This window comes from Salvia hispanica, chromosome 1 (genome assembly GCF_029641045.1).
Source record: "Salvia hispanica isolate PSC_SH4W2 chromosome 1, Shi_PSC_v1, whole genome shotgun sequence".
In the NCBI taxonomy this organism is placed as follows: domain Eukaryota; kingdom Viridiplantae; phylum Streptophyta; class Magnoliopsida; order Lamiales; family Lamiaceae; genus Salvia; species Salvia hispanica.
In genome coordinates, this window is record NC_142692.1 from 32,916,084 (window position 1) to 33,191,192 (window position 275,109).

The 275,109-nt window shown below is 36.1% G+C and overlaps 20 protein-coding genes, 2 long non-coding RNA genes, 2 other non-coding genes and 4 pseudogenes across 37 annotated transcripts in view; 15 read left to right on the top strand and 13 right to left on the bottom strand.

Moving 5' to 3' along the window:
• The window catches only part of LOC125221768 (putative receptor protein kinase ZmPK1), a 2,558-nt gene extending 980 nt beyond the window's left edge, over positions 1-1,578 (bottom strand). Inside the window, exon 1 of the mRNA XM_048124010.2 lies at positions 1-1,578. This exon is cut by the window's left edge and continues 980 nt beyond it. Within this exon, the coding sequence (XP_047979967.2) occupies positions 1-1,545 (1,545 nt within the window). The 5' untranslated portion in view covers positions 1,546-1,578.
• Positions 1,579-61,876: 60,298 nt separating this feature from the next.
• Positions 61,877-63,776, top strand: LOC125219809 (uncharacterized). Of its 2 annotated transcripts, XR_007176213.2 has the most exons (4): positions 61,877-61,989; positions 62,261-62,381; positions 62,486-62,836; positions 62,956-63,776. It is a non-coding gene; the product is annotated as an uncharacterized LOC125219809 (long non-coding RNA). The 2 variants fall into 2 exon arrangements; XR_007176212.2 differs by lacking the exon at positions 61,877-61,989 and having other exon boundaries at positions 61,996-62,381.
• Positions 63,777-66,201: 2,425 nt separating this feature from the next.
• Positions 66,202-70,606, bottom strand: LOC125222437 (uncharacterized). Of its 10 annotated transcripts, none has more exons than XM_048125054.2 (5): positions 68,740-68,982; positions 68,543-68,586; positions 67,659-68,230; positions 66,863-67,571; positions 66,202-66,768 (listed from the first exon to the last, which is right to left on the bottom strand). In XM_048125054.2, the coding sequence occupies exons 3-4, from the start codon at positions 68,187-68,189 to the stop codon at positions 67,299-67,301; spliced, it is 804 nt and encodes a 267-aa protein (XP_047981011.1). In that variant the 5' UTR covers positions 68,190-68,230; positions 68,543-68,586; positions 68,740-68,982; the 3' UTR covers positions 66,202-66,768; positions 66,863-67,298. The 10 variants fall into 10 exon arrangements, with proteins under 10 accessions (XP_047981011.1, XP_047981012.1, XP_088918938.1 ...); XM_048125055.2 differs by having other exon boundaries at positions 67,659-68,257; XM_089062812.1 differs by having other exon boundaries at positions 68,718-68,982.
• A 552-nt stretch (positions 70,607-71,158) lies between these two features.
• On the top strand, positions 71,159-73,844 carry LOC125220859 (putative late blight resistance protein homolog R1A-3; annotated as a pseudogene).
• A 729-nt stretch (positions 73,845-74,573) lies between these two features.
• Positions 74,574-76,341, top strand: LOC125220858 (putative late blight resistance protein homolog R1B-14; annotated as a pseudogene).
• Positions 76,342-80,058: 3,717 nt separating this feature from the next.
• Positions 80,059-82,442, top strand: LOC125220857 (putative late blight resistance protein homolog R1A-10; annotated as a pseudogene).
• A 2,072-nt stretch (positions 82,443-84,514) lies between these two features.
• On the top strand, positions 84,515-86,990 carry LOC125223388 (putative pentatricopeptide repeat-containing protein At5g52630). Its single transcript, XM_048126516.2, has 2 exons — positions 84,515-84,707; positions 84,790-86,990. Exons 1-2 carry the CDS (start codon positions 84,615-84,617, stop codon positions 86,944-86,946), a joined length of 2,250 nt encoding a protein of 749 aa, XP_047982473.1. The 5' UTR covers positions 84,515-84,614; the 3' UTR covers positions 86,947-86,990.
• Positions 86,991-87,562: 572 nt separating this feature from the next.
• On the top strand, positions 87,563-92,749 carry LOC125185695 (uncharacterized). The gene is made up of 11 exons (XM_048082275.2): positions 87,563-87,794; positions 87,920-88,144; positions 88,907-89,002; positions 89,427-89,515; positions 89,612-89,740; positions 89,910-90,030; positions 90,490-90,574; positions 90,664-90,773; positions 91,155-91,303; positions 91,924-92,020; positions 92,359-92,749. The coding sequence occupies exons 1-11, from the start codon at positions 87,714-87,716 to the stop codon at positions 92,644-92,646; spliced, it is 1,470 nt and encodes a 489-aa protein (XP_047938232.1). The 5' UTR covers positions 87,563-87,713; the 3' UTR covers positions 92,647-92,749.
• A 510-nt stretch (positions 92,750-93,259) lies between these two features.
• LOC125185392 (phosphoglycerate mutase-like protein 1) lies at positions 93,260-98,173 on the bottom strand. Its single transcript, XM_048081916.2, has 10 exons — positions 97,924-98,173; positions 96,457-96,518; positions 96,253-96,360; positions 95,910-95,989; positions 95,425-95,587; positions 94,709-94,783; positions 94,506-94,594; positions 94,281-94,400; positions 93,703-93,747; positions 93,260-93,611 (listed from the first exon to the last, which is right to left on the bottom strand). Exons 1-10 carry the CDS (start codon positions 98,132-98,134, stop codon positions 93,518-93,520), a joined length of 1,047 nt encoding a protein of 348 aa, XP_047937873.2. The 5' UTR covers positions 98,135-98,173; the 3' UTR covers positions 93,260-93,517.
• Positions 98,174-103,465: 5,292 nt separating this feature from the next.
• Positions 103,466-105,581, top strand: LOC125222235 (protein DETOXIFICATION 48-like). Its single transcript, XM_048124742.2, has 2 exons — positions 103,466-103,884; positions 103,958-105,581. The coding sequence occupies exons 1-2, from the start codon at positions 103,765-103,767 to the stop codon at positions 105,386-105,388; spliced, it is 1,551 nt and encodes a 516-aa protein (XP_047980699.1). The 5' UTR covers positions 103,466-103,764; the 3' UTR covers positions 105,389-105,581.
• A 509-nt stretch (positions 105,582-106,090) lies between these two features.
• Positions 106,091-106,162, bottom strand: TRNAC-GCA (transfer RNA cysteine (anticodon GCA)). Its single transcript has one exon. It is a non-coding gene; the product is annotated as a tRNA-Cys (tRNA).
• Positions 106,163-108,870: 2,708 nt separating this feature from the next.
• On the top strand, positions 108,871-113,809 carry LOC125222237 (putative beta-1,4-xylosyltransferase IRX9H). Its single transcript, XM_048124745.2, has 4 exons — positions 108,871-109,938; positions 112,071-112,320; positions 112,420-112,637; positions 113,320-113,809. Exons 1-3 carry the CDS (start codon positions 109,121-109,123, stop codon positions 112,588-112,590), a joined length of 1,239 nt encoding a protein of 412 aa, XP_047980702.2. The 5' UTR covers positions 108,871-109,120; the 3' UTR covers positions 112,591-112,637; positions 113,320-113,809.
• An 867-nt stretch (positions 113,810-114,676) lies between these two features.
• On the top strand, positions 114,677-116,734 carry LOC125222239 (ubiquitin-fold modifier-conjugating enzyme 1). Its single transcript, XM_048124747.2, has 3 exons — positions 114,677-115,089; positions 115,189-115,250; positions 116,376-116,734. The coding sequence occupies exons 1-3, from the start codon at positions 114,757-114,759 to the stop codon at positions 116,521-116,523; spliced, it is 543 nt and encodes a 180-aa protein (XP_047980704.2). The 5' UTR covers positions 114,677-114,756; the 3' UTR covers positions 116,524-116,734.
• Positions 116,735-116,999: 265 nt separating this feature from the next.
• Positions 117,000-121,694, bottom strand: LOC125222233 (phosphoenolpyruvate carboxykinase (ATP) 1-like). The gene is made up of 12 exons (XM_048124740.2): positions 121,387-121,694; positions 120,828-121,030; positions 120,094-120,247; positions 119,907-119,991; positions 119,314-119,414; positions 118,936-119,234; positions 118,379-118,552; positions 118,234-118,299; positions 117,983-118,161; positions 117,740-117,909; positions 117,419-117,587; positions 117,000-117,350 (listed from the first exon to the last, which is right to left on the bottom strand). The coding sequence occupies exons 1-12, from the start codon at positions 121,620-121,622 to the stop codon at positions 117,207-117,209; spliced, it is 1,980 nt and encodes a 659-aa protein (XP_047980697.2). The 5' UTR covers positions 121,623-121,694; the 3' UTR covers positions 117,000-117,206.
• A 5,068-nt stretch (positions 121,695-126,762) lies between these two features.
• LOC125222238 (inositol-tetrakisphosphate 1-kinase 3-like) lies at positions 126,763-131,408 on the bottom strand. The gene is made up of 10 exons (XM_048124746.2): positions 130,705-131,408; positions 129,490-129,571; positions 129,353-129,385; positions 128,641-128,761; positions 128,392-128,484; positions 128,029-128,136; positions 127,747-127,923; positions 127,544-127,599; positions 127,345-127,429; positions 126,763-127,224 (listed from the first exon to the last, which is right to left on the bottom strand). Exons 1-10 carry the CDS (start codon positions 130,929-130,931, stop codon positions 127,154-127,156), a joined length of 1,053 nt encoding a protein of 350 aa, XP_047980703.1. The 5' UTR covers positions 130,932-131,408; the 3' UTR covers positions 126,763-127,153.
• A 9,143-nt stretch (positions 131,409-140,551) lies between these two features.
• LOC125222234 (RNA-binding KH domain-containing protein RCF3-like) lies at positions 140,552-143,703 on the top strand. Its single transcript, XM_048124741.2, has 6 exons — positions 140,552-141,247; positions 141,391-141,714; positions 141,838-142,092; positions 142,181-142,444; positions 143,052-143,208; positions 143,294-143,703. Exons 1-5 carry the CDS (start codon positions 140,552-140,554, stop codon positions 143,199-143,201), a joined length of 1,689 nt encoding a protein of 562 aa, XP_047980698.2. The 3' UTR covers positions 143,202-143,208; positions 143,294-143,703.
• Positions 143,704-144,095: 392 nt separating this feature from the next.
• LOC125222236 (amino acid permease 6-like) lies at positions 144,096-147,862 on the bottom strand. Its single transcript, XM_089064798.1, has 7 exons — positions 147,592-147,862; positions 147,283-147,504; positions 146,822-146,915; positions 146,510-146,724; positions 145,851-145,996; positions 144,889-145,116; positions 144,096-144,670 (listed from the first exon to the last, which is right to left on the bottom strand). Exons 1-7 carry the CDS (start codon positions 147,701-147,703, stop codon positions 144,239-144,241), a joined length of 1,449 nt encoding a protein of 482 aa, XP_088920924.1. The 5' UTR covers positions 147,704-147,862; the 3' UTR covers positions 144,096-144,238.
• Positions 147,863-148,405: 543 nt separating this feature from the next.
• Positions 148,406-152,781, bottom strand: LOC125222232 (cell division cycle 5-like protein). Its single transcript, XM_048124739.2, has 4 exons — positions 152,304-152,781; positions 150,244-151,953; positions 149,399-149,680; positions 148,406-149,139 (listed from the first exon to the last, which is right to left on the bottom strand). The coding sequence occupies exons 1-4, from the start codon at positions 152,478-152,480 to the stop codon at positions 148,699-148,701; spliced, it is 2,610 nt and encodes an 869-aa protein (XP_047980696.2). The 5' UTR covers positions 152,481-152,781; the 3' UTR covers positions 148,406-148,698.
• Positions 152,782-163,963: 11,182 nt separating this feature from the next.
• On the top strand, positions 163,964-164,051 carry TRNAM-CAU (transfer RNA methionine (anticodon CAU)). Its single transcript is given in 2 exon segments — positions 163,964-164,001; positions 164,016-164,051. It is a non-coding gene; the product is annotated as a tRNA-Met (tRNA).
• Positions 164,052-164,440: 389 nt separating this feature from the next.
• Positions 164,441-169,504, bottom strand: LOC125222231 (cell division cycle 5-like protein). Its single transcript, XM_048124738.2, has 5 exons — positions 169,256-169,504; positions 168,527-168,834; positions 166,338-168,062; positions 165,601-165,882; positions 164,441-165,276 (listed from the first exon to the last, which is right to left on the bottom strand). Exons 2-5 carry the CDS (start codon positions 168,701-168,703, stop codon positions 164,617-164,619), a joined length of 2,844 nt encoding a protein of 947 aa, XP_047980695.2. The 5' UTR covers positions 168,704-168,834; positions 169,256-169,504; the 3' UTR covers positions 164,441-164,616.
• A 303-nt stretch (positions 169,505-169,807) lies between these two features.
• On the top strand, positions 169,808-175,227 carry LOC125223171 (signal peptide peptidase-like 5). Of its 3 annotated transcripts, none has more exons than XM_048126184.2 (14): positions 169,808-170,022; positions 170,594-170,752; positions 171,150-171,261; positions 171,386-171,502; positions 172,383-172,540; positions 172,664-172,828; positions 173,291-173,325; positions 173,410-173,566; positions 173,839-173,892; positions 173,973-174,065; positions 174,145-174,287; positions 174,546-174,616; positions 174,739-174,829; positions 174,899-175,227. In XM_048126184.2, exons 1-14 carry the CDS (start codon positions 169,894-169,896, stop codon positions 174,999-175,001), a joined length of 1,587 nt encoding a protein of 528 aa, XP_047982141.2. In that variant the 5' UTR covers positions 169,808-169,893; the 3' UTR covers positions 175,002-175,227. The 3 variants fall into 3 exon arrangements, with proteins under 3 accessions (XP_047982141.2, XP_047982140.2, XP_047982144.2); XM_048126183.2 differs by having other exon boundaries at positions 174,746-174,829; XM_048126187.2 differs by lacking the exons at positions 173,291-173,325; positions 173,410-173,566 and having other exon boundaries at positions 169,809-170,022; positions 174,746-174,829.
• A 4,051-nt stretch (positions 175,228-179,278) lies between these two features.
• Positions 179,279-182,496, bottom strand: LOC125222900 (receptor protein-tyrosine kinase CEPR1-like). Its single transcript, XM_048125781.2, has 2 exons — positions 179,990-182,496; positions 179,279-179,903 (listed from the first exon to the last, which is right to left on the bottom strand). Exons 1-2 carry the CDS (start codon positions 182,421-182,423, stop codon positions 179,518-179,520), a joined length of 2,820 nt encoding a protein of 939 aa, XP_047981738.2. The 5' UTR covers positions 182,424-182,496; the 3' UTR covers positions 179,279-179,517.
• A 3,875-nt stretch (positions 182,497-186,371) lies between these two features.
• LOC148933649 (uncharacterized) lies at positions 186,372-222,533 on the bottom strand. Its single transcript, XM_089060970.1, has 9 exons — positions 222,434-222,533; positions 220,618-221,363; positions 219,854-220,444; positions 219,298-219,778; positions 219,029-219,216; positions 218,713-218,898; positions 218,419-218,532; positions 187,382-187,624; positions 186,372-186,599 (listed from the first exon to the last, which is right to left on the bottom strand). The coding sequence occupies exons 1-9, from the start codon at positions 222,531-222,533 to the stop codon at positions 186,372-186,374; spliced, it is 2,877 nt and encodes a 958-aa protein (XP_088917096.1).
• A 5,077-nt stretch (positions 222,534-227,610) lies between these two features.
• Positions 227,611-228,324, top strand: LOC148933650 (uncharacterized). Its single transcript, XM_089060981.1, has 3 exons — positions 227,611-227,703; positions 227,819-228,202; positions 228,310-228,324. The coding sequence occupies exons 1-3, from the start codon at positions 227,611-227,613 to the stop codon at positions 228,322-228,324; spliced, it is 492 nt and encodes a 163-aa protein (XP_088917107.1).
• Positions 228,325-233,931: 5,607 nt separating this feature from the next.
• Positions 233,932-235,900, top strand: LOC148933651 (uncharacterized). Its single transcript, XM_089060988.1, has 3 exons — positions 233,932-234,024; positions 234,140-234,523; positions 235,799-235,900. Exons 1-3 carry the CDS (start codon positions 233,932-233,934, stop codon positions 235,898-235,900), a joined length of 579 nt encoding a protein of 192 aa, XP_088917114.1.
• Positions 235,901-250,424: 14,524 nt separating this feature from the next.
• LOC125219579 (transcription factor bHLH93-like) lies at positions 250,425-252,989 on the bottom strand. 2 transcript variants are annotated; one of them, XM_048121596.2, is made up of 4 exons: positions 252,323-252,989; positions 251,915-252,082; positions 251,664-251,837; positions 250,425-250,757 (listed from the first exon to the last, which is right to left on the bottom strand). In XM_048121596.2, the coding sequence occupies exons 1-4, from the start codon at positions 252,866-252,868 to the stop codon at positions 250,671-250,673; spliced, it is 975 nt and encodes a 324-aa protein (XP_047977553.1). In that variant the 5' UTR covers positions 252,869-252,989; the 3' UTR covers positions 250,425-250,670. The 2 variants fall into 2 exon arrangements, with proteins under 2 accessions (XP_047977553.1, XP_047977554.1); XM_048121597.2 differs by having other exon boundaries at positions 251,670-251,837; positions 252,323-252,986.
• Positions 252,990-261,094: 8,105 nt separating this feature from the next.
• On the top strand, positions 261,095-262,601 carry LOC148933652 (uncharacterized). Its single transcript, XR_016128942.1, has 2 exons — positions 261,095-261,231; positions 262,326-262,601. It is a non-coding gene; the product is annotated as an uncharacterized LOC148933652 (long non-coding RNA).
• Positions 262,602-265,904: 3,303 nt separating this feature from the next.
• Positions 265,905-266,449, bottom strand: LOC125198501 (glutaredoxin-C9 pseudogene; annotated as a pseudogene).
• Positions 266,450-275,109: the final 8,660 nt, after the last annotated feature.

Genomic DNA, 275,109 nt, shown 5'->3' on the forward strand with positions numbered 1-275,109 from the left:
TGTGAAATTCTTGGTTGCCTTCTTCAGCTCCGAGTAGGTGTACTGCCGGAACTGGCTCGAGATCATGTTGTACCCTGCCTCCACTGAGGCTGGGATCCCGTGTTTTCGAAACAGAAACCACCACCCTAGGAGTATGAACATCAGCTCTATAGCCCCCAGCGCCGCTGCAAATGAATACATATACACCCACTTAAACCTCCTGCTATCGAAATCATACATTGAAGATGAACCTATGAGTTCTTCTCTTTCTTCCGAGCCACACGTCTGGCTCGAGGCATGGAATATTTTAGGCTGGGATGGCACCAAAGTTTCCGGCAATTTGATGTATATACTAGCTGGAAAATCGGGCGTTGCGTAGCCGTTAAGCATTGCGCTTTTGATGTAACAGACCCCCTTTCCTACCAAACGGTAGTTGAAGGCGACACACCGCAAATTCTCCAAACACATGCGCCTGCACGTCTCCAACGTGACAGGCTCCATGGAGTTGAGATCGAATCCGTAGAAATCCGCGTGAGGAATTTCCAGAAAGTACACTTGTGTCGACTGCAGTAGTGTTATATTGAATGCCGGTTTGCATCCGGTGTTCCAGTTGGTGTCGTCTTCCACTACGTACCCGGGCGGGCACGTGCACTTGGGCAGGAGGGGCGCGTACACGCAGAATGCGTTCCTCCCGCACACGCCCAGCACATCACAGGGCTGGGACAGCGCCTGCCACGTGATGGACCATGAGCCCGTGGAGGCGTTCAAACTGTAGATCCGAAGGTTGCCGTCGTAGTCCAGCGTGAGCCGCCGCATAATGCCTGGGCCCACGTCCGAGGCATTGAACTGCAGCTTATCGCTCGAGAGGAAGCGGCCGAGGTCGTCCAACACCGCGATCCTGCTGCTGTTGTAGTTGGTTCTGCCGTTTGAGTACAAGTTCTGATTCGGATTAGGCCAGTAGGAGGTGGAGGTGTCCGGGGAGTCGGAGATCAGTCTCAACACGTGGTTGCTTCCGAAGTAGAGATTGAAAATGCCGGGGGCGAAGCTTGCTTTGCTTAAGCTGGATGTGAGCCTAGTGTTTTTGGTGAATGGCTGAGAAGGTAGGAGAGTGTTCATGGGAGAGTCGAAGCTCTGCCATAGAATATCTCCCTTTTGACTCCTCAGCACGAGGTTTCCCGTGTTGAGGAGATGAGCTGAGGCGACGTCGAAGGAGGTGGTGTTGGTTTGCCAGGCGACGGCACCGTCGACATCGGTTAACACCAGGGCGCCGTCGCGGCGGAGGGTGGCTTTGGAGCCCTTGTGGTTGACGGGCCGGTTGCGGTCGGCGGTCCAGACGACGGTCTTGTCGGCGGAGTTGGTGAACCATATGGCGAGCCAGTGGGCGTTGGTGCCGAGGCTGTAGAAGCCGAAGGTGAAGGTGGCGTCGGGGGAGGTCAGGAACTGTGATTCTTTGCCGACGGTTATGGAATCGCCGCGGTTTAGAATGTGTCGGGATTTGGAGGCTGCTGTTGTGAATGCGAATAGGTAGAGGAAGATTGTGATTGTGATTGTGATTAGGCTTCTCATCTTTTGAGTTGTGCCCAATGGAAATCGGTTGTTAGATTTTATAAGTCGTTAGTCAACTTTGATTTCTGGAATTTCCAATATGTAGACTTGATTGAAAGGGACAAGGCGACTCAAGAGTCTTTGCACTGGATAAATTTTATCATTTTCGTCCTATCTTTGTTAAAAGTCTCATTTTACTTTTATTATTGTTGGCAAGTGTATTTCACATTTCTCTAAGTCACGATACTCACAATTTATTATAAAATCAATATATAAAAGTAAAACTCATATTTCATTAACTTTTTCAACATACTTTTTTTATATTTTTTTAAAATCCGTGTCAGACTACAGTTAATGAAAAACGGAAGGAATATATTATTATACTTATTCTTTTTTTCATTCAACTCACGGACCAAAACTGCATAAAATTTTGGTGCTAAAAAATGTTCCATTTGAAATGGGACAAAAAGGAGAAAATGCTAGGAAGACGGCTTTACAACCTAATAATGATTTACTCATTTCATATTTTATAAATTTAGGTAGTACATCCCTCCCCCAAATCAGGACAAAAAATTTGGTTACAATTGTAATTTTTAATTGCTAAATTATCATTTCGTTTTTCGGAGTCCAGATACGAATTTTCGCAATAGTTTCACTTACAACTACTTTTCTTGGTTCAACATTTAGTATTTTGAATCAATTTAGTATTAATAAAATTTCAATTGAATTTTACGAATAAAAAAAATACTAAAATTACATTAAACAAAGAAGATTGCAAAACATAAAATTACATAATTTCCCTAGGACGTCAACTTTAATTTAGAGATATTATTCGGCCGCCTAATTACGGTTGCCCTGTATGACAAGTGTACCGTGGACTTTAATCTTGAGATATAAGTGGAATTTGATCTCGACAATTTGAATTTGGACTTGGAAATGGACATTGGTCTATGTTATTTGGAAATGGACATTGGTCTTAATTTAGGACGAACTTAATTAGACTAATCTCAAGGTTGATAACACACTTTATTTTTATTTGTCCGGTAAAAAATGTCACATTTTCTTTTTTGAAAAAAAGTTCTCTCACATCAATCAATATTTAAAAATATGTATCTTCTTTTTTCACTTTAACACACAAATCCAAGTGTGACGTCTACCTTAGGACATAAGGGCATCCGCATCGCTGCGCGATGCTGTCTCGGTTTCGTCTCGACGAGACGAGACAACATCGAGACGGCGATGCGGGATGCATCTCGTCTCGACGAGACGAGTCGTCTCGATACGTGACGCGTCCCGGAGAGGCCGGCCTCGAGCTGGTGAGACACGCGCGCGGCGTCACGTGTCGCGCGCTGGCGGATGGCGCGAGTGGGCGTCGGAATTATGACGTCATAATTCATTTAAAAAAAAAATCAATTTTTTGAAATTTGTTTTTTTAAAAAAATGATTTAAATTTTTTTATTTTTATTTTTTATTTTTATTCTATAAATACTCTTCTCATTCTCCATTTTACACACAAACACACATCTATTATTCTCTCATATCTCTTTCTTTCCTCTCCAATCACTTCTATAAAATCATTCATTTATTTTTTTCTTGTCCCAAATTTAATCCATTATAGATCCATTTGAGCAAATGCGTCGAATAATGGAGGAATCGCTAGAAGAAGATCGACGTAGGGAGGAGGATGTCACACCCTCAACCCCTTTTGACGTATATGCATACAATAAATAAACACAAATTTAAATAATGAAATAAAATACCAATTTCATCACCATCCAAATATTATAATTACAAAATCCACCATTCGATGTATATAAATTTATGCCTTTAATTTTACATTACACAAACATCAATCACAGTCTTTTAATCAACACATATCATCCAAATCAATACACAAAATATAAATAATCAATTTCATATTCATATGTACGTGCTCTATGTTCCTTTTTATTATTCTGTGACAGATCCAGCCTGTTATCTGCTCGGGATTCCTCTATGACTCGAAGGTCCCTCTGTAATTGGACTCATAGGTCTCTCTATATTTAACCCGAAGGTCCCTCTATTTTTGACCCGTAGGTCCCTCTATATTTTCAGATCCATGACAAGACCATCACAGATCCTCTTTAATCATATGACTCATATAATTTCAATATCACACACACACACACACACATATATATATATGTGCGTTAAAATGACAACACTCTTAAAATGACACTGTGACACCACGCTAGACTGCAATATCCAATACACTAGACTGCAATCTATAGATTGCAGTCCGGCGTATTGGATATTGCAGTCGGAAAAAATTGCAGTCTAGTGTATTGGATATTGCAGTCCGCGAAAATTTACCCTTGAGCAATTTTTATGATTGCCACATGGCAGCTTATTATTTGTCCACGTGTACAAATGATTGGTTAGGAATGGTGGTAGGGTTTTGATCTATGAAGACCAGATTTAAATACAGAAATGCAGAACACGGTCATACGTAAGGCATTTTTAGGTCATAGTTAGTTTATTTTTAGGTCATGCTAACAAAGCATGACCTAAAATGATCTTAACATGACATAAACCCAAATCTTATAATATGACCTAAAACTACTTAATTATGACCTTCCGTGTTTTGGGTTAATTATTGACCATTAGATCATCTAATCCTAGGGCCAAGATTTGGGCTGCATTTCTGGATTTAAACACATACTTGTTTTGATCATCTCCCTATATATATATATATATATATATATATATATATATATATATGGTCTTGTTAGGTTGAGATTATTTAGCTAAATTGAGAAATGAGATGCAATATGGGCCACTAATCCACAAACTAAACAAAATGTCAACAAATACTACATTATGTCAACAAGGGGGTAAAATCGTAATTTCATTAATAAGAAAAATCGTAAAACACACAACTGATTTCAAATCAGCTTCTAAAAGTTTCTCTAAAATCTCTCTTCAAAAATCTCAAATCTCGTTGATCTTCATACAATTCGAATCCCTTCAAATTCTGCAAAATCTCGCTGATATTCAAAATCTCGCTGCTCTAAATGACGAATGAAGAGGAAAATCAGAAAGAATCGGTTGAAGAATCAATTGAAGCCGAGGAACAGAAGTCAAAATCGGCGATGCATGAAGCCACTTCTTCAGGTTAAGAAATTGATTCAAATTTTAAGTATATTGCTTTGATTTTGGTGTTTTAATAAACATCTCGATTTCGTTTTTTCTGAATTCGATACTTGCTGAATTTTTTTGTTGATTTGCGATTGTAGAATCGGAAAAGATGGCAACGAAAAATGCTGCTGTAAAAAAAGGAAGAGAAGAAGCTTCACCTTCCAGTTAAGGATTTGTTCAAATTTTTAAGATTATTGACATTCTATATACTAGCTATTGACATAACTATAATAATATACTGTTGACAGTAATGACAGTAGTGTATGCTTGTTTGAATAGGTATTGACATAATAATATTGACATATTGTATGCTTGTTAGAGTGACCGTAGACATAGGGTATGCTTGTTTCAATGGTTGTTAGGATGGCTGTAGAAAACATATGTATAGTTGTAGTAGTATGTCAATAGCTATTGACATATTCTAAGCTTGTTTAAATAATAGTTGACATAGTCATATTTATATAAACAGAGTATACTTGCCATAAACTTTATAAGATAATCAACAGGTTATATCAACTTTAACTGTTGACATAATAGTAATAATATAATTGTTCTAACTATATATGGAAAATACCTTTTAATGACAGAGCATACTTAATGCCTGAAATTATGTTAATTGTGATTGGTATATCTAATGAAATAATTTTAGTAATATACACACACTTGATGTCAACAGAGTACACTTGTTATTGTCATGATACTTTGTATAATTGATATAGATTTATTATGTTTGATTTTAAATCATAAAACAGAAGAACATCCAAGCGAAAAAGGAGTACCTCAGTATCTCAGAAAGAGTTAATTATTGTTAACAAAAAGCAAAAGAAAAGTGTAGAGGATGGAAAACAGATTGTTATTGCTGAAAATCTATCTCAAAGACTTCTAGTGAAAAGGAAGCCGATGTATTTTGTTGATGCAATAAGCAGACTGAATAAGGAACAGAATAATTCTGTGAAGGAGTTGGGTTTCGAAAGTGTCCTACATTTCAAGATTGATTACATTCCTAGCAGATTAACATTAGTATTATTAAAAATTTTTGAAGAGAATAAGTGCAAGATAAAGCTTAACAATGGTAAAAAAATTCATATCACTGAAGAGGATGTGGAGCTTGTATATGGATTCCCAAGAGGTGACATTACTTATTCTAGAGATAAGTGTAAAAGTAATGCAGCTTTCATGAGGAAGATAACAAAGAAATGTGGTACGAAAACGGAAAGTGTGAACCATAACGATGTTTTAAAGGTTATGTTGAATGATCTTCAAGGAGAAAGGTAGTTTAAGACAATGTTTTTGTTATTGCTAGAATCAACAATGATTGAGCAATCAACATGTGAAATGGTAAAATCTAAGATTGGAGAGATAATTGATGATCTGGATAACGTGAGAAATGTAAATTGGTGTTCGTATGTAATATCTGTTCTCAAATTTGCAAAACAAAATTGGTCAATCACAGAGAAGAATGCATTTGCTGGACCACTTCCCTTCCTTATGGTATGTTTTACATTTTGCATTGTTGATTATTAACATTATTACATTAGGTTGTGTGTGTAGTTGATATAGCTCGTACTATAGTTGACATAAGCTGTATTAGTTATTTTAAGTGGCTTTTGTATTTAGTTGACACGACACAATAGTAATTGACATGCATTTTTTAACATATGCAGCTCTGCTACTTAGACAGAGTTATACAAGACAAGCGTCATGTTCCTCGGACATTTCCATTAATGAAAGGATGGAAAAGTGAGCATCTTCAGGCTAGAGAAGATAGAGAGATTAGTGCAGGAGTTTTTGGTTTTGGAAATGTAAAGAAGAGATACATTCGAAATGAAGAGCAGCAGCAAGAGAATGAAGAACAAAGAGTTGATGTAGATGACAATGGAGTGGGGTCTTCTTCTCAGAACATACTCCCATCAGATATGGTGAAAAATGTTTTAAAATACATCAATCAGATAAATGATGGCAGGACCAATCTTGTTACAGTCCTCAAAGAAGCTTCTTCACAGATCAAGAATAATGATTTATTCGGATTTGTTTGTGACATTGCTAGAAGCGCAATTGGAAGCCAAAAATCTCCGGTTGTATCTGTGAGTGACACTTTCCTGCATTTGTCCCAGTCATTTCATATAGACGACAATGTTGCTGTTCATAACTGGAAAGCGGTATTTGACTCAATACGGAATGCTGAAAAAGAAAACGAAACACTTGAAGATTTGAATGAATTTCCAACTTTCAGATTGAGAGATTTCTTCGATAAAGTAAGCACATAATCAACCTATATTTAGATTAATACATCATTTTGTTGATACATTGTTGAACTAATTTTTGAACAGGCTGTAGAAGAAAGAAATAGAGAAAATTTGCCTACATCACCAATTGATAATCCTGAAGAGGTCAGACAAACTGTTGAAGAAGATGAACAAAGCAAGGAGAACATGATGTGTGATGGTGATAATGAATCAAACTCTCCTATCTTGACAGCCGTATTAGGATCTCCACACACAGCATCCCCATCTCTCCAACAACAAGAAGCCAATGCTTCAGAGCATGTCAACAATCAAGCATCAGTTTTAGGATCTGAGAACAGAGGAAGTGAGATGGAAATTCAAGTACAAGTTCAAGCTGATAGGGCATCACCAATTACTGAATATGCTGGACATGTCAATACTCAAGAATCAATTATGGAATCTGAGAACAGTGGAACTGAGTTGGAAATGCAAGAAGAAGTTGAAGCTGATAGGGCATCACCAACAACTGAATCTCCTGGACAAGTCAATAATCAATCATCACTTATAGAATTTGAAAACAGGAGTAGTGAGTTGGAAATTCAAGCAGAAGATGAAGCTGATAGGACATCACCAACAAATGAATCTCCTGCACATGTCAATATTGAAGCATCAATTATAGGATTTGAGAACAGGAAAAGTGAGTTTGAAATTCAAGCAGAAGATGAAGCTGATATAGACTTAAGAACACAAAATGCCTTGCATCTATTATCAAAAGCATGTACTGACTTTGAAATCAGCAACAATGAAGAAGCAATCAAGGCAACAAATGTTATTGTTGATATCGTAAATGAACAGGTACAGTTTATAATGATTATATTAAACTCTTGAATATTTTTGTATAATTTTATATTAGTTATTGACATTGTAGATATCATAGTTGACATAGATAAAAATATAATTGACATGGTATAACATGGAGTTTCAGGAAGACATGGAGGATGCAGCTGCATGCTCAATTGTTGAGTATATGATGAGAGAGGGTATTGAAACACTGGATGACACTCCTCCTGAATCCAACATACAAATACAAGAACATAAAGGGAAATAGAAGATGCATGAGGAAAAAGAAAAAACTCCTGAAAACACGGAAAGAAGAATGATTGTTTACAAGGTAAAAAATGAATGAATTATTGTTTACATTGCTTGTAATAGTTGTTAAAATGTAATTGACACGGTTATTGACACGATATGTAGTGCAGTTGACATGATATGTACTGTAGTTGACATAATCATATTAGTTATTGAAACAGTTAGTGTAATATAGTTGACATGATTTGTAATTGCAACTAACATTAAATTCACTGACAATAGGCTTCATATAAAATTTCAGATAACTCAATATTTTGAACATATTGATGAATTATGGTCATACAATACATTTCAGTATAAAGCAAATTAAACGTGAAAAACAAAAAAGAAAATATAAATAAACTCTATGTAATGCCAATAACTAAATAATTGTCATGTCAACTGCCTTTTTTTCAAATATTAACAATGTCAACTGCCTTTTTTTCTAATAAAATGGATGAAAAAAAATATAATTCAAAACCATCTACTCTACAAACTATTCCGCTAAGTCATAAAAAAGCAGAATAATAAATATTTCTCTACCACCTACTCTCTCACACATAGATTACCGCTCAAAGAAATTTCTGCTACTCTCTCATATTCAAACCCTTCGTCTAACCGATTTCATCTCTTTTCTAGGTTTCTAAATCAATTTAGAGTATTAGGAATGTCAACAGAAGAAAGAAACACAAGTGATTCAGTATCGTCGACCGTTCCTGGAAAAACGACGTCAGAAATGGAGGTCAACAGCAAATCAACAAATGGTACTGAAACGACTCATTCAGGTTAAAGATTTCTTTCGTTTATTAATTGTATGACTTCAATTTCAATTTTGAAAAACACAGTTTGATTATTCAAAAGATTTTATTTTTAGGTTTCATTATTTAATTATCTGATGAGTTCGACTTTTGCTTTTTTAAAACAACAATAGAATATTTCTGAGGTTAAGTAGTATGTATTTAAATTTTTATGATTATTGACATTAAAAGATGTCTGTTGACAAAGTAGTATTGACATTTTATAAAATAAATGTTAACATAATGTATGCTTGTTTGAATTGCTGTTGACATAGTCATATGGTTTCTATAAAATACATATGTTCTATACAAACAAACGTGAATTCATATGTGAATTGTCAGAGGATTACAAAGTATATCAACAAGGTATGATGGCAATTGTCATATGTATGATTGTAGTTGCTATAAATTTTGAAATGATAATACTGTATTGTTGACATTTTGTTGAAATAGTGATATTGACATTTTATACAATAATTATTGACATAATGTGAGTTTGTTTGAATGGTTGTCAAGATAGTTATATGGTTAACATTATATTACTGTATTTTTAACATTTTTATTTTACTTGCTTTTAAACCAGAAAAAAAGAACACAACAAAAAAAAAAAGAAGTACATCAATTGATGGGGATGAGTTGATTACATCTGAGATTAGAAGTAAAAGAAAAAATGACAAGAGACCATTAATTGCTTCTGAGATTAGAAGCAAAAAACAGAATGAAATGTATACAGAGGCTAAGGAACAGAAAAAGAAAAGTAATTTCTTTTCTAAAAGGCTTCTAGTAAAAAGGAAGACGTGGTATTTTATTGAAACACTAAGAAAATTGAATGAGGCCCAGATTAATGCTGTCAAGGACATGGGTTTTGGGAATGTTTTTCATTTCAACATCGATTACATTCCTACCTATTTGGCATTTGAATTGGTGAAATGTTTTGATGAAAAAGAGTGCAAGATAACTAAATAATAGGAGGAGTGTTAGTATAACAGAGGACGATGTGGAGCTGGTATATGGATTTCCGAGAGGTAGGATAAATTACTCCAGAGATAACTGTAAAAGTAATGCGTCTTTCATGAGAGATATAGCCAAACATTGTAAAATAAAAGGAGGAAATGTTAGCCATAAAGCTGTGGAAGAGCTTATGTTAGAAGATAGTGAAGGAGGGCCATGGTTCAAAAGATTGTTCTTGTTACTATTAGAATCAGGATTGATTGAGCCATCAACATGTGGAACAATAAAGTCTAAGATTGGGGAAATAGTTGACGATCTGGACAATATTCGAAATGTCAACTGGTGTTCGTATACATTGTCTCTTCTGAAGTTTGCAAAGGAAAATTGGTCAAAGAAAAAGATGAATGCTTTTGCAGGACCACTTCCTTTGCTCATGGTATGTTTTACGTTTCACATTAAAGATTATTAATAGTGAAAATAATGTTGTATATGTAGTTGATATAGCTTATAATTGTTATTGATATGTATTTTATATGTAGCTCTGCTATATGGATAGAGTTTTACAAGCCAAACGTTCAGTTCCTCGCACATTCCCATTAATGAAAGGCTGGACTAACACACATCTCCAGGATAGGGAAGATAGGGAGATAGATGTGGGAATATTTGGTAATGGACTTATCTTCAGAAGATATGTCCGTAATCTGGAGCAGGAGCCTCAACAACAGATTCCACACGTAGTTGACAGTGGGGTTGGATCTTCCTAAAGCGTTGTCCCAAAAGATATCATGCAGAATGTAATGAAATACATTCTACTCATAAATTATGGAAAGACCAATCTAGTAAAAACCCTTGAAGAAGTTACTACACATGTCAAAACTAATCATCTATTTGGATTAGTGTGTGATATTGCTAGATCTGCAATTGGAAGCCCAACAACTTCTGTTCAATCTGTGGAAGACAAGTGTGTAAAATTGGCAGAGTCATTTCTTCAAGACAAAAATGAGGCATTTGACAACTGTAAAACAATCTGTGAAGCACTAGTTACTGTTGAAAAGAAAAAGGAAGCACTTGAAGATTTGACTAAATTTCCAACTTTCAAATGGAGAGATTGCTATAACAAAGTAAGTACATCATTTTGTTTACATACCTTTTCTCTATGTTGAAATTAATTTAATATTAATTATAAATAACCCTTTGAATAGACTGCTGAAGAAGAAGTACGTGAAAAACAACAAAGTGAAGGACAAGAAGAACAAAAAGGATCAAAAGAGGACAACACATGTGGCATCAATAATGAATCAGCGTCTCCTATATCACCACCTGTACTAGAATCTGATAACAAGGGGAGTGAGACATAAAACCAGAAAGATCTTGAACAGGTACAATTTACAATAACTATCTTAAACTATAAAGAAATTCTGCATATTATAGAAAAAAATATAATTAACATAACATAATGTGTTTCAATTGAAATAACAGGAAGATAAGGAGAACCAAGATGACACACATGGTGAACCGGACAGAGAAAATCCACTGGATAAAGAAGATAATATTGTTGAGGTAACTAAAACTAAGATTAAACAGTATATTATTTTTATAAAATGAGTGAAGTGTTGTTGACATGACTTAATAGTGTAGTTGATATAAGTTATAATAATTATTGACATGGCTTGTACGTGTAGTTGACATGGACCATTTTGTTTACATACATTTCTCAAAGTTGAAATTAATTGAATATTAATTATAAATTACTATTTCAATAGACTGCTGATGAAGAAGTACATGAAGAACAAGAAGAAGGAGAAGCATCAAAAGAGGAAACAACATGTGGCGTCAATAATGAATCAGTGTCTCCTTTATCAACACCTGTACTAGAATATGATAACAAGGGGAGTGAGATAGAAAATCAGAAAAATCTTGTACAGGTACAATTTACAATAATTATCTTAAACTCTAAAGATATTCTGCATATTATAGATAAAAATATAATTGACATAACGTAATATATTTCAGTTGAAACAACTTGAAGATAAGGAGAATGAAGATGACACACATGTTGAAACGGACAGAGAAAATCCACTGGATAAAGAAGACAATATTGTTGACGTAAGTATAACTAAAATCCATTATATTATTTTTATAAAATGAAAGAAATGTTGTTGACATGACTTGATAGTGTAGTTGATATGATTTATAATAATTATTGACATGGCTTTAACGTGTTGTTGACATAGCCTCTATGAGTAGTTAACATATTATGTACCATAGTTGACAAGAGAAAGAAACATAATACATATCCTTACATCGCCAGTTTCTGATCCTAAAGGGATGAGCCAAATCTCGTCTTTTGTTATTTAGAATTAATTCAAATTAATTTAATATTAATTATAAATTACTAATTTAATAGGCTGTTGAAGAAAAAGAAGAAGAAGGAACAAAAGAAGACACAATGGGTGATAACAATAGTGAATCAGCCTCTACTATTTCACCACCAGCTGCAAATTCAATGGATGACGCACATGTTGAAATGAACAAAGCAAAGCAACAGGAGAAAAGAAAAGAGAAAGAAGAGAATATTGTTAAAGTAAAGTAACTGAAACTAAAATTAAATATTGTATTGTTTTTATGAAATGGCTTGAAAGTGTGGTTGACAGTTGGTTATAATTGTTATTGACATGATTTGTACGTGTAGTTGACATGTCTTATAATTGTTGTTGACATGATTTATGTGTGTAGTTGACATGTCTTATAATTGTTGTTGACATGATTTGTATGTGTAGTTGACATGTCTTATAATTGTTGTTGACATGAATTTTATTTGCTGTTAACATGTATCTGTGTGTAGCAGACATAGTACGTACTGTAATTTATATAACTCGTATGTGCGGTTGACACGATATGCACCATACTTGACATAATTATACTAGTTGTTGACATGGCTAGTATATATAGTTGACATGATTTTTAATTGAAACTAACATGAATTTTATTTGCACTGACAGTATTACTGTTGTTCCATTCTCTGAGATTCCTCTGACAGAAGCTAGTGTGAAAGAGTCTGATGATAAAACGCATTCCGACCCATTCCTAGGCTCTCCAGTTGACATTAGAGCTGTAGATACAAAAACATACCTGGAATCTTATGAAAGAATTGTCTACTACTACATTCTAGAAACAGAAGGAACATATGAGTATGCATTATTTAATTATTTCATTGATCTAAAAAGTATTTTTAGTTTTCTATGTAGTAAACATAATTTATGAATATTGTTCATATGTCATTTGTATAACTTCATTTCAGAAATGCATGTGTTTATGAAGATGATTTTACTTGGGCAACCAAGGAATTGTTTTTATCACTGAAGTCCCATGTTGAAATTAATGTGGGTGTAATTAACGCGTGAGCTTCACACCTGAACAACAGAGAAAATGAAAGGCCAACAACATCACTTTCACGCTTTTTTACGAGTACATCTCCATGTGTAAGTAATCTTAAATTATATGTAAACTGTTTGAGTCAGATGTCTCCCTAACCAAAAATGTTAATTGCAGAACTTCAATGTAACAAATCGGCAGGAAAATTGGGATGCTTCGACAACCAAGAGAAATTTTATTTCTCAGATAGATAATGAGATTGAAAGAAGACCAGATTTCAATTGGAGAAAAATTGATTTGGTAATAAGATCTAAAAATGATATCTATGTTAGAATATGAACAAGTATTCTATGGATATAATTATATATTTCATGTTATACAGGTCTTCTTCTCAGTTTGTGCAGATAACCATTACTACCTTGTAGTATATTGGATGAAGAAAAACATCATTGACATCATAGATAATATAAAGCCACATAAAGATACAGATCCGTTGAAGAATTATGACATTGATATTGCTTTACTGGTATGCTTTTATCTATGTTATAAACATATTCTCTATATTGTGTTGAAATACTTTGTATGTGTAGTTTAATTTAGTTATTTATATATTTTGCAGAAAGATATGTACGAAGCATACTTCATAGAGAAGAAATTGGTAGATCTTTCAGAAAATATAAACAAGTCTTCATTCAATTTTCTGAATTTAGAATGGGCCACAACCACAAACATAAAGGACTGTGGTGTCTATTTGATGAGGCACATGGAGACCTATGCTGGGAAAAATGGCAATGATTGGGATATCGGCTTTTATGCTCGTAGTCTGAAGATTATCCAAATACTCAGGGGAAGATATTGCTGCACGATGATTGCATCAATTTACAATAACCAGAGATCGGCAATGTTACAACTAGCACATGATTGGATGGAAGCAAATATGGACAAATTGTATAAGCTAAACAACAAATACAAGAAGTTGTTTACTTGTAGAAAGAGGAAGTGAACAAAAACTGATTTTAATGTTTGATGTTGTCACACCCCAACCCTTATGGCTTATGCACTTATTATAACTAAATTCAAAATTTTAAAAGAAATAATCCATACGTCAAATACAAAAACACATATATTTTATAATTTCAAAAACCAACATTTATCAAGTACATATTTAAAAACACTCTAAACAGTAGTGAGACCCTCTCACCACTCTTTATACTATATAGTGTATATGCAAAAATGACGAGGAGGAGAAGGTTGCCAAAAATGCGTCAGCCGCCAAACCTGATAACATGTGCAGTTCCTACGACGTATGTCAATGAATAATTTCACTGATATCTTATTCCTGAAAAATATTAGTGGTTTATATGAGTCACAACTCAGTGTATATAAATCTTACATTTAATTCCATAGCCCAAACATCAAACATATTCTTTAACTAATATATATAACAATATTTAAAAAAAACAATTCCATATACATATGCACATGCCACTTTGTTCAGTTTATTATTTTGTGACAGTTCAAGCCTGGTATCTGCCCGGGATTTTCAATATGCCAGTATGATTTGACCCGAAGGTCCCATTATGATTTGACCCGTAGGTCCCACTGTGAATTGACCCGTAGGTCCCAATATGATTTGACCCGAAGGTCCCAGTATGATTGACCCGAAGGTCACAATATGATTGACCCGAAGGTCCCAATATGTCCACTGTGATTTCAGATCCAGGATAAGACTATTACAGATCCTCTTTAATCCAATGATTCAGTCAATTCCAATACCATATGCAAAATATCTCTATTGCATCAATTACATATCCATGTATTCGATCAATTAACTCCAATACTATAGATAAACATATCTACTACACAAATCACATATCCACATCATAGTCCACCATCAATATCAAATAACACGTAACCATTTCAAGCTCACATCATATAATTCAAATATTCACTCAATTTTAACACATAGCAATCAATCACATAAAATATGAAAAATTAAAAGTGTGATTTATACACACCTGATTGAAACATGTAATCTAACCGAGTTTTTGATTCTATCCCCTGTGCCATAGCCCATCAATCCCGAAACCGAAAATATACGTGAATTTCTTCTCAATTCCAACCCTCTCGCTTTTCTTTTTCTTCCAAAACTTCCTTTGGTTTTTTTTTTACTCTCTGACTCCCTCCTCGCTAAACTCATCCCCCTCCCTATGATTATTATTTATATTATTTCCTATCCTCCATAAACCGACTCCCATTTATATTATATAAAGAAGTGTATTCCTATCTTTTTTCCACCACGTAACTCTATTCCATTTATAATTATAAATTTACACGTGTGGCTCCATAGTGAGTCCTTATCCTAATATTCATATTCATGTATGCATATATATATATATATAAATATTATATAGTACATAATTACGTGCATATATAAAAACAATATTACATGCACACAATTACTTTATTTCATGCACATATTCACACGTTCACATGTACACTTAATTATCTATTTATTAAAAATATTCAACATTATAAATCATAAATAATTAATTATGGATGAATTTCAGTTTATTAATCTCTATAATATCTAATTAATATATTTATAATGCAAATAACAATATAATACATCAAATATAAAACGATGCATATTTTGATCAAGGATGTTACAGATGTTAACTTATTTTTTGGATTGGTTTTAAAACGATTATTATGTATTCTGACTTTTATTGACATGGCTAGTATGTGTAGTTGACATGACTTAAAATTGTTATCAACATGTTTTCTATGTATTGTTGACATGGATACGTAAAACAATTATCAAATGTGGCTTTTAAACTATGCAATCTTTAATAATATGTCAACTATGAAATCAGTACAGCAACTTAAATAGAAATGTCAACAACTTGAATTGAATGTCAACAGCTCAAAAACAATTCTTGTAACTAAAAAAAATTTACACCCTTTTTTCTTAATTTTTAAATTTTAAATATGTACTGGCAAGATTATCATAAAAAACAAGTTAATAGTTTCCATATAAAAACTCAACATTTTGTCCATACCTTAATTATCAAATGTGAATAACTTATAGGAAAAATTTGAACATCTTGTCAATAGGCTTCATATAAAATTTCAGATAACTCAAGATTTGGAACAAATTCATGAATTATGGTCATACAATACATATCAATATAAAGCAAATTAAATGTCAAAAACAAAAAAGAAAATATAAATAAACTATATGTAATGTGAATAACTAAATAAATGTCATGTCAACTGCCTTTTTTTCAAAGGTTAACGATGTCAACTGTCTTTTTTTCTAATAAAATGGCGGAAAAAAAATTTAATTCAAAACCCTCTATTCTACAAACTATTTCACTAACTAACAAAAAAGCATAGCAATAAATGCCAACAAGAGAGAGATGAGCTAACCTCTATCCATCTTCTACTCTCTCACAAATAGGTTACCGCTCAAAAAATTTCTATTACTCTCTCATATACAAACCCTTCATCTACTCGACTTCATCTCTTTTCTAGATTTCTAAATCGATTAAGAGTATTAGGAATGTCAACCGGACAAAAAAACACAAGTGATTCAGTTGGATCGTCGGCCGTTCCTGGAAAAACATAAAAAATGGAGGTCAACAGCAAATCAATAAATAGTACTGAAACGACTCATTCAGGTTAAAGATTTCTTTCGTTTATTAATTGTATGACTTCAATTTCAGTTTTTTAAAACACAGTTTGATTATTTAAAAGATTTTATTTTTAGATTTCATTATTTAATAATCTGATGAGTTCGACTTTTGCTTTTTTAAAATAGCAGAAGAATAATTTTGAGGTTAAGTAGTATGTATTTAAATTTTTTATGATTATTGATATTAGAAGATGTCTGTTGACATAGTAGTATTGATATTTTATAAAATAAATGTTAACATAATGTATGCTTGTTTGAATTGTTGTTGACATAGTCATATGGTTCCTATAAAATAGATATGTTCTGTACAAACAAACGTGAATTCATATGTGAAGTGTCAGAGGATTACAAAGTATATCAACAGGGTATGATTGCAATTGTCATATGTATGATTGTAGTTGCTATAAATTTTGAAATGATAATACTCTATTGTTGACATTTTATACAATAATTATTCACATAATGTGAGTTTGTTTAAATGGCTGTCAAGATAGTTATATGGTTGATATAAACTAGATATGTTCTATTTAGAAAGGATTGTTTATGTTAAACAACATATGACTGCACTTGTCATATATAGGGTTGTAGTTGCTATTAATTTTGATATTATATTACTGTATTGTTGACATTTTTATTGTACTTGCTTTTAAACCAGAAAAAAAGAACACAACAAAAAATAAAAGAAGTACATCAATTGATGAGGATGAGTTGATTACATCTGAGATTAGAAGTAAAAGAAAAAATGATAAGAGACCATTAATTGCTTCTGAGATTAGAAGCAAAAAACAGAATGAAATGTATAAAGAGGCCAAGGAACAGAAAAAGAAAATTAATTTCTTTTCTAAAAGGCTTCTAGTCAAAAGGAAGATGTGGTATTTTATTGAAACACTGAGAAAATTGAATGAGACCCAGATTCATGCTATCAAGGACATGGGTTTTGGGAATGTTTTTCATTTCAACGTCGATTACATTCCTACCTATTTGGCATTTGAATTGGTGAAATGTTTTGATGAAAAAGAGTGCAAGATAAAGTTAAATAATAGGAGGAGTGTTAGTATAACAGAGGACGATGTGGAGCTGGTATACAGATTTCCGAGAGGTAGGATAAATTACTCCAGAGATAACTGTAAAAGTAATGCGTCTTTCATGAGAGATATAGCCAGACATTGTAAAATAAAAAAAAGGAGGAAATGTTAGCCATAAAGCTGTGGAAGAGCTTATGTTAGAAGATTATGAAGGAGGGCAATGAGTCAAAAGATTGTTCTTGTTACTATTAGAATCAGCATTGATTGAGCCATCAACATGTGGAACAATAAAGTCTAAGATTGGGGAAATAGTTGACGATCTGGACAATATTCGAAATGTCAATTGGTGTTCGTACACATTGTCTGTTCTGAAGTTTGCAAAGGAAAATTGGTCAAAGAAAAAGATGAATGCTTTTGCAGGACCACTTCCTTTGCTCATGGTATGTTTTACGTTTCACATTAAAGATTATTAATAGTGAACATAATGTTGACATAATGTTGTATATGTAGTTGATATAGCTTATAATTGTTATTGATATGTATTTTATATGCAGCTCTGCTACATAGATAGAGTTTTACAAGCCAAACGTTCAGTTCCTCGCACATTCCCATTAATGAAAGGCTGGACAAGCACACATCTCCAGGCTAGAGAAGATAGGGAGATAGATGTGGGAATATTTGGTAATGGACTTATCTTCAGAAGTAGGAGCAGGAGCCTCAACAACAGATTCCCCACGTAGTTGACAGTGGGGTTGGGACATCCCAAAGCGTTGTTCCAAAAGATATCATGTAGGATGTAATGATATACATTCAAATGATGCACTATGGGAAGACCAATCTAGTAAAAATCCTTGAAGAAGTTCCTACACACGTCAAAACTAATCATCTATTTGGATTAGTGTGTGATATTGCTAGATCTGCAATTGGAAGCCCAACAACTTCTGTTCAATCTGTGGAAGACAAGTGTGTAAAATTGGCAGAGTCATTTCTTCAAGATAAAGATGAGGCATTCGACAACTGTAAAACAATATGTAAATCACTAGTTACTGTTGAAAAGAAAAAGGAAGCACTTGAAGATTTGACTGAATTTCCAACTTTCAAATGGAGAGATTGTTATAACAAAGTAAGTACATCATTTTGTTTACATACATTTTCTCTAAGTTGAAATTAATTTAATATTAATTATAAATTACTATTTCAATAGACTACTGAAGAAGAAGAACATGAAGAACAACAAAGTGAAGAATAAGAAAATAAAGAACGAGAAGGATCAAAAGAGGACAACACATATGGCGTCAATAATGAATCAGCGCCTCCTATATCACCACCTGTACCAAAATCTGATAACAAGGGAAGTGCGATAGAAAATCAGAAAGATCTTGAACAGGTAGAATTTACAATAACTATATTAAACTATAAAGATATTCTGCATATTGTAGGTAAAAATATAATTGACATAACGTAATATGTTTCAATTGAAAAAACAGGAAGATAAGGAGAATAAAGATGACACACACGTTGAAACAGAGAGAGAAAAACCACTGGATAAAGAAGATAATATTGTTGAGGTAACTAAAAATAAAATTAAACAGTATATTATTTTTATAAAATGAGTGAAGTGTTGTTGACATGACTTGATAGTGTAGTTGATATGAGTTATAATAATTTTTGATATGGCTTCTACGTGTAGTTGACATAACTTATAAGTGTTGTTGACATGACCTCTATGAGTAGTTGACATATTATGTACTGTAGTTGACATTAATTTTATAACAAGATATGAACCGTAGTTGACATGGCAAGAATTTGTAGTTGACATGAATTTTATGTTCACTGAAAACAGAATATTGCTTCATTATCTGAGATTGCACTTCCAGAAGATAAAAACAAATCAGAACTCTACACAACAGAATTAAATGATGTTGATATACTGCCATACCTCGAAGTTCATGAAAGAGATCTCTACTACTACATAGTAGAAATAGGGAGGACAGATGAGTATGTATAATTTAATTATATTCATGATATAAAAAAAAAATTAGTTTTCTAAACAATTGACAAGATTTATGATTGTTGTTCATATGTCATTTTTATAACTTCATTTCAGGAATACATGTGTGTATGATGATGATTTTACTTGGGCAATCAAGGAATTATTCAACTCACTGAAGCCCCATGAAGAAATCAAATCTGGTGTTATTGACTCATGGGATTCACATTTGATCAACATTGAAAAAGAAAAGCCAACAACATCACCTGCACGCTTTTTCATGACAACATCTCCAACCGTAAGTAATCTAAAAATTTATATAAAATATTTGAATTACAGGTCTCCTTAACCAAATATGTTAATTGCAGAATTTCAATGTTACAAATCGGTCAGAAAGTTAGAATACTATGATGGCAACGAACAAATTCATTGATGAAATAGAGAATGAGATTCAAAAAAGACTAGAATTTGATTGGAGAAACATTGATTTGGTAATTAGATCTAACAATTAAATTTTTGAGAAAATATTAGGATGTGTTCTTTGAAGGTAATTTTATCTTCCATGTCATATATGTCTTCTTTCCAATCTGTGAACACCGACATTACTACCTGATAGTATTTTGGCTGAAACAAAGTAAGATTGACATCATAGACAACAGAAAATTTAATGGCATGGATGCATTAGAGAAGTATGGACATGAAATTGGTTTACTGGTATGATTTTTTTATCTTATTGAAATAGTCTCTATATTTTGTTGATATAATTTATGCACAATGTTAAAATGTTTTTTATGTGTAGTTTTATTTATTTATTAATATATTTGCAGAAAGATATGTTGGAGGCATACTACAAAAAGAAGAACTTGTTAGAGATATTCGAAAATATTAACAAGTCTTACATCGATATTCTTTCCTTGAAGTGGGCCACAAGCACCAACACAAAGGATTGTGGTGTCTATTTAATGAGACACATGGAAACTTATGTTGGAAAAAAAGATAGTGAATGGAATGTTGGCTTCTCTACACGCAGCATAAAGATACTCCAGGTACTGCGTGGAAGATATTGCTACAACTTGATTGCATTAAGTTACAACAACCAGAGAGTGCCCATTTTAGAAGTAGCTGATGCATGGATGGAAGAAAACAAGCACAAATTGAATAGTTTAAACAACAAATACAAAAAGTGGTTTGTTAATAGAAAGAAGTGAAACAAAATTTGGAATGTATTTAACGTTTAATGTTGTTAGCTTTCTTGTTTTGGGATGGATTTCAAAACAGCTACTATTGTGGTTTCTATTTGAACTTATGAAAATGTATATTTTCTGTTAATTTTGTTATGATTCACATGACTTATTTTTATTGTTGACATGGCTTAAAATTATTGTTGACATAGTTTCTGTGCATAATTAACATAGTATGTAACGTAGTTGACATGGGTCTATACGTAGTTGACATGACTTATAATTTTTATTGACATGATTCTATGAGTAGTTAAAATACAATGTAATATAGTTGACACGACTCTAACGTGTAGTTAATATAATTGTAATACTGATATTAACATGTTCTCTATGTATAGTTGACATGGCTTGTACGTATAGTTGACATGACTTGTAGTTGACATGACTAGTATATGCCGTTGACACGATGTACACCATAGTTGACATAATTATATTAGTTATTGACATGGCTTGTAAAATAATTGACATGACTTGTACGTGTAGTTGACACGATATGTAGCGTAGTTAACATGACTGATATGTGCCGTTGACACGATGTGCACCATAGTTGACATAATTATATTACTTGTTGACATGGCCAGTATATATAGTTGAATTAATTTTTAAGTTGTTGACATGTGCCCATTAAAAACATAAAGGAGCATGTAAGCAAGGCATGTCTAACTTGTATTGAAATGTAAACAACTTATAAACAAATGTCAACACTTTGTATAAAGGTGTACAACTGATAAGGCTAATTTCATGCATCGGTAATGTGCGAAAAATGTTATAATTTGCTGGGTGTAACACGCTTCCTAAGCCAGGTGTGTGAAGAAAATCGCTAGATAAAGGAAGTAATGAAGGAGATGGTATAGCGAGAGAAAGGAACGAAATGAGCAGGATTTACAAGGAAAATTGGCGTGACAGAGGAGTCTACAGCTGAGGGCAACAAAGTCATTATCTATACCTCGCTGGGCCCACTCAAACGCCTATATATAGAGAAGAGCATGCAACGCAAAAGGGAGTCTTCTTCATAGTTTTTTTTACTCTTCTTAGCTCACACACTTTACACACACTTGGGAATGGATCTGGGGTAGTCGTGATCGGAGGGGTACTTTCTAGCAAATTTCGTGTTTGGCAACACCGTCCTAGTGAGGGCGAAGATACAATCACCTTTAATTTCAGTTGTTTTGCTTGTTTTCACCGTCGAACTTCACTTTTGGGAGTCGACCTTTATGTTGATGATGTTTAATTGTTTTATCGTTCGTGGATCTGCGTTTAGCTGTTTAATTTCAAGTCAATTTGCATAGATCTCTCTGCTGTTAGCTTATTTTTTCAATTGTTATGTCGATCTCTGTTTATTTTGATGTTGAGGTGTTTGTTGTGGAAGTTGGTGACAGATCTGTGGTTGTTTGAGTATTCGGAGTTTTTTTTTTCTTTAAAAATCTGACGTGATGGAGAGTTTCTGCTGTTTGGAGTTCATGTCAGACGCTTGGATCCGGAGTGGATTTAGCGTCTGAGGTTGGATTTGGCGTGTGGAAAGACAGTAGTTCGATAGATTTGTTTTATTTCTTCTTGGTTTCTATTTTACTTCGTCTAGGGTATGCAGATCTGTTAAGTTCTTCATTTGTTATGCATTAATTTGATTTCAAGTCAGTTAATCTGTTTTAATTTTTCTTATGTTTTCTTTTTCTTAAGAAGTTTTACGCAATTTTGGTTGTAGAAGACGATGTCACTGTCAGTTAGTACGAGAGTTAGTTATTCTGCCAACTTTTCAGTCGTACCTTACTTTCTTTTAGACATGGTCCCCACAGTAGGTTTATTTCCTAGATCTAGCTGTTAGTTTAAGAATTTTTTAAAGGTTCCCAAGTCAAGTTAATTTTGATTTTCCTCAAGCCAAGAAAATGCGTGGCAGCAACCAACACAAAAAAAAAAAAACACTCCCAAATCCTTGAACATGAGTATTACGCATCCTTCTCTGTGGGATCGATCCCTACTTCCCTATACTAGGTTTAGTAAAGTGGTTGAGGGTTTTTGAAAGAAAAAGTGCTCTGTGTGTCCGACGACCGGTATTCCTCGCGACCCACGAGTTCCTAGACCGAGTGATCTGGTGGACTTGCTGGATCTAGGGAACCTGCTATTTCCTATTTGAACACGCAGAGACAAAACTAAACCTTTCAAGTGGCGCCGTTGCCGGGGATGGATGGCGTTTGTTGTTATTTCATTTAAGGATTTGGAAATAAAATTTTGATTTTTGTTATTTTCTTTCTCCCTGGCAGTTTATGAAAGCAGGCTTCCAATCTGGAAGTTGGGCAAGCTCATCTGGATCAGGGAGTGGCCAATACAAGTGGCGAGTCAAGGAATCTACATCTACCATCACCACCAGATCAGGATTGAGGACGGAAGATCCATTTCCGTTTGAGTCAGAAAGTGAAAAGGAGTGGAATTTATCGACAGAGGAGAACCCAGGGACATCAACCGAACCAGAGCATTCCGAGACCGAGGAGGAGAAGGACCCAGATATGGCTCATCTACTAGACCCCGATCCGGAAATAGGATCGCTCACCGCACATCTTGATGGTGAACCCGCTCATGCTATAGTCTCGAACCCACGACGGAGGTCGATCGACATCAAGACGAATGTACTTGGAGTTCTACCTACTTTCTCTGGGCGTATGAATTTTTGAACGAGTTCAGTAAACTATGCAGCATTCAGAAGCGACCCAACGAGGAAACAGAAGAGGACTACCGTCTTCGAGCAATTCCGTTTGCTCTCAAAGGGGAGGCGAACACTTGGCTGCTGAGGCTTCCACCGGACTCGATCAACACGTGGACTGGAATTTCTGGATTATTTTTTTCCATCCAACAAGACGAATGCCTTGAAGAAGGAGATTCAGGAGTGCAAACAAGAATACAATGAGTCTCTGAGTTCTTATTGGTCCCGTTTCAAGGGGCTGCTGGATGCTTGTCCAAACCACAGGATGATAGAAGCGGAGACGTACTATCTATTCTACGAAGGTGCAAACCCTGAATCGAAGGACTTGATGAACTCCTCGAGCGGGGGAAATTTTACCAAGAATAAGGCAAGCTAAGCTCGAGAAACCTTGGGGAGGCTGATCGAGGCAAAGAAGGCCTATGATAACCCGCGAAGCATATTGAGGAGAGGATCAGCTAATGCAGTAATGGATCAAGAAGACAAGAAGGTGGAAGATAGGATCGATAAACTGGAAAAGGCCTTGCTGAATGCAATCGAGAAATACAATCCGCATACTCCAGTGGAAATTGAGAAATCCCCTGGTCAAGAGGAAAGGCAACTGCAACCATACTACAGTCAGCCCTGCGAAGGGGAGTGCCAAGCTCAAGCAAATTCGATGGGTAGTTGGAATCCCGATGGAAGTTGGAATCAAGGAAGACAGAGGGACGCTCCATGGAGGACTCACCCAAACTTTAGATGGACTGACCATGACCAAAGCCAGCCACCTCCTTTGCAGCTCACGAATTTTGCACACCCTCCGGAGAGGCAGTCCAACTGGTCAGGGAAAGGTCAAGAAGGACAATTACAGCTGGGGTATAGGAATCAGGACCAAGCTAATTGGGGAAACAAAAATCAGAACAACCCAGGAAGCTCCTATGTGCCACCTCATCAGAGAAACAATCAAGGAAACTACCAGAACTCCCAACCGAATCATCAAGGGAATCAAAGGTCGGGTGACCAGTACAATAACCATCAGGGAAATCAGGGGTCGAATAACCAATACAACAATCATCAAGGAAACTATCGACAGAACCAAGGTCAAGGACAAAATTTTGGTCAATTTCACTTCAGACCACAGCGGAGTTTGGATGACATGGTCCATGATCTGGTAAATTCACAGCAGTTCATGCAAGGTAACCTACACTCCAACAATGACATGGTGCACAAGTTACAAGATGCTCAGTCTGAACATAAAGCCGCCATGGACGTGATGGCAAAATAACTTTCCCAGATCGCAGTTTCCTTGAATGAGATGCGAGGGAATGAAGGCAAACTTCTGATACCGTCAAACCGCCAGACCGAGCAAACATTAGTCAAATCACCTTGAGATCTGGGCGGGGTTACGAAGGGCCGACGTTGGAAACTGATGAGGAAGTGCCTATGCAAGCTAAAGAAGGGAAACAGAGTCAGAAACAGCAAGAGGAAGGCGCTGAACCGAGGGAGATCATTGTTCAGAGAGACCTCCAGAAGGAAGATTTAGGGGGATCTCTACCTCGATCAAGGGACCCGTTCTTCCTAGACCCCGAACCTGAGGAAGTAAGTAAGGAAGGAAACAAGGGAGCTGATGAAACCCAGGCTGGGACTTCCACAAATGCAGTAAAGCGAGCAAAACCATTTCCATATCGAGGGGAGGCGAAGAAGAAAAAGGATGATACAGAGGATCTCATGGAGATTTTCAGCAAGTTGGAAATCAACTTGCCATTCTTGCAAGCCTTGAAAATGCCCACCTTCAGTAAGTTCATCAAGGAGTTTATTGCAGGGAAAACCAAGCTAGACGGGAAGATTGTGATTGGAGAAACTGTGTCTGCTGTGATACAGAAAAGAAGGATGCCCTCGAAATGCACCGACCCAGGTATGTTCACATTACCCATCTCTTTAGGGGATATCAAAGTTGAGCATGCCATGTGTGATCTAGGGGCGTCAATAAATGTTTTGCCACTTTCGATCTATAAGAAGTTAACTGGGGTAAGAATGGTTGCTACCAAGGTAGTGATCCAGCTAGCAGATAGAACTTTCATTTGCGTGAATTTCTATATCATGCTGATTTTTACGTGATCAAGATGAATGATAATGAGTCTGCTGAGTCTAGTGGGGTACTTTTGGGGAGGCCATTTTTGCGTACGGCTAAGACCATTATCGATGTGTTTGATGGAACAATTTGCTTTGACTATAATGGGGAAAAATATACCTTTAGCATAGATGAGGGGATGAAAAGTCCTTTAGATGTTGAGAATCTCTACGCTATTGATGTTATTAACCCTTTAGTCCAAGAATATCTTAAGACAGAATTGATACAGGAACAAATCGACAACTCGGAGTTGAGCCATTCGATTGACAAAGAAGTTGTGGGATGGTGTGCAGCAGTGAACACAGAAGAATTGACAGATGAAGAGCTCACAGAGGCCATTATGGAATTCTGCAGAAGCCCGGAATCAGCTAGGTCCAAGGGATCAGCTTATGTGGCCAGCTTGGAAAAATCTCCTGGGTCGGGGAAAGAGACTTTACCAGAAATTTCAGAAAAAAATCCCTTGCCCCAGGAGACGAATGGAACGAAAAAAGAGCTGAAAACATTTCCACCAGGCCTTAAGTACGCTTACTTGGAGGAGGACGAGACATTTCCAGTAATAGTCAACAGCAACTTGACCAAGGAACAAGAGAAGGAGTTGTTGGAGGTCATCAAAAGGAACAAAAAGGCAATAGGCTGGACTCTCTCAGATTTGGTGGGAATAAGTCCGGATCTTTGCATGCACCACATCCGTTTAGAGGAAAGTGCAAAGGCTCATCGAGATGCACAACGGAAGCTGAACCCAAATATGCGAGAGGAGGTCCTGAAGGAAGTATTGAAGTTGCTTGCTCTAGGAATCATTTACTCCATTCCTGACAGTGAGTGGGTCAGCCCTGTCCATATGGTGCCAAAGAAGTCTGGGATACAAGTTGTCAAAAATGAGAAGAATGAATTGGTACCCACCAGATTAGTGACAGGATGGAGGATGTGCATCGACTACAGGAAGTTGAACGAAGCCACAAAGAAGGATCATTTTCCTTTACCTTTCATTGATCAGATGCTGGAGAGATTGGCAGGCAAACAGTATTTTTGTTTCCTTGACGGATACAACGGCTATTTCCAAATCTACGTTAATCCAGAGGATCAAGAGAAGACCACATTCACGTGCCCTTTTGGTACATATGCATACCGAAGAATGCCATTTGGATTGTGTAATGCACCGGGGACTTTTCAACGATGTATGATGAGCATTTTTTCGGATCTGTTGGAAGTATGCATTGAGATATTCATGGACGATTTCACCGTTTATGGGAACTCATTTGATACTTGTTTAGCCAGCCTTGATCTAGTGTTGCAGCGATGCCAAGAAAAGCATTTAGTGTTGAACTTCGAGAAGTGCCACTTCATGGTGACTGAAGGCATTGTCCTGGGTCACGTGGTTTCTGAGAGGGGTATCCAGGTAGACAAGGCAAAGGTGGATGTGATATCAAATTACCATACCCCACGAACCAAAAAGAGGTAAGAGGATTCCTAGGCCATGCAGGATTCTATAGGAGGTTCATAAAGGATTTTGCGAAAATCGCTCAACCACTCACTCGGTTGTTACAAAATGATGTTGAATTCGTCTTTGACGAAGGATGCGAGAGGGCGTTCCAGCTGCTTAAGGACAGGTTAGTATCAGCACCAATAATCAGGGCACCAGACTGGAACCATCCTTTCGAGATAATGTGTGATGCAAGCGATTTCGCTGTGGGAGCCGTCTTAGGACAAAAAATTGATGGAAAAAGCTATGTGATTTTCTATGCTTCCAAAACACTAAATCAAGCTCAGAAGAATTATGACACCACGGAGAAGGAAATGTTAGCCATCTTGTATTCCTTTGAAAAATTCCGACCCTACCTTCTTGGGTCAAGGGTTATAGTCTTCACAGATCACGCAGCAATAAAGTACTTACTAGCTAAGAAGGAGTCGAAGCCAAGGTTAATCCGTTGGGTGTTACTTTTACAAGAGTCTGATTGGGAAGTACGAGATAAAAGAGGAACGGAGAATAGGGTGGCAGATCATTTGAGCAGAATCTTCCAAGGAGAAACAGAAGAGGCCATACTCGATGCCTTTCCCGAGGAACATTTGTACCTTTTGGAGAAATTTCCTAGACCACCTGACTGGGAAGCAGTTTTGGCCTTGACCGGTCTAGGGGAATCGGATAAGGGGAAGCGCACGCTGAATGCAGAACCGTGGTTTGCTGATCTAGCCAACTACTTGGTCACGAGAGAGATGCCAATTTCAGAAGAAGTTTCCCGGGCCCAGAGGATGAAGATTAGAAGCGAATCCAAATTTTATTTTTGGGATGATCCTTACCTGTGGAAAATGTGCTCAGATCAAGTGATTAGGCGCTGCATTCCCGAATGGGAACAAAGAGATGTGTTAAATCATTGCCACACGTTAGCATGTGGAGGCCACTTTGGGCCATGGAAAACAGCGAGGAAGGTTCTCGACAGCGGATTTTATTGGCCAACATTGAATAAGGATGCTTTCGAGTTCTGCCAGTGTTGTGAGATATGCCAGCAGACAGGGGGGATTTCAAGGAGAGATGAGATGCCTCTGATCCCAGTGATCGTGTGCGAAATTTTTGATGTGTGAGGAATGGACTTTATGGGACCGTTTCCGTCATCCTGTGGGAATACTTACATATTGGTTGCAGTGGATTATGTATCTAAGTGGATAGAAGCTAAGGCCACCACAACTTGCGAATCGAAGGAGGTGGCGAAATTTCTCAAGGATAATATTTTCAATAGATACGGAGTTCCTAGAGCCATCATCTCAGACCAAGGAACACATTTCTGTAATCGCACCATCGAGGCTTTGATAAAAAAATATGATGTACACCATCGAGTGTCAACTCCTTACCATCCTCAGTCTAATGGCCAGACAGAGATTTCTAATCGCGAGATCAAGGCGATATTGGAGAAAACAGTTAATCCGTCAAGGAAGGACTGGAGCAAAAGACTCGGGGACGCATTGTGGGCCTACAGAACTGCTTTTAAATCACCTATTGGAATGTCACCTTACAGACTTGTGTTTGGTAAGATGTGTCACTTACCTGTGGGTATTGAACACAAGGCGTACTGAGCAGTGAAAGAAATGAACATGAAGCCGATAGCTTGCGAAGAAGAGAGGAAGTTACAATTGCAAGAGTTGGAGGAACTTCGGCTGGAGTCGTTTGAGTCTGCCATGTGGTACAAAGAAAGAACGAAGTTATGGCATGATAAAAACCTTCGGGTCAAGGAACTTCATGTGGGACAGAAGGTGCTCCTTTTTCAGTCTCGGCTTAAGCTAATGCCAGGGAAACTGAAGTCTAAATGGATCGGCCCATACACCATTGTTGGCATCCGAGCAAAAGGAGCAGTGGAGATCCAGGGAAGTGCTCCAAACTCTGTTCCTTTCCTTGTAAACGGTCATAGAATGAAAGTCTATAGGGATAGTTCTGAGTTGTGTGTTGTGGACGAGATTCCACTACACACACTCCCTATTATTGCCTAAAGGGACGGGGGTAATTTCCGATGAATTCCTGGGTCAAGGAGTAAGTTAATGATTTTGAAAATTCAAAACTGAACCAGGGAATCTCGTAAATAGTTTAATTATTTTCCTTTAAAATATATATATATATATATATATATTTTCGAAGCACCAGACTCCAAGGGGAACCGATATTTTATGCCCTAACCTCGACCCAGGGGTCTGGAACCTTCATTTTCCTTATTTTGTAGGGCATGGTCGAGGGAATTAGCCGGGAGGAGAATCTGAAGGAAGGAGTCAAGGAGGGAAAAGATATTTCGAATTTCAAATTCTGGCCGATAATTATGGGAGACGTACGGTTGCTTACATCACGCCTGCAACCGCACCATCTTTTCACCAGAAAAAGCAACCGTCGTCCTTCTCTCTCCATTCATTCCTAATTAGACAAAAAATTTTGTTCGCTCTTCCTTCCCTCTTAATTCGTTTTCTCTCTCTAAAAACAGACGAAACCCTAACCAAAAATCGCCAAGTTCTTTTCATTTCTTTTTTTCAGATCTACACCGATGGATTCTACCAAGGGCACTGAGTATGACCCAACCTTGTATGCCCTATTCGCCGCCAATCTAATGCCGTCTGCGCCGACTGCACCGTCACTGACAATTCCGGCAGATTCGGCTGCGAAATCGGCGAGTCTCTCTGAAGAAGGATCGCGAGTCGCTGCACCACCTCATGCAGAAACCGTTTCGCAAGAGGCGGAGGAAGAGGAGGCATTACACAAACAGTCGGAGGATGGTGAACCGACACATGACGAGACCTTGGTGGAGACAGAAGGGAAAGAAACTGAGAGCCCTAATCTTGAGGGTAGGGAAATGTGTGAGGGGGAAACCCCTATTTCTGTTGAAGTTCGTGAGGGGGAAACCCCTATTTCTGTTGAAATTGCTGAGGGGAAAACCCCCTGTGTTTGAGAAGACTGCTGAGGGGGAAACCCCTATGTTTGAAAAGACTATTGAGGGGGAAACCCCTACTTTGGAGAGAATCGCTGAGGGGGAAACCCCTATTCTGGAGACGGGGGATGGTACCCCGGTTGATTTTAGGGGTACAACCCCTGAGTTCATGGAGTAGGGGGCAACCCCAGGAGATGTCAGGGGAGAGAACCCCATTTATATCGAGGGGGCAACCCCAATGTTGGTTGGAGAGGGGAAAACCCCAGAAAAGCTTTTGGCGGAGTCAGATCTACATTCAACGGAAGTACCGGAGCCCGAGCAAGGGCTGAAACTGATCGTGGACCTGGTCGATGATCAGGAAGAAAGTGAGCCCAAGGTTGATGAGAGGGCAGAAAGGAGGCGCACTAGGAGAAGCCTCCTTGATGAAGTCGATGACTTTATACCTGACGCAACAAAGGCAGAGGCGCGCTTGGCCAAGGAAAAGGCAAGAAAAGGGAAGGCGCCGACGACTACATCTACCCGGTCCAGGAAAGCTCCCTCCTTCCAGGAGGTCGAGGAGACCCTTTCCCCTGTGACCGAGGAAACCTCTGTCGAGGAGCACGACGAGCCCATCCCTGAGCCCAGCTATAACTCTGAGGAAATGGAAGAAGAGCCTGTTCCCGGACGACCGGTAGTTTGGCTAACTAAAGACTTGTTGGAGGAGATGAGGCAGTTTGACGACCAGAAGAGGATCGCGGTATACAAGGAGAGGTGTAGCGCCGGGAAGATGGCTAAGTCAGGAAAGCAGTACAGCTCAAGGGAGCTCAAAATGATCGCATGTGACAAAGAATTCCGCGCCTGTATCCGAGCGATAGGGTTCGAGTGGCTGTTGCAGCACAACCAGGAGAAGGTACCTGTGGATTTAGCAAGGGAGTTCTTCTCCACCTTTCGGTTGAAGAATACCACTGACCTGGACGCGGATTCTATCACATTCAGACTTTTTAATCAGGAGTACGAGTTGAGCATTAGGGAGTGGTCTTTGCGGATGGGGTTGTTCACCCAGGCAGAAGATGAAGAGGGGGCGTGGAATGACAGGATGGTCGGGATGCCAAAGAACACGCCTGGTTTCAAAGTACAGACAGCATGGGAACTGGTCACGCACTCTAAATCAGGGGCGTTTAAATCCAGCTACTCCAAAGCCTCCCACATCGAAGACCGGGTCCTCCGTTTTGCTCAAACATTTGTCAGCTATAATTTGATGGGCAGTGCAAATTCAGCTCTCACTACTACCGATCTCTACTTCACATGGTGCATGGCGAAGGGTGTTAAGGTACACCTCGGATACTGGTTGGCGCAGGCGTGCCACCAAATGACGAGCAACCCGGGGCGTCATATGTACACCTGCCACCTCATTGGCGCCTACCTCCAGAGAAATATAGACATGAGAATTGCCAAGGCCGCTCCGCTAGTAGTCATGTGCGAATCCCCAGAGGTGTTTAGTGTTGATTATTTCTTCAACAAGGGGTTGCTGCAGACTCAAGGCACCAAAACTCTCTTCTATTCGTTGGGAGACAAGGTGAAGGCAGAGCCGGAGGAAGCCGAGGAAGCCATGCCGAGTGAAGAGGTTGAAGAGCTACGCAAGGAAGTCCAGGACGTGAAAAAGGAGATGCAGATGATTAGGAGAGAAATGATAAAGGAGCTCGGTGGGATAAGGAAGGAATTGATGGGAAATCGGGAGGAAGTACAGACCCTGAGGGGAAATATTGCTGATTTGGCGGAGAAGTGTGCCAAACAGAATGATAGGATGACGGAAGCGGTGGAGCTTTCAATGAAAATGTTGAAGTGGATGCAGCAGACGCTCTCCTTGACCCAGTCAAGGACAACTCCTGGGTCCAGCAGTGAAGTCAGGCAGCCCACTCAGAGCAGTCCCTCCGTCAAGCGACCACAGCAGTCGCTCCAGTTGATCTCCCCGACCATTTCCGTGCAAGTTCCAGCCCCACCAAAATCAAAGTCTATCGTGAGAAAGCCAGTACCTGAACAAACAACACAGGAGGAAGGAGAGCTGGAGCAGCCAACTAAGAAGAAAGTGAAAGTGACCCGACCCGGAATCCCACCACAGTCTGGCTCTCGAGGGAGCCAGCCCCAGAAGTGATCAATCATCTCTTGACCAAGTAACTTTTATTTGTCGTTCTTTTCGTTTTTTTTTATTTACCTATTATATATGTGTTTAACATTTGTTATATCTTCTCCCACTTAGCCCACTGCATGGTCTAAGTGTGAGAAGTTTGTGTTTTCTGATATTGTGTTTGTTTTACTATGTTTTCTGTGTTTCTTCTCCCACTTAGCCCATTGCTTGGTCTAAGTGTGAGAAGTTTTAGTATTTTGTTTTATTATTTTGCATTGATCTCTCTGTTCCCCCCTTCACGACGATGGCTTAGGGACAAGCTTGAGTGAAGTGGGAGGGGGAGAGGAGTCAATGCATTACCCGTGTTGCATATTAAGAGTCTGTTAATCTTAAGTGTTGTCACATGAGCTAGTGGATATAATACGGCATGATCCCCTTAGTGAAAGTAATTGAAGATAGGATGCATTTCAACTTAGAAGCTTTTTCCTTAAATAAGCCTAGTTAATTTGAGTGAAGCAAGAACGACGCAGAATGCCTCTACTTACTTAGTTGTGAAGCCCTACTATATAGTGAGTTATAAGCCTCAGATAACTTTGAGCTAACACATGTTTAAGGGCCACCACTGAATGCTTAGGGAGAAGAGCTATGAAGGAGAAAAATTAGGAATTGGGTTATGAAGGTATAAGCTGGACGAAGTCCAGGGGAAGGCGTTATAAGCTGGACGAAGTCCAGAAGAAAGGAGAAATGGAGGAATAAGCTGGACAAAGTCCAGAGGAAAATTTATAAAAAAAAAAAAAAGAAGAAGAAAAAAAAAGAGGAGGAATAAGCTGGACGAAGTCCGGGGGGGGGGGGAGAAATGGTCTAAAAACAGGAATGATAATAGCCTGACCCAGGAAGGAGAAACTCTCATAACCCAACGCTTCAGTGGTGTAGTATTAACTTAAGAGAGAATCGATCCTAACATCCCTGGTGAGTAATGAGTGATCGAGTGAACCCAACAATTGGGTAAGTAGAAAGCTATCTTGACAAGCTGACAGATTGGCTAGGTAAAGGAAGGGAAAGGGCCTATTTGGAGGAGTGCAAACTATTGGATTGACCTTAATCTTGTGGGGACAGATGCCTAAAATTGAAACTAGCCTAAAATTGAAACTAGCTCATGTATATGTGTTTTACGTGTTTGTATGATTTTCTTATATTTTCTTAGTTTTTCTTGTGTCTAGGTCTAGGAGTCGGTCAAGAGATAACCTCACCTGAAATTTGCCTTATTCTTTTTCTTTTCTTGTCTTTATACTTGAGGGCAAGTATGGTTTAAGTATGACCAGTTTGATAAGGCTAATTTCATGCATCGGTAATGTGCGAAAAATGTTATAATTTGCTGGGTCTAACACGCTTCCTAAGCCAGGTGTGTGAAGAAAATCGCTAGATCAAGGAAGTAATGAAGAAGATGGTCTAGCGAGAGAAAGGAACGAAATGAGCAGGATTTACAAGGAAAATTGGCGTGACAGAGGAGTCTACAGCTGAGGGCAACAAAGTCATTATCTATACCTCGCTGGGCCCACTCAAACGCCTATATATAGAGAAGAGCATGCAACGCAAAAGGGAGTCTTCTTCGCAGTTTTTTTTACTCTTCTTAGCTCACACACTTTACACACACTTGGGAATGGATCTGGGATAGTCGTGATCGGAGGGGTACTTTCTAGCAAATTTCGTGTTTGGCAACACCGTCCTAGTGAGGGCGAAGATACAATCACCTTTAATTTCAGTTGTTTTGCTTGTTTTCACCGTCGAACTTCACTTTTGGGAGTCGACCTTTATGTTGATGATGTTTAATTGTTTTATCGTTCGTGGATCTGCGTTTAGCTGTTTAATTTCAAGTCAATTTGCATAGATCTCTCTGCTGTTAGCTTATTTCTTCAATTGTTATGTCGATCTCTGTTTATTTTGATGTTGAGGTGTTTGTTGTGGAAGTTGGTGACAGATCTGTGGTTGTTTGAGTATTCGGAGTTTTTTTTAATTCTTTAAAAATCTGACGTGATGGAGAGTTTCTGCTGTTTGGAGTTCATGTCAGACGCTTGGATCCGGAGTGGATTTAGCGTCTGAGGTTGGATTTGGCGTGTGGAAAGACAGTAGTTCGATAGATTTGTTTTATTTCTTCTTGGTTTCTATTTTACTTCGTCTAGGGTATGCAGATCTGTTAAGTTCTTCATTTGTTATGCATTAATTTGATTTCAAGTCAGTTGCTCTGTTTTAATTTTGCTTATGTTTTCTTTTTCTTAAGAAGTTTTATGCAATTTTGGTTGTAGAAGACGGTGTCACTGTCAGTTAGTACGAGAGTTAGTTATTCTGCCAACTTTTCAGTCATACCTTACTTTCTTTTAGACATGGTCCCCACAGTAGGTTTATTTCCTAGATCTAGCTGTTAGTTTAAGAATTTTTTAAAGTTTCCCAAGTCAAGTTAATTTTGATTTTCCTCAACCCAAGAAAATGCGTGGCAGTAGCCAACACCAAAAAAAAAAACACTCCCAAATCCTTGAACATGAGTATTACGCATCCTTCTCTGTGGGATCGATCCCTACTTCCCTATACTAGGTTTAGTAAAGTGGTTGAGGGTTTTTGAAAGAAAAAGTGCTCTGTGTGTCCGACAACCGGTATTCCTCGCGACCCACGAGTTCCTAGACCGAGTGATCTGGTGGACTTGCTGGATCTAGGGAACCTGCTATTTCCTATTTGAACACGCAGAGACAAAACCAAACCTTTCAACAACTCAGAAAACAAATCTTAAAATTAAAAAAACAGAATCATGAATAGATGTTAATAAAGATTAAAATCAGATATAAACAACAAACGAGAAAATGTCAATAATTTATAGTTTATGTCAACAAATACAAAAAACAACTCTGACTATTAAAAAAAAACAATTATGTCTAATTTCTGCCACAACTTCTAGCATTATGATCAGTAACTTTGTGACACTTTCCACAACGCCTATGAGGTTTATTTGTTTTTTCAATTGTTTTCTCTATGCTTGACTTAATCCTGCTTTTCTTGTCACTTGCACCTCCTTTTGTACTAACCACATCTGGAGCATGGACAGTTATTTCTTCAGGAACAGCAATACCGTATATGTTCATGACTGAATCATTTTTATCAAGAGAAGACGATCCAGCACAGTCGTCTTTAAAGATTTGAGAACCAATACCCGCAAGCAAATTATCCAAAGCAATCAAATGATCTTTATTCCTAAAAGCACGCTGATATAGACCAAAGTAACGTCCATGACACCTATTAGCAATCTGTAGTTTGTCATCTTTGTTAGAACCTGCAGACATATAAAATGTCAACAGCCTATATAAGATGTCAACAGCCAATATAAGATATGTCAACAGCTAATACAACACATGCTAAAACTTAAGCTAAAATATCTCTAGAAAACAGTTTGCATACCTCAGTCAGACGTACTTTCATCAATCGTGAGACCATGAACTGCCTTTATTAATTCACTTTTAAGCCAACGGTTACCAACATATTTTTCTGGAATATTGTTGACATCTTTGTTTCTGATAATGAAAAAAAGGTGGCTGCATAGATAACCACACCTTAAAAATAGTTTACACTCACATTCATATGACTCAGTCTCTATCTCATGTCTAACTGTAAAGTTCTTCTTTCTAGCATCAGAAACTTTGAAGACCTCGATGTTCTCCAATGTGGACATGCTAATCATCCGACAACTCTTATCAGCCTCAACAATCAAATCTTGTACCACTCTAAACATCCTATCTGTGTAAACAGATCCCAATTGCTTCTCAAATGCTAAATCAGTGACATATTTTGGGGTGATTACAGAATCATAATAGTCAAGCCTTTCAGTTTGATTCCTTTGAGCATCAATGGCATTGTTATAATTGAACAACGGTTTCGAGTACCTCTTAAAAAAACTGTTTTCAGATTCTGAAAAAAGATGTTGGTCTCTTTAAAGAACCCATAGGAACATCTCTAAAGAAGGCTGGGATCCACATCTGTCTGATAAAAAACATATCCTTAAACCACTTATGATCTTCTACACTATATTTTTCAACAATACTAGTCCATAATATATCAAACTCATCCGGTTCTAACAACTCTGACCAAACACAAGACTTAAACTCCTTACTAAACTTTCTCTATCAGAAATTGATTTAGGTATCTTCTCAAATAACTTGCTCATAATATGCCACATACACAAACGATGCCTTGTACCAGGTAATACCTTCTCAATGGCAAGCCTCATTCCCCAATCTTGGTCAGTGATTATGATTCTTGGAGCAACACCCATGCATTCAACAAATACAGTGAAAAGCCATGAAAATGCATCACAATTCTCACCGGATACGAAACCAGCTCCAAACGCAATAGGACACCCATGATTGTCTTTACCGGTAAATGGACCAAACACCATACGATACCTATTGAACAAATACATCAACACAAAACATCAATAATGTCAATTATAGGTATATGCTATGTCAACTATTAAATCAGAAATGATGCAAAGTACAAATGTATCCTATGTCAACTACCATATCAACTACTATCTATGTCAATTACTAAGTATAATAAATAAACTACCTGTTTGTTGAATATGTTATATCAAATGCTACAACATCTCCAAACATGTGGTAATGCTTCCGAGACTCAGCATCAGACCAGAATAAGCTCACTAACTTATTATCTTCAGGTGATAATTGATATTTGTAAAAAAACCTTCACAAATTCTCTTCTTCTCTTGCATCTGATTTAGGATCATTTGCACATCCACTTCTTTTAATTTCTCTTTAATATCACGTGAACAATTCCTAACATCAGTCAACGTACACCCAACAACATCATAACCACCGAAAAACTCCTTTAATAAGTTAAAAGTAGAGGTAGGACCGATGTTAGCTTTGGTGCAATCTTCAACAAACTTGTGATAAACATCATTCAAACTCCAATTACCTTTCATAAATCTCTTATGATCTTTGTCAACCATAGTATGATTGTGTTCCTCAACAAGCTGATGCACAAGGTAATACTTATCACCAAAATCAGAAAAAAAAATTAAAACTAATTCTCGCTCCACATCCACACCTTTTGGTGCCACGTCTACGTCTCTTCTTTGAAGATACTTCATCATCATCAGACACATTACCATCCTCAGATACACTAACATCAACATCCAACGAATCTACTGTATGAAATCCTTGTCTATTGCAAACAACATACTGAAAAATAATAACACCACCACTAGACCTATTTCCAAATCTTCGACAATCAAAACAACACTCCTGAGCATACTTTTCATAAAATGAAATTCCTTCCTCAAGAGAAGAAAATTTTTGACCTTCATAAGGCCTCAACTCAGACTTGCAAATTGGAATAATAGACGATACAACATAGAATATTTACCAAGGAACATAAATCATGTCAACAGATTTTCAAGTCATGTCAACAGAGCATAAATCAACAACATAAAACCTTTAGTTATCTCTAAAGGTGGCTGCACTCTTGTAAAATTCTTAGACAATCGTTATAAGTTATGTAAGCCAAAATATCAGAACAAGCTTCAAATTACCAGAATCAAAATGTCCAGTTTAATTAGAATACACCGATTGAAACACACGATGTCAACAGAATAATTAACAAGTACACATAAATCATGTCAACAGAGCATAAATCACCAACATAACACAACAAAATAATGTTAATGAAACAGAATGTCCACAAAGAGCATAACAACAACACAAAATATTTACCAACTAACATAAATCATGTCAACAGAATTTCAAGTCATGTCAACAGAGCATAAATCAACAACATAACACCTTTAGTTATCTCTAAAGAGGTGGCTGCACTCTTGTAAAATTCTTAGACAATTGGTATAAGTTATGTAAGCCAAAATATCAGAACAAGCTTCAAATTACCAGGATCAAAATGTCTAGTTTAATTAGAATACACCGATTGAAACACACGATGTCAACAGAATAATTAACAAGTACACATAAATCATGTCAACAGAGCATAAATCACCAACATAACACAACAAAATAATGTTAATGAAACAGAATGTCCACAAAGGGCATAACAACAACACAAAATATTTACCAACCAACATAAATCATATCAACAGATTTTCAAGTCATGTCAACAGAGCATAAATCACCAACATAACACAAAAAAATCATATTAATGAAAATCAAACCAAACTACCTCCACCATTCATAAATCATGTCATCAAATTTTCAAGTCACGTCAACGCAAATCAAAAGACTTACGTAAATTACCACTATAGTTATCTCTAAAGAGGTGGCTGCACTCTTGTAAAATTCTTAGACAATTGTTATAAATTATGTAAGCCAAAATATCAGAACAAGCTTCAAATTACAAGGATCAAAATGTCCAGTTTAATTAGAATACACCGATTGAAACACACGATGTCAACAGAATAATTAACAAGTACACATAAATCATGTCAACAGAGCATAAATCACCAACATAACACAACAAAATAATGTTAATGAAACAGAAAGTGAACAAAGAGCATGGCAACAACACATAATATTTAATAAGGAACATAAATCATGTCAACAGAGCATAAATCAACAACATAACACAACAAAATAATGTTAGTGAAACAGAATGTCAACAAAGAGCTCATAACCCATACTTTTCCCTTGAAAGCTCACAACTGATTAAGAAAAAAGGGTTAAACAGTCTACACCTAAAGTATCCATAGATTCCAAAACTCAACCATGTTTCTCAACCTTCTAAGTATTTATGGTCTTTTGCTTAGCCAATAACTAACTGATTTCTTTAAGTCAAGTTAAGGACTCTGATTATGGTTATATCATATGGACTTTTACATTCAAGAAAATTCAACCAAACATTGATCCACTAAGACTAACATTTATTTCCTCGGTCAAGAATTATTGAGCTAATTTCTCAAATAGCTTCACATAAATCAGAAAATTACCCCTATAGTTATATCTAAAGAGGTGGCTGCACTCTTGTAAAATTCTTAGACAATTGATATAAGTTATGTAAACCAAAATATCAGAACATGCTTCAAATTACCAGGATCAAAATGTCCAATTTAATTAGAATACACCAATTCAAACACACTATGTCAACAAAATATTTAACAAGTACACATAAATCATGTCAACAGAGCATAAATCACCAACATAACACAACAAAATAATGTTAATGAAACATAATGTCCACAAAGAGCATAACAACAACACAAAATATTTACCAAATAACATAAATTATGTCAACAGATTTTCAAATCATGTCAACAGAGCATAAATCACCAACATAACACAAAAAATTCATGTTAATTAAAATCAAACCAAACTACCTCCACCATTCGTCGACGTAGACTCGGAATAAGATGATGAATCCATCAAATAACACTTAGTTGTTGATTATGAACTGAAATCGAACCTGAAGATGAGAAAATAAAAAAAAACTAATTAGGAACAAATTTAACTGAGCATCAACAAATAAAGGATAAAAACAGAATAAAAGTGGGTATAATCGACCGAAAAACGTCAAAATCAACAGAGAAATCCGTCGAACAGGTCATCTATTTTTCGAAAATTGAATCGCAAATCAGGTATCGTTGAAACCGTCTGAGTCTAATTTTGCAAATCAATTGAATCATAAATCGTTAAAATAGATTCAATGAGAGATATGATTCAAACGTTAAATCTCACCAGAATCGCCGACGAGAGATGAAATCTGATAAAGAACCCTAAATTAAAACGTGAAAAGACAGTTTTACCCTTTCATATTAAATTAATCTAATAATATTTATTGTTGAGCATAATTGAGAGAAATGAGATGCAATCTCAGCCACTAATTCACAAGATTAACTTAATGTCAACAGCTATCACATTTTGTCAACACAGGGGTATAATTGTCTTTTCATTAAATTGTACTCCCTCCATCCCAAGATAAGTGACTTGTATTCCTTTTTGGGGTGTCCCACTATAAGTGACCTATTTCCATTTTTAGCAAAAAGTCATCTCTCTTACTTTATTCTCCACCTACTTTATTCTCTCTTATCTCCTCTACTTTTCCCTCTCTCATACTTTACTCTCTCCACTTTAACTTATTTAAATACCATTCCTTAAATCCTGTGCCCAAAAGAAGTAGGTCACTTATCTTGGGATGGAGGGAGTATTTGAAATCATTTTCTAAAACTCTCTCTAAAACTCTAGCTAAAGTCTTCAAATCTTCAAATCTTCAACATTCAAATCTTCAAATCATCAAATCTTCATCATTCAAATCTTCAAATCTTCAACATTCAAATCTTCATCATTCAAATCTTCAAATCTTCAACATTCAAATTTTCAAATCTTCAAATCTTCAAATATTCAACATTCAAATCTTCAAATCATCAAATCTTCAACATTCAAATCTTCAAATCATCAAATCTTCAACATTCAAATCTTCAAATCTTCAACATTCGACAAATAACACTTATTAAAATGTCAACAACTAAAAAATAACACTTATAATTCACATATCAATACCGAAAATATCGAATGTCAACAACTCGTATTAAAATATCAACAACTAACAAATAACACTTATAATTCATATATCAATACCGAGAATATCGAATGTCAACAACTCGTATTAAAATGTCAACAACTAACAAATAACACTTATAATTCATATATCAATACTGAAAATATCGAATGTCAACAACTCGTATTAAAATGTCAACAACTAACAAATAACACTTACTATTCACATATCAATATCGAGAATATCGAATGTCAACAACTCGTATTAAAATGTCAACAACTAAAAAATAACACTTATAATTCATATATCAATACCGAGAATATCGAATGTCAACAATTCGTATTAAAATGTCAACAACTAACAAATAACACTTATAATTCATATATCAATACCGAGAATATCGAATGTCAACAACTCGTATTAAAATGTCAACAACTAACAAATAACACTTACTATTCACATATCAATACCGAAAATATCGAATGTCAACAACTCGTATTAAAATGTCAACAACTAACAAATAACACTTATAATTTACATATCAATATTGAGAATATCGAATGTCAATAACTCGTATTAAAATGTCAACAACTAAAAAATAACACTTATAATTCACATATCAATAACGAGTATGGAATGTGTAGTTGACATGGATTGTACACATAATTGACATTATATGTGTGTAGTTGACACGAATTGTATATGTAGTTGACATTATATGTGTGTAGTTGACATGAATTGTATATGTAGTTGACATAGATTATATATGTAGTTGATATTATATGTGCGCAGTTGACATTAAAAAGGGATGAAAACCTACAACCTTGACACGAAAAACTACATTTCAACATAGAAAAACAAGTACCCTTTTTAGCAACAAAATATTATCACATTCCTAATCAATACAAAAAGATTCAGCAAAATTCAAATCCATAAACCGTCCACCATCGGAGAAAATGTAAGCCCTATTGATTTGCAGCGTGAGATCAGTAAGAACTTGCACCACCTCCAACAGACTTCCCCTCTTATTAGCAATGACAACCTACAAATTTTCCTCCAAAAATCACACCCTAATAAATCTAATTCCTTTTCAATCAAACAATGACAGAATATTCCAAAATCAACATCGCCAAATTCAACCAAAACAGCATAATTCTGATACCTTAATCAGCGTTGCCTTCTCATCAAATGCTTTGTCAATAGTTACCCTACAAAATCCCCAAATCAATAGAAAGATTGAATCGAATTTTCATATAACAAAAACAGAGAATGCATTTTCCAGCATGCATAATTGCGAATTTAGAAAACAAACAAAAATTCAGGGAAAATTGAAGAAGAGTAGGAGAAATGAATTGTTACCTCGGTGGGTTCATTCTAGAAACAAGCTTCTCGAACTCGTCATCGACACTGATTGACTGGTAAAAAACAAAAATTTAACTGTTAAGATTATATTCCGCTCAGAAGCGGAGCTCCACAATTCTCCCCCAAACTACCTCCGACGAAAGCGCTGGCGCCAGCTCCCGCGGCCGCCACCTCCCGAAGGGACGGCACGGGGATAAAATATTCAGCAACATTAGAAAAACAATCCTCAGCGGTCTGCGGATTCGTCACCATTCTCGTCCTCTGTGGCACAATCGGCCTCAGCAACTGAGTCGTTGAATTGGAGTGTGGAATTGGAGTGTATCCAACTGATCAGGAAGAGATTCCCGACACAGCTGAGTCGTTGATACGACGACCGAGACCTGACTTCAAACAAATTTCCTCAACCCACTTCTACTGATTAGTATAGCGGAGGTAAGGGTCGAATCCCACGAGGATGGACACGTTTAGATAACTGTGTTGACTTCCCTGGGTGTTTGGTTAGCTACCACGCTTGGGTTGAGATTTTACCTAGACAGGAAATAAGGTAGTACTCTACTGACTAGTAGGCGGGAAAATAACAGACATGAGGGAGTGTTCGTGAAGATAGGGGACAAGGTGTATCAGAGACATATGGAAAGTAGACAGTTACTAAAAGAGGAAAGTTTGACAACAAGGTGTATCTGATGGCTGGGAGCTTTCTAACAAGTCTGGATAGTACCTCTGAAAAGTAGGGAACAAAAGTAAAAAGTAACTTAAAAGTAAAAGTGGACCAAATAAAGTTGATTTCGACGTTTTCTTCTTCACCAAGTATTGACAAAAATCACATGAACACAGACACCATAACTAAACTTCAGATTCATGAATTCAAACTTAAGATCCATCGATTAAAATGCTTAAACTTAATTTAAACGGTAAACTGAAACTTTACTTCTACTGACTGACATGCAAGGTGGTAATCACGGCGCAGAAAAGAAACTCATGCACGAAAACTTGACTAACTTAGCTACAACTTCAAATCAACAGCTCTCGACAAGAAATAAAACTTAGAAATTGAAAGCAATGACTAAATCTAACTTTCCGAGGCAGAATGAAGCAAACTCGAACCAAAGTGACATGCGAAATAGAAACTTCATAACGTAAAGCTAGAAATTAACAAGGTACTTCAAAAGAGCAACAGCGATGAGTGTTTGCGAAATAACTAACGATGAAAACAAGTAAACTTTAACTAAGAAAGCGATTAAGATTGTTTTTGCCACTCCGGGCGATGATACTACTATACTACTGCGATAACTGGCTGGAAAGGCGAACTGATGACTTCTCCGGCAGACTCTTTGACGTCAAGTGACCATGGCTGTGGCGAGGAACGAGAGGTAGGATAATGCTGAAGGATTGATTTTCTAGAGAGAATTCTACTAAGTATGACTGTCGAGCTTGGCTTTTCCGCGCCCTCCGTTTCTCTCTCTCCAAATGGCTTCTTTTATAGGGAGGCTTGCCCTTGCTTTTAGGGTAGACTTCTCCCGCATTTTGACCTTTTTACCCTTGTAAAATAATCATCCCAACTATCCTCCTTCTCCATCTCGAGCCTTTTCTCTTGCATGCATTCTGGTCAGTATCGCACCCTTCTAGTGCCCTTTTCACTTGCATCACACGAATCGTCACCTACTGACTTGGATCCTTCAATCCTGCACACTTAAGCAACTGTTTTGCAGATAATACATGTATTTCACGACATACTGACCAGTAACCAAGGCTTAGAATACGACTTATCAAACTGCTCATACTTACCACATGCTTGTCCTCAAGCGTGAAGACAAACAAAAAGAAATAAGTCGAATTCGAGCCTAGTTACTCCCCCTGACCAACTCTACCTAGCTAGACTCAAGACTCTGACGCAAAAGAAAAGAAAACACTAACGACACAAACACATACACATATAGTTAACTTAAACACATAGAACATGCTATATTTTCAACCACCCTTCCTCTCGAGATTAGGTGCAATCCGGCCTTAGGCAGCCTTGAACTTCCGCCGCCCCCCTTTTCTTCCCCTAGTCAGTATATCTGCTTGTCATGATCACCCAATCCTAGGCTAAACACTGGGTTCACTCAGTCACTCATTCCTCACAGGGGATGTTAGGACTGTTTTCTCTCAATGCTAAACCACAGATGTTTCGGACTCAGATCTCACATGCAGCTCCCGAAGGTCTTTAAGGCTTGTAATGGGGCTAGTGGCTTGTAGCGTTTGGGGTAGTTGTCCCTAAGGCTCTAAGTTCAAAAAATAACTATTTATTTTGATGAGGGAGAACTTTGTGCATTCGGGCTTCTGGCTAGGGCTTCTTCTTCGGCCGGACAATTTCTGACATTGGCCTCCAACTGGTCAGTAGCTTCCTTGTGGCTTCGCCACCCTTATTCCTTCTTCCTCCTTCGTCTTTTTGTGGTCAAGTATCTGCGACCATTTTCTTCAATTTTCTTCTTTGTGGCTTTGCCACCCTTATTCCTTCTTTATTTTTTTTGGACCTGGAAATTCCAGATCGATTTTCTCCTTCTTTCTTTGCTTTTCTTTTCTTCAGCTGGTTCCTTTTGTATGTCCTCCTGGGCAGTTGCCTCCTTGCCTTATGCCTTGCACGCACACAGTTCCAGTGGCTGATGGGTTATTTCGGGGTATAAGTCAGGCTAGAAAATGGGATTCTAAGGGTCAGTTTTTTTTTTTTTTTTTTTTTTTTTTTTTTTTTTTTTGCGAGGGGGGTTTCCTACTGCCTTCAGGGTTTGCTACACGCGGTCACCTTGCCCTAGACATCATGTGGTGGCCTCTCTTCTTTTTTTTTCAGTATTTAGTGGAAAGTGGTTCCACCTTAGGCCTTTAACTCACCTTTTAAAAGGGCTTTCGTGTCTGACCTAAGGGTTGGGTTTTTCCTTCATACTCGCATCATCTATACTGACTAGGGGTTACTAGAGGGGGTGATTTCCGTTTTCCGGCATGTCTTATCTCCCTCAATTCTCCTCACCGTCAGTTCGAGGCAGTTGAGTTTTAAGCCCATTCATAAAACATAACACATAATTCCTAGACCTAACAAACCCTAAAAAAAAACTAACATGTACTGACTCAAATAACACATATATACATGTCATACTGGCCATTTGCTCCCCCCTCTCACTTCACAAGTGTCTGCCCCAGATACGGGCTGTGAAGTGAAAAGTGGGAATGGCTAGTATGACGGACACACACTTATAACAAACACATATTATATCTAAAAACTTCTCACACTTAGACTATGCAATAGGCTAAGTGGGAGAGTTTCAGATATAAACATAGATGTACAAAACAGAACAAAATATTTACAAACATGAAGTAAAAACATATAACTCCTCACACTTAGACTACGCAGTAGGCTAAGTGTGAGGTAACATGCTCACGACTAAACACAAAGAAAAATATAATAACATACGCACCAAAGAAAAACATAATAACATAATAAAAGAAACACTAAAAAAATTAAAAAGAAAAACTAACTGGTCAGTTGGGGTGGTTTGATCAGATGTTCCTCCTACTCCTTCGTGGTGCAGGGGTCTGTGCAGGTGGGTCCATTGGTTCTTCCTCCGCAGGTCCGGGTTGGTTGTCATCGTCCTCCTCTTGCTCATCACCTTCTTCTTCCTCAGGTCCGGTGGTTCCAGCTTCTTGTCCTCCATGTCCGCTTGGTCCAGCTTCATTGCTTGCTTTTCCTCTTGCCAACTCCTTTAGTACGCTCTCCATTAAGGCTGTCAATTTCGCCATCTCTGCCCGCGATTGTCTATTCTCCTCAGGCAGCTCAGTCACTGCCCGCTCCAGATTCTCTTGCCTCAGCCTCTGCGCTTGGTCGATCGGGGCAGCTTGCACCTCCTGGCCTTGTTGTGCCCTTCCCCCAGGGGCTTCTCCCATTGGGTAGAACTGGGGTACTCCTTCTCTGTAGTATACCAAGTTGGTGCGGACAAAGAAGGGTACATCAAATAGGCCAGGAGCGTCGACCATGTACATTGGAGACAGGTCCTCTGCCTTTGTTATGATTATGTTGTTGCGCACGAAAGCTCCTAGGATGTTGCAGAGGGACAAGTTTCTGGCTGGGTAGGTGGCTATTAGATGGCATTGGTAGGCTGTCCAAAATCCCAAGTGTAGTTTTCTTCCACGCTTAGCACACCACACTAGGTATAATTCTGTCATGGACGTTCTGGCGGCTGAGTTACTCTGCCCCAGCAGGTTGTAGCCTAAGTAAAGCTGCACCAATCGTAGCATGGAATTGTTGAAGTGGGTGGATCTGGATTTTGTGGAGGCGAACTGGCCAGCGTTGGGGTGGGTTAGCTCCTCCCAGGCTTCCTGGGGCTCAAATTCTATATGTCGCCTTGGTACCCCCCTCTCACAGCTTCTCCAGTCCGGACCTATAGCCTCCTCCAGGCTACACATTCCCAATCTGACAGTCCACTCTATCAAACTCATCGACAGTTCACCACCGAATATCCTAAAGAAGATTGACACCTCGTCTAGGTCTGTGGTTACTTGGAACCTAAACGTGGTGAAAAACTCCTTCGCTAATCTTACAGATATCTCCGGGTCCCTATTATCTAACAGCCACTCAAAGCCCAATGCCTCTATACTAGCCAGGAAAGAATCACGTACAGACAACTCATCCAAAGAGGGTATATGGAGTACCTTTCCGCACTTGACTTGCTTGCTATTGTCATCCTTGTCGCCAAATGCATCTTGAAGCTTTTGGGTGTCGAAGTGCTTCATGTCCTCCATAAGCTCATCGGTGAGCGTTACCCTCCACTGCCGGTACACGATCCTTTCTACCGGAGGGTGGACTAGTTCAAAGTGGTTGTCTGGGAGCTGCTGCTCGTGATAGTCTTCTCCTTCCAGAGAGATATCACTCTCTGAGTCAGAATCCTCGCTGGAAGTGTAATCTGTGTCGCTTGATCTCTCTTTCTCTTCCGGCTCTCTGATCACTATGCTTGCATTGGCAGTGCGCTGCTTCTTCATAACTTGTTTTGTCTTGACAGGGGCTTTCCCCTTCCTCTTCCTTTCCTGAATGCTCTTGGTTCCTTCGATATCCATTGCCTCTGCTTCCTCGTTGGCTTGTGTTGAAGTGTCCTACTGGGCGGTAGGCTCGGCCACCATGCGGGCACTAGTATTACTTCTTGCTCCCTCCTCCCGACCTACTGACTCTGATGCGAGGTCCAGACCCTCAGCCACCTTGTCAGTATTCTCCTCCTGGTCAGTCGGCGTTGCTGATACTGTCCCTGTTGCCAATTGGGTGTCCTCCTGGCTAGCATTCGAGGGCTCCTCCCCAGGTTTTGTAGGAGTAGTCTTCTCGTCATCACTCGAAACCTCCACTGCATCTGCTGCGGTGTTTGCTCCTGCCTTGTTGGACGTCCACTTTCCTAAACATCTCTGTGACACTCTTTGGGGTTTCTGCCTTTCCGCCTTGGGGTCGTTTTTCAACACTAGCCTCCTCTTTACTGGCTTGGGTTTAGTCACCACTGAGGCTTCCTCTTGATGTGTTTCTGGCTCTTGGCCTTCCTCCTTAGGTTGTTCTGCCTTTTCCCGTTGTTCGTCTGTCCTCTCCTCCACTGATTTGTGGACTACCTCTTCCGACTTTTCCGTTTCCCTTGTTACTTCCTCTTTCCCTACTGCCTGGGATGCGAGGTCTAGTACCTCAGCCACCCCTTCAGGGTTCACCACGATACGATCCCCTTTACCCAAAACCGTTTGAAATTCTTCCTCTGTCATTATCCCTTGCTTCCTGGCCGACTCGTTCAGATCTATCTCCTCCTCCGCTACATCAATTTTTTTCTCAGTGGCCCTAATCTCCTCTGCTTCACCTTTCTCGCTCTCGCTTGCTCCCCCTCCACTCTCTTTGTCTTCTGTTTCTCCCCAGTTGGGATCTTGATAGGCGGAAAGAGGGTTGGCGTCTAGCGGCTTTGTTTGGTGTAAGAGAGAAGGGTGGGAGGGTTCTGCTTGTGCAGCAATTGTCGGGGAAATATTTTTGGACGTTGGAATTGAGGTATTTGGGGTGGTGGTGGGTGGATTTTCTGTGGTTGTGGTTGGGGTAGGGTTTGATGTCGCCGGCATTCCTCCGGTTAAACCAAATCCGGCTAAGGTTGCTGTCCAGTCTCTATTGGGGTCCTGTTGGCTTAGAAACGCCGCCAGTGCATCTAAAGGAACCATCGCCGGAATTTGTGTCGTCGGCGGTGGTTGTGATCGTTGTGGGCTTGGCGGCCTCAATTCGGCTGCTGGCTAGGGTTCAGACGAGGCCCCGCCGGCGGTAGATGCTCGGTTGATGGTTGCCTTCTTCTTTGCCATGGCTGTACCGGCGGTGGTTTGCGGCGGTTTCTTTAGTGTGTGGTAGTTTTTCGGAGTGGGGGTTGCGGTTGTGGGAGAGAGAGTGCAGGTGAGGGTTTGTAAAGTGAAGGGGAGTAGGCGGTGGGGTGTTTTATAGGGTGGTAGGCAGTTGAGGGTTTTGACCGGTTGCAGGCGGTCGTTCGGTTGAGACGCTTCGTGTGGGAGGTGGTTGTGCTTGCTGGCAGCCGATTGGACGTTGCTTGTCACGTCCCTGCCTCACGCGCCTCCCAGTCTCTGCACTCGCCTGTAAAGCTGCAACACACCCAAAATTCAAACTATACTCAACTCCCTCTTCTCAATTAGCTAGAAATAGAAAAAGTAAATAAAAGGCTCTTTAATATAATTCAGAGTTTCACCTAAGTGGCATCCTCGTGGTCAGTACGAACTCCGAATTAATATTTAAGATCCGAAAAAAATATTTTTGTTGTTTTTCTTTCTTGACTTAAATTAAATTACCAAATATTTACAATATTTACATCATTACTAAGGGTATTTGAAGTTTTACCTGGTCAGTAAGTACATTACATATGACGTTAACCAGGTGGAACTTCAAATCCCTTTCCTACTGGTCATTTAGATGCTCTTAAAGTGTAGTGGAATTTTTTCCACTACACACACTTCTTCCTTTTCCCTATATATTTTTAATCTATGTCCATTAACGACAAAAGGTTCAGAGTTAGGGATACTCCCTGAAATCTCGACCGCTCCATTAGCACGTAATGCTGTGATAATATAAGGTCCTGCCCATTTGGATTTGAGCTTCCCAGGCATCAGCTTCAGTCTTGACTGGAAGAGTAGTACTTTCTGACCAACCTGAAGATCCTTGGTTCTCAGATTTTTGTCGTGCCACATCTTTGTTTTCTCCTTGTACCACATGGCTGAGTCGAATGACTCCAATCTGAGCTCTTCCAGCTCTTGCAGTTGCAGCTTCCTTTCCTCTTCACAGGCCTTAGCATCCACATTAACCTGTTGTACTGCCCAGTATGCTCGGTGCTCAATTCCCACTGGCAAGTGACACATTTTCCCAAAGACGATGCGATAGGGGGACATCCCTATAGGAGTTTTGTATGCTGTCCGATATGCCCACAGAGCATCTTCCAACCTTATGCTCCAATCTTTTCTGGATGGGTTGACTGTCTTCTCTAAAATGCTCTTTATTTCCCTGTTTGAGATCTCCGCCTGCCCGTTGGCTTGGGGGTGGTAAGGACTGGATAGGCGGTGATGAACTCCGTACTTCTTCATCAATGCTTCGACCGTTCGGTTGCAGAAGTGATTCCCTTGATCAGAGATGATTGCTCTTGGTATCCCAAACCGGCTGAATATATGACTCTTGAGGAACTTGGTGACTTCTTTGGATTCACAAGTGCTTGTGGCCTTGGCTTCTATCCATTTCGACACGTAGTCAACTGCTACTAAGATGTAGGAGTTCCCATAAGATGAGGGAAAAGGACCCATGAAGTCCATACCCCAGATGTCAAACACCTCACAAACTATTACTGGAACTTGCGGCATTTCATCTCTTGCGGAGATTCCACCGGTCAGTTGGCAACGGTCACAACCCTTGCAGAACTCGTATGCATCTCTATTCAGGGTTGGCCAGTAGAATCCGCTATCTAGCACTTTTCTGGCAGTCTTCCTAGGTCCGAAATGCCCTCCACATGCCAAGGAGTGGCAGTGCGTCAGTACATCCCGTTGCTTCCAATCAGGAACACATCTTCTAATGCCCTGGTCTGCTCCTGCCTTCCACAAGTATGGGTCGTCCCAGAAATAATACCTGGCTTCGCTCTTGATCTTCATCCTCTGGATCCCAGTAGGTACTGCCTGAACTTCTCGAATGAATAGACAACCGCCAACATCTCCTTCTCGGTGGTGTCATAATTTCGTTGGGCTTGATTCAGGGTTTTTGATGCATAGAATATCACATACCTTTTTCCGTCTATCTTCTGACCCAGCATGGCCCCCACTGCATAGTCACTGGCATCGCACATCACCTCGAAGGGGTGATCCCAGTCAGGAGCCTGAATGATCGGTGCAGAAATCAATTTTTCCTTAAGGAGGTTAAAAGCAGCCTTGCAATGCTCATCGAAGACGAATTCCACTTTGTTCTGGAGAAGCCTGGTGAGTGGTTGGGCAATCTTGGCGAAATCCTTGATAAATCTTCGATAAAATCCCGCATGGCCAAGGAAACCTCTTATTCCTTTCTGATCAGTAGGGAAGGGTAGTTTGGATATGACATCCACCTTAGCTTGATCCACCTGGATTCCTTTTTCCGACACCACGTGTCCTAGGACAATTCCTTCTGTAACCATAAAGTGGCATTTCTCAAAGTTCAAGACCAGACTCTTTGCTTGACACCTTCCTAGCACCATATCCAAATGTTGCAAGCACGAGTCGAAAGAGTCTCCATAGACAGTGAAATCATCCATAAAGATTTCTATACAATCTTCAATCAAGTCCGAGAATATGCTTATCATACACCGTTGGAAAGTACCGGGGGCGTTGTGTTAGGTTTGGTATACTGAAAAGCATGTTTCGAGCAAGTTTCGCTCGAATAGAATCTTGCTTGTATACGTAAAACTCTATAATCCACTTTTAACCCAATTCAGTATTATTCGAGCAGTCTCGCACGAATAGAATCACTATTATTATTACATTGTGTTTGCTTGTGCATTTATAAGATGTTTTACAAACATTTAAATGTATAACAAGTAAACAAAGTCTAAGTCTTTTGCTTAGTAGACCGGTTGTGGGCGTCGTCCACTTTAAGGTAACACGGTCAGATCTATGCAATGCTTTGCAAAAGAAAAAGAAGAATTTCACAACCTAGATAGGCTTTGGCTACCTATCGTGAAAGGTTGCAATGTCAGTCCGCATATTTCTAAGCCTTACTGAAATAAGATGACATTGGTGTGGTATAGCATTGAACGGATCTAACAGCAAGACGTGTCTTTATGCTATCTACTGAAAGACTAGGTCTTGATAAAATATTATTTCTTAATCTACATATGTTAGTATTGAGCATACGGTATTGATTATGCACTACTTTGACTTATCAAATGGTGCGGGTTTTTCGCAACCCAATAATCCTGATATATTGGGTAGTGCTATTATGTTGAAACGTGCGCGAGGTGAGTCTCGTTTGATAATGTCCTCAAGAGGAGCTCGAACAAGGTTTTATTATTCAGAAAACTGGTCAGTTGGAGTTTTGTTACTCTATGAATAATAAATAAATGTTTCTTGCTAAGTCCACTCTTGGAATTAATAAGATATTAATTAATTAAGTTCATAGCAGACATTAATTAATTAATGGACATTTATATCTTAAGCGCGAGAAATAAGTAATAAATAACGGAAACCCGGATTACTTGTAATTTCGGATTTGGATGGGGAGAGTTCAATATTACTTCTGTAGTGGCTGCTCGTAATATTCGAATATAAGCTTGTATTAAATTGTGGGTTCAATTTAATTAGTAAAAAGCTAATTGGGGGAGCTCATATCCAAAACCTTCCATAGATCCCTGTCTGGGCCCAAAAGGAACTTAATATAAATAGGAGAATAAAGGAGACAGAATAAACACAATTTCATTATTTGTAATTTTCGAAAATTTCAGCTTCCCCAGCTGTAGGAATTTTCGAATTCCACTCCTTTTCCCAAAAGGATTTCTTCTGTCTTCTTTATTCGAGTCCTAGTATTTTGATAAGATCAGCCCACCCTGATATCGAGATACAGTTCGGGAACCAGAGAGAAGATCCGTGGTCTAGTATTGAAGATCATCACGTGGAGAAGGCGCGAGCAATCGACGATTCTTTGGAGAATCAAATCGGTAACTCTAAACCGTAGTATTCATGTTTAGGATTTACTTTCTATGAGCATGAATTATTTGCGTTCTAGCATGCAATTATCTGTTTAACATGTGAATTGATTAATCGCATAATCGGTCAAATAGATCCTACGTCTGATTTATTTGTTTTGTACAAGTCTTCCGCTGTGCAAGGGGCACCAAACCCCAACACGTTGCATAGGCCAAATGGCATACGCCTATACGCATAGGTTCCAAACGGGCACGTGAACATGGTCTTATCCTGGTCCTCCGGGTTCACATAGATTTGAAAGTATCCACTGTACCCATCCAAAAAGCAGAAGTACTTCCTCCCAGCCAGTCGCTCCAGCATTTGATCGATGAATGGCAGGGGGAAGTGGTCCTTCCTGGTTGCAGCGTTCAGCTTTCGGTAATCTATACACATTCGCCAACCAGTAACTAGTCTGGTGGGCACTAGTTCATTCCTCTCATTCTTAATCACCTGGATCCCTGACTTCTTGGGGACCATATGGATTGGGCTAACCCATTCACTGTCTGGCACCGAGTATATAATGCCCAGTGAGAGAGCAACTTCAAGATTTCCTTCAGTATCTCTTCTCGCATGTTTGGGTTCACCTTTCTTTGAGAGTCCCTATGCGCCTTGGCTCCATCCTCTAGCCTAATGTGGTGCATTCAGACGTCCGGGCTTATACCTACCAGGTCCGTAAGGCTCCATCCAATAGCCTTCTTGTTTTTGCTCAGCACGGTCAGTAGTCTTGCCTCTTGTTCTTCAGTCAACCCGCTGTTGATGATTACGGGGAATGAGTCTTCCTCCCCTAGGTAGGCATACTTAAGGTTTGCTGGCAATTTTTTCAACTCCACTTGCGGGGGTAGTGTGTCTGTTGGTAAAGGGTTCTTCTTTGAATCCTCCTCTTGTTCCTGTTCAGCATCTGATTTTTCCTCCATACTGGCCGGTACCACGGCCCCTACGGATCCTGCTAGTTCTGACTTCTGACAGAATTCCATAATTGCTTCCTCGATCTCTTTGTCAGTCAACCCTCGGCTACTGATCATATCACACCATGCGGCTGCTTCCACATCAGCTTGGGCATACACATCCAAGGCTTGGAGCTTTTCCTACAATAATTCGGTCTCAAGAAATTCTTGGACTAGGGGGTCAATTACATCAACATAACATAGATTTTCAGAATCTATTGGTCTCTTCATTGCTTCGTTGATGTCAAAGACAAATTTCTCACCATTAAAGTCAATGCATATTGTCCCTTCGGCCATATCCACAATTGTCTTAGCCGTTCTTAAAAATGGTCTTCCTAACAATATCCCGCTAGACTCCCTAGCTTCTGGTTCACTCATTTTAATGACATAAAAATCCGCGGGATAAGTAAAGTTCTGTATCCTGACCAACACATTTTCTAACACACCCTCAGGATTGATACACGACCTATCAGCCAGTTGGATTAACACCCTAGTATTTGACAATTTTACCCCTTTTAACCGATTATAAATGGATAACGGCATAACATTGATAGATGCTCCTAAATCACACATTGCATGCTCGATTTTCACATCTCCAATCGTTATGGGTAGGGTGAACATACCTGGGTTGGCTCTCTTGGGTGGTAGCTTCTCCTGTACAATGGCTGAGGCTATTCCTTCCACCATGATCTTTCCATCCTACTGGGCTTTCCCAGCTATGAACTCTTTTATAAACTTCCCCAGGGGGGGCAGTCTCATGGCTTGGAGAAATGGTATGGTGACATCCAGCTTCCCAAAGATTGACATGAAATCCACAGGGTTTTCCTTCTTCCTTTTCCTCACAAACCGGTATGGAAACGGTTTTTCTCCCTTAGCCTCTCCAGTCAATCCTTGTGGATTTCCCGTTTGTGCATCCCGGGTTCGCGGGTCTGATGTGGGTATTACCCCTCCCGGTTGCTCATTCCCAGGTTGTGTTTCTCCCTCCTTTTCTTCCACGGTAGGCTCCTTGTTTAGAAAAAACGGATCCTCCATCTGAGGCAGAGGCCTCTTGAGCTCTTCCGCTGGGATGACGTCGCTCAGCACCCCTTCTCTACTAGACTCCCCGACAGGGTTCTTGAGCTGAGGTCCGTTGTAAGCTGTTCCGGACCGCAGTGTAATCTTGCTCACATTTGCCTTTTCCGGTACATGGACTGTAGATGGGAGTTTCCCTGAGTTTCCCTTCATTTCGCCCACTGAGTTAGCGAGCTGGGCCAACTGCCTGTTCATCATATTCATATTTGCCCTATGCTCCTTCTGGGCACTTTGCATTCCCTGCATTGTTTCATTACTGGACTGCAAGTCATTTTTAATGCTTTGCTGCGAGGCAAGCATTTCTCCCATCATGTCCTCCACATACTTTCTCGACCTGTTTGGGTGATGGAATTGGCTCGAGCTCTGATGCTGGTTATACTGAGGTGGTGGGTTTGACTGGTAGCCTGAGAAATTTTGTTGGTTTTGGTTCGGTGGGTACTGGTTATACTGGGCAGGAGGGTTATACTGATCGTGGTTGTGCTGGTACTGACCTTGGTTTTGGTGGTGGGTGTTATGTTGAGGCCCTGGGTTAAATTGGTGCTGGTTCTGGTTTTGATTGTGGTTTTGGTTTTGGTAGTTTCGCTGATGGGGTGGCACATAGGTAGGGTTCGGGTTCTGGTTTTGAGAGTTTTGGTTCTGAGGATGCTGGTTTCTTCCTACCCAGTTAGACTGGTAGTCAAGGTTTGTTGGTCCGCGGTTGGGATATTGGTTCGGTTGGGGGTTGGGTTGATTTGGAGCCTGATTTTGGTTCTGATTCTGATTCCCATCTCCCCATCGGAAATTTTGGTGGTCCCTCCACGGTGCATCTCTTTGTTTCCCCGGAATCCAATTGCCGTTGGAATTGTAGTAACCTGCGGCATTCGCTTGCTCCACATCCGGCGAGTTGTCCGGCTGATCATACGGTAGTGCTGGGGCTTCTTGGCCTCCAGTTGGAGAAGGTGGTGGAGTGTTCTGTTTGATTGCAGTCAGCAGTTCCTTCTTTAATTCCTCCATCTTCAAGTCCATCCGTTCCTCCTGGTCAGCAGCCGAAGCACTCGCTACCCTTTTTCTGCTGTACCCATCTCTCGCGTTGTCGTACGTCTTCTTCGCATTCAACAGCTTGCGTAGCACCTTTTTGGCTTCACTCACTCTCAACTGGGTGAAATCACCTCCAGACGATGAATTTGCCAGATCCTTGGTTTCTTGTTCATCCCCTCATAGAAGGTGTGGTGCACCTCTATCTCCTTCATGCGATGGTTGGGGCATGACTCCAGAAGGCTCATGTACTTCTCCCAGTACTCGCTCAGGGTTTCATCATATTCTTGCCTTATGCACGATATTTTCCTCTTCAATGCACTTGTCTTCGAAGATGGGAAAAATTCGGCAAGGAAAACTGACTTGAAATCAGCCCATGTATTGATAGAGTCGGCTGGCAGGCGCATGAACCAAGTGTTGGCCTCTCCCTTCAGGACAAAAGGCAGGGCCTTCAGTCTGTAATCGTCCTCGCTCGCTCCTGCTGGCCGCCTCTGTGCCTTACAGATTTTGCAGAACTCATTTAAGAATTCGTATGGTCCCTCGTAGCTCTTCCCACAGTACGTCGGTAAGATTGCGATAACGTGGGGTTTCACATCACAGGCGGTCTGGCCTGGGGTGACCACTATGGCTTGTGGGGGATCTCCGTCGGCATGTGCGGTAAGTGTCGCGAGCTCGGGATCGTCCTCACCATGGTCAGCCATCCTCACTAGTGTCCTTACTGGTTGGGGTGGAAGCTCCGGGAGCTGGTACTCTAGCTCCTCTTTTTCTTCGTCGCTACTCGTGCCTAGGTCGGACAGTGCTGTCGACAGGCTAGAACGAGTGGTAACGAGTATTGTTCCTCTGGGAAGTATCCTTGGTCTCCACTGCCCAGGAGCCGAGCCACTTCTCATAAACTGAAAACAAAAAGAAAAGAAAAATTATAATCAGTATGTACACCAAAAAGATCACACACAATAACAGGTATGAACGCCATCCATCCCCGGCAACGGCGCCATTTTGAAGTGTCAGGCCTAGGTTCCCTGTCCTCGATGGTTTCGCATGTGGAATTGGAGTGTATCCAACTGATCAGGAAGAGATTCCTGACACAGCTGAGTCGTTGATACGACGACCGAGACCTGACTTCAAACAAATTTCCTCAACCCACTTCTACTGATTAGTATAGCGGAGGTAAGGGTCGAATCCCACGAGGATGGACATGTTTAGATAACTGTGGTGACTTCCCTGGGTGTTTGGTTAGCTACCACGCTTGGGTTGAGATTTTACCTAGACAGGAAATAAGGTAGTACTCTACTGACTAGTAGGCGGGAAAATAACAGACATGTGGGAGTGTTCGTGAAAATAGGGGACAAGGTGTATCAGAGACATATGGAAAGTAGACAGTTACTAAAAGAGGAAAGTTAGACAACAAGGTGTATCTGATGGCTGGGAGCTTTCTGACAAGTCTGGATAGTACCTCTGAAAAGTAGGGAACAAAAGTAAAAAGTAACTTAAAAGTAAAAGTGGACCAAATAAAGTTGATTTCGACGTTTTCTTCTTCACCAAGTATTGACAAAAATCATATGAACACAGACACCATAAGTAAACTTCAGATTCATGAATTCAAACTCAAGATCCATCGATTAAAATGCTTAAACTTAATTTAAACGGTAAACTGAAACTGAAACTTTTACTTCTACTGACTGACATGCAAGGTGGTAATCACGGCGCAGAAAAGAAACTCATGCACGAAAACTTGACTAACTTAGCTACAACTTCAAATCAACAGCTCTCGACAAGAAATAAAACTTAGAAATTGAAAGCAATGACTAAATCTAACTTTCCTAGGCAGAATGAAGCAAACTCGAACCAAAGTGACATGCGAAATAGAAACTTCATAACGTAAAGCTGGAAATTAACAAGGTACTTCAAAAGAGCAACAACAATGAGTGTTTGCAAAATAACTAACGATGAAAACAAGTAAACTTTAACTAAGAAAGCGATTAAGATTGTTTTTGCCACTGCGGGCGATGATACTACTATACTACTGCGATAACTGGATGGAAAGGCGAACTGATGACTTCTCCGGCAGACTCTTTGACGTCAAGTGACCATGGTTGTGGCAAGGAACGAGAGGTAGGATAATGCTGAAGGATTGATTTTCTAGAGAGAATTCTACTAAGTATGACTGTCGAGCTTGGCTTTTCCGCGCCCTCCGTTTCTTTCTCTCCAAATGGCTTTTTTTATAGGGAGGCTTGCCCTTGCTTTTAGGGTAGACTTCTCCCGCATTTTGACCTTTTTACCCTTGTAAAATAATCATCCCAGCTATCCTCCTTCTCCATCTCGAGCCTTTTCTCTGGCATGCATTCTGGTCAGTATCGCACCCTTCTAGTGCCCTTTTCACTTGCGTCACACGAATCGTCACCTACTGACTTGGATCCTTCAATCCTGCACACTTAAGCAACTGTTTTGCAGATAATACATGTATTTGACAACATACTGACCAGTAACCAAGGCTTAGAATACGACTTATCAATTATTAGTCTATAATGTTGCATTATTAGCCGTTGTGCATTATTAGAATGAAAATGTGCATTATTAGTCTATAATGTTGCATTATTAGCCGCTGTGCATTATTAGAATGAAAATGTGCATTATTAAATGACACGTGGCATTAATCTAACCGTTAGATGACAAAATCGTGGGGCTAGGATTTAGAAGGAAAAAGGACAAAAGATATGAAAAGGATTTGAATACATCCCTATATATATATATAACATATTACACCAGTCACATACCCATATAATATTCCACCATATATATCAGACAACACATAATCATATCATCTAAGCATCATATAATCTGATATTCACTCTTTCCATTCATATGCGTATGCCTCTTTATTCCATTTATTATTCTGTGACAAATCAAGCCTGATATCTGCCCGGGATTCCCCTATGACCCGAAGGTCCCTCTGTAATTGGACACATAGGTCCCTCTGTATATGGACTCATAGGTCCCTCTATATTTCAGATCCAGGGCAAGACCGTCACAGATCCTCTTTAATCATATGATTCATGTACTTTCAATACCATATATGAACATCTCAATTCTATCAACTGCATATCCATATTAAATTCTGTCAAATAATTTCAATACGATATATAAACATATTCCTTACACAAATTACGTATTCATGTCATATTCCACCACCATATAAACCAAATATTCATTGCACTTTATCACATTAAAAATCAACCACACACCACTTGTAAAATTAAAAGTGTGAGCTCTCACTAGATTACAATTGATATCTAGTTGGATTCTTGATTATGTCTCTGGTTTTATAGCTCACAGTCTAAAAGGTAAAAATATGGGTGAAAATTCTCTCCTAAATCTCAACCTTATCGTATTTATCTCTAAAAGTTCCTCTCGGCTTTTCACCATTTGACTCTCCCTCTCCTAATTTACAGCTCTGATTCCTAATCTAATCTATTTTCTCTTTTCTTTTATTTTCTTTTATTTTGCTGCTCTTCCTCCCCTCTTCCCTCTGAAACCACCTTATATCCAACATATATCCCATTTTAATAGTTGCGATGTACTTTTAATAATTTAAATGAAATATGTACATTGTGTACACGTAGTAATTTTGTAGTGTGCACGAATAGATATATTACAAAACATACAAGCAAATTGGGTGACTAACCTATTCCATGCAATTACACGTGAGTAGACTGATCTACATTGAGCATATAACATTTTTTTGTTATATTAAATTAATTCTATGCTACTACATATTTGCATGCCCAAAATAATATATCCATGCACACTATCTCGATTATTACACATGCACATATGACTACTATAATATTTAAGATAGCACATGTACATATAATATATACTAGTAGTATTTATTTGTAAATACTTTGAAGTGTAAATCTCGAATAATTAACTATATCGACTATTCTAAGATTATCAGATACTCTGTATTACTTTTATAATACTCATATACTATAAGTTTCAGATTAGGGTAGGGATGTTACAGAGGAAGCCGCCGCGCCTCCTCAAAGGGGACCCCGGACTTACATCCATCGTAACCGGGAGGATGCCGCCGCAAGGTTAGAACGTGATTACCTCATTCCGAACTCGGTATGGGGAGATATCTACTTCCGTCGCCGTTTCTGAATGTCACGCGCGCTATTTTTGCATATCGCGAGTACATTGGCGGCATGGGAAAAGTACTTCAGAGAAGGGTCCGACGCTGTTGGTCGTCCTAGCCATACGACGCTCCAGAAATGTACTGCAGCGATCCGTCAGCTTGCTACTGGACAAATGACGGATTCGTTCGACGAATACCTGCACGTCGGAGAATCCACTGGGAGGCTTTGTTTGTTGAACTTCTGCAAAGGCGTCCGGGCAGCCTTCACCGACGAATTTATGAAGAAGCCAACCACCGTAGATTTTCAGTCTCTGCTCCAACTTCACGAACAAGTGCACGGATTCCCCGGGATGCTCGGGAGTGTCGATTGCATGCATTAGCAATGGAAGAATTGCCCTGTGGCGTTGAGGGGGTCATACACGAGCGGCCACAAAGGCACCCACCCCACCGTTATACTCAAGGCCGTCGCCGACTACCGGCTATGGATTTGGCAATGCGTATTTCGGGGTCCCCGGCTCGAACAACTACGTCAACGTGCTCAACAATTCCGACCTCTTCGATGAAATTCTGAATGGTAAAGCGCCGGCCATCAACTTCATCGCTAACAATCACCAGTATAAAATAGGGTACTATCTTGCCGACGGCATCTATCCGAAGTGGCCAACCTTCATGAAGACGTTCAACAGACATGCGAATGGAAAAACAGTCTCTTTTTGCGCAGAAGCAAGAGGCTGCTCCCAAGGATGTGGAGAGAGCGTTCGGGGTTCTCCAAGCTCGATTCAACATTATCAAAGCCCCGGCTCGACAGTGGTTTATGGAGAATATGGTCGACATCATGTATACGTGCATAATCTTGCACAACATGATTGTCGCCGACGAAGGACCTGAGGCGGGAAATTGGTTCGACCCTGAAATCCCGGGAAGCTCAACCGCAAGTAGTCCGCCTCGAACGGGAGTGCATCCGTCTTTGCAAGAGCGATTGTCTATTCGGGCAAGGACACGTGATTCTACCGCCCACGCCCAACTCCAGGAGGATCTAATGGAGCACATTTGGGCAAAATTTGGCAACCGTTAGATGATCGTCACTAGAGAACTCCTTCTTCTGCTTCTTTGCCTCCATTTTTTTTTATTTGAGTTTAAGTGTGCAATTTGTAATTTCTAGTTTTTTAAATTATGTCTTTTTTATTTTTTTAGGTATTTAAATTGTAATTTTATTTTATTTAATGAAATGTATTTTTATTAATTGAATTTGTTGAAAATAAAAATAAAAAATGAAATTGAATGAATAGTTAAGGGATGAGATGGTTAAGAGATGGAGGGATGCAGGTGTTGTCTCTTAGATAAGAGATGAGTTGAAAAGTACAGTGGGGCCCATAAATAGTGAAGAGATGAGACGGTTAAGAGACAGATAAGAGACAGGGATGCGGATGGCCTAATGAGTACTACTATTAACTAAGTTAGGATTGTTGTAATCTAGTTTGGCTATTATAATTTGTCTCGGTAGTACACGTGACAAATGATTTAAATTTGTGAAATTAAATATACAAAATCGAGCTTTTCCAAGTAAAATGTTATGGTATATTCATTTTTTCTAATACTCCCATCGTTCCAATTTAAGAGTCACATTTTGTCATTTAAGTCTGTCCCAGTTTAAGAGTCACATTTAGAATCTACCATATTTGGACATAAAATTTAACCTCATTGTTGATGAAAGTTACACTCAAATGCCATTACTTTCATAAAAATAAAACAAAATAAAATCCTAAACAGACAAAAAGTCAAAAGGGTCTTACTTTTCACTACCTCACTTCAATTATTACACATTTCAACAACTACTATCTCACTTCATTAATTACACATTGAACCAATTTTTTAAAACACTGTAACTAAATTTTATTCTTAGGGCGCGTTCAGGTTGCTTCGTAAGAAATGCAAAGAAATAATTCTTGTGGTAAATCAGGCATGTAGGGCCCACATATTTGAAGACTATTTCTTTTGTTCAGGTTTTTAGAAACGAAACGAGAATTGCATTTATGTCCCAATTTTGATTTATTTTATAAAATCTATTAGTGGATGTGTAGACTAAAATACCCTCATCCAAAATGAAAAGATCACTCTCGGCGCGCAAGTGAAATTTGGGCGCCTAATTTGATTTTTTCACAAAAGCTCCGCCTACAAAAGGGTGTCGGCGCTGATAATAGATTTCAACATTCTCCACACAAAGCGGCGACTTGGAGCTACGAATTCTTCAAGGTATGCACTACACCACTCGATAATTATGTGAAATTTCGTTAGAAGTCGGGTATGTGTTTCATGCGTGCGGCGTTTTTTTTTGTGCAATCAATTTGGGTCTTTATCAATTTTTGGAGATTTTTGGTATCGAAGTTGTTCGATAGAGATCCAGCTATGCATATGCGGGCGGTAGGATGTACTGACTCTGGAATCTATATCAAATGTGTGAATATTTCTTTGAATGGAATCATATAGTAGCTGTTGTAACCCTGATTATGATTTGGTCTTGTAGTTGCATTCATCTTATGAATTGAATTTTGTGTGGTTTATTCGACGTTATGCTCACGGTTTGAAGGCAATGTCAAACTCCCAACGAGTTGGGATGCATCATGGTATTGGTAGTAGCATCGAAGGTGTGTACTTAACTGCCGTTGTGTATATAAAGTATGCACTTGTGACCAACAAACCTTTATTGCTTGTATGAAGCTTGTTTTGTTGTTCGATTCTATTTATCCAGGGAACTATGTATCGCCACCGCGGAAGTATCGTAAGGGGATAGGTCTCGAAGGATGTGGGTTGTACGCGAGGAGGAGATCCTAGCAGCTACGTTACTAGACCTAGTGGCCCATGGTTGGAAATCCGATAATGGTTTTCATGCAGGTTATCAACAGAAGATCGAGGATGCTATACAAGCGGAGTTCCCAAAGACAAATATCAAGGGTACTCCTCATGTGACATCGAAGATTTCAGCGTGGAAGGGACACTGCAACAGCCTCAATCGAATCTTAAGTCGGAGTGGAGTGGGTTCAATAACGATGGCGAATACAAGATAGACTGCAGCGACGAACAATGGGCACAAATTGTTCAGGTTTCATAAATGAAATCCTTCTTACAAATAATGCATTTATTTTGAAGACTACAGTGTGTTGTAACTGTGACCTTAGTAATTTGACCTTAGTAATCCACTGAAAACTTTTTTTGGTACAGGCTGATAAACATGCAAAGTTTATGCGGACGAAGTCTTGGCCACTTTGGGAGACTTGGAAGGCAATATTTGGCAAAGATCGTGCCAGTGGTGGTGGGGCTGAGGACCTGCAAGCGGCTGCTAAGCGGCAGCGAGATAAAGTCGCTGCTGCTGCAAGCCAAACACGCTAGGCTGATGAGCTCCCGTTGTCTGAAGAATTCCCAAATCACGAAACTGATCCGGTGGCAGAGCAAGTGGAACAGAACGACATAAGTTCAGGAAACAATGAGAGGCACACGTCTACCACCAAATCTGGTGGAAGCAAACGCAAGAGCACCTCCTCTAATGATGCACTGTTGGACTTCTTAGCTAATCTACATGCCGACACTAACGCTCGGTTGGAGGTTATTGCTGCAAGAATCAGGTACGAGTTTGATTTGGGAAAGGCTAGGCAAGAGGTTTTTGACAAGCTTGGTACCGTTGACGGCCTAACTCTTGAAGAGAGGTACGACCTCTGCGACATCCTCAGCAAAAATTCGGAGTGGATGGAGGTTTTCATAGGGATGCCACCGAATGCTAGGCCGGGGTATCTGAAAAGGTTTGTCAAACCAAATAACCTGCCCAAGTGAACGCAGTTGCTGGTATCTCTTCATCCCATGGTATTATAATTGGCTAATGATAATTTATCCCAACTTGTCTCTCCTGATGCATAAGTTAAGTAGAAGTAAATGCTTTTTTTGTAAACTTTGCCTATAGTACGCAAAACGTTTTGTAAACCTATTCAAGGTGGGACAGTATATGGGACTTTTGATGATGATAATGTAAATTATATTATGTTTGCTGATTTGGTTGGTGTGTACATTGTTTGAGTACTGAAAGTCGGTTGAGGTTGTGTTGTTTTCCACACCTCATGAGATGAAAATGCGGCTGCAATAGCTGCAACCACAACTCCAAAATGGCCAAAATTATGTTGGGTTTAGCATAATGAAAATGGTCAAAATACACTTTATTTGGCCTTACATCTGATCGTTGTATTAATCTGATATATCCACCAATCCTTACAAAATCACATTGAATCATATAATTGCACTTTATATCCACTGCAGCTCGATGAATCAGCCAAGGAACTTGAGAAATAATCTACATATTTGTTTCAAGCCATGCCTTATCCCATGAATCATTTTCCTAACCGACTTAAAATGGAATTGACTTGCAGCAATAAACAAGCAAAAACACCTAATGGCCTCACCAGAAAATGACTACAGCGATTACATTGAGCAAGGAACCAACACCTAATGGAACCAATTACTCTATCTACAACAAAACTATTTTGCCTGCTTTATTCACACATTTTTAAAAATTCGGACGAGTTTGTAAGAAATGCAAACAACAAGAGGCTTCACCTTTTTGTAATTTTATTCATTCTCCATAGAAGCCTTTTTTCTCTACAACATACTATCTGTTATATATAATTAGATGATTCCAGGCAACATGTAGTACATAAATGCGTAATTGTTGAAGCCGAAGTTACAAAAAATGTTGCCATATATCCATTGGCACCAGTGTCATATAATTTGTTACTGCTAAAAGGAGATAGATCTTATCATACGTAGGCATCTAACAACAGGGAATACAGAAGGGGGAAATACAAAACATCCATATCGTACTAAGCAAGAGCGTCCAAAAACAAAATCGCATAGTCCACAATCCCGTTATTTAAATGAGGAACTAGCAATGCTCTAAACTGTCCACACACTGAATCACTTACCCAAGTTAGTGATGGAACCGGCAGCGGAAGCGGGTGTTTTTGCATGGATTATCATAATTAACAATTATCAATCACACCAATAAATCACATAATAATCGGATCTATTTAGAAGATTATTTAGACAAAATCTATTCGCGTAATACTCACATGTATCATGCTCATAACTTGAATTAATCATGCTTTTAGAATATTGAAACCTAAAACATGCTTTTCTACGGAGCAGAAAAATACCTAATTAATTCCCCAAAGAGTTGAAGATGGCTAGCTTCTTCTCCACGTGATGCTTTGAATACTAGACCACAAATCTTCTCTCTGGTTCCCAAACTGTACTCCAATATCAGTGTGGGCTGATCTCACTAGAATACTAGGACTTAAATAAAGAAGACAGAATAAATCCTTTTGAGAAAAGGAGTAGAATTCGAAATCTCCTTCAGCTGGGGAGTTTTGAAATTTTCAAAAATTTTGAGAAATAAAATTGTGTTATTTCTGTCTCCTTTATTCTCCTATTTATATTAAGTTCCTTTTGGGCCCAGACAGGGATCTATGGAAGGTTTTGGATTTGGGCTCATCCAATTTACTTTTTACTAATTAAATTGAACCCACAATTTAATATAAGTTATATACTTACAAGTAAACCAGATATAAAAATGGCGACTAGGGTTGCTGTTTCCATTATGATTATATAATTTCAAGACCCCAACGAAATTCGAATATTATGAGCAGCCACTACAGAAGTAATATTGAACTCTCCCCATCCAAATCCGAAATTACAAGTAATCCGGGTTTCCGTTTATATTTCATTTCCCGCGCTTAAGATAAAAATGTCCATTAATTAATTAATATCTGCTATAGACTTAATTAATTAACTTCTTATTAATTCCAAGAGTGGACTTAGCATGAAACGCTTATTTATTATTCATAGAGTAATCAAACTCCAACTAGCTAGGTTCCGAATAATAAAACCTTGTTTCACGCTCCACTTGAGGACATTATCAAACGAGACTCAGCTCGCGCACGATTCAATATAATAGCAATCCTAGCACCGCTAGATATTGATCACCACTACCCAATATATCAGGATCATTGGGTTACGAAAAATCCGCACCATTTGATAAGTCAAAGTAATGCATAATCAATACCGTACGCTCAATGCTAACCTACATTGATTAAGAAACAAATATTTATCAAAACCTCGCCTTTCAGTAGATAGCATAAGGGCAAGTCTTGCTGTTAGATCCGTTCAGTGCTATACCACACCAATGTCATTTTATTTCAGTAAGGCTTAGAAATATGCGGACTGACATTGCAACCTTTCTCGATGGATAGTCAAATTCCAACTAGGTTGTGAAATTTATCTTTTTCTTTGTTTAGGACTGACCGTGTTACCTTAAAGTGGACGACGCCCACAACCGGTCTACTAAAACAAAGACTTAGACTTTGTTAAGTTAACTTATACATTTAAACATGCATCAACATCCATTAAATGTAAAACATAACAACATTATGACAAAAATCATCTGTTTTATTCATTGGAAAATAAAATAAGAGTTTTACAGTATTCAATCACTCGAAACGTGATTTCTAATATACAAACTCTAACAGTTAGGCCACCAGCCAATTGGTGAATTGGATCCACATGAACTAGCGTGCGGTGAGATGGTCGATGGACCAACATTTCCTTCCATCTGAGCATCTACTGGTTTGGGTGGGGTGGTGGAAGCTCACGCCCTTTTTCGAACCTAGTGCGCAGCTTTCCATCGGGTGCAAGATCTATGAAGTAGATTCCAATATCCGTTGTTGATTCTCTGTCCGTCGGAGGTGTATCTTCGGGGAAAAGCTGGCGCCGTTCGGTCGGTGGAGGGAAGATTGCAGGGGAGTTGACCTTGTCATTCAACTCTCCACTATCACCGCCATGTAACTCCTCGGTTGGTACAACCTCAGTACTATCTAAGATTAGAATCACCTCTTTAGCTCCCTCGACCTTGACGTTGGACATACCGAAAACGCATGCTAGCTTTGTCTGTTCCGGCTCGGCACGATGATAGTATGCCCCGGCAAACCAATCATGCTACCAAAACAGAGTTCGATTAAAACACAAGGATCCACTGTGAAGACAAGTTTAAACAAAAACAACGAAGAGTAAACGTAATAGCAGGCTGCACCTTCAGTATTCTAGCCCATAGGTCGTCCGCGGCTACAATGACCGAGTTCGTCTGGTCCCATGGCGCGCGGAAATGGACCACAACATCTCTGAAGGTGTTGTACCTGCGTTTCAGAAATCCAAGGCGTTTCGTCACATCTTCCTCAGTTTCAGTCCAACGTGTCTCCTTCTTCAACGCGATGATCGTATCCAATATGATGGTGTCGGTTTCGGGCGTCCAGCAATCATATTAAAAGAACGAGGCTTGGGAAGGGATATTCATAGTATGAGTAGTGGCATGAATTATGAGCAAAAGTGAAGAGGTGATTGAGTTTAGTCTTCTCAAGGGACTTATTTAAACCAGTCTGTAATTAATTGTGATTGATAGATATCTAACCCAAACTGAGATAACCTGACGCACCGTAGCAAGTTGCAAAGCTTATCAACCAAGTAATGACTCAAACTGAGATCCACCACCGCCAAAAGTGGAGTGAATTGAGTGGAACTTTGTTGCCAAACTGAGATCCACCACCCTGATTTGCATCTCTCAGTACACGAGAATCACCGGCTGACCCCTCCCATCCCGGTAGTAGATACACGAACTGCATATGTCTGTCACACACAGCCAAAGTGTTCGTAGCGATTTGCCCCTTTCGTGTTCGATACCTAGGCTTATCAGCGCCACTAACAAGGACATTGATGTGTGTTCCATCGAGTGCTCCCAAGCAGCCCTGCATAAAAAAGATGTCAAAATGTTAGGCAGCATGTTGTTAATTTTTTCACAAAGTAGAAGGTTATTGAGGAAGTGAATTTCTTACCTTAAACCACCGCCACCGATGGTCTGTACAATCTTCAGGGACAGGCGTGGGCTTACTGAGAAGAATGGAGTGAAGACTGAGTACAGCACCCAAGACCTTGTTCACATAATAAGAGACAGTCCCACCCGACCTCCAGAATTCAAAACCAACAGCCCTATTTTTTTTATGATGCACAAGCGTCCCAACAAATATGGCAACGTGCTCTTCAATCCCCAAACACTTACCCACGGTCAAACCTCCACGCTCTTTAAGAATTCGACATAACTTTCCAAAAGTGTGACAATCCATTCTAAGTTTCGCAATGCAGTCTGCGTTGGTGAGATTAATCAAGTGTTCCATCCATTTCAATTGTTCTGGTACTTTTCTAATAACACTAAACCGTCGAGCATGGTCAAGGATTTGTCGTTTCTTGCGTTGCGTACGGGCACACCTATATCTACGGATGAGAACAGTGGCCTCTACACGACACATGACCATTAGGTCTTCAAGCATCGTGGACAGTTGGGCATAATTTGATGTATCAAGAGTCATCCTGTTTATGACGATAGACGGTCGTGACAGATTTTGGGAACCTTACACGGCAAGCATATCAGCAACGGCTAGTGAAATTGAACACTCAGCAACGGGATATTTTATAGGGGGGGCAAACAAAAGAAGTGACATTTAACACACAAAAGGGTAACCCAAAACATAACCATGATACAGTAGAGGGTTTATGGGGAACCTATATAGGTTTTGCTTCAAATATCACCAATAAATACAAAAAATTGCATATCATTTCTATCTCCAGTGATTAAAATCTACAGATGTATATCTTGATGTTTTGCCAAAATTAAATTTCAAATTAATAAATGAAATATAATATTCTAGGGAAGCCGTATTACCTCCGGTTGGCACAGTATTTGTAAGATTCCAGAACTACACAAACCTGTGCGACCCAATGAAACCAAGCTTGAATGAGTGGTACGATTTAGCAATACAAAAGCTTAGGAGTTAAAGAAGAATGAATGGAAAGCTATCATATTGGAATGAGATCGACAATCTCGTACAAATACCGACAGTCGACGGAAGAAACCCTGACCAAATGGTAAACACTTCTGCACCTCTTCTGGAACGCCGTCAACGATGATTGAACACACCAGGGATTGTAACCTTCGAACCAACCTTTCGTCGCTTTCTTCGAGTTCCACCCACTCAGCTCTTGAGACCTCCCCTCAGCTCGAAGGGGAGCTTTTCCACGAGAAGCCCTAATTTGATTTGGGAAATGAGAGACGAAAGGGGGATTGAAAATTGAGAGGGGTAAAAGGGAAATTTGCCCCTCAAATCTTACTTTCAGACCCGCATCCAGTTTCAAATACCAGCCCCAAACCAATATTTTATTATGTCCATTTGAGAGGTGAACAGTACGGGCCTTGGTGATTTCTAGGGCTTTGCTAGAAATGAAACAATAAAGTTGAACACCAGAAAAGCATAAGAAATGGGCCGAAATCTGCCTATATCTTACATCCTGAACGCGCCCTTAAACTGGGACAGAGAGAGTATATAAGTGAATGAGAAATTGTGAATTAAAATTGATGACTAAATATAGTGGAGTTAAGTCGGGCTTCATGCCTTGTACGACGGGTGCACCATGGGCTTTGATCTTGACACGTCCAATGGACTTTGATCTTGACATTAGATATTAGAATGTTCTTTGAAAATTAGGGGTGTCAATCGGGTCGGCCCGTCGGGTTTCGGGCCAACCCTATTCGGGTTACGGGTTAATCGGGTGCGGGCTAGTCGGGTTGTGATTTCTTTCGGGTTATAAAAGTTCAACCCTAACCCTAAAAGCTCGGATTTCGGGCTAGCCCATCGGGTTAATCGGGTTGCTATCGATAGGATTAACATGCGATCAATCCCATAAATAATGATGAAAATTAGTTATATTCATTAAATGTAAAATATTTAATAATGATAAATTTGAGATATATGCTTAAACTCAATTATAAACATAATCAAATACTAATATTTGAGATATTTCGTAAAATTTTAATGCATATTTTAGAAATTTAAATAATTTTTTAGTGAATTTAAAGTTTTTAGTTTATATATCAATTATTATATTAATAAAAATTCAATATATAATTTATATATTTAATATAAAATTGAAAGTTACTTTTTTTAGTTATCTATAATTACAAAATCAATCAATGAAGTGTCGAATTAGGAGTAAAAATTAGAATAATAAAAATTTTATCGGGTTTTCGGGCCAACCCATCGGGTTTTCGGGTCTGGCCCTAACGGGTTGCGGGTTAAGCGGGTGCGGGCTAGTCGGGTTGTGATTTCTTTCGGGTTATAAAAGTTCAAGCCTAACCCTATAAATTTGGCGGGCTATTCGGGCCAGCCCACGGGTTGCGGGCTACATTGACATCCCTATTGAAAATATATATTGATCTTAATTTAGGACCAACTTAACTAGACCAATCCCAAGAGCTTTTCACATGCATCTCCACGGGTCTTCTCCAGTGGAACATGAGTGATGTAAACCATGACTCCATGAGACATTCCTTAACATGATGTCGAGATTCATCTTGTAGACGATGATAAAATGATTTTGTTTTTTATTCATTGATTCTTATAAAAGAGTACTCCTCCTATTTTTATAACATGTGTAAGATATAAAAAAAATACTTATAGTACTAAAAATAATTCAAATTCAATCATCTTACCAACCATTCTATTTGAACAAAAAAATAGAAAAGTGAAAAACACCAATCACCATAGTAACCAAACAAACCCTAGATTCGACAACTCTCAAATCTGACACTTTCTTACCTTCTAGCTAGGTTAGGCGATTTCTGGAATCAAGCTAGTTACCATCACAAGCAAATCACACATAGCAACAGAGAGAAGATGAAGGAGGAAGAAGATGATATAAAAAATCGCAGAGAAGGGAGGGCGAAATGAGAGATGAAGAATGAATCGTCCATTGGCCAAAATATGGGCCACAATATATCCTCTCAATAGATTTCGCAAATAAACTTAAGGCAGCAATTAAAAAACTTTTTGCGTCTGGGTGCTATACATCAATACAAGTGATCAATATCCAATTTTAACAAAAAAAATTCGTATGCTGTTTTTTCTTATTATGTCTCCAGGTTTACTCTAGTATTGTATCTCTCTATTACTCTTTAATTCTCTATCTATTTATCTCAATAAATATAAATTTATCAAATTCATCCTTTATACTTCCTCCGTCCATAAAAAATAGGACAATTATTGTATGATACGAGTTTTAATGTAGAATTAGTAAAGTAAGAGAGAAGGAGAAAAAAAGAAGTGAAAAACAGTGTCAGCAGAATGACGTGTATAACTATTATTTGTTGAAAATTTTCCATAAATGAATGTGTTCTCTTTTTGTACTCTATTTTTTTTTTTTTTTTTTTTAACAGAGGGAGTATACGCTTATCTACGCTGCCAGGTTTAGTTTGACAAATTATTTGCATACACATAATAATAATATGGCTTATGAAGCTCTGAATTCCCTGCAACAAACTTTACTCCAAATCCTTCAAAGCAACGATCATCTCACCACTCATCATATAAAATCACGAATTATATCCATCCACGACAAAGCCGTTGTCTTGCAATTGAATCTCAACCATTTTCCAGATAAAGAAACAATAAGGGAGGTTGCAAATACATCAGAAGAGATTATTCAATATCTTTTTTCCTCAGAATATCTATCAAACTGTAAATCAATAGATACAGGTCTCAGACTTTCAGATCAGTTGGGGGAATTGGCTGAGGAGCTCGACTCAACTGTCGGAGATGTGGTTGACTACTGCAAGAGCAACAAAGAAGTGAGTGATTCTCCTCCTGTTAGTGAAATTGAAGATCAAACGGTTGCACAGGAGCTGTCTGTCATAAGTTCAAATCGGTTTAGAAATATAGCGGATAAAATAAAGTCAACTGTTGGTTCCGACAGTAACGATTCAGTTGACTTTGATGAAGATCCGAATGATTCACCATTATTGTTGTTATCTCCACCCATAAGCAAATATGTGGTGGTTGGTTCCGATGAAGATATATTACAGATGAAGAACAGGCTGACTAGCATTTCAGCCAGCCGAGAAATCCTCCCTATTGTCGGAATGGGAGGCATTGGTAAGTCCACACTTGCTAGACATATTTATGATGATCCAATGGTGATGAAGCGTTTTGATATTCGAGCATGGGTCACAGTATCACAAGATTATAGTGTTGAAAGTATTCTCTCACAATTACTAGCTTCGGTCAAAGGAAAAGTGGATCGAGAAGGAAGGGATTCGTTGAAAGTAATCGAAGGAAGGGGGAATCAAATTTACAATATCTTTTTGGATGGGAGGTATCTCATAGTGATGGACGACATATGGAGTGCCAAAGCTTGGCATAGCGTAAGCTGGCTATTTCCTAAAAATCATAATGGAAGTTGTATCATATTAACCACAAGGCTAATGGATGTGACAACTTATTGTACCTCTTTGCCTGTTCATATGATGTGTTTCTTGGATGACGAACAAAGTTGGCGTTTGTTCCACCACAAGGTTTTCGGAGATCAAGATTGTCCTCTTGAGCTACGTAGTGTTGGGGAAATAATTGTAAAAGGATGTGGAGGACTGCCTCTGTCAATTGTAACTGTGGCAGGACTTTTATCGAGGATTCCAAGAACTCCAAAGTTGTGGCAGCAAATTGAAGTAAATGATGGGCACTTGGGATCAATATTATCTTTGAGTTACAATCACTTGTCTCAAGATTTGAGGGAGTGTTTCTTGTATATGGCAGGCTTCCCTCAGGATTACGAGATTCATGTCTCTGAACTCACCAAACTTTGGGTAGCTGAGGGCTTTTTGGAACCACGAACTAAACCTGGAACCTTTATGGAACTAGTAAATAAACTTAAAATCGTAGAAGAGTCAGCAGAGCAGTGCTTGGAAGATCTGATCAGACAAAGTCTAGTTTTAGTCACTAGCAGGAAAATTGATGGCAAAATCAAAAGTTGCAAGCTACATAGTATGGTGCGTGACTTTTGTGTGAGACAAGCTGGACAAGAGAAGTTCCTTCTTCATGTTAACGACTACTTCCCTAATCCTATCTTGAGAAGGCATTTTCTTCCAAAAGTCCTCCAAAATCATCATCGCTTAAGAGTTAGCTGGCATGATCTACACCTTAAAGATTCTTTGCATAGCTCCACCACTTCTATTATATGCATCCCACAAAGGGGGTATAAGCCTAAAGGATCTGTAGAGAACTTTAGTTCATTGAGGGTCCTTCACGTTTTACGGAGAAATGATCATTCATATTGGGAGCTAGGTCAAGTGTTTAACTTGATTAGTCTCACTTACCTTGCTTCCAACATTCCTGATAGTATTGTCCCTCCAGCTATAGCAAAGCTTCAGAACCTGCAGACTTTAATTATTTATAGATCTGATGTTCGTTTGCCAGTGGAGATTTGGAGCCTGAGGCAATTGAGGCATCTTATCGCCTTCTCATTTTATCCTTTACCCCTCCCCGAAGGAGCAACTCTTTCTCTTAAAAACTTACAAACACTTACTATGGCAGCAAACTTTGTATGTAGTGAAACGATGGTCAAAATGATCCTAAACATAAAAAAGTTGGGAATATGCTACTCTGAAGAGAAGTTTGGAGCAGGCTGTCATCTGTACAATCTTATACATTTGCGTCGACTTGAGAAATTGAAATTGAAGATGCAGAGTTCATCTATGCCGCATTTTGAAAATCTTGCTCATTCCTCTATCGCTGAAAAAGTTAGAATTAAGTGGCGGGTGGATTTCTACGAGAGCTATGGTGATTGTTGGTTCATTGCCGATTCTTCAAGTGTTGAAACTAAAGAACTATGCTTTCCAAGAGGAAAAATGGGAAACCATGAGCATGGGATTTCATCGTTTGATAGTTCTGCTTATTGAAGAGTCAAATCTGAAGTGTTGGAGAGCTAACAGGAGACACTTTCCGAGGCTCCAATGCCTAATGCTTCATTGTTGTCCATTCTTGGATGAGATTCCACATGACATTGGAAATATTCCAACACTCAAGTTGATTGAGATCGATGATCATAACCAATCTCTTTTGAACTCGGCAGAATTTATACTAGAAGAGCAATCGAATTTAGGGAATGATGACCTAAAAGTCGTAGTAAAGCATTCATGATCCTATTCCGGACTTGATTGTGCTTCATATCTGGTAAGGAATTTATAAAAGTTGCAAGGTATGACATCATTTCTCAGTTAGTAGAATATCTATTGATTCCTCTCATGTTTTTCAGATGCAGAGCTTTGTTGAGGTAGCTAATCAGATATTCTACGGATGAAAGAGGCAGAGATTGAATGGTTGGTGATGTTTGTTTAAGCTAGTTTCAAATGATGAATATTGTGTTATTATGCAATTCTCAAAGTTAAATGTTTGTTTGTATTGGCATTGTTGTTTACATTGTACTACTCTACACAGGGAAGAAATCGGCTTCAAAGAATAGGAATTGGTTGAACATCAATCATGAAACCGCAAAAACAAATCTTTAGATTACAGCTACTGCTGGAAACTAGTACTGAGAAGTTATTGATTATGGAAAAGTAACCCTTCTCATCATTTGATTATATGCTTTTCTGTTTAGTGAAAGGTGATCTTCTAGATCATTCTCAGAGCTAGTATATAGTTTCTAGTCTTACATCTGTATCAATTAATTAATGAATACATCTTCTCTTTGATGAAATACAGACAATAGTCTTTTCAGTTCATTAATGGAATCACATGCTTTTGTTCTGGGGGCCCTATGAAGATATTTCTTGAATAATGATCATTTCTGCACCTCACACTCAACTTTTTCATTTTAGCTGTTTTGTATCCAAATAAGCATTTTCCCTGACAATTTGTTTGGCTGTTATGGCTTATGAAGCTTTGGAATCCTTGCAACAAACCTTACTCCTAGTCCTTCAGCGCGATGATCATCTCATCACTCCTCCTGTTAAACGACGAATTATATCCATCCACGACAAAGCTGTTGTCTTGCAGTTTAATCTCAAATGGTTTCCAGATAAGGAGACAATGAGGGAGGTCGCAAATACAACTGAAGAGATTATTCAATACCTTTTTCTCCCCAGAATAACTATCAAATTGTAAATTGATTGATCCAAGTGTCAGACTTTCAGATCAGCTGGGGAAATTGGCTAAGGAGCTCGAATCAACTGTTGGATATGTCGCTGACTACTGCAACAGTGATTCTCTCTCTGTTAGTTCATCATCAAGATCTGCACTCAAGAATGAAGTTGAAGATCTGACAGTTGCAACGGAGCTGATGGTCAGATTATCAATCCGGTTGAGGAGATTTACGGAGAAAATAAAGTTAAGTTCTAGAGCATTAGTAGATGACGATCTTGTGGTGGGTTTTAAAAACGATGTGTTGCAGATAAAGCACCGGCTTAATTGCAATGACAGACTACGAATTCTCCCTATAGTCGGAATGGGAGGAATTGGGAAGTCCGTACTTGCTAAATATATCTATGATGATCCATTGATTATATGCCATTTTGATATTCAAATTTGAGTCACAATATCACAAGATTATAGTTTAGCAAGTATTCTCTCACAAGTACTAGCTTCGATCAAAGATGATGTAGATCGAGGTGGGAGGGATTCGTTCAAAGGACTTGAAGTGGCGAAGGTTGAAATTCACAAAATGTTATCCGGGAGGAGGTATCTCATAGTAATGGACGACATGTGGAGTGCGGAAGCTTGGGATCACGTACGAAGGCTATTTCCTAACAATGATAATGGAAGCTGGATCATATTAACCACAAGGCGAATGGATGTGGCCACTTATTGTACCTCTTTGCCTGTTCATATGATGCGTTTCTTGGATGACGAACAAAGTTGGCGTTTGTTCAATCACAAGGTCTTCAGAGATCAAGATTGCCCTCTTGAGCTACAAAATGTTGGGGAAAAAATAGTAAAAGGATGTGGAGGTCTGCCCCTCTCAATTGTTAATGTAGCAGGACTTCTATCGAGGATTCCTAGAACTCCCAAGTTGTGACAGCATATTGAAGTAAATGATGGACAGTTGGGATCAATATTATCTTTGAGTTACAACCACTTGTCTCCACATTTGAGGAAGCGTTTCTTGTATATAGCAGGCTTCCCTCAAGATTATGAGATTCATGTCTCTGAACTCACCAAACTTTGGGTAGCTGAGGGCTTTTTGGAACGGCGAAATGAATCTGAAAGTGAAGAAATGGTGGCAGAGGAGTGCTTAGAGGATCAGATCAAGCAAAGTCTAGTTTTGGTCACTAGCTGGAAAAGTGATGGGAAAACCAAAACTTGCAGGCTGCATAATATGGTGCGGGACTTTTGTGTGAGACAGGCCGGGCAAGAGAAGTTCCTTCTTCCTGTGATGGACTACTTCCCTAACTTGATAGGGACTCCGACATTTCATCAAAGCAAGACGACAGGAACGACGCTGCAGAGCTCCGACCAAACCGAGAGCCATCAGTCGAAGATCCAGGCCCAACGCGAGTCACGGAAACCGAAAGCAAGCCCAAGAGAAAGAGATCCAAACCAGCCCACTTCAAAGATTACACGTCCCACTAAATTTCCATTCCTTATGTTATTTCCTTTTATTTGTTTTTGGTTTATTTCCTTTTAGTATGAACAATAATATTTACTTAATTAGAGTCAAATCTTCTTGGGTTTTCTTCTTGATTCTTTCCCAAGTCGTAAGTCCGAATCAAGTAGGGGGAATTCTATAAATTGTAGAATTCCCACTAGATCGAGTCATTGAGAAATAAAGTTAATTCTTTTCCTCATTCTCCGTCTTCTTAACCCTAGCACTTCAACTAGGGATTGCTTTTCTTTCATAAACTCACGTAAACTTGCATCATAAACCTACGAGTGCTCGAATCTAATCGATATCTGGTGCTTTCATTGATCACTCTCCTCCTCCCCAACCATGCCTTCCACAGAAGAAACAACGGAGGATTCTAAGACCCATGAATACACACAGCAGGAGATTGGCCAGATGATTTTTGATATGCATCCCGCCTATACCCTGGACCGCCAATACGGACACCTGGCCGTCCTTTGCGCCTAGCGTTGTGAATGATTGGTCTTGTAGTGTCAATCGCTGATCGCTGGGTAGGCACAAAATCAAGACGTTCAGTCTCCCCACATACTGTCATACAAGTCGACACCATGTTTAGAGCACGTTGGATGTCCTGATGATATGCCGTCTCAGATCCGCTAAGGCAGTGATACACATTGACCAACGTCTCCAACTGCACAGAAAAAAGACATTATTCTACTGATAATGCACTATAAAAACGACAAAAAAAAAATAAATATTACCATCATCGTATGTGTAGAGGCAGTCTCATGGATGCCTGGCTGGCCATGGATGCCGGGTCTAGTAATGTAAGTCAAAGTGATTTTCCGAAACCAATTCATGTAGTCAGTATTCGAGGCATCTGGATACACCTGTTGTTCTATTTCTCCCCGGTTCCTCCAATACTGAACGTAGTAAGCATGATGAGTTAGCCAGTTTACGGATGACTTACCTCGCCTTGTACTTTCTCATCTCTCATAATTGTGGAATTGAGTCTCATTAAGAAAAATATGTTGGGGGTTTCCAAACTGTCGTGCAACTCGATGACCCAAATACGGCTCCACAATATGATAGCAAATGAGGTAGTTAGTGCACGCCCAAACATCCATCCCACGCGTGCACTCCTCTGGTAGAGGACGACGATCCAAATACGGCTCCCAAATAAACTGAAAAAAAAGGTTAAAGGGTTAAAAAAAGAAAAATATTCAACAAAGAAGATTACGAAATATTTTAAAAGTGACACCTGATTGTCGTGCAAATGTGCCAATTGTTCCCTATAATAACTTTGAACATGTTGCGGGGCTCTACCCACATTCAATCGCTCCCTCCACCTAATAATTCCAAAAAATTTAAAAATATTATAAACACGTGATATAGATAACTTAATGACATAGAATAAAGATGTAACTTACATTATTCCACATGGTGTCGTACCATCATACTCAACCCTATCAACTATCTCGGGTCGAATATTGGGTATCCTCTCCCAAGCCCACATCTGTAGAAGGGCCAATGGACCACCGATATTTTTCTGCTTTTGACACTTAGCTTCACAAAAGTAGTGATATAAAGTGGCAAGCGCTGCTGCACCCCAACTAAGTTGTGAACACTGATTCTCGTCATCTAGTAATAGAATGTGGTGGAAGGGAATTTTTCTCCCCGAAGTGTCTGGGAGGATCAAACAACCTAGTAGGAGTAGCACAAATATACGTGCATGCTGCATGTAATAATACTCGGGTAGATCGTCGTCAAGACGGTGTCTAACAACATCCTTCAGTGTAGTGGCATTAAATCCCCCCAACTTCAATTCAGCTTGACTAGGTTCTATACCTAAAAGCGACAAACACGTATCCACCCAGTACTCTCTCGTGTGGTTCACTTGTGTAAGGATAACTGGTTCACCATCAACCCTTAAACCCCAAAGCATCTCGACATCTTGAAGGGTCACTGTAGCTTCACCAACTGGAAGGTGAAACGTGTGTGTCTCGGGACGCCACCTCTCAATTAATGCCCCAATAAGTGAAGCGTCCAACATTTTTGGCTTTCCACAACGGTACACGCCACCAAAACCCATCCGCTCTATATGCCCCAACACTCGGTCATACATTGGAGCTTGAAAAATGTTATTATCCAATTTGCGTCGTTGAAAGGTGTCGGTCTCATTCCCAGAGATTATACTTTCAGTTATATGATGCGGTTGCAAGTAAAGTACGCTCGGGTCTTCGGGACCACAATACAAAGGGGACGGTCCAGTTGATGATGATGCCATTGCTAAAAAAATTGAACATGCACAAATACATACTACTCAGTAACATATTTGTTTAGCTTAAAAAACCAACACAAAATTTTAATACCTATAATTTTATGAAATGGAATTTTTCCTCCTCAACTCAAACAATGAAACCCAAAGATTGTTTTTTTTACTCTTTCCAATTCCACCATTAATTTCATGTATGAAGTGAGTTAGCTTGTTCTATTTGCCATTCAAATCTCAATTAAAGAATCAATTCAAATATACTAAAAACGAAGCTTCATCATCAACTAACAATGCACAATAAAGACAATTACAAACTTAATCTCACAATGCACACATTCTTGTTTCAATTCTTCCAAAAAAATAAACCAATTACAAACCAATTACAAAAGATTGCACAAACCCTAACCAAAGGGGAAACAAGGATAGAGGCTGAGGTAATACATACCGTGGGGGAGAGAGCGGCGGCGGCGGCGGCAGGTCGACGAGAGCGGCGGCAGCGGCGGCGACGAAGCAGCAGAATCGAAGAAACGCCTTCTGCCCGATTCTGTTATGGAATGCCTTCTGCCCAATTTAATTCAAGTTAGAAACGCATTCTTAGAATGCGTATTTCAAATACGCATTCTTAGAATGCGTATTTCATAATTTTGACTTTTCTGGGTTGACTGCCGATTTAGCTTTGTTGCGCATTCTAAGAATGCGTATTTGAAATACGCATTCTTAGAATGCGCAACACCTATTTACAGAAATAAAAAAAAACTAGCCTATTGGTGGAACCATTTTTGTAGAAGACCCCATTTATAGAATTTAGCCATTACATGATATCAGTGTTTAGTGTGCCACTGTGTAGCCCTTTTTTCGCGAGCATTAGAATTTTGTATCAAATTTTTTCTACGTATGAATTTATATGGAAATTCAAATAATGTGAGAAATTCTAAATCTGAAATTTTTAAAAAATTTATAACTAAATCTGAACCGACCCAATTCGATTATCAACACAATCTTTGAGCACAAAAACCTTGATCACTATACAATATTAACCTATACTATTATTTATTCTCATGCGATTGGCCCACGAATAGCATGCAATCACCGGGTGTTCAAGACACTTCAGAGTCCTGTGAGCACAATAGTGCGTGCTTGCTCAATTCTTCCCGAGCATAGCCGCCCTCTGATGCTCTCTAATTCACTTTTTTCACAAGCTGGTGTGATGTAGTGAAGAGAGCCCGAGCTAGATAGAATCATTTGCCCCTCTGTTATAGGATATATACCCTCCTGGCCTGTATATGTTTTTATTATATGCTTAGGTTTAGTTTAGTGAAAGGTGATCTTCCAGATCATTCTGTACAATAATAGTCTTACATCTGTATCATTTAATTAATGAATATATGACATACAATCAATAGTTTTTTTTTTTGACTTTTTTCAGCTCATTAATGGAATCGCTTACTTTTCACACTCAACCTTTTCATTTTGACGTTTTTGAATCCAAATAGATAAGCATTTTGGTTGAGAAATTGTTGGGCTGGTATGGCTTATGAAGCTGTGGATTCCCTGCAACAAACCTTACTCCTAATCCTTCAACGCCACGATGATCATGTCATCACTCCTACTGTTAAGCAACAGATTGTATCTATCCACGACAAAGCTGTTGTGTTGCAGTTTAATCTCAAACGATTTCCAGAAAAAGAAACAATAAGGGAGGTAGCAAATGCAACTGAAGAGATTATTGAATATCTTTTCTCCCCACAAAATCTATCAGATAATGGATCCATAGACCCAACTGTCAAACTTTCATATCAGTTGGGGAAATTGGCTGAGAAGCTTGAGTCAACTGTTGGATATGTCATTGACCACTGCAAGATGAAGGATGAGCAAATTGCTAGAGCATTAGTAGATGAAAATCCGAGTGATTCACCATCAATACATCCAACCACAATTGCTACAGACAGAGATTTTCTGGTTGGTTTTGATGAAGATATAATACAGCTGAGGTCCCGGCTCATTGGTCATGATGGACGAAAAGTCCTCCCAATTGTTGGAATGGCAGGAATTGGTAAGTCCACACTTGCTAAATATATTTATGATGATCCATTTATCACATTCCATTTTGATATTCAAGCTTGGGTCACAATATCACAAGATTATAGTACAGCAAGTATTCTCTCACAATTACGAGCTTCGGTCAAAGCTAAAGCAGATGGAGTTGGAAGGGAATTGTTGAAAGAAATCGAAGCAGAGGACGTTGAGATTTTGCAAATCCTATGGGGGAGGAGGTATCTCATAGTAATAGATGACATGTGGTGTGTGGAAGCTTGGGATCACATACGGTGGTTATTTCCTGAGACTACCAGCGGAAGTAATATCATAATAACCACAAGGCTAATCGATGTGGCTACTTATGCTGCCACTTCGCGCTACATTCATATGATGCATTGCTTGGATGAGGAACAAAGTTGGCGTTTGTTCCAGCACAAGCTTTTCGGAGATCAGGATTGCCCTCTTGAGTTACAAACTGTTGGGAAAAAAGTTGTAAAAGGATGTGGAGGACTGCCCCTCTCAATTGTTATTGTGGCAGGAATTTTGTCTGGGATTCCTAGAACTCCAAACTTGTGGCAGCAAATTGAGGGAAATGATGGGAAGTTGGGAACAATATTATCTTTGAGTTACAACCACTTGCCTCCACATTTGAAGGAGTGTTTCTTGTATATGGCTGGCTTCCCTAAAGATTATGAGATTCATGCCTCTGAACTCGTCAAACTTTGGGTAGCTGAGGGTTTTTTGGAATGTCAAAAATTCAAATGCGTAGAAGAGGTGGCAGAAGAGTGCTTGGAGGATCTGATTAAGCAAAGTCTAGTTTTGGTCACCAGCCGAAAAAGCGACGGCAAACCTAAAAGTTGTAGGCTGCATTGTATGGTGCGGGACTTTTGTGTGAGACATGCCGGGCAAGAGAATATCCTTCTTTCTGTTATGGACTATTTCCCTACTCATATCTTGAGAAGACATTTTCTTCCACAAGTCCTCCAAAATCATCACTGCATAAGCGTTAGTTGGCATGATCTACAACTTAGAGACTCTACGCATAGCTCATGCACCACTTCTATTATATGCATCCCACACAGAGGGTATAGGCCCAAAGGCTCTGTAGAAAACTTTACCTCACTCAGGGTTCTTCACGTTTTACGCAGAAATGATCATTCATATTGGGAGCTAGGTCAAGTGTTTGAATTGATTAATCTCACTTACCTTGCTTCCTCCATTTCTGATAGTATTGTTCCTCCAGCTATATCAAAGCTTAAGAATCTTCAAACTTTAATTATTTATAGATTTGGGGTTCAGTTGCCTGTGGATATTTGGAGGTTGAGGCAATTGAGACATCTTATTGCCTTCTCATTTCATCCTTTACCCCTTCCCAAAGGAGCAACTCCTTCTCTAGAAAACTTACAGACATTGTCTATGGCAACAAACTTTGTATGTAGTGAAAGGATGATGGATATGATCTCAAACATAAAAAAGTTGGGAATATGCTACTCTGAAGAGAAGTTTGGTGCAGGTTACCATATTGACAACCTTATACATTTGCTTAAACTTGAGAAGCTAAAATTGGAGATGCATAGTTCGTTTGTGCCACGTCTGAAACCAGTTTTTCCTCCGTCGTTGAAGAAGTTGGAATTGAGTGGCGAGTGGATTTCATGGAGAGATATGACGATTGTTGGTTCATTGCCCAATCTTCAAGTGTTGAAATTAAAAAACTATGCTTGCTCTGGGGAACACTGGGAAACCATTGAGGGGGAATTTCGTATGTTGATACATCTGCTTATTGATGAATCAAATCTGAAGTGGTGGACAACTGAATATAACCACTTTCCAAGGCTCCAATGCCTAATGCTTCATCGTTGTCCATACATGGATGAGATTCCACATGATATTGCAGATATTCGAACACTTGAACTGATTGAGATCGATGATGGTAACCAATCTCTTTTGCACTCGGCAAAAAGAATACAAAAGGAACAGCGGGAGATCTGGGGAAATGATGAACTAAAAGTGATGGTAAAGCGTTCTTGATCCTGTTTCAAACTTGACTATGTACTTCATATCTATCAGGTAAGGAATTCATAAAAGTTGCAAGGTTTCACATCATTTTTTGCAACAGCTAAGCACCTTCCTCTCTTTTCAACATTTCTCAGTTGGTAGAATGTTGGTTGATTCCTCACATTTATTTTCTTCTCGTTTTCCAGATGCAGAGCTTTGATGAGGTTGCTTTATCAGATAATCTAATGACGAAAGGGACAAACAATTAAAGGTGCAATGGTTAGAAATGTTTGTTCTAGTATAGTACTTTTTGTATCAAATGGGAGAACAAATATTGTTCAAAATTTTATAACTAATATAAACTCAAGTATCCAAAAAGTTTCAAAAAATTTTAAATAATCACTTTTTTTAATATTATACATTTGGTTAAGTAAAACAATCTTGAGAAAATAACTGAAATATTATTTATGAAAAATGAGACTCATCTCACTAGGATGAGAAATTTATCATGAAGAGTTAGAAATGAATTTTAGTGAATAGATCAAATGGAAAACATGACTACTTTACATGAATGGAATTTTTTTTTTTTGTTGTTGATTTTGAGAGTTGCGAGATTAAACTTTATTAGTATTATTTTGAATAATTTACAATTACAATAAATAATGTTAAAAAAAAAAATCGGGTGACTAGGAGTCTTGGACCGCCACATCTAGGCCTGAAAATTTATTCCGCGGGTTTCGGATATTTCCGACCCAGTCCCAATACCCGACGGGTTTTGGGTACCCGAAACCCGAAATTATGGGTTCGGGTACGGGTTTGGGTAGTTAATGTTAGGATTTTTCGGGTTTAGGGTACCCGAAACCCGTATTAGGGTACCCGACTAATACCCAATTAAACCCGATTAATTATGTATTTAAGATAAATATTTTTATTTAGTATAGGGCCTATGGCCTGTAGGTAAATCTAGGGTAACTTTATTTTTAAATTAAGTAGTGTCTATTTGTCTAATGTCTATTTTATACAATATAGAATTGGGGAGTGATCAATTGCTAACTCATCATTTAATTGCTAACTAGAACTAATTTAAGGCCACATGATTTTTAAAAACGTGTGGTCTACAATTTGCCACGTGTAATTTTCGTTTTTATTAATTAAATTAAAAAAAACGCCAAATTAGGGTTTTGGATGAAAATGTCAATATAGTGTTTCGAAAATATCAACACAATGCTTTAACAATGTCAACACAAATTTAGGATTGACATTGTAAATGCTTTATATTGACATATTATCTTAACTGTATTGACATTAGCCTGTGTACGAAAAATATGAAAATTCTAGATTTTTTTTTTCAAATTTTGACGTCAGAACATATGCATGTAATATATCGTTGGAATCCTTATAAAATTATATTTAATTTGATATATGTTATATGAATTTAAAGTTTTGGGATTTCTTTTAAAAGTTAGTTATAACTAACTTGACATTAATACCCCTATTGATTTTTATTGGAATTAATCTTATAGCCTTATTGACTTTTTTGTTGATCGTATTGACATTTTGTGGTTAATGATCTAGGCCTTTAATTTGAATATCTAATGGCTATTATTGAGTTGTAGTTAGCAATTAAGCATTGAGTTAGCAATATAACACTCCCCATATAGAATTATAGTCAATATATAATAAGTATTGTGTTACTTTTAATAAATTCTATTCTCATCACAATTTAATTTATATAAAAGAATAAATTTTAAATATATAATTCCGGGTTTATGGGTACCCGATTAGTTGGGTTCGGGTACCCACATCGGATATTAGGGTACCTGAATTTACATACGGGTCGGATATTGGGTATGATATTTTTGAAATTTCGGGTTCGGGTACCCGAATTTTCAGGTTTGGGTACCCGGGGAGTATTACCGACTTGATTCCGAAAAACGATCTACAGCTAAATTTCATCCAAACACAGTAGATAACGAATTCAACCCCCATACATTCGATCACGCTATCAACATGTAGAATTCCTGCTTTCACTTCATATTCCATGGCCTCTCTCCCTCCCGTTGTCGTCGCCAACACTCTCAAGCTCGACTCCGAATTCAGGAAACTCCCCGCTCCTCCTCTTCCTCTCGAAAAGGTATCCAATTTCACTATTCACCTCAATTTTGATAAAATCATGGATATATTCCTTTTACTTCTCAATCTCTTGAATTTCTCAGCTGCAGAGAAGTTACACCCCCAAAGAGGCAATCTCGCTGAGTTTGGATTTGAAAGAATTAGAAGTTAACAGAAAACTTGAATCGTCTCATTACTTTCCGATTTTGCAAGAATGTATGCTGCAGAATTCAGTTTCAGGAGTTGAATCGGTTCATTGCCAAATCATCAAAAGCGGATTTGGTGAGGAGCTCTTCCTTATGACGTTTCTGGTCAATGTTTATGCGAAATGTTGGGAAATGGGGAGTGCGCGGAAGGTGTTTGATAATTTGCCGAAGAGAAACGCGGTGGCGTGGACTTCGTTGATGTCCGGTTACATTTACAATTCACGGCCTGAATTAGCTGTTGGTATTTTCAACGAGATGTTGGAAGCAGGGGTGTGTCCCACGAATTACACGCTGGGAGTTGTCTTGAATGCTTGCACATCGTTGGGTGATTTCAGTCTTGCGAAACAGATTCATGGTTATATTGCGAAGCATGGTCTTGCGCGTGATTCGAGCATTGGGAATGCGCTGTGTAGCTTGTATTCGAAATGTCGTAATTTGGCTCTGGCGATCAGGGTGTTTGAGAGCATTGAGGAGAAGGATGTGATATCATGGACTGCTGTGGTATCTGCCTGTGGGGATAATGGGAATTCCGCGAAGGGATTGGCTATGTTTGTGAAGATGCTCGTTGGGGGTGTTGAGCCGAATGAGATCACTCTGACTAGTGTACTGAGCTTGTGCTGCACAATGCAAGCTCTGGATGCAGGAGCTCAGGTTCACTCGTTTATTATAAAACTCGGATATGGCTCGGATCTGCGCTTGACGAATTCAATCATGTATTTGTATTTGAAAAGCGGGTGTATCACTGAGGCGAAGAAGTTGTTTGTTGGCATGAGTTCTATCAGCTTAGTTACATGGAATGCTATGATTGCAGGCTATGCAGAGATGATAAGTCTTGCGGAGGATGCCCTCTCGGCTTACTTATGTGGAATGGAGGCGCTTCAAATATTCCAGCAAATGAACAGATTGGGGCTGAGACCCGATTTGTATACCTTCTCGAGTTTATTCAGTGTGTGCAGTAGTTTAGTGGCTTTGGAGCAGGGGGAACAATTTCATGCACAGACGATAAAAACTGGGTTTTTGTCTGATGTGATTGTGGCGACTGCCCTCGTTAACATGTACAACAAATGTGGAAGCATCAATCAAGCCAGCAAAGCTTTTCTTGAAATGTCTACGAGGACCCTAATTTCGTGGACTTCCATGATCACCGCGTTTGCACAGCATGGGCGCTCAGAGCAGGCTTTGCAGTTGTTCGAGGATATGAGACGTGTAGGGGTTAAACCAAACAAGATAACCTTCGTTGGCGTGCTATCAGCCTGTAGTCAAGCAGGAATGGTCGACCAAGCATTTGCATACTACGAAATGATGAAACATGAGTACAGAATCAACCCTGTGATGGACCACTACGCGTGCTTAATAGATATGTTTGTCAGATTAGATAGGATAGATGAGGCTTTCGACTTCATCAAGAAGGAGAATCTGATTCCAAACGAATTCATATGGTCGATTCTGATTGCTGGCTGTAGAAGTCAAGGGAAACTAGAGCTAGCCTTTCACGCTGCAGAACAACTGCTTGAACTCGAGCCTAAAGACTCTGAGACCTATATCTTACTGCTGAATATGTATGTGTCTGCCGGGAGATGGAAGGATGTGTCGAGGGTGAGAAAGATGATGAGAGATGCAAAGGTCGATAAAATAGTGGACTGGAGTTGGATTAGCATCCGAAACAAGGTCTATTCGTTCAAGTTCAGCAGCAAGAAACACCATCAAGACGAGGTTACTGAGCTCTTGGATGTCTTGATTGAGAGAGCGAAGCCTCTCGGATATAAGGCTGAGACGGAATTGGAGATAGACGGGGAGGAAAAGGAGGAAGCTGCTACCACCTCAGCTGCTGCTCATCACAGTGAAAAGATGGCAGTTGCCTTTGGATTGCTCAACACATCAGGTAAGGTAGAGATCAGAGTCACCAAGAGCACTGGTATGTGTAGGGATTGCCATAGTTTCATTAAAATCGTGTCGTTATTGACTTCGACAACTGTAATTATTCGAGATAGTAAGAGGCTGCACAAATTTCACAAGGGGGAGTGTTCTTGTAAAGATTTTGGGGGTCTTGTTTGATGACTTTTCCACATATTTTTGATATAAAGGTGGTTTGTTGTTCATGCCATTGCTAGGATTTATGTTGCTGCAAGTTTCTTTGATTGTTTAGCACTCCTTCCAGATATCCACAATCCAAGGTCATTAATTTGGGTCTTTTGTTCGCGATCAAGTTATAGTTGATATGTTTCTATCCGATTAATAAATTGAGGGTTCGAATCACCGGGAGTAAATGACAGATCTTCTTTAACCACAAATTTTGAAACGGTTGGTGTTACCTTCTTTTAATTTACTTTGATTAGCACTCCCAACCTTTTCAATTGTCCAAGAGTTCGTACGTCGAACACAGTGTTTTCGAATCAAAATCATCGAGATCATGCAACCACAATTCAAATCCAATTAAATATACAAAAAGTTATACTCGTTCGTCTCATCATAAGATATTCGAATTTCTTTTGAAGCATCCCAGAGTTATTTACTTTTCTTTTTAAGAAAATATAATATAATTACTCTTTCTTGCATTATTTTTCCAGTAGTAATCTTATTTTTCTTTTTAATTCTTTAAACATTATTTTCTTAAAATATGCAACGAAAAAGAAAAAAGTTCAAACTCAATTAAAAATAGAAAAATTAAAAAAAAAAAAAAAAAGAAATGAGAGAGAGAGAGACAGGGGAAGAGAGAAAATCAGGTAGTACGGCTCACTCTCACCTCTGACTGCGAAGAGGAAGCGTTTCGACTCAAATCTGACCAAGCTTCCCTTCACGCTGAAGGTTTTAGCTGACAAATCATGGTGAAATCCGTTATCGGAGATGAAAATCAACTCAAATTGGTCGAAGATCGCCTCGCTCGCTCCGCCGTCCCGTCCCAGGTCCCCAATCTCTTGATTTTTATCAACCAGATCATGAATATACAATTTACTTCTATTGACTTGAAGCTCGATCTCAATTCCTTTATAATTTCGATACACATTCACGCTTCCATTCAATTCTCCAGATTGGGCTTGTGATTGGGAAACTAAATCCGAAGCTGGACAGAGGATTCGTGTACGATTTGGTTCCCACGCCGCCTAATGATGCTGGAGAGCAGCCGTGTTCGGTTATTGACGGCGCTGGAGATGGTAGCAAAACTAAGAAGAAGGGTTCGTCCAAAGCCAAGCCTCAGTCTGAGTCATCATCGCTCTTTATTGATCACGATTGGGTTTTTGAGCACGCGCGCCAGGTCCCATTTTGTGATTTGAAATCGCATAGTTGATTTATCCTTCTGCTGCTCAAGTTTGTCTGTCTCAGTACTATTCATGAAGTTAGTATTGGTGAATTTTGAGTTAGAATTGATTATACATCATAATGGGATATTATCTGTTGGTATGTGATGAAATGGATTATCTCAAATTGCTAGTAGGGACAGGAATCAGGGCAGTTGGATTATATTCTGTTGTAGTGCAAATTTGCAATTTGAAAGCCAGAATTCCCTCCCCTATAGGCACGTCCTATGTTTTTTTCATACACAGCTCGAGATTTTCTTGAGTGCTGAACAATGACCCTGACAACTAATTGGCTGATACTCTCTGATTGGACTCTAGATACAAGTAAGGTTGACTTTGTAAATTGTAAGGCGAAGGTTCAATTTTGGCTTGTAGTAGACTAGATGGTGGTTCAGCAACCTTGAAATTAAATCCATCAGGGTGTTATTCTTACCAATTGAAGCACCCATACCACACTGATAACCTCGTAATACTTGTTTCTGAGGGAAAAATACCTCGCTTTCTTTTCCTTTTAAAGAATTGCTATAGCTATCAGAAGCTTTGCTTGGTTCTACTTCTATGTTTTATAGCTTTTACAGATAATTGAAACACAGAGTAATGAACTTGTAGAAGTTATGAATTACTGTATTATAATGATTCAAGACTCTTTTGATTTGTATTAGGAATATTACTTTACTTTGACATCCTTTGTTTCCTCATGCAGTTTTGTTTTTTTTTAGGTCTCAAGAATGCTATTGGGTGGCATGAAGGTGGTAGGCATATACATATGGGTCAGTGAAAGCCTGTTCAAGAACTCAACAATCACACTATGCCAGGTTTCCTCATATTTTTCTTTGGCATTTATTAGCATAGAGATTAGAGAGTCTCCAATTGTGTTAATGTTCTATATGAGTTTTGTTTCACATGTGTTTTCACTAATAATGATCTTACTTTCATTTTCTGATTAGGGAATATAACTATGTTTCATAGTGTGACGGTTTGCACCTTTTTTGGTCAAACAATTTTCAAAATTTTAACTAGTAGCCTTTCCTTTCATTTTGATGGGGTGGAAAGGAGGGAGCACACACCATGATATATGTGAATAGTATAGACCATGTCTAGCAGGACTTGGGTGAGGTGGTACTATTAATCTGGAGGCACTTTAGGGAAAGTCGAGTTTTCTTTAGACAATGGTGTCATTATTCATCTTCTAGCTATATAAAGTTGTGTACGTCTTTAATTCATCAATGTTTTCTACAGACTGTAGTAGGAGTTGCCCAAGCAGCCTCTACAATGATGGATGATTCAAATGAAAGACTGCTACTTCATATTAGTTACAGCCCTCTGAGGTACTCCTATGAGCACTTTCTTCTATCTCTTTCTCTCTCATGTATAGCTCTGAATTCTCAATACAGTATTAAATATCTTACACTTTAAAATTTCAGGTGGACATGCCGAAATTGCTCACTGGCAGCAAATATTACCTCTAGCAGTCTTTGGCCTTGTGATTTCAAATTAGGAAAAATATTAGGTTCTCTCCAAACATTCAGATGCGTGTACAATTTTGATTTAAGGTGATCTTGTTTGCTTCACCTTTTTCTAAACCTGTTCTTCTCTAGAAGATTTTAGTGAGTTTACCTATTGGCTGAAGTTTTGAACTGCTACAGTGCTACCATGCATAATATATTTTGGATTTATGTAGTACTATTATTTATTTACCCATCTTCAGCTTGTTCCTCTTAGGTTGCCAATTCCTTGTGATGATGGATCAGATATTAAAATGTTTTCTGATGCGCTTCGTAATGAAATAATGGTCTGCGCTAAGGAACTTAAAGGTGCGAAGTCTTTGATTGATGGAAAATTGGTAAGGCCACTGAAACTTTTCAATTTACACAGTGATGATACAGATAGCGGAAAATGTTGAACTTGGTACTGTCACATTCAATGTCTTTGTTGGACCAAGTGTAGAGGTTAGAGACAGACAACTGTCAAGTGTTGTGGCACAAGTTGTAGCCAGTGTCTTGATTTGTAGGATGTAGAATCTGTTAAATTCAAATGCCATCACTGAGAAGTTTCCTTGAGAATGAGATTAGGTTAATATCTTCTCTCTCTCTCACTTTGGGGTTTCGTTGAACACCTATTTTTTTATGGGATAGGCAGTCATACTGTTATATATATAGCTTTATTATCCTTTGGGTGGTTCAATATTTTTTATTTGCACTAAAATGTGTCTGTTTTTGCTGTTCCTTTGATGTTTGGAAATGAGACTCTATCCAAAAAATAAATATTAAAATTCTTTATTCCTACCTTTGTTATTACCTAGGTGGCCGGTGATGATCTAAGTTTAACAGATGATTTACATGAAGTTGAATTTCTTCTCCCATTCATGCAAGATAAATACTTAGAAGGTGTGATTTAGCTCTATACCTATGCGTTAAAATTTGCATTTGTCTTCATAATGAGTTTCCTTGTCAGTAAATCTTCTTTTTCTGTGAAGCTTGTAGCCAAAAAGAGGTTCTCGGTGTTCTTCTACTTAGAGGCTCTGTGTGTTCTCTATCATACTTGAATCCGAAGGAGCCTGTTTCACAAGCTTTGGTTGATATAAAGGTGACTTTCTTCTCTTTTTACTTCAGGACTGATATGTGCAACCCCACCAACATTAACCATGGATTATGCATGTTTTCTTTAGGATTCCATAAGTTTTCAACCATACTTATCTGCTTTCCATAAGTTTCATTGCCGACTATCAATGTTATTGCAATGATGAATTTTTTTTCTAGTAAATAGTAATGATGCCAATGATTTAAAAGTGTCCTTTGAACAAAAAAAGTGAAACTTGAGATAGTTTCTTATGTTCAATTTTAGAGGACTAATTATGCAAATTTCTGTAGCTAATTCACAGAAAGGGTTTGTGTCTAGCTGCTTTTTGAATAACATATTCTTTTCAAGTCTCATCTGTCTTATCATCTTCAATCTTCTTATGATTAGGAAGACATCATAAGGAGCTTGCAAAGTAGACTTGATATAATGTGTGATGAGGCTGAAAGAGAAATTGAATCAGTGAATGGTGGGGATCAAGGAACAAACAGCCTGTCATCTAAGGAACCCATCGCAAACCTTGACCTTCAAGCTCAAAGGTATATGAATTCAACCTCATTGCAGAGGTTTTCTCTTTTTTTAGCTACATGAATGAAGCTTTTACATTGCTGATTGCACAAGTTTCCATCGTATTAGTTTTTCTTTTTTTTTTACAATTTAGCCATCATATATTCTTTAGGAGCTTCTTTTGATGATTATTCACACTTTCCTTAGATCAACTCACTGCAAAGTAATTAAACTTGAAAAGACACTTTCATATTGTATTTGTTTTGGGTCGTTGGTTTTATACTGAGTAATTGAATAAGCCAAAACAAACAAGTGTCCTGCTGCATGTCACGATACTGAAATTTCACACTGGTGCGGAGTCAACTTTCCCTTGAGCCAAAGTCATGATTCTTCAACAAGTGTCTATTTTTTGAAATAAAATAAATGAGGAACTATTTGGATGCCAGACACCTTTTAAAAATAAAACTATCAAAGATGCTATTGTTGTAGAGATAAAAGTATTTGCCCACAATGTCAGTTTATGGAGATGCTTTTATTTATGGGTATAGTATCAGCCTAACTTATGGACTGATGATTGCCTAGTATCTGTGCTGGCAAACAACATTTGGATTCCTTCCGACTAACTTGAATGTTTGGACTATCTGTCTGGCAGAAAACAATGCAACCTATCGTTACCTCGGAGAGTATTTGTTCCATGGCTGGAAGGTGCATACATATGTGATTATATTCAGTCAAAGGAGACATTGGAGGTATGCTACTCGTCTCATGCATATATAATCAGAAAGGGTGCTTGACTTACATGAGCAGATGACATTGAGCTGTGAGGAGAAATGTGAATGATAAAACCAATTTTAGAAGAAACAGACGATAAAAGAGACGAAAATTGAAAAAATGAAGTAAAATCAAATCAACTAATATGAAAACCATGTGCACGTTCCAGACTTCCAGTCTGCAGTAAAAACGGCTCTCAAGAAATTTCTAGGGAAGGTGCATGACTTATAGAATACTGTAAAAGCTTCTAAATTAAGAACATTGACCAGCATGGAATTTTTGCAACATATTTTATTTTCAATCTTGTATATTCCAGGTTCTCAAAGACCATTGTACCGAGTTGATGTCGTTAGAGTTTCCAACAGACTCTTCTGAAATTCTGGAGCCTGAATTGGAAGCCCCCGCTCTAATAGCTTCAACTGCCAAAACCTTCTGGAACATTGCAACTGACCATACGTCAATAGCCAACCCAGATACTTCAGCCTCAAAGACGAGGAAAACTGGGAATGGGAGACCTGCCAAGACAGCTGATTTCATTGTATTGTTTGCTATCTTTTTTATGATAATCGCTGTAATAGTTTTTAATTTCATGGGGAAGTTGTAGTTCAGTAGTCACAGGTCAATCTCTGGGCAGTAAAATGTGAAAGGAGACTAATATTATATGTTTTGTAACTTGCTTTTATATACTATCCTTTTGGCAGATTAAATATTTTCGCGAATTCCAGGGAAAATGCTTTTTCATACCTCAACAATTTATCGTCTCTGTATTTCATAATCTATTTAGGCTTAATTAGTAAATTTGCTTCGACTTGTAGTGATTTTATCACACTTAATTGTATCAATTCCATCCCAACTTTTTTAACTTATCAATTTATACTACTAATCTTTTCAACTTGATCAATTTTATCTTGGAATATGACTACATAAGTTGAATTGAGATGTCACGCGTAAGAGAATAACCAATTTTTTTGCTAAAAGAATTGTACTCCAATAATACAAATAGTTCACTCTAATTTTTAGTACTACAGTACTTTTCATGAACAATTATCTATAAACTGATTGATAAAAGTCATATACGAAAGAACAGGAAAATTGATAAGTTAAAAAACGTGGGATATAATTGACAGGTTTCAAGATAAAATCTCAAAAGTTCAGGATAAATTCAATCATTAACCCATCTATTTATAGAAACTTTGATCTGGACTATCATAACAATGTACTACAAAAAACTCTTCAATATTAATGTCATAAAATGATAACAAAATAGAGATTTTCTGCTAACGCCTGTCTTTAACAATAAAAAGTATGTCATGATACGAGTTTAAGTAACTTAAGCTACTTCAAAATGAACCAGAATAATACTTCCCCTGATGTAAAAGGGGATGATGAATCTACCTCACTGAATAACTTAGCTATGTTCAGGAAAAATCAGAGTCAATTTTCCTTTCAATCCTAAACAATTATGTGGACAACCATCAGTTTTTCGCGACAGCCTCTTCGCTAGGAGCGTCCATTCCATCTGGAATTTTGCCTGGGAAATTAGTTTTTGAGGAACTTGTAGCGGCCATGCTGCAACAAGAAATTAAATAAGAATAAGAACACTAAACCATAAGGGAGAAATCCATGTTCCAGATATAGTAGTAGTACTAATCTTGTGTACCTTCTATCCACAAACACCATCGATCGAAGTTCGCAATTGTTGAATCTGCACATGTAAATCAGTTTTGCCTTCTTTAGTCAGTGTTGTGCAATCTCTAATCACTATAGTTAAAAACTCCAGTTTCTTTCCTTATAAACAATATCATGCTCTGAAGGAAATTCTCTGTGTCCCGGATATATAGGTCATGAACGTTCTCATGTAGATATAAGAATCATTATGGAAAAGATATAATGCAACTGAACTTCCTATGTTACCTTTACATGAAAATGATATAGTTGTAGACACCAAAATTGAACACTAGACCATAAATTTGGGACATATCATATACAGATATTTTTGTTTTCATCGAGGGAACTTAGATAAAATCATATGTATACACTAGACCACACCGAAGAAATTATTTTGTTGTTTTGAGAACACAGCAACAGATCTATATCACATTTCCCCTCCCCAAGGGAAAAAAACCCCACAGAAACGGTTGGGAAATATAGTTGGAAGACCTTTTTGCAATAACCAATCAGTTATGTATTATTGAACTAGAAATGGTGGCTTAAAAGAGTGAAGAAAAAAAGACTTACGGTTTACAGATCTCTTCCTTCACGGGAGGCTGGCAGTCATTTCCAAATGCAGAAAGGGTATGAATCAAGAATCCACTGTGTGTTACAACAGCTATCTCAGACTCCTCTCGCATCCACAACCTGTTGCACAATATTAGAGGATTAAGAATATAGTCGTACACCTTTCTCATTCATTTAGAAACATGAATTAGTCCTGGAAATTTGGTTGAGAATCAAAAAGTTTACCAGTTCAAGAACTTTTGGCCCCTCTCAGCTAGGTCTTCATCAGCTTCTCTAACATCCAGAGTCCAGAGAGTGTCCTCATCAGTTTCTATCTGAGGATAAGCAGAAGGTATAAATGATGAGTGACATGATATAAAAGAAAACATGGGATAATCATTTGTTTTAGCTCTATTCACGACGAAACAAAACAAGGAACGTTTACTTGCCAATGAAAAATCAATAGCAGGAAAAAGAGGCTTGTACTCAGTTATGCTCCTTCTCTTATCACACCAGTGAACTCCCTGCATTGTTTACCATACAAGATGAGAAGATTAATGTGGCATGTTCTGCATTGTTTTACTCTCAAAATCTTGGCCAGATATCTTGGAATACTCAGAAAAGAAGTATTTTTTAAATGAAATTAGTTTTTCAAATGTTCAGTGCATTTCAAACTACAATTATAAGCGAGGAAGACAGTGGCTGCGCTAAATAGTGCACTAGATTAGTTAGGAGATAGTAAATCTTTGACCCATTGATATAAGATTATATGTTGGGAGATCTATTCATTTTTCTCAAGAAATCTTGACATGCAGCTCAATATTTTTCATTATATTTGAGACAATAAAAATGAAATTATGTAACTATTTTCTTTTTCTAGAATATAAAATGGTTTGAGCCCCAGCGGTTGCTAGAGCCCCCTTACAGCCATTATCAAGTCCATTGCAAAAATGGGTATTTTTCTAAATCGAAGTATCCTGTACTTACATTCTGCAATAGAATAATATTCAAGAGATGACAAACAAACTTAAAAAACAAAATAATGTGTACTGGCAGGAGTTGCAGTGGCCAATATCACACTGGATAGCAAGAAAAAAGAAGAATAAGACTAGGGTATCATTTTATATCTCTGAGACATCGAATAGTGTAGTGAGTCATTGCATACCAAATGCTCTCGACAAAGTTCCATTGCCACGAACGGCGGGGCATTTAGACTTGAAATTGCTGGACGATTACTCTTCCCAGCATTTTCTGTCATTAGAGGAGCTGCATTGATGCCATCATCAAAGCCGGCTCCGCCAAAAACCCCAACAGCTGTTTGCATAGTCCTGCAATCAACTTCAGTATCAGTGACTAAATAAAACAGCCAACAGCTAGAATTGTTTAAATTTGTCTGTCAGTGTCAGCTACCATGACTCAATAAAGATCAACACTTCCTACTGTACTGGTTCTTAACCAATAACCACTCAAAGGTCTTATTTTCATCATTGATCAAAAGAAACGAGAAAAAACGCCTTCCAGAATATGAAAAGTTACTCACTAGATCATACAATTCTGGGACCCCTATTCAGAAACAAGACTATGACGAGAGTTTCACATTAGTATAAAGTATAAGAGGCCGGAGAAGAAACAGAACTTCAGCACACTCACCTTAATAAAGGGGAAACAACTACTAATTCAATCTTCTTTGAAAGACCTGTGGAATGAACATGCTTCCGAAGATTGTCTACCTGTACAGTGTTTGTGAAAATTCATTTTTGGTTACTTTTCTCTTGTTAAGAAAAGAAAACGTAACAATGAATATGGCCAAGACCTTCCCACTTAATAAGTATGAAAGTTTCCTCAGATGGTTAAAAAACTTAAACACAAAAGTAAACAGTTTCTCATTACTAGCACATTCATTCCAATTTGCGTACTAGCACAAAACCTGGATGAAATTCCAAATTCAGATAACACACAGTAGCATGATATGGCATCAATGATCAATTATTACCTGTTGCCAGCCAAGTGGGGTTAGTGCTGCATCAAAAAGCTCTGGGGACATGTATGCACTGTGGTCCTTTTCTCCAGCCACATTATGGAAACCTTGGGCATGTCTCACCTACATGTAAGAATATGAAGTTAATAAAATAAGATTAGTCTCTCTAAAGTCCAAGATATATCTTAATGGGAACAACAAGAGAAGGGGATCACCAACCAAGTGGATAGTCTTGCAACGGTGCAAAGGATACATGCCTTGGCCTCTTACAGCATCCATATCTATGATTATTAGGAAACCATATGAATAAAGATAAAAAATAGAGTATCTTTTCCAGAACCTTTTTATAGTGAGAACAGAGTGAGCATTCCAGAGATGTTATTTGACAATGGTGATACGCGAAACTGAAGAGTAGATAAGATACAATGACAGCTCCAAACAGACTTGATCCTGATTTCGCTACTAGATAAATTTTCTCACGTTATCAAATAAATAAGGAGTGAGGATGAGGCAAAAAGGTGATGAAAGCATATTTACACTTTGAAATAGTAGTAATTGATTATAAGTGAACCTACAGAATGTGGAGAGATTCTTCTCAAACACAAGCAGAAATCTACCAAAAACAGAGAGGAAAGAAAGCAGGAAGATGCCCGTATACCTGGGAGATATGGAATTTGCGTTGCAGAAATAGGGAAGGAAAAAAAATAATGCACGAAAATCTTAAAAGATCTCACTTTTTAAAATTAATCTATGTCCTCTTGTGTCTTTGAAATGTTTAATATCAAAATGGTATGGCTTAAGCCTCCATGACTATTTCAAGTATTAGACATTAACATTTTCTTACTTGGGAGCTAAAATATTGAGCTGTTCATTATGCAGTGGGATTTTAATGCAGCCTTAATTAAGAGTCAAGGTAAAAGGATGATGACTAATTTCTATATCAAGATTGAAGTCATAATAATTACTATATATTTATTACAAGATGAAAAAACAGTTGTCTGAAAGAGTGCAATGCAATCAAGATCGTTGAGGCACCTTATAGTGCCTGCTTAAGAGATAATCACATAAACAACAAAGGCAACGGAAATCAAAGTAACCCCTCATATGAGCAAATATTCATTCATCATATAAGAAAATAAAATTAGGAATAACCAAATTTGAAGAGAAGTGATTCCATCAAAGTCATGTTTGGCAGACCATCTCTAGAGAGTTTATGAAGAGATAACACAAATCCTTCGTACTTGGACTCACAGCATAACAGAACAACGAATACAAAAGATGCCGCGTTTCCAAGTTGCATCCAATTGCAATAATCAAAAGCAAACTGAGATATCTCAAATATTAAATGAGATTCGGGATATGGAGAATCCATTAAGAATACCGTCTTATTGCTTAATAATTCAAGGTTTATCCCCCCTCATGATCTTATTCCATATAACTCTGTAATATAGTAGTATTCCTTATCCTAATGTTCTTATCTACGAGCATCGGAGACAGAAGAATCACATAAGATTAACCAATCAACTCAATTTCAAATAAGCTAATCACTACCATGCTTCTTCCACCTCTAGCCTCACAACAATCGGAGCATTTATACATCAGATTGGCCGTGTTCTCAAATCTGAGAAGCACTTGGAAATGACAATTGAATCACAAAAGTCAAAAACAATAGAGTGAGAGAGGTACCGGAGAGAGAGGATGAAGCGAGAATTGGAGGTGAGGAGGAGGAGGAGCAAGGGCGGTGTTTGTTTTGGATTGTGTTTGTGAAGTGAGAAGGGAAAAGAGGAATGGTGAAAAAACAGTGGGAAAATGTATGATTTATAAATGTGGGAGAAGAAGGGGGGATGTATCTAATTGTATCTATAATTCCTCCTCCTATTGCCAAGGTGGTACTCATTAATGTCTGCTTTGTTTTGATTTCTTTTTTCAGTTATTTCCTCTCTCTCGCTGTTTGGCAGATGATAAAAAACTACTTTCATTGTTTACGTAGCCACCCACGTGTTAGCGCTCCACCCGTGATTTCACAACAATGAATACGACGCATCATACAAATCTTAATTTACACTCTCATCAACAGTAGAAATAAATTTAAAACTATTACCTCCACCGTCCCAAATATAATTAACATATTTCTTTACATATAAAAATTCAGAAATTGAGGTGTTAAAAATTAAACACAAGAAAATAAATCAATAAAGTAATTGAGAAGATAGAATTTTTGTAAAAAATACAAACGACTCCAAAATCTACGAAAGTAAAATGATTCTTACCAACAATGGGGAAACATATCAAATCCTAACAACTACCAAAAATAAATCAAATCCTAACAACTAGTATAACTATAAATCATAAAATAAGCTAAATATAGAAATTATAAATTATCAACTCACTCCCAAAATAAACTAAAAGTCTAGGTTCTTATCATCTTATTTATTAAATGTATGTGATATTGTTATTTTAATTGGCTTGAATTGGATCTTATTTATTAAATGTATGTGATATTGTTATTTTAATTGGCTTGAATTGGAATTGTCCAGCTTATATTTTGTTTCATCTATTCAAAAAGGCCTTGATATTGTTTTCATTGAAAACTTTAGCGTGAAATAACTTCTCAAGAAAAAACGTAACAAATAGAAGAGGGAAAATATTATGGTCGTCGTCTCGTCTCCCAATTTTATAAATTAACCAAAATAATGGTGAGTTTTTGTTTTTGTTTTTTTTTCACAACCACCTACTATAAAAATATTAGTACATGAAATTGTACCACATATATCAACCGAGAAATATTAGAGTAACTGTAAAAAAAATCGAATTTAATAGTAATTCATCAAAATGGATTTTGATATATTGAGGAACGAATAAAAATATAACCCAACTATTTATAGTTGGAAGAATAGGTTAAAGTATAAATGCCCAGTTAAGCCCAAAGATGCAGAAATATTCGTTGCACGATTCCATCCATCCAAATTAGTTGCAAATTCCAAAGAAGATATTATTTTGTACGATTTTAGGTACAGAAGAATATTCAACTGCCAAATCCGAATCTAGCTATTGCATAAATAATTGGGCTATATGTACTTGATTTGATGCAATCACGAGTAATTAAAAATTGATAAAGTTCTCCATGCTTCCACTTGAGAGCATCCCCATCGGTGCTCTTAACTAAGAGCACGGAAGTGGGCTCGGACCCACATTTACTACTTGTCCTTAGCTAAGAGCACAACACACACATCCGTGCTCTTAGCTAAGGACAAGCTCAAGGGTCCCACCATTCTATTATTCAATTTAAATAAAAACATTTCCACAATATTAAAATGCATTAAAAATATCCCAAATACTATTACAAATTACAAAATAATTAAAAATTACATAATTAAAATCCTAAAAATTAAAAATTACACTACTTGTTGCCGAATTTCGCCCAAATGTGATTGATTAGATCTTTTTGTAGCTCAGTGTGGGCTCTTGTATCGCGCATTGTGTGTCTTCTTTCCATCCTCTCGTTCACCGTCGTATGCACACCTCGGCGTGGGGGAGACCTCGCGGTTGAGCTCCCGGCTTCATCCTCGTCGTAAAAGTTAGCCGCCATCGGTCTTTCGTCAGCTATAATCATGTTGTGCAAGATAATACACGTGTACATGATGTCGGCGATATTCTTAATGTACCAAAGCCGAGAAGGGGACTTCACAATGTTGAATCGGCCTTGAAGGACACCAAAAGCTCTTTCGACGTCTTTCCGAGCAGACTTTTGACGCTGCGCAAAAAGAATCCGTCTTTGCTCTTGTGGATTGCTGAACGACTTCACAAAAGTCGACCACCTTGGGTAGATACCATCGACGAGATAGTAACCCATGTGGTATGCATTTCCGTTGACGGTGAAGTCGATCGCTGGTGCTACACCATTCAAAACATCATCGAAGAGTGGTGAAGAATATAACACGTTCAAGTCGTTGTTGGATCCGGCAACACCGAAATATGCATGCCAAATCCATAGGCGGTAGTCGGCGACCGCTTCAAGGATAAGCATTGGGCCGCCACCTTTGTGGCCGCTTAAGTGTTGCCCCCTCCAAGCAGTCGGACAATTCTTCCACTTCCAATGCATGCAGTCAATGCTGCCTAGCATACCGGAAAAACTGTGGACTGTTTCGTGAAGACGAAGCAACCGTTGACAATCGTCGGTGGTGGGTGCTCGAAGGAATTCTTCGCCGAAAGCAGAACGAACGTCGTCGCAAAAATTCTTGAGGCATAGGATTCCAGTTGACTCACCGACATGCAAATACTCGTCGAAGAGGTCAGCCGTTTGCCCAGTAGCAAGTTGTCGGATGGCACAAGTACACTTTTGCAACGCCGTGAGACTTTGCCGACCGGTTGCGTCTGCACCTTCTTGAAAATATTCAACGCGGGTGGACAATGTGTTGACAATACGCATAAACAATCGTTTTGACATGTGAAAACGGCGCCGAAAGTAATCTTGTGGATACCGCGGCTGGTCGGAAAAATAGTCGGCAAAGAGCCTTTCATGGGCTCCCTCTCGATCACGAGGGATGTAGCGACGTTTTGCTCTAGTTGGTTGAGGAGGAGGGGCGTTGGCGGCGACATAGGCGGCACGATATTGTTCATAATATTCTTGTTCTTCGCGCTCCGCTTACGCAATGAGATTGGTGATATCCATTTTTGAATTTTTTAGAGAGTTTGGGTGAGAGAGGAAGATGTAGATGATTTAGTATGAAAAAGTATGAATGAGAGATAATTTGATGTGAAAAGTGGATGATGAATGTGTATTTATAGATGATTTTGGGATTAACAAAAATTCACAAAAATCCAAAAAAAACGTCTATAAACGGCTCTATTTTTTTGGGAATCCAATTTTTTTTTTTATTTTTTGGTATTATTTTAAATTATTTATGAATTTTTTTTAAAAAATAATTAAAAGTCGAATTTGCCAACGGCTATGCCGTTGGCCAATAAGAAGACGCCACGTATGGCTGCTCAGCGGCACGGACGTGCTCTTAGCTAAGAGCAGCGCCGTGCCGCTGGCACGAACGGACAGCTCGCAGCGGCGGACGGACGAGCTCGTGCTCAGCGGCACGGACGGACGGACAACAAAACTCCACCGCTGCGGATGCTCTAATGTCCCAAAAAGCAATTTTATACACAGCCCACATTTTATTTACTTGAGAAAGTTTGACGCATCAATGACGAATCAAGGAGTTAAATATTGTGGAGTAGGAAAAAATGATAAATAGGAGTACTAGTATAATACCAAAAAATATTTTTTTCAAAATACATTACAATTTACATAATACAACTATCGTTTTATATTTTGCACGGACTTTTCAAAAGAAGAACATATTACAACAAAAAGCATATAAAAACTTATTTTTAGAAGTTTCGAACAAAATTATGAAATATATAACTCAATAAATTCCAGAAAATATAAATAGATAACCGCTAGAAATTTTTATTAAATTAATATTTAATATACATAAGATAAATAAACTCCAATGCTAAACCAAATTTTTTTATCTACCTCTCTACTAAATTATAACTGTCTCAATAAATTAGGTTCCAAAACTAAAAATTAACACTAGTATTATTAATCTAGCCATATGTACCAAAATACAAAAAAAACATGAATAAAAGAGTATGACTTAAAAAGTGGACTGGACTGCAGAATGATTGAAAAATATAGTCCGGTTTGATTTCAATAATAAAAAAATAACTACATATAATATAAGCCCAACAATATAAAAGTCCTGGTGGCCCATTAGAACTGATCTGCAGCAATTGTAAGGCAATATGGAGAAACAAAATAACGCTTGGGGTGGAGGTTGAGGCGCGACACTGAAGAGGTCGGAAGCCGTATTACAACGCTGGAGCCAACAGTATGGTCGGCCGACCCCCTCGACTCCTCCTAGATTCGACACTGGTTGAACAGAGTTTATTAATTATCCTTATGTAATGGCTTGTCTACTGTTTTAGTTAATGTTTTTTAACAAAAAAAAAAAAAAAAGCAGCTCTAAGCCTTCTTGAAAACATGAGTCAAAACACATAACTACATAGAAGCTATTTTACTTGTTGATAAGAACACTTTGTGCAATGTGTAGAATAAATTGAGGGTTTAATTAGTAGTCTGTGTTATGAAAGGTAACTGAAAAATTATACTACGTACCATGTTTATACTATCATTCTTGTCTTTCTAAATTTGTAGCCCACCACAAATTATACTACTACCATATTTATACTATGATTCTTATCTTTCTATATTTGTACTCCACCACATTCATAGATAGAGCCTCACTCTAAGAAATGTGAAGGAACTAGGTTGAAAAAAAAAAGTAGTGAAATGTAAGTCTTATTTTTATATTTTTATAGTAATAAAGTATAGGTGGGACTTATCTTACGTAGTCAAAATGAAATGAAATATGTAATGATAGACAACTCAAAATGACAAATTGAGATATTTAATGACACACAAAAGGAGTGTCAATCATGAAAAACTTCGTCACGCGGTATCTTATCCCATGCTAACAAAATCAAGAATAAAACTGGGGCTCCTCAAAAACGATTTGAGAATGCTGTGCCTCTCAAGTTGAGTAAATAGCCAAAAGTTGTTTGGCTCTCAAAATGCAGTTGCAGACAAGGTGAGTAGTGGTCGCATCACAATGAAATATAACATGCTGTTTTAGGACAAACACAGCCTTTTCCATGGCCACAAATATTAATGTCCCAAAATTACATGCTTGTTCCCAATAATTCCTTTTTTTCAAGAGATTGTTTCATTTTCTGAAATGAATTTTGCCTGCTACAAATTTCTTCTCATTTTTGTATATTTGGATAGATTTGATTGTATGCCTCACAATGGAGATAATCCTTTGGACCTTCATATCTATACTTTGTGAAATGTGTGTTCCCCTCTATCATGATTATTACACTATAAGTTGAAAGACAAAACTCAATAATATAGTAGTGTCACTTCATGACAACTAGGGGGAATTGAATCTAGTATTTCTTATCAATCAATTCATGCCTCCCAATTAATCATTGAAGACTTATTCGTACAACAATCCAATTGGAATTTCATAAAATTTTATATTTTTAATACAATAACTTTATACATTCAGTGCGTCCTCTCATTTATTTAGTTTAATCCAAAAACAAAGAAGTCATGACAGGCTGAATCAGAAAAGGGAAAATATTGCTCCCATATAGATATTTTTTCATGTGTATGATACAACTTTTTTTAATAAAATTCTTGCATGATTTCTAATAAATGTATGTTAGTACTTTGCACAAGCAAGAAATGTGGGGCCCAACCCCTCACTTCTCCCATGTATATATACACACCTTGAGTGATAGATTTCTCCTCATATATGTTATTTTTCCCATATTCTTCTCCCTATTGCCTTTTCACTTAACAATACAAAATCATAACTACCTCACTTGATCACTAGCTTTCCTCCCCAATTTCTTCCATCATTCTCTCCAAATCCAATTTCAATATATATGTACATACTAGAGTAAGCTATGTGCAACCTCAAACCAACTCCTCTTCCCTCCTACACGAATATCTCGAACCTTACCACAAGCACGATGGATCTTCACGAAGACGATCAAGAACTCCACAGATGGCCAACAGCATCAGAGGTTAGTTTCTTGACTTAGTATGCTACAATTGAACAACAAACAACATTGTTTGATCAATTTTTTTTGAAATTAGGTGATTGAAGAAATGAAAGCCATGGGGAAAATAGCGGGACCCACAATGGTGACAGGGCTGATTTTATACTTCAGAAGCATGATCTCAATGCTCTTCCTCGGCTACCTCGGCGACCTTGAGCTCGCCGGCGGTGCTCTCGCCGTCGCCATCGCCAACATCACCGGATACGCAGTCGTATCCGGATTGGCTATGGGGATGGAGCCTATTTGTGCCCAAGCATACGGCGCCGATCAAATGAAGCTCCTCGGCCTCACTCTCCACCGCACCGTGGCTCTCCTCCTCGCCGCCTCCGTCCCCATCGCCGCCGTGTGGCTCAACGTGAAGTACATCCTCCTCTGGTGCAACCAGGACGAGGAGATCTCCGCCGTCGCCGGGAATTTTGTGGCGTTCGCGATTCCCGATCTCTTCTTCCTAAGCTTCCTCCATCCTCTCCGGATTTTCATGAGATCGCAGGGGGTGACGGTGCCGGTGATGGCGCTGTCATTCCTCGCGATTCTCCTGCACATTCCGGCGAATTTTGTGCTGGTTAATTTTTTGAATCTCGGCGTCGCCGGAGTGGCGCTGGCGACGGCGATCACCGATTTTAACCTAGTTTTGTTCCTGTGCCTATTTCTGCGAATTTCGGGGGAATTCGATAGATCGTGGGTTAATCCGACGGCGGAGTGCCTGCGTGGCTGGTCGGCGCTGATCGGGCTGGCGGTGCCGGCGTGCGTGTCCGTGTGCTTGGAGTGGTGGTGGTACGAGCTCATGATCGTGCTCTGCGGGATGCTGCCGAACCCTAGGGCGACGCTCTCGTCGATGGGGATTCTGATGCAGACGACGTCGTTCATGTACGTCTTCCCCTCGGCTTTAAGCCTCGGCGTGGCGACGCGCGTTGGAAACGAGCTCGGCGCGGGGCGGCCGGCGCGTGCGCGCGTGGCGACGATCGCGGCGCTGATCTGCGCGGCGGCGATGGGGGCGGCGGCGGTGGTGTTCGCGACGGCGGTGAGGGAGAGGTGGGGGAGGCTGTTCACGGAGGACGGGGAGATATTGGAGCTGACGGCGGCGGCGCTGCCGATAGCGGGGCTGTGCGAGCTGGGGAACTGCCCGCAGACGGCGGCGGGAGGGGTTCTGCGGGGGAGCGCGCGGCCCGGGGTGGGGGCGAGGGTGAATCTGGGGTCGTTCTACCTGGTGGGGATGCCGGCGGCGTTTGTGATGGGGTTTGGGATGGGGATGGGGTTCAGGGGGCTGTGGATGGGGCTGCTGGCGGCGCAGGTCAGCTGCGCGGCGGCGATGGTGGCGGTGCTGTGGAGGACGGATTGGAGGGAGGAGATGGAGAGAGGGAGAGAAGTCCGAAAAAGGGATAATGTTTGTGATGATGGAGGTATTTATAGGATAGAGAATGAGACGTTGAAGCTTCAAAATCACCCTCTCATTCTTCTTGTGTGCTGATCATAAAATCATAATCATTGCTTTTCAATGATTCAATCTTCCAATTCGTCACCTTATTTATGGACATGTCACTATAAAACACAAACTTTAATAGGAGTATTATTTTTGTAATACACAATAATATAGTAGAATTTTTATTTATCATGTCATGACATGATCCATTGTATTGATGCAAAATCGGGTTACCTTTCAATGTTTATGTTTCTATTTGTATAATGTATTAGCATAATAATATCAGGATTATTATTATATTGACATGCCATTTGTACAAAAGATCAACCCATTTTAAGATGGAAATGTATAGTGTAAACGAATCAAACACTGTAATTTTTCTTCTTCTTATAATTATCACTTACTATGCTAGATAAAGAGTACAAATTGCTTAAAAATAACTGTCACTTTTATTTGTTCAATAGAAGATATACTTCAACACAAAATTGACGTCATTTTCCAATGAAAATAGCATAAAGAAAAAGGTTGTAACTAAAAATGTCCTTAGTATCTGATTTATTTTGACGTATTTATTTGTAAAGCAAAATTAAATCTATTTGCTAATTATTATAGAGTAAATCAGTAAACGTAATTTATAGTATCAAATTCAAAGCGAGACAAAAAAAAAAAATGGGAAAACGATACAACTACAAGGCTCCCAAAAGAGAATGTAAAATTAAAAAACCTTAAGAAATAAAATTTAAAAATTATAGGGCCCAACCGGGTTCGAACCGGTGACCTATTGATCTGCAGTCAATTGCTCTACCACTGAGCTATGGACCCATGATGTTCAATATGTGAATAATTAGTTATTATTAGTAAAATATTGGAAAAGAGTCGAATTTCCAAATTCATTCCTCTTTCGAATTTTGCTTTTACTAAGGCTAATTTCACTTCATATATATGGGTTGAATGATAGAGATTTGGGAAAAATGGATACGTATGCAATCATATATTGCTGCTGACTATATAGTTATGTAATCAAATATTTGAGGAGTAAGCAATTAAACTATGTGATAAGACTAATTCAAAGCATAAGGTTCATGGTCAAATATGCCAAAATATATGTTGCCCAATTATCATGGGCGCAGTGCCGTATTGCTTTTTAATAGGAGAAGATAATGATTATTTAGAATAGATAAAAAAAAAGGTCCCCTCTTTAGGGTTTTACTTCTAGAAATATATATTGGACCATTTTTTATTGGACGAGGATGGATTTGTGCTTGAGAATTGAGATATTTCTTAACTATGATTACGGTTGTTTGTATGAATTTACTTTCAAACTCCCAATAGCAGATTTAAAAAACATTACTTATGAAGTTTGATATAACGAAGAAGGTCAAAAAAGTGTGGTAGCTGGAGCTAATAATAAATGGCGGATGAAGAATGAAATTGAACCCCAACTCTTTAGCGTTAGGGCAGAGTTGCATGCTACATGGGGTTTTCGGCAGCTCCAATGCTGAATTTAATGAAGTTTTCCAACCTTATAGACCGACTTTAGAATTGATCAACTCCCGACTCTACCTAAATCCGCCATTGTGAGCTCAATATACTCCTAAGCTACTTTTAAGTGTCATGACCATGACGTACCAAAAAGTAAAATAAAATGGCGATATAAATGAAACGGATGATCCCAATAGTTATAGAAAAAAATAGATACGCCTAATACATCGAGAATTATAATTCAGGGCAAAATTGGTAGGAAAAAAATTAGAGCAAAATCAGAATTGCTCGGATTCTTCATTGCGTCCAAACCCCACCATTTTCTAGATCCGTCATTGTGTAGAACCAACTATTTGCTAGCACAGTTAAAGCAACAAGTAGTTATTCAACACAGTTTAGATCCGTCACAGGGTACGCCCCAACTATTCCTAGCACAGTTAGAGCAAGAAGTAGCTATTCAACACATAAACTGTGTTGTTGAGATGCGTAAAGAAGTGATTATCTCAAGAAAAAAAAATCTATAGTAAGACTTTATGTGCCTTAATTAGTGGCTTAGTCACTTCTACTTGCCTTTGAAGCAAGAAAGGAAGACAATAAATACTCATTTCTATAAAAAGTGTTTTTGACTTATCTCCAATTCATAACAGAAACACCAAACAATTCCAAACTAAGACAAAAGAAGAGTCAAGAGAGTTACCAACACAAAATAGTTGTTCTAGGAAGCCATAAACATCATGGAAGTTTGCTTCATTCAAAATGGGATGAGCTGATGATGATTGATCAGTCCACCTCCACTATAAGTACATGCCAAAGTCACACAGTAGGCAAGATTATGTTGAGACACAAGCAAGCTAGGAGAGAAGACTTTCTTGAAAGTAGAAAAAACTCAAAATGACTTCCACCTTTCATGTTTGAACACATTACCAAGTTCCTAACTATCATATCTAAAGCTATAGTAGCATTTGGCTGGAGTGAGACGACGCTAATTAAGTACAATGCTCTAGTTTGGAGGGATCGAGTTGTGAATTTCGTGAAAGAGATAGTCAAAAAACACAAGTATTAATAATGTTACTATATATGTGTATGTTGTAGTTGTAGTTGTAGTAGTAGAGTAGTAGTTTTACTTGAACGGCCAGAGAATGAATTTTGAAAGACGTCGTGCAAAGAATATATGCTGAAAACAACTGAAAGAACTCTTGGATTCCGCTCCTTCGATTTTCAACTTCTGAATCTGCCAGTGTAGAAAGGTGGAGCAGTTATCCAAATTCTAGAAGGTTTAATTTAGCCTCATATCCTGATTAAATTCATACATACCTGCTACAAAAAATTATAAATTTGGACAATTAAAAGAGTTTTTGGCACAAAAGATTTTTCAAGTCTACAAGGACAAATGGACAATAGTGGTACACAAATAAATCAATGGGCTTTGCATGGGCTTATGTAAGTCAGCAGTTAACTACCATGGACAATATCTATGGACTTTCGAAAACAAATGGGCTTATATAAGTCAAGTGTTAATTGCCATTACTAAAACAACTTGCTATTTTATTTTATTTACTCCATAGATATTTCATATATTCATAATTAAAAAATTTATTTAATTGTTTATTTTATTAAATAATTAAACTTTGCAATTCACTAAATCATTACTTTCACATTTCGTTATAAAAGTAATATATAAAGTGACAATTTTTTCTACAATTTTCTTTCACATTCTTAAAATCCACTAAATTTGACAATTAAGTATAAAATTTACAATTTTATTATCCTTTAAAATATTTGAAAGTGAAAGTTATTAATACTATGATACTGACGCGACACTATTATAAAGAAGCAACATAAAGGGTGCTCTAACTTAAATTAAATTTTATTATTTTAAATACAGGGAGTAATTCAATTTATGAGAGAATTACATTAAATTTTTATGGTAGGAAACCAAATTATTTTAAATGAAAAAATAATTGTTGGGGACATGACAGCGCACATTAGCTAAAGCGGTGCATGTTTTTTAAAGCAGAAACTGTAGCAGCATTCATTTATCATATTTTTCGTCTCCCTCCATTCCTCTGTTGCCTACACGCAAAATATTTTCCTCTGAAAATCAAGTTTCTCTCTCTAACTTCAATTAAAGCTGTTACTTTCCCTCTATTTTTCTTTCCATTTCAGCTCGGTTGCGTCTTAGGGTTTCCAATTCCGGCTAAGGAAGTGTTATTAAGCTGCATTTGATCCACCACTACTTTCTCATTGCATCGCAACTCCTATTCCTGCGCTGTTCTGGATGCGATTTGGACGGGATAAATGGCTTCGATTCGGAGAACTTTATCGCCGTATAACGATCGATCGCACCAGAACGGAGCCAATACTCCATTTTCGCCGCAATCGCCGTCGCAGAAGCAGTTTCCGCAAGGAAAAACGACTTTCTCTCCGGTTCGTAGATTCGTTGCCGGAGTCTTCTTCCGGAAGCACCAGACTCGGAAGAATTTTCAGTTTTCCTGGAATAAATCGCTTCTTCGGTGCTTCATGTGTTTCTTCTTAGGGTTTTTGCTCGGCATGGCGCCGTTCAATAGCGATTTTAGTGAATTACGGCAAGGGGATTTGAGGAAGAGCGATTTCTCGATCGAATGGAAGCCGGAGGTGGTGAGTGTTCAGAAGAGTGCGGGCGATTTAGCTTCTATTGAGAAGTTAAAGGAGAATGATCTGTTGGTCGGTGCTGTTGAATTAGGAGTGGTTGATAAAACGGATATGAAGAAGGTTTTGGATTTTGTGGCAGGCAAACAATTGATTGTGGTGAGTCCAACTTATAGCAGGGCTATTCAGGCATACTATTTGAATAGGTTAGGGCAGGTCTTGAGACTGGTCAAACCGCCAGTTTTGTGGATTGTGGTAGAGATGAACGAAGCATCCGTGGAGACTGCTGAGATGTTGAGGAATATGGGCATTATGTATAGACATTTGGTTTGTAAGAAAAATAATACAGATGTAAAGGATAGGGGTGTGCACCAGCGGAATACTGCACTTGAACATATAGAGAGGCATAGGCTCGACGGGTTGGTGTATTTTGCTGATGATGATAATATTTACTCGCTTGAGCTATTTGAGAGCATGAGAGAAATCAGGTTGGATATTATTACAAGCTGCATTTTTACCTGCTTTTCACAATTATATGGTCTTACCTGAAAATATCTGTTCTTTCCACTATAGGTAATCATAGTATAGGAATATGCTTATGAGGTTAATATCCACACACTCTTATACTGTATAAAAACGTACAAGAAGAGTCTGAACTCTAAAGTTTGATTTAGAGTTCAGCTATCTGAGAACATTTTTTTTGTTACAAAACAATGGCGCTTTAGGACGATTAAGCTATTACATAATGCAGTCTTCTTTACTATGCAACTTACTCATTGTTCTGACCTTTGTTTTGCATTCTCATAGTATTCTATGCTTTCTAGGCATATTATATAAATATATAAGGGGCTGTATTCTGTTTGTTATGATCCTTGACTCTGTTAATGTGAGTTTGAATGTGTAGGATCTAGTTGTGAACTGCAACTAAATATGTCGGTTGAAGTTCCTTTTATGCTGTTCCATGACCGATGTGTTTGGGCTGATCACTTTCTGATTATAAGTTTTAGTTAAATGAATGTGGTTCATTTCTTGAATTTGTGTAATTTTAGTTAAAATGTATAAAATCTAATCAATGATAGAACTGTACCTTTGCTTTGGAACAGTTAGGTTAGATGGTTTTCAACCAATTTTCATTTTCTTTTTGATAACTTATGGATCTCAGAAAACTTTGGATTGTGGCATAAGCAGTCACTTTAAATATTAATTTAGTTTTTATGCTGAAATTTGGAATGGGGAAACCAGTTACTTATCATCTCTTTCATCTTCATAGTCATGTCTTTCCCTGACTTTGCAGTTATTGGCTTAATGAGCAATATCTAAGACTATGTCACTCTCCTCGTGTATAAGCAATGAGGTTAAGTTTAGGACTGGGATAAACTGAATTGGAGTATATAGTTACTAGTACTACAGAAGCTCCTCTATTTAAGAGTGACCAAATCTATGTTTTGGTACCCAAATATTTTGTTGTAGTTTACCTATAATTATTTGGCAGATGAATATATTCATCCTAAGGTGATTGATTTCTCTTCTGCAATCACTTACTATTACGTTAGTTATTATATACGTATTGACAGTCTAATTCGCTTGCCTGGAAATGGTTATGCATGTTTTTATTTGCTAAGTAATTGAGAATTGGTTAACTCGAGCTATCAATACTGCCACTTCATGGTGTATCATAGCTTAGATAGTCTTGTCCCATTCCATTTGGAAGCAGATAAGCTTGAAGCAATAGTGGGTTAGGCTCAAATGTGAAAACAAGCCCTTCCAAAGTATGTGAAATATGAACGTGTACTTCCATACTTTGCTTCCTAGCTGTTAGTCCCTTTTCCTTTGTATTGTTTTAAAAGAAAAGTTCTGATATGTTTAAAAAACAATAAGTGTTTGTTTTAAGATAGTTTCCCCAAGGCTGAAGTGCGTTTAAAAGAAAAGTTCTGATATGTTTAAAAAACAATAAGTACTTGTTTTATGATATTTTCCCAGCAAGTAATGGGGTTGTTTTGACATCTTATAATGAGTTTGGTATCCACATGAAAAGATGTACTCCCTCCGTCCCGGATAATTCGTCTCAGTTTTCCATTTCGGTCCGTCCCACATAATTTGTCCCATTTCACTTTTACCATTTTTGGTAGTGGACCCCATATTCCACTAATACATTCCTACTCACATTTTATTATAAAACTAATATATAAAGGTAGGACCCACATTCCACTAACTTTCTCAACCCACTTGTCATTACAATTCTTAAAAACCGTGCCCGGTCAAAGTGACCCGAATTATCCGAGACGGAGGGAGTATCTGTTTCTTGATTGTTTGGAAATGTAAAATGATTGTTAAACAAAACTTACAAATAGATAACTTGAGCTAAGAAACAGAAAGTTTCCCTTTGGAATTAAAGACATATTGCCTATTGTTTTATTTTGTATTGTGTGTGCGTGTGGGTGTGTGGATTTCTGATTCTTTTTGTCTGACCATGGAAAACATGATAGCTGGTGTTAGATCTTATTGTCTGACCATGACCAAGCTTTGAATCTCACTATATATCAATCGATCTCTCTGCTATAGCATGAGAATGCTTTCTCTTCATTTCTTATAAACCATCTGTTGTCTTGGTTCTATTCAGTCGTTTTGGTACTTGGCCCGTTGGCATGCTGGCCCAAAGCAAAAATAAAGCAATACTGGAAGGCCCTGTCTGTAATGGAAGTCAAGTAATAGGATGGCACACAAATGAGAAGAGTAAAAGACTCCGGAGATTCCATGTGGATATGGCTGGTTTTGCCTTCAATAGTAGTATATTGTGGGATCCCAAGAGATGGCATCGACCAACTTCAGGTCCTATCAGGCAGTTAGACACAGTAAAAGAGGGTTTCCAAGTGAGTATCATTTCATTCATATGTGCTGTCATTTTTTAAATCATATCCTACTCAAACATAATTCAAATTCTATTTGGAAAATTTGTTACTTCTTTCCAGGAGACAACTTTCATAGAACAGATTGTGGAAGATGAGAGTCAGATGGAAGGTATTCCTCTAGGTTGTAACAGGATAATGAATTGGCACCTTCATCTAGAAGCGCATGAACTTGCTTATCCTAAGGGCTGGGTACTGCCGAAGAATCTTGATGTAGTTATTCCTTCCAAGTGATATAATTTGTTCCAATGGGATTACACGTCTCATGTTTGATCTTTGAGGTATGCTTTATGTCCTAAGATTATTTTGTTTTGGTCCATGACCATGAGATGTACTTTGATTCCCAAGCTTGTTTACATTTTTATCCATATGAGTTAATCTATAAATCCTAAGAAATGGTAAATGTACTTGATCTTTGCCAAAAAAGTCTGGTCATGCATGCATATGCCTAAGCTGCTAACTGATACTACTACTCTGTGCTGTTCAAATTGATTATTAATATTTGTATGCAATCGCTGTTTCCCACCTTCAAGAACCTAGGAAAAGTTTCCCTAGGATAAGTGGGTGGTTTTGGCTCGGGGAAAACTAATACTAACATGAACCAATCTCTCAGATATTTTATGGATACTAGCTAAAGGTACTGCATCTCTAGATTTTTAATGTGTAGTTTATGAGTATTTATTTGTAATGAAAAATCATAATTGTACAGCACTACTAGGATAATATTGGGACTATGTAACTACCAACAAATTTTTGAAACCTTGATGAATATGAAGAACACTATTGTTTTGGTTATAAAGTGTGTACGCTTTATTAGAACAAAGTATGCCAATGTTCTCACCGGTAGCTCGTTTCTTTCTTTTATAGTAACATAATTATTGAGTTATGGAAATCCTTCTGAACCACTAACATTAGTCTATCCTATAGTCTTCTGCTTGCTAACACTAGTTTATACTGTTGCAGGTGCATTATCTGTTGGAGGTGATTGCTGACTTGATGAAGCCAAATCAATTCGGCACGTCCCCATTTTAAAGCAGGAGACTTGCCCTCCAAAGGAGACTCGTAACGGGAACTGCAACAGCGCCTACTTCCATTTATAATTTTTTCTTACCTTTGAGAACTCTCTGCTGAAACAACACTCATTTTTGTGGTATAGCTTCTATACGTATTAAGAGGGCCTGTCGGGGGAGGATGCACGGTGTTGTGGGTGTGTGAAATAGGAGTTGGTGATTGCAGTAATATAGGAATAGCCTCACATGAGGTGACAGTTTCTTTGTCCATATTGTCTGTAGCCCTTTTTATGGTGTTTTAATACCAGTCATAGAGGAATTTTCGTTTTATTTATAGGAGAAGACTCAGTTTACCTTCAAGATAATAGATGAAAGCCATTTACCATATGATGAAATTACTTGTTACTCTCCATACCATCAATAAAATTGAGTCATTTCTTTTATTTTATTTTTTGTCTGTTACATATTTTATTACTTTTCATACTTTATACTTAATTTACTTATCTACTTGGTTTTTATCTTACTTTTTTCTTTTTTTATTTACATCACTAAATAGTTGTTCTTAATATTGGTGCTCAATTGATACACTTTAATTCACTAAATAGTTGTTCTTAATATTGGTGCTCAATTGATACACTTTAATTATACTGGGGCAAAGGAAGTGGCCACTTTTGCAGTTACACGAGTTTTAATATATAACTGATAAAATATAAGAAAAAAATAAACAAGAGAAAGTGAGTTTTAATATATAACTGATAAAATATAAGAAAAAAATAAACAAGAGAAAGTGAATAAAGAATTGTTAATGGAAAATAAGATTTATCTAAATTAAAAATTAAATTTATCTATTGACTAAAGTCTAGTTTTGATCCCTTACATTTTGTCCTAAAATTCCTTTTGATCTCATACATTAACCTTTTGGGTCCTAGCATATTATTTTGGTATATTTTTGGTCCCAAACAAGGTCACAAACTTAATATATGGGATCCGAAAAGAATTTTGTGGAAAATATGCCAGACCAAAATTAGACTTTAGTCCTAGATTATAATTAAGTTATTAAATTGATCAAACATTTTAACTATTAACTTTAACAGAAAATGGTTATTTTGAACCAAAATAATATGTTTGTGACCAAAATTTACCAAAATAATATGTTAGGAACCAAAAAGTCACGGAATGTATGAGATAAAAAAATAAATTTAGAATAAATATAAGGGAACAAATTGGACTTTAGTTATTTATCCATTTTATGAAAAGTACTAATATTAAATTAAGGTTAATTTTGTATAAAAGAAAAATAGAATAATTAATTGGTGAGGTGGAGAGTTCGTAAAATTGACGCAGAGTTAACCAACTCCCAACACTAGAATCAATTGAATCGTCGGAAATCATGGAGACTTGGGATCCGACAACGAAATCGACGCTGACGCAGATCCCACTGCTGTCGGTGAAGGCCGGGCCGCGCGACGGCGCCGCGTGGACGCAGCGGCTGAAGGAGGAGTACAAGGCGCTGATCGCGTACACCGCCATGAACAAATCCAAGGACAACGACTGGTTCAGGATCTCCGCCGCCAACCCGGAGGGCACCCGCTGGACCGGCAAGTGCTGGTACATCCACAATTTGCTCAAATACGAGTTCGATTTGCAATTCGATATTCCCGTTACTTATCCCGCCACCGCCCCTGAACTCGAATTGCCCCAACTCGACGGCAAAACCCAAAAGGTTTCATTTTTACTTATGCCTTTGTTTAGTGTGTGTTTGGGTGCGTGTTTCTCTCTCTTCCTATTTTTTGTTGATTTTGTTGCTTTGTGCGTTGTGTAGATGTATAGAGGAGGGAAGATATGCCTGACAGTGCATTTCAAGCCGCTGTGGGCTAAAAATTGGTAAATTTTCTATTTTGTTTTAATTCAATTTCTTGTTTTATTCTGAGTTTCTTGTGAATGGTGATGACTGATGAGTGAGATAACTGTTATGCTGTTTGCATGGTCTTGTTTGGTCTACAAAACATGTTCTTATGAAATGGAAATTATGGAAAACTTGATTGGGAGTGCTTCAAATGTGGTTTAGTTTGAGTTTTCTTGCGAATTGTAATGAGTCAGATAACTTTTTAATGGAAATTATGGAAAACTTGATTAGGAGTGATTTAAATGTGTTCTAACCTGTGAATGAGATAACTATTGATACTGTTTGTAAGGTCTTGTTTGGTCTATGAAACGTGTTTTTTTATGGAAATTATGTGAAACTTGATTGGGAGTGCATCAAATGTGGATGTGTATTATCATCATAGATTTCTGATTATAAACGAACTGTGAAATTTCCAGTTTGATACTTATTGTAAAGCTTTTTCCCGTTGATACTGTGATGCCTCATATGTTAAGGCTCCTAACGATGGTTATAACTTTCTGAGAGGACTGAAGCATATTAGATGGCTTAAGGGGAGAGGATTAAAGGTGTTACTAAGATGATTATGGGAATAGATACGGATTTAGTTGTTGGATATCCATTCAGCTCTGGTATTATGGCGGTATGCTAGTGAAAAGGTTTACAAAGTTCCAACTCTATTGATGTATCATATATGGAAAGCCAATTAGCCAAGTCATTAGCAATGATGTCATTGCAATTTTTTATCCACAATGTTATACGTATGTTTCACAATTTAATCACCAACTAGCTTTTATGTCAGTCTCTTTTACGCAGAGGAATATCCAATGCTCAATCCAACCCCCAATCTCAATTCTGATAACTATTGTTCATTGAACATTGGTTTCTGTCTAGTGAATGCTCTTATACTGACCCACAAGCTCAACCATCGATGAAAATTGGTTTCTGCTGAAAATATTTTTGAACCACTAGACTGAAACTTTTGCTGGTAGTTTCTTTTTAGTTATTTCTTTGTTTTTCGCTTTCCAACGAAGACATACTTCAATGTTTGTCTTGATCAGTTCAATTTGTACACAGACTGTGAGTGGCTATTCTGACTCCACTTTGTTTTTGTTCGAATTTCCCAGTCCTAGGTTTGGCATAGCACATGCGCTTTGCTTGGGCCTTGCACCATGGCTTGCTGCAGAGATTCCTATTCTTGTTGATTCTGGAATGGTCAAGCACAAAGATGATACGGCCGCATCCAGTGAGTCCTCTGATGTGAAGGCTGTTTGAGTGCTAACTAATCAATCGTTAACGAATTATACAGCCTAGTAGGAACATAACTTTATGAGAATTCAAATCGTAGAGTGTCTGGTTTTTGTCCGGGATATTTAAACCTCTTGAAATGGATGTTTTTGACTTATTTCGTTGTTGCTTATTCCATGCTGAGTTTAAACTCTACACAGAATCTAATAATTTGTAATACATGTTACTGAGTCTTCAATCCATTTTTCTGGTATTTATTGCTCTGTTGAGAGTCGTGTGATTGCATGATTATGGATCTAATTATTGGAAATGACCCTAAAACTGCTAATTTGTAGCACATGTTCCTGATTTATTGGTCTCTGACTAATGTTTAAGGTATGGAGCAATCCATAATTTGACCAAATTTCATGTTTTTATAGTAATTTTCCCATTTTAAAGGTTTGTATTCATTGCATCATTTGTTACGTTATCAGCAAATTAAAATCATATAAATGGATACATATTCTAAATAACTGTGCTATAGTTTTTGTAAACATCTCCATCATTTTGGGAGCTTTTTGTAAGAAGGAAAAATACACTAATCAATCCCAACTTGCATAAAAGAAAGAAAAGTCTAATAAAATGGATGAATTTTATTAAAAGCTTCCTAGTACTACAAAAAATGGTGCTTGTGCAAATCTTGTAGTGAGTAAACACAAGAATGAATCTTGTTAGAAATTAGGCCCAGCTGCCAAAATCTCCTCAGTCAGTTTGTTGTCTGCTCCAATCTTGTAATTCACAAACCCTTCAAAATTCTTCTTGAACAGACCTCCCAACTTGAGCAATGTCTCCTTGTATGCCTTCTTATCACTCCACTGCAAAACCACACATACATTAATCTCATCACAACTTACCTCCCTCTCTATCTCTCTCAACGACGTACCGTGTTAACCGGATCAAGGATTTCCGAAGGCACTCCCTCAACCTGAGTTGGGATTTCAAACCCGAACACATCTGTCTTCGTGAAGTTTGCTCTTAGGAGGGCACCCGAGTGTATGCTGTTAATCATCTTCCTCGTGTAAGCCAGCTTGAGCCGGCTTCCTGACCCGTAGCTGCACGTGCAGTTCTAACGTTATGCATCATTATCAACGATAAGCAGAAAAATATAATTTCTTATAGTCGAAAAATAACTTCATCTAGCAATTAGTCTTCATTCGCGTAGATTTACTAAGGGCTAAAGATAATTTCAAAAAAAGCCTCGTACCTTCCGCCCGACCACCCAGTGTTGACAAGCCAGCCAGTCGCCCCGTGCTTCTTCATCTTCTCGGCCAACATTGCCGCGTACTTGGTCGGGTGAAGCATGATGAACGCTGCCCCGAAGCATGCTGAGAATGTGGCTGTAGGCTCCTTTATACCATCCTCTGTTCCAGCCACCTGCATTATTCTCCCCAAATTCATACTACCACCCTTTTACACATCGATCCGAAAAATGTAATGCCAAACTCACCAGAGCCGTATAACCACTGATGAAGTGATACATCGTCTGCGACATGCTCAGCTTGCTCACCGGTGGGAGCACACCAAATGCGTCACACGCCAAAAGAATCACGTTCTTGGGGTGAGGCCCCACGCACGGGATCATGGCATTAGGTATGTATTCTATGGGGTATGCTGCTCTAGTGTTTTCTGCAAAGCAATAAAATTTAATAGTTATGGTTTGAATACATCCATGTATATCATATTCACATGATTATTTACCTGTAACAGATTTATCTGAATAGTCAACCTCTCTAGTGTGCTCCTCAAACACAACATTCTCCAGCACTGCATAACACCATCAAGGAATCTACTTCAACATCTCAAAAATGTAAAATAAAACTTTAAAACAACCAACTTTTCTGACCAGTTCCAAACTTGATTGCATTCCAAATATCAGGCTCTTTCTCTCTGGACAAGTCAATGCACTTTGCATAGCAACCACCCTCTATGTTCGACACACCATCCTCGCTCCAGCAATGCTCGTCGTCTCCTATCAAGAACCTGTTGTGGTCCGTTGAAAGAGTCGTCTTCCCAGTCCCTAAAACATGAAAACATACACACAATCAGCTTATTGGTAGATATACACATGGCTAATTGCATGTAAAATCACGAAGTTTCAGAATTCGCAATCGTCCCATGATTTTTTTTTCTCTAGATAAATGCGCGCATACATGTAAATTTTGGTAACGTTGATGAATAGTGACAAAAACATATATTAATGTGATATCATAGATTACTAAATGACATCGTTTCGAGGCTAAGAAACTAAAAAAATAGTATAAAATAAAATAAAGGATTAATTGCTTGTAAATAAAAAAGTATGGTCAAGCCTGATATAAATTTGCTCAGACGGACAATTGAAATTTGATAAAACTTGGTGATTTGTCATTCAATTTGAACCCAATAATGCACGTACTATACCTGATAACCCGAAGAACAGGGCTACGTCTCCGTCTTTCCCCATATTACAGCCCGAATGCAGGGAGAGGATATGGCGCTTCGGCATCAGATAATGCATGAGACTAAAGAGGCCTTTCTTCATCTCCCCAGCATACTGAGTGCCAAGAATCACCATCTCCTTCCTAGACAGATTGATGTCGATGCTGGTCGATGAAGTCATGTAGTGCGTGTAGCGGTTGCATGGGAACTGGCCCGCGTTGTAGATGGTGAAGTCGGGGGTCCCGAAGGTGTCTAGCTCATCGGGAGTCGGCCGGATGCACCTGAGTTTTTTTATCACAAGGTAAGTGAGTGAATTTTGTTGGTTTGGTAAAAGTTTGAATTGAGTTATGATTTGGTTACATGTTGTGCATGAAGAGTGAGTGATAGGCTCTTGCTGAGACGATTCGGACTTTGATGCGATTTTTTGGATCCCAGTTCAGGAATTGATCGTTCACGAACACCTCAACAAATATTCAAATTTACTTCAACAAATCCATATCAATTTCTTATAAGGTATAAACATCAGATCAAAAAATTTGATAAGTATAAGAGGTAATTACGGGTTTTAATCTATGCAAAACTAGATTTAAATAGAGAAACTCAAAACAATATCATGCGTAGGACATTTTTAGGTCATTGTTGGTCTATATTTAGGTCATTCTTACAAAGGATGACCTAAAATGATACATTAAACCCAAATCTTATAATATGACATAAAACTGCTTATTTATGATCTTCCGTGTTTTTGGTTAATTATTGACTATTAGATCATCTAATCCTAAGCCCAAGATTTGGGCTGCATGCATTCTTATTTTGATAATCTCCTTTGTAATTACTACTAGTATATTAATTCTATCTCAATTTTTTTACTTATAAATCCATTTGTATCAATCTAATCAATTATTTTACTTTGTTGGTTACAAAACACTAATATAAAAATGAGTTTGTTGTACCTTTTCCAAAGAGCATAAGTAATCCACAGCTCTTTCTCTATTAACCAAGAAACTGTGCTCATCCATCTCAATATTGGGTGAACCCCTATAACATAAAAATGATTTGCCAATAATATATATAAATCAAACCTAAAAAAATCATTTATTTCCAAATAAAAGATAGCAAATAAATAAATAGAAGACTTACTTTCCCCACCAAAGATCTTGAACCGTAGTTTCATCTTTCACAATACGTTTATCTCTTGGTGAACGCCCAGTCTTGGCTCCCGACAAAGTCGCTAAAGCTCCACTTGATGTGATGAAAGATCCCTTTTCAAACTTTATAGCTTGCTCATAAAGTTCTAATTAATCATGTATATCTTGGTTAGTTTTGAGCTAATTGTCAAATAATTGCTAAAATGGATCGATTGATTCTCTCTCAATTGGTTGGATCGTAGATACGATGATTTACTATGCATATTGCATACCAAGTCTTTGGTACAACTCAATAATGAAGTTTTTCTCGCTTCTAACATAGTGGGCCGGGCAATTAGCTCAGTAGAAGAGCGTGCCGAGTCCATTTGTATGCAATAAATATACTGTAGCAAGTATGGCTTTGTGATAAATATCTTATTCTGATGTAAATCAAGGTTTAGGTTTAGTCTTCATCGTCGACCGGTCCTTCCGTGCAATTTAGTGATAAAAAATAATTTAAGTCAATTCACTATTTAGTGAGTCTTCTTTTGTCAATTTATTTTATCAAGATTTAGTCTTCGGATCAATTTCGAAGAGCTGTGCTTGCCAATTCTCATCTGTGTTATATAATATGGATTAATAAAAATAATCTAAGCTAATTCAGTATGATTAATTTTGAATTTATTTGATCATCTCCAAATTTAATTATAAGTTTTGTTAATTTAGAGGAATATTTATTTAAATTACCGGCAGGGGAGAGATTGTATAGGATGTGAGTGGACTTGAGAGCGCTGTCGCTAATATTCAAGTTTGTGGGGACCACGTGGTGGTGGCTGTGGTGCTTCGGATGCGCCACCGCCGCCTGCGGTGTCTCTACCTTTTTCGTCGCCGATGGGTCTCCCTTCACCACCTTCGGCCCCGTCTCCCGCGTCAGCGACGCCAACGACGCGCTTCAATTCATAAATCACCCCAAAATAAATCACATTATAATAAACTGATCATAAACCCACTAAAAAACTACTTTATTGGTATATATCAGCCACTCACTCTTTTAAAAGAGTGGTTATTCACAAATATTTGGATGAGACATAATCATTAGTAAGTCGACGTCGGATAAGAATGAGATTTTCAACACTTTGATATATCATCCCCAAATAAATAACATCATAATAAACATATCACAAAAATAAAACTACTTTTTGTAGAAATGGATACCGGAGATGTTATCCTAGATAAGACCGAATATTATCAAGTCGATATGGGATAAGATTTGGATTTTCAAGAATGTTAAAATTGGATCGCGCACCTGATCGACTGCAGCTGCTGTTTTTGGCGGTCGTCGTCAGAGAAAGCGGCGGCGGCAGAGGCCTTGGGGGTGGTCGGGACGGACGACTTCTTCTTCTGAAGCGAATGCAATTCATCGAGCGTACAAGCCTTCACTGGTGGCCCGCTGTCGTCGTGGCAGATCTCGTCGCTCTTCTTCGTCTGGATCTTCGGCAAGGTGTTGCCGTTGCCGTTGCCTTTGCCGCCATTTGTCGCCATTGATTCGAAGGAATTTGAAGGTAGAAGAGTGGTTTTTGAGTGAAAGCATGCAAATAATTTTTGAGATGTAAAGCCAGAATTTTATAAATAAAAAAACAAATGAGTCAAAGTTAGTTAGTATGTGAGATTTTCACTCTTTATAGTTTTGCAAATGCTGTTTGAGCATATGACCGCGTCCAATTTGTTATCAAAATTAATGATAGATCAAAATTATGTAAGAATAAATCAACCCCGTCCATAAACTATCAACTAAAAATGGAAAACTAAAAAAATTAGTGTGTGCGCTGTGCCAGTGTGCCCTATTTCGTATAACTGGTCCTAATAACAATTATAAAATGGAAGGAAATTTGTCGGAATTATCACAAGTTATGGTCAAATTATGATTATGGTTCATATACGTTGACTTACATTTTTTTTGACATAACATATTGAGGGTTATAGTGATTCATATGGTTGATATTAATTTTGATTTCAAATATATGAAATGACTAATTTAATTTAAATATAAATTCAAAGCATCAATTCAATTTTAATTTAAGTGATTTTAAACTTAAAATAAAAACTAGTAATTTATTTTACTACTATAATTTTTAATATTAGATGTTTTACCAATATAAAAAAGTGATAGGAATTTTATTTTATTAGATAATAGTAGAAAAAAAAGCTTTGTATATCTTAATATAGAATCAATGGAGTTTATTTTATTTGTAGCCATATTAATTAATATGTAACATATATAAAATGATGTTAAGGAAGTATTTCTTCGAATTTTGTCTTTGTGAAATTTTAGATTCAAGTTACAAACAAGAGAGTAAATATCTTTCTCCATACTTAAATATTTTTTGTGAAATTTTAGATCCAGCGACGGTTTCGATGATGACACTAGCAGCATAATTGATGGTAGTGATTGTAGCGGCGGTGTTGGTAGCGGAGTCTGCAGCGGCGAGGGTGGGAGTGGCGGGGGGAGCGGAGGTGAGAGCGAGGTGGGATCGACGGTGGGAGTGGAGGTGGGAATGACGGAGGTGGGAGTGGCGGGGGAGCTGTAAAGGGAGTCGGGGGCAGCGGCGGAATCCATGATCTTTCACTTGAATTTTTTACTATTTGAATTCTTTATTATACTATTTTTAATTTACAAATTAAAAAAATATGGATTGTGAACTCTTTTACTTGTCTACCCCTATGATCATTTGGACCGACCAATTTAGAATGTTTGTAATCCCTTCGTCCCAAGATATTAGACTCGTATACCATTTTAGAGTGTCCCAATATACTTGAGCCATTTCTTTTTATGGTAAAAATCTTCTTTATTACCAACTCCACTTATACCACTAAACAACACTTCCTAAATTCTTGTGCCAAAAAAAATGAATCTAATATATGGAGTATTTACTTTCTTCTCAATTATAAAATATTATAACACACACATATATAGACTACTAAATCTAGAATTTTCTATTCTATTTTAATATATTTTTCTCTATATAAATCTAGATAATTCTGCTATAATATATCGAAATATTTCATCTTCACTATTTTCATAACAAAAGATAAAGTTTATTTTTTTCCAACAAGACGATGTAGATATATATACTATATGTGATCAATTACTAACTAATTAACAATCACAAATTAAGACTAATTCTTAGCCATTAGATTATGAGATCTAGTTGTTAAAATAATTCCACGTGAATTAGATTTTAAATTAAAAAAATTATTAAATAAACTTAAAGGGTATTAATGTTAATTCTTTCTCATCAAAATCATCTCAAAACTTTAAATTAACGTAACTCTCTTAATTTAAATTATTTTTTTGCAAAAAATATATCAAATTAAAGATAATTTTATAAGGATTCCAACGAGATCTCAATTGCATATGTTCCGACGATGTTCGTATAATGAAATTTGATAAATTATAGTATTTTAATTTTCGTACATGTTGATAAGCAGATTTTATCAATAAATGTAAAAAAAATCTCAATATAGTGTATGCAAAATTTAAATATATTGTAAGTACAATATCAACACAAAATGTGTTGATATTTTCTTGTCCTTGTGTTGATATTCTCATATTATATTGTTGATATTTGTAATATACTATGTTGATATAAAAAAATATCCACGAAAATTATCATATGATAACATAATGACAATATTACCCATTTGTTGATATTTTGTCAACTATTTATTGAAATTTGTGAGCTATAATCTCATCCACTCATTTCAAAATCCAAGGGTGTAGATTTAGTCTTATTTTTGGATTATGGTGTTATAAGCATTAGAATAGGACCATGCGTTGGGGGGAGTGTTATATTGCTAACTCAATACTTAATTGCTAACTATAACTAAATAATAGCCATAAGATACTCAAATTAAAGGCCTAGATATCAGCCCCGAAATGTCAATACGATAAAAAAAACGTCAATAAGGGTATTAAGGTCAATTTACAACAAATTAGTTGTAACTAACTTTTGAAAAATATCTCATAACTTTAAAACGCATATAACTTTTTCGATTTAAATTATTTTTTCACGCAACATATATCAAATTAAGTATAACTTCATAAAGATTCTAACGAGATCTCACTTGTATATGTCCGACGTCGAAATTTGAAAATAAATTCGAAAATTTTTAATTTTTTCGTACAACACAAATGTCAATATAGTATATAAAATATGTCAATATAATACATGTAGAATGTCAATATAAGTAATGCGTTAACATTTTTAAAGCATTGTGTTGATATTTTCGAAACACTATATTGACATTTCATCCAAAACCCTAATTTGGTAGTTTTTTTTATCTTTTTCGATTTAATTAATAAAAATAAAAATTACACGTGGCAAATTGTAGACCACAAGTTTTCTAAAATCCTATGGTCTTAAATTAGTTGTAGTTAGCAATTAAATGATGAGTTAACAATTGATCACTCCCCTACGTTGGGGAATGTAATCAAATGCAAACTCTAAATATTGTACAAATTCTAAACTATGATCTGGACCGTTAAAAAATGTCAACAGACAAAATAATAGCAACATAAAATATCAGCACAGTGTCAACTGTTGACACCGTGTTGACATTGTGTTGACATTGCATTGACATTGACATCAAAATCTTAAAATTTTACACTATGTTGACATTGTGTTGAAAAGTATGTAGTTTATACAATATATGAGTTTGCATTATATCATTACCTTGTGTGTTGGTTTAATAATATATTTGAATATTATACTAATATTTGTTTAACATTATATTAACATACATTTGAGGTGGAGTTATACTATGCAAAAACTTGTTCTATTGTTTATGAGAATATAATGATATTTCGATTAATTTTATGCTACTATTGATTTGTTGAATTTATCTTTGCACACAAGTGCGTACATAATTACCAAGATAATTACAAAAATTATTAATCATATAAATACTAATATCTCATGCAGTGTTAGTTGTATATGCTCTATATAATACTTGAGAGTAGATATATCTATGACCATGTTTGGTTGCCAGGATTCTGTCTGTGAAAGTAATCTGATTCCTTAAATTTTAAATTCTTGTGTTTGTTTTGGTTTTTAATCAAACTGGGAAAGTAATCAAAATCCGAGAACAAAGAAAGTTAGTACAACTTTCCAGGATTCTGAATCCTAACTTTTCTTAGGTATTCTTTTTCCCAGTTTTAGGATTCTTACATATTTAAGCAATATAGTATAGTTTTATTATTATTATTATTATTATTATTAATTACAAATTTTTAAAAATAATTTAAAATTATAAATCATACTTAATGTCACTATAATAAATAACTATAACTAAAATTATCATAATTATAACTATATTTTGTAATAATTCATAATAGTAATTAATAATTTATTAATAATTGAAATATTTTATATAATATAAATTGTATAATAAATAATAATTATTATATTTTATAAATTAATAATTAAAATTATCATAATTATAACTATATTTTATAATAATTCATAATAGTAATTAATAATTTATTAATAATTAAAATATAATTATGTAATATAAATTGTATAATAAATAATAGTTATTGTATTTTATAAATTAATAATTAATGAATAAAGTCATAGTGCAATTTGAATTTATAAACTTATTCAATTATAATATCCGTAAATATTATATTTATAATATAATAATTATTTATTATTATAATAAATGAGTATAATACTCCAATGTAACTATAATTATAATATTATTATATATTATGATGGATAATCCATATTTAAACTATCTATAGTAATAATAAATATAATTATATAATAATTAATATTATTTATAATTAATAATTTATTAAAATTTTTATAATATTATTCTTTTTAATAAATAAAAAATAATAAGTATATTTTTATTTTGGCGTTTAAATTAAATATAAATTTAAAATCTTGATATTTTTCAAACACAAGAAAGTAATGTTACTAGGAATCATATTCCCGGGATTCATTTTCCCAAGAATCATTTTCCTTGCCAACTTTACTTTCCCGCCAACCAAACATGGCGTATATGCTAAATAACGAAGATAATTACTACAATTTACAAAGTGGTAGACAAATTTTTCATGAAACGAAATTAAATAGATCACCACACATAGGAAGAGAATATATCCATTTCTCAATTTCCAAAAATTAGTACTAATAAATAACATAAATTCCTAATAATTCGCTCAATAACCAAATGATCAAGCTAGTACTCTCTCCGTCCTTAAAAATTGATAAATTTGCAAATGACACGAGTTTTAATATGCAATTGATAAAGTAGTTTACAGATGGAAAAAATTAAGAGAGGGAGCGAAAGTAAGATTATTATTTATTAAAGAAAGGAGTGTCAGTGGACTGTAAGGTCCATATTATAAAAGAAATGTAAGATTATTATTTATTAAAACTTTCTATATGTATACTTGTTTTAATTTTGAGTGACTGACTTCGGTAAAACTAGTCTAAATTTTAAGGACAAATGAAGTCCAAAATGGATGTAGTGGTCGGAGATTATTTTATCCTCGCCTCTTCAAATTAAAGATTAAATAGGACACTAAAGTCTTAATTGCGTGCATAAACAATTCACTTTTACATTGAAATTTTGATTGTGAAGCATAGTTTCAGCTCAAGAGTACTAAAAGAAATGAGACGATGAAAAGCTAAATTAACAATAAAGAGACTTTACATGATGCTTCTTTAAAAGAAGGATTTACAAAGGAGATGGGATTGGCTACTTGATTTAAGCATCAAGACTCACAATCACCACCTACCACCCCATCACAAAACATACAATGTGGTGAAAGTATGAAAAACACATGAAAAAATGAACAGAAACTGGGCAAGGCTTCCGTCAAGCAACGAGACGATTTCCCTTGAAGCGACAACCTTCGCCTAGGATCAGTCAGGAAGGGAACAGATTTTCAGTATCCTTTGCACTTCAAATGACACCATTAATATGGTTTTGCTTTGGGTCTTGTGCAGCACGAGCATCGTTTATACATCTTTCAGAAGTCTCTTCTCGTGTTTTAAGACATTTTATTTGCTTTGAACCAGGCTCAAAAGGAAATCTGTAAAAATATGCTCATATTCGGGCATCTTCCCGTATCCTGCCAGATGCAACAAGCATTTAGAAATCGTGTTAGTGTGTGTATTTTACGTTTCTGGAGGCAGAGAACTTCTTATCTAATCCAGTGGAAAGAAGATAAATTGACTGGGGTGTTATATACCTGGAAAATAGTTAATGTCTATTATGTAGTAACGGTCTCGAGTTCCATGCTCACGAATCATATCCAAATTAAACAACCGGAGACCCTGTTTCGGGGGCACAAGGATTAGAACTCAAGAAAGTAGCAAGCAAGAGTGAAGAAGAAAAATCGAAAGATACTTGCGTAACGGATTCAAGAACAAAATGGGCAAGAAGACTACCAGCCGGTGTCGTAGTTCTTTAGCCAGTCTCTCAAGTAACGGTCTTGGAGGGAGCTCTGCAGAAATAAAGTGCTTTTAGTCCAATTGGTATATATATTGTCATAAATTTATCAAAGGCAGAAGATAGTAACAAAAAACATCAAATATTCGAAGATGGAAACAGAAGACAAATGGATTGTTTCACAGATTGCAAGTCCACCTACCGGCAACATGAGGATCCAAGTCTGCTTCATCAGCAGATGCAGCAGCACAAGATACTCGAGGGAAACGATAAACACCTGCACTCGATTTCAGCTCACGCTTACTGACATCTGGCAACGAGAAACGTCTGAGTACCTTTATTGCTTCTCCAACAATATAAACTTTGAAGAGTACGCCCCCTGAATTACAAAAGGAAAACATTTAGAGGAAGTTAACACATTCCTCCATGCTAGCCACTGAATAGGTAACAGAAACCAGAAACCAGATGAACTATGATTTCATACCATGATTAATAAATTCTTGCAGAACAAGTGGGGGCTCAAGCTTTTGGAGGGACAACTCATCATACGCCAGAGACAGCTCATGTGACTTTGCAAATAACGGCTTTGCCACTAAAATATATATACAATTTGATTACTACATTATCCAAGTAATAGCCAAAGCACAAATATCTTTCATTATCACAACATAGTAGTATATAGAAAGAAGTAGTGCTGGTCAGAGCATCCATAACCAGTTCAAAATTTTCTTATGTATCGGATGTGTGTTGGTACTTGGTACGTTAGCTGTAATAGTCCCAAAAGATAACAGCTACCCCTAGAACTGCTGATTGATAGGGAACTTTAAGCATGTCAAAAGGGACATACCCAGCGGTAGCCGCAATCCAGCCATATTCACAGAATCCGGAATAGATGATGAATCTTTCTTGATAACCAACTGTTCGGGTACACCCACTTTTCCTGTAAGACAAAATGACATGGGAGATCAGTTATTTTGCAAAAGCTGAACTATTCCTCTGTTTGTGACATCCTTAATAATTCTTCAACCAAGGAAGGAAAAGAGCTCAAAATGAAAGCATAGCCTTATGTATACATAGCATGCCAATAAAAGATTACCATACGGGTCTGTCAGATTAAGCTCGGCAACAACTTGGAGCATAGACTGGCGGCTGTACACATGCTGTATGGCATCAGGAGGATCAAGAACTGTGACGTTAGGATGTGTTATACGATAATCCTGCAAAAAGTGAAAAGGAAGAATCATAATTGACCCTGAAAAATTGTCTTCAGAATTTAAATCCACAGGTATGAACCCCTCAGTTAAATATACACACCCTCGGGGTGTAAAGTGATAGCTACTTATCGAATAATCATACATAAACAAAAGTACACAGCTCATGCTGTAATATAGAAGTCCAAACGATATTGATATTTTTTAGTAATAACATATGCATGGAAAAGCATGCAGCAATCTGGCATTTTGTAACAAGGAAGCCTATGAGTTCATTACAGTCCACCACTTTAAGCGATGATAACTTCTAATAACTTCTATTACCAACCACTCAGAGAGGTGTATCCTCGCTCCAAAGCCTAAACTACAAAATTAAATGACTATAGCTTACAAAGCCTAGTATTGTAGTAGGATGATGGGGTTGAGTGGAGGACTGATGGATGCCCACCAGTCAAAGAAAATGCACGTCCATCCATGTCACCAACATGATTAGTGCATTTCCCCAAGTAGCCTAATTGGTCTTTCTAATCTTTAAATCTTGCAAGTAATTTTATACATTATCTTAACATGACTGAGACTTCGAATAATGAGACAAACCTCAAGTATGCATTGCCATTCTTTTCCAGATAACTGCATGACAAGAAAAGAAGAAAAACATAAAGATTAACTACAAATCTTGCTTTCCAAGATCAAGACATTTTGAGTAAGGTCGAGAAGGCACACAGAAACCTCACCTTATGTAACACAATGTCAAAGGGACCCTGGTCTGAAAGTGGTTTACTGAGGTCAATAGCCACAAATAGAATTCCTTTGTTCCTGCATTTTCAACAACCATATTTAGTTAGCTAATAGTGGTTTAAGTACTGCGTAATTATTAGAGATTCATTTCATGAAAGGGTCCATTATCATTTAAATAATCGGTTCTCTAGTAAAAGTATAAAAGTGTTAATCGTGGTTTCTTTCTCATATGCTTAGAAAATAGAGGACAGATACTCCATATTGTGAATCTCAAATCATAAACTATTTCGGGGTTCAGAAAGGTACGATTGCTAAATACTTCAAATTTTCTTTCAAGAAAATAAATGAGATAGGAGCAGAAAGATACTCATCAATTTCATAGAAAGCTTGGGATTTAGCATAGACCGAGAATAGTTTAAGTGTTAAGAAAGAACAGATCATGACAGCTGATATTAACATTAGATTGTAAATGGAGCTTGCCAACAAAATTTAAACATCCACTTACATTACTAGGCACAGAAGGACAAAATTAACACATTTTAAGACATCGAGGGGATAAGAAAGTGAAAATATCTGTCACTGAAAGCTAAATAAATTCATTCATATTAAATCAAACGTCCATTCCCTCCAAGACAGGCAAAAAAGGACAACTCAGCAAGAGAGTACTAGAAAATGGAAGAGTACGAAAACAGGTGAAAGTGACAAAGCACCATATAATTGCTTCAATAATATCCTAGATGTAAGCACCAATTGAACACACACCACAAAAAATCTCATTGAAGATTTGACTTCATGAAGAATATCTTCACAAATAATATTCCTTTTATCCATAACCAGATTCGATTCCATCGTAAATTTCACATAAACACAATTTTCCCCCAAAAATAGTTTCCATAGAAAATATCAGCAAAACACAGAGTAGAAAAGAAAACAAACAGTTATGAACAGATACAATAGATGATATACAAATTTCTCCATGATCAAATCTTACGATTTTAAAATTCAAATTGGCTGCGTTTTAATTAGAATCAATTCAACACAAGCAGTTTCAGCATTCCAATAGCTAATGCATAAGAAAAAAAAAAATCAAAAAACAGAGTTATACCAAAATGATTCCCCTGAACAGAAATTACAAACAAATATCCTCATTTTCTGGAGATGAACGTTAAAATCATAATTCAACATACATATAAATAGGAACGTGAAATTACCTCGCTAATCCTTCGAGCTTGGGCTGAAGAAAGCTCTTCGTCTTCTTCGAAGTTAGGGCGTAGCCGACGACGACAGCCTTGGGCGGAGAAAAGCCTCCACCGATCGCAGCCGCGGAATACCTCATCTTCGCCACCATTTTCTCGTCCTCCACCTCCCTTCCTTCTACAATCTCTTCCTTGTCGTTTTCTTCTTTACAGTAGGCTTCAATTTCACCACCCATCCTCATCTCCAACGCCGATTACCTAAATATAGATATATACAGGTAGATACGTATACTATTCAAACACACACGCCGAGATTCAATCCCCTTCTTCCAACGAAGCCAGTAATTAAAAAAATAAATCCGATTGGTTAAATTCGCCTCGTGCACGTTGATTTATTTGTTAATGAGGGTCTCTCCGAATGCAGCAAGTGTCAGATTTTGTGAAGGGTGGAAATATGGGGCTGGAATTGGAGCGAGAGAGCGGAGATTTAGGCAGGAAACGGGTAGGGTAGAGAGAGAGGGGGAGAGACGGCGTGGTTGTGGAGAGTGAGAGAGAGAAAGCTATGTAGTGTAGAAGCTGAAATGCAACGTGTGGAGCGATGAAGACGAACACCTACAGTCCTACATATATTATACTCATATAAATAATATGCGGAATCATGTGTGTGTATCTATACGTATATTGTATCTATATACATGTGTGTTGTTTGATTGTTTCTGTTAGGGAAGAGAGAGAGAACGGAGGAGGTGGCTGCTTAACGTGGCTACTATAAATTAAATTAAATATTTATTCATTATTTTAATTTTGTAGCTTTCGTTGTGCTTTAATATTACTGAAAATCAATAAACATTAATCAAATTTTAGTTATCCAGCAATTTTTAAAATGGGCTAAAATATTAAGAAATTTATACTATATTTGACTATTTTTTTTGCTTAATTTGTATTTAGTCCGAGAAATTATGCTTGTGCACTTCATCAATGGTAGATCAAAGAATGCAGTCTATTCTTAAAAACAACATCGTTGTTTGTTTGAAAAACATCGATAATATATGATACGTAGAAGATTGAATTTTTTTATGATGTCCTGATTCCAAATAAATCCTAATTTTATGATCTTCAACTGATTTTTAAAGTTACGGATATATTAGTCTACTACCATTTAATCATAGCATGAAAGTTGTGTTATCTCTCCGTCCCAATCTATTTGCTTCGCATTCCCGTTTGAGTTGTCTACTTGTCTCAAACTACTTGCTTCATTTTCCGTTTCTTTTGGAAAAAAATTTAATTTTTTCTCTTCTTTTTACTCTCTTTATTTATTTCTATTCTACTCTATTCCCTCTTTATTTAATTTTTAAACATCAATTTTTTAAATCTTACACCAAAAAGAAATGCATCACTAACTTGGGACTAAGGGAGTATAAATACATGTCTAATATTGGTTCCATAACAGATCACCAAGATGTAAATGTATGATAAGATATCTTAATTTTAGATAATTTATGAAAATCTATAATTAATAATCTATCTCTGTCTTCTGCCTAATTTTTTATAGTACTACTACTATTAGGTAATTTTGACCTAATTTGATAATGTGGAAAGAATTGCAATTGATTAATCTCAAATTAGTTGGAAGTACTAATAAGCAGTTAAGAGCATCCACAGTGCCGGCTAGCCGATTCGTGTCGCTAGCCGGTCGGCTAGCCGAACCATTGTAAGCGGCCAGCCCGAAATCGGCGAGAAAATCGGCGTGGGCTGGCCAATTGGCTGGCGCTGGCCGCCATTGTGGCGTGCCGATTGGCCAGCGCCTTTTTTCGTTTTTTTTTTAATTTTTGAAAACCTATATAAACGCGATTTTAATTTCATTTTCATTTGCACCACTTGTTTTAACGAGTTTTCTCTCTCTCTAACTTTCTGTACAAGAGCATCATCGAGTGATGGATCACAACAACGAGTCCAGTCCAGCGACGAGTGGATCCCAGACTCCCACGGTACCCGTGGGATCTGGATGGGGCGGCCAGATGGGCCCAGGGTTTAACGTCCCTTGGAATCAGTTGATGGGGATGATGGTTGGAGCGCAGGGGGGGATGCCGGGCGGCAGGCAGGGGTGGGGAGGTATGCCCCCGATGCAGCAGTAGATGATGCATCAGATGATGGGGATGATGCCTGTCTGGCAGGGAGGGATGCATCCCGGGATGCAGGGGTCACCGGGGGGGGACACGGTCTATCGTCCTTCTCTGGATTTTTTTACGGCTTCGTCTCACACGTCGACCCAAGTGGAGACGCAGTTCACTGGCGATGACCTTTTGTCATTGCATGACATGGGGATCGATCTCGGGGATCCGGACACTCCCGTTCCAGCGGGGCGGACCGCGGCGAAGAAGAAGAAGACGAAGGGGAAGGCCAAGGCGGTCGGCGAGTCGTCGTAGCCCGCTGTTGACGACACCCCCGCCCGGAGAAAGTGGACGGAGGATGAGTACGGCGGGGTGTCCAAGGCATGGTTGACGGTGTGCGACGATCCGCTGGTTGCAAACAACCAGCGGGTCGTCAACATGTGGGCGAAGATTAGAGCTGCCTACAGGAGGAACTGCCCGCACGGGAATGACTTCAGCGGGGAGGAGTGCCGGAAGGGGTGGGAGCGCATCAGGGCCGCGGTCGGCCGTTTTTCGGGGTTGTACGCCAACGCCCTCCGTTAGCTCACTAGTGGGCAGAATGAGGAGGACGCCCGGAGGATAGCGGAGAGTCAGTTCCCCTTGCCGGGGAAGTATAAGGAGTTCCACTTCTGGGAATGCTATGTGTTGCTGAAGGACTCCGAGAAGTTCCGGGCGGGGTGCAACGCTGGGTGGCCGAAGAAACAGAGGCTGAACTATTCCGGCGACTACAGCGGCAGCAGCGGCGGATCCCACGACCTCCCCCGGATGCTGAGGAGTTTCAGTCCCCTCCATCCTTTGCTCATCGCCCTCACCCGGTTGGACAAAAGCGGGCGCAACGGGCAGTGAGGGGAGGATCCCCCCTATCGCCCCAGGAGGCCATCTCGGCACCCCCCCCCCCCCACGCGAGTACACCTTATTCTCGCGTCAAAAAACGGAGGCACGGATGTACAAGGTCTTCCAAGAGTGGAGGGCCGCAACTGACCCCACAGAGAAGATGTTTCTCCACTCGATGCTCGAGAACATGCGGGTGGATTTGAATGCCTCGAGGGCACTGGTGGGTGGTTCCGACGTGGGCTCAGATACCCCGGGTGGCGGCGGCGGCGGCGGCGAGGACGGCGGCGACAGCGACGAGGAGTAGAGAGTGGCGGGGCTCGTGTGTGGAAGCCCTTTTTTTAAAAAAAAAATCATGTATTTTTTTTTTAATCTTTGTACTTTTTTTTAATGAAATGAATTAATTTTCCCGTATATGTGTCGTAAATTTAATTCCGTAATTTAATCGTAATTTTAATTCCGTAAATGTAGTATTTTTTGAATTATTTTTATTGCGGCTGACCTATGGCTGGCCTAAATCTGATGTGACAGATGGATTTTTAGTGTTGCTGACATGGCAGGGAGAGAGAGTGACTGGCCTATGGCTGGCCTAAAGTCTCCGTGGATGCTCTAATGACTCTTTTTTCTATGGGTACTTGTACAACCATTGCTTGACATGAACCTTTCACCTAGACAATATATTTTGAAAACATAATTTTGAGTGGGTATAAACCGTATAACGATTTATGGAGAATTAATGATTTTCAAATACTTACCAATAGGGTCAAGAATTTGAGTGTTAACTCAAAAAAGTTATCAAATTAACTTGTGAGCCAGAACACAGATCAATTTCATTTTGTTTTCAATCACAATTTAATTCATTAATTTTATCATTTTTGTTTTTATTTTGTACTAGTATTTTAAATTTTAGAATTCTAAAAATTCAAAAAACTAAATAAATAAAATTGCAACTACAATGAATATATTATAGATCAAAAACAATACAATGATTATTCATACACTAAATTAGCTTCAATTGTTACTCATCCAACAAATTCCTTCGATCAAATCTTGATGGAATTGGAGGTAAATTCGTTCCTTCATTTTTTAATATAGTGCGTACCGATTACCAAGTATTATAAGCTTCTATTTTATGCCCACCGTTGCTTGACATGAACCTTGAACCTAACCTACATTATCACATATAACAATTCAAAACTACCAAAATAATTCCAATATTCAATTTTCTATACATCAAAATTAATCTTCAAGTCGTAGTGATCTAGTATTAGCTACATCGCCGTTTTTAAAGATTGATGATAAAATCGAAATCAAATCAAGCAAATAAAAACTTGTCTAGCCTTATCCTATTAATATTCTTAATTTCTTAAACAAATCAATTTAAGTAAGTAATTAGGACGGATGATGCTTGGCATATTGGCATGTAATGACAAATGGGTTGGAATGATAATATTTAATTTGATTAATTGGGACATTTCTAATGAAATACAAAAATTTCATACAATAAAATTAAGAAAACGTAACACTTCCAAACAAGCCAATTCCATCCTCCGATAGCAATCAACTCCCCGTCGATGAAAATGATAGTGAGAAATTGGAACACCAACTACATTCCATGAATGAAATTAAAGGATACATGACATTAATTTTTCACACTCCAAATCTCAACTTAATTCAAATTCTTGAAAAATTACTTAATTCCGAATTTTTAAAATTGGCCATATATAAGATAACATAAAATAGAGAGTTATCCGTCAAACTTGAAAAATTGAGGTGTATTAAATTTCAGAGTTAATGTAGTAGCTTTATAATATAGTCCAATATTATGGTGTTATCACAAATAATATATGTGTGTGAGAGAGAGAGAAAGTGACAATGCAAATTAAATATGATGAGTCATATTAAAATAATATTTGATGGATTATGAATAAGTATTCACATGGTTCTCGTGTTGTACCTTATCTTTTTAGCATCATATGTATTTTTATATTCGCTTTAAACGAATCGATGGATATCATTATAGTTTTTGAGATATGGTTGTGTTTGTTTACTAAGCCTACAATATGGAGCTTTCTCTAGTCTTCCATTTTTCTTTGTATATGGGACATGGAATATCTTTCTTGATGTCTACTTATATCTAGCTACCACTCCCACAATGTCTACTTATATTCTCATGCACGCTACCAACATTTGCTCATTTTCTAGGATTCTTTATGTTTAGTTCATTTTCATTTTTATGGATTTTTTATTCTACTACTACCTCACAATTATTAGTAGCTAGTGTTATCGGGGTTATGCTCTCCGGTTTCGGTTTCAGTTTCGCAGAAAGTAGAACGGTTATCAGTCCAACTAATTGGGAAATGGGTAGTTCTGATTTTTGTTCAAAATCGGCAATTTTCCATAGTTTTTTTTCTAGGTTTTCAAGTAAATTTTTGTTTTCCCCTAGTGGTATGCAGTTCGAAACGGTTTCGATTAAGGTTTAGAGCGGAATCAACTATTCTAGTTTAATCATGTATTAGCATATTTTATGCAAATTTCATAAAATCAAAGTTTAATTTATTTATTTCTCCTTTTAACTTCGAATGATAAAATTTATGGATGCTCATAGATTAGCCAAATATGTAGATAGGTATCGCATATATAATTATCGATAAATTGATGCGTGTTTGAATGTATGATTATAAGTTGATGTCGTTGTAGTGGGCACGATGCATAATAATATCTGAATAAAATGCTGGTCCATATCCAAGGGAACTTAATTACTCCACTTATTTGTGACAATTTTGGACCTACACCCCACTTCCACAGTATAATAGTACCATCGTCCATGTAAATAAATAAAAACTGCCAACTTGATCAAATAATGCACATTTTGTCACGTACAGTTGACTAATATTGGAACATTTGTCATATTATCCGAGTCTTTATTTATTCGATGGAATTTCCAAATTAAAGTGTAAGACTGTAAGTGGGACTTATTTGATCTGGATTCTAAGTTTTAAGCCTGTGGCTGGAATTATATATCAATATAATAAATGTTACAAAAAATATTTATAATAAATGTTACAAAAAATATTTAAAATCTTTAAATACTCAGGCTGACACTATCGATAATCTTGATAGTATAGACACGAATATTCATGAAAAAATGATCAAGTGAGAGATACATTAATAAAATGTTGCATGTAGCCTACAAATTAAAATTTTATAGTTTTTGTAATTGATTTATAAAATCATGGAACGAAACAGAATTTCACCAAATTTAAATAATATTTTGGCAATGTAGCAAAATATAAGAATCTAAAAAAGCATCGAAAGGGATCAGTGGATGCAGTAATTCATTTTTCCTAGAAAGAAAAAAGACTTTTTGGAAGAGAGCTCAACAAGAATCTACAATATATAGATAATTATTAACAATTCTTGTCTAATTATTTATTCCTCATTACCTTTTCTTGACAATTAAACGCCTTTAATACACTATAAATCTTTGTAAAGTAAATATTACTATACTAAACAATAAATATAATTTTTTTTTCCTATAGTTTGGTAGATCTACCATGTTATTATGATGTATTCCTCCACGATTTAAATGTGCAATTATTTAATTGAACAAATCTTAAAAATGATTTGGAACTCAACTCTACTACAAACAAACATACAGTGATATGCCGCCGGCATGACTCTATGATATTGTAACGTGCTTAAGGTCTAAGCATACACATCAAATTATACATTTTCCGACAATATTCTGAAAATTTAGTAATTAAATAATCTTGTTAAGTAAATACTACTCCCATGCACTTTAAAGTTGTTCATAAGCTCGGTTGAGATTAATCATGCTAGTTAATAAAGTTTTAGTTTTGTGTGGATAAACTGATAATTATTTATAATTATTTTCTAATAAACTGATATGAGTGAGTGTTTTGGTAAGATGTACTATATATTTATAATTATTTTCTAATGAACTGATATGAGTTCGTGTTTGGTAAGATTGTACTATATATTTATACTCCCTCCGTCCGGCATTATGAGTCCCGGTTGACAATTTCCATCCGTCCGGCATTAGGAGTCTCGGTTAGTCATTTCCATAGAAAGTTAAATAAAAATATTATAAAATACAACACTAAAAAACACAAGTAAAAACACATCCAAAGAATAAAACAAATAATAATGCAAATGGATCCCACATTCCATTATCACACACTCTAATTTTTACACACTCAATCATTTCTTAAAACCCGCATTCAACTCAACCGGGACTCTTAATGCCGGACGGAGGGAGTAATTATTTTTTAAAACGAATGCAGGAAATGAAATGATTTGAGCGTGAAACGGGGGAGTATTAAAGTTTATCATGCTTTCATAATTAGTTGTCGTTGGGTCTTGCCAAATTAAGCCAGTCCATAACAAACATTCATTAAATTTCAAATACTGTAACTAATAAAACAAATTTTGTAAATAATGTATTTGTCCAGTAGCGTTGACAAAAATACACCGGGCCCTATGGTGGGCTGGGCTAGCCCACTCTAAAATGCTCAAAGGTTTGATGGGCTTAATTTGGGTCAGGCCACCCAGACTCAAAAAATTTGCTCTATAAACAACAATTATCATCGCCAGAGCAATTCCAATAAGATGAGCGGTGAATTGAAAATGTATATTGCTCGACTCATAAGGTATATTATCCATTTATCTTCTTAAATACTTTATTCATTTTGTGGAGATATTTTTCCTCAGAATCTGATTTAAGAAAAAATGTATTAAGTGAATTAAGTAAATAAAAAATACAGTAGGAAATAAAAAAGATAAAAAGAGATTATAAGAGAATAGAGAAAAAAAGAGTAAAGTAAGTGAGAAAAAATGTGACTTTTACTAAAATGAAAAATTTGTCTCCACTATTATGTAACGTATCAAAATGACAAAATGATCTCACTATTATGAAATAGAGGGAGTAATAAATATATTTTTTTTAAATTACAAAACCTTGAATTTGATCATTAAGAGTCTAATTAAAAACGTAAAATCTAATTACACAATCTGATTTTATGAACAACAACATAAATAGATTCATAGGAACAAAATTCAACAAAATCCAACCAAAAGAATATAATTTTTAAAATACTTAAAACAATAATATTATAATATTACTTCTTAACGGGTAACACGAATCCGACGCGAACACGACATGAAATTTTCGTGTTCTTAACAGGTCGACCTGATAAGGACACGAACCCAATAAGCTTTGACCCAAACCCATTAATTTCGTGCGGGTTATCATATGGTGCCAAAAATTAATAACCCCTATATTTACTAAAATAAAAACATCACTTCAATTTTTTTTTATTACTTTATTCGATCTCAATAAAAATGTGATGTTAAATAAAAAATATTCAATTTAAAATAGAACAGAATAAACATACTCAACTTTTTCCATTCAAAATCTGAGTTGCCAACTATCGTTGGAGGCAAAGAGTAATAAATGCCTTGCAAAAACACACTATATATATCTCTGTATCACTTACGTCTAATGCTAGCTCCTTCACTGCTGTCGTCGCGCCGCATCATCCCTCCGCTCTCCACCACCGCCTGCACCAAACAGCCCCTCTCCAGCTTCATCGCAGCCGTCTTCACAAAGCCAGCTCATTCGCAGTCGCGTTGCCTCACCATTCGCCGTAACTAATCGTCGACTTCCACCACCCGTCGTCAAGGTCAAATCCGAATCTTCCCCAATTTATAAAGCCCTAATTTTTAGACCAAATTTGCATCTATGCTCAAAGCAAGATCAGTGATCACTCAACATAACGTCAAAGCTTTAAAACATGAAAAATGAGAATGTGTTTTGGAAATCGGAACTGCATGCGTTTCTACTTAATTTATAGGGTTTATTAGAAACTTAAAACAAAAAAAACTAAATTTCGTTTGCCTTTGCTTGTTCAGTTGGAGCAGATCTTTGCCTGCAAAACGCAGATCTTTGCATTTTTGTTTATTGAATTGGAAAGCGAGTTTTTTATGCACGTTCATCAACCTATGGCCATTGATGTATTTGATGCTGCTGGACTCATGTTTTCAGTTGAATTGTGCGTTTCCGTGGGAATTCAAGATAAATTATGGAGTATATTTTATTGGTGAATGAAGTATGAAATGATTTTAAGAGATGGAAGAATCCATATTGTGTAGAAAGCTGCATGCAAGTTGTTTGATTAATTTTCCTTTTATAAGAAAATTTCAGTTTGGTCTTTCATGTTTGGATTTAGAACCCTCTTCTTTTTTTTTCCCTTTTGTGTTTAGATTTGCAGTTGATTTAAATGTTTATGGTAGGGCTAGAATCTTGGCCATTACGCTCGATTAGTCCCACATTATCATGCAATGTGTTTATCGGGTATCGTTGAAAATAGCGGAAGCATGTTTCGTTTGACACGTGTTGGAGGATCATTAAGCTGTTAAGAATGGTAAATGATTGATTTATATGGAATACTGGATATCAATCTGCTGGATATCATGGCAATTGTGATCAAATCCCTAAATTGTGCCTATATGTTGTATGTTGTGAGATCGTAATAATGTTTCCCGTATATCCTGGAACTTTATTGAATTTTTCGAACAATAGGGCTAGTTGACATTGTTATCATTCTTTTGTCGCGTAGCGATATCATCAATGTCTAACCGTTGCAAAGATATTCTTTGTCGTTTAGCGTTTTACTAAGATATTTGGTGAAACAACTTAGCAGATGCATTCAATCATAAACTGATTTGTTTAACTTGGATCTTACCTTAATATGCAATGAACCATCAAATTTCATTTACTCTACATTTCATTGTTGTCTTTGCAATATTTATCTCTTGTGATATTCATGTAATTAACATTCTTGACAGAATCTAGAGGGATGTCATCTCAAATTACACCTGCTAAGAGGCCACTCGACCAAAGTCTTACAGATGTAAGAAGTGGAAGGAAGTTCCAGAAATCAGAAGCTTTAGGTTCCGTCATTGCACCATTTAATGCATCATCTAGACAGGTTATAAGAGTACTTTGGCCAGCTTCCAGAATTCGCGTCATTACTGGAAAAGATGGCAGCATCATATCTCAAATAGGCGAAGCGACTGGAGCAAAAGTCTGTGTTGAGGAAAAAGTCCCTGAGTGTAATGAAAGAGTCATAACCATAGCAGTTCTAGATAAAGGTAAGGAAATGGTGAGCGGGCAGGTTAAGGATGAAGACAGGGAGACTAAAATCCCTGACTCCAGTGAGAACCCTGAAGAATATGGGGACGGCAACAAAGAGCATGGTGTTCGAGTCGATCACTCTAAATCAGATAAGGAAAAAGAAAATTCAGCTATTCAGAAAGCTTTGTTAGCTGTATTTAATAGAATGGTCGCGGCTGGGACAAAGAAAGGTGAAGAAGAAAGAAAAAGACCGTTTTCACATGTTAGGCTACTTGTCTTCCCTGGTCAAGTAGGCCGTTTGTTAGGAAGATCTGGCAGTGTGATGAAACAAATGACATCTGAAACTGGAGCGGTTATACAAATTCTTCCAAAGAATAAGGTGCCTTCTTGTGCATCTTCTTCTGATGACCTGGTTCAGGTACTTGTATTTAGCGCATCCATTCCCTTGTGTGCATATATGTGCGAAATGTACTTGAATATATTGTCAGCTACAGCATGATGCGATGAATGCCATTTAGGCTTGATGAATTGAGTGTATTTTGACATCACATTCTTTTGCAGATCTCTGGTACTCATGATGCCATCAGGAAAGCTCTTCTATCTGTTTCCCAGAAACTTCTTGAGTGTATTCCCAAGTATTGGGATCCTTTCCCAGTCAACAAGCCTGTTGGCCCGTCATCTCATTCCTTTGGTGCTCCTCGACGGGATAGGTTTCCTGTGGTTATAACTTACCGGGTGCTGTGTAATGCGGAAAAGGTGGGCGGTGTAATTGGAAAGGGAGGTTCTATTATTAGAGCTCTTCAACATGAATCTGGCTGTGATATCAAGGTCGTAGCTAGTACAGGCGAAACAGAAGATCGCATCATTACCATATCTGGTCCTGCTGTATGGTTTTAATTCTTTATTTCTTTTTTTACATCTCTCACATTTAACATTCTCCTTCCTTCCTTGTACTTTCGTGTAATAAATGTAAGGCGAAAAATCATGTTTGATTTCCATTTGATGTAGCACCCAGATGATGCAGTATCTCCCGCACAAGATGGCGTTCTTCGCGTGCAAACAAGAATATTTAGGTGTGCACCAGTAAGCAGGGATAAAAGTTTGGTCGCAAAACTCCTTGTCTCCTCTCATCAAATTGGATGTCTTCTTGGTAAAAGAGGTTCAGTGATTTCTGAAATGAGAAAGTCAAGTGGAGCTTACATCTGTATTCTCAGTAAAAACCAGGTTCCGAAGAATGCTTCGGAAAATGAGGAAGTTGTTCAGGTATGCATGACATCCCTCTTATCTTCAGTTCCATCTACTTTTATGTAAATGTAACCTTTATTTTTGCTTCTGTCGTATGCAATTCTAGGTTAGTGGAGACCTTGGAGCAGTTCAAGAGGCTCTTATGCAGATAACATCAAGGTTGAAGAAGCATTTCTTCAGGGGTGCATTTCCCCCATCCAACAATTTTGATGGTCCTGTGGGCCTTCCTCCAGTAGGCGGCTTCCGTCCACATGAACGTGATGATCAGCAACCTGCTACCACAAGCACTACTGTAGAGGTTGTTGTTCCAAGCTTCACTGTTCCTGCTATTTACGGAGATGAAGGTGGATGCCTGAGTCAAATTCGCGAGGTATGCATTGATTTATGCTCAACAAAGCATAAAATACTATAATTCCGTTGAATGATCAAATAAGATCATCCAACGATCAAGATCTATGGGCTACACTGGTTTCGGTTAGCTTCCGTTTGGTACACAGAATTGGAATCTATGAAATTGAGTAGGAAGGAAATGAATTGAATTTAAAAAAATTGAATGTTTGCAGTGTTTGTGTGAATGTGTGCAGTGCATGTGTAAGGGTGTGCAGCGCATGTGTAAGAATGTGCAGTGTGTGTGTGTAAGAATGTGCGCGTGTGTGTCTGTGAATGTGTGCAGTGTGTGTGTAAGAATGCGTGTGTAATTTAAGTAAATATTTGGAATTCCACTATTTTTTATATGGAATTCAAATTGTGGAATTGGAGGATTTGGAAACATTGGATTTGGAATTGAAAGCTCCAATTCCACACTACCAATTCCGTGTACCATCATTACTAAAATTAGGATGGTTTTATTTGATCATTCTCCTATTATCCTATATATACACCTACATGTATATTTGGATAGATAAATTGGTTCATCGGACGAAGTTAGAGCTCACACCTACTGAATTTTTCTTGTGCTTCGTGTTTTCTCTTGTCAGATTTCAGATGCAGAAGTTACCATCACCGACCCTAAAGACGGAGCATCAGAAACCATGATCATAATCTCCGGGACTCCCGAGCAGACTGAGGCTGCACAAAGTCTGATTCAGGCATTTGTAATTTGCGAAATGGAAGCCCGGAATCGTTGATATCATGGTATTCCTTTTGTTCTTCACAGACAGTTCAATGCTTTTACTATATTATTATGACCTGTCACTAATATGTACTAGTTGTTTTTCAGAATCTACTCCATGGATGGTGGTGCAAAGAGAGTGTTGTGATACTGTTAGGAACACAACCAACGAAACAGAGGATATTGATGAAGGAAGCACAAGCGAGGGTATAGACCACGAGCCGGAGGCAGAGCAGGGCGATGCGAGTGATCAGAGAGAGAATAGCAAAAAGGCGACAAGGGAGCTGAGGCCACGGAAGAATATTAAGCCACCCGGAAAGTATAAAGACTTCGTTGCAAAGTAGACGCAACAGCTATGCATTTTCATTTCCTAGTTTAATTATCTTAATATTTGTAAAACTCTATTTTGTAATCTTCGTTGAGTCGGGCGTTTATATAAGCCCCGTTCGGGTTTTCTTCGTTGGTTCTTTCCCGAATGTCTAGGTACGTCGAACCAACCCTAGGGTCCTTAGGCTATAAATAGGGTTGTTTCATTAAGTTATTTGAGTAATGAAATATTTTGCCCAAGTGAACGTGCAATCATCAGTTATTAATCTCTCTGTCGACGGGAATAACCTCCCTCGCCAGTTTTCTCAATCCGCCGCCGAGCTCCGAGAGCCGCCGGCAACTCAGAATCACCACCAGAGATAGATGCCGGACTTGTTACGGAGGACGTCCGTAACAGATACATACAAATTTACTGAAGTCAAACCATCAACCCAACCTCTGTTGTTGTATCAATGCAAATTATCCGAACCGAGCTTCCTATCTGCTCATGCTTGTTTATTATATGTACTATATGTACATGCTTGTTTATCATGTCTATTTATCGCTGTATATTCAACAGACAACGCGTTGATACATATCTTGATTGATTTCCGATCCTCGTATCATAGGCTTTATTATAGCTCTCATATGTTTGATGATTGATCTTTACAGAGACTAAATGGTGAAATGTAGGTAAATAAGTAGTGTTTGGATGTTGAACTCATTGATTGATATTCTACATGTTTTTTATTCATGAGCTTGACTCTGGAAAGGCTTGTATGTCTTGACGTCGGCAGCCAGCCCCCGTACGGATCCGGCTGCCGCGACGAGGGACACAATCAGGCAAGCCCAGCTGAGGATCTTCAGCCACACCCATCGGCAGGAGTACTTGGGCACGTTGGCCTGCGCAATGTGCATCTCTGTGGGGAAGTACACGGTCAGCGGGTAGAACGAGGCTGCCCCGATGAGGCCGAGGAAGTTGTTGAAGAAGGGGAAGATCATTGCAATCAGTGATGTTATTATCACGTACACTGATCTCCACACTAATCTGAATACGTTGAAGTTGTAGACCCCGCACAGGGGAACGCGGACGGCATGTTCTTCCGTGATGGCCTTGCTTTCCGGCCACTTCTGCCTGCACCGGTTTTCCACGAAGCCGAACAGAGGCTGTGCGAACACCTGTTTCGCAAATGATACGACGGGCATTAATAAAATGAAATCCGAGATAGATAGGCTTATACTCCATCCATCATTTAAAAATAGCAACTTTTGAAACGCCACGAATTTTAATGCACAATTAGCTAGAAAAATGTTTCCTAAAATAAACTAATTTTGAAGGATGGACGAAAATGGAAATAGTTGTTATTTTTAAAGGACGATGGTTTCTTTTGTGCTACCTGATAGGCTCCGATGAGATGGACAGCGATGCACACGTTGGCAAAGTCGATCAACCAGAAGGGCTCGTAGAAGCCGAACCCAGTAAGGAAGTTACCGGGAGCGTCATTTCCGAAGGCGGCGTAGCCGAGGCAGCCGCAGAGGACGTAGAAAAGGGTGGTGGTTGACACACCTACAAGAGAAGCCTTCTTCATCGCCACATTTTCTGGGGGTGGAGATTTCAGTGTGTCCTGTTCAAACATAATAAAGCTCATTTAATGGAATGAATGACAATTATTGAAAATGTGATGAGTAATTAAGATTGAGATAAATTATCCCTTGTTGACTCGTCTCCCTAAAATTGGCCTCTAGGATTAACCTAGTATTTCAAATGATTATTGAATAAAATATTCATATTGCAACACCTACAAAACCAATTAAAAAAAAGAAATTTTAAAAAATTGGATCTAAATTAAAGACTATTGTATAGGCTGTAAAGTATGTGGTACATATTTATTTATTTTAGGTAAAAACACATGACCGTGAATGTGGATATATCTTTAAATTTGTATATTTGCCATTATTGGAAGTATATAAAACATATGATAGCTACAGGTGACATGTGTCACTTATTTTGTATGTTTCACTTTATAATATTCTTGAACTCTTCCATATTAAATTTTATTTTTACAAAATAATGTCCCTTAACAAATGTACCATTCACAACCAAAAGAAAAAAGATAAAGAAACATGAGTCGCACAAAATTCAACCATGAAGCCGAATGTGTTGAATATTTTTGTCTTATTAACCTCTAGAAATCAATCAAATACATGTGGACAGCACATGAAAATATATAGGTTTGGTAGGTACTATAATGTAATCAAATATCTTGATATTTAGGAGCAAAATTAGCGTGAAGAAATGGAATATTTAGTTACGTAATTAAGTTGGATTGAAATAATAGGGAATGAAAAAGAAACTTGCCTGGATTTCAATTAGGATGGTTGAAAAGGCATAGGCAAAAGCAATGTCTCCAATGGCTTGAAAGCTTTTCCACAACTTTTCTGAGCCGCTTGTGTCCACTCCTACTCTCGTTCCTGTTAGGCCTGTCTCCACATGCCCTCCACCACCTATTTTCCAAAAAAATAATAATAATTAAATTAATCAATTTTGTATAATAAATTTTGAAATATAGAGTTTTTGTTAAAACAAATGGTGTCAAGGGATATCGATGAAATTCAAACTTATAATCTCTCAGTTATAGCCGGTCACATTTCGTTAGGATAGAAGAATGATTTTGACCATGCTAATGTTCTATTATTAGGATGTTTCTAATAGGCTAGTGACGGATTCAGAATATGATTTCGGGGGACATATAATAATGGTTTCATTTGTATGAAGTCTTCTTCTTTAATTTTTTCTACAAATCAAGGCAGCCATAACGTTTTCAGCCGACTCTAAAGGAAAACTGCGTCATCTTGGCTGCTTCTTAAATAATTAGTCATGGCCGATTCAGATTTATAACCGCGAATTAGCCATCACTCGAGGTACATTTTTCTTTGATGTCGTACCAACGCTTGAGCCATGCAACAGAGTAGTAATACATAAGCAGTTTTTCGTCTATTGCTTTTATAGAGAGATACCTGCAAGCTTAGCAACGGAGAGGGCGAAGCCAATGGAGGAGTAAGCGAAAGACATGACCGCGGCAACGATAGAGAGCCATGAAAGCTCATGGAAATTAGGTATTTGGCTCAAAACAAGCTGAATCCCTCCAAATATAGCCATGAATGGATAGGTTGATATTGAGCATGCTGCCTCATGCCCCTCCTTATGGAAACAATTCGACCTCTTCACAGCCCTAATTAATTACAAATTACATTTCAATTATCATAAATTCATAATCAAACATAAGTAGTATTTTATCATTAACTACGTATATGTATATAGATACTCACACCATACTAATGGAAGCAGTAATTGTGTATCCAATAGTGACCCCAACAAGATTCCCATACTGAGCCACCCCACATAGCTGAACTTTGTAACCACCTACACACATACATAATCCAATTATAAAACAAAACAAATTAAATCACATTTATTGCTAATTCATTTCACAAAGATTCATTGGTAATGTAACATCACTTCTTTGGAAAATAGCGAAATTAATGAATGAATGAATGAAAAAGAGATAGTAATATGTATTTAATGGTCGTCAATTTAATAAAGTTTGCAAATGAAATATTAGTCGCAAAGTTTAAATTTTTTTCAATTATTTTATTATATAACTATTTTTTGTTTCCTATTTCCTATTTCCCATTTAATTAAGTAATGTTGTTTTGATAGTATTATTTTGTAGATGCATGAGACTAATCAGAATTTGACAAAAATTCGTGATAGTGAATGACTAACATACCTAAGTGGGAACGGACGACGTCCATGTAAGTGTAGTTGCGACGGCCTTGGTGGCGGTAGGAGTCGGCGAGGAAGGTGGAGGTGAGGTAGGTGATGAGGGAGAAGGCCACGAGCACGGCGGGACCGGCCACCCATCCTAGCTGCGCTATGGCCCATGCTAACGACAGCACCCCCGACCCTATCACCGCCGTTATGATGTGTGCGCTTGCCGTCAACACCGTCCCTAGTTCATCTCCAAATTAACTCCCTTACTTAATTGACTAACTAAACTAGACTAAACTAACTAATTGTGTGTTGTGTGTGGAAGTACCGGTTCTTGGGGAACGGCCGTCGTCGTCGAAATCCTTGCTTGCTTCGCCGTTTTCAAGTGCAACTGTTGACGCCTCTATGTGAAGAGAGTTCTTTTCCATCTCCTTTGCCATTTTTAATGTGTGTGTGTGTGTGTGTTATTGAGAGATGGTTTGTAATTTGGAGAAGATCTTGAAATTTGATTGAGAGGGAGAAATGGACTACCTATATTTATAATAATAAATGGGATGAAAAGGTTATGCAAAAAGGAAACTAGGAGGGTGGAGTGGATTGACAAATGCAAAATTCGAGAGACGATACAACAAATAGAATAAAATCAACCCCGACCCGAATCCGAATTTGACCCGAGCCTGCGGTGGAGGAGGATGCGCGCATACAAGTGTTTGTTAAACAATAAATCCTTACATTACATATGTATTCAAGCCGGGGAAATTTTAGTCACTAAATATAAATACGAGTGGTAAGTATAGTAAAATAAAGATACTAGTTCAAAACTACAAGTGCCTTCGTGTATTATTTTTCCACGGAATTGGGTTTTATTCTTTTATCTGGCATTGTTGTTTTCCTTCATTTTTCAACCCAAACAGCCCCACAACATGTGGCATTTTGTTAGGTACCTTGAAGTCGATATATACATAAAAAAATCAATAATTTTGTAATGATTCATTGAGATTAAGTTGATTAGAGCTATTTTGTTCCCTAATCATTACAATTAACTATAAGAATAAATTCCAATATACAAGCTATATAGCAAAAGATTATATGACAATTATTTAAAAAGAACTTTGAGATGTGAACTAAAAGTGAAACACCCCTTTAGAAACCGAACATCCTTTTTTTTCAGTAAGATTTACTTTGAAGATTCAAATCCGATTATATAGTCAAAATTTTCTTTACAATGCTAATCAATTTCTTATCCAGAATTAACACTAGTTTGTCACGCATATATCTGTTGATTACACTACAAAAAAAAACCTTGATTTTTTCCAGATTTCAAAGATCGAAACTTCAGCTATCTTCTTTTGACGGCAGTGTCCCATCCAAGGCTCATTTTCTCTGGGATTTAATTACAAAGGTTTACCAGTGGATAATGCTGCATTCTCCTCTGCTACTTGCAACTCACCACTGGTTGATGCTGCATTCTCTTCTGCAACATCATTTCATCCTTGGATCTCGATTCCACCTCGACTGTGTCCTTGGTGACAGCTGCTTCAGCTGCATCGGACTCTTGCAATGCTACGTCAATGGCATCCATGGTAGTGTCGCTGTCTTTTGCAGCGTTTTCAATATCCCTTTCTGCTTGCAGTCTATGTGCATTTACCAAATGCTGAACTCTTTCTAGTTCAGCCATCCGATCACCGTACCGTTTCTGTAAAGTGCGCTCGAGATCCTTCTGCTTCTGAACCTCTTCCCTGAGGTTGCTGATCCTGTATGTTGCCGCTAGAGTTTCTTGCTTACTCAAAGCTCGGAAGCATTCTAGCTCGATTCCCGCAGCGTCCATCTGCTTGAAGGTTGTCTCCACTTGTGCCCAAAGTTTGTTACACCTCATCTGATAAGTCAGAAACAAACTAAGTTAGAAATCAGATATCTAACACAATTCATATACTATCATACAAACAAACCAAGAATCTAATATTGATTGAAACAAATATGTCAAATAAGAAAAAGATTCTGAAATCTGAACACCAATGCACACAAGCTATAGATAGTGATTTCCATTCACGTATCATGCGACTGAAACTGTCCGATCAACAAATATCATAAACCCTCTCATGACTGTCGGCTACTAGAGTTTCTGTATATCATACCTGATAACCATTAGTTAGAACTTTAATCTTCTGCTCATGCCGTTGTGCTTTTTTAGTCTCATCTTCCATCTTCTTCTTCACATGTTCAAATTCATTCTGCAGGGAGGAAAGTTTCTCTGCATGGGTGGCAACACTTGCTAGACCGAAGCCATCACGTGTAGGGAAGTACATCATATCATCTAAGCATGCTTTATGTGCTTCCACATAGCTTTCAAAAGATTCATTCTCATGGCCCATAGCAACACGTAGATATTGGACCTCATCTTCTATTAGTTTATCTGCCTGCATAATCAAATAATCTTATGTGAGTGCAATTCAATTTGTTTTGAGTTATACACAACACGGTAGGACTTGAGAGTGACAAAGATATGAATGAAAGACCCAGAAGAAAACCACCTCTATACAAAAATAATTTCAAGTTGCTTACAAGAAAATTAAGACATACTAGTAAGAAGCATATGAAACAATTTTTCATCTCCAGAAAGCCATCAAGTCATCAACATAGTATAGCATAATTCTGCAAACTTACTTAAATATATCAATCAAACACTTAAAAATTGCCGTAGGAGCATAATAGCAAACTTATCACAAGGATCATTAAGTATCTAAGCATTAAAACAGAATCGTGAGACCAATTTGTGCCACACAAAAGGTGTTATTTCAAAGATTTAATTAACTTATTAGATAACACAAAGCAACATGTTCACAACAGTAAGCTTAACAAATGTTCTTGCATAGCATTAGTCGTGAAAGCAAAAAAATCTTTAAAGTCAATATGAAACCCCAGCAAAATTCAAAGTGCACAGGAAAATATATCAAATATACGATTTGAACTGCATACATACCTCTTTCAGCTCATCTTCTTCAAACTCGTCAATTGTTGGCACATCTACAGAATTCTCTTTTGCAGCACGTTTTCCTTTCTTCTTCTCCTTTGTTGCTTTCTCGTCCAGGGGATATTTAATATTATCATGCTCTAACAAAGACAAAAGCTCCTTCCTTATTAATTCATCAGCCTGCTCAACTAAAGTTAATGGAACAACAGAACTCTTGTCTTCATCAGCTCTCATCAAAGTGTTTCTAATGAGGTCCAACGAAACCACAGGAGGTCTTGGCAGCTCCCTCTGCAGTACTTTTGACCTTTTCTTGAGTAATGCTTGTTGCCTTGCTTCTTCCTCAGCCTTCTCTCTAGCAATTCTATCCGACATGTCTTCCTCGATCTTCTCTTCAGGTTCTTCATCCTCTTCAGCCAATGGCTGAATAACTATCTGGTAGTCATTCTTGGGTTGTGGGAGATTTTTCAGACTAAAAATGAGTTCCTTTTTTGAATCAGACTGTCTCAGTTTGGAACTGTCAAGCATATCAATATCTTCATTTATGCGCAGCTCATCCCTCATTGAAGTTCCCTTTGGAGTCAAACCAACAGCATATACATCACGTGTGGGTGTCATCCCGATTCTGGGAGTGAGACCAGGGCCTCCAGGAGTAGCAGACGGAGTCATTAGAGGATTTGGTGTTGCAATATGCTTTCTCTTGGGAGTCACCCCAGAAAAGTCTGAAGGGTGCAGCATCGGATTATCCCCACCAAGCAACGGAGTCTGAGACAAAGTCAACCTCCGCTGGTTCTCTGCTTCCATCATAATGGCATCCTGTTTGCCTGCAGGAGTCCTTTGAGGGGTTCTCCCTGGAGTGAAGCCATGTCTCGGAGTCTGGGCATAACTTGCAAGAAGAGAAAGTGTTGCAGCGTTTCCTTCTGTAAGTTCTTCATTCCCAAGAATATCACTAGCACTTCCCATCTTAGCAATTGCCTCCAACTCATGGTCAGGAATCTGTGGGGCTGGGAGATTTAACCTGGACCTTTTGCGAACTGGCTCAGGATCATTGAGTTTATTTGCTTGCAAAACTGCAGACGGAGCATCCTGCCTCTCTGCTATTTTATTTCTTGCGATGTCCTGCTTCCTCAATCGAGCCTCTTTGTCAACTCTTCTTTCACCTTCCAACTCCTCAATCGTTGTTGGAAACTTGACTAATTCAGCAGGTCGATCTTCATCAGCAATATCATAAAAGCCAGGTGGAGGTCTCTTTTCAAAAGGTATTTCAGCATTGTAATCAATTCCTCCTCTCTTTCTCTTCTTATGGCGAAGGTTAATTCCAGCAGCTTTAAGCTCTCTTCTTTTCTGCAATGAAGCAAGCCTGCGAGCCTCTTCAAGCTGTTTCTCTCGGGCTTTCCTTTTTGCCTTCTTACCCCTAGTGTTGGCTAACCGAGCCCGAGCTTCAGACAGCATCTCCTTTTCATCTTCATCCATATCTACAGGATCAGGCCGAGCAGGCTTCGATTCCGGATTAGGATCAATCTCTCCAGGACGCAATTTTCTCGGGTCATCACCAGGTTCGTAGTTCTCATCCTTGGCACAGGCTGCATCCAAAAGCCTTTCATATCTCTCCAAGCACTGTGATGGAGTACGCCCGACAATAGGGGCAATCGTCCTCCACTGGGTAGGCATCAGTTTCGCCAAATGCAATAACTTCTCATCTTCTTCTCGGGTCCACTCAGTCTGCAATGCCATGGAAGGAAGTGGTTCAGTTCCGAATCACAAATGATGAAAGCTATCAACATAATAAAGATGGAAACTATAACATTCAAGAACAATTCTTATGCACAAATTGCCTACTACAAGATTCCTAAATTGGTTTTCCACATGAAATACTTCTATTTAATGTGCAACATCTGAAACAGATAATATAACAAACCAACAGCAATATAGAATTAACAATCAATCAAATATAAAAAATTAAAACTAGGAAACCCTCTAGTAACATAAAAACAATCAATCAGATTATGAGGGATCAATGAACCCTAAATTCACATCAAAAATTAAATAAAAAAATGAAAATATCAACATACCTTTTTGATTGAGGGATCCAGCCACTCATACCAGCGTGTCTTGCACTGTTTGGCCGATTTCCTGACCAACAAAGAAGAAATTCTTGCCCATTGGTTTTTCCCATATTTCATAACCGAAGCCTTGAGAATTTCATCTTCTGTGTTCTTCCACACACCTCCCTTTATCGTAATCCTCATTTTTCCGGTGAAATTTTACAACTACAGTGGACTAATACGACTAATCGAAGGGTTTGTTTAATACTACTCTCTCAATTCTCTCAATCTAAGACTCAAGTCAGATTATTTCGTTAAGTTTCTGCGAAAATCAAACGCTCTCAATCCAATTTTATAAGCTAATTTCATATATTTATAAGTAAAACAGAGCCTAATTCCATATTATGGAAACTTATTTTAAAAAGGAAATAAATCATATACATGGGAGAACATAATTTAGGAAAGGGGGATATAAACCCTAAACCCTATGCATGGTGCTGTGCTAAACGACGACGCATTTGGAAACATTTTTAAAAAGGGAAGAAATCATACACTGCATTGCATTATTTCCTTGGATGTTTATATTTATGTTTTTAATAATACTTCCGTGCAAAATAGTTGTTTTTGTAAAGAAAAATATAGCAACATAACCATGAATTTAATTAGCCAATTAATATTTTACTCAAATAAATACAAAATATTTTTTTTGAGCATTTAATTTTTTTTTCAATACTTTGGCCAATAATCAAGTTCGTCAAATAATACTAAATGTTTATAGGTTAAAACAGTGAATTTAAAAAATAGTTTTCTTATGTTGTTCTTTTAAGTTATTAATTTTTTAATTCAACATATACTTTTATGGATTTTTCTCAAATAAAAGTCTATATAAGAGATTGTGAATTCTTTTACGCACAAGAGTTTGTGGGATTTTCAAATTTCAGGTTATTGTTTTAGTATAATTTAAAAAATCACACAAAATTATTATCAATAATTTTATTTTTATTTTGCACACATTATTACGCTTCAATTTCCATGTTACAAAAAGTATTAGTATAATGAACAATTAATCATAACAATAAGAATCACCCATTAATTAAAGTTCCTCCACTGCAGATGATTTCTTCCCGTTAATTAATTTAGGCTCCATTATTAACAGCTTCTTTTTTAATCTTGTAAAATTACTGAGTCTTTTCCTTCCTTCCTTTCCTTTCTTTCTTATGCATAAAAGATTGATATAAAACTTAAAGATCTATCCAAAATTACTAAAAAACAATGAACTAACAAAAAAAATGGAAGAAATGAGCATTACATGTTCACAAACTAAAGAGAAATAATTTACAATAGCTCTTAGCTAATGATAAGTTTGAAATAAGGAATGGTATCATGTTGCGATACTAGAATTTCATAAATGAATTTGAAATATAGTAGTAAGATTAAATAATCTTAGGTGTGCCATATGAATATAACTAATGGAATTCTGTCAGATTTATTTAATTCATTTTAATACACAAAACGATCACCAATAAAGTAAATTAAAGAACATCTAAATTCCTGGACCACCCTTGTATGTTTGTTTCTTCATTTAGAAACTTAAGATTTGATCCTTTTTCTTTTTCCTCTCTATATCTTTTTATAGTTTTATCCAAGGTTCAATTTGTTCAAGTTTTTTAAAAGACAATTTTAAGATAGGTAAATGCACCTCTGGATCCTTTTTTTTTCTTTTTTCCTTTAAATATTTCATTTTCTTTGGGAGGAAAAATTGTACAGTACTGCATTTAAATCAAACATCCTCTTCCACTCTGCCAGTAAGGCAGTAAAGATATTATACTCTTTTTTTTTCTTCTATTTTTTCCCTCTAAAGACTTCTTGCTAAATTAGCAATATTTTAGATGTTTATGTTGATGGCCTTCAAACCTATTTCACCAAATATGATGTTTAAATTTGATTTCTTGAAGCCTTGCTTTTCTTGTGAAATTTTTGGAGGAATTGGGAATCTAGAGAAAAGAAAGGGAGAAAATGAATAGGACAAACAAATGATTGAAAATGGTGAATTATGTGTTCAAATGTATTTATTTAATGTTCAAGAAAATACTTATCAACAATCCTAAAAAAGGAAATACACAAACAATTAATTCCACAGCAGCAAAAAGTGGATATTGGACATTTACCTGTAGTCTATGTAGCTGTAAAAATTCCATAGAATAATAAACTGGAGATAACAGAAGAATCAATACAGTCCTTTTTTTGGCAGAGCTTCTGAATTCTTACTTCAAATTACAGCAAAAAAAATAAATATGAGTGATCAAGACACCTAAAATGTGACAGAATTGCAGCAAACAATAAAAAACTAGTATGACATAAATTTTCTGTGCTTTTAATACCAAATGCAGGTGCATTGCATTGCATATATCAACCATACTGAAATTTTAGTTGGAGACCTAAAACTTACTTACTTTCATAACACTCCTTAATGAGACATTATGTGCAAGAAGATGCATACATAGACACACACATGTATACTTTTTGTGTGTGTGTTTTTGGGTAGCAGAGTCATAACTGTTCACAGTAGGTTTGGCTAACCTTTAGCAATGAATGCCTGGAACCATACCGATGAATATGAAGTTCAAGAACCAAAATCAAAGCATTAGCTCGACACCTCAAAATGTACTAAATACTTTATGCGAAAAGGGAAGATTCGAGGAGGGCAAGAAACATGTTCTTGGATCTTGTTTGCAGCAAAATTTCCACATAACAAAGGATCATCTGATATTGAATTGGAAGAAACTGGGCTAAACGAGCTAAGCAAGGCGTTTCTCACCTTAGACATTAAGACGTCTATACAACAAGGAATTCAAATGCAAGCTGAGGAGCATAATATTTAACATGAATCATCATATGATCAAAGATATATGCAAGATTGGTGATCTGATCAAACTTAATATGGCTGGCAGATGAATTGCACTTAATATGTGAAATTCGAATAAACCTACTGTGACTTCATCGACAATAAAAACTGCACAAGGCATCAAAATACACCAGGGGCAACTGACCACGTTTGTTGTTCCATCAGCAAAAGACAGACGATGTTAACCAGCTGCGTGCTCCTCTGTGATCCGTCAAACCACAGAGAAAAATGAAACGAGGTGAATACATGCCTTCATAAGCCTTTAATCAAGAATCCTTCTGTTTGAAACTATAACACCAAATACCAAAAAAACCCAACAAACTTGCTCATTGACATAACACCAATAAAGGGGGAAAAGGAGGAATCTTTGTTAATTCACTATTGTTTCAAATACTATCAAACTGGAGATAAAGCTCAAGCCTTTATATGAATCATCTCACAACAAATGACACCTAAATGAAAACATTTACAAACTAAGATTAGATTTACATTTGTTGGAAAGCAGCAAGCACCTTTCTTTACTCAAAAAGGTAAAGAAACTAAAAGAAAACTTCACTAATCAAAGCCCAAAACATCATTATTAAAAAGGATATAGCTAAAATATCCAACCAACCAAAAGAATTTAGGAAAAGGGAAATGGAAAAAAGAAAGCATAAACTAGATACCATCATCATCAATTAGTCATTATCATAATTTCAATTCAAGTACAGTACAATTATCTTTTTTTCTTGACTTACAAAAGATAAATACACAAAATCTATGTATACCACCAAATTCCAAAATGCTCCATTTCCAATATCTTCCACTCTGCATTGGCAAAACCTCTATCTCCTCATCAGCTCTCTCCAGGAAAAATGCTAAAATTTCCAAATGAACTCTTTTCTCATATTAGGTTAGCCAAAAAACTTTAAAATAAGTAAAATAAATATAAAAAATACAGAAGAAAGAGGTCTAATGATTATAAAGAGTCTCCTTTTTTCCTTTTCCAATATTTTAGAGAACAAAAACACTGTAAAAAATATGCCTGGCTCCAACCTGTCTGCCTTCAACCAACAAAAAGCAAAAAAAGGGCAACATTTCTTTCTCCCTTTTTCTCTGATGGAGAAGAACAAACCACATTGCTCTCCCCCTCACCAATGAAAACCCCATAACCACCTCAGATTCACAGTGTTACAGTCTTCCTCCAAAAGGGCAACCTCGTCATTCCACCCCACCACCCCCCTCCACCCAAGAACCACCATCCCACCACCTTCCATTCTTATTCGGCAAATGGGCTTCAAGATTTTCCTTCTCTCTCACTCCACAAACTGTAAAAATCTAGTCTTTTTCTTTTCCTCTATCTTTGAAATGCTAGAGAGAGAAAGATTGGATTTTGATTGGTTTCCCAGAGCTAAGTGTAAATGTCAAAACTGTGTGTGTGTGTGTGTTGGGATTGGAGAATCAAGAATGGGGGGATTGAGTAGTTTAAAAGGAGAAATGGGGGTAGGCCGGTGAAAGGCCATTTTCAACTTTCTCTTTGTTCCCTTTTTCCTAACTCTCTCCATTTTGTCTCTCTCATTTGATATTTAGTTTGTTACAAAGCAATATACTCCTATATTGTGAAAATTTATTCCTCCCATTATTAATGACCTTTAATTCGTACACCCACTTAATTTTATTTTACTTTCTAACTTTTTCAATTACTCTCTTCCACAATTATTTGAGGATCAAGTATAACTCATGTTTCCCTCTAAAAAAAAGTACTAACTCATGTATCAATGCTTCAACCTAAATTTAAGACTTTTGTAGTTAAACACTTATTATACTTTTATCACTAGTAAAGGTAACTCCTAGAGTTCAAAATTAATTACAATAGGAAATTAGTTGGTAGGTTAATAAACTCAATATTGTGGATATGGACAGTAATGTAATTCATTTTGTAACTTTTCTCTTCCTACTTTATTCTGCTAATGAGAGATATAAATAAGAAGAAATTACTGATGTCTCTCGTTAGTAAAATAAAATAAGTAAAAAAAGTACTCTAAAAAATGAATCGTATTATTGGAATAATACTATATAAGAATTTAAACATGTTGTGTTATATTTAACTCGTACAAAAAATTCATAAATCAACTAATGTATGTGTGAGTGTGTATCAATGCATGATAAATTATTTAGAGGGAACTTCTTTTTTGGTCCACGAACTTTGCCAAAGTATCATTTTAGGTCCGTGAATTTTGAAAATATCATTTGAGGTCCATCAACTATGAGATAATATCATTTGAAGTACTCTTTTACTATTTCCAAGTTTTTCTAGACGAAAATACCCTCAATACCTTAAAGGGTATATATTTTTAATAAACTTATCATATACTCATATTTTTTATAAATATCTTTACAATATATTTTTGACGATTTTTCTAAATATAATTTTATCATATTGTGACATGCAAGTTAAATTGCTTCTTCAATTATTTATATTAAAGAATTTTAAAATTGAATATAGAACTTCTCTAATAATAAAAAAATTGAATAAGGATTATTTCTTGCATGTCACAAAATTAAGTGATAATATTGAAGGTCAAATTATATTTAAAAAATTCATCAAAAATATATAGTAAAGATATTTATAAAAAATATGAGTATATCAAAAGTTTATTAAAAATATATACCCTTAAATTTATTGAGGGTATTTTCGTCCAAAAAAACTTGGAAATAGTAAAAAAGTACTTCAAATGATATTACTCCATAGTTGATGGACCTCAAATAATATTTTCAAAGTTCACGGACCTAAAATGATACTTTGGCAAAGTTCGTGGACCAAAAATGATGTTCCCCCAATTATTTATTACTATTACTAGTATACTTATTATGACATCTTGAATATCCAAAATAGATTAAATTTTTAAAATTTAATACTCCATCCGTACTATAAAATTATGTGCACTTTTTATTTCCGTATGTCCCATAAATATGGGGATTTCCATTTATGAAAGTTATTCCAATTTATTACTCCTATTAACCAAATTATTTACAATGTATACCACTATAAAAAAAAACTAACAATAATAGGATTCCACTATCCACTAACACTACTTTAACTACTATTCTCCACATCTCTTTAACTTACCAATTTTGTCTTAATTCTCGTGTCATATCATATGGCCATACTTTTATGAGACGGAGGGAGAATGATATTTTTATAGATTATTAATATAATTTCTACATTATTTGATTTTTTTATATATATAGTATTTTATTTTATTTTTGAATTTTATATAAAATCGAATATTATATGTTCTTCAACGTAAATTGCGTGTAGGGAACCTGAAGTCATTCCACAATTAAGGATAGTTTAACATATTACTCAGAAAATATTTCTCATTTCATAGGAAATAGTTGAACTGAGGCCTATGGAAAAACAAATAAGTCAAATTTAGGTTGTAAAAGTAAAATCTTGCAGTCGTTTATTACCCCTAGACAAATTTCAGAACTACATTGATTTCAACTTATTGGACATTAATGTAGTACACAATTATAGTTTCAAATTTGTAACAAGTTTGACTTACAATTACTGGTGAGATTTGAACTTTTAATATTTTTCATCACTAAGTCGTCATAAAAAAAGAAAAAGAAAATGGCAGTGGCAAATCAAACTTTGTTTATGTAAATTCATGATAATAATTCTATATAAAACTTATGCATTTTCATTACCTTTAATACCCAATAATCATTTGTAAATTCAATATGCATTGTGGCATGAGTCATGACTATGCCAAATTATGATAAGTCAATGGTAATTAGTAGTACTACTATTAAGTTTTACCTACCATAAAAATTTGATATGTTTTAATTTTTAAAGACACCAGCAACAACACACACTAAAACTAAATTTCACTTTATTTATAGATCATTCACTTATTATTTTCCTCATATTCATAGCATTCAAATCGCATTTCATTTCACATACTTTAGCATTTATTATTAGTTTATATATATATATTATATTATATTAATTGCAATTTTATATATATTCGTCGCAGTAACATAGTAATTTTTTTTTGTAGAAATTAGTTTTGGTGAAATAATGCATAAACGAATTATTAAGATATAATGGATGGAATAAAGGCCAGTGTGACAGTGCCGGTGAGACAACGGCGAGTGAGGGCGAAATCCGTAATATCATATTCTGCTACCGCAAAAGTCGAAGACAGTATAATTAATTTAATAAATGTTTGACTAATCTCAGAGTAATTAATTTAATAAATGTTGGGCCTTTAATTTAGCAAGTTTGTCCATGCATTGTCGTCTCATTCATTCATCATTACCAAATTCAATAATGTTTTAACAAATTCAAAATTAATTCTTTTTTCAATTCAATTATATCATGTCATGTCTCTTCTCTATTGGAACTTTCTCTTATCCTTTCAATTTTTATGATTAATTAAAGGCGCCGATAATTTTGTCACCTAACCATCATATATATGTCTCCATTTTATTCCTTTTCACCTCTCATTTTTTTAATAGACGCTTTTTTAGGTAAAGATAAAAAAAAATTCTTGGTATTAAATACTACTACTACTCATGTATACGTATAGGGATCATTCTATTTTATATATTTAAAGCGTTGTATATAGAGTTAATTACTTTATAGTACTAGAATTAAATTTATTAGTTGAAAAATAAAATTGTTGCTCGTTGTGAATTTTATAAAAATATCATTAATTAGATTAGAAATTAGTAGAGGTGCTGTCGCGTCAATTTATTCAGTTTGGCTCTGTTTCTAAGGTGAAAATGAAATGAAATTATCGATATTATCATTTTCTGAGATTCGATTGGAAAAGGAAAGCGTAGCAAATCTTTGTTCACAATTAATGTCCCTCACTCGATTTGACTCTTGATCACCATCTCATCGATATGTCCATTTCAATAAATTCACTATTAAATGGGTAAATTATTATTTTTATATATTGTCTTTTAAGTGTATTTTTTTCTAAATACTCCAATTTTATAAAGAGGAATAGTAACCATTATTCGTTATTCCCTTTTTTCACTATGACCGACAGATAATTGGAAAAAAAATTTGTCATTGTTAAGTCAAACATAGTGAAGAAAATATCTTAGCGTTCAAAGCTATAGATATAGCATAACGATCAAATGTTAGGCAATAGATGACGGAGGAAAAATAAAAATGAACATAGAAAGAATCGCACTCCGGCAACATTCCAAAAATCAAATCTAATAGTAGAGTTTTCTAAAATTCGTGGGCAAAGAATGGGACACACTAAAAGATTGTATCAAATTTGGTGCTAATAGTATTTTTTTTCAATCTATTAGAAATGGGTCACTCACCCCTTAAAGGCCTCATAAGGGGAGGGTTATCCACACTTATATAGATTAGATTGGATCATCATCAAGTCGATGTGGGACAGAATTGAGAGAATTTAACACGCCCCCTCACGTGTGGGCCGGAAAGGACATCGGTCTTCCATCACGTGGGTAGGCAATGCTAGAGAACCATCATCGATGTGGGCCGGAAAGGACATCGGTCTTCCACTCGTGAGGTAGATAAGAGATAAAGAGAAAACCATTATCGACTTGGGCCCGCTCTGATACCATATTAGAAATGGGTCACTCACCCCTTAAAATGCCTCATAAGGGGGAGGGTTATCCACACTTATATAGATTAGATTGGATCATCACCAAGTCGATGTGGGACAGAATTGAGAGAATTTAACACAATCATAGTGCTAAGACTAAAACATCTTATCTTATGAAAGGCAGTACCCATTGTTAACTGGTGGCTGAAGTTTTTCTTCTAATAAATAATTTTGTTTCAGGTCACAATTTATTGTAACTTATAATAAGAATATTAAATCTTTCTTCACACTATAATGTGAACTTTTTAAATTACTATTTTCTCGTTCCCATAAGAATATACACTTTTTTTTAATCCGTTCAAAAAAATATGTGCTTTCTAATTTTAAAAACTATTGTCTCTCTAATGAGGTGGAACTCATTTCCTACTAATAATACTTTAATTACTTTTTTCTCTTTTACTTTTCTCTTATTTTACTAATTTTATATTAAAACTCGTACGCAACTCAAAATGCATATTCTTTTGGTATGGAGGAAGTACTAATTATAGGTCTGGGGATAATGATAAATCAAAATTGGTGAGGCTAACTAAAACGAAGTTTGTAAAAGCTCAACTAAGAAATTGTTGAGGCTATATAATTAGATTTAGCATTTCTAAATCCAAAAAATAGTAAAATTTGTGTATTTTAAATTTTTTTAAAGAGATACAAAAAATGAATGCCTTTCAATGCCACAGTTTAATCGTTAAGGCTATAGACCTCATCAACTTCAACTACTTATCTAAGATGCATAGAATTTAATAGCCGCAAATGTGATCCATCTCAATTCTCAAGTGACAAAGTTAAGACATCCAAAAGTATATTATGTTTTAATTTTCTTAATTTAAGTAGTACTTTTAGTCTAGTCTATAGTAGCTTGGCTATCGTGCATATTGAAATTCTAAGTAATACTCCCTTTGTTCGTGAATAAGAGTCTCGTTTTTTCATTTTGGTCTGTTCGTGAATAGGAGTTTCAGTTCATAATTATCATAAATGATAAAAAGGCCCCACATTCCACCAACTCATTCCACTCACATATCATTTAAAACTAATACTCCCTCCGTTCCCTCATAGTTGAGGCGAAACTTTTCGGCACGGAGTTTAAGAAATGAATGTTGAGTGTGTTAAATAAATGGATTAAAAAGTAAGAAAGAGAAAAAGGTAGAGAGAATAAAGTAAAAAGTGAATAAAGTAGAGAGAATAAAGTAAGAAAGAGTAAAGTAAGAAAGAGAAAAAAGTTACTATATATAGAAATGACTCAACTATGAGGGAACTTCCCAAAATGGAAAAATGACTCAACTATGAAGGAACGGAGGGAGTATATATATAAGTGTGACTCATGTACCACTCACTTTTCTTAACATTTATTAAAATTCATGCCGGAAAGAAATGAGACTCCTATTCGCGGACGGAGAGAGTAATATATATTTGATAATGATAAATGGCTCATCTCACTGTGACCTTATCTTGAACTCTCAAAACTTCAGTTGCCCCATCCCCTAGGCGCAAATAACCTATCATTGTCTCGGTTGATGTAAGCTTTGGGGAAGTTGAAATAGTAGAGCACTCATCTTATTGCTTGGATGCTTTCAGTTTCAGCAGTTATCTGCTCAGCACTTGACTAAATACTCCCTTCGTTGTGCCATAGTTGAGATGAAACTTTTCGGCACGGAGGTTTAGAAATGAATATTGGGTGTGTTAAATAAATAGATAAAAAAGTAAGAGAGATGAAAAAGTAGAGAGAATAGAGTATAAAGTGAATAAAGTAGAGAGAATAAAGTAAGAGAGAGTAAAATAAGAAAGAGAAAAAAGTTATCATATAAGGAAATGACTCAACTATGAAAAAACTTTCCGAAATGGTAAAATGACTCAACTATAGTAAAACGGAGGGAGTAACATTTATTATGAGCACGATATATCTTGTATCTAAATAAAGTATTAGGCACCCTCCCCTTGCATCAATTCCTTCATTTCTCGATTAAAAATAAATATAATTTTGATTTTATAATAATTTTGAAACAATTAAACAAATTAATGATGAATTAATTCGAAAACTAGCTAGGTTAGGCAAAAGAAAATATTAGGCACCCCCTCCTTGATAGCTCGACCGAAAGAACCTAACCTAATTTACCAAGCCTATCCTAGGACACATAATGTGCAACATCTATGGCAGTAATAATTTCTATTAACCAAATTAATGAGGCAAAAAAGACTAAGAAATAAAGCAGTCATCAAATTAATACTACTATATAGTATGCTAATCTATATATAGGCCCTACGCATGAAGATCAACGGTGTACTATTTTATGGTTATTAGCATCATATTTAATTGAATTATGGATCATATTTTGATTGAGTTTTGTCAATTAGATTAAACGTCACCGCATTATATGGAATTTGTGGGATCAAACACATTGAAGAAGATTGTTGTTAGCTTCAGAGAGTAAATGTGATACGATAGTAGTCACTGACAATAAATGGCACACGAAGAACATAAATATTAAAATTTGACACTGAAAGATCAGGACATTGCTGCCGCAAAATTAGATCGGTGTTAGCTCCAAAAGACATATTTAGCGATTAAATATAAGTTCACATTAAATGAAAATTCTTAGTAACAAAATTAAAATGCATTGATGGAATCCGACTTAATTTTTGCTAATTCTATGATGAAATGGGAATATTAGGTTTTCAACAAAGACAGATATACTCCTATAAAATAACATAATCAGCTTTATTAGAAAGAAGTAAAAATACATACTACTTAGTTCACGACATTCGTATTTTTTTAACAAAACTGAAAATAACTATTTAACCTATATATTTAAAATAACTACTCGAGTTTTCATACTTGTGTCACAGTAATGAATGGGACCTTTAGTATGATTGGCCATTATTTTCAAAATATATTTTTATATCTTCCAATCAATTTGTAATAATGGCAATTACGGTTTTCGGTTGGTCGCGGCCCTTTCATTATAAAAAGAGTTGTACAGTTGGATAAAAAAGTACTTAGTGGCTAATCACGAACCAATTAATTTATCTAGTTTTGATTTATAAATTCAAATCGAAGCTTATTTGTAATAATCGGAGGGAGTATTCTTTTATTTTTCTCTAATTTTCCATAAACATCTTCATATGTATTAATATTGAGACAATTGCGACATGGGGTGGTGGCGCAGTTGGCTAGCGCGTAGGTCTCATAGCTAGAGTTGAGTTATCCTGAGGTCGAGAGTTCGAGCCTCTCTCACCCCATTTTTTGTCATTTTAGTCCACACCCCAATTCTTGTGATTTTATTTTTGGCTTATCTTCTTTCTCATTAGTATTGAATATACCTTGAATAATATGTCTATAATTAATAAAAATAATTATCAATGGGTATTATATAAGGGTTGATCATTTGTTTTCATACAATAAAAAAGTTCAATTTTATTGGACTTTGAGGAGTACAAGTGTAAAACGTGAGATAGTACTTAATTAAAAATGTTCTCCTGCACAATGGATTTAGCCATGAAACCAAGTGAGATTTATTACACTAGTATATAGTGGTTGGTAATTAGGAGTATTATTTAATAATCCCCTTTCACAAAATTTTTGCCACATTAGCCAAATAGAGCTTCCACGTAGAGAGAGATACACATAATGACTACAAAAAGGAAAGTCTTTATCAATTTCCGAATTATCTGATGAAGTACAAAATTAAAGTAAAAATAAAAATCACGTTTTGGATTGAACAGCATACAAGTTCTCTTTCACCCTCACAAAATGAAATAGAACATCACATACATTCTCCGATTTCAAGTATGGGAAGAAAACTATCTATGCTTCGCCAGCACTCTTCTCTGCATTCTCTTCCGCAGCATCATTTTCATCCTTGGATCTCGATTCCATCTCCACCTCCACGCCCTTCGTCTCATCAGTATCTTGCACTTCAGGCTCAGCAGTAGGTGCAATTACCTCATCTCCAGCTGCAACACCAGCCTTGACCGTGTCCTTGGTGACAGCAGCTTTCTCTTCAGCTGCATCCGTCTCTTGCGTTGCTGTTGCATCAGCCTCAGCCTCAGCCACGGCTGTGTCCTTGGCGACAGCTTCTTCAGCTGCATCGGGCTCTTGCATTGCTTCGTCCTTGGGAGCTTCAAGATCAGGTGCAACAGATTGATCTTGAGTTGTGTCAATGGCATCCATGGCAGTGTCGTTGTCTTTTGCAGCATTTTCAAGATCCCTTTCTGCTTGCAGTCTATATGCATTTACCAAATGCTGAACTCTTTCTAGTTCAGCCATCCGATCGCCATACCGTTTCTGTAAAGTGCGCTCGAGGTCCTTCTGCTTCTGAACCTCTTCCCAGAGGTTGCTGATCCTGTATGTTGCCGCTAGAGTTTCTTGCTTACTCAAAGCTTGGAAGCATTCTAGCTCGGTTCCTGCAGTGTCCATCTGCTTGAAGGTTGCCTCCACTTGTGCCCAAAGTTTATTACACCTCATCTGATCAGTCAGAAACAATCTAATTCAGCAATTGGATTTCTAACACAATTCATATATCGTACAACCAAAATCAAGAATCTAATCTTGATTGAAACAAACTATGTCAAATAAGTAAAAGATTCTCAGATTTAAATACAAATTAACACAAACTATAGATAGCGATTTCCATTCATGTAACATGCGACCAAAAATGTCAGATCATGGAGCTTCTTGTAGAGTTTCTGTATATTTAGGTAGCGATCATTTTTAATAAAAGTTCAACGGCCAAAGGGAAATTACACAACACAAATGCTTTCAAAAAGAAAATCATGAAGAAGATCATACCTGATAACCATTGGTTAAAACTTTAATCTTCTGCTCAATCCGCTGTGCTTTTTTAGTCTCATCATCCATCTTCTTCTTCACATGTTCAAATTCATTCTGCAGGGAGGCAAGTTTCTCCGCATGGGTGGCAACACTTGCTAGACCGAAGCCATCACGTGTAGGGAAGTACATCATATCATCTAAGCATGTTTTATGTGCTTCCACATAGCCTTCAAAAGATTCATTCTCATGGCCCATAGCAACACGTAGATATTGGACCTCATCTTCTATAAGTTTATCTGCCTGCATATTCAGATAATCTTACTTGAGAAAAATCCAATTTGAAGGTGGGACTCTAGAGTGACAAAAATATGAATGAAAGAACCAGAGGAAACCACCTCTACGCATAAATAATTTCATATTGCTTACAAGAAAATCAAGAGAAACTTAGTAAGAAGCACATGCAACGATTTTTCATCTCAAGAAAGCAATCATCAAGTCATCAACATATAACATAATTCTTCCCACTTATATAAATAAAACAATCAAACACTTAAATGTTGCCGTGGTACCATAATAGCAAATACTATATTACAAGGATCTTTAAGTAATTCAAACATCAGGAAAGATGGCCAGGAATCTAAGTATTAAAACAGAAACGTGGTCTCAGTTTGTGCCTCACAAAAGTTATCTTGGAACTCCAAAAAATTTAAAAGTGCCCTGGAAAATATATCAAATATACAGTTTGAGTTACATACCTCTTTCAGCTCATCTTCTTCAAACTCGTCAATTGTTGGCACATCTACAGAATTCTCTTTTGCAGCATGTTTTCCTTTCTTCTTCTCCTTGGTTGCTTTCTCATCCAGGGGATATTTTATATTATCATGCTCTAACAAAGACAAAAGCTCCTTTCTTATTAATTCATCAGCCTGCTCAACTAAAGTTGACGGGACAACGGAACTCTTGTCTTCATCAGATCTTATCAAAGTGTTTCTAATGAGGTCCAACGAAGCCACAGGAGGTCTTGGCAGCTCCCTCTGCAGTACTTTTGACCTTTTCTTGAGTAATGCTTGTTGCCTTGCTTCTTCCTCGGCCTTCTCTCGAGCAATTCTATCTGACATGTCTTCCTCGATCTTCTCTTCAAGTTCTTCATCTTCTTCAGCCAACGGTTGAATAACTATCTGGTAGTCATTCTTGGGTTGTGGGAGATTTTTCAGACCAAAAATGAGTTCCTTTTTTGAATCAGACTGCCTCACTTTGGAAATGTCATGCATATCAATATCTTCATTTATGCGCAGCTCATCCCTCATTGAAGTTCCTTTTGGAGTCAAACCAACAGCATATACATCACGTGTGGGTGTCATCCCGATTCTCGGAGTCAGACCAGGGCCTCCAGGAGTTGCACCTCCAGGAGTAGCAGACGGAGTCATTAGAGGATTTGGTGTTGCAATATCCTTTTTCTTTGGAGTCACCCCAGAAAAGTCTGAAGGGTGCAGCATCGGATTATCCCCACCAAGCAATGGAGTCTGAGACAAAGTCAACCTCCGCTGGTTCTCTGCTTCCATCATAATAGCATCCTGCTTTCCTGCAGGAGTTCTTTGAGGGGTTCTCCCTGGAGTCATTCCATATCTCGGAGTCTGGGCATAATTTGCAAGAAGAGCACGTGTTGCAGCATTTCCTTCTGTAAGTTCTTCATTTCCAAGAAGATCACTAGCAATTCCCATCTTAGCAATTGCCTCCAACTCATGGTCAGGAATCTGTGGGGCTGGGAGATTTAACCTGGACCTTTTTCGGACTGCTTCAGGATCATTGAGTTTATTTGCTTGCAAAATTGCAGATGGAGCATCCTGCCTCTCTGCTATTTTATTTTTTGCAATGTCCTGCTTTCTCAATCGAGCTTCTTTGTCAACTCTTCTTTCACCTTCCAACTCCTCGATTGTTGTTGGAAACTTGACTAATTCAGCAGGCCGATCTTCATCAGCAATATCATAAAAGCCAGGTGGAGGTCTCTTTTCAAAAGGAATTTCAGCATTGTAATCAATTCCTTTTCTCTTTCTCTTCTTATGGCGAAGGTTAATTCCAGCAGCTTTAAGCTCTCTTCTTTTCTGCAATGAAGCAAGCCTGCGAGCCTCTTCAAGCTGTTTCTCTCGGGCTTTCCTTTTTGCCTTCTTACCCCTAGTGTTGGCTAACCGAGCCCGAGCTTCAGAAAGCATCTCCTTTTCATCTTCATCCATATCTACAGGATCAGGACGAGCAGGCTTCGATTCCGGATTAGGATCAATCTCTCCAGGGCGCAATTTCCTCGGGTCATCACCAGGTTCATAGTTCTCATCCTTGGCACAGGCTGCATCCAAAAGCTTTTCATATCTCTCCAAGCACTGTGATGGAGTACGTCCAACAATAGGGGCAATCGTCCTCCACTGGGTGGGCATGAGTTTAGCCAAATGTAATAACTTCTCATCTTCTTCTCGGGTCCACTCAGTCTGCAATGTTACGTTGGGCAGGGTATCATTTACAGATCACAAATGATGAAAGTTATCAGCATAAGAAAGTTAGAAGCTATAGCATTCATGAATAACTTTTATGCTAAATTGTCTACTAAAAGATTGTCCCATGGTATAATCATCCCACACCTACTCCAATGTGTCAATTTCTTAATTCCTAGGTAGGTTTTTCACATGAAGTATTTCTATTAAATGTGCAACATCTGAAACAGTTAACAAAATATAACCAGCAACAAAATAGAATTAGCAATCAATCAAATAAAAAAAATACAAACTAGGCAACCCTCTAGTAACATAGAACAATCAATCAGATATAAAAAAAACAAATAAATAAATAGTTCAAATCTTGCATCATCAAAGAACAGAGCGATCAACGAACCCTTCATATCAAATCCAAAATAAATAAAAAACTGAACATTTCAAAATCTTGCAAGATGGAGTACCTTTTTGATTGAGGGATCCAGCCACTCATACCAGCGGGCCTTGCACTGTTTGGCTGACTTCCGGACCAACAGAGAAGAAATTCTGGCCCATTGATTCTTCCCATATTTCATAACAGCAGCCTTGAGAATTTCATCTTCTGTGTTCTTCCACACACCTCCCTTTATCATAATCCTCATTTTGCCGGTGAAACTTTACAACTACAATGGACTAATACAACAAATCGAAGGGTTTCTTCTGAGGGTTTAATATTTAGCTACTCTCTCAATCCTCTCAATCCAGGAATCAAGTCAGATTATTTCCTCAAATTCTGCAAAAACAATATAATTTGGGCATCAGTATTCTAATAACAGCTAATCAAAACAACTTCTGCAACACCAAACACTTATGTAATTTCTCAATCCAAGTTTATAAGCTGATTTCATTATCGAAATTCGATCTTGCCATACTAAAACAAGCTCTACAACTGCAAAATACGTAGCTACTGATTTAAAAACGCCTTAAAATAGACACGGAAAGCCTACAATTACAGCAACTAGTTTCGTTGTCAATCTTCGTGAATCGTTACAAGCCAACAATTTTCACTTCATTCGCACGATACCGACAACAATTTCCTACACATTGTTTCATACTACTATTTGACTCCGTAGGCTTCAAAAATTTAACCTAACTAGAAATAAATAAAAAAGAAACACGTGATAATCGGTTTGCTAATTGGAGTATTTCCTTACCAAATCAGCTGAGTCTCGAAAGCGATTCTGGAATGAATCAGGTGTTTAATCTCGGACGATTCAGCGATGCGCGGGACGGTTGAGTTGGAGATGTGCCTGTGCCCGTCCTTCTTGTTGTGCGTAATGGCGTAGAACGGAGGATATTGTCCGCGGAGAGAGGAATCCGGCGGTGATGAGGGCGCCGGGATTTTGAGGAAGAAGGGGGAAGGGAAGTATGGGGTTTGGGGATTTCAATGATGCGAGGGAATGACAATAGAGAGAGAAGGGGGTGAGAAGCATTGGGCTTTTTGTTGGGCTGGGCTTAAGGTGTAAAATAATCCGAAATTTGAAATTTTACTAATTTTTAAAGTTAGTACTACTACTTAATTAACCAAATTTTGACAAAATGATCTTTTCGACAATTTATCCAAAGTCCAATAAACTAAAAAATACTATTTTCATTTCCAGAATTATTACGTCACTCTAATTGTGGCTCAAATTTTATGATTTTTTTTTTGGATTTTAGAAAATCATTCTGAAACAAAATTGAAAGTCAAAATACTATACGATTCATAAAGCGAAAAGGTTATCCTACAAATCTTCATGCTTGTCGGTTATATCATTTAGATTTAATTAGCATTAATAAAAGTAGAAAAACGATGAAATTGTTAGTTATGGCTCCTGATTCGTCGTATCGATTAATGACATTTGGATTTTTCTTGTTGTTACTGTCACCGATCGCCGCCGGTGATGGTTCTTCCACCGCTTGCAGAAATGATTTCCCAATGGTATAAACAAAAACCTCAATTAAAAATTTTTGTCAATATTATTTTTTTCTGATCATCAATTCATAATTTCGGTGTCATACACCAATTTTTTTTGTGTCGATATCTCTGTAGCCATTACAAGGGTTGAAAGAAATGAAATTGTTTAACTGTGTTGATTTTTCTTAGCCAGTTTTCCTTTTCTTTGATTGTGTTGAACGTAATGAGGTTCTGTTTAAGGTGCAATAAGCAAGAGGGATATGCATGAAATTATTTGATCAATGGTGCATTTATGGTCTGTGAGGGATTTAGGCTGTATTGGATTTGATAGAGAAACTTGAGGAGAAAATATTAACTTAGTACACATTTGGTGGATTCCAACTCCAATGAGATTGAGAATGACACAAACATAGGGCTAATCATTTAAGATTTTTTATAATTACCCTATACAAGCTTCAAGTGTCTGTTACTCTTTTCTTTGGATACAACCCCAATTTGATCTAATTTTTTTGCTGAGGTACTACCTAAATAACCAGAGTGATATGCTTGTTTTGGAATAATGCAAGTTTTATTTCATCTCTTTTCCTTTTTCCAGGTTAAGGTTAAGAAGTGGGTAAATGGTGATGAAAAGGAGCCACTTTTTGGGCTTAACGCGGCTTTTGGCCCTATCTTACCTGAGGAACTCAAACAAGCACAAAGATTGCCAGCCAACTTTCTAGAACCTGCTACTGGTTGTTCACCCTCATCCTCGAAGGTACTGTCTGTGCATCTTCTGTTACTTTCGTCATATGTGTATAGATGACCACTGGTGACGTGGTCGGGTATGTTGGCCTATAAGTACTAGTAATTTTTATAGATAGAACAGTGATGCACTTGGCTTATGTTGCATTCTCATTTGAGAGACCAACACAAGCTGAAAGGTGTTATGCTTTAGAGGTAAAACTGAATGCTGAGTATACAAATTGAGAAAGTTGAAAGAAACAACGTGATGTGATATATACAGATTCTATCTTATGAAGACGCCGGGTGAAAATTTGGATGAAGTAAATAACTCTATTAACGCACTGAAGTTCACTACACCATGCTATTGTTATTATGATTTAATTACTTTGTAAAGACAATGCAAGTGTGTATTGACTATCATCTTGTAGTTGCCAGGCTCTATTGCTTTGGTGCTTCGTGGTGATTGTGACTATACAACTAAGGCTAGAGTTGCTCAAGAGGGAGGATCAGCAGCACTGGTGATGATAAATACTGAAGATGGTAGCTTCATTAATGACATATTTTCTCATTTTTTTGGCCTTTCGTTATTCTATATTTCTCACATTACGTTGACGAATTTCAGTTTGTTCTTAAAATTGATTCTCCTTCTGTGGAGCTTTTATAGGTCTTCCGAAGATGGGTTGTGCTAATATTACCATGTTGAGTATCAAAATTCATGTTATTACAATTTCAAAGTCAGCAGGACTGGATTTAAAGAAATCCATAACTGATGGGATACAAGGTCAGGCACTTCTGGATGTTTGGTCAAAGAAATTTTATGCATGTTTGGAGGAGACATGGTATCTTAGTCAACGAGAAAGATGATATGATTCTCTCTTATATTATATATTCGTTTACTTGTGGCTATTGTTCGATATCAAAGTGTTTGGACCTTATTCCCTCTTTCATGTTTCGTGGTGATCTATGCAATATGTGTGTACTATTCTCCTATTTAATTGCCCTATATTTGTTTATGAATGTAGTTATTTCTGATGCTTTCAAATCGGATTTAGCCATTTGTAGACTTTAGTACCATGTCCTCCTCCTCTACTGGTTCATCTACGCATCTGACATTTTGTGATAATTGTATCATTAGGAAGGGAAATGTATTAATTGAATATAACTATGCATGCCTGAAAGGAAACCTTTTGACTGACTCCGACCATCTCTACTTGAATGAAGCATTTATAATTTAAATTCGACTGATCAGCTATAATGGTTTTTTATGATCTCTGACACACACGGTGGTTATAATGTTAGTTCAGTACTTCTTTTCTTATGGTTCCTAAAGTGGCTCACCTGATCTCTCCGTCAAAATACCTCGAGGTGCTCTATCACATTTACTGAAAAAAAGACAATTAGGTAATAAAAGACAATCAAAGTTTACAATGTCACCTCTAGGGGTTCATGTGGATCAATAAGAGGATATATTGGGTGATAAAAGACAGTCAAAGTTAACAGATCTATTTCCTCTTCTATTTTCACAGTTCCTCAGTTTTGCACATCTGACAGCCTATTCAATATTTTTCTAATCTTTCCCTGATGTCTATGCATGTCATTTAATAGTTTTGTTGATAAATATAGATGCTAACCTATTTTTCTCTCTCTCTTTTTCCATTCAGTGGAGCTTTTGATATATTCACCAAATCGCCCGATTGTAGATTACTCGGTGGTATTCTTGTGGATGATGTCTGTTGGAACGGTAGTTTCTGCTACACTTTGGTCAGATATAGTTGGATCAGAGGAATATTATGAACCCAGCAATCAGCTTTCTCCAAAGGTTTCATCCAAAAAAACATCTTAGTCTTTACATAAGTATTCATTCAAACTATTCTCATTCTACTTTTATATTTGCAGAAGCTGATAACTAATTTAACTACTCCTTTGTAAATCTCCATATCAGGAATCTGATTCTGGTGCAAATGATGATGGAATCCTCCATATAACCATGGCAAGTGCAGTAATTTTTGTTGTATCAGCATCTACTTTCCTGCTGCTACTTTACTTCTTTATGTCAGCATCGTTCGTTTGGGTGCTAATTGTACTTTTCTGCGTTGGAGGTGTTGAGGTGAGTATTCCAATTTTACTGGGCTTTAGAATTGTTGCTGTTTTCGATAGGTCCAAGAATACTAAATTGACACGTTGAGAATTGTTATTGACAGTGTGATATCCCACTTATCTATGCTTCTGTAACATTGCTTTGAGTTTTAGAGATGTAAGAATGTCACAAATTTTTATGAGTTACATTAGTCGCTCTGCAATCACATTGCCTAACTCCTACATCTTTTCTGTTGTTATGTTTTACAAGCTCATAAAGAATCAAACCCTATAGCATATCAAGCTTGATTTGCTTCTTTGCCACACAATAACTTGCAGTGTATGTTGGTAAGATTTGTGACATGTGGAAAAATTATATTGGCTTAATGTTTAAAAACATACCTTCAGTGTCGCTGCAATATATCAATGTATTTGTCACGTTGGTGCATATAATTGGACAGATCTACACTAATTCAATCTTTATGGTTATCAGGGAATGCATAGCTGTATATTATCATTCATATTGAGGTACAGTTAAGTTGTGTTTTTCAAACATTTGCTGCTCTACTTTAGCTCTGTAGCATACACTGCTTTCTCTCTTGTTTTAAACAGCAAATCTAAGGATTTTGGACAAACAACAGTGAAACTGCCAATAGTGGGAAAGATAACCATTCTCTCACTAGTTGTTTTGATAATCTGTTTGGTATTTGCCATTGTCTGGGCTGCAACTCGGAAGAAATCATTCTCTTGGATTGGCCAAGATATTCTTGTAAGCTACATATCACCACAAACCAAGCAGTCCTTTACGTTTTTTCTTGTAATCTGGCCTATCTTGATCATAGAACTCTTTTCATCAGAAACTAATGACCAATAATCCCTTGACACTTCTTGTATTCTTCTATCTAAAATGTGAAGTTAATAACTGATTGTTATCTAAAATAAACCTTACATTTTATTCACTTTCAGGTTATAAAGCCAACACCATTGTGAAGGTACACAGAAAAGATGGAATTTTGATTTTAACAATTTTCTTGATATCAGGGTATATTCATGATGATAAGTGTGTTGCAATTGGCTCGATTACCAAATATAAAGGTATCTGATAAACCATGTTCGAATAGCCAATAGCAAATATTTTGTATTTTAGTAGAATTCTTAATGTTGCTTTCTTCTAGGTTGCCACAGCGCTTCTGTGTTGCGCATTCGTATATGACATATTTTGGGTTTTCCTATCTCCATATATATTCCATGACAGTGTTATGGTCGCGGTAGGTTTTGGACAATTTCTGAACCATTCTGCTTCACTTGCATCAGTTTGTCAACCTGCTCTATTCTCTCCTTTTTAAGGTTGCACGAGGCAATAACAGCGGTGGAGAATCAATCCCCATGCTTCTGAGATTTCCTAAACTCTCTGATCCGTATTATGGTTATAACATGATAGGCTACGGCGACATTCTATTCCCTGGTTTGTTAGTTACCTTCTCCCACAGGTACATTAACATTGTTCTGTTCACAACACAAAATCATATTCACAGTGTACTGTTATCGCTATTGCAAGTTTGGATTAACTTGTACATGTATCTTGAAGCCATTTGTTGGAACATACTAGTATTTTGTGCTTGTTCAATGACCCTGAGAAACACTTATCGAAAGACTTCATATCGAGAAGGATATCGATACACCAAGTACTTATGCTATGATGTGGCTTTAAACTGTTGCGTTTGACGTAGGAATCCTTTTGTTTTCAGATTTGACAAAGCTCATGGGAAGAGTGGAGCAAATGGATATTTTCTTTGGTTGATAATTGGTTATGGATCTGGTGAGGAGTTATTTTTTGACATTTTTGTCAATGAATTTATTTGTTCGCTTTTTTTTGAAATGGACTTTATTAGCAAAATTAGGCTGCATTTATCTTAATTGAAGTGATTTGTATCACTGGAGATTGCAGGCCTATTCTTCACTTACTTGAGCTTGTATCTGATGGCTGGTCGCGGTCAGCCCGCTCTCCTCTACCTCGTGCCTTGCACGTTGGGTAAGAGATGATGTGTTCATATAGTATCTGTTACCTTCTCTAATACTAATTGCGAGTTGTCGACTTTAGGAACTTGCGTGTTGTTGGGTCTGAAAAGGGAGGAGCTGGATCTGCTTTGGGACCACGGAGACGACTCGGGTCAACAACGTGCTCCTTCTCCCTCGACCAGTGATTGCACATAACTACTTTGCAGAAAAGACTAGGAGCGTCTGATACATTGGTTGGATGAGAAACGTCTTAACAATTATTGAGCTGTACTCAATAGTGTGAGGATTCTCGTACCCTTATAGAATATCATAAAATAAATTACTATTGAACTACAATAGAGTGACGAAAAAAATAATTAATATGAGTGATATATGCATGAAATTGCAATCTTCATCACAGTTGATACAAAATCTTTCTATATTTTTTATTAAATTCATGGGATGAGTCCTAGCCTCTGGGACTGACCAATGTCTTGGAAAAGGGGGAAAAGGTTGAGGTAAAATATAGGAGTCATTTTCAAAATAAAAGAAAAAGGTTTTCTTTCTTGCTGGCTTCCAAGATATATACATAACTGATGAGATTGATATTATAAAGTTTACTTTATTTTCCATTATAAAGAAGACTAAAAATGGAAAAATGTGAAAAAAAAATGGAAACAGTTTTGGACGTTTACATAGGGAGAAATATTAGGCTGATATTGTCTTCCAAAATCACATTTTGTTAATTGTTTTATACATCTATTACAATTAATTAGCAGTTAGATATAGGTGTATGTTTGAGTTAGACAAGCCCAATGAATTTGGGGTGTATTTGATAATTCGAGGATCAATTTTTTAGTCCATCTAGGTTTATCACAAAATACCAACACCTAGTTTACAATTCTTTCGAGTAGAAAGTACCCCCTATATCTAGTACTAATATGTACTAATATAATATACAAACATTGAAGGTGGTTATATCTATAATTCCTATCTACTCAATATAGCATCAATTAAATAAAATACTTAAAAATTAGTAGGAAAGCGTTACACCAATTTTTAAAGCGATGACTATAATGAATGGAATGACGACCACCTTTTTTTAATAGAAAAAATGTTTTAAGATGACTATAACGAATAAAATGAGGGTCACTTTTTTGTACCAAAAATGTTTTAAGATGACATAATGAATAAAACGAGGCCGCTTTTTTTTATACAAAAAATGTTTAAAGCTAGCACATAAAAAAATAAAAAAAGAAACAATAACACAAAATAGTAAAATCAATATATCAATATAAACAAATATTTTATCCTAAATCTTAATAGAAGAAAATCAGTGTATGAACACATACAAAAGAAGCAAAAGAGCTTTATGACGTTATTCATCACATTCATTTAATGGTCTCACAACAGCTTTAAGTCGGAGAACTTCCAACCAATAATCACAAAACACTAAAATCATTCATCAGTCAAGCAAAGTAAAAAAGAAGAAAAGGAAAAAGAGACACCACACATTCCAACATTATTAGTAAAAATGCGTGTAACCATCTAATGGTCTCACAATAGCTCAAAATCGGAAGAGAACTTCCAAACAACAATAGCAAAAATGCACATAATCATCTATCATGATTAAGCAAACTAAAAAAAAGAAAAAAATCACAAAAGCAAAAACACAAAACAACAAAACTACATTGACACGTTTGGACATATATTTATTATACGAGTCCATTCCATATAGTGCTTAAGTAATAAGTATATATGTAATTCTTATTAATACTACCTCCAACATATAGAATCATAAAAATCACTAATATTTGATTCAAAGTTGTCTTTCCCAAGTGGTGAAAATGGCATCTAGAATTTTACAATTAGGTGGATTCATGACTAAGAAATGGTGGATAAACTAAAACTTTTTTTTCTAAGCTAGTGGAGTTATTATTACTCACTTTTGTCCCCATTACAAAATATGTAGTGTTGATTTAAAGAAGAAAAACAATGATGGAGGGTTTCACCTTTCTTGGTCATGGACATTTGTTTCTTGAAAATAAATTTAAAAGCTTCATAGCTACTAAGCTATTATGTCAATTCTTGCTGCAGAACAATTCCATTGAATCATTTTTATGAATGGGGTTCTTCCTTTTTATTTATGGGTTGTCCACCATGCCAAAATAATTATATAATTTATTTCCCTTAATGAATCACATTCTTGGAGCCCACCACTAGACAAACTTCATATTTACAACCCCAAAAATAAAACAAAAAGATTAATCATAGAATCTTACACTCGTGTGCATCATTTCATTTCTGTATGTCCAACTATTTGTTATCTATTTTGGGACAATCAATGTATATATATCTCAATGAAGGAAATTCATATGCAATAATTGCTAAACAAAATTTTATTATCAAGCACTTTACTTAATGTTCTTTTTAAACAAAGTGAGATAATATTAGACATTCTTATGGACTAATGCAATAATATCATCATCTTTCAGTTTCAGGCTAAAACCAATAAATCCAAACTCTTCTAATATGGCACTAATTTTTTGTCAATTATACTACTATCGATCCTAATTAATTAAGCCAAAATCTTGCTTTAGGGGTTTGTTAATTAAATAAAAAAATTGTCTCCTCATGCTAGGGAACAAGTTAACGAGGAGAAGCAGCCATGATAGATATCATTGCAAAATCGCCACAAAAAAAAAAGCAAAAAAATCGCACATGAAAAGGGTTAGTGCACAAACTCTTAAGATGATGATTTCATCATTTCATAGATATCATTGCATCACGAGATTTCTGATAGTTTTGTCTGATCAATATATACTACTCCAATATGATTTACATTTTAGTTTACTCTACTTTTTATTGCATTCTCAAATTTTCTTTATGAATATCTTCAAAAATAAAACCTCTCGATAAAGCAAATGCCATGCATGTATGATGTATATAACTTCAATTGTAAAAAATAGTACTCCCTCCATTCATGAAATATTGTCCAAGTTTAACTTGGCATGGGTTTTAAGAAACGTGAAGAAAAGTAAGTTAAAAAAGTTAGTGAAATGAGGGTCTCACATTTATATATTAGTTTTATAGGAATAGAATTTTGAATGTAAAGACTAATAAAGAGTTGGTGGAAAGTGGGGTTCATTTACCAAAAAAAGTAAAGTGGACAATTTTTTACGGACAAATCAAAATAGCAAAACTGGACAACATTTCACGGACGGAGGGAGTAAAATGATTTTATGCTAGGTGCCTAAATAGAAGCTGGTTGTTTTATGGAGTATTAAACTATTACTCATTCAGTCCACAAAATAATACTCCCTCCGTCCATAAAAAATAGGACAATTGGTATATGACATGAGTTTTAATGTAAAATTGGTAAAGTAAGAGAGAAGGAAAAAAAGTAAGAGAGAAGTAGTGTTAGTGGAATGACGTGTATGGTTATTATTTGTTGAAAACTTTCTATAAAAGAATGTGCTCTATTTTTTGTGGACTGCCAAAAATGATAAATGTGCCCTATTTTTTATGGACGGAGGGAGTACTACTTATTTTATTTACTTTCGAATTTCGATAGGATTTATAAAAAAAATAATATAAAAATAAATCTATAAATAAAGTACATATATATAGATCAATAAACTAAACTCAATGCTCAAAAATGAAAAATAGTTTGAGTATGAATATCAACCAATCTCCCAAATTGAAAATTAAAAGATATTTTCGATCGTTTGTTCTCTATCGTTTCCTTTGTATAAATTATTAATTCTTTTCTCTATCCGATTCGACATACATTATTATGATCAATCCAACTCGGAAAAGAACAAATCAAAGAGTATAAAAGTGAAGAAGATTTAAAGAAGAGAAAGATATTAAAGAAAAAAGAAATAGGTAGCTATAATATGCTTTAGCTTGTGCTCCAACTCTAAAGTTATTAAATAAAGATGCTTCAATGAATAAACTGTCTCATTTTGCTTTACTATGCATATATTTTTCCCTTTGCATGGAAGATTAGGCTTCAATCATACCCCTCTCCACAAATTGTTTCATCGGAGAATCTGAAACCCCACTTTCATGCAATCATCACACAATTAGCATCATCATCTATTCAACACAACAATGGCGTATCCATAATTTTTTATTAATTTAAAGTGCGACAAATAATTACATAAAATGTCAATTGGAGCAGTCATCATATAGCGTCACAACAATTTTCTTTTTTTTTTCCCCTTCTTTTCACCCCTCTCGTAAATTGACCTCCCGTTTTGTTGTAGATATTGAACAACGAGCTATGGATTAATAAGCGATGAAGATTGGATAATGAGTAGTGAATAAAAGGCTTTTAAATTAAAATTGCGTGTGAAGAATTTGATTTATAATACTGCAATATTATAAAAAAAAAGGTGTACATGTATATTTGTAAATAAAATTAGTTCCTTTTGGGATCAATGTGTGCATACATTACAATTAAAGATTCTAATAAGCGTTGCCATAAAGCAATTTTATACATATCATAATGCTGAAATATTTACAATAGGCCAAGACAGAAAAAGTGCAGAAAATCAAGAAAAGTATGAGATTCTTCCCACTACTAACTACTGAGAAAAAATAAAAGGTGCAAAACTCTGGTGTTGGTCTCTTGGAATAGTTAGTTACTAGCACTGATCATGCATGTATGTATAATATTTATGATTAATATATGTAATAGTTATAATTAAGTAATGACTAATCGAACTGGTCCTTTGCGTTGGTGGTAGTTGGTGTGGCCTTATTTGAAATGGTGCAACACCGGAATCTGCAAGGGTCCGCCTCCATGAGCAGCTGCACCACCTCGTTCATCGTGGGGCGCAGCGCTGCGCTTCCGCACGTGCAGCGTATGGCGATCCTTAGCACTTTGATCATCTCGTCTTTGTACGAGTCCGAGATTCTCTCGTCCAACACCTCCATCGCCCCTTCCTTGGTCTCCACCTTGGTCGACACCCAATATATGATGTTCTTGCTCTCCCCGAACTCTGCCTCCACCGGCTTCTTCCCTGTTATTAGCTCCATCAGCACCACTCCGAAGCTGTACACGTCGCACTTGGTCGTCGCCTTGGACGAAAATGCATATTCTGGAATAGTCAAACAAAAAAGTTGACTCAAATATTAATAATTATGATATGCACAATCAGAATTAATGTGGTTAGAATCCAGTTACCTGGCGCTATGTAGCCGTAAGTCCCTGCAACAACGGTGGTGGTGGCCTCCATGGATCCCCTGGCCTGCAGGACTTTAGCGATGCCAAAGTCCGCGACCTTAGGCTGGTAGTCAACATCCAAGAGGATATTGGTTGACTTGATGTCCCTGTGAATAATAGGCGGCATCAGGTCGTGGTGGAGGTAGGCCAGTCCCTGAGCCACTCCTAGGGCGACCTGATGCCGTATCGGCCAATCGAGGACGACCTTCTCCTTATGCAGGGCGTCCCAGAGGTTCCCGTTCGGCATGTATTCGTACACAAGAAGGCTGCAATCAGCACTCGAGAAATAGCAGTACAACTTCACTATATTCTTGTGGCGGATACTCCCCAGCGTCTCCACTTCCGTTTTAAGCTCCTTGTCCAGAACAACACCGTCCTCGTCCCAGTGTTTGTTCTTCCGGCTCCATAGCTTCTTCACGGCGACCTCCTCCCCGTTGTTGAGCTCGATCCGGTAGACGGTCCCGGACCCTCCGTACCCTACGATGTTCTTGTCGACCATCGCCTCCACGATTTCGCGCTGGTCGAAGGTTATGCGATGGAAGCTCTTGATCTCGTAGGAGAAGAAGGAAGCAGAGACAGAGTCCTCGTGCTCCATCCCGACTCTGTCTCTGCTAAACCATCTCCGCAGGTAGAGAGCCGTCCCTACCATCACTACGGCCAGGGAGATCAGGATCAGCCAGAGGCTGTTGATCTTCCTCCGGCCGTACGAATGAGGGCATGCGGGGAACCCCGGCCCAGACCCTTCCAGCACGCAGAGGCCAGGGTTCCCCGCGAAGCTCTCCAGGAGGCCCTGGTTCATAAAAGGGAGGGGGATGGGGCCGGAGAGGCGGTTGTTGGAGAAGTTAAGCGAGTTTGGGAGGAGCGCGGAGAGATTCTCCGGTATCTCACCGGAGAGGCGGTTGTTGGAGAGGTCGACGAGGTTGAGAGAGGTGAGGCGGGAGAGAGTCTCAGGGATGGAAGATGTCAGCATGTTGCCTTGCAAGAGAAGGACGTTCAGCTGCTTCAGATCTCCCATCTCGGAAGGAATTGGCCCTGACAATTGATTGTAGCTCAGATCGATTTTCACCAGGCTTCTCGCGAAGGAGATCTCCGGCGGAATCGCGCCGGAGATTCTGTTTCCTTGAAGGAAGAGCTCCGATAGATTAAAAGCAAATCGGATTGATTTGTGGATGGCGGCGGTGAGATTGTTGTATGCGAGATCGATGATGGAGACGTGAGGGAGGGAGAGGAGACCTTCTGGAATGGTCCCTTGGAGGTTGTTATTGCTGACGCGGAAACGGACGAGGGATTTGCAGTCGGAATAACTCGCCGGAATCTCGCCGGAGAGATCATTTTTCAGAAGGAGGAGGTAATTGAGCCTCCCGCCGCTGCACATGCCGCCGGGGAGCGTTCCGGTGAGATTATTCTCGGAAAGCTCCACCGCGGCGAGTGGGGACCACCGGCCGAGGTCCCTGGGGACCTCGCCGGTGAGGAAGTTTCCGTAGAGGGAGAGCATTTTTAAAGTGGTTGAATTTCCGATCGCCGCGGGGATTTCGCCGGTGAGACAGCTGTTGTAGAGCTGGAAGAATTCGAGCTTGGGGAGGCGGCAGATGGATTCCGGTATGCCGCCGTTAAATTTGTTAACGGACATGTCCAGGTCAACTAACTCCGTTAGGTTTCCAATTTCCGCGGGCAGCTCTCCGGTCAGGAGGTTGTAGTAGAGCTCGAGCTGGCGGAGGTTGCGGAGGCGGCCGAGCTCGGGCGGGACGCTGCCCGAGTAGGCGTTGCCGGTCAGCTCGAGGTCGACGAGGGAGGTCATGTTGCCGAGCCATGGCGGGAGGGCGCCGTAGAGCTGGCAGGTGGAGAGAATCAACGTCGTTAATTTGGTTAACGACGTTAGATTCTCGGGCAGCTTCCAGGGATTGAAGGCGGCGTTCTCGTTGAAGTTGATGATTTCGATTTGGGAGATGTTGGTGATGGAGATGGGGAAGTCGCCGGAGAACATGTTGTAGGAGAGGTCGAGGATTTTGAGATTTTGGAGAGGGGAGAAGTCGGGCAGGGGTCCGGTGAGGTGCATGGAGCTCATGTTGAGCTCTTCGAGGAGGGAGCAGTTGGTGAGTCCGGCGGGGAAGTGGCCGTGGAAGGTGTTGGGGCCGAGGCGGAGGCTGCGGAGGTGGGGGAGGTACGTGCATATTTGGTCGGGTAATCTTCCAGCGAGGGACCAGCCGGAGAGGTCGAGCTCCACGACGTTTTGGAGATCGTCGCATGAGACTCCGGTTAAGTTGCAGTAGCTCTGTGGTTTTCCGGCGAGGGAGAAGAATTCGGAGGCGGAGGATTGAGTGGCGGCGGCGGCTGCATGGCAGATGAGGAGGATAGCGACGGCGACGGCGATGAGGAAATGATTGGAAGCGGCCATGATCAGAGAGGGAAGAGAGGGGAAATGGTTATCCACATGGTGGTAAAGAAGGATGGGAGAAAGGGTGAAATATATATAAGTGAGATGATTTTAGCGAGTGAGAGATAAAGGGTGAAAATTTTGGAAAGGTTAGGTTCCAAAATTGCAAAAATAAAGAAGCTTTATGTTTATACTTCCACTAAGTAATTCTCAAAGAATAACATGATCAATAAGAGCACCATTTCACCTCACATTATGCAACAAAACATTATACTCCCTCCGTCCCATATTTATAGTCACATTTAGTTATGGCACGAGTTTTAAAGAATTGGTGGAATGTGTAATTAATGAAGTGAGAGGTGAAGTGTCTAATAAATGAAGTGAGATGGTGGAGTGTGTAATAAATGAAGTGAGATGGTTGAAGGTGGGTCCCTTTTGACTTTTTGGTTTTTTTATTTTTGTTTTGGTTTATTTTAATGTAGATAATGGCATTTGGGTGTGATTTTTGTGAATAATGGGGTAAAATTTTATGTCCAAATATGGAAAATTCTAAATGTCTCTAAATGTGGGACGGACTTTTATAGCAAAATGTGACTATAAAACTGGGACAGAGGGAGTAATCGTTTATGCTAAATTAAATAATTATATATATATATATATAGAGAGAGAGAGAGAGAGAGTTGTGATCAATGTCGAATCCTTCTTAAAGACCGAACTAGAGACCAAATTTGGACCACTCATTTTTCTTTATCTTATGGTTATGATTAATTTAGAATTAATTTAATATTTTATTAAATAAAAACGTTTTTAATTTATTTTTTTTTATTTTTTTATTTTTTTAATTTTTTTTTATATTTTTTTTATTCGATAAAAACTTGCTGGAGTAAATAATGAACTATATTCACTACACAATGAACTAAATGAATGTATGTTATGAAGTAATTTTTCGCATTCATTATATACTGAATTTACTTCAACTGAAAGATAATTATGTCATAACACATTATGAAGTAATAAACTAATAAAATGAAGTAATAAACTAATGAAATGAAGTGTAAACTAATGAAATGAAGTAATAACATAACTGAATGAAGTAATAAACTAACGGAATGAAGTAATAGCATGACTGAATGAAGTAAATAAACTAACGGAATGAAGTACTAAACTAATAGAATGAAGTAATAACATGACTGAATGAAGTGATAAACTAACGGAATGAAGTAATAACCCTAAACTCAACTGAAAGATAATTATGTCATAACACATTATGAAGTAATAAACTAATAGAATGAAGTAATAACATGACTGAATGAAGTAATAAACTAACGGAATGAAGTAATAAACTAACAGAATGAAGTAATATCATGAATAAATGAAGTAATAAACTAACGGAATGAAGTAATAGCACGACTGAATGAAGTAATAAGCTCATAACAATAACATGATAGAATGAAGTAATAAACTAACGGAATGAAGTAATAAACTAATGGAATGAAGTAATAGCATGACTGAATGAAGTAATAAACTAATAAAATGAAGTAATAGAATGAATAAATGAAGTAATAAACTAACGAAATGAAGTAATAGCACGACTGAATGAAGTAATAAGTTCATAACATACATTCATTTAGTTCATTATGTAGTGAATATAGTTCATTATTTACTCCAGCAAGTTTTTATCGAATAAAAAAAAATAAAAAAAAATTTAAATTTTTTTTTAAAAACATTAAAAAAATTTAAAAAAATTTAAAAAAAATTTAAAAATTTAAAAAGTTAAAATAATAAAAATAAAACATTTTTATTTAATAAAATATTAAATTAATTGTAAATTAATCATAACCATAAGATTAAGAAAAATGAGTGGCCCTAATTTGGTCTCTAGTTCGGTCTTTAAAGGTGTATTTGTGGTTAATAGGACTCTATATATATATATATATATATATATATATATATATATACCTATATATATATATACCTATATAGGGGCATGTTAGGGTGTCACCACCCCTTAAAATAACACCATACCACGAATAATAAGCTGCCACGTGGCAAAAAAAAAGAACCCCCAAAAAAGACAACCAATAATTTGCTGGTCTTTATACAACAATTTTTCTTGTCCAGCAATATCCGACACACTACACAACAATCTATAATATTGTTGTGTAGTGTTTGTAATATTGCTGTGTAGCGTTTATAATATTGTTGTATAAGTGGTGTCACTGTGTCACTTTAAGAGGGGTTGTCATTTTAACACAAACCTCCCTATTGCCCCCTTAGAGTCTATTTTCTTCTTAATATCAACCATTAGATTAGTATGATGGACGGATTAGATGAAGCCTCACAAAATCATCCCGTGTTGCATTATTAGATTGTTTCTGTGCATTATATGGGTAAAATTGTAAAACAACCATGAATTAAAACGGAAGAAGCGAGATTTCAGTGGGATTTTCATAGACCTTCCATCTACTCACTCTCTCTCTCTCTCATTCCAACCGTCTCACTCCTCAAACCCACGACTCAATCTCGTCTCCCCCAATTCCCACCCATTTCCAAACCCTTGCCGCCACTTCCTCCCACCAAAATCAATCCAGAAGACGATTTTCACCATTTATTCAACCCTCCGACGCCGTTTCACTGTCGAAAATGCACTCACCGTCGATTTTCGTTGTGAAGAGCACCGTGGATCGACGATTCACAACTACAAAGTTTCGGTTTTGTTTTGAGCGTGCCGCCGGTCGTCGATTAAAGAGGAACTAACGAAAACGGTGTGCTTCAAAAATCCCTTTCTTGAGTTAGAAACACTCCTAATCGTCGATTGTCTACTTTTAGGAGACAATGTAGTAGGCGATTCACAGTTTTTAGCGTCCATTGAACTTCGATTTCGAATAATGCACAAAAGTTGTGGTTGTTTTCTTTTGGAAAATAGGAGATTGTGAGCATTTGATTTAGGGTTCTTCTCATTATTGAAGTGTGTAGTTGATTTTTGAGTTATTTTTTTTGCTTCGTCGATTTTAGGGTTCAAACCTTTACTGATTTGGTCATTTTTGTTTTCGATTCTGTAAAATTGCGTCGTTTTCGGTAGCTTTCTGGGTTTGTAGTGGATTTGGATTTAAGAATGAAACTGATGTCGATTTTGTGTCTTACAGAGAACAAATGACGAAGAGAGACAGAACATACACAAGCCAACCAACAGATGATGAAGGTTACATACTTGGTGCCCCTGTTTTGAAGCATTATTTGTTGATTTTGTGAATTACACATTGGACATTACTGCATTAGTAGTCTGATTTATTGCATTATAAAATGAGAAGCATGACTTACTGTTAGTTACATTATATGTCTGATTCATTGCATTATATTAGCATCGGCTGTGCATCGTGTGATTTGTAGAGTCTATGGGTTGGTTTGCATAACTGGAGAAGCTTAATGCTCCTGAGTTCATTCTTTGATTAATTTTGAGAATCAATAAGCAATCGATATTTGGTTCAGTGAATGTTATATGATTGCATGAATTATTTGAAGGTTACATACTTGGTGCCCCTGTTTTGATGCATTATTTGTTGGGTTTGTGAATTATGTAGGCTAATCTGTGCATTATGATTGGTATTAATTTCAATTAGGCATTATTAGGTTGGTATGTTGCATTACACATTGGACATTACTGCATTAGTAGTCTGATTTATTGCATTATAAAATGAAAAGCATGACTTACTGTTAGTTACATTATATGTCTGATTCATTGCATTATATTAGCATCGACTGTGCATCGTGTGATTTGTAGATTCTATGGGTTGGTTTGCATAACTGGTGTTTGGTGTAGTGAATGTCATTTAATTTCGTGCATTATGTGCTGGAATGTGAGCATTACTCTATTAGGTTTTTGGCATTATGTTTTCACTGACCATTGGTTTATGCATTACACAAAACACAAACTTATACATCTCCGTTTGCTATTCTGTACTACAGCATCTAAGCAATGACGAACTGCTTTTGACCAAGCGATTGACGATTTGATTCCAATCGCCTTAGCCCAGAAGGTGCTAAGGCGACTTGGAAATGTTCAGAATTAAGGTTGCTACTGCGCTGCTGACTTCCGCACATAACTCCAAAGGTGCAAACAACCATAGATATGCCACCGAGTTTTGGAAGGAGAGGCCGCCTAAGTTCGTCTTCGAGAAGTGGATCGAAGAGTACGGGCTGAATTGATTGGAGTAGCAGTCATTGAAACGCTATTTACATTATTTTGAACAATGTAGTTTTTTTTGGATAATGCATTTTAGAAGGTAGAAAAGACGACTTATTTGTTGGCCAGTTTTGAACAATACATAGCTCTTGATAACTAAAGCATACATAATGTATGTAATGATCCAAGTAATGCCAATGTACTGATTAATAATGTGAAAAAGGCTAACAAGTTAACTAGATTTTGATGACACTTGCTAGGCTTGTTAAGGATTAATTGGAGAAATAAATCAAATAATGGACATAATGTGCTTATTGATGACCTGATCCAGAAATGGAATCTACAACAAGTTTATTCGTTGCTTGCAATAATGTACATATTCGTGAATGATAATGTACGGTAAAAGGTTAATAATGCAAGGCTAATACAATTTTTTGTAATATAAAGTTAAACGCTACAACTAAATAATGAAAACATCTATAATTGTAATGCACATTAACGGTCATAAAATGCAAATTTACTATGCATAAAACGTTTAAAGTGATAAGTTAACAGCTAGAAAAAAATAATGAACAATTTCTTCACTTATAATGCACATTAACGTCCAAAAAATGCAGATTTATTATGCATAAACTGTTGGTTTTAATAAGACTAGACCGAAAATGAAAACTAACAATGTTAGTAGGTACAAAAAACATCAAGATTTCCTCTTTCCCTTGCAAAGCTCTTTCTCCTTCTCCATCTCTTTAAGCATTGGACAGTTTCTAGAGTCGTGATGGCCTATCTCATAGCACGCCTTACACTGTCTAAGAGGTCTTTTCGCCTTCTTTATAGCCTTTTCTCTCTTTGAAATCAGGCGGCTCGCAGAGCTGCTAGCATGACCCTCGCTCGACTTCTTGCTGGCCTCCCTATTGCATACGACAGAGTACCAAGTAGTAACACCGTCTGTCTTCCTCATGCCTTGTTTGCGCGTATCAAAACCAACAGCGCGGGCATATACATCGTAGAACGCGAAACCAAAATCAAGCGATTGGAACTTCTGACCAACCACATGCTTCAAATCTGGAGAACATTTAGGTACAACCAACACTGTATAAAACAAGAGAAAAAAAACGACTCAACAAACATATGCATTTCGTATCATAAATCGTTCATTACAGAGTCTAATATACGCATTATATAATGCTACATGTCCAGTATGTGTATATGTTAAAAGAACTCCCTAACCCAACCGAATTGAAAACCCTAGAGGATCCACTGAAACTCATTCACTTTGAAGATAAGACGGGGTACTTACTACATACTACACCCTAGCCCCCAAGGATTGCTAAACCCTTGGGGAATAAATGAAACTTGCGCCAAACATACAACACTATATAAAACGAGAGAAAAAACGCCTCAGCAAACATATGCATTACATATCATAAATCGTTCATTACAGAGTCTATTATAGGCATTATATAATGCTACATGTCCATTACGTGTATAGGTAAAAAGAACTACCTAACCCAGCGGAGTTGTAAACCCTAGAGGATTAACTGAAACTCGTTCACTTTGAAGAGAAGACGTGGTAATTACTACGTACTACACCCTAGCCCCCAAGCATTGCTAAACCCTTGGGGAATAAATGAAACTTGCGCCAAATATACAAACACGTACAGACTACGGAAACGATCACAAAAACTTATTGTATCGATCACAAGAAATTATTTGCAATGAACCATTACTCCAACTAATCGGTATTCAAGTGAGCCAATCGGTTTTATAATCGTACAATGGAGAAATTTAATTACCTTCTTCCATTTTGTAGAAAACGAAATCAATCAACGATTGCTCCCAAAAACGATTTTCGACGACAAACCAAAAATAATAGTTTAAGGATAATGTTTCAACAACGCTTGTCTTCAACGTTGGAATGTCTTCAACAGAGAAAAAGGGAGAAAGATTCGAGAAAGAAAAAGAGTGTATCGATTCTGTAAAATAAACCGCTGGGATCATGATATGGAGAAAATCAAGGAGTTACCATAACCAACTCCATTATGTATTACTAATCAGCCCTTGTCGTGAATTTTAAGGATTAAAAGTAAATAAATCAGCCTTTATTTTGGGCCATTAGATCTCTAAAATGGAAGACCAAGATTAAAAAGAACAATAGAGCATAATATTAGAAAATGATTTGAATACATCCATATATATATATATATATAAATATATATATAGGATCATGATCAATTGAGATTATTTAGGCTAATTGAGAAATGAGATGCAATATCAGCCACTCATTTTTATTAAATGAGTGGTCCAGATTTTGCCACACAATAAATATTATTAGATTAGTTTAATATGAAAGGGTATAATGGTCTTTTCGCGTTTTAATTTAGGGTTCTTCATCATATTCATGTTGCATCGGCGATTCTGCTGAGAATTTAACAATTCAATACTATCACTGATTGAATCTATTCTAAGGATTTATGATTCTATTGATTCACGAAATTAGACTCAGACGATTTCAACGATTTCAACGATATCTGATTTGTGCTTCAATTTTCGAAAAACAGACGAACAGTTCGACGGATTTTCGACGGATTTCTCTGTTGATTTTGACGTTTTTCGGTCGATTATACCCACTTTTATTCTGTTTTTATCCTTTATTTGTTGATGCCCAGTTAAATTTGTTCCTAATTAGTTTTTTTTTTTTTTCTCATCTTCAGGTCCGATTTCAGTTCATAATCAACAGCTAAGTGTTATTTGATGGATTCTTCATCTTATTCTGAGTCTACGTCGACGAATGGTGGAGGTAGTTTTGTTTGATTTTCATTAACATGAATTTTTTGTGTTATGTTGGTGATTTATGCTCTGTTGACATGATTTGAAAATCTGTTGACATGATTTATGTTACTTGTTAAATATTCTGTGTTGTTGTTATGCTCTTTGTGGACATTTTGTTTCATTAACATTATTTTGTTGTGTTATGTTGGTGATTTATGCTCTGTTGACATGACTTGAAAATTTGTTGACATGATTTATGTTCCTTGGTAAATATTCTGTGTTGTTGCTATGCTCTTTGTTCACTTTCTGTTTCATTAACATTATTTTGTTTTGTTATGTTGGTGATTTATGCTCTGTTGACATGATTTATGTGTATTTGTTAATTATTCTGTTGACATCGTGTGTTTCCATCAGTGTATTCTAATTAAACTGTACATTTTGATCCTTGTAATTTGAAGCTTGTTCTGATATTTTGGCTTACATAACTTATAACAATTGTCTAAGAATTTATAATAGTGCAGCCACCTCTTTAGAGATAACTATAGGGGTAATTTACGTAAGTCTTTTGATTTGCATTGATGTAACTTGAAAATCTGATGACATGATTTATGAATAGTGAAGGTAGTTTGGTTTGATTTTCATTAAGATGATTTTTTTGTGTTATGTTGCTGATTTATGCTCTGTTGACATGACTTGAAAATCTGTTGACATGATTTATGTTCCTTGGTAAATATTCTGTGTTGTTGTCATGCTCTTTGTTCACTTTCTGTTTCATTAATCTGGACATTTTGATCCTTGTAATCTGAAGTCTATTATGATATTTTGGCTTACATAACTTATAATAATTGTCTAAGAATTTTACAAGAGTGCAGCCACCTCTTTAGAGATAACTAAAGCTGTTATGTTGTTGATTTATTCTCTGTTGACATGACTTGAAAATCTGTTGACATGATTTATGTTCTTGGGTAAATATTCTATGTTGTAGGGTCTGTTCTTCCAATTTGCAAGCCTGAGTTGAGGCCTTTTGAAGGTCAAAAATTTTCTTCTCTTGAGGAAGGAATTTCATTTTATGAAATGTATGCTCAGGAGTGTCGTTTTGATTGTCGAAGATTTGGGAATAGGTCTAGTGGTGGTGTTATTATTTTTCAGTATATTGTTTGCAATAGACAAGGATTTCATACGGTAGATTCATTGGATGTTGATGTTAATGTATCTGAGGATGGTAATGTGTCTGATGATGAAGAAGTATCTTCAAAGAAGAGACGTAGACGTGGAACGAAAAGATGTGGATGTGGATCGAGAATTAGTTTTAAGTTTTTTTCTGATTTTGGTGATAAGTATTACCTAGTGCATCAGTTTGTTGAGGAACATAATCATACTATGGTTGATAAAGATCATAAGAGATTTTTGAAAGGTAATTGGAGTTTGAATGATGTTCATCACAAGTTTGTTGAAGATTGCACCAAAGCTAACATCGGTCCTACCTCTACTTTTAACTTATTAAAAGAGTTTTTCGGTGGTTATGATGTTGTTGGGTGTACGTTGACTGATGTTAGGAATTGTTCACGTGATATTAAAGAGAAATTAAAAGAAGTGGATGTGCAAATGATTCTAAATCAGATGCAAGAGAAGAAGAGAATTTGTGAAGGCTTTTTTTACAAATATCAATTATCATCTGAAGATAATAAGTTAGTGAGCTTATTCTGATCTGATGCTGAGTCTCGGAAGCATTACCACATGTTTGGAGATGTTGTAGCATTTGATACAACATATTCAACAAACAGGTAGTTTATTTATTATACTTATTAGTTGACATAGATGGTAGTTGACATGGTAGTTGACATATGATACATTTGTACTTTGCATCATTTCTGATTTAATAGTTGACATAGCATATATCTATAATTGACATTATTGATGTTTTGTGTTAATGTATTTGTTCAATAGGTATCGTATGGTGTTTGGTCCATTTACTGGGAAAGACAATCATGGGTGTCCTATTGCGTTTGGAGCTGGTTTTGTATCCGGTGAGAATTGTGATGCATTTTCATGGCTTTTCACTGTATTTGTTGAATGCATGGGTGTTGCTCCAAGAATCATAATTACTGACCAAGATTGGGGAATGAGGCTTGCTATTGAGAATGTATTACCTGGTACAAGGCATCGTTTGTGTATGTGGCATATTATGAGCAAGTTATTTGAGAAGATACCTAAATCAATTTCTGATAGAGAAAAGTTTAGTAAGGAGTTTAAGTCTTGTGTTTGGTTAGAGTTGTTAGATCCAGATGAGTTTGATATATTATGGACTAGTATTGTTGAAAAATATAGTGTAGAAGATCATAAGTGGTTTAAGGATATGTTTTTGATCAGACAGATGTGGATCCCAGCCTTCTTTAGAGATGTTCCTATGGGTTCTTTAATGAGAACAACATCTTTTTCAGAATCTGAAAACAGTTTTTTTAAGAGGTACTCGAAACCGTTGTTTAATTTTGCTGACTTCACTCTTCAGTATAACAATGCCATTGATGCTCAAAGGAATCAAACTGAAAGGCTTGACTATTATGATTCTGTAATCACTCCAAAATATGTCACTGATTTAGCATTTGAGAAGCAATTGGGATCTGTTTACACAGATAGGATGTTTAGAGTGGTACAAGATTTGATTGTTGAGGCTGATAAGAGTTGTCGGATGATTAGCATGTCCACATTGGAGAACATCGAGGTCTTCAAAGTTTCTGATGCTAGAAAGAAGATCTTTACAGTTAGATATGAGATAGAGAATGAGTCATATGAATGTGAGTGTAAACTATTTTTAAGGTGTGGTTATCTATGCAGCCATCTTTTTTTCATTCTTAGAAACAAAGATGTCAACAATATTCCAGAGAAATATGTTGGTAACCGTTGGCTTAAAAGTGAATTACTAAAGGCAGTTCATGGTCTTACAAGTGCATCTGACAGAGGTATGCAAACTGTTTTCTATACATATTTCAGTTTAAGTTTTAGCATGTGTTGTTTAAGCTGTTGACATATCTTATATAGACAGTTGACATCTTATATATTCTGTTGACATTTTATATGTGCGCAGGTTCTAACAAAGATGACAAACTAAAGATTGCTAACAGATGTCATGGTCGTTACTTTGGTCTATATCAGCGTACTTTTAGAAATAAAGATCATTTGATTGCTTTGGATAATTTGCTTGCGGGTATTGGTCCTCAAATCTTTAAAGATGACTGTGCTGTATCATCTTCTCTTGATAAAAATGATTCAATCATGAACATATATGGTATTGCTGTTCCTGAAGAAATAACTGCCCATGCTCCAGATGTGGTTAGTACAAAAGGAGGTGCAAGTGACAAGAAGAGCAGGATTAAGTCAAGCATAGAGAAAGCAATTGAAAAAGCAAATAAACCTCATAGACGTTGTGGAAAGTGTCATAAAATTACTGATCATAATGCTAGAAGCTGTGGCAGAAAGGACATATGATTGTTTTTTAGTTGTTGACATAGAACTACAAATTATTGACATTTTCTTGTTAGTTGTTAATATCTGATTTTACTCTTTGTTGGCATCTATTTTATGATTCTGTTTTTTAATTTTAAGTTTTGTTTTCTGACTTGTACACCTTTATAAAAGGTGTTGACATTTGGTTATAAGTAGTTGACTTTTTAGTACAACTTGGACTCTGCCTTTCCTTCGTGCTCTATCATGTTTTTAAGTTGCACATGTCAACAATTAAAAATCATGTCAATTATATATACTGGCCATGTCAACAACTAATATAATTATGTCAATTATGGTTCACATCGTGTCAAGGGTACATACCAGTCATGTCAACTACGGTACATATCTTGTCAACTACACGTACAAGTTATGTTAATTATGTTATAAACCATGTTAACTATACGTACTAGCCATATCAACAACTAATATAATTATGTCAACTATGGTGAACTTCGTGTTAACGACATATACTATTCATGTCAACTATGTTTTAAGCCATTTCAACTACATGTACAATCCATGTCAACTATATTAGTTTTACAATTATATTAACTTTTGTGCATATCGTTTCAACAGTCCATAAAATTCATGTCAACTACACATTAGAGCCGTGTCAACTGCACATATAAGTATATTACATAGTATTTTAACTACAAATTGAATCATGTCAGTCATGTCAACTACGTATAGACCCATTTCAATTACGTTAAATACTATGTCAATTACGCACAGAATCATTTTAACAACAAATATAAATCATGTCAACTATGCACAGAACTGTATCAATAATAATTATAAGCCATGTCAACACTAATTATAAGTCATGTTAATAACAATTATATCAACTATGGTGCATATAGTGTCAAAGATACATAAATGTTATGTCAATTACACGTTAAAGCTGTGTCAACTATATTATTTACTATCTTAAGTATCTATAGAATTATGTCACCAACAATTATGAGTCATGTCAATAAGAATTATAAGCCATATCAACAATAATAATAAGTCATGTGAATCATAACAAAATTAACAGAAAATATACATTTTCATAAGTTCAAAAGTTAAAATCACAGTAGCTGTTTTTAAATCCATCCAAAAACAAGTAAGCTAATAACATTAAATGTTAAATACATCCCAAATTTTGTTTCACTACTTTCTATTAACAAACCACTTTTTGTATTTGTTGTTTAAACTATTCAATCTGTGCTTGTTTTCTTCCATCCATGCATTAGCTACTTCTAAAATGGGCACTCTCTGGTTGTTGTAACTTGATGCAATCAAGTTGTAGCAATATCTTCCACGCAGTACCTGGAGTATCTTTATGTTATGTGCAGAGAAGCCAACATTCCATTCACTATCTTTTTTTCCAACATAAGTTTCCATGTGTCTCATTAAATAGACACCACAGTCCTTTATGTTACTGCTTCTGGCCCACTTCAAGGAAAGAATATCGATGTAAGACTTGTTAATATTTTCGAATATGTCTAACAAGTTCTTCTTTTTGTAGTATGCCTCCAACATATCTTTCTGCAAATATATTAATAAATAAATAAAACTACAAATAAAATACATTTTAACATTGTGCATAAATTATATCAACAGAATGTAGAGACTGTTTCAATAATATAAAAAAAAATCATACCAGTAAACCAATTTCATGTCCATACTCCTCTAATGCTTCCATGCCATTAACTTTTTTGTTGTCTATGATCTCAATCTTACTTTCTTTCAGCCAAAATACTACCAGGTAGTAACGTCGGTGTTCCCAGATTGGAAAGAAGACCTATATGACATTGAAGATAAAATTACATTCAAAGAACACATCCTAATATTTTCTCAAAAATTTAATTGTTAGATCTAATTACCAAATCAATGTTTCTCCAATCAAATTCCAGTCTTTTTTGAATCTCATTCTCTATTTCATCAATGAATTTGTTCGTAGCAATCATAGTATTCCAACTTTCTGGCCGATTTGTAACATTGAAATTCTGCAATTAACATATTTGGTTAAGAAGATTTGTAATTCAAATATTTTATATAAATTTTTAGATTACTCACTGTTGGAGATGTTGTCATGAAAAAGCGTGCAGGTGAAGTTGTTGGCTTTTCTTTTTCAATGTTGTTCAAATGTGAAGCCCATGAGTCAATAACACCAGATTTAATTTCTTCATGGGGCTTCAGTGAGTTGAACAATTCCTTGGATGCCCAAGTAAAATCATCATCATATACACATGTATTCCTGAAATGAAGTTATAAAAATTATATATGAACAACAATCATAAATCTTGTCAACTGTTTAGAAAACTAAATTATACATACTTATCTATTCTTCCAGTTTCTACTATGTAGTAGTAGAGATCTCTTTCATGAACTTCAAGGTATGGCAGTATATCAACATCATTTACTTCTGCTTTGTTGAGTTCTGATCTGTTTTTATCTTCTGGAAGTGCACTCTCAGATAATGAAGCAATATTCTGTTTTCGGTGAACATAAAATTCATGTCAACTATAAATTCTTGCCATGTCAACTACGGTTCATATCTTGTCATAAAAGTAATGTCAACTACGGTACATAATATGTCAACTTCTAATAAAGGCCATGTTAACTACACTTATAAGTTATGTCAACTACGGTACATAATATGTCAACTACTCATAGAGGCCATGTCAACTACACTTATAAGTTATGTCAACTACATGTAGAAGCCATATCAATAATTATTTTAACTCATATCAACTACACTATCAAGTCATGTCAACAACACTTCACTCATTTTATAAAAATAACATACTGTTTAATTTTAGTTTTAGTTACCTCAGCAGTATTATCTTCTTTATCCAGTGGGATTTCTCTCTCTATTTCAACGTTTGTGCCATCTTGATTCTCCTTATCTTCCTATTGTTTCAATTAAAACATATTACGTTATGTCAATTATATTTTTTCCTACAATATGCAGAATATCTTTATAGTTTAATATAGTTATTGTAAATTGTACCTGTTTAAGATCTTTCTGATTTTCTGTCTCACTCCCTTTGTTATCAGATTCTATTACAGGTGGTGATATAGGAGACGCTGATTCATTGTTGACGCCACATGTGTTGTACTCTTTTGATCCTTGTCGTTCTTCATTTTCTTGTTCTTCACTTTGTTGTTCTTCATGTACTTCTTCAGTAGTCTATTGAAATAGTAATTTATAATTAATATTAAATTAATTTCAACTTAGAGAAAATATATGTAAACAAAATAATGTACTTACTTTGTTATAGCAATCTCTCCATTTGAAAGTTGGAAATTCTGTCAAATCTTCAAGTGCTTCCTTTTTCTTTTCGACAGCAACTAGTGATTCACATATCGTTTTACAGTTGTCGAATGCCTCATCTTTTTCTTGAACAAATGACTTTGCCAATTTTACAAACTTGTCTTCCACAGATTGAACAGAAGTTGTTGGGCTTCCAATTGCAGATCTAGCAATATCACATACTAATCCAAATAGATGATTAGTTTTGACATGTGTAGGAACTTCTTCAAGGGTTTTTACTAGATTGGTCTTCCCATAGTTCATCATTTGAATGTATTTCATTACATTCTGCATGATATCTTTTGGGACAACACTTTGGGAAGACCCAACCTCACTGTCAACTACATGGGGAATCTGTTGTTGAGGCTCCTGCTCCGGCTCCTGCTCCTATTCATGGATATATCTTCTGAACATTACTCCATTACCAAATATTCCCACATCTATCTCCTGATCTTCCCTAGCCTGGAGATGTGTGCTTGTCCAGCCTTTCATTAATGGGAATGTGCGAGGAACTGAACGTTTGGCTTGTAAAACTCTATCCATGTAACAGAGCTGCATATAAAATACATACAATTATAAGCTATATCAGCTACATATACAACATTATGTGCTTACTTTGTAAACTGTGTGAGTAATCCAGTGTCAATTAAGAGAAAAATATATCAACAAATGCTAAATCAGTGACATATGTCACGACATATGTTGGATATATGTTTACATTATATTCACTATTAATAATTTTTAATGTGAAACATAAAACATACCATGAGCAAAGGAAGTGGTCCTGCAAAAGCTTTCATCTTTTTCTTTGACCAATTTTCCTTTGCAAACTTCAGAACAGACAATGTATATGAACACCAGTGACATTTCGAATATTGTCCAGATCGTCAACTATTTCCCCAATCTTAGACTTTATTGTTCCACATGTTGATGGCTCAATCAATCCTGATTCTAATAGTAACAAGAACAATCTTTTGAACCATGGCCCTCCTTCACTATCTTCTAACATAAGATCTTCCACAGCTTTATGGCTAACATTTCCTCCTTTTATTTCACAATGTTTGGCTATCTTTCTCATGAAAGATGCATTACTTTTACAGTTATCTCTGGAGTAATTTATCCTACCTCTCGGAAATCCATACACCAGCTCCACATCGTCCTCTGTTATACTAACACTCCTGCTATTATTTAGCTTTATCTTGCACTCTTTTTCATCAAAACATTTAACCAATTCAAATGCCAAATAGGTAGGAATGTAATCGATGTTGAAATGAAAAACATTCCCAAAACCCATATCCTTGACAGCATTAATCTGGGCCTCATTCAATTTTCTCAGTGTTTCAATAAAATACCACGTCTTCCTTTTGGCTAGAAGCGTTTTAGAAAAGAAATTACTTTTCTTTTTCTGTTCCTTAGCTTCTGTATACATTTCTTTCTGTTTTTTGCTTCTAGTCTCAAAAGCAATTAATTTTCTCTTGTCATTTTTTCTTTTACTTCTAATCTCTGATGTAATCAACTCATCCTCATCAATTGATGTACTTATTTTTCTTTTTGTTGTGTTCTTTTTTTCTGGTTTTAAAAGCAATTAAAATAATGATGTCAACAATACAGTAATATAATATCAAAATTAATAGAAACTACAACCCTATATATGACAAGTGCAGTCATATGTTGTTTAACATAAACAATTCTTTATAAATACAACAAATCTAGTTTATATCAACCACATAACTATCTTCACAGCCATTTAAACAAGCTCACATTATGTCAATAATTATTGTATAAAATGTCAACAATACAGTATTATCATTTCAAAATTTGTAGCAACTACAATCATACAATAATTATTGACACTTCACATATAAATTCACGTTTGTTTCTACAGAACATATCTATTTGAAGAGATATACATTATGTTAAGATTCATTTTATAAAATGCCAATACTACTATGTCAACAGACATCTTCTAATGTCAATAATCATAAAAATTTAAATACATAATACTTAACCTCAAAATTATTCTTCTGGTGTTTCAAAAAGCAAAAGTCGAACTCATCAGATTATTAAATAATGAAACCTAAAAATAAAATCTTTTAGATAATAAAACTTTGTTTTAAAAAACTGAAATTGAAGTCATACAATTAATAAACGAAAGAAATCTTTAACCTGAATGAGTCGTTTCAGTACTATTTGTTGATTTGGTGTTGACCTCCGTTTCTGATGTCGTTTCTACAGGAAACCCCGACGATCTAGTTGAATCACTTGTGTTTTTTTGTCCGGTTGACATTCCTAGTACTCTTAATCGATTTAGAAATCTAGAAAAGAGATGAAGTCGAGTAGATGTAGGGTTTGTATATGAGATAGTAGTCGAAATTTTCTGAGCGGTAATGTATTTTTGAGAGAGAAGAAGATAGAATAGAGTGTAGCTCATCTTTCTCTTGTTGGCATTTATTACTATAAATTAAATTTTTTTCCGGCAGTTTATTAGAAAATAAGACAATGGCATCGTCAACTTTTGAATTAAAAAAAGGCAGTTTACATGATTTATATTTTCTTTTTTGTTTTTGACATTTAATTTGCTTTATATTGACATGTGTTATATTACCATAATTTATAAATTTATTCCAAATATTGAGTTTTCTGAAATTTTATATGAAGCCTATTGATAAGATGTTCAAATTTTTCCTATAAGTTATTGAGATTTGATAATTAAGGTATGGACAAAATGTTGAATTTTTATATTGAAACTATTAACATGTTTTTTATGATAATCTTACCAGTACATATTTAAAATTTAAAAATTAAGAAAAATAGGTGTAAATATTTTTTAGTTACATGAATTGTTTTTGAGCTATTGACATTAAATTCAAGTTGTTGACATTTCTATATAAGTTGTTGTACTGATTTCATAGATGACATATTATTAAAGATTGCATAGGTTTTTTTTCAATGTTGTTCAAATGTTGAAGTTGTTGGCTTTTCTTTTTTAATGGACATAAAATTTATGTCAACTACAAATTCTTGCCATGTCAACTACGGTTCATTTGTTGTCATAAAAGTAATGTCAACTACGGTACTAATATGTCAACTACTCATAGAGGCCATGTCAACTACACTTATAAATTATGTCAACTACTCATAGAGGCCATGTCAACTACACTTATAACTTATGTCAACTACACGTAGAAGCCATATTGATAAGGCTAATTTCATGCATTGGTTATGTAGTGAAAAACATCACATTTCTGCTGGATCTAACAAGTTTTGTTAAGCCAGGTGTGTGTGTAGCGCTAGATCCAGGAGATGCTGGAGGAGGATATCTAGCGAGGAGCAGGAACGGAATCACGAGGAAAAGCTAGAGGAAGGAAGCCAAAAGCTGAGGGCAATCAAGTCAATCAATACCTCGCTGGGCCCCACCTCGAAGCTTATAAATAAAGGAGTGCGCAACAAGAATGGTAGATCGGTTACACTCCACACACAGTCACGCTCTTAGCACACACACTAGGGATATGGGAAATTGGGGGTGGTTTTCGTTTTCAGGAGTCTCGTATCAGTGCATCACCGTCCCTTGAGGGCGAAGAAACAATTGTTCTTTTAAAATTTCTGTTTGGTACTCAGTTCAGTCTCGAACTTCACGTTTGGAAGTCGAGCTTGTTGTTTTGTTGCTGAATCAGTTTATCCGTTCTGTTTACATTTGATTTGCTTTGATGAAGTTAGATTTCGTGTTGATTATTATGACGCTTGCTATTTTGGTTTGTTTATTTGAGATGTTCTCTTGAATTTGTTGCTGAATATTTTAGGAGATTCGAGAATCGTGGTATTGAAGTTGTGTTCGGTTGGATTTTTGTTCGGATGCTTGGATCCGGAGTGGATTTAGCATCCGAAGTGTGGATCTGAACAGGGGAGGTGAAATTTGTGCATGAGATTATGGGGAATTTGTTCTGCTTGGTTTGCTTCGTCTAGTAGTTTAATTTCCGTCGTTGTTTAGTTTTCTGTTAAGATTATGCCTCCGATCTACATCTGAGTTTGTTTTTCTTGATCTCTGCATTTATTTGTGTTCGTTGAAGAAGATGAAGTCATTTTCAGTTGATGCTTTAGTTAGTTAGGCTGCAGATTCGATTCTGTCCGTACTTACCTTTTTCAGAGTTTGGTCCCCACTTGTTTTAATCTCCTTGGTCTAGAGATGTTCGTAGAAGTCCCAGATCTAGTAGTTGATTTGATTTAGTTCTTATACATAATTCATTTTTTGCCTAGATCTAGCAGTTAGCATAGCATACTTTATTTCCAAATTCACTTAGTTAAATTCCTCAACCCAAAATATGCGTGGCAGCAGCCAACCCAAAAATAGTTTCCAATTCTCTACGCATGTATTTTACGAGTCCATCTCTGTGGGATCGATCCCTACTTCCCTGTGCTAGTTTAGTATCTGTGGTTGAGGGTTTTGAAGGTTTGCTTGCGTACCAACGACCAGACTTCCAGTCTTGTGAGTCTCTAGACCTTGTGATCTAGTTGATTTACTGGATCTAGGAAGTGTGTAATTAGAAATTGATAGGATACAGCAAGCAGAAAATCAACTCTTCAAATGGCGCCGTTGCCGGGGATGGATGGCGTAGTTTGTTTATGTGTTTAGAGATTTGGTGTAAATAGTTTTAATCTTTTGAATTTCGCTTTTGGCAGTTTATGAGCAAGGGCTCAAGGTCAGGAATCTGGAGCAACCCATCTTGGTCAAGGAACGTGCAGTTGAAGTGGCAAGTTAAGGAATCAACATCCGCCATAACTACCAGATCGGGGTTGTCAACTGTAGATCCATTTCCGTTTGAATCAGGGAGTGAAGAAGAGTGGAATTCATCGGGGAAAGAGGATTCACGGTCGTCGTCAGAAACTGAGCATTCGGAAAGGGAGGAAGAGGAGTCTGTAATGGCAAACTTAGTGGACCTAGACCCAGAGATTGGTTCGCTAACTGCACATCTCGACGGAGAGCCAGCTCATGCCATAGTGTCAAATCAACGTCAGCGGTCTATTGAGATCAAGACGAATGTGCTGGGCGTTTTACCTACATTCTCTGGACGGAGGAATGAGTGTCCTTATGAGTTTTTGAACGAGTTTAGTAAGCTATGTAGCATCCAGAAAAGGCCTAACGAAACTACCGAGGAGGACTATCGCCTGCGAGCGATTCCATTTGCATTGAAAGGAGAGGCAAACACTTGGTTGCTGAGGCTTCCACCTGACTCGATCACCACATGGAGGGATTTCAAATTGGAGTTCCTGGACTATTTCTTTCCGTCCAATAAGACAAACGCTTTGAAAAAAGAAATTCAAGAGTGTAAGCAGGACTACGATGAATCTTTAAGCCAATATTGGTCTCGGTTTAAAGGCCTGCTTGACGCTTGCCCAAATCACAGGATGACGGAGGCTGAAACATTTTATCTATTCTACGAAGGGGCAAATCCTGAGTCCAAGGACTTAATGAATTCCTCGAGCGGGGGGAATTTCACCAAGAATAAGGCAAGCGAGGCACGCGAGATTCTGGGAAGATTAATCGACGCGAAGAAGGCGTATGACTGCCCGCGTGCTATCATGAGGAGAAGCTCCGCGAACACAGTTAAGGAACGAGAAGGAGAAGAGGTTAGAGACAGAATAGATCGACTGGAGAAGGCACTGCTAAATGCCATTGAAAAGAAAAATACCCCTGGGTCGACTGATAAGGAAAAAAACCCAGGTCAAGAGGAACATCAGCTTCAATTTTACAATAATCCCTCACTCGATGGAGATTTCCAAGCTCAAGTGAATGCAATGGGGAATTGGAATCAAAGTAATCAAAATACCAACTGGAACCAGTGGAAGATTAAGGAGGCACCATGGAGGGACAATCCTTGTTTCAGATGGGCTGAAGGGAACCAACAACCACAGTCACAACACCCAGGTCCAGCGGAGAACCAGCAGACATGGCCCAGCCGGAATCAGGAAGGACCACAACATAATTCTAACTGGGCAGGGAAGCAGCAAGAGGGGCTGAACAACTGGAATTTCCGTAACCAAGGGGATCAGCATAACTGGAACAACAGGAACCAGAGCAACCAAGGGAATTCTTATGTGCCACCGCATCAGAGGAACAATTCAGGAAACAATCAAAATTTCCAACAGAGTCACCCAGGTCCAGCAACCCAGTACAACAATAATCAAGGAGGTCAGGGAAATTTTCGCCAGAACCAGGTGGTTGGAACCAATCAAAATCAAGGATTTAATCCCAGTTCAATTCAAGGTTTCCGACCACAGCGGAATCTTGATGACATGGTGCATGACCTGGTAAATTTCCAACAACACATGCAGAATAACATGCAGGCTAATAATGACGTGGTGCACAAAATTCAAGATGCCCAGCAGGAGCAGAAGTCTGCCATGGACATGCTGGCAAAGCAGATGTCCCAGTTGGCCACGTCGCTGAACGAAATGCGGGGAAATGAAGGGAAATTGCCTGCCACTGTCAAACCACCAGACCGAGCAAATATTAGTCAAATTACCTTGAGATCGGGGAAAGGCTATGAAGGACCGAAGCAAGTGATAAACGAGGAGACACCCTCACAGATGAACGGAGAAAAGGGGAATCAGAAGTCTCGAGGAGATGATCCTGGACTCAGAGAAATTCCTATACAGGATGACCTCCAGGAGGGAGATTTAAGGGGATCTATGCCTCGACTAAGTGACCCATTTTTCCTTGATCCAGAACCTGAGTTGGAACTTAAAGAGGGAAGCAGGGAGACAGGTGCAGCCCCAGCAGGGAGTTCCACGAATGCAGTAAAGCGACCCAAACCATTCCCATATCGAGGAGAAGCCAAGAAAAAGAAAGATGATACTGAGGACCTTGTGGAAATATTTAGTAAGCTGGAGATTAACCTACCCTTTTTGCAGGCTCTGAAAATACCCACCTTCAGCAAGTTCATCAAGGAATTCATAGCAGGAAAAACCAAACCTGATGGGAAGATTGTTATAGGAGAAAATGTATCCGCCGTGATACAAAAGAGGAGGATGCCGTCAAAGTGTACAGATCCAGGTATGTTCACTCTTCCTATTTCTATAGGTGATATTAAAATTGAGCATGCCATGTGTGATCTAGGTGCTTCGATAAATGTCCTACCGCTGTCAATATATAAAAAATTGGTGGGAGTCAGTTTGGTCGATACTAAAGTAGTGATTCAGTTGGCCGATAGAACATGCATATCGCCTGAGGGAGTATTGGAAAATGTCATAGTCAGAGTGCATGATTTCCTATACCCAGCTGATTTTCATGTGATAAAAATGAGGGGTAATGAATCTGCTGAGTCTAGTGGGGTGTTACTGGGGAGACCCTTCCTTCGCACCGCGAAGACTGTTATTGATGTGTTTGATGGAACCATATGCCTGGACTATCATGGGGAGAAATACACCTTCAACATTGAAGAAGCTATGAAAAAACCGCTTGATGTTGAAAACTTGCATGTTGTAGATGTAATTAACCCCCTAGTCCAAGAATATCTTGAGACTGAACTAATGCAGGAACAGTTTGACAATTCGGAGCTGAGCCAGACTGTAGAAAAGGAGGTGACAGGATGGTGTGAAACTTTTTTCACACAGGACTTGACAGATGATCAGATCAATGAAGCGATCATGGCATTCTGCCACCAGCCACTATCATTCCAATCAGCCAGATCTGTTCAGGAGAAGAGCCCAGACGAGGGAGCGAATCTAGAGGAAATGGCGCCAAGAAGTAAGGCGGAGAACCCTTTACCTCAGGAAGCCATCACACCGAAGAAGGAGTTGAAAACTTTGCCTGAAAATTTAAAGTATGCATACCTGGAGGAAGGAGAAACTTGTCCAGTGATAATTAACAGCCGCTTGACTGAAGACCAAGAGAGTGCGCTGCTGGAAGTAATAAGGAGGAACAAGAAGGCCATAGGGTGGACACTTTCTGACCTAGTTGGAATTAGCCCTGATCTTTGCATGCACCACATCAGACTAGAGGAAGGGGCAAAGGCTCGGCGTGATCCACAAAGGAAACTGAATCCAAACATGAGGGAGGAAGTGCTCAAGGAAGTTCTGAAACTACTGTCCCTTGGAATCATATACTCTATTCCAGATAGCGAGTGGGTCAGTCCGGTTCACATGGTACCTAAGAAGTCTGGAATACAAGTGGTGAAGAATGACAAGAACGAGTTGGTGCCTACTCGACTGGTCACTGGATGGAGGATGTGCATTGACTATAGGAAACTAAATGAAGCCACCAAAAAGGATCATTTTCCTTTACCATTCATTGACCAGATGCTAGAGAGGCTGGCTGGTAAACAGTATTTCTGTTTCCTCGACGGATATAGCGGTTATTTCCAGATTTTCGTGGACCCAGAGGACCAGGAAAAGACCACATTTACATGCCCTTTTGGAACTTATGCCTACCGAAGGATGCCATTTGGTCTATGTAATGCACCAGGGACATTCCAACGTTGTATGATGAGTATTTTTTCGGATCTACTAGAGGTGTGCATCGAGATATTCATGGATGATTTCACTGTATATGGAGGCTCATTTGACACTTGTTTAGCCAGCCTTGACCTAGTGCTGCAAAGATGTCAAGAGAAACATCTAGTTCTGAATTTTGAAAAATGTCACTTCATGGTAACTGAGGGGATTGTTTTAGGTCATGTGGTCTCTGAAAGAGGAATACAAGTGGACAAGGCAAAGGTGGAAGTGATTGCAAAGCTACCTTACCCTACAAATCAAAAGGAAGTTAGAGGATTCCTCGGTCACGCAGGGTTTTATCGAAGGTTTATCAAGGACTTTGCAAAAATTGCGCAACCACTCACTCATTTGCTGCACAACGATGTGGAGTTCGAGTTTGATGAGGGATGCAAGAGGGCATTTCAATTGCTCAAGGAGAGACTAGTGTCCGCACCAATTATCAGGGCACCGGACTGGAATCACCCTTTTGAGATAATGTGCGACGCGAGCGATTTCGCTGTGGGAGCCGTCCTAGGGCAGAAGATAGATGGGAAAAACTACGTAATTTTCTATGCGTCCAAGACACTAAATCAAGCTCAGAAGAATTACGATACTACGGAGAAGGAAATGTTGGCTGTCGTCTACTCGTTCGAAAAATTCCGCCCTTATCTTCTTGGGTCAAGGGTTATTGTTTTCACTGATCATGCAGCAATAAAGTACTTGCTAGCTAAGAAAGAATCAAAGCCAAGGCTAATTCGATGGGTCCTACTTCTACAGGAGTTTGATTGGGAAGTAAGGGACAAAAGAGGAACAGAGAATCGAGTGGCTGACCACTTGAGTAGAATTCATCAAGGAGATACGGACGAGGCTATTCCCGATGTTTTTCCCGAAGAGCATTTGTACTATATGGACGAACCACCTAGACCGATAAGCTGGGAATCTGTCTTAGTTTTAACCGGTCCAGGAGAATCTGATCGAGGAAAGCGCGTACGTAACGCAGAACCATGGTACGCAGACCTGGCAAATTACTTGGTCACGGGAGAGGTGCCAAGTTCAGAGGAAGCCTCCCGGGCCCAGAAGATGAAGCTTAAAAGCGAAGCCAAATATTACTTCTGGGATGATCCTTATCTTTGGAAGATGTGTGCAGATCAGATAATTCGACGTTGCATTCCTGAATGGGAACAAAGAGATGTACTCCATCATTGTCACTCCTTGGCGTGTGGAGGGCATTTCGGACCAAGGAGAACCGCAAGGAAAGTTCTAGACAGTGGATTCTACTGGCCTACATTGAACAAGGATGCCTTTGAATACTGTCAATGCTGCGAAAGGTGTCAACAGACAGGGGGAATCTCGAGACGAGATGAGATGCCCCAAGTGCCCATAGTGATCTGCGAAATTTTCGATGTTTGGGGGATGGATTTTATGGGCCCATTTCCGTCGTCGTACGGAAATGCTTACATATTGGTCGCTGTAGACTACGTTTCCAAATGGATAGAGGCGAAGGCTACGCCCACTTGTGAGTCTAAAGAGGTGGCCAAGTTTCTGAAGTCAAACATTTTCAGCAGATATGGAGTTCCTAGAGCGATTATCTCAGATCAAGGAACACACTTCTGCAACCGCACTATAGAAGCGCTCATGAGGAAATACGGCGTGCATCATAGATTGTCTACACCATATCACCCCCAATCGAATGGGCAAGCTGAAGTCTCTAATAGGGAGATAAAGAGTATTTTGGAAAAATCAGTTAACACCACAAGGAAGGATTGGAGTAAACGCCTTGACGATGCTTTGTGGGCGTATAGAACTGCTTACAAGACACCAATCGGGATGTCACCTTATAGGTTGGTGTTTGGGAAAATGTGTCACTTACCCGTGGAAGTGGAGCACAAGGCATACTGGGCCATTAAGGAAATGAATATGAAGTCTGTGGCATGTGAAGAAGAAAGGAAGCTGCAATTACAGGAGCTGGAGGAACTACGGCTAGAGGCATTCGATTCAGCAATGTGGTACAAGGAAAGAACGAAGCTCTGGCATGACAAGAACCTCCGGGTCAAGGAACTTCAGGTGGGGCAGAAAGTACTTCTATTTCAGTCCAGACTCAAGCTAATGCCAGGGAAGTTGAAGTCAAAGTGGGTAGGTCCATATACCATCGTTGGCCTCCGCGCACACGGAGCAGTGGAAATCCAGGGAAGTGCTCCTAACTCGGTCCCTTTTCTTGTTAATGGCCATAGATTGAAAGTCTATAGGGATAATTCTGAGCTATGCGTAGTGGAGGAAATACCACTACGTGCGCTCTCAGTTATCACTTAGCCAGACAAAGGAATATTCTCGATGAACTCCTGGGTCAAGGGAAATGTTATGTTTTTACACACTGATCCAGGGGATTCGAGAATATTCAAAGGTAATTGTACATAGTTTAATTGCTTTAGAAGACAAAGAAAATCCAAACAAAATAAAAATTCAAAAATTTCCAAAAATATTTTCGAAGACCCAAACTCAAAGGGGATTTATGTCTCGTACTTTAACCTTGACCCAGGAGTCTGGGGTCTTCATATTTTTTTTAGGTCGCGGTCAAGGGAATCAATTAGAGGAAGAGTGCATGAAGGAGCAGTTGAGGAGGGAAGTTATAATTTGAAATTCAAAATGCCGACAATTATGGAGGAGTACGGTCGCTGATGTCATGCCTGCAACGAAACATTGAGGTGAAGATCGCCGAGCTTGCTCCCGAGGTCGTGATGTGCGACCGCCCAGAGGTTTTCAGCGTAGACTACTTCTTCAACAAGGGCTTGTTGCAAACTCAAGGCAACAAGACTTACTTCTATTCGCTGGGAGATAAAGCGAAGGCGGAGCCGGAGGAAGCTGAGGAGGCCATGCCAAGTGAAGAGGTGGAAGAGCTTAGGAAGGAGGTGCAGGACATGAAAAAGGAAATGCAACTGATGAAAAAGGAGATGATGAAGGAACTCAATGGGAGTCGGGAAGAAGTAAAAGTTCTGAGCAGCAACGTAGCAGATTTGGCCACGAAATGTGCCAAACAAAGTGAAAGAGTGGCGGAAGCTGTGGAGATATCTACGCGGATGTTGAAATGGCTGCATCAGACGCTTCCCTTGACCCAGTCGAAGTCGACTCCTGGGTCAAGTGGCGAGGCACAGAAGATCATCCACAGCAGTCCCTCGACCAAGCCATTCCAGCAGTTGACCACCCCGACTATTCCCGAGAAAGTTCCAAATCCACCGAGGACGAAAATGCTAATGAGGAAACCAGGACTCGATCAAGCTGCAGAAGGAAAGGAAGAGCTGGAGCAACCAGCGAAGAAGAAAGTGAAAACAAACCGCCCCAGTGTTCCACCACCGTCTGGCTCTCGCGGGAGCCAGCCCCAGAAATGAGCAATTTCCCCAGACCAAGTAAATTTTAGTTTTTGTGTTTCTTTTTCTGTGTTTTATTTCCATGCGTTGCTGTGTTTTATGCTATCTTCTCCCACTTAGCCCAATGCTTGGTCTAAGTGTGAGAAGTTCTATGTTTTCTGTTGGTTTATTCTTCTCCCACTTAGCCCGTTGCTCGGTCTAAGTGTGAGAAGTGAAATTGTTGTTTAATTCTGCATTGAATTCTCTGTTTTCCCCCCTTCACGACGATGGCTTGAGGACAAGCTTGAGTGAAGTGGGAGGGGGAGAGGAATCAATGCAGTGTTATTATGCTTTGAGGAGTTGTAGGTCTAGGGGTGTGTCGCATGAACTAGTGGATATAATACGGCAGATTCCCTTAGGGAGAGCAATTGAAAATAGGAGGTATTCCAACTTAGAAGCCTGATTCTTTAGTAAGCCGAACCAATCTGAATGAAGCGAGAACGATAGTAAATGCCTTTACTTGCTCAGTTGTGAAGCCCTACTCTAGAGGTGAGTTATAAGCCTGTGATAACACTTAGAGCTAACATATGTCAAAAGTCTGCCACTGAATGCTGAAGGAAAAGAGAAGAAAAAAAAAAAAAAATATAAATAAAAAAGGGGGAAAGGAGAAAATATATAATCATAAAATCTGGAGGTATAAGCTGGACGAAGTCCAGAGGAGGAAATAAAAAGAGAGAAAAAAATCAAGGAGGTATAAGCTGGACGAAGTCCAGGAAATCAAGGAGGTATAAGCTGGACGAAGTCCAGGAAATCAAGGAGGTATAAGCTGGACGAAGTCCAGAAAGAAAAAAAAAAAAAAAAGAAAAAAAGGGGGATAGTGACGGAGGATAGAAGGAGGAATTCTCATAACCCGAGGCTTCAGTGGTTTGGCAATAACTTAAGAGAGAATCGGTCCTAACATCCCTGGTGAGGAATGAGTGATCGAGTGAATCTAACAATTGGGGAAGTAAAAGGCTATCTTGACGAGCTGACAGGTTGGCTAGGTAGAGGGGAGAAAAAGGCCTATTTGGAGGAGTGCAGCCTGTTGGATTGACCTTAATCTTGTGGGGACGGTTGTCTAAAAGTTGAAACCAGTTCATGCATATGTGTTTATGTGTTTTCATCTTATGTGATTATGTATTCTTTGTTTTAGTGTCTAAGTGTAGTAGTTTTGTCTAGAGTCTGTAGAGTCGGTCAAGGGGATAACCATGCCTGAAATTCGCCTTATTCTTCTTTTCTTCTTGTCTTTATACTTGAGGACAAGTATGGTTTAAGTGTGAGCAGTTTGATAAGGCTAATTTCATGCATTGGTTATGTAGTGAAAAACATCACATTTCTGCTGGATCTAACAAGTTTTGTTAAGCCAGGTGTGTGTGTAGCGCTAGATCCAGGAGATGCTGGAGGAGGATATCTAGCGAGGAGCAGGAACGGAATCACGAGGAAAAGCTAGAGGAAGGAAGCCAAAAGCTGAGGGCAATCAAGTCAATCAATACCTCGCTGGGCCCCACCTCGAAGCTTATAAATAAAGGAGTGCGCAACAAGAATGGTAGATCGGTTACACTCCACACACAGTCACGCTCTTAGCACACACACTAGGGATATGGGAAATTGGGGGTGGTTTTCGTTTTCAGGAGTCTCGTATCAGTGCATCACCGTCCCTTGAGGGCGAAGAAACAATTGTTCTTTTAAAATTTCTGTTTGGTACTCAGTTCAGTCTCGAACTTCACGTTTGGAAGTCGAGCTTGTTGTTTTGTTGCTGAATCAGTTTATCCGTTCTGTTTACATTTGATTTGCTTTGATGAAGTTAGATTTCGTGTTGATTATTATGACGCTTGCTATTTTGGTTTGTTTATTTGAGATGTTCTCTTGAATTTGTTGCTGAATATTTTAGGAGATTCGAGAATCGTGGTATTGAAGTTGTGTTCGGTTGGATTTTTGTTCGGATGCTTGGATCCGGAGTGGATTTAGCATCCGAAGTGTGGATCTGAACAGGGGAGGTGAAATTTGTGCATGAGATTATGGGGAATTTGTTCTGCTTGGTTTGCTTCGTCTAGTAGTTTAATTTCCGTCGTTGTTTAGTTTTCTGTTAAGATTATGCCTCCGATCTACATCTGAGTTTGTTTTTCTTGATCTCTGCATTTATTTGTGTTCGTTGAAGAAGATGAAGTCATTTTCAGTTGATGCTTTAGTTAGTTAGGCTGCAGATTCGATTCTGTCCGTACTTACCTTTTTCAGAGTTTGGTCCCCACTTGTTTTAATCTCCTTGGTCTAGAGATGTTCGTAGAAGTCCCAGATCTAGTAGTTGATTTGATTTAGTTCTTATACATAATTCATTTTTTGCCTAGATCTAGCAGTTAGCATAGCATACTTTATTTCCAAATTCACTTAGTTAAATTCCTCAACCCAAAATATGCGTGGCAGCAGCCAACCCAAAAATAGTTTCCAATTCTCTACGCATGTATTTTACGAGTCCATCTCTGTGGGATCGATCCCTACTTCCCTGTGCTAGTTTAGTATCTGTGGTTGAGGGTTTTGAAGGTTTGCTTGCGTACCAACGACCAGACTTCCAGTCTTGTGAGTCTCTAGACCTTGTGATCTAGTTGATTTACTGGATCTAGGAAGTGTGTAATTAGAAATTGATAGGATACAGCAAGCAGAAAATCAACTCTTCACATATCAATAATTATTATAACTCATATCATAACTTATGTCAACTACACGTAGAAGCCATATCAATAATTATTATAACTCATATCAACTACACTATAAAGTCATGTCAACAACACTTCACTCATTTTATAAAAATAATATATTGTGATAACTGTTTTACTTATCCATGTGAATAATACATAGAAAACATCTTGATAACAACTTTAAGTCATGTCAACTACACATACTAGCCATGTCAACAAAAGTCAGAATGCATAATAATCATTTTAAAACTAATCCAAAAAATAAGTTAACATCAAACATTAAAATCAGTTTTTGTTCACTTCCTCTTTCTACAACTAAACAACTTCTTGTATTTGTTGTTTAGCTTATACAATTTGTCCATATTTTCTTCCATCCAATCATGAGCTAGTTGTAACATTGGCGATCTCTGGTTATTGTAAATTGATGCAATCATCGTGCAGCAATATCTTCCCCTGAGTATTTGGATAATCTTTAGACTACGCGCAGAGAAGCCGATATCCCAATCACTGCCCTTTTTCCCAACATAGGTCTCCATGTGCCTCATCAAATAGACACCGCAGTCCTTTATGTTTGTGGTTGTGGCCCATTCTAAATTCACAAAGTTGAATGAAGACTTGTTTATATTTTCTGAAAGATCTAGCAATTTCTTCTCTATGAAGTATCGTTCAAACATATCTTTCTGCAAAATATATAAATAATTATTTTAAACTACATGTATAAAGCATTTCAACACAATGTAGAGAATATGTCTATAACATATATAAAAGCATACCAGTAAGCCAATATCAATGTCATAATTCTTCAACGGATCTTTATCTTTAACTGGCTTTATATTATCTATGATGTCAATGATGTTTTTCTTCATCCAATATACTACAAGGTAGTAATGATTATCTGCACAAACTGGGAAGAAGACCTGTATGACATGAAATATATAATTATATACATAGAATACTTGTTCATATTATAACATAGATATCATTTTTAGATGTTATTACCAAATCAATTTTTCTCCAGTTGAAATTTGGTCTTCTTTCAACCTCATTATTTATCTGAGAAATAAAATTTGTCTTTGCTGTCAAAGCATCCCAATTTTCCTGCCGATTTGTTACATTGAAATTCTGCAATTAACATATTTGGTTAGGAAGACATCTGACTCAAATAGTTTACATATAATTTAAGATTACTTACACATGGAGATGTACTCATAAAAAAGCGTGAAAGTGATGTTGTTGGCCTTTCATTTTCTCTGTTGTTCAGGTGTGAAGCCCAAGCATTTATTACACCCACATTAATTTCAACATGGGGCTTCAGTGATAAAAACAATTCCTTGGTCGCCCAAGTAAAATCATCTTCATAAATGCATGCATTTCTGAAATGAAGTTATACAAATGACATATGAACAATATTTATAAATTATGTTTACTTCATAGAAAACTAAAAAAAATTTTAGCTCAATGAAATAATTAAATAATGCATACTCATCTGTTCCTTCTGTTTCTAGTATGTAGTAGTACACAGTTCTTTCATAAGATTCCAGATATGTTTTTGTATCTACAGCTCTGATGTCAACTAGAGAGCCTAGGAATGGGACGGAATGCATTTTATCATCAGACTCTTTCACACTACATTCTGTCAGTGGAATCTCAGAGCATGGAACAACATTCTTCTGTCAGTTCAAATAAAATTCATGTTAGTTTCAATTAAAAATCATGTCAACAACTATTATAATTATGTCAAGTATGGTGCATATTATGTCAACGGCACATACGAGTTATATAAATTACAGTACATACCATCTCTGCTACACACAGATACATATTAACAGCAAATAAAATTCACATCAACAACAATTATAAGACATGTCAACTACACATACAAATAATGTCAATAACAATTATACCCAACTGTCAACCACACTTTCAAGCCATTTTATAAAAACAATACAATATCTAATTTTAGTTTCAGTTACTTCACTTTAACAATATTCTCTTCTTTCTCTTTTCCTTTCTCCTGTTGCTTTGCTTTGTTCATTTCAACATGTGCGTCATCCATTGAACTTGCAGCTGGAGGTGAAATAGTAGAGGCTGATTCACTATTGTTATCACCTACTATGTCTTCTTTTGTTCCTTCTTCTTCTTTTTCTTCAACAGCCTATTAAATTAGTAATTTATAATTAATTCTAAATAACAAAAGACGAGATTTGGCTCTTCCCTTTAGGATCAGAAAATGACAATGTAGAGATATGGATTCTGTTTCTTTCTCTTGTCAACTACAGTACATAATATGTTAACTACTCATAGAGGCTATGTCAACAACACTTATAAGTTATGTCAACTACAAGTAAAAGCCATGTCAATAATTTTTATAAATCATATGAACTACACTATCAAGTCATGTCAACAACATTTCTTTCATTTTATAAAAATAATATAATGGATTTTAGTTATACTTACCTCAACAATATTATTTTCTTTATCCATTTTAACTGAAATATATTACGTTATGTCAATTATATTTTTATCTATAATATGCAGAATATATTTAGAGTTTAAGATAATTATTGTAAATTGCACCTGTACAAGATCTTTCTGATTTTCTATTTCTCTCCTCTTATTACCAGATTCTAGAACAAGTGTTGACATAGGAGACACTGATTCATTATTGACACCACATGTTGTTTTCTCTTTTGATGCTTCTCCTTCTTCTTGTTCTTCATTATCTTGTTCTTCATGTACTTCTTCATTAGCAGTCTATTGAAATAGTCATTTATAATTAATATTAAATTAATTTTAACTTTGAGAAATATATGTAAACAAAATGGTCCATGTCAACTACACGTAGAAGTCATGTCAATAATTATTATATCCTATATCAACTACACTATCAACTCATGTCAATAATTATTATATCTTATATCAACTACACTATCAACTCATGTCAACAACACTTCACTTATTTTATAAAAATTATATACAGTTTAATCTTAGTTTTAGTTACCTCAACAATATTATTTTCTTTATACAGTGGATTTTCTCTGTCCGGTTCACCATGTGTGTCATCTTGGTTCTTCTTATCTTCCTGTTATTTCAATTGAAACACATTATGTTATGTTAATTATATTTTTTTCTATAAAATGCAGAATATCTTTATAGTTTAAGATAGTAATTGTAAATTGTACCTGTTCAAGATCTTTCTGGTTTTCTTTCTCACTCTCCTTGTTATCAGACTCTAGTACAGGAGGTGATATAGGAGACGTTGATTCATTATTGGTGCCACATATGTTGTCCTCTTTTAATCCTTCTTGTTCTTCTTGTCCTTCACTTTGTTGTTTTTCACATACTTCTTCTTCAGCAGTCTATTGAAAAGGTTATTTATAATTAATATTAAATTAATTTCAACTTAGAGAAAAGGTATGTAAACAAAATAATGTACTTACTTTGTTATAGCAATCTCTCCATTTGAAAGTTGGAAATTTAGTCAAATCTTCAAGTTCTTCCTTTTTCTTTTCAACAGTAACTAGTGCTTCACAGATTGTTTTACAGTTGTCAAATGCCTCATTTTTGTCTTGAAGAAATGACTCTGCCAATTTTACACACTTGTCTTCCACAGATTGAACAGAAGTTGTTGGGCTTCCAATTGCAGATCTAGCAATATCACATACTAATCCAAATAGATGATTAGTTTGGACTTGTGTAGGAACTTCTTCAAGGGTTTTTACTAGATTTGTCTTCCCATAATTTATGAGTTGAATGTATTTCATTACATTCTGCATCATATCTTTTGGGACAACGTTTTGGGAAGACCCAACCCCACTGTCAACTACGTGTGGAATCTGTTGTTGAGGCTCCTGCTCCTGCTCCTGCTCCAGATTACGGACATATCTTCTGAAGATAAGTCCATTACCAAATATTCCCACATCTATCTCCTTATCTTCCCTAGCCTGGAGATGTGTGCTTGTCCAGCCTTTCATTAATGGGAATGTGCGAGGAACTGAACGTTTGGCTTGTAAAACTCTATCCATATAGCAGAGCTGCATATAAAATACATATCAATAACAATTATAAGCTATATCAACTACTTATAAAACATTATGTCAGCATTATATTCACTATTAATACTTTAATGTGAAACGTAAAACATACCATGAGCAGAGGAAGTGGTCCTGCAAAAGCTTTCATCTTTTTCCTTGACCAATTTTCCTTTGCAAACTTCAGAACAGACAACGTATACGAACACCAGTTGACATTTCCAATATTGTCCAGATCGTCAACTATTTCCCCAATCTTAGACTTTATTGTTCCACATGTTGATGGCTCAATCAATCCTGATTCTAAAAGTAACAAGAACAATCTTTTGAACCATGACCCTCCTTCACTATCTTCTAACATAAGCTCTTCCACAGCTTTATGGCTAACATTTCCTCCTTCTTTTATTTCACAATGTTTGGCTATATCTCTCATGAAAGACGCATTACTTTTACAGTTATCTCTGGAGTAATTTATCCTACCTCTCGGAAATCCGTATACCAGCTCCACATCGTCCTCTGTTATACTAACACTCCTGCTATTATTTAGCTTTATCTTGCACTCTTTTTCATCAAAACATTTCACCAATTCAAAAGCCAAATAGGTAGGAATGTAATCGATTTTGAAATGAAAAACATTCCCAAAACCCATGTCCTTGACAGCATTAATCTGGGCCTCATTCAATTTTCTCAGTGTTTCAATAAAATACCACGTCTTCCTTTTGACTAGAAGCCTTTTAGAAAAGAAATTACTTTTCTTTTTCTGTTCCTTATTCTCTGTATACATTTCATTCTGTTTTTTACTTCTAATCTCAGAAGCAATTAATGGTCTCTTGTCATTTTTTCTTTTACTTCTAATCTCAGATCTAGTCAACTCATCCCCATCAATTGATGTACTTCTTTTTCTTTTTGTTGTGTTCTTTTTTTCTGGTTTAAAAGCAAGTACAATAAAAATGTTAAAAATATAGTAATATAATGTTAACCATATAACTATCTTGACAACCATTCAAACAAGCTCACATTATGTCAATAATTATTGTATAAAATGCCAATATCACTATTTCATAAAAATGTCAATAATACAGTATTATCATTTCAAAATTTATAGCAACTACAATCATACATATGACAATTGCCATCATACCCTATTGATATACTTTGTAATCCTCTGACCCTTCACATATGAATTCACGTTTGTTTTTCATATCTATTTTATGGAACCATATGACTATGTCAACAACAATTCAAACAAGCATACATTATGTTAATGTTTATTTTATAAAATGTCAATACTACTATGTCTACAGACATCTTTTAATGTCAATAATCATAAAAATTTAAATACATACTACTTAACCTCAGAAATATTCTGCTGCTGTTTTAAAAAAGCAAAACTCGAACTCATCAGATAATTAAATAATGAAACCTAAAAATAAAATCTTTTGAATAATCATACTGTGTTTTTCAAAAGTGAAATTGAAGTCATTCAATTAATAAACCAAAGAAATGTTTAACCTAAATGAGTCGTTTCAGTAATATCTGTTGATTTGCTGTTAACCTCCATTTCTGATATCGTTTTACCAGCAACGGTCGAAGACACTGAATCACTTGTGTTTCTTTCTTCTGTTGACATTCCTAATACTCTAAATCGATTTAGAAACCTAGACAAGAGATGAAATCTGTTAAACGAAGGGTTTGAATACTAGAGAGAAGCAGAAATTTCTTTGAGCGGTAATCTATGTGTGAGAGAGTAGGTGTTAGAGAAATATTTATTATTCTGATTTTTTATGCCTTAGCGGAATAGTTCGTAGAGTACATGGTTTCTTTTCATCCGTTTTATTAGAAAAAAAGGCAGTTGACATTGTTAATATTTGAAAAAAAGGCAGTTGACATGACAATTATTTAGTTATTGGCATTACATAGAGTTTATTTATATTTTCTTTTTTATTTTTCACGTTTAATTTGCTTTATACTGAAATGTATTGTATGACCATAATTCATCAATATCTTCAAAATATTGAGTTATCTAAAATTTTATATGAAGCCTATTGAAAAACTGTTCACATTTATTTAGTTTTTATATGGAAACTATTAACATGTTTTTTATGATAATGGTGCCAATACATATTTAAAATTAAAAAATGAAGAAAAATAGCTATACATTTTTTTTAGTTAAAACAATTGTTTTTGAGCTGTTGACATAAAATTCAAGTTGTTGACATAAAATTCAAGTTGCTTTACTCATTTCATAGTTGATATATTATTATAGGCTCCGTAGTTCAAATCGATATATAATAATTGTTTTACACATCCATCTAAAAAACATGATAATATCAAATATTCAAACGAGTCTTTGTTCAAATCAAAATAAAACAGTTGTTTACTTATTGGTTCTACGACTAAACCATTCCTTGTACTTGTTCTGTAACGCAGATAATCTTTGCCTGTTTGCATTCATCCAGATGTTAGCATGGCATATCATATCCATACACTTCTTGTTGCTCTCTGATGTAAGCATTGCTTCGCAATATCTTCCTCTGAGTACCTGTAGAATTTTCAAGCCGCGTGGAGTAAAGCCAATATCCCAATCCCTTCCCTTCCTGCCAAAGTATGTCTCCATATGTCTCATCGTATAAACACCACTGTCTTCTTTATTGTTGCTTGTGGCCCAATCTAAAGGAATAACCTTGTAAGGAGACTTCTTTATATTCTGTGATAGATCTGTCATGTTATTCTCTACAAAGTATGCCTCAAACATATCTTTCTGCAAATATATAAACAACTAAATTAAAATTTGCATACAAAGCATTTTAGCAAGATACATAAATTATGTCAACAAAAATATAAACATAATGTTAGCTATATTTAAAAAAACATACCAGTATTGCAACATCAAAGCTATACTTTCCCAAGGGATTCTTGTCTCTAGGTGGTTTGGCACTATCAATTATCTCAATTTTGTTCATCCTCATCCAGAATACCACAAGATAGTAATAGCCACTTTTAAAAACAGGGAAGAATACCTGTATTGTATGTTAGATAAAATTAGAGAAAAGAATTTGACAACTCCTGTAGAAAACTATGTAGGTGAAACTGTGAGATCTTTGAACAAAAATAAATTTGTTACCAAATCAATCTTTCTCCAGTCGAAATCTTCTATTGTTCTAATCTCCTGTTCAATTCGCGACACAAAGTTATTCTGGGATTGTAATGGATACCAATGAGGCTGCCGATTTATTATATTCAAATACTGCATTTAACATTTTTTTGTTAGTGAAATTTGTCATCCAAATAGTTGACACAGAAATATAGATTACTCACGCATGGGGATGTTGTCAGAAACAGGCGCGGAGGTGATGATTTTGCCCTTTCTCTTTCCTTGTAGTTCAGGTGTGCTGCCCATACATCAATTACACCTGTACTGATTTCTGAATGGGGTTTCAGAGATGAAAACACTCCTTTGCTTGCCCAAACAAAGCCATTAGTGTAGACACATAAATCACTGAAATGAAAGCGTGCAGAGAACATTTAAATATCATTCATAAATTATGTCAACTGTATGTAAATATAAAAGGATTGTAGAGATTATTCAAAGAATTAAATTATGCATACTCTTTTGTTCCTTCAGTTTCTACTATGTAGTAGTACATATCTCTTTCGTCTGGGTTCAGGGTTGTTTTCATATGTACAGCTCGTATTTCAAATGGTGAGCGTAGCACTGGGCTAGGACGTATTTCAGCACGAGTCCGTTTCTCTCTAGCTTCAGCCAGTGGAATCTCAGAGATCGGAACAGGGTTCAGATGCTGTTGTCATTGAATTTAATATTAGTTGCAATTACAAATCATGTCAACTATATTACACTAACTGTTTCAACAACTAATATGATTATGTCAACTACACTACATATCATGTCAATAACTGTGTCAATTACATTTTAACAACTATTACAAGCAATGTAAACAATAATTCATTCATTTTTTTACCTTGTAAACAATCATTCTTCTTTCCGTGTTTTCAGGAGTTTTTTCTTTTTCCTCACGCATCTTATCTTTCCCTTTATGTTCTTGTATTTGTATGTTGGATTCAGGAGGAGTGTCATCCAGTGTTTCAATACCCTCTCTCATCATATACTCAACAATTGAGCATGCAGCTGCATTCTCCCTGTCTTCCTGAAACTCCATGCTATAAAATGTCAATTATATTTTAATCTATGTCAACTATGATATCCACAATGTCAATAACTAATATAAAATCATATAAAAATATTCAAGAGTTTAATACAATTATTATAAACTGTACCTGTTCATTTATGATATCAACAATAACATTTGTTGCCTTGATTGCTTCTTCATTGTTGCTGATTTCAAAGTCAATACATGCTTTTGATAATAGATGCAAGGCATTTTGTGTTCTTAAGTCTATATCAGCTTCATCTTCTGCTTGAATTTCAAACTCACTTTTCCTATTCTCAAATCCTATAATTGATGCTTCAATATTGACATGTGCAGGAGATTCATTTGTTGGTGATGTCCTATCAGCTTCATCTTCTGCTTGAATTTCCAACTCACTACTCCTGTTTTCAAATTCTATAAGTGATGATTGATTATTGACTTGTCCAGGAGATTTAGTTGTTGGTGATGCCCTATCAGCTTCAACTTCTTCTTGCATTTCCAACTTAGTTTCACTGTTCTCAGATTCCATAATTGATTCTTGAGTATTGACATGTCCACCATATTCAGTATTTGGTGATGACCTATCAGCTTGAACTTGTACTTGAATTTCCATCTCACTTCCTCTGTTCTCAGATGCTAAAACTGATGCTTGCTTGTTGAAATGCTCTAAAGTATTGGCTTCTTGTTGTTGGAGAGATGGGTATGCTGTGTGTGGAGATCCTAATACGGCTGTCAAGATAGGAGAGTTTGATTCATTATCACCATCACACATCATGTTCTCCTTGCTTTGTTCATCTCCTTCAACAGTTTGTCTGACCTCTTCAGGATTATCAACTGGTGATGTAGGTAAATTTTCTCTATTTCTTTCTTCTACAGCCTGTTCAAAAATTATTTCAACAATGTATCTATAAAATTATGTATTAATTTAAATATAGGTTGATTATGTGCTTACTTTATCGAAGAAATCTCCCAATCTGAAAGTTGGAAATTCATTCAAATCTTCAAGTGTTTCGTTTTCTTTTTCAGCATTCCGTATTGAGTCAAATATCGCTTTCCAGTTATCAACAGCAACATTGTCGTCTATATGAAATGACTGGGACAAATGCAGAAAAGTGTCTCTCTCAGATACAACCGGAGATTTCTGGCTTCCAATTGCGCTTCTAGCAATGTCACAAACAAATCCAAATAAATAATTATTCTTGATCTGTGAAGAAGCTTCTTTGAGGACTCTAACAAGATTGGTCCTTCCATCATTTATCTGATTGATGTATTTTAAAACATTTTTCACCATATCTGATGGGAGTATGTTCTGAGAAGAAGACCCCACTCCACTGTCATCTACATCAACTCTTTGTTCTTCATTCTCTTGCTGCTGCTCTTCATTTCGAATGTATCTCTTCTTTACATTTCCTAAACCAAAAACTCCTGCACTAATCTCTCTATCTTCTCTAGCCTGAAGATGCTCACTATTCCATCCTTTCATTAATGGAAATGTCCGAGGAACAGGACGCTTGTCTTGTATAACTCTATCTAAGTAGCAGAGCTGCATATGTTAAAAAATGCATGTCAATTACTATTGTGTCGTGTCAACTAAATACAAAAGCCACTTAAAATAACTAATACAACTTATGTTAATTATAGTACGAGCTATATCAACAACACACACAACATAATGTAATTATGTTAATAATCAACAATGCAAAATGTAAAACATACCATAAGGAAGGGAAGAGTTCCAGCAAATGCATTCTTCTCTGTGATTGACCAATTTTGTTTTGCAAATTTGAGAACAGATATTACATACGAACACCAATTTACATTTCTCATGTTATCCAGATCATCAATTATCTCTCCGATCTTAGATTTTACCATTCCACATGTTGATTGCTCAATCAATGTTGATTCTAGCAATAACAAGAACATTATCTTAAACTGCCTTCCTCCTTGAAGATCATTCAACCTAACATTTAAAACATCGTTATGGTTCACACTTTCTTTTTTCGTACCACATTTCTTTGCTATCTTCCTCATGAAAGCTGCATTACTTTTACACTTATCTCTAGAATAAGTAATGTCACCTCTTGGGAATCCATATACAAGCTCCACATCCTCTTCAGTGATATGAATTTTTTTATCATTGTTAAGCTTTATCTTGCACTTATTCTCTTCAAAAATTTTTAATAATGCTAATGCTAATCTGCTAGGAATGTAATCAATCTTGAAATGTAGGACACTCTCGAAACCCAACTCCTTCACAGAATTAATCTGTTCCTCATTCAGTCTGCTTATTGCATCAACAAAATACATTGGCTTCCTTTTCACTAGAAGCCTTTGAGATAGATTTTCAGCAATAACAATCTGTTTTCCATCTTCTACACTTTTCTTTTGCTTTTTCTTAACAATAATTAACTCTTTCTGAGATACTGAGGTACTCCTTTTTCGCTTAGATGTTCTTCTGTTTTCTGTTTTAAAATCAAACATAATAAATCTATATCAATTATACAAAGTATCATGACAATAACAAGTGTACTCTGTTGACATCAAGTGTGTGTATATTACTAAAATTATTTCATTAGATATACCAATCACAATTAACAGAATTTCAGGCATTAAGTATGCTCTATCATTAAAAGGTATTTTCCATATATAGTTAGAACAATTATATTATTACTATTATGTCAACAATTAAAGTTGACATAACCTGTTGATTATCTTATAAAGTTTATGGCAATTATACTCTGTTTATATAAATATGACTATGTCAACTATTATTTAAACAAGCTTAGAATATGTCAATAGCTATTGACATACTACTACAACCATACATATGTTTTCTACAGCCATCCTAACAGCCATTGAAACAAGCATACCCTATGTCAATAGTTGTTGACATACTACTAACAGCCATCCTAACAGCCATTGAAACAAGCATACCCTATGTCAATAGTTGTTGACATACTACTAACAGCCATCCTAACAGCCATTGAAACAAGCATACCCTATGTCAATAGTTGTTGACATACTACTAACAGCCATCCTAACAGCCATTGAAACAAGCATACCCTATGTCAATAGTTGTTGACATACTACTAACAGCCATCCTAACAGCCATTGAAACAAGCATACCCTATGTCAATAGTTGTTGACATACTACTACAGCCATACATTTGTAAGTTTTCTACAACCACTATAACAAGCATACAATATGTCAATATTATTATGTCAATACCTATTCAAACAAGCATACACTACTTTCATTACTGTGAACAGTACATTATTATAGCTATGTCAATAGCTAGTATATAAAATGTCAATAATCTTAAAAATTTAAACAAATCCTTAACTGGAAGATGAAGATTCTTCTCTTCCTTTTTTTACAGCAGCAATTTTCGTTGGCATTTTTTCTGATTCTACAATCGCAAATCAACAAAAAAATTCAGCAAGTATCGAATTCATAAAAAACGAAATCGAGATGTTTATTAAAACACCAAAATCAAAGCAATATACTTAAAATATGAATCAATTTCTTAACCTGAAGAAGTAGCTTCATGCGTCGCCGATTTTGACTGCTGTTCCTCAGCTTCAATCGATTTTTCAATCGATTCTTTCCGATTTTCCTCTTCGTTCGTCATTTAGATCAGCGAGATTTTCAATGTTTTTGGTTTGAATTTTGAAAATCACCGAGTTGTTGCAGATTTTAAAGGATTCGAAGTGGATGAAGATCAGCGAGAGAGATTTTTGACGAGAGATTTTAGAGTTTGAAATCAGTTTGGATGTTTCATGCTTTTTCTATTTATGAAATTACGATTTTACCCCCTTGTTGACATAATGTTGTATTTGTTGACATTTTGTTTAGCTTGTGGATTAGTGGCCCATATTGGATTAGGGTCTTGTTAGGTTGAGATTATTTAGCTAAATTGAGAAATGAGATGCAATATGGGCCACTAATCCACAAGCTAAACAAAATGTCAACAAATACAACATTATGTCAACAAGGGGGTAAAATCGTAATTTCATTAATAAAAAAAATCGAAAAACACAAAACTGATTTCAAACCAGTTTCTAAAAGTTTCTCTAAAATCTCTCTTCAAAAATCTCAAATCTCGCTGATCTTCATAAAATTCATACAATTCGAATCCCTTCAAAATCTGCAAAATCTCGTTGATATTCAAAATCTCGCTGCTCTAAATGACGAATGAAGAGGAAAATCGGAAAGAATCGGTTGAAAATCAATTGAAGCTGAGGAACAGCAATCAAAATCGGCGATGCATGAAGCCACTTCTTCAGGTTAAGAAATTGATTCAAATTTTAAGTATATTGCTTTGATTTTGGTGTTTTAATAAACATCTCGATTTCATTTTTTATGAATTTGATACTTGCTGAATTTTTTTGTTGATTTGCGATTGTAGAATCGGAAAAGATGGCAACGAAAAATGCTGCTGTAAAAAAAGGAAGAGAAGAAGCTTCACCTTCTAGTTAAGGATTTGTTTAAAATTTTAAGATTATTGACATTTTATATACTAGCTATTGACATAGCTATAATAATATACTGTTCTTAGTAATGACAGTAGTGTATGCTTGTTTGAATAGGTATTGACATAATAATATTGACATATTGTATGCTTGTTAGAGTGGCTGTAGAAAACATACAAATGTATGGCTGTAGTAGAATGTCAACAACTATTGACATAGGGTATGCTTGTTTCAATGGCTGTTAGGATGGCTGTAGAAAACATATGTATGGTGGTAGTAGTATGTCAATAGCTATTGACATATTCTAAGCTTGTTTAAATAATAGTTGACATAGTAATATTTATATAAACAGAGTATACTTGCCACAAACTTTATAAGATAATCGACAGGTTATGTCAACTTTAACTATTGACATAATAGTAATAATATAATTGTTCTAACTATATATGGAAAATACCTGTTAATGACAGAGCATACTTAATGCCTGGAATTCTGTTAATTGTGCTTGGTATATCTAATGAAATAATTTTAGTAATATACACACACTTGATGTCAACAGAGTTATTGTCGTGATACTTTGTATAATTGATATAGATTTATTATGTTTGATTTTGAACCAGAAAACAGAAGAACATCCAAGCGAAAAAGGAGTACCTTAGTATCTCAAAAAGAGTTAATTATTGTTAAGAAAAAAGCAAAAGAAAAGTGTAGAGGATGGAAAACAGATTGTTATTGCTGAAAATCTATCTCAAAGGCTTCTAGTGAAAAGGAAGCCGATGTATTTTGTTGATGCAATAAGCAGACTGAATGAGGAACAGATTAATTCTGTGAAGGAGTTGGGTTTCGAGAGTGTCCTACATTTCAAGATTGATTACATTCCTAGCAGATTAGCATTAGCATTATTAAAAATTTTTGAAGAGAATAAGTGCAAGATAAAGCTTAACAATGATAAAAAAATTCATATCACTGAAGAGGATGTGGAGCTTGTATATGGATTCCCAAGAGGTGACATTACTTATTCTAGAGATAAGTGTAAAAGTAATGCAGCTTTCATGAGGAAGATAGCAAAGAAATGTGGTACGAAAAAAGAAAGTGTGAACCATAACGATGTTTTAAATGTTAGGTTGAATGATCTTCAAGGAGGAAGGCAGTTTAAGATAATGTTCTTGTTATTGCTAGAATCAACATTGATTGAGCAATCAACATGTGGAATGGTAAAATCTAAGATTGGAGAGATAATTGATTATCTGGATAACGTGAGAAATGTAAATTGGTGTTCGTATGTAATATCTGTTCTCAAATTTGCAAAACAAAATTGGTCAATCATAGAGAAGAATGCATTTGCTGGACCACTTCCATTCCTTATGGTATGTTTTACATTTTGCATTGCTGATTATTAATATTATTACATTAGGTTGTGTGTGTAGTTGATATAGCTTGTACTATAGTTGATATAAGCTGTATTAGTTATTTTAAGTGGCTTGTGTATTGAGTTGACACGACACAATAGTAATTGACATGCATTTTTTAAAATATGCAGCTCTGCTACTTAGACAGAGTTATACAAGACAAGCGTCCTGTTCCTCGGATATTTCCATTAATGAAAGAATGGAAAAGTGAGTATCTTCAGGCTAGAGAAGATAGAGAGATCAGTTCAGGAGTTTTTAGTTTAGGAAATATAAAGAAGAGATACATTCGAAATGAAGAGCAGCAGCAAGAGAATGAAGAACAAAGTGTTGATGTAGATGACAGTGGAGTGGGGTCTTCTTCTCAGAACATACTCCCATCAGATATGGTGACATTGCTAGAAGCGCAATTGGAAGCCAAAAATCTCCGGTTGTATCTGTAAGTGACACTTTCCTGCATTTATCCCAGTCATTTCATATAGACAACAATGTTGCTGTTGATAACTGGAAAGCGGTATTTGACTCAGTACGGAATTCTGAAAAATAAAACGAAACACTTGAAGATTTGAATGAATTTCCAACTTTCAGATTGAGAGATTTCTTCAATAAAGTAAGCACATAATCAACCTATATTGAGATTAATACATCATTTTGTTGATATATGTTTCTCTTAGTTGACACTGGATTACTCCTACAGTATAGAAAGTAACATTGTTGAACTAATTTTTGAACAGGCTGTAGAAGAAAGAAATAGAGAAAATTTACCTACATCACCAGTTGATAATCCTGAAGAGGTCAGACAGACTGTTTAAGAAGATGAACAAAGCAAGGAGAACATGATGTGTGATGGTGATAATGAATCAAACTCTCCTATCTTGACAGCCGTACTAGGATCTACACAGACAGCATCCCCATCTCTCCAACAACAAGAAGCTAATGCTTCAGAGCATGTCAACACTCAAGCATCAATTTTAGAATCTGAGAACAGAGGAAGTGAGTTGGAAATTCAAGTAGAAGTTCAAGTTGATAGGGCATCACCAATTACTGAATATCCTGTAAATATCAATACCCAAGCATCAATTATAGAATCTGAGAATAGTGGAACTGAGTTGGAAATGCAAGAAGAAGTTTAAGCTGATAGAGCATCACCAACAACTGAATCTCCTAGACAAGTCAATAATCAATCATCACTTATAGAATTTGAAAACAGGAGTAGTGAGTTGGAAATTCAAGCAGAAGATGAAGCTGATAGGACATCACCAACAAATGAATCTCCTGGACATGTCAATATTCAAGCATCAATTATAGGATTTGAGAACAGGAAAAGTGAGTTTGAAATTCAAGCAGAAGATGAAGCTGATATAGACTTAAGAACACAAAATGCCTTGCATCTATTATCGAAAGCATGTACTGACTTTGAAATTAGCAACAATGAAGAAGCAATCAAGGCAACAAATGCTATTGTTGACATCATAAATGAACATGTACAGTTTATAATGATTATATTGAACTATTGAATCTTTGTATTTAATTTTATATTAGCTATTGACATTGTGGATATCGTAGTTGACATAGATAAAAATATAATTAACATGGTATAAAATGGAATTTCAGGAAGACATGGAGGATGCAGCTGCATGCTCAATTGTTGAGTATATGATGAGAGAGGGTATTGAAACACTGGATGACACTCCTCCTGAATCGAACATACAAATACAAGAAAATAAAGGGAAAGAGAAGATGCATGAGGAAAAAGAAAAAACTCATGAAAACACGGAAAGAAGAATGACTGTTTACCAGGTAAAAAAATGAATGAAGTATTGTTTACATTGTTTGTAATAGTTGTTAAAATGTAATTGACACGGTTATTGACACGATATGTAGTGCAGTTGACATGATATGTAGTGTAGTTGACATAATCATATTAGTTATTGACACAGTTAGTGTAATATAGTTGACATGATTTGTAATTGCAACTAACATTAAATTCACTGACAACAGCATCCGAACCCTGTTCCGATCTCTGAGATTCCACTGGCTGAAGCTAGAGAGAAACGGACTCGTGCTGAAATGCGTCCTAGCCCAGTGCTACGCTCACCATTTGAAATACGAGCCGTGCATATGAAAACAACACTGAACCCAGACGAAAGAGATATGTACTACTACATAGTAGAAACTGAAGGAACAAATGAGTATACATAATTTAATTCTTTGAATAATCTCTACAATCCTTTTATATTTCCATGCAGTTGACATAATTTATGAATGATATTTAAATGTTGTCTGCACGCTTTCATTTCAGTGATTCATGTGTCTACACTAATGGCTTTGTTTGGGAAAGCAAAGGAGTGTTTTCATCTCTAAAACCCCATTCAGAAATCAGTATAGGTGTAATTGATGTATGGGCAGCACACCTGAACTACAAGGAAAGAAAAAGGGCAAAATCGTCACCTCCGCGCCTGTTTCTGACAACATCCCCATGCGTGAGTAATCTAAATTTCGGTGTCAACTATTTGGATGACAAATTTCACTAACAAAAAATGTTAAATGCAGTATTTGAATATAACAAATCGGCAGCCTCATTGGGATCCATTAAATCCCAGAACAACTTTGTGTCGCGAATTCAACAGGAGATTAGAACAATAGAAGATTTCGATTGGAGAAAGATTGATTTGGTAACAAATTTATTTTTGTGCAAAGATCTCACAGTTTCACCTACATAGTTTTGGACAGGAGTTGTCAAATTCTTTTCTCTAATTTTATCTAACATACAATACAAGTATTTTTCCCTGTTTTTAAAAGTGGCTATTACTATCTTGTGGTATTCTGGATGAGGATGAACAAAATTGAGATAATTGATAGTGCCAAACCACCTAGAGACAAGAATCTCTTGAAAAAGTATAGCTTTGATGTTGCAATACTGGTATGCTTTTTTAAATATAGCTAACATTATGTTTAGATTTTTGTTGACATAATTTATGTATCTTGCTAAAATGCTTTGTATGCAAATTATAATTTAGTTGTTTATATATTTGCAGAAAGATATGTTTGAGGCATACTTTATAGAGAATAACATGACAGATCTATCACAAAATATAAAGAAGTCTCCTTACAAAGTTATTCCTTTAGATTGGGCCACAAGCACCAATAAAGAAGACAACGGTGTTTATACGATGAGACATATGGAGACATACTTTGGCAGTAAGGGAAGGGATTGGGATATTGGCTTTACTCCACGCGGCTTGAAGATTCTACAGGTACTCAGAGGAAGATATTGCGAAGCAATGCTTACATCAGAGAGAAACAAGAAGTGTATGGATATGATGTGTGATGCTAACATCTGGATGAATGCAAACAAGCAAAGATTATCTGCGTTACAGAACAAGTACAAGGAATGGTTTAGCCGTAGAACCAAACGTTCAGTTCCTCGCACATTCCCATTAATGAAAGGCTGGACAAGCACACATCTCCAGGCTAGGGAAGATCGGGAGATAGATGTGGGAATATTTGGTAATGGACTTATCTTCAGAAGATATATCCGTGAACCGGAGCAGGAGTAGGAGCAGGAGCCTCAACAACAGATTCCCCACGTAGTTGACAGTGGGGTTGGGTCTTCCCAAAGCGTTGTCCCAAAAGATATCATGCAGAATTTAGTGAAATACATTCAAATCATGAACTATGGGAAGACCAATCTAGTAAAAACCCTTGAAGAAGTTCCTACACACGTCAAAACTAATCATCTATTTGGATTAGTGTGTGATATTGCTAGATCTGCAATTGGAAGCCCAACAACTTCTGTTCAATCTGTGGAAGACAAGTGTGTAAAATTGGCAGAGTCATTTCTTCAAGACAAAGATGAGGCATTTGACAACTGTAAAACAATCTGTGAAGCACTAGTTACCGTCGAAAAGAAAAAGGAAGCACTTGAAGATTTGACTAAATTTCCAACTTTCAAATGGAGAGATTGCTATAACAAAGTAAGTACATCATTTTGTTTACATACCTTTTCTCTAAGTTGAAATTAATTTAATATTAATTATAAATAATCCTTTCAATAGACTGCTGAAGAAGAAGTACATGAAAAACCACAAAGTGAAGGACAAGAAGAACAAAAAGGATCAAAAGAGGACAACACATGTGGCATCAATAATGAATCAGCGTCTCCTATATCACCACCTGTACTAGAATCTGATAACAAGGGGAGTGAGACAGAAAATCAGAAAGATCTTGAACAGGTAGAATTTACAATAACTATCTTAAACTATAAAGATATTCTGCATATTATAGAAAAAAAATATAATTAACATAATGTGTTTTAATTGAAATAACAGGAAGATAAGGAGAACCAAGATGACACAAATGTTGAATCGGACAGAGAAAATCCACTGGATAAAGAAGAAAATATTGTTGAGGTAACTAAAACTAAGATTAAACAGTATATTATTATTATAAAATGAGTGAAGTGTTGTTGACATGACTTGATAGTGTAGTTGATATGATTTATAATAATTATTGACATGGCTTTTACGTGTAGTTGACATAACTTATAAGTGTTGTTGACATAGCCTCTATGAGTAGTTAACATATTATGTACCGTAGTTGACAAGAGAAAGAAACAAAATCCATATCCCTACATCGCCAGTTTCTGATCCTAAAGGGATGAGCCAAATCTCGTCTTTTGTTATTTAGAATTAATTCAAATTAATTTAATATTAATTATAAATTACTAATTTAATAGGCTGTTGAAGAAAAAGAAGAAGAAGGTACAAAAGAAGATACAGTGGGTGATAACAATAGTGAATCAGCCTCTCCTATTTCACCACCAGCTGCAAGTTCAATGGATGACGCACATGTTGAAATGAACAAAGCAAAGCAACAGGAGAAAAGAAAAGAGAAAGAAGAGAATATTGTTAAAGTAAAGTAACTGAAACTAAAATTAAATATTGTATTGTTTTTATGAAATGGCTTGAAAGTGTGGTTGACAGTTGGTTATAATTGTTATTGACATGATTTGTACGTGTAGTTGACATGTCTTATAATTGTTGTTGACATGATTTATGTGTGTAGTTGACATGTCTTATAATTGTTGTTGACATGATTTGTATGTGTAGTTGACATGTCTTATAATTGTTGTTGACATGAATTTTATTTGCTGTTAACATGTATCTGTGTGTAGCAGACATAGTACGTACTGTAATTTATATAACTCGTATGTGCGGTTGACACGATATGCACCATACTTGACATAATTATACTAGTTGTTGACATGATTTTTAATTGAAACTAACATGAATTTTATTTGCACTGACAGAAGACTGTTGTTCCATTCTCTGAGATTCCACTGACAGAAGCTAGTGTGAAAGAGTCTGATGACAAAACGCATTCCGACCCATTCCTAGGCTCTCCAGTTGACATAAGAGCTGTAGATACAAAAACATACATGGAAGCTTATGAAAGAACTGTCTACTACTACATACTAGAAACAGAAGGAAAATATGAGTATGCATTATTTAATTATTTCATTGATCTAAAAAGTATTTTTAGTTTTCTATGTAGTAAACATAATTTATGAATATTGTTCATATGTCATTTGTATAACTTCATTTCAGAAATGCATGCGTTTATGAAGATGATTTTACTTGGGCGACCAAGGAATTGTTTTTATCACTGAAGCCCCATGTTGAAATTAATGTGGGTGTAATTAACGCGTGGGCTTCACACCTGAACAACAGAGAAAATGAAAGGCCAACAACATCACTTTCACGCTTTTTTATGAGTACATCTCCATGTGTAAGTAATCTTAAATTATATGTAAACTGTTTGAGTCAGATGTCTCCCTAACCAAAAATGTTAATTGCAGAACTTCAATGTAACAAATCGGCAGGAAAATTGGGATGCTTCGACAGCAAAGAGAAATTTTATTTCTCAGATAGATAATGAGGTTGAAAGAAGACCATATTTCAACTGGAGAAAAATTGATTTGGTAATAAGATCTAAAAATGATATCTATGTTAGAATATGAACAAGTATTCTATGGATATAATTATATATTTCATGTCATACAGGTCTTCTTCCCAATTTGTGCGGATAACCATTACTACCTTGTAGTATATTGGATGAAGAAAAACATCATTGACATCATAGATAATATAAAGCCACATAAAGATACAGATCCGTTGAAGAATTATGACATTGATATTGGTTTACTGGTATGCTTTTATCTATGTTATAAGCATATTCTCTATATTGTGTTGAAATGCTTTGTATGTGTAGTTTAATTTAGTTATTTATATATTTTGCAGAAAGATATGTTCGAAGCATACTTCATAGAGAAGAAATTGGTAGATCTTTCAGAAAATATAAACAAGTCTTCATTCAATTTTCTGAATTTAGAATGGGCCACAACCACAAACATAAAGGACTGCGGTGTCTATTTGATGAGGCACATGGAGACCTATGTTGGGAAAAAGGGCAGTGATTGGGATATCGGCTTCTCTGCGCGTAGTCTAAAGATTATCCAAATACTCAGGGGAAGATATTGCTGCACGATGATTGCATCAATTTACAATAACCAGAGATCGCCAATGTTACAACTAGCTCATGATTGTATGGAAGAAAATATGGACAAATTGTATAAGCTAAACAACAAATACAAGAAGTTGTTTAGTTGTAGAAAGAGGAAGTGAACAAAAACTGATTTTAATGTTTGATGTTAACTTATTTTTTGGATTAGTTTTAAAATGATTATTATGCATTCTGACTTTTGTTGACATGGCTAGTATGTGTAGTTGACATGACTTAAAATTGTTATCAACATGTTTTCTATGTATTGTTGACATGGATGCGTAAAACAATTATCAAATGTGGTTTTTAAACTATGCAGTCTTTAATAATAGGTCAACTATGAAATCAGTACAACAACTTAAATAGAAATGTCAACAACTTGAATTGAATGTCAACAGCTCAAAAACAATTCTTGTAACTAAAAAAAATATACACCTATTTTTCTTAATTTTTAAATTTTAAATATGTACTGGCAAGATTATCATAAAAAACATGTTAATAGTTTCCATATAAAAACTCAACATTTTGTCCATACCTTAATTATCAAATGTCAATAACTTATAGGAAAAATTTGAACATCTTGTCAATAGGCTTCATATAAAATTTCAGATAACTCAATATTTGGAACAAATTCATGAATTATGGTCATACAATATATGTCAATATAAAGCAAATTAAATGTCAAAAACAAAAAAGAAAATATAAATAAACTATATGTAATGTCAATAACTAAATAAATGTCATGGCAACTGCCTTTTTTTTCAAATGTTAACGATACCAACTGTCTTTTTTTCTAATAAAATGGCGGAAATTTTTTTTAATTCAAAACCCTCTATTCTACAAACTATTTCGCTACTCTCTCATATTCAAACCCTTCGTCTACCAGACTTCGTCTCTTTTCTAGGTTTCTAAATCGATTTAGAGTATTAGGAATGTCAACCGGAGAAAGAAAAACAAGTGATTCAGTTGGATCGTCGACCGTTCCTGGAAAAACGACGTCAAAAATGGAGGTCAACAGCAAATCAACACAAAGTACTGAAACGACTAATTCAGGTTAAAGATTTCTTTCGTTTATTAATTGTATGACTTCAATTTCACTTTTGAAAAACACAGTTTGATTATTCAAAAGATTTTATTTTTAGGTTTCATTATTTAATTATCTGATGAGTTCGATTTTTGCTTTTTTAAAACAGCAGCAGAATATTTTTGAGGTTAAGTAGTATATATTTAAATTTTTATGATTATTGACATTAGAAGATGTCTGTTGACATAGTGGTATTGACATTTTATAAAATAATTTTTAACATAATGTGTGCTTGTTTGAATTGTTGTTGACATAGTCATATGGTTCCTATAAAATAGATATGTTCTGTACACACAAAAATGAATTCATATGTGAAGTGTCAAAGGATTACAAAGTATGTCAACAGGGTATGATGGCAATTGCCATATGTATGATTGTAGTTGCTATAAATTTTGAAATGATAATACTGTATTGTTGACATTTTGTTGAAATAGTGATATTGACATTTTATACAATAGTTATTGACATAATGTGAGCTTGTTTGAATGGTTGTCAAGATAGTTATATGGTTGACATTATATTACTGTATTGTTGACATTTTTATTGTACTTGCCTTTAAACCAGAAAAAAAAGAACACAACAAAAAGAAAAAGAAGTACATCAATTGATGGGGATGAGTTGATTACATCTGAGATTAGAAGTAAAAGAAGAAATGACAAGAGACCGTTAATTGCTTCTGAGATTAGAAGCAAAAAACAGAATGACAAGTATAGAGAGGCTAAGGAACAGAAAAAGAAAAGTAATTTCTTTTCTAAAAGGCTTCTAGTCAAAAGGATGACGTGGTATTTTATTGAAACACTGAGCAAATTGAATGAGGGCCAGATTAATGCTGTCAAGGACTTGGGTTTTGGGAATGTTTTTCATTTCAACGTCGATTACATTCCTACCTATTTGGCATTTGAATTGGTGAAATGTTTTGATGAAAAAGAGTGCAAGATAAAGCTAAATAATATGACGAGTGTTAGTATAACAGAGGACGATGTGGAGCTGGTATACGGATTTCCGAGAGGTAGGATAAATTACTCCAGAGCTAACTGTAAAAGTAATGCGTCTTTCATGAGAGATATAGCCAGACATTGTAAAATAAAAAAAGGAGGAAATGTTAGCCATAAAGCTGTGGAAGAGCTTATGTTAGAAGATTGTGAAGGAGGGCCATGGTTCAAAAGATTGTTCTTGTTACTATTAGAATCAGCATTGATTGAGCCATCAACATGTGGAACAATAAAGTCTAAGATTGGGGAAATAGTTGACGATTACAATCCCATTACAATCCCAGAACAACTTTGGGTCGCGAATTCAACAGGAGATTAGAACAATAGAAGATTTCGATTGGAGAAAGATTGATTTGGTAACAAATTTATTTTTGTGCAAAGATCTCACAGTTTCACCTACATAGTTTTGGACAGGAGTTGTCAAATTATTTTCTCTAATTTTATCTAACATACAATACAAGTATTTTTCCCTGCTTTTAAAAGTGGCTATTACTATCTTGTGGTATTCTGGATGAGGATGAACAAAATTGAGATAATTGATAGTGCCAAACCACCTAGAGACAAGAATCTCTTGGAAAAGTATAGCTTTGATGTTGCAATACTGGTATGCTTTTTTAAATATAGCTAACATTATGTTTAGATTTTTGTTGACATAATTTATGTATCTTGCTAAAATGCTTTGTATGCAAATTATAATTTAGTTGTTTATATATTTGCAGAAAGATATGTTTGAGGCATACTTTATAGAGAATAACATGACAGATCTATCACAAAATATAAAGAAGTCTCCTTACAAAGTTATTCCTTTAGATTGGGCCACAAGCACCAATAAAGAAGACAACGGTGTTTATACGATGAGACATATGGAGACATACTTTGGCAGTAAGGGAAGGGATTGGGATATTGGCTTTACTCCACGCGGCTTGAAGATTCTACAGGTACTCAGAGGAAGATATTGCGAAGCAATGCTTACATCAGAGAGCAACAAGAAGTGTATGGATATGATGTGTGATGCTAACATCTGGATGAATGCAAACAAGCAAAGATTATCTGCGTTACAGAACAAGTACAAGGAATGGTTTAGCCGTAGAACCAAACGTTCAGTTCCTCGCACATTCCCATTAATGAAAGGCTGGACAAGCACACATCTCCAGGCTAGGGAAGATCGGGAGATAGATGTGGGAATATTTGGTAATGGACTTATCTTCAAAAGATATATCCGTGAACCGGAGCAGGAGCAGGAGCAGGAGCCTCAACAACAGATTCCCCACGTAGTTGACAGTGGGGTTGGGTCTTCCCAAAGCGTTGTCCCAAAAGATATCATGCAGAATGTAGTGAAATACATTCAAATCATGAGCTATGGGAAGACCAATCTAGTAAAAACCCTTGAAGAAGTTCCTACACATGTCAAAACTAATCATCTATTTGGATTAGTGTGTGATATTGCTAGATCTGCAATTGGAAGCCCAACAACTTCTGTTCAATCTGTGGAAGACAAGTGTGTAAAATTGGCAGAGTCATTTCTTCAAGACAAAGATGAGGCATTTGACAACTGTAAAACAATCTGTGAAGCACTAGTTACTGTCGAAAAGAAAAAGGAAGCACTTGAAGATTTGACTAAATTTCCAACTTTCAAATGGAGAGATTGCTATAACAAAGTAAGTACATCATTTTGTTTACATACATTTTCTCTAAGTTGAAATTAATTTAATATTAATTATAAATTACTATTTCAATAGACTGCTGAAGAAGAAGTACATGAAGAACAATCAAGTGAAGGACAAGAAAATAAAGAACGAGAAGGATCAAAAGAGGACAACACATGTGGCGTCAATAATGAATCAGCGTCTCCTATATCACCACATGTACTAGAATCTGATAACAAGGGGAGTGAGACAGAAAATCAGAAAGATCTTGAACAGGTAGAATTTACCATAACTATATTAAACTATAAAGATATTTTGCATATTGTAGGTAAAAATATAATTGACATAACGTAATATGTTTCAATTGAAACAACAGGAAGATAAGGAGAATCAAGATGACACAAACGTTGAAACAGAGAGAGAAAAACCACTGGATAAAGAAGATAATATTGTTGAGGTAACTAAAACTAAAATTAAACAGTATATTATTTTTATAAAATGAGTGAAGTGTTGTTGACATGACTTGATAGTGTAGTTGTTATGAGTTATAATAATTATTGATATGGCTTCTACGTGTAGTTGACATAACTTATAAGTGTTGTTGACATGGCCTCTATGAGTAGTTGACATATTATGTACCGTAGTTGACATTACTTTTATGACAAGATATGAACCGTAGTTGACATGGCAAGAATTTGTAGTTGGCATGAATTTTATGTCCACTGAAAACAGAACAAGTCAGAACTCTACGCAGCAGAAGTAAATGATGTTGATATACTGCCATACCTCGAAGTTCATGAAAGAGATCTCTACTACTACATAGTAGAAACATGAAGAACAGATGAGTATGTATAATTTAATTATATTCACGATATAAAAAAAATTAGTTTTCTAAACAGTTGACAAGATTTATAATTGTTGTTCATATGTCATTTTTATAACTTCATTTCAGGAATACATGTGTGTATGATGATGATTTTACTTGGGCAACCAAGGAATTGTTCAACTCACTGAAGCCCCATGAAGAAATCAAATCTGGTGTTATTGACTCATGGGCTTCACATTTGAACAACATTGAAAAAGAAAAGCCAACAACATCACCTGCACGCTTTTTCATGACAACATCTCCAACCGTAAGTAATCTAAAAATTTATATAAAATATTTGAATTACAGGTCTCCTTAACCAAATATGTTAATTGCAGAATTTCAATGTTACAAATCGGCCAGAAAGTTGGAATACTACGATGGCAACGAACAAATTCATTGATGAAATAGAGAATGAGATTCAAAAAAGACTAGAATTTGATTGGAGAAACATTGATTTGGTAATTAGATCTAACAATTAAATTTTTTAGAAAATATTAGGATGTGTTCTTTGAATGTAATTTTATCTTCCATGTCATATAGGTATTCTTTCCAATCTGTGAACACCGACATTACTACCTGGTAGTATTTTGGCTGAAACAAAGTAAGATTGAGATCATAGACAACAGAAAAGTTAATGGTATGGATGCACTAGAGGAGTATGGACATGAAATTGGTATACTGATATGATTTTTTTTATCTTATTGAAACAGTCTCTACATTTTGTTGATATAATTTATGCACAATGTTAAAATATTTTTTATGTGTACTTTTATTTATTTATTAATATATTTGCAGAAAGATATGTTGGAGGCATACTACAAAAAGAAGAACTTGTTAGAGATATTCGAAAATATTAACAAGTCTTACATCGATGTTCTTTCCTTGAAGTGGGCCACAGGCACCAACATAAAGGACTGTGGTGTCTATTTAATGAGACACATGGAAACTTATGTTGGAAAAAAAGATAGCGAATGGAATGTTGGCTTCTCTACACGCAGCATAAAGATACTCCAGGTACTGCGTGGAAGATATTGCTACAACTTGATTGCATCAAGTTACAACAACCAGAGAGTGCTCATTTTAGAAGTAGCTGGTGCATGGATGGAAGAAAACAAGCACAAATTGAATAGTTTAAACAACAAATACAAAAAGTGGTTTGTTAATAGAAAGAAGTGAAACAAAATTTGGGATGTATTTAACGTTTAATGTTGTTAGCTTTCTTGTTTTGGGATGGATTTCAATACAGCTGCTATTGTGGTTTCTAACTTTTGAACTTATGAAAATGTATATTTTCTGTTAATTTTGTTATGATTCACATGACTTATTTTTATTGTTGACATGGCTTAAAATTATTGTTGACATAGTTCTGTGCGTAATTAACATAATATGTAACGTAGTTGACATGGGTCTATACGTAGTTGACATGACTTATAATTTTTATTGACATGATTCTATGAGTAGTTAAAATACAATGTAATATAGTTGACACGATTCTAACGTGTAGTTGATATGAATTTTATGTACCGCTGACACGATATGCACCATAGTTGATATAATTGTAATACTGATATTAACATGTTCTCTATGTATAGTTGACATGGCTTGTACGTGTAGTTGACATGGCTTAAAACATAGTTGACATGACTAGTATATGCCGTTGACACGATGTGCATCATAGTTGACATAATTATATTAGTTGTTGACATGGCTTGTAACATAATTGACATGACTTGTACGTGTAGTTGACACGATATGTAGCATAGTTGACATGACTGATATGTGCCGTTGACACGATGTGCACCATAGTTGACATAATTATATTACTTGTTGACATGGCCAGTATATATAGTTGAATTAATTTTTAAGTTGTTGACATGTGTACATTAAAAACATAAAGGAGCATGAAAGCAAGGCATGTCCAACTTGTATTGAAATGTCAACAACTTATAACCAAATGTCAACACTTTGTATAAAGGTGTACAACTCAGAAAACAAATCTTAAAATTTTAAAAAAAAAAAACAGAATCATAAATAGATGTCAATAGAGATTAAAATCAGATATAAACAACAAACGAGAAAATGTCAATAATTTGTAGTATATGTCAACAAATAAAAAACAACTCTGACTATTAAAAAAAAACAATCATGTCTGATTTCTGCCATAACTTCTAGCATTATGATCAGTAACTTTGTGACACTTTCCACAACGCCTATGAGGTTTATTTGCTTTTTCAATTGCTTTCTCTATGCTTGACTTAATCCTTCTTTTCTTGTCACTTGCACCTCCTTTTGTACTAACCACATCTGGAGCATGGGCAGTTATTTCTTCAGGAACAGCAATACCATATATGTTCACGATTGAATCATTTTTATCAAGAGAAGACGATCCAGCACAGTCGTCTTTAAACATTTGAGGACCAATACCCGCAAGCAAATTATCCAAAGCAATCAAATGATCTTTATTCCTAAAAGCACGCTGATATAGACCAAAGTAGCGTCCATGACACCTATTAGCAATCTGTAGTTTGTCATCTTTGTTAGAACCTGCAGACATATAAAATGTCAACAACCAATATAAGATATGTCAACAGCTTATACAACACATGCTAAAACTTAAACTAAAATATCTATAGAAAACAGTTTGCATACCTCTGTCAGACGCACTTTCATCAATCGTGAGACCATGAACTGCCTTTAGTAATTCACTTTTAAGCCAACGGTTACCAACATATTTCTCTGGAATATTGTTGACATCTTTGTTTCTGAGAATGAAAAAAAGGTGGCTGCATAGATAACCACACCTTAAAAATAGTTTGCACTCACATTCATATGACTCAGTCTCTATCTCATGTCTAACTGTAAAGATCTTCTTTCTAGCATCAGAAACTTTGAAGACCTCGATGTTCTCCAATGTGGACATGCTAATCATCCGACAACTCTTATCAGCCTCAACAATCAAATCTTGTACCACTCTAAACATCCTATCTGTGTAAACAGATGCCAATTGCTTCTCAAATGCTAAATCAGTGACATATTTTGGAGTGATTACAGAATCATAATAGTCAAGCCTTTCAGTTTGATTCCTTTGAGCATCAATGGCATTGTTATACTGAAGAGTGAAGTCAGCAAAATTGAACAACGGTTTCGAGTACCTCTTAAAAAAACTGTTTTCAGATTCTGAAAAAGATGTTGTTCTCATTAAAGAACCCATAGGAACATCTCTAAAGAAGGCTGGGATCCACATATGTCTGATCAAAAACATATCCTTAAACCACTTATGATCTTCTACACTATATTTTCAACAATAATAGTCCATAATATATCAAACTCATCCGGATCTAACAACTCTGACCAAACACAAGACTTAAACTCCTTACTAAACTTTTCTCTATCAGAAATTGATTTAGGTATCTTCTCAAATAACTTGCTCATAATATGCCACATACACAAATGATGTCTTGTACCAGGTAATACCTTCTCAATGGCAAGCCTCATTCCCCAATCTTGGTCAGTGATTATGATTCTTGGAGCAACACCCATGCATTCAACAAATACAGTGAAAAGCCATGAAAATGCATCACAATTCTCATCGGATACGAAACCAACTCCAAACGCAATAGGACACCCATGATTGTCTTTCCCGGTAAATGGACCAAACACCATACGATACCTATTGAACAAATACATCAACACAAAACATCAATAATGTCAATTATATGTATATGCTATGTCAACTATTAAATCATAAATGATGCAAAGTACAAATATATCCTATGTCAACTACCATATCAACTACTATCTATGTCAATTACTAAGTATAATAAATAAACTACCTGTTTGTTGAATATGTTGTATCAAATGCTACAACATCTCCAAACATGTGGTAATGCTTCCGAGACTCAGCGTCAGACCAGAATAAGCTCACTAACTTATTATCTTCAGGTGATAATTGATATTTGTAAAAAAACCCTTCACAAATTCTCTTCTTCTCTTGCATCTGATTTAGGATCATTTGCACATCCACTTCTTTTAATTTCTCTTTAATATCACGTGAACAATTCCTAACATCAGTCAACGTACACTGAAAGTACGGTGATTTGTTTCTCGGTGCGCACAGAAGGAAATAAACAGGTTCCCTTGGTCCAGCAAATCCACTAGATCACACGGTCTAGGAACTCGTTGGTCGTAGGAAATCCTGGTCGTCGGACACACAGAGCACTCTTTCAAAAACCCTCAACCACTTTACTAACCCTAGTATAGGGAAGTAGGGATCGATCCCACAGAGAAGGATGCGTAATAATTATGTTCAAGGATTTGGACTTGTTTTTGGGGTTGGCTGATGCCACGCATTTTTTTGGGTTGAGGAAAAGAAAAATAAACTTAACTTGGGAATTTTAAAACTACTACGCTAACAGCTAGACCTAGGCGAAATAACAAAGAGAACGTTGCAAAGAAAATTAACCGCTCAATTACCAGATCTAAGAAAACTACTCTAATTACCTAGACTCGGGAAACAAACTGACTGTGGGGACCATGACTGAAAAAGCAGAGTACGGACAAAAAGTTGGCAGAATAACTAACTCTGGTACTAACTAACAGCGACATCATCTTCTTCAACCAAATTCCGTAAAAACTCATAAGAAAAACAACATGAACGAAATAAGGGCAGAGCAAACTAAATCTAAACCAATTTGATGCATAACAACAAGAACTAAACAGATCCAGAGATGCTAGACGAAGTAAAACAGGAAAACAAGCGGAAAACTCAAATCCATCCAACAACTCCCCTTTCTCACTTCGGATCCAACCTCAGACGCTAAATCCACTCCGGTTCCAAGCGTCCGACACAAACTCCAACCAACAGAAACATTTCATAACTCCAGATTTTTAATGACAACCTTCAATAAATCAACAATCCACAGATCTATCACCAAATTCCCAGATCGAGTACCACAGCTTCAAAATAAAAACAGAGATCGACATAAAACTTGTTAAAATAAACCCTCAGCAGCAAGATCTACGTAAATCAACTTGAAATGTCACAAATAAATGCAAACCAACAGAAGCGAAAAGATAACAAGTAACATCAACAGCCAAGTCGACTCCCAAAAGTGAAGTTCGACCGCAAAAGTGCAAAAACAACTGAAATTTAAAGAGATTGTATCTTCGCCCACACGCGTACGGTGTTACAACTGAAAACTTTCTAAAGAAATGAACCCTTTCGTAACCCGAACTACCCCAGATCTCCCATTCCCAAGTGTGTGTTATGTGTGTGAGCTAAGAGTGAGCGAAAAAAGTGATATCTTTTGTGTTGCATGCTCTTCTATTTATAGGCGTTGGAGTGGGGCCCAGCGAGGTATAGATAGACTTTGTTGCCCTCAGCTACTGACTCCCTCCGTCACGCCTTCTTTTCCTTTGAATTCTGCTGACTTCACTTCATTCTTTCGCTAGACTGCTCCCTTCAGCATTCCCTCGATCTAGCGATTTTATCACACACCTGGCTTAGGAAACATGTTAGACCCAGCAAATTGTAACGTTTTTCACATATAACCGATGCATGAAATTAGCCTTATCATACACCCAACAACATCATAACCACCGAAAAACTCCTTTAATAAGTTAAAAGTAGAGGTAGGACCGATGTTAGCTTTGGTGCAATCTTCAACAAACTTGTGATGAACATCATTCAAACTCCGATCACCTTTCATAAATCTCTTATGATCTTTGTCAACCATAGTATGATTGTGTTCCTCAACAAACTGATGCACAAGGTAATACTTATCACCAAAATCAGAAAAAAAAAAAAAAAAAACTTAAAACTAATTCTCGCTCCACATCCACACCTTTTGGTGCCACGTCTACGTCTCTTCTTTGAAGATACTTCATCATCATCAGACACATTACCATCCTCAGATACACTAACATCAACATCCAACGAATCTACTGTATGAAATCCTTGTCTATTGCAAACAACATACTAAAAAATAATAACACCACCACTAGACCTATTTCCAAATCTTCGACAATCAAAACAACACTCTTGAGCATACTTTTCATAAAAGGAAATTCCTTCCTCAAGGGAAGAAATTTTTTTACCTTCATAAGGCCTCAACTCAGGCTTGCAAATTGGAATAACAGACCCTATAAATCATGTCAACAGATTTTCAAGTCATGTCAACAGAGCATAAATCAACAACATAACACCTTTAGTTATCTCTAAAGAGGTGGCTGAACTCTTGTAAAATTCTTAAACAATTGTTATAAGTTATGTAAGCCAAAATATCAGAACATGATTCAAATTATCAGGATCAAAATGTCCAGTTTAATTAGAATACACCAATTCAAACACACAATGAATATTTAACATAAATCATGTCAACAGAGCATAAATCACCAACATAACACAACAAAATAATGTTAATGAAACAGAATGTCCACAAAGAGCATAACAACAACACAGAATATTTACCAAGTAACATAAATCATGTCAACGGATTTTCAAGTCATGTCAACAGAGCATAAATCAACAACATAACACAACAAAATAATGTTAATGAAACAGAATGTCAACAAAGAGCTCATAACACATACATCTCCCTTGAATACTCATAACTGATTAAGAAAAATGGTTTAACAGTGTGCACCTAAAATATCCATACATTCCAAACTCAACCATGTTTCTCAACCTTCTCAGGCTTTATGGTCTTTTGCTTAGCCAATAACTAACCAATTTTTTTATGTCAAGTTAAGGACTCTCATCATGGTTATATCATATGGACTTTTACATTCAAGAAAATCCAACCAAAGATTGATCCACTTAGACTAACGTTTATTTCCTCGGTCAAGAATTAATGAGCTGATTTCTCAAGTAGCTTCAATTAAAGCAGAAAATTACCCCTATAGTTATCTCTAAAGAGGTGGCTGCACTCTTGTAAAATTCTTAGACAATTGTTATAAGTTATGTAAGCCAATATATCAGAAAATGCTTCAAATTACCAGGATCAAAATGTCCAGTTTAATTAGAATACACCAATTCAAACACACAATGAATATTTAACATAAATCATGTCAACAGAGCATAAATCAACAACATAACACAACAAAATAATGTTAATGAAACAGAAAATCAACAAAGAGCATAGCAACAACACAGAATATTTATCAAGCAACATAAATCATGTCAACAGAGAATAAATCACCAACATAACACAAAAAAATCATGTTAATGAAAATCAAACCAAACTACCTCCACCATTCGTCGACGTAGACTCGGAATAAGATGAAGAATCCATCAAATAACACTTAGCTGCTGATTACGAACTGAAATCGAACCTAAAGATGAGAAAATCAAGAAAAAAAAAACTAATTAGGAACAAATTTGACTGTGCATCAACAAATAAAGGATAAAACAGAATCAAAGTCGGTAAAATCGACCGAAAAACGTCAAAATCAACAAAGAAATCCGTCGAACAGGTCGTCCGTTTTTCGAAAATTGAATCGGAAATCAGGTATCGTTGAAATCGTTGAAACCGTCTGAGTCTAATTTTGCAAATCAATTGAATCATAAATCGTTAAATAGATTCAATGAGAGATATGATTCAATCGTTGAAATCTCAGCAGAATCGCTGATCAAAGATGAAAGATGAAGAAGAACCCTAAATTATAACGCGAAAAGACAGTTTTACCCTTTCATATTAAATTAATCTAATAATATTTATTGTGTGGCAAAATCCGGACCACTCATTTAATAAAGATGAGTGGCTAATATTGCATCTCATTTTTCAATTAGCCTAAATAATCTCAATTGATCACAATCCTATAGCACCATAATCCAAAATCAAGACCAAATCTCCACCCTTAGATTTTAAAATGAGTGGATGAGATTGAATCTTACGAATCTCAATAAATAGTAGACAAAATATCAACAAAAGGGTAATATCATCATTATGTTATCATATGATAATTTTCGTGAATGTTTTTTTATATCAACATAATGTATTACAAATATCAACATTATGACATAAGAATATCAACACTAGTACAAGAAAATATCAACACATATTTATTGAGATTTTTACATGGTTTTATTGAGATTTTTTGATGTATTTGTTGATAAAAATCTGGTTATCAACATTTACGAAATCTAAAATAAAAAATATCAAATTTCATCATCCGAACGTCGTCGGAACATATGCAATTGAGATCTCGTTGGAATCCTTATAAAATTATCTTTAATTTGATAGTATATTTTTTGCGAAAAAATAATTTAAATCAAGAGAGTTAAGTAAATTTAAAGTTTTAAGATGATTTTAATGAGAGGGAATTGACATTAATACCCTCTAATTTTATTTATTAATTTTCTTAATTAAAAATATGATCCATGTGGCATTATTTCAACCACTAGATCTTCTAATCTAATGGCTAAGATTTAGTCTTAGTTTGAGATTGCTAATTAGTTAGCAATTAATAAATAATATATATATATATATATATATATATATAGGGATGTGATCAAATGCAAACTCTAAATATTGTACAAACTCCAAACTATGATCTGGACCGTTAGAAAATATCAACAGATCATGAAATAATAGCAACAAAAAATGTCAACACAATGTCAACGGTTGATGTTGTGTTGAAATTGTGTTGACATTGTATTGATATTGTGTTGATATCAGAATCTTGAAATTTTATACTGTGTTGACATTATGTTGATATTGTGTTGAAAAAGTTTGGAGTTTGTACAATATATGAGTTTGCATTTTATCACTACCCTATATATATATATATATATATATGTATATATATATAGGTTTGTGTTAAAATGACAACCCCTCTTAAAGTGACACCGTGACACCACTTATACAGTAATATTATAAACGCTACACAGCAATATTACAAACACTGCACAGCAATCTATAGATTATTGTATAGTGTGTCGAATATTGCTGGACAAGAAAAATTGTTGTATAAAGAGCAGCAAATTGCTAGCCGAGTTTTTCAGATTTTTTTTTTCTTTTTTTTGCCACGTGGCAGCTTATTATTCATCCACGTGTACAAATGATTGGCTAGGAATAGTGATATGGTGTTATTTTAAGGGTTGGTGGCACCTATGCCCCTATATATATATATATATATATATATATATATATATTTCATCTTGTTTCTTATTTCACATTTTCTCCCTCTACAGCATTCTTGCTTGATTATAATCTAACGAATGATCTCATTTAATTTAGTATAATACGACATCGTTTTGTTGCCTAAAATATTTCGTTGACCGTCCAATAATATTATAATGTACCGTAAGTAGTCAAAAAGTACATTGCAACCAAAATTTTGATTTGTTGCAAAATTCAAATAAATCAATAATTTGATAATTTAAAGGCATGTTTTAAAACCAACAGGCAAAACCAAAATTTGATGAGTTAGCGATTTATAAACAAATTTCCTTTCATTATGTAATCAAATGCAAACTCTAAAGAGTATTGTACAAACTCTTAATTATAATCTGCACCACTATAAAATGTCAACAAATGACAAAATAACAACAAAAAATGTCAATACAGTAGCAACGATTGATGTTGTGTTGACAAAGTATTGATATTTTATATAGTTGTTATTTTGCCATCTGTTAACATTTTCAAACATTCCAAGTTATAGTTTAAAATTTACCGTTTGCATTGTATCACTACTCATAAGTAATATATAGGACAAAACACTATTTTTCTACTAATTATTATTGTGCCACAGTGTAATACTAATCATAAATATATTTTGTATCTGCTCTATTGTGAACAATTATGGAGTATCACAAAGTAGCTACTCCCTCCGTTTCGCCATAGTTGAGGCGAAATTTTTCGGCACGAAGTTTTAGAAGAAATATTGGATGTGTTGAATAAATAGATAAAAAAAAGTAAGAGAGAGGAAAAGGAAGAGAGAATAAAATATAAAGTGAATAAAGTATAGAGAATAAAGTAAGAGAGAGTAAAGTAAGAAAAAAAAAAGGTAGAGAGAGGAAAAGGTAGAGAGAATAAAATATAAAGTGAATAAAGTAAGAGAGAGGAAAATGTAGAGAGAATAAAATATAAAGTGAATAAAGTAGAGAGAATAAAGTAAGAGAGAGTAAAGTAAGAAAAAAAAAGTTACTATATATAGAAATTACTCAACTATGAAGAAACTTCCCAAATTTGTTATCGGGTCTTTTAGTTCAAGTCAATGAATATCCACTCATCACTCGTGGTCTCCATTTCAGTGACCTATGATCGGATTGATCGAAAGTGACGTCACGAGAAAGAAAGTTGATTTTTCAGTGATTGGATAGAAAAGTTATCAAAATATTTACTTGTAATTACCCAAACACTAGAATATTAACCATTTACTTATATCGATATAAATTGTTTCCCATAATGAAAGGACATTCCTATTTAATTCAATAATTAGTTTGTTTTAATTCAATACTTGCATAGGATAGGATACAAATTTTGGTTAATCAATAATTTGTTTGTTTTAATATTCCAATAATTAGTTATGCTTTATGTTATTCCCGGCTTCATGTCATGTACACATCATATCTAATTCTTTGACACATTTGTTACACTCTTTATTATTTGTATCAATATTATGTTGATAAATAACAAAATGTCCTAACCGGACATTTGTTACACTCCTTATTCTTTGCATCAATGTTTTGGTGATAAATAACAAAATATCCTAACCGTGAACAGCGAGTAGTCTAGCACAAAGGCCTCAAACAGTCCGATTAAACATGCCCCGAGAAGGCGAGAACATAACCAAAAACAATAGAAAAACAATACAACAAAACCCGGTGAGGTTCCATTATGAAACCAAATGGGTTTGGATCCCTTGTTGTGGGTGATAGCACAGCCAGGGGCTGCTATTCCACTTATTCAAATATTTTATTTATAAATTATAATATTAAGATACTGATATTTTTTATTATCAATTGATCTGATGTGATCCTCTCCCAAACCAAATTGGTAATAAGAGGTGATGGGAGGAGTAACTGATCATATGTATTTTCTTTATATATTTTCAATATGAAACATTTCGTGTGTAACTACATCAACAAAAACTGTCTAATTTTCTGTGAAGTTTTACTCGATGGCAATATATAAAATTTACTGAATTAGGAAAAATTTAAAAAGAAAAGTCATTTGTGTTCCATAGAATGAGCTAATTGCAAATATATTTAAAAGCTTATCTAATTTCGAAAGGTATATATACAAGATCACGTGTCCCTTATAGTGGCAAAGAAAGGGATTTATAGAAAAGTTTAGATAAGATTAGAATATGTCCAAAGCCATTGAAACAATCTTTCGATGATGAAAAGTTAATAATTAAAGGTCTATATCAATGTATTTATGTGATTGATGATGTTACGAAATCAAATAATGTGTTTTTATTTATTGCAAAATTGTGTGTCCCTCTTTATTGATTTTCCTACATATCTTATGCATGTGAGTATCAATATAATCTAGTTTAGTTCATACTCCATTAGTATTATTATATATTTTATATATTTAGTTTTTTTTAATATTTTAGAATTTTTATTTACTTCGCTAATTTAAAAATTACATAAAAATCATGCGTTGATATTTGTGTTGTTTGTAAAATTAATGACACCAATAACGTGAACTAAATGAGATTGTTACTTATATATGGTGATTATATAAGTTATATAGTGTAATGTTAAAAATTGTAAATTGATTATGTTCATCCTCTTGCGTAGGCGGTAGGTCCACCATTGAATCTAATCTTTCTTTCAAGAGCATTAAATTATATTAATACTCATATATTCAATTATTCTCTTTTAAAAAGATTTGTGAATTTTAAGTTTTTTTTTTTCTTTTGAAAGCATGTCAATTCATTCCCAATATATATTAGAATTAATTAATTGGTAATGGATTGGGGTCCCAATGCAAGTGCAAAGCAAAGATGCCCACTCTCCTAAAGCAAATTTATTTAGGATGTTGATTTGAGTAGCAAATTAAAGAAGACTCAACTTTATAAATTAATTCTTATCAACACTTTTATCACACGCTTGCCTTAAAATTAAATAGTTTGATCTTCTAGTTCCTTGCCATATTGTTGCTTGCTACAAATATTATTTAAAGTATGGGTGGGTGATTTTGAATAGGAAAAAAAATAGTATAAATTCATTTGCTAACAGATTAGCCGGGAAATAGCTATAGGCTATGTAGCCCTCTTATTTTTTAGTAGGATCCTTTTTTTATATTATTAATATAGTAGTATATAATAGTAATACTCCTAGTATGTTGGTAAAAACATAAGTGGCTAGGGGTTCATTTCGGAGTAGACAAAATAATAAATAAAAGATGTCTAAATTTTCCTTTAATTTTTTACAATGATATATGTGAAAGGATTTACTCAAAGTTATAGATGATGGTCGTGACTCTCGGGAAGTAACGAAAGAGCCTATACTTGGTCTTCACTCGTCGATTGATGTTAAGCTGACCTTCTTGTTGTTGCCTTCAACTTCATGACGAGTACTTGTGACTTTGTGTAACACACATGCACCGAGATTCAAATTCTCGATCTATTAGCTGGATGAATAAAGACATTTACCAACTAAGCAATATTTTTGTATATATGTAGAATATTTTTCAAGGAAACCGTTTTATCCAAAAACAAAAAAAAATGATGAACAAACATAAGAGAATATAAACAAAAGGACAACACATATCCTAAATAAATGCATAGATAATCAAAAGGAGAAGTAATTTGATTGGCTACATGGACTTATTTATTTTTGAAAAATACAAATTAAAATTTTGAAGTAATCGTGAAGTTCGATTGGCTATATGGACTTCTTTATTTAAACAAAATACGAATAAAAAATTAATTTAGTTGGGAATCATTTGTGTGTGGATTATAGCGAGAGTGAGGTTGCGATAGGCCGCATCCCAGTTGTCAGAATTGCAATGGCATCTTCATGTTATTCTCTAAATAGAATATTTTACCCTAAAAAAAGTCAATCTATAGTCATGATTCCAAAACTCACATACACTCTATAGTGTATGTAAACTATAATATTTTTGGCTTAATGGAACTCCCATTTTCTCTTAGTGTGACCATTATTTTTAATTAATTGTACTGAGTTTCGAACATCTAATCATTATATCTAGCTACTAAGGGCATATATACTTCGACAGTTCGACAAGTGGAACATCTCGTATGATATGACACAAAATTCACATCTTGAGATGAATTATAAAATTACTACTATCATGCAAGTCATGTTTGACCTAAGTGAAAATGATAGTTATGGGCCCATTAAAAGTACTACTTGGTCCAATAGTAACTGCAAGAATTTTTTTATCATCATGAAATTGGGCTTTCATGGAGGAATTTAACATAGCCCGTTAGGACTTTAGCACATGAAAGATTAGTAATAATATACGTAGGAGTAAAATTTAACTGAAACTTAATTTGGACTAATTGATCTTCGCCTGGTCTAAGACTATTATGAAAATATATACGAGTATAATATATTTAAAAATATTTACAGAGGTTTGTGTTAAAATGACAACACCTCTTAAAGTAACACTGTGACATCATATATCCAGCAATATTATAAACGCTACACAGCAATATTATAAACGCTACACAGCCTGTCTAGCGTATTGGATATTGCTGGACGAGAAAATTCATTGTATAGTGTATTGGATATTGTTGGCCGAGAAAATTTACTCTTGAGCATTTTCTATGATTGTCATATGACAGCTGATTATTCGTCCACATGTAAAAATGATTGGCTAAGAATGGTGGTATGGTGTTAGTTTAAGAGGTGTTGTCATTTTAACGCACCCCTATTAAAAGATTTACAAAGAAACATTAAAATGTTTCAAAGTTTCGAATACAAATATTCAAAAGTGAGTTGAATATTTCTTTGCACCGGAATTTGTACAATCGACTCTCAAAGTTACAAGACTCGCAGCTTCAAAATATATACTGTAGAATATTATCACTAATTATATACTCCCTCCGTCCGCGAATAGGAGTCACGTTTTTCCATTTTAGCCCGTTCGCGAATAAGAGTTCCGGTTCACTTTTTCCATAAATGGTAATAGGGTCTCACCTTCCACTAACTCATTCCACTCACATTTCATTTAAAACTAATATATATAAGTGAGACTCCTATTCCACTAACTTTTTTCCACTCACTTTTCTTAACATTTCTTAAAACCCGTGTCGCCCATGAATGAGACTTCTAATGGCGGACGGAGGGAGTATATTGGAGATAATATTTTTTTGTTTATTAAATGAAAAGTATAAATAACAAATGGTGAATATTTTTTAACTAGATAAAAGGAGAAAATAAAGTAGGAATTTAAAGATGAGATTTTATTTTCCCTAATTTTTTAATACGGAGTAATAAATTTATAGTCAAAGAACACACCTCTGGGGCTCTGGTAATGTTACATAACGACGACGGTAGAAACAAAATTAAGGTCATAAAAATCACACTTTTTTATTAACCGTACAATCAAAATAAACTACAGCCCTAATACAATATTTTGTTGGGGAAAAAAAACAAAAAACAAACAACTACTTCCCTCCACTTGAAAATAAATTTAAAAACACGCGGGAATTAAACCTAATCAACATAAAATTATTATCCTTAGCAGAACTAAATACACAATATTTTTTAAAATAATTCGAGATCAAATCAATTAAATTGACAGTTGATTATCAGAGACATCTTCCTCCATATCCTGCGTTTCTAAACAGTGCTTGCTTTATGTCTTCTGCACCCAAAGCTGCCCTCTTCTTCATATCCTGCAAATCACATAATTACTTAATTGATTTACTTAATCTAAATTATAAATAAATCCAACTATATTGTTATTAAAAAAAATTATATGACGAGAAAACAACAGAAACCATGAATGAACTTCGGTCAAATTCTGGCTCATCCCGCGTCTTAAAAAATCAATCAGAAAATCATAAAGTTTAAATTTCTTCGAAAACATCTAATCGCCTACGTATAATATGTTGTTGATATTTTTTAACCAAATGAATAGATGACCTCGTTCAACTCACTATTTTCCAGTGTCATATCATATACTCCACATTTCGCTAGAAAAGGTCATTACGGATTATTGGGAACAAATCTGAGTTTCGTGGTTATTGATCAGATTGACTTTTACAATAACGAGGCAGATCGAAATTTAATTAAACTTCATAGAGGTCCATCATAAAATATGGATTAAATACATAGAGACTCACTTTTCCTCTCACTAATTAGTTTTAAGAAAAAAACTACTAGGGTTTGATTAATCTTCCTTGTACTTGCACGTAGCAGGTTGCTTTAATGAAAAGGATCGTAAAATTTAACCACATTTGTAAGAAAAAAATAAGTGCATAAATATAGTCGGTCAATTTCTGGCACACAACATGATAATTTGGTTCAGTTACTTGTCGTGTAATGACTTGTTTGGGATAACAAGGTATGGACCGACCTCATCAAATACATCTCATGTAACATACACTATTCACACACAAACAAGGCCACCCACATGTATATGTCCAAATTTATGCTATCTCCAATTCGAATATATAATTTTCCTACGTCATATGCAAAACTAGAATTGAACCAAAAAATTCACATATTTAGCCACAATTATCTCTAAATTAAACAAATACTAGTACTTATTAACCATTTCTCAAGAATATGTAACATACATTTACCTCGGAGCATGAAGCTTGCATTGCGAAATCGTTGAAGCAACTAATAACACAATGTTGAATATCAATGCCCAATGCCTCTAGAGTTGTCACTGTTGATAGCAACAATCCTGGCTTTGCACCACAGCATATCCCAATCCTTGTCTCTGAATCCATCCTTTCCACTTCAAACTACATTGCAACCACTTATTTTTATCATTTTATTTATTCTCACAAATCAAATTAATTAATTAAAATTATATATATACCTTGGGTGAATTTCTGATCAAGATCTCCTCAGGCTTGGGGTTCTTGAATATGCTCAAAAACCCCAATTCATTCCCTCCCAAATTCATTTCTTCTTGCAAATTGTTTATGCTATTAAGCATCTCCTTCATGTAATCTATTGTGTCACCAAGTATAGATGTCCTGTCCATCTTCAAACCATTTAATATATTAAAAAATTAAACATAATTTGGACATTCATAGTAGTAGTATAATTTATTCACCTAGACTTTGCTGTAAAAATAATAAAGTTTGGTCAAATTCTGGCTCTTTCCGCAATTTTCGCATTACATTAATTTGTACATTCATATAAATGTAGAGAAAAATCATAAATTTTGGTCAAATTTTAGTAGCAGAACGCTGGTAGTGAGTTAAATGATGTCGCCTGTTACCTTGCTTATCTTGGGAACGACTGATCGGAGCATGGAGAGGCGGTCGTTGAGGCGCTTGCGGCGCCTTCTCTCGGCCATGAGGTTCTTGGAGGGCTGGCCGTTGTTGAGCTTCTTCATCTTGCTCTTCCTCTGAGTCTCATGGCCAAAGCCGACGTTGAAGCCGGGCTCGGGCTTGAGGGGAGGCCCGACATCCAGCCCGTTTCCGAAGTCGTGGAGGAAGGAGAAGGAGGGGTCTTCGAATTGGGGAGTGGCGGCGTAAGGGAGTGTTTGGGAGTTGAGGTTGGGGTTTGATGAATCGGAGGAGAAACCGGGGGGCGAAAGGTTGTCGTCGCCAAACGGGGCGCTGTAGTAGTAGTGGTGGTCGAGGATGGGGAGAGACAAGTCTTGGAAGCAAGTGTTTGTTGGGATGGAAACATCTTCGAGAATGTTCCAATTGGTGGTGAAGTCTTGATTCATGTTTGTGGTGTTGTTGCAGTGATCCTCCATCTCTCTTAGGCCTAGTAGCTCTTCTAAGAAACCTTGTTGTTCTTTTGAGCACAACTCCATTACTCTCTTAATCTTTTTAGTGATGTGTTGGTTTTCAAGATTTGCATCTTCATGATGCAATATATAGGAAGGTGGGGGTGTGTTGTTGAGAGAGAGAGATGGTAGGGTGAGGTGTAATTCTAATGTCCAAAATTGATGTTAGTATGCATATGATTGATTATATTTTATCTTTTTTTTTTTATAAACTCTACTTGAATTGAGATGTGATTGGTATTAATAATTACTAGAAAAAACTTCCATTTTTTTTTTCTGATTAGTAGTCCGGTTGAGTTTATTAGTTATAAGAAATATAAAGAAAAATTTGGTGGAAAATATAGTGGGACGTGTGTTTTATTTTTATATATTAATTTTAATAAATTACAAGTGAAATGCATAACTTACTAACCATTGATTGAAAAATTGGAGGCTCTTAATTGCAGACGGACTAAAGTAGCAAGCCGAAACTCTTAATCACGGATGAAGGGAGTACTATACTTTTTAGTTGACTTGTGATCAATCTAATACTCCCTCCGTCCCGCTTTAGCAGTTGCATTGACTTTTCTGTCCTCTTTTTGTAAAAATGATAAAAAATAATTAAAGAGGAGAAATGATAAATTAAGAGAGAGAATAATATAGAGAAGAATAATATAGAGAAGAGTCTTATCTAAATTATTGTCTCTCTTACTTTACCATTTCTCCACTTTAACTATTTTTTATCATTTTTACAAAAAGATGACAGAAAAGTCAATGGGACTGCTAAAGCGGGACGACGGAGGGAGTACCTTTCAAATCTTGCAAGTTAAATCAAACTTAGTTTCTAAATGGCGCTGATGTTGATTCAAGGAGAGCCTCAATTCACTTCTGCATCGCAGTGTGTTTAAAACCTCAATCGTGAATAAAAAAATTCGACTTCCAAATCACAACCAATTTCATTAAAATTAAATCTCAGGTATAGAAAAATTATAATTTAATTTCCACTGAAAACCAGGAGATTGGTCAGAAGTGATTGAGAAGATTTGATTTAAATGGCAATTTTTATCGAATTACTAAAATAGAGGGGAACGTGGGTAAAGGGTAATTAAGTGAATGGGATATAATGTCATTATCATGGAAATATGGAGTATCAAACAGAGTAAATATTTAAATTGGAAAGCTTACAACTTTGACCCACTTTTCTGTCTCAACCGAAAAGGATGGACTTGGCATCATAGACCTGTCAGCTAATTTCTAAAATATTTTCAAATTTAATTTTTGTTACCTATGTACTTTGCCCATCTACATGTGCAAAACCAACTTCTACCTCACGTACCATACACGGAAAATCAGCTAGCCTACACGTTATAACAATATATAGATCAATAATTACATGCCACATAAATTTGATTTTTGGGATCAATTTTAAGACATTTAAAATATTTGGCATTGTATAGTACTATCAAATGCCCATGACCAAATGGTATTGTGTCTATGGGTAATTTACTTGCTATGGTTTAGGTATTGTTAAATTTCATGGTTTTGGTGTTTCTTCTTTTCCTACTATTTGATCAATTGGGTTTCATTTTGTTTTCGTGACTTTTTTTAGTTTGTTTGGCTGGTAGATGGTTTGTGATTGTTCGTTTAGTAGACATACAGAAGATACGAGAAAGTTATTCGGGTAGGAGATATATTATACCACAGATGTGTAACACATGACATACAAATAGGTAGTGAAGATATATATCCAACGGATGTGCAATTAGCATGCCAAATATTTATTGTACTCCTTGTGCCCGACCAATCTCTTATATCGACCTGTATTCAATAAATTGTCGTGGTGAAAAGAAAAGTTCGGGCACAGAAAAGAATGAAGTGTGAGCCACTTTCTATTTTTTTGGCTTTGTTCTAAGATTCAACAGAGTTGTTGGCTATGTTTGTTTCTAGCTCATATCTTTCTTATAATTGCCGAAATTTACGTATCTTATAAATTATGATTGTTGCCAAAATACATAACAATTAAATGATATACTAACATTCATACATCTGGCGCTTATTTCACATTTTTTATATTAGGATCGAAACCCAATAGAGATCACACAAATATGTGTTTATTCTATTCTAACGATATGAATATTATTTTCTTAAAATACAATATTTTTATTCCCAACTATATTCTTCCCCAATCAAGCGCAAAGAAGGGGAATTTTTTATTTTATATATATTTAAGGTTTATATATTACTACTACTATTTACTTAATTATTGGCAGCCCACGGAATAAACTCAAAACCGTGGTTTTCTATGGAGCAGTGTTTGTCATGTTGCATTTGTTTGCTAGTTAGGTACGTACCTTTTTTTAATGTGACATATAAATCAGTAAAATGGAGAAAAACAGATATAAGTACACAAGTTTGTTTATGTAAAACTCTTACATAATGAGAAAATCAAATAAAATAGTAGTATAAATAGTAGTCCTCATCATTAGGTTCATCATACTCTTGAAAAGGCTTTATAAAAGGTATGGATTATCCAAAAAGGGAGGGTTATCAAACTCATAAAATAAGTAAGATTTCAACAACAACAAAAAAACTTATTTAAGTGAATCAAACACTTTAAAGTCTTACTTTTGCATTGATTTTTTTTTTTTTAACTTGTGGTCATCAAATCACAATTTAAGGAGATTGTATCGTTTAACATCAATGTCGCTTAAATTTATTTTGACAGTGTCTTGATCTTAGGAGTTGCTAGGGTAAATTGACTAAGTCTCATAGTTTTTAAATTACCTAGATGTTAGAGACCAATTTTTGTTTGGGTAGGCGACGTTCAATCTAGTAATGTGGTTTAGTTTTATATTCTTTCGTGGGCTCTCTCTTTTCTTGCTATTTGTAATCATCAGATGTCAGTTTAAGAAGTTTGTATTGTTTACTATATAAGCGTCTTTAAATTTGTTGTGTGTTGTAAGATCGATATTACTATGGATCTAATATTGTTGAACAATGTTGTGGTTATAGTTTGGTAGTTGGTTTTATATCTTTTGTTAGCTCATGTTGGTCTATTAGTGTATTTTTTATGTTGTTTAGGTATTACTATTATTTGTATTATCACTCTCGTGATGGACTCAACTTATTAGCTTCTAATTTTGAACATTTTTTACTTACAAAAAAAATCAACGATTTTAAAACTAAAGATTATGTACAAGATTTTACCCACGTTTACATAAGTTGTATTACTGCATGTGCATATAGTCTTGGTAAATCACAGGCTAATAAACAGATACAAGACATAGCAAACGATTGGCTAGAATCGATGCATTTGGTGAAGAGAAAATGAATCTAAACTATAGACATGTCATGTCACATTCGACACTCAATGTTCAATGGAGTGAAATTATGGTAACTCGTTCTACATTTAAATAAAAAAAATAAAAACAGTTCGAAGAAAGATGTGTAACACACGTCATTTTATATTCCTAACTCTTCTAAAAGTGTCCAAAACAGTGGAAAAGTCACCCTTCAGCCAATAAAAAAAATTTATTCACCTAGTGGCGGATCCAAGATTTTTCATTCGGGGTGCAATAAATAATTATACCAATGAAGCTTCAAAATCTAACCAAATTTTTTTCTTTTCTATAATTTGTTTTCTCCATCAAAATTTATAATTTTATTGTTATTAAAAACATGCATCAAAAGATAATTGAAAAGATAAATACTAATTATATTTTATGATGAAAAGATATGCAAGAAATGCACGCGCCGCTGGTGGGTTTCGGACTCTGGCTGCTGCATCAAAAGACATGGTTGAATACCGCTAGACCAAGCATGCGAATTGATAATAGGTATATATAAATCCATTATGATGTCAAGATTTGGGGATACACTTGTACCCCTTTCTCCCATGTGGCTCCGGCACTGCCCACGTTATAGCCGCACCTCGCAGTGTTTTAATTGTTGGTATATTTTAATTGGAATAAAACAAAATTAATTGGACAAAAATAAATAGTATGGAATGGAATGAAAAAAATGAATTTATAATAGATATTTTGTAGATAAATATTAAAAAATAATAAAATTAAAAAATTAAAAGAAAATACCGCCGCAGCGGTTGTGCGGCTTGCAATAGACCGCCGCTGCACTGTCGGGTACCCGGCTGTCCTCCATGCGCCGTGGCTCCCCTCCGGCTTGCAATAGATCGTCGCGGCTGCGCCGCGCAACACGGCTGCCACCGTGGCTAGTCTATTGTTGTTATTCTAATATTATACCACATCCGTCCCCAAAAAATAGATAAACTTATATATGACACGGACTTTAATGTGCAATTGGTAAAGTAAGAGAGATTTAAAAAATAAGAAGAGAGAGAGAGAGAGAGAAAAGGTAGTGAGAGTAGTATTAGTAGATCGTGGTGTCCACATTATTAGTGGTATGTAATTGGTAAAATCTTTCCATATTTAGACTTTGCCTAGTTTTGGAGGACAACCGAAAATGATAGAAAACTAGTCTATTTTTTGAAGACGAAGTGAGTATCATTTGTTCCATTATATAGGTATACATACATATCATTTTGAAAATAATCTTATTTTTTATTTTTGAATCTTAATTCTATATAGTTTATTTAATTATTTGTAGTAAGTTTTCCTTTCTGTTAGACAAATCTCATTTTCCTCCAATACACTTCAATCATTATTTATCTATATTCCTTACAGACTAGGCTCATATTTTAAATTGTGTGTAGGATTATAATTTATTAAAAACTTTTCATATTTGAACTTGGTTTAATTTCGAGGAATAACAATAATGATAAAACTATTGTATTTTTTTAGGACACATATAGCTTTGATTTTCACAATTTCAATTCGCAACTCACCGTAATCAGATCGAATTGGGTTTTGCAACTCTACACCATGATTTGAATATTTACAAATTTGGACATTCGCGACTTGGACTCTCGTATAATAATTGCAAATTGTGAGAAAGCTATTTATATTGATATTGACTACAAGTGAATAATACTGTGGTTTAGATAATTTAAAATTTAATGCATTCGTAAAATTCATAACACAATTATTACCATCTTTTTAGCACTTTCAAGGTAAAAGTACACGATTAGTACGTTATGTGTAAGAGATTCTCTTATATATGATCTTCCCACATCAGCTTTTTGTTAATTTCTATGTAGCATGTCACCCATATATCTTTTTGCCCCTACCACATTTAAATTTTAAATTTAAGAATATTTTGCACCTGCTATTATGTGTTTAATTCATTTTTTCCTGTGTTAAAAGTGACTATTTTTATGGTCTAACACACCATTAAACATATCCAAACTCTTATCGAACACACATAATTCAAAATCATATTTTACTAAACAAATATAAGCTCACAAAATCAAAACTTATACCATCATATTTTTATATTTGTAAGATTAAAGTATAAAATTAGTTTTTTTTTAAAATTAGGTTAAGGTTGTTTTGTAGTGTGTTTTGTGATTATTGTTTGAAACTTCTCATTTGGTTTGGAGTTGTTGTAAGAGCACATCTTTTGAACAGGCTTGGCGGATAAAGGTAAGGTGTGTGACCGTGTGCTATACTCTTTTTTGTTTTTCTCAATTCGACAACAACATTTTCTTCTATATTGATTTTGAATTAAACGTTTGATTTTTTTTATATGTACATGTTGGTTTTTGTTAATGTTTCAATTTTAAAGTTCTTCTATATTAATATTGCTTTGATGCTCGCTAATCTATCAAGTGGTCTTCGTCTATTATTTTGGTATTATTCTTTACGACAACCTACTTTTTTCCACTTTTAATGCGGTTAATATTAACTACTACTAGAATTTATTATTTAATGGTTTGCTTACATTTTGTAAAGAGATTTTACTTGGATTCACATGGTTTAGTCTGTCACGTCATGGTTGAGGAATTTTTATCGTTGGAATATGGTACTCCTACTATAAAGCCTTAAGTTTTCTTTACAAGAACATATATAAATATTTTATAAAATTATTATATGTTTCGTCATCTGTCCGTCCCATAAAAATTCATTTCCATTTATGAAAAGCAATCTCCTCAGCTCATGAAAATAAGGATATATCATTTTCGGTTCGTCCCATAAAAATAGTTCATTTCCATTTATGAAATGCTCTCTCCCCAACTCATTATCCATATATACACATCAATTTATTTACAATTTATACTGCTACGATTCACCAATAAACTCTAATAATAATATGAGTCACATTATCCACTAACGCTATTTTTACTATTATTCTCATAATCTCTCTTCTTTTTTCTTTATCAATTATGCATTAATTTTCGTGTTATCCCAAATGTTCCTATTTTTTGGCACAGATGGAGTAATAAATAGTATTGAAACTTTGATACTCATATTGTAATTTTCAATATAACATGATACAATACTAGAAAGTTACGGTATGGTTATAGTATAGGTTCTTGTAAACTGCAGTGTACCAAAACTTCAATATATATCGTATAAATATGATATGTATTGAATTTTCGGTATACCGATAATAGCATATCCGATAAATACACCCGCCAACTAAGTTACCCAATCAATCTTGTTTATCTTCAGACTTTTCTGGAAAGAAAATCCATGAAATCAAGAAAACCTAAACAAGGTATCTAGTTCTCATCAGCTAGATCACAGGTGATCAATATACCAACTTGAGTTTTAAAACAACTTTTTTTAATAAAAAAAATTACACATGAAAACGTACATGTTTGCAGAGATTGGAATTCATGGGCCAATTTGATTATTGATTAACTTTGTCTTTTTTTGCTCCATTGTTTTCTGTGCAACTTCGAAACGACGAATCTCTCGTCATTGTCAATTCTTTATATGATTGAAAAATGATTAAAGCAAAACCATGTTCTAAATAAGTTAATTACCTTCGAGCAGTATAATCTACGTGGTAGTGAAACTATTGGCTAGTTTGGTTTATATATTTCCGGAGTTGATTGTTTCAATTACTCACTCGATTTAATTATCTAAGTGGTTTCTCCCGTGATTATTCTATTAGCTCATAATTTTTGTTTTAAGTTTTTTTCTAAAAAAATGCTGGAGATGAAAATCTCAAAGGTCGAGCTAGTAGCTACCCATGTTAGAAACAATGATTGTTTCGTTTTTTCTAATATTTAGTAGAAATGTGGAAAGTTACGCAAATAGTAGGATTGATTCTCTTCATGGTATTCTTTTCCCATTGATTCTCCTTTTCTTTTTCTATGATCATTAGAGAGATTATCGATTCGTTTAGTTAATTTTATAATTGGGAAATCAAATAATCACACAATGCTCGTCCTTCCAGTTCCTCAATTTTATTTTTCTTTTTTCCTTTAACACGTTTCCAAAATAGATGAAATAGACTTACATACGAGTTATGATCATACTTATTGTAACACCCCGGAATTTAGAACCCTAATTTTAGAGCCCTAGAATTAATTGTTGATGACGTGGAATCAAGAATGCTTTTATGAGATGAGTTTGTGTTGAAAGTTTGAAAAGTCAAACTATTTGATTTAATGATGTGGCATATGATTTACTTATTGATTATGTGACAATTTAATTGTTTAAGGGTGAGTGAGAATATTAGAGAAAATTTCCATAAATACTTGTCACCCTAATCCTCATAATTTTCGAACCCTAGCCCCTTTTTTAAGAGGATTTCTATTTTTCCGGATTTAGTTTAATTCTTGGGATATTTATCCAAATTAAGTTCTAAGAGCCAATTATTTCCTTGTTAAGAGATATAAAAATCGAGCCCCCTTATTTTCCTAGTGATTTTCGAAAATCACCATATTAGAGAAGGAAGGAATTATTTTATGAATCCCTTATTGATTTCCTTCCATACCTAGAATTTAAATATTCTATCAAATCTTTCCATACCTCAAGAGATCTTGCCATACCTTATTTTAGTTATTATTATAAAATTCATTCCCTTATTTAAGAGGCTAAATACACGCCTAGTTTCATTCCCCAATGGGAGGATCCTTTTTATTTATTTAATTTTGCTCCATGATATTTTATTCTACTCCGGAAAAATACCAAATGAAATCTTGGCTAATTAGAAGTCATAATTTTCGAAAACTTCATGCCTTGTGACCTAGTCTATTTTTGTTAATTCTTCTTCCCTACTCCATAATATTTATTTATTTAATTGTGGAGAATAAAATCTTACCAGATATTCTAAAGATCTTTTTGTCTATAAATAAGGAGCCAAGTCCCCAACCCTAGATCATATTTTTCGGCCCCCTCCCACCCCTTCATACTCTCTCAAATTTTTCTTCTACTTTACTCCAATAATTCTTCAACCTTTGAGAAGAATTAGAGTTTGAGCCTCAAGATCCTTGAAGAACCAAGTCTTTTCTTTGATTCTACCGATTGATTTTTCTTCAAAAGGTATTTCTTTTATTTACACCCAAGAATATGTCTTCTTCTTCGTCTCTTTTTTAAAAAAACCGATTAAACGGTGTTCTTGAACCCTCATGCATCCTATTTGAGTGAAGTGGGATGAAGGGAATATGAAAAAATGTATGCATGTGTGTGTTGTGTGCCGTGTGTGTGTGAGTGTGTGTACCGTGATGTGTGTGTTGTGGGTGGTGAAATAGTGGATGAAATACTAATGTGTGATCTAAGTTCGAGATGTAATTAGATTTATATGATGAGTATGAAATAGTTTTCTATTATAATTATGAGACATGAAGGAATAGAATTTATATGACAAGTATGTGACATAGTTTTGCATGATGAATATGTAGTTTTTATGATGAGCATGTGACATAAGAGGATAATTTGTTGTGATGAATATGCGATACTAAGATGAGTCAAGGGAAAGGGAAAAGCGATGAGACATGCATGAGTTAGGAGTTGGAATTAAATCTAATATGTGATTATGTGATTAAAAGGTGAAACCTCGAGTGCGAAGCAGGATAACAAAGGGAAAGAACATTCTTGAAATCTAAGCAGTCAAGGTGGGCTTTACTCTCAAAAACTCTCTTTTATTTTGTCAAAGATAATTATCGGAGCTATAAGGGTGGTTTAACTGTTATGCCATGCCTATGTTTGTTTTATTGTGAGATTGTGTGCCTGATGCCTAGTTTGTGAGTTCGCTCCATTGGGCTATAGGGCTATGGATACGATATACGAATTCGGGTCTGAGTATGGGCCGCAAACCCTATCAGGCTGTGTACACGAGGGGATCGGGAGCCGTCCTAGCTAGTCGGCCGGTCTCGTGGGCGAAAAGCGTGGCCACGCTTTCGTCGCACCATGGAAAGATTGTGATATGTGGTTGTGGAATTTGATGAGAAAAGTGGGGAGTTATTTGATTGGCCAATCTATGAAAATATTTTGTGATACTCGATGATATTTTATTTGATAAATTGTAAAACTCGAGTTCACTTGGTAAGGGTGGCATAACTTATAAAATGTTTTGGCAACGAGCTCACTGAGTATTTCAAAATACTCAGCCCTGCATGTGTTTTCCTTATGTGCAGGTTGAATGACGACGAGCGGTGGCGGGTGTTGAGCATGATAATTAATTAAGATGGATGTTATGAACTTCAAGCGTAGTTGTGTCTTCATACATGGCTATTCTTTCTCTTGGTCGTTTTCCGCTGAGTTTTGATGCACCTTAGAGTCCGTCGTTTTTGGATATTTACATCTTTCCTTCGATTTGAGGCCTTAGACTTTTTCTTGTGATTTTATCTTAAATATTATGTCGTACTATTGAGAATTTGATCGTTATTTATGATACCCCTTTCTCTTTCTCATTCAAGCTTTTAGGCTAAGTTGTCGCTTTAAATACTCTGATAGTTCTTTTAAATCTCTTGGTTAAAATTCTTTAAATGAAACCCTAGCCTTGTTCATTTCTTCGAGTCCGTTGGATAGCAGTTGCCGCATTTATTGTACCCTAGGAGAGCGGGCTGTTACACTTATATTCTTGAATTATTGTAAATGAATCAAAATACGAGCAACGTAATCCAATGGGTGTGATTGAGACATTGAGTGGCATAAAACTCGTCCTTTTTTAATCAAATGTTGAGGGATCGTTGTCTGTCTTTCAATATACCGTTGTTTCACCCTTCAAGTGGCCTACAAATCAGCACATGGGATGGTTATTGGACCCTTTGATCCGAGAATACCCTTGGTCTAATACCAACATATATGAGCAACGTAGATATCGTCAATAAAAAAAACTCATTATGTGTAAAAGTAAACCTTTTTTTGTTATTAGAGCATAATCGGTGATCCTTTTATGTTATTTTATTTTTTAGAAGAAAAAAAAAACCTCACATTACAATCGGTAAGGATTCAATGCCTACAAACAAAATTTTTTAAATTTAAATTTAGAACATTGAGACAATGTATAAGAGATATTGTAATCTAAGTTGGTGTTTGGTTTCCTAGATAAAATAGTACAAAGACATAATCTACGATTAAATTATCACGTGATTATCCATTTAGGATTGAATAGTAAAATTCAATCTTATGAACCAAACACACACATATTTAATTTTGATATATAATCTTGCAGACCAATCTAACGACCTCTAATAGAGTTAATTAATTTATTCAGGTATGCGTATGTAATATTTACACCCGTCACTAAATTAAAATAAAATCTTTGTCATTCAATTATTATAATAGGGGAATTATATATCTGTACGGCTTAGTGTAATATCTAGATGAATATTTCATTACCAAAATTAAAATTCCCACCAACTCTAAAGTGAACCAATTAAGTTAGAAAACAGTATCACTGGAATTATTATTTTCAAGAAAAGCTGTTCGACCTTTTTAAAGAATTGGCAACAAATAATATTTATATTATTTAGAAATCATTCTCAATTCCCCACCTGCAATATTATAATGAAGAATGTTGAAAGGTTTTTAAATTATTGTTTTATACAGACAGTACTTTTTTTCCGGATATTTAATTGTATTGTTTATTATGGTGACTTCCCTTTAATGTTAGTCAATTTTATATGAAAGAATTAACTAAAAAGTATAGTTAGTAGAAAAATTACAAGATAAAAAGAGAAAGAACATATCAGAATCCCTATCTCTCTATCGTCCAAGCCTTCACTCCATCATCATTCTATTTCTCTTCCTACTTAAGTATTATGTTAAATAGTCGTGATACGGTCATGGAAGTCGTGCGTCAAGGATTTCAACTACAGCTGGATTCAACCAGAAACCGTCCTATCAAGATGATATCCGAAATCTATGAAACTACCACCATCGTCTTCGTCTTGGAAACAGCTTCGCGTGGGTATCTTGCACATCTCAATCGGAGTCCGAATGAGAGAGTTATGGCGGTTTTACAGAAGTCGAGCAGAACTGGCGAGGGAGTGCAGAGAGAACACCCGGGCAGGTGTTTTGCACCCTGCAATTCACCCGACCGGGTGAATCACCCGAGACATAGTTTTTTAGGGCCTTTTTTCCACATTTTGGGCCCTTAGTATAAATACCTTTTGGTGTCATTTTCATTCTAGATTAAGATTGTGATTGAAGTTATCTCCCTAGTGGGTTTTTCCTCTTTGAGGAATGTATCCAATTCCTTCCTTGAAGGTTGCTTGTCTCAATTTCATAGATTGATTCAAGTAGAGGTATGCATCAATGGGGTGTATCCATTGAGTAGTGGAGCTAAGGGGTGATAGAGCTATTGAAAGTTGTCTAGGGTTGGTTCCATTCTTTTGGTCAAGGTCCTATGGTCATAACTCTTTTATCTCATCATTATACACATGCTTTCCATTCCTAATCTTCCATCAATTCTTGTTTAGATTCATTTTTTGTTGGTTGGATCTTTTATTATCTTTTGTTTTTTTTTGAGAAATTGAAAATAGCATCACAAAAATAGTTAGATCAAGCATCATCAATGGGTAAATCTTTGGGAAATGGATCATAAAATACATGGATTCTTATCAAGTCGGTAAGACGTTTTTCCTCCAATTAATATACTTCTACGTCTCAGTTTAAGAGTCACATTTTGCCATTTAAGTCCGTCCCAGTTTAAGAGTCACATTTAGAATCTAACATATTTGGATATAAAATTTAACCTCATTGTTGATGAAATTTACACTCAAATGCCATTACTTTCATAAAAATAAACAAAACAAAATCCTAAACACACAAAAAGTCAAAAGGGTCTCACTTTCCACTATCTCACTTCAATTATTACACACTCCAACAATCACTATCTCACTAAATCTTACTTAATCTTACTTTTTAAAGTGGGACGGATAGAGTATTAAAAGTCCAAGTCATCATGACTACATGGTCATTAAACGGAACCATTATTGAATTGATTATAAAAAAGAAAAAAATTACTAGCTAGAAAAGTATAAATTTTAAATTTGTGACTGGAATCTTTATATATCCAAAATGAGTGCTTCAGTAAAGAATTTCTTCAATTAAAATTCATAAGAGTATATGATGGACCAAGTCCAGTGTTTTACATAATAATGTGTTGAGTGTACTGTCTAAAGTCATAGTAGCATTTGAAAATGAACACGGGTAAATTTGATATATCATTTTTATAGAATACTTGTTTTGGAAATAATATTAATTTTTTACCAATAAAATATTTATTAAATAGAGAAAATGTAATCGGTGCCATGCATGGAAGATATATCCAAAATAATAATGTAATGGACGCTTAAAAACCTAATGAGTTTAATAAATCAGTTACTATTATTTTAAAAATCACCCATACAAATTTCCATGTATAATTTATTACATCCATACTAGCATTTACTTAATTTTTAACTATAGTTTAGAACTTCCTCGGTCCCACCTCAAGTAATTAATAGTAGACTAATGTATTTTTAGCAAGAGATTTAAAGAAATGATATTTCAAACTAATTAACATGGTTTTGGAAGGCCTTCTACTATTATATTAAATGCAAATTTCACAGTAATGGCAACATGAGATATATATTAGCGAAAAGAAGGAATAACATGCTCAGATTTCACAATGAAATTGTTTTAGTTAGTAGTATCTCATATTTCACCTTCAATATTAAGAGCACGACCTACAATCTTCAATATTAAGCACACGACCTACATAGTTTTGTAATAAAAAGGAAATTAATAAATTATATCATAGGCACAATAAGGAGAGAGTAAGGATTTATCAACTTTTTCCCTACTTTACAAATTGTAGAAATTATTAGAAATGGTTGACCCACACATTTTTTAAATTCCAACCGAACATTTTTTTTCTGCATCCGCTACTGCTTACAGCCACAATCCTCCGGCTTGCTTGAGCAATGGCTTGAGCTCCTCCCTGATGAGCGTGGCAATAACCCGCTCGATCCCACCAAACCACCGGCCCCCAACGAACACGGCCGGCAACTGCATCAGCACCCCGCCACCCGACTCCCCCAAATGACGAGCCAGCTCATCGACGTGCCTCTCCTCCACCTCGCACACGTCCGGATTGGCGCCGACAGACTGGAGCAGGCGCCTCACAACGAAGCTCATGCAGCAGCCTCGTCGTGCCACCACTACCACGGGGCTCTCCTCCACCATGCTCTTGCACTCGGCCGCTCCGGCGGCGGAGGAGGAGAGCTGCCGTTGCATATTCTTGAATTCTTGACCTATTGACATGTTGGATGCAAATTGAGTTGCATGCGTCATTGGTTATAAATAATTGGGTAAATGCTCCTATGTCCTAGCTATTAAATTCTATGTACTTGTTGTTGTGGCATATTTTATATCTACTCGTTTAAATATATTGATTTTACAACACATCAATTTTGGATCCACGTATACATAAGTAAAAGGGCTGAAACTTTATAGCACCAAAGAAAAAAATTTAACCTAATAAACCAAGTAATTAATGTTATGCTTGTGAAATAAATATGGAAGTTGAGGTTGAGAAGAAAATCATTTTTTTAATCTAATTAGTGGACCAGGTAATTAATGTAGTTGTAAATTGATGGAAAAAATAAAATACGAAGTTTTGTCACATTTTGATTTATTGCAATTTTGAAAATTAAATAGAAAAACCATAAAGTTTAGATTTATTCACAATGGAGTATTATATGGTGATTTTTTTATGAAATTGTATCATATGACAGCTGAAAAATCATATGTAAATGTCACCACCGATTAATTAAACAATGTTGTTTATTCATAAAGAAAACGACATTATTTGGTTGAAAATAGGAACAATATATTACACATGGACTATCAGGATATTCGAGAATAAATCTAAACATCATGGTTTTTTTATCTGATTTTCAAAATTGTAAGATCGATCAGGATTTGACATATTTTTACAATGTTTCTGTTTTGACAAAACACACTTTTAGGTCCTTATGCTTTTATCATAACTTTCATAAAATTCTTGTACAATTTTTTCGTTTTAATATGTCTTTACACTTTTATCACAATTTTCAATGGATCTTGTACAATTTTTTCATGTTCGAAGAGAGTCCCTTTACTTTTATCTTGGATAACATATAATCCATATAAAATGAGATTTAAGGAACATTTTAACTTTCCATTATTTAACTTAACCTAGTCTAAAAAGAAATATTTTTAACTAAAAAATTTCACTAAGTTGGAGAAAATATAAAATCTATAACCTTTGTGATTGATCGAAGCATTTAGAGAAGAACATGCAAATTTTCAATTGACGATTTTTATTTTAAAAAATATATATAGCATGCTTGCATTAATTTATACTGAAGTATAAGTTTGACTGAATATTAATAATCATAGGCTAAGTTAAATAATGGAAAATTAAAAAGTTCTTTAAGTTTTAGTAAAAAGAGATGGTATGTTATCCAAGATAAAAGTAAAAGGAACCTACTAAAATGATAAATTGTACCGATTCAATGAAAATTATGATAAAAATATAATGACCTAAATAAATTTACGAAGACTTCATAAAAGTTATGATAAAAATATAAGGACCTATACTAAGTAAAAAAAAAAAAATTGTACGAAGAACTATTAAAAATTAGAATAAAAGTATAAGTACGTGTTTGCTATTTTCTTAATTTACCCTTAATATTCAATTGATGAAGTGGAATACGTATAACTTTTTAAGGAATAAGATGGATAATATTTAATGATGTGGTAACGTATACACGCTTTAATTCATTTGCCACGTAGTCGTAGTCGTTGGCATACGCATTAAATTATTAGTAATATTATTTTTGTTTAATTTTGAATCGTCATAAGTTGTATTTCCTTCATTCGTTATTAAGAATCTCATTTCTTAGCTATACGAATTTAAAGAAATATGAAGAAAATGTGTGGAAAAAAGTTAGTGAAATATAGTTCCCACCTACGTATATTTGGATTGGAAAAAGTTATTGCTTTTTCTAAAGTTAATAAGCAAATACTGTGTGACAATGAGAATGGACCACCTTAATGAAATGAATGGACTATGTTCAAATTTTATTATTAAATTTATTTTTAACGTCTTTAAATTAATTAGGCCTTTTATTGTTGTATTCAAACATTTAATTTAAAGTAACAACTAGAATTTTCATTTGACGTTTCTTTTCATTTTGACATTTCTTTTTTTAATTTGGTAGCTATGATAATTATTTCAGTTGTAAATACCATCGAACCAACGCAAGACTTTTTGCTTCTTTCCAATTAATCTTCGTTCCTACCTTTTTGTTACTTTGTTATATAGAATACGTTTTAATTGAAAACTTATCGTTTGTCTTCAATAATTTATTACCTTTATCGTTTGTTTTAAATTCTAGAACTAGCTAATATCCCCCAGCGAATAATATATTTTACGGAGTATTATTATCTTTCAGTTTCGATTTAAGGGAAATTTGAATCAGGAAAAGTTCTAGAATTAATAGAAAAATTTGTATTGGGCACAAACTTCATAACTATATATAAAGAAATGATAGTTGATTATATTATACATGATATTATGGTCAATTTATCTTTTATTATCACTTTATCAGAAGTACATATAGTCCTATAAATACTACTCCAATACAATAAAGTTTGGTAAATGAGTTATATATATGCTATTTTTGTCCTTTAAAGCAATATTTAATATTATCATGCTCAAGCTATTTTCCGGGCCAACCGTATTAAGTTTCTAACTATTTGAATTAAGGTAATTGCAGTTGAGGTAATCCATGAATTTTGGGCTAAATTGGCTTCCAATACGAAGTTCATTATGAGCTCATTAACATTTTTTTACAATATGTTTGACATTTATAGGATGATGAACCTTAACATGGAATTTTCTAAAATAAACTGAAAAATGAACATCGTGTTACCCAAACAATAACCTCTGTGTTATAGTTCTATGTTTCACATTTAAAATTAACTTTGCATACATATAACACAACCATGCTACAACGAGTGCTTTTATTTATAAATTACTACCCCTATCCCATTAAAAATGGGATGTTTTTCTTTTTTAATTGTCTCAATAAAAATGAAATATTCTAAAAAAAGAAACAACATCATTTCTATTTTTACATCTTTTGTACTTTATACTCTCTTCATTATTTGATAAAATAACAATGCATAAAATTCTTGTAAAAAAGCTAAATATTATAAAATTATTGGGATGGATGGTGTACAATTTACTAAATAATTTAAATTAGAATAATACTAGAATTTTATATATGGAGTACGTAGGGGAGTGAAGAATATGCTAGCTGTTTTTAATCATGCTGTGTAGTTAGCAATTACTCCTTCCATCCTATAGTAGATGTCACACTTGGGGACTGACACGGGATTTTAGAAAGTGTTATTTTGTGTGTTAAGTGAAAAGAGAAAATAATATATTTATATTAATGTGAGAGGGAATTTTTTCCAAAAAAGAAAATGTGATATCTTCTGTGGACAAACTAAAAAGGAAAGTGTGACATCTATTATGAGACGGAGGGAGTACTGTGTAATAATATTGTATTATAGTCTCTCTGTCCGCGAATAAGAGTCCAATTTTTTCATTTTGGTTCGTTAGCAAATATAAGTTCCGGTTCATAATTACCAATTTACTATAAATGGTAAAAAGACATCACATTCCACCAACTCATTTAACTCACATATTATTTAAAATTAATACTATTATATAAGTAAGACTCATATTCTACTATTTTTTTTCTATTCACTTTTTTTAATATATAGTAGTATTTCTTAAAATCTTTGCGGGAAGTAAATGGGATTCCTATGTTCTGAGTATTCATTAAATTTTTTCCACATGATGATAGGTACGTGACCTTTGCTTTGTCTAAATTGTCAGTTTTTGGATGAAAACTGGGACTATATATCAATGTAGTCACCTAATACAAAAATCTGGACCCAACGATTGTAAGATACTCTATCCATTTCAGGGAAGATTAACATCTTCCTTAAATAGCACGGGAATTTATGCAACTTTATTTTAAATGTGAAATGAAAAGTAAAGTAAGAAAAGATGAATAAATATTTCTATTTTTAATAATAAGTCATCTTAACTAAGACAAACCAAAAAAGAAATTGGGTCATATTAAATAGAACGGAGGGAGTACCATATTTTGCATGTGGTGTTTAATGCATAGTAATTAATACTCGCATAGCTTCCCACGTCATATATGACTTAGTGTTAAAAAGGGTAGTGATAGAATGCAAACTTATATATTGTACAAACTCAAAACTTATCAACACAACTCCAACACTGTTTCAATACAATATCAATACAGTGTAAAATTTCAAGATTTTAATGTCAACACAATATCAACACATCATCAATCATGACTACCGTTGAAATTCTGTTGACATTTTCCTGTTGATACTTTTTTGTGATCTGTTGACATTTTTCAATGGTCCAGATCATAGTTTTGAGTTTGTACAATATTTAGAGTTTTCATTTGATCACATTCCGTGTTAAAAAAATTAAATTTCCAACTTTTTCAGTTGGATATACTTTGTGCATTATAATCTTTGTTGAAAAAAAATTAAATTTCTCCAACTTCTTCAATTGGATACACTTTATGCATTATAATCTTATGGGTGTAATCTAATGATATCTAGCTTAATGGGATAACTTTGATAATTAATCAACATATTAAAATTTAAAATGTCAACATCATGAGTCCACGATATAAGTATATCAGCATAAATTTAGATTGACATTTATACTTAAATGTCAACATAAAGACAAAGTATGTCAATCTAAATCAATGTTGACATACTCATGTCACTATATTGGCATTATTGTATAATGTGTTGATTAGTTATCAATGTTATCACATTTTTAATATAGAACAATGCCACCAAAATAGTAAGACTTGGATTAATTCCCCTCTCAGTTAGGTCTGTAAATTCGGGTACCTGATCCGAAATTTCAAAAATATCATACCAAATATCCGATCCGTATGCGAATTCGGGTACCCTAATATCTGATGCGGGTACCCGAACTCGACTAATAGGGTACCTTTAAACCCAAAATTAATATATTTCAAATTTATTCTATTTATATAACTTATATTGTGGTTAGAATAGAAGTTCTTAAAAGTTCAAACTTCAAAATAATTTTTTTTTCATAAATCGAAACTCAAAAGAGATTAGAATAAACTTTTTAAATAAACATGTAAATAAATTGTGAAAGCATAATTATATATTGAAAAGATAACAAGAAATAACATAAATAAAGCAACATGATATTTAGTTAAAACAGTGCACAAAAGTAAAGAAGTACTAATGATTTAAAGTTTAGATAATAGAATTAATAAAATGTAAGAGCAATCAAACATAATCCAAATACTAGTAAACTACGAACTTTATAACCCAAAAACTAAGATTCATTGCATTTAATTCATAATTCATATTCATCTTAGGTACTTGGGATTACGATATTAATCAGGTACCCAAATACGAGTTTCGGATGCCCTAATTAAACCTCAAAAATCCTAACATCAACTACCAAACTCATATCCGAACCTATAATTTTTGGTTTTGGATAGCCCAAACCTGTCGGGTACTGGGTCAGAATCGTGTATATCCGAAACCCGAGAACTAAATTTGCACCCCTGCTTTCAATCAAGAAATAAAAATAGAGTATTAATTCTATCAATAGTATCATAACTATATGGGGGGGGGGGGTTGTTTACATTTCACAAAATGTAATTGACATACTTCGAGCTATTTTGGAACATATGGAGTATACTGCAAGCTAGTTTTTAATAAAATGATTTCTGTACTTTATTTTACCAAATTTCAAGTTCCTAGTAGCTGTTTGATTTGAAAAATAGCTTATATTAAGTGTTATTTGAAAATAGCAATATAATATGTAGCTGTTTGATTTGGCCCTTATTCATTGTGTCACATATCATTTTCAAAAACATTTGATAAAACGATGCTTTAATACCATTTTAATTATGAAGCCTAGCTAGGATAAGTTTTGGAACATTAAAAAATGACTAAAAGACTAATTTAATTAATAGGACAGAAAACTAGTAGCTAGTATATTATTCCATTTATATACATATTAGAGATTGTATCATGTAATTAAATTAAGAGAAGGAGTACAATTAATTATAGGCATGTACTAGTATAACAACTAATTTTAAAGTTACAATGTACATCCAACCTGATGTTGCCATATGGCACAAAAAATGCAATATTGTAAACACTAAAATGCAATATATATTTGTAGAAGTTATAAATGAATTTCGGCAGATTGTATTTTTGTTATATGCAGATTGCATTTTTTATTGTTGAGTTTTGCATTTTAGATATTAACTGTTTAATTTGCATTTTATATATAGACAGATTGCATTTATATATGTGAAAATGCAAAACTTAACAATATAAAATGCAATTTAAGTGAAAATGCAAAACTCAACACTATAAAATGCAATTTACCTACAACTAAAATGCAATCTGCAGAAATACATATACAACTAGATTGCATTTTTGTGTTTAAAATATTGCATGTTTTGTGCCACATGGCATCACCATATTGGATGTACGCTGTGACTCTAAATAAGGGGGCACCCTAGTGCACCCCTTAATTATATTACATATATAATTTATATCGAATTAAATTACGACAATAAAAATAATTATAATCAAGTCTCGCCTGTTCGATTTAAATGTATCAAACTCGCTTAATGTGGTATACTAAGTAGTGCTTTAGCCTTGCACCACATTAGTAGTTACTCCATCCGTTCCACTTCAGGAGTCTTATTTGAGTTTGGCACAAGTTTTAAGAATGTAGAGGAAAGTTGGTGAAATAAGATTGTGCAATATGAGTCCTACTTTTATGTATTACTATTACTTTTATAATAAAATGTGAGTGGAAAAAGGGTTATTAGTGGAATGTGAAGCATAATACTATTTACGAAATATTCCAATCGGAATTTCTAAAATGGGATACATAAAAATAATAAATTGAGACTCTTAAAATGAGACCAGGAAAGTACTATATATATTTATTTATCTGAATTAAGGTCATTTATGCATATTGAATTGATTTCAATTGCATGCATGCACATAAAATATGCTCTGACAAAATTAAAATAATAATAATAATAGAAGTTTAAATTATTACTACTATATATAGAGTTGTAGAGGGAGGGGTATACGTAGTTATAACAACATCAAATTACTTGATACAAATAAAATACTATAGTGCAACTAATATGGGCAATAAAGCTACATTAGGTTTCTCAATAAATCTCTTTAATTGGCATGTGCGGAAATTGATGTGGCTAAAGTTCCTTGGTCGAGTCTAAGGCTATAATTATGGACCATCCCTTGGTTAGTAAAAATATTAAATATGCAATTATCTATAGTTGGTTTGTGTGTTGATGAGTTTTAAATACTCAAGGATAAAAATACTTAAATATCACTCATATCCTATTAAAAAATTAAAAAAATGTATGCTACCACTTTCAATACAGTATAATATCTTACTGATTGATATAGTATTTGGAGTTTGGATCCTTTCTTTTGGACACAAAGAAAAATATATTATTTGTTAAAATATACTCCCTCCGTTGCATTAGAGTTTGGAGCATTTCTTTTGTACATGAAGAATAAGCAATACATAAAGTGTAAAAAGCTAAGAAGGGTGAGATTGAGAATAAAATAGGGGAGAAAGTAATTAAGTAAGTGAGATAAATATATTAATTTTATCGAAAAAGAAAATGTGCCAATTCTAATGAAACATCCTAGGATATGTTCCAACACTCATGAAACAGATGTAGTACATAACTTATAGGGAATATTACCAATTAAATCACAACTTTTGGTTGACTTTTAGGTAATTCCACCACTTACAAAGTTAGCTAATTAAATCATTATTTATCACACTTTCACAATTGTCACGAGAAAAAATTCCCTAATCTAGACATACCAAGGTGGAAAGATGATGTGGTGTATCCCATCTATAATATATTGACAAATGTAAATGTACATTGCTCAACTTCCAGCTGGAAATTACACCTCCACACATGCTAGTTGTCAAAAAAATGTAATATGAAAAGTATAAATATTTCATATATAACTTACATAACCATATCATTCTTGCAAAATATATTTACGCCACATCTTCCATCTTCTTCAAATCAATTAAAAAAAAATCTTCACTGCAATCAATGGATTTCAAAGAACGCCATTTTTTTTTCACAAATACAAGTATATATATATATATAGTTGTGATCAATGTCGAACCAATTTTAAAGACCGAACTAGAGACCAAATCTTGTCACCCATTTTCATAATCTGATCTTGACTTAGTATAATCTTGTGGTCAAATTTAATTTACCAATATTTTATTATTTTATTCACAAAATAATAGCTGAAGGGTATTAATGGAAAGTAGCATGTTATTTTCCATACAACGTGATTATCTGCAACGATTTTTTCACGATCTTAAATCTCTATCTTCACCTCTCCATATTCCTCAAATTGTGTTGCAATCTTCATCAAATCGTGATTCATCTCTGAATATAAAGCTTGAGATATCTGCACAACGAAGCCCGACACGAAGAAGTTTAATTTGTCCGATTACTTTCTGCGTGGGTAATTCTGATTTTCTTTTGAAGCTTAGTTCTGAACTTTCATGGCGAATTCAACATCCCAGAGCATGGATGGTGTGAAAATTGACAACATGTTGATGGATTTGAAACCACACCCACTCATTCGGCGGTTGAAGAAATGGATCACTCCTACGACCAATGATGAAGAAAGTAACGCTTCAATTGTGGATGATCTACAATATCAGATGACACTTTTTTTTAAACAGATATTCACATAAGCTAGAAGAAGAGGACAACTCATTCGATGGTTCAT

Bases quoted from the DNA above. Each gene is read 5' to 3' on its own strand.
- LOC148933649 (XM_089060970.1), bottom strand. From the start codon at position 222,533: ATGACGAACGAAGAGGAAAATCGGAAAGAATCGATTGAAAAATCGATT. The intron at 220,445-220,617 runs GTATGTTTTACA...TAACATATGCAG, and splicing joins GAACTCTTCCCTTCCTTATG to CTCTGCTACTTAGATAGAGT. The intron at 219,779-219,853 runs GTAAGCACATAA...ATTTTTGAACAG, and splicing joins TGGGAGATTTCTTCGATAAA to GCTGTAGAAGAAAGAAATAG.
- LOC125185695 (XM_048082275.2), top strand. From the start codon at position 87,714: ATGGTGAAATCCGTTATCGGAGATGAAAATCAACTCAAATTGGTCGAA. The intron at 89,003-89,426 runs GTTTCCTCATAT...TGTTTTCTACAG, and splicing joins CAACAATCACACTATGCCAG to ACTGTAGTAGGAGTTGCCCA. The intron at 92,021-92,358 runs GTATGCTACTCG...TGTATATTCCAG, and splicing joins AGTCAAAGGAGACATTGGAG to GTTCTCAAAGACCATTGTAC.
- LOC125222234 (XM_048124741.2), top strand. From the start codon at position 140,552: ATGTCATCTCAAATTACACCTGCTAAGAGGCCACTCGACCAAAGTCTT. The intron at 141,248-141,390 runs GTACTTGTATTT...ATTCTTTTGCAG, and splicing joins CTTCTGATGACCTGGTTCAG to ATCTCTGGTACTCATGATGC. The intron at 142,445-143,051 runs GTATGCATTGAT...TTCTCTTGTCAG, and splicing joins GCCTGAGTCAAATTCGCGAG to ATTTCAGATGCAGAAGTTAC.
- LOC125219579 (XM_048121596.2), bottom strand. From the start codon at position 252,868: ATGGAGTTGTGCTCAAAAGAACAACAAGGTTTCTTAGAAGAGCTACTA. The intron at 252,083-252,322 runs GTAACAGGCGAC...AATGGTTTGAAG, and splicing joins TCGTTCCCAAGATAAGCAAG to ATGGACAGGACATCTATACT. The intron at 250,758-251,663 runs GTATGTTACATA...TGTGATTTGCAG, and splicing joins CTTCATGCTCCGAGGTAAAT to GATATGAAGAAGAGGGCAGC.
- LOC125223388 (XM_048126516.2), top strand. From the start codon at position 84,615: ATGGCCTCTCTCCCTCCCGTTGTCGTCGCCAACACTCTCAAGCTCGAC. The intron at 84,708-84,789 runs GTATCCAATTTC...TGAATTTCTCAG, and splicing joins CTCCTCTTCCTCTCGAAAAG to CTGCAGAGAAGTTACACCCC.
- LOC125222232 (XM_048124739.2), bottom strand. From the start codon at position 152,480: ATGAGGATTACGATAAAGGGAGGTGTGTGGAAGAACACAGAAGATGAA. The intron at 149,681-150,243 runs GTATGTATGCAG...TTGATTATGCAG, and splicing joins AAGAAGATGAGCTGAAAGAG to GCAGATAAACTAATAGAAGA. The intron at 149,140-149,398 runs GTATGATATACA...CTGACTTATCAG, and splicing joins TTCTAACTAATGGTTATCAG to ATGAGGTGTAACAAACTTTG.
- LOC125185392 (XM_048081916.2), bottom strand. From the start codon at position 98,134: ATGAGTACCACCTTGGCAATAGGAGGAGGAATTATAGATACAATTAGA. The intron at 94,784-95,424 runs GTATGCAATGAC...TAAACAATGCAG, and splicing joins AACTTTGTCGAGAGCATTTG to GGAGTTCACTGGTGTGATAA. The intron at 93,612-93,702 runs GTACACAAGATT...TTCTTGTTGCAG, and splicing joins ATGGTGTTTGTGGATAGAAG to CATGGCCGCTACAAGTTCCT.
- LOC125222238 (XM_048124746.2), bottom strand. From the start codon at position 130,931: ATGAGGATGGGTGGTGAAATTGAAGCCTACTGTAAAGAAGAAAACGAC. The intron at 129,386-129,489 runs GTGAGGTTTCTG...CTTGTCATGCAG, and splicing joins TTGACATTGTGTTACATAAG to TTATCTGGAAAAGAATGGCA. The intron at 128,137-128,391 runs GTATGTCCCTTT...TATATATTTTAG, and splicing joins TGGATTGCGGCTACCGCTGG to TGGCAAAGCCGTTATTTGCA.
- LOC148933651 (XM_089060988.1), top strand. From the start codon at position 233,932: ATGAGGATGAACAAAATTGAGATAATTGATAGTGCCAAACCACCTAGA. The intron at 234,025-234,139 runs GTATGCTTTTTT...ATATATTTGCAG, and splicing joins GCTTTGATGTTGCAATACTG to AAAGATATGTTTGAGGCATA. The intron at 234,524-235,798 runs GTTCCTCGCACA...CACTGAAAACAG, and splicing joins GCCGTAGAACCAAACGTTCA to AACAAGTCAGAACTCTACGC.
- LOC125222437 (XM_089062808.1), bottom strand. From the start codon at position 68,189: ATGACTCTTGATACATCAAATTATGCCCAACTGTCCACGATGCTTGAA. The intron at 67,572-67,658 runs GTAAGAAATTCA...TTTTTTATGCAG, and splicing joins ATCGGTGGCGGTGGTTTAAG to GGCTGCTTGGGAGCACTCGA.
- LOC125222239 (XM_048124747.2), top strand. From the start codon at position 114,757: ATGGAGACTTGGGATCCGACAACGAAATCGACGCTGACGCAGATCCCA. The intron at 115,090-115,188 runs GTTTCATTTTTA...TGCGTTGTGTAG, and splicing joins TCGACGGCAAAACCCAAAAG to ATGTATAGAGGAGGGAAGAT. The intron at 115,251-116,375 runs GTAAATTTTCTA...CGAATTTCCCAG, and splicing joins CCGCTGTGGGCTAAAAATTG to TCCTAGGTTTGGCATAGCAC.
- LOC125222236 (XM_089064798.1), bottom strand. From the start codon at position 147,703: ATGGCAAAGGAGATGGAAAAGAACTCTCTTCACATAGAGGCGTCAACA. The intron at 147,505-147,591 runs GTACTTCCACAC...GAGATGAACTAG, and splicing joins CGGCCGTTCCCCAAGAACCG to GGACGGTGTTGACGGCAAGC. The intron at 145,997-146,509 runs GTATCTCTCTAT...TTTGGAAAATAG, and splicing joins CTCCGTTGCTAAGCTTGCAG to GTGGTGGAGGGCATGTGGAG.
- LOC125222233 (XM_048124740.2), bottom strand. From the start codon at position 121,622: ATGGCGACAAATGGCGGCAAAGGCAACGGCAACGGCAACACCTTGCCG. The intron at 118,300-118,378 runs GTCAGAAAAGTT...GGTGTTATGCAG, and splicing joins TGCAATCAAGTTTGGAACTG to TGCTGGAGAATGTTGTGTTT. The intron at 118,162-118,233 runs GTAAATAATCAT...ATTGCTTTGCAG, and splicing joins TTCAGATAAATCTGTTACAG to AAAACACTAGAGCAGCATAC.
- LOC125222900 (XM_048125781.2), bottom strand. From the start codon at position 182,423: ATGGCCGCTTCCAATCATTTCCTCATCGCCGTCGCCGTCGCTATCCTC. The intron at 179,904-179,989 runs GTAACTGGATTC...TGACTATTCCAG, and splicing joins TTACGGCTACATAGCGCCAG to AATATGCATTTTCGTCCAAG.
- LOC148933650 (XM_089060981.1), top strand. From the start codon at position 227,611: ATGAGGATGAACAAAATTGAGATAATTGATAGTGCCAAACCACCTAGA. The intron at 227,704-227,818 runs GTATGCTTTTTT...ATATATTTGCAG, and splicing joins GCTTTGATGTTGCAATACTG to AAAGATATGTTTGAGGCATA.
- LOC125222235 (XM_048124742.2), top strand. From the start codon at position 103,765: ATGTGCAACCTCAAACCAACTCCTCTTCCCTCCTACACGAATATCTCG. The intron at 103,885-103,957 runs GTTAGTTTCTTG...TTTTGAAATTAG, and splicing joins GATGGCCAACAGCATCAGAG to GTGATTGAAGAAATGAAAGC.
- LOC125222237 (XM_048124745.2), top strand. From the start codon at position 109,121: ATGGCTTCGATTCGGAGAACTTTATCGCCGTATAACGATCGATCGCAC. The intron at 109,939-112,070 runs GTTGGATATTAT...GGTTCTATTCAG, and splicing joins GAGAGCATGAGAGAAATCAG to TCGTTTTGGTACTTGGCCCG. The intron at 112,321-112,419 runs GTGAGTATCATT...ACTTCTTTCCAG, and splicing joins CAGTAAAAGAGGGTTTCCAA to GAGACAACTTTCATAGAACA.
- LOC125222231 (XM_048124738.2), bottom strand. From the start codon at position 168,703: ATGAGGATTATGATAAAGGGAGGTGTGTGGAAGAACACAGAAGATGAA. The intron at 168,063-168,526 runs GTACTCCATCTT...GTAACATTGCAG, and splicing joins TGGATCCCTCAATCAAAAAG to ACTGAGTGGACCCGAGAAGA. The intron at 165,277-165,600 runs GTATGATCTTCT...CTGACTGATCAG, and splicing joins TTTTAACCAATGGTTATCAG to ATGAGGTGTAATAAACTTTG.
- LOC125223171 (XM_048126183.2), top strand. From the start codon at position 169,894: ATGAAATTGTTAGTTATGGCTCCTGATTCGTCGTATCGATTAATGACA. The intron at 174,066-174,144 runs GTAGGTTTTGGA...CTCCTTTTTAAG, and splicing joins ATGACAGTGTTATGGTCGCG to GTTGCACGAGGCAATAACAG. The intron at 174,288-174,545 runs GTACATTAACAT...TTTTGTTTTCAG, and splicing joins TTAGTTACCTTCTCCCACAG to ATTTGACAAAGCTCATGGGA.